Source organism: Limanda limanda, chromosome 15, assembly GCF_963576545.1.
Source record: "Limanda limanda chromosome 15, fLimLim1.1, whole genome shotgun sequence".
Classification (NCBI taxonomy): domain Eukaryota; kingdom Metazoa; phylum Chordata; class Actinopteri; order Pleuronectiformes; family Pleuronectidae; genus Limanda; species Limanda limanda.
Genome location: NC_083650.1, coordinates 13874996 through 14120070, shown reverse-complemented (window position 1 = coordinate 14120070; position 245075 = coordinate 13874996). Strand labels below are relative to the sequence as shown.

Genomic DNA, 245075 nt, shown 5'->3' with positions numbered 1-245075 from the left:
GGTCAGTGTGCCTTCAGTCTGTGGAGCGAGTTGAACCTGTCTTTTTGTATGTCTCCGGATAAACTAGGGCAGTTGTCAACAACTGGGTCAAGCCATGGATCAAAATCACTGCCAGACCAGATCATTTTGATAAATATTTCACCATATCGGCCTGAAACAGATTGACAGATGTCAGGTGCCGATCTTCAACAAGACAGTATCATTCAGAGAATCAATTCTTCTTCTCTATTTGAAAATTGGGTCCGAAGATTGTGCCAGTTGCTAAACAAACGAAATTTTGAAAATATAACACCAGAGTTATGTCAAAGCAATATATGTGAACAGTAAAAACTAATATTCAGTTTTATTTTATGAATTCATTGCAGATAAGTCAGGGGGGATGAACACAAAGTTGTTTAATTCACTCTGCACCATAGACTGTTAATACAAGTCTCTGCACACACACATTAAAAAAGTGACAGTATACTGTAGAACTGCTAGAGGAGGACAGCAAACAGCCAATTCCAAACAGGCAGGTTTACAGCACTCACTGCACTGGTATCTGAAAAAGAAAATGTAAGTGACCTTAAACGGAAAAACAGCTGGAGACCCAACAAGTTCATCAGAGAGAGCATTCGTATATAGAGTGGCTTTCAGTCCTTGAAGTGTCGTCTCCATGATCCGACGAAAGGCCATTGACTTGGAGTTGCGTCTCCTCTCAGTGCGAGACACACAATGGGCAGCAGCCGCATGGCGAGCAGTGCAAACAGGAGGCTTCCATTGATTGAGCCCTCTCGAGGAGACACAGAAAGAGCGTTATTTTATTGCCAGACGAGAACTCTGACTGCACGTTTGAATGCCGGTGCACCGGTGTCTCCTGAGATTCTTTCATCTTGCTAAAAAGATATCTGAGTGGCAAAATCAGCCCAACAGCTGCTTGGAGTAAGTAGGAGTGAAAAGCACAAACTCCTGAAATTCTCAGCACGAGCTACAAGATGGCAAAACCAAATACTAAAAACCGAACAGAACAACAAGTTTAAACAATGGATTGTAATGATTCATTTGGTTATACTTGTACAATATGTTAACTTGTATACAAGTTAACATAGGTACAGTATGTAAGTACTGTCTGGGAATTGGTGTCCTTGTCACCTCTATCAGGGTTTTCAGATACAACACAAAGCTTGAGAAAATTCCCAAACAATTCCATCTTCAAAATAACTTTCTGCAGAAGTTTAACTATTGCTTCATCGTAAGGAGATCCTGTACCATGTGTTCCTTCTGCACCAGGGACAAGGCTGCAATGTGGCTGACCCATAAGGTTCTACATGTGGTAATTGACAGTGTTACAAGAGTATTACTCAACGTTCGAGTGAGTTGTTCTATATTTTAAAACGATGGGTGGACTTGAGACTTTTCAGGCATTGTTAAAACATTTCATGTCAGAAAATTCTGTCTTTACTTGATCCCCTGTTGATCTTAAAGCAACACAATGTAACTTCCTCTGAGCAGCAGCGCCCTCTCTAGCCACGCATAGTGATTAGCTCTGTTGACCTCCATGTCCGAGCGATTAAGTGGTTTTATAGCAAAAAAACTAACCTATCAATCTTTTGACAGGAGCTTTAACTGGTCGCGCCCACTGAACTAAAACTCAACTGAACAGTGGAGATTCCTCATTAGTCAAAGCTCCCTGAACCAGAAGAGCTTCCGCTGTAACAAGTACACCAAACTCTGTTCAGAATTCTTCATACTTATAAAGCTTCCTCACTGTATATATGCGATAAAAAAATTTTTTTTTAATCACTTCAAAGTCTTTTTAAATGATCTACACTTCAGCATGTCTCTTGAACTTGTTGTACCCGATCCTGGCAATTCGAGATGCAGCTATAGATCAGTTGCACACTTCCCCCAGAAGATCGTACACGCTCCCTAAAGTAACATAAAGCAAGAACAGGTGTTTGAGGTGAGGCGTGGGAAGGAAAGCGGCATCATTATAACTTTTCCAAGACAGTGAGCCACCAAAATCATTTTGAAACCATTACTCTAAATGTAAAAAGTTGGATAGTGTTGCTTTTAACATGGACTGTTTCGTTTATAAAAACCTGTTCACAGTATATGGTATTTATAAATATATATATATATGTGTGTGTGTGTGTGTGTGTTTTGACAGCACGTAGAGATTAAAATGTTTCTGTCAATAATGCTGATTTACCCGGCATGGTGGCATATACGTTGAACAAAAAGTAAATGGTAACCTGCAGTTCTTTTAAGAAATTGTTTTCTGTGTCCCGGTGGCTCTGTTTGTGACAGTTAAAAAGAGGTTCTCAAACTCCCCGGTTTCAAACTAAGGTCATTAAAAAGTGCTGGCTTTGCTCCGCGCTCCGAGGCAGGAAAATGCACCATTATTTTTGGAAAGATGACCGTGGGGGAAAAACTGCTTTTTTTTTCTCCTTGTGAGGATTTTTAACTCTCTTTTAACACTCCAAGTGAGTTTGGCTCCTTTTGAAATTCCAAAGGCATTTACGATAGATGTGTAAAAAATATTTCAGATCTCGGTGAACTTTCTCATAATGCGTTCTTCTTTTACATCCTTGTTTCACAATCCCCTTTTTTCATTGGCATCAAACTGTGGGCTGTTGTGAACCTGGAAATGATAAGACACTGGTCTTTTAACTTACCCTAACCCTAACCCTAAGATACAAATATATCTGCCTTTGAAAACAATGAAATGATACTGTGGCCTAGTATTTCAATTTGGGTTAATTCAAATATAACAGGGTCTATATATATGTCTGTAATTATATCAGTTTCTCATTATTGTTATTAGGGCCCGAGCACTGACAGGCACTGACAGACTATTGAAATTGTAAGGATTATTATTATGAAGGCAAATCATTGGCTTTTTGAGGGCTTGAACATATTATTTTTTTTTTTTGTTATTTTTTTATTATTATTTTAATTTTTTATTTGATCAAAAGTAGTCATGAAAATATCATCATGAGTTAGAGTAAAAAAAAGTATTTGTTTAATAAATGATGGTGAAAACTTCCTTCATCAGTTGGTGTTTTCATCACAATAGCAACCAGATGCAAAAATGTGACCTTTGAAGTTCTGGACGAATCTGAATGGACACCTTCCACAGGAGACCTCTGATTGGCTGTTGTAATTTTGTCTCTGCTATAAATGCTGGTGAAGTTTAAGACCGCTTCTTGTTGCACTCTGACCTTGTGTAAGGTAAGTCATGTCTCCCTCTCTTGAACTCTGTACTTATCCAGCATGCTAACCTCTACAATTCAGGCCTCTAATTCAAGTTTCAAATGATGCTACTGTAAAATATGAAGCTGCTGCTGTTATCTGCTGCTGTTAAATGTTGATTATGTGCTGGTTTCTGTGCTTCTTGTGGTATTCTTGTCATTTAATGTTGCTATTTAAATGAATGAGTGATACATGATAGCGTGATGCTAACTCTAACAACAGTATTAAAGGCAAAGTCAAAAAGACAACAGCTGTCACTGCCAATCAAATTCAGATTCAAATTCAAATAAAGCATCTGGTTGCTATGGTGACTGATGAGGGAAGTTTTTCCTCTCTCTCTCTCCCCCTTTCCCCCTTTCCCTCTCTCTCTCTCTCTCTCTCTCTCTCTCTCTCTCTTTCTCTCTCTCTCTCTCTCTTTCAAACCAGCCATCTCTGTGTGTCTCTCTCTATGCAAATTACTTTGTATTGAATGTCTGTAAATAGATCATGTCACCTAAGTCTTAAACACTATTTAATTTTGTCACCTGCAGACAATCATTTTTCGCCGCCAAGATCCAGACGACAGCAGAAAAATATTGCGAGAACTGCTACTGTTCACAACAACACAACACAGAAACACAAGACAAACAATGTTTCTTACATTTTTTGTAATTGGTTTTATTTATACATTAAGCACTTGTAGAATGGTATATATTTCCATCTGAGTTGGGCAGCAATGTAGCAAGAGGAGGTGAACTTATTTAAATAACTTAACTGATAGTGTGAAGATATATTTGTTATATGCCTTTTTCAGCACAGTGTCAAAGTGCTTTCATCCAGATTTATTATGTCACAGCCCAGATTTGGTGGTTAGATGCAGGCTGAATCAGTCAGTGACATATGGGGAAGTTTCTTGGCTAAACTCTAATATAAATGTGCCCTTTTCCAAACAGCCATTTACAGGCCATCCCATCGCATCTGTGGAATGACAGAGGACTGTCTTCTTTATTGATATGGAGCATTGTGTATCCCTCTTTCCTCGGGCGGCATTGGCACGGGCCCGTGTGACTCATTAATCTGTTAGATTGGAGCAGTCGGAACATTTGAAAGCCATGTCCCCTTCTCCCACAGAGCGATTTCTTCCACGAGGCAGCTTCTTGGGATCCGGAGGGGCCAAGCGAGGCTATAACTTATGTTTTCAATTACGAGGATATTCCATTTTACAAGGTAGACATTGCGCGCTGCATCTGCCTGTGCTATTTGCATGAGCACCATCTTGTTTCATTTGTCACAATCAGGCCCAAATCTACGGGGAGGCTTGGATTGGCAACCTACCCACTTTTGGTTCGCAACCTGTCACAAGCCTCTGGCTAGAAATATAAATCAATATTGATTCTGTTTGAAAGTTTGAGTTTGGTACTTGTGTGTGGATTATCTAATCCAATATTGAATCCTCATGGTACCAAGTAGGGTGTGTTGTTACGCGTGGTGTCTTTTTACCTGTGTGAGGTTTCACAAGAAGGTTCGTTTATTTGCCCACAAATCCCAACAGTTGCCAGGTCTATACCACAAACAAATAAAAGAATCAGCTTCCCTTGTCACTAGTGCAGCAACCCATCTAGAAATACTCCATTGATTTGAAGGATACAGCTACAGGAGCTTTAGGTGTCATTAGTGCACTATTGTGCATATTTAAATAATTTACATTTACTTTTGTGAGTTATATTCAAAGCAGCTAAGTTCCTTTGAAAGGGAATAAAGGGAAGTCAGGACGCCTCTGGGGTTTCTGGCCACCATTCTTCTTCTTTCACCCGAAATGACCGAGCGAGGTTCTGGAACAAAAGCCCCAATAACAGGAAAACACAGAGACATTTGACAAGCTGGAGATAAGAGGCCAGTGGCTTCAGCAAACAGGTCAGTGGGATTTATCCTGGTCTCTGAAAGCCCAACCATCATCCAGCAGGGTCCAATCCCGAGTAATAATGTCAGTTGTCAGTGTCCAGCTGTCACTGATCTGTTGTCAGACCTGCTCTGGTCATAGCGTTGTTCCATAAGTTTGAGACACTGCCTCATGCCGTTAGAATCAGTGGAAACATTGTCATCCTTCACCACAAAACCCCCCCACACACATAGCTTGTGTTTTCAGCCACCATCAAATCAAAAGTATTGATACAGTAGAATGCCAGTGTATTTCATCTGTGGTCAGAATGTATGGTAATTTATACTGATAAACACGTACTATATGTTAATTTCTGTGATATTCTGTGGAGGAGTCCAGCCTGTGGGGATTATCACAAGGCAAACAGTCAGCCGCCTGAAAGAGAACGTATTGATTGGTCTTGGATTTTGTAAGTCAGCTAAAAATGCCTCAACAACACAGACTGCAACCATCTCATATTTCTCTCAATAGTTCTTGTCTGCCAAGAAGCAGAACTCCGATTAGTGTTTATTTCCACTGTCCTGAGGTGGAAAGTCTGCCCCAAAATGGCGTAAACCTGGACATTAACAACTGAGGCCCAATATGTGCAGTGACAATGCTGGACTGCAGGGTGCTCAGGTCAATCAATTTCTCTTGATCAATTGACATCACACTTTATTAAGGATGAATAATTGACAAACACAAGTCTGAGTTTTAGGACAATTTCCCTTCGTTGTGGACGAGACCGACCCGAACAATGTCCTGCTGCATTTTACATGTGTGATAAGACAAATTCCGCTCAATGTCCAATTTGCCAGACATTTTCCAGAGTTCATGTCTGGTTAAAAAATGATATATATTACATTACATTGCATTCGCCCAAAGCAACTTACAATGAGTGCATTCAACCATGAGGGTTCATCCCAGAACAAAAAGAATCAACAAGAATATATATAAATTGTACTTTATATATCATCCCACTGTAATGGACGATGTTTGCATTATATCCCACTAACTATTATCTCTGCTTATGCATTCTATTTCTGCTTTGAAACTGTTAAGATGACATTAGAGCCACAAATCTGACCAGGTTTGTCTCCCACCACCAAGAGCTTGAAGAGGCCTTCAACCACCTGTGTCTGGGTCTTTGGCTTGGCCAGGAGGACATCAGCAGGTGTCTTATCTCCAGGGATGATACTATTCACTCAGTTCATATACAGTAGTTCTCACAACAACTAGGGTCCCACAACACAGTTCTCTCACACACACACACACACATTTCAACTCTTCACACACACACGTCACTTCACTGCATCTGCATAAAAAGCATACGCCTGCCACTGTTTCTTTGTCATTCACTCTGCAGAATGCTCATCGCACACTGTATGACTGTCTGACCTTCCGTGCAAGGAATAAAGTATACTTAAAAGACCATGATTATGACCTTTATTTCAGAAGTCTCACCAGGTCAAATTTCCATCACACCCACCAATAATTTAATGATGTTCCCTGAATGTGTCACGTGAGGGAAAACATAGACAGAAAAGAGGCAATCTGAGTCTAAGGTACATTTTATCTGAGTATAAATCAAATCATTTGATCTGTCTGGGTTTCTTTTCTATTTGGGAATAGGGGAAACAGGGATTTTTCACCTATCTTAGGGAATACACATATCATCATGGGCCTCAATTTGGGTTTTAAGGGGCACCAGGAGTGAACTGTACAGTGCCTCTATGGGCTTTTACAAGGGTTTATAGTTTATTAATATATTATAAAGTGCGTAATATTATATTATAATTTTCCAAATTCTTTTTGTGGAGGCCTCAAACATTAGCCTGATTTGCTTCTCCTGATACTGCGCACATGGATATTTGGAGACGACTATCAGTATATCTTTTTCTCTGAAGCCGTTCCCGAGCCAATATTCTCAGGGATAGTCTCGGAGAACAGTTTCAAGTTTTCACAGCGTCCTGACCTAACACTCGTGACACCCATGAATGATTTCAAATTCCAACCGCCTTCTGCTTCTGCCGGTGGAGAGAAGTCAGCGGTGTAGTTCGCTATGGTTGCTGTGCTGTCCTGTCGAAGAGCATTAAGCCTTCTGTCAGCTTCTCACATTGTCACAGGGTGGACAAAATCCACTGGAACGTCTGACAAAATAGAACCTGACATTCCCATATGGTCGTGGATCATGTCAAGGCTCCTACTGGCAGAAATGGCCACATATTCTTAAAGGGGGTCTTAATGACTCAGATCTCTCTGCACTAAGAAACTCAATGACACCCATAGGCTTAGACGTGGGAACAGAGTAGCTGGAAGAGTTGCCACAGGTTATAGACATGTTTTGGCTCGACTTTGACCCCTGACTAATATAACTCATTTGAAAGGGAGTCTAATATTTTTTAAGAATGGCCTTTGTTAAAATATACAGCAGAATAAATAGACAATATACAGTTGACCCACTGATAATTAACACAGACATACAAGCTTTAAGCCGTGTTATGTCTCTTCTGGGTTCATTTATACCTGATTGTTGCTGGAAGCTAGACACTGGCTCGACTACAGAGAAGAGACAGTGGCTGGCAAATAATGACTTCTTAAATCGGAGAAAGAAAATCATGAAACTAACAAAACATGACCACCAGTCAGCAGACAGAAAGTGGCAATCACCCAACTTGTGTTTGAAAGATAATGAGAAATTAAACCACACAGTCCGAGGTTTTGGGCTTTTATGCAAAACAAGCACGACGAGGCGGGTTGTCAAGAGTGTACGGAGGTGTGGTCGGGTTCTATGACTCTGCAAAGAGACACACAACATGACAACCTACATTTGAATCACGCTTGGGAGAGATGTGTCGAACCACGTAAGTACACACTGTAAATGGTGTGTGCCTTTGCCAAGTGAAGCAGTGGGGTGTGCTCCCCCCCCTGCAGTGTCCAACACTGTAAATTTAAAAATGTTTGATTTGTTGTCGAGTGCGGCAGCAAAGCAGCTTTGACATCTTTCTTCTCGACAGTGTTGTCTGACAGTGCGACGACGCTTGTACCTTGTGCTCCGCTATCTAATATATTTGATCTATCGCAAAAAGGGTGTAATGAATTCCTAGATGATCAGATAGGAATGCGAGGTGGCCGTGTTTCAATAGAGATGAGTTGCAGATGAATAGAGAGGAGATTGGAAGGCCTGTTGAAATGCACAGTGGTGTGCTGTGTGCAGACAGGGCAGACAGGAGTCATGCAGCTGTGTATACTAATGCTACTGACTTCTCCAAATAATGGGCTGCTGAAGAGGGGTTGGGCAAATCTGAAACCTTATGCCTGCTGCACACTGGAGGATAAACGGTCAGATTTGGGGTCAGAGTCAGCCCTCCCAACGACGGCGGGGGCGTTGCTGATTTGAGGCTGAGATGAAAAGATGATCTGGCCGATAACCCTGCAGTGTGAAGGGTCAGTGTCTCCCGGTTTTGAAAATCGTTAGTATGATGATTCATATTCAAACTGTGATGACTAATTGGAATTCAAAATATTCAGTTTACAAGTGAGTCAGACCGCCTGAGATAGTTTGTCATCCTGAGCCCAGGATCATGGCCCCACAGCGTCGAATGTATTCAAACAAATTGTGTGTCATGTCGTTTTTGATCACACAAGTTTCTGTTGTCTTGCGTCTGGAGTTGATTTTCAAAGATTTTAAAAATCGCTAACGTCTGTCGTCATGGCTGTGGTTTAGCGTGCAGCAGGTATTACTTCAAAACCAGCGTTGTTTCCTGAATTCCACAGGACGTCGACTTGACCACATGTTTTTGGGGATTCTTTTTACCACTGGTGTCTCGCCGAGCAGCAGCTGCCCTCCCTCAGCACCTGCACATTATCCCCACAGTTGTTTTTCTCTCCCGATAAATAACGATTTAAAGTGTGTTAAAGATTTTTTCCCGGCACCACAGGGTCGACTGCAAATAAATCATTAACTAATTTCACACCGAGCGAAGGCAGATCTCCGTATTTGCAGTGAGGTGTTTTCCTCCTTTGTTGTTCATTCATAAACCTGATCAAGCATCCGTTTAGTGGCCCTGAGTCTCCAGACTCCACCATATGTCATTCAGACGTTATCCATCACCTAGAGTACAAAGTCTTTGAAAATCCTGAGTATGCAGCATATGCCATTCTCATATTGTTTTGATGGAAATGATCACGTGGAGGTAATTTGTTGTTGGTGAGGAGATTAGACGCCACCGTTTGACAGGTGAATCAATGTAGACTCAGGACACCCCCCCCCCCTACACTGCTGCACCATCTTCCCACACCTAACCATCTTCATTTTTAGTATTTACCATTTATCTTCAGTCTGTCTATGGATTCCCGACAAGTCCATTAAGCAAGAGACACCCTAATGGCTCTCCGCTGATGATGGAGAATCCCTTGTCTGATGAGAAAGGTGAAAAAGACTGAAAGTGTAACATCATTTTGACCTTTGGGTCCATATTCAGTCACAGAGACGGGTGGGGGAGGCGGATTGGCATCATCGTTTTGCCAAATCCCTAAACTGTCAAACATTAGTCGGGTAAAGTTTGAAAAGAGATGAGTTTGTTCTGATTTGCTTCTAAATTGCTCTGTTAATGATGTGTGAGACAATGGAGAGCCGAGCTGCAGAGTTTTATACGAGCAAACACAGTCTCTTTGTCATCTCTCTCATTCCAGGTCCCTATCCGCCTGTCAGCCTGACCCAGAGGTGGAATGGTTCGCCGGAAAATATCCTCTAAGATGTAATGAAAACTATGCTATAGGGAGAAAAGATGACAATGAAAAACCTTGAGAAAAGAGCATGAATGCGGAAGGAAAAGAATAGAATAGCAAAGATATAGTAAAAGAGAAGCATAAGGGAGTGGAAAACAAAGGAGGGAGCTGCATGGACAAAGGAGGCCCATGGTAGCTCGACTGGCAGGAGCCAAACACCACGGCTGAGTACTCTCCACTAAAGATAACAACATCACCACAGATTACTGGCCCCAGTGATGGGCTGTGGGCCCAGGCGGAGATTAACAGCGGCGTTTGGGTCTTTCTGGGACCTCGTCCCAACGCTAACACTTACAGAAGGAGAACCCTACAGGATCACGCGGTGAGGAGCCAGGCCGCCTGTCCAATGAAGACTAAATGATCAGGTAATCTGGTTTACACGCCGACTAAATGGCAAAGAGCTCCGCTGTGGTCGATCGCTGCCAAACGTTGTCCCCACTGCGCCCGGTTATAATGTGGAACTGTGGAGATAAAGTGAATCAGTTAAGCTGAAATGCACAGGACCAAAAAACAAATATAAACCTGTGGGAAGGAGATTTTTCTCTTGTGTTTACGAGATAGCTATAATTTACCAGCATGTTTTTTTTAATCTTTTTTTTTAATGTAGCCTATGCCCCCCCACCCACATCCACACACAAACACACACACACACACACACACACACACACACACACACACAAAGACACAAGACATCCAAAGAAATATGACCTCATCTTCTGCCTAATGATTTAATGACAATAAACGTTATTTCCAGCAATGCATCATAATCAATATATTTAAGACTTTTCTAGAGGCTAGATCACATAATTATTCAAATATGGGTTGAAATGGAAATCGACAGACAAAGAGCTCAGTGACCTCGAGAAACAGTTAGAACACATCTCACCTACATCTAATGTTAAATAAATAGCACATTTTTCCAACATAGAACTGATCATAAAAAAATTGTTTAACGCAAGAACTCCGCCCCCTAGTGTTCAAGGCATGTAAATACTCAGTTTATCACTACCTGACATTTTTGTGGAACATGCACCTGGAGCAATATCAGGACTGTTGGTTTAAGATTTCTGGTTAAGCATATTACTTAAATTTATTGCATAATTATAAATATATAAATTGATAAATACGATTAAATGAATGTTTATGAATGGAAAAAATAAACTTTATTTACCTTTAATATATTTTTTAGCATAGTAACGTTAAATTGAAAAAATGTCATCTGCCTGAACAAGTTGACAGGCCCATTTAATTATACAATCATAAAGTTTGTCTGTCAACAACAAAAACAACTGAAATTAATGAAATAGCTTTGCATGCTTTCACTGCTAAAGCTAAACACTTTCAACGTACATGGAGGAACAGATGAATACTTAAAGGGAGGAGATGCCACAGAAATGAATACATTGTTTGAGGACGCAGACACTGAGCTTTTCTGCAGCTGCCATAGATTCGGTTCCCTCCCTTTGCTGAGCATCCCCCCCCCCCCCATTCTCTCTCTCCATTTCACGCTCACCGTCCCGTCAGGAAAAGCAAAATGCCTGAAACTATATCTCAAATAAATAAATAAAACGGAAGACACACATTCTGTCGTGTGTTGAATCACACAAATGACCCACTTCAAATGTTAGGCAGCATCTCAACACTGGGGCGAGGTAACACCGTGGAACCGCAGCGGTATCATCTCGATTGCACTCACCGCTCTGCTCTCACTCCACACAGCGCAGAGATGGCGGCTGAAGAGCTGACCTGAAACCCATTAACTCAGTAATGGTACAGCTGTAACTGATGGCAGTGGTTGTTGGAAGGCCCTCCACATTCTGCAAACTCTGCACTCACAAGGACCCTGCAACCATTAAAGTTAAATATGCACTGTCTCACATGGTTCACAGATCAAATAAGATCCAATTCAAGTGGCCAAGAGATAGTATTTAAGTTTAACTGTGCAGCCCTGCTGTGAGATATATTATGTTATTTTATAGTGCATGTTAGAATGCATTTGTTTGGGCAACCCAGAAAGAAAACTCCTTGTCTCTAAATAAAGTTTTACACAACTAATTTAGTTTTGTTTATCAAATGTGTTTATTGGGGAACATACAGGATTGTTTCTAAACGGAAAAAAATATATATTTTCAAGAAGTAGCCTGTAGAAGAGACAAGGAGACGGCTTTGGATGTGAAGAAGATTTATGTGTTGGGATATAAAGAACACGACTCTACACTACAAGTTTGGCAAAAGATTTTTATTGTGAATGTCAACACGTTACCTAAATTTATCCATAAAGTTGTTAATGATGTTTTATTTGTCAAAAGTGGATTTATAGGAAAATTATATGACATTCACTCACAGTAACTGTTTTACGGTTACAGTTCAAATACGTTCAGCATAAATGTTTCTGTAATGCTGTTATGTGACATAATCCTAATGGAACTAGTTCTCGATTGTATATGAACATAATTTGTAGGGGAATGAGATACACTGTAATCACTGCGGCAGAGGTAAAAATGGAAACAGAAATAAAAGCAGTATTCACAATTAAAGTTGAATTTTTTTTGTCAGGCATATACATTTTCTATCGTGTTTTTCCAGGTCGGGGTTGCATGCACGAGACGAGCACTATATTACCATTATGATCCAAAACATGGCAAGTCTTTAGCTGATATTAGAATTTTTATCAGATGTAGTATACCTTTTTGTAGTTTCCATTACTTTTGACCTGTTACTTATATTTATATAAGTTGTGATTGAAAGCATTTCTCTTTTTGAAACGAGGTCTGTCTTTGTATGACAGTAGGAGGAGCCTCAATATTGAGTGTTGAGCAAACCCCGGGCTGGAGTTCAGATGTTCAATACGACTGACACACAACATTTCCAGACACTGGATGGATACTTTAAATATTTAATGTCTTTAAATTGGAAGCGTGCATGGAAATGAAATCATGAATACACTTATCCTTAACTCAAATCTGGTTAGCCTTAGATCAACAAGCGTGACCCACTGGGAGTGAACAAGGAGGGTTTGACTCCCGCTTGTAGGAGACTTATTCATTTTCTTTTAGTGCACAATACACGGTTCAGTACTTGTTGTCTATTGCTTGTGATTGTCACTATATGTGTGTGTGTGTGTGTGTGTGTGTGTGTGTGTGTGTGTGTGTGTGTGTGTGTGTGTGTGAGTATGTGCTTTGCTTCCAGAATAGGTTCACATATTTCTGTGTGCATGTCAGTGTCTGTGTATTGGCTCTGAGGAAAAGACCCAGCAGACAGTGACTGAAGCGCCTCTCCTCTGAGAGTATAGCAGCTAATAGCAAACCCAGTCCTTGAGTTTTGAGGTTATCCCATTCGATCACTCGTCCTCACTTCAGCAGACACATTACTGGGCAGCAAAAACAGCGACCAACCCGTACGCAAATGTAATACAGGACCTTTATGCTCTATATTAGGAATAACATTGCCATATATGTCACCTATAAGCCGGTATATATACATCCTGTGGATATATGAAGATGGAAGTTTGTAACATATTAAATGTTCACAGTGAAAATGTATATGTCCATCACATTGAAAATATCTATATTAGCTTCAAAATATTTGTATATCCCTGTATAAGCATAAATCCTAAAAAGATATAAGATATAAGTATATATGCATATTGTATTTTAACATTTATGTCTATCTTTTATATTTACATATATTTAGATAAGGTTGATTGGATGTGGGATAAATATATGTACTTAATATATGTCTACAATATAAGAATATGTTGTACCCACTCACATATATAGAAATATACTTATTATCATACACACACAAAATAAAATGATTTTCGTCAAATTGCATGTTGTGTAAGCAAGCAGAAATATGAAAAAAATGAAATCATACTGTACATTTATTTTTAATAGTTATAATTTAGTGGTCTTGCTAATGTTAATCCATGTTTCCTGACATTGCATTGTGAATAACACACCACTTTTTAAATGTTTAGGAAACCAAAGCTTAGGCATTTGTCATCACGTGATCTTGGCATCGATGGTCCATAGGGAGAATGTTTCAGGTTACTGCTTCCTAACAGAGCATGTTATGGCTGCAAACTCCTCTCGTGATATGCTGCTGAATAGACCTTTAACTGGGCCATTCTGTTTGATTCCAGTTAAAACCATGAACATGTCCTGCTGAATGGGTGATTGACTGAGGATTAGATTTGTGTTTCAGCATTTGCATGAGTCATTATAAAGAAGCAGAATGAGACAGCTATGTGGAAAAGGCAGGGCTGCAATTCTGTGCCATCTGTGCTCTGTGCCATAGGGACACTCCTCCTATTCACAGAGCTGTGATTTCGTCTGCATCCCAGCCCAAGGTGACTGACACTTACACAGCGGCAGTGCAGCATGCTCAGAGAACCATAGCTTAGTTTCCGACAGTAGGCACGAAGGTTTTGACAGGACATGACCCCGCTGAGAGGGTAACGTCAGCCTCACACCAAGGAATTTGCAAGTTTTTATCTTTTATTCTCAAATTTCAGAGCCTTGAGAGAAACCAAATGAATCATGCTACATTTGTCAAATCATGTTTAAAGAATTAGGTTTTTACTGTTTCTCATATTGCATTATCCTGCTCTTTAGTTTTGTGTTAAACATAAACATCGATAATACTGCAGTATTGTGAGGTAGTTATTCTCAAGTTCAGAACATTTTTTTAACCCAGCAGATTTTATTTTATTGTACTGTATGTTTTATCTTTTATTTTGTTTTTAATTTAAATTCTTATACCTTCGTATATCTTATTTTACTCTGACTACTAGTATTTTGATGTATTTTGGTATATATATTAGCTAAAAAGTATTAAATTGCTATTGATATTGACTGAGCCACATCACAACCTTCGTAGCCTATAAACCAGTTTACAACAAACCCATCAAAGTGAATGTACAGTGATTAAAGATGTCTGCCCCTTGACAACATTCAACTTTTGATAGGACCCACAGTGCTGTTACGTTTATATGCTTCTCAGCAGTGGTGGGAAGTTACAAAGTAAAAATACTTTGTTACTGTACTTAAGTAGATTTTTCACATAGTTTTTGATTAATGCTTCAAAAACAAAACATAACCTCCTTGAGGGAGATCAATCAAACCTCTGATTATTATTAAATGCACCTATTTGATTTGACTCTTATTGTTACTGTATGTTTTTATTTGAAGGATACCACACCCTGCTTCTCATTGAAAGCTCCTCTTAACACCAGGTGAGAACAGGCCGCTGTGAAATGCAGTCAATTCTGAAAAACCAACAACTACTTCCTCAAACACAACCAGCTCCTCCCAGTCAGGATATGTCTGTGTCTCCTCCCTTCAAAGGTGTAAGGACCAGTGAACAACAAGCCGTGAACTGTGGGAGCTGAGTCACTGCAGGGAGTGAACAAGAGGGGGAGGAGCAGAGATCTGTTTCTGTTCAGAGGAAGTGAAACTGTTCTACAGTCACTGGCACCAGCTGAAATGGCGCAGCAAGAAAATCCACTAGACAGAGAAAGATTCAGCTGTTCGATCTGCCTGGATCCACTGAGGGATCCGGTGACTACTGTCTGTGGACACAGCTACTGTCTGAGCTGTATTAACACCCACTGGGACAAAGAGGGGGAGAGAGGAAGCTACAGCTGCCCTCAGTGTAGACAGACCTTCACACCGAGGCCTGTCCTGGGGAAAAGCACCATGTTAGCTGATTTAGTGGAGGAGCTGAAGAAAACCGGACTCCGAGCTGCTCCTGCTGATCACTGCTATGCTGGACCTGAAGATGTGGCCTGTGATGTCTGCACTGGGAGAAAACTGAAAGCTCTCAAGTCCTGTTTGGTTTGTTTGTCCTCTTATTGTGAAAAACACCTCCAGCCTCATCTTCAGTCAGCTCCATTTAAGAAGCACAAGCTAGTGGAGCCCTCGGAGAAGCTCCAGGAGAACATCTGCTCTCGTCACAACGAGGTGATGAAGATATTCTGCCGCACTGATCAGCAGTGTATCTGTTATCTCTGCTCCATGGATGATCATAAAGACCACGACACAGTGTCAGCTGCAGCAGAAAGGACTGAGAGGCAGAGAGAGCTCGGGCTGAGGAGACAAACAATCCAGCAGAGAGTCCAGGACACAGAGAAAGACGTGAAGATGCTTCAACAGGAGGAGGTGGCCGTCAATGGCTCTGCTGATAAAGCAGTGGAGGACAGTGAGGAGATCTTCACTGAGATGATCCGTCTGCTGAAAAAAATAAGCTCCGATGTGAAGCAGCAGATCAGATCCCAGCAGGAAGCTGAAGTGAGTCGAGTCAGAGAGCGTCAGGAGAGACTGGAGCAGGAGATCACTGAGCTGAAGAGGAAAGACCATGAACTGAAGCAGCTCTCAGACACAGAGGACCACAACCAGTTTCTACACAACTACCCCTCACTGTCACCACTCAGTGAGTCTACACACTCATCCAGCATCAGGATCCGTCCTCTGAGGTTCTTTGAGCACGTGACAGCGGCTGTGTCACAGGTCAGAGGTCGACTACAGGACATTCTGAGTGAGACAGAGACAAAGATTTTACAGATTGTGCCTAGAGTGGATGTTTTACTGCCACAACCAGAGCCCAGGACAAGAGCTGACTTCTTAAAATATTCACAGGAGATCACACTGGATCCAAACACAGCACACATAAATCATTTATTATCTGATGGAAACAGAAAAGTTACATTTATGAGAAAAGAACAGTCTTATTCTAATCACCCAGACAGATTCACTGTTTGGCGTCAGGTCCTGAGTAGAGAGAGTCTGACTGGACGTTGTTACTGGGAGTTGGAGGTGGGGGTGGAGGCGCTAGGAGGAGTTGGTGTAGCAGTCACATATAAGAATATCAGCAGAGCAGGTGAATGTAGCTTTGGATTCAATGATAAATCTTGGATGTTATTTTGTCATGGAAACAGTTATTCATTTTATTACAACAACATCTGGACTCCAGTGTCAGGTCCTCGGTCCTCCAGAGTAAGAGTGTACCTGGATCACAGTGCAGGTGTTCTGTCCTTCTACAGAGTCTCTGACACCATGACTCTCCTCCACAGAGTCCAGACCACATTCACTCAGCCTCTCTATGCTGGAGTACAGGTTTCTAATGCTGGAGACACAGCTGAGTTCTGTAAACTCAAATAGACTTGATTCACTAAAAGCAGTGATTTAGATTCTGTGAGTAAATCTTTAACTTCTTTCGTCTCCATGTTTGTTGATCAAAGTTCGTCGTGGTGATGTTTCTGCTCCGCACAGAGATCAGCTGTCAATCAAACACTGACCTTCCTTTATCACACATATTTACTTCACACTTTGTAAAGACAGAATTCTATAATAACACTGACATGAATGTGTGTGAAATAACTAATGCTGCTGTTGTTTTCTAAATCCATGTAGAAAGAAGGTTCTGTGATTTGTTTTAACATGTACTGATCCTGATTCTCATTTATGAGCTGATTATTTGTTCTTTACTTTTCCACATGTGAGATGGAGGTGAAACAAACTGATTGTGTGTCCATGAAATCACTGAACAAGAGTCATTGAACAAACTTTACTGATGAAATGTTCAATAAACTCGTCAACATGTCCAACAGATCGACTTCACTTTGGTTTGATTTACAGCTTATAATGGCTCATCTCTGTAAAGTTTATATCCACTCGTACTCATTGTATTTACACATTTAGTAAACGGGCGTATTTATCTGCTGCTGTGTAGGTTTCTTTTCTTTTTGATATTCTTATCTTCATCCCTTTCAGTTTTCAATGCAATTTTGCTTCCTTGCTGAGATGCTGGTTAGGGTTAGGGTTAGCGGAGTCGATGCGTTGCAGGTTAGTGATTTGTTACTGTACATGCAAGCTGAGCTCTTTGTGTGGAGGCAGAGTTCGGATGACTGGCGTTCTCAGAATGTTCACTCAAGTGGGAGACCTGACTGTAGAAAACATGGACCTTGGCATCAAGATGGACGACATGACAGCTCCCAAAAGTCAAAACATGTTGACATGTGCCAAACGTAGTTAGTCAAATATATTTTTGTCAAATATCTGTCTTTTAGGTAGTTCTTCACACATTGTATACAGTATATGTTGAGTGTGTTTTCTGGTAGTTATGGTTTGGGCAAGTTTGTGTGTCAGCGGGACCTCGATACAGCGACTCCAGATTCTGGCTTGTCAAAAGTGAAGGATATCTTTGCTTCATTTTTGTATATTTCATGTAGGCCTACATTTTTTGTAGATGCATTGTTTGTCTTCACAGAGGCTACAGTCAATAGTGTAAAATTTGCACAGATTCCTACTATGTGTTAGTTTGTGTTTAATGTCACTTTAACAGTGTGCGTTGTTTGATATATAATGGAAGGGTTCTTATGTGTCACACTAAATTAATACATAATCATAGTCACAAATCACAGTCCACATCTCATTGCATCGGATTGGCCAGCTGTTTGTTCCCAGCATTGTGATTCTACCTCATGAAGTGAATCATGACACAGTCAAACAGAGTGTGAGTCACATTTAACCTTCTGAGTCACAGGGTATGAGAGGGAGTCCCTAAATCACAGATGGAGCTGAGCAAAGACCAACAGCATTAGTTGGTTAGCTGTCTGTGTAAAAAAGGGGATATTAATCTGAACTATTGTGAATAGATATTGTATTAATTATATTCTGAAATTAATGTTCACCGGAGAAAAATTATGTGGGTTACTTTTCTCAAAATAACTAAATAAGTGCAACATTCTAAATTAAACTTGCCAATAATTTATATTTTAAACTCCATTTGTATGTATATTTGAATTTTTCATATTTTTTACAACAGGAATCGAAATATAGTTCCCCGAATCTTCTATAGAAAGATTATACTTAGTATTTTCAAAACATTTCTTTCTTATGTGGATAGGTGGTATTATAAAAACATCTATTTACTGCTCCGCTGCTCCACTGATGGTCCGAGCAGAACCTTCCAATATGGCGAGGCTTTACGAGCTTTGTGTGACGGCCCTCCTCTGTCCTCTCAGTCTGTACCTGCCTGATTCTAATACTGCTTGACACTTCGGCTGATGCATAATTCAGTGAGGAACTAATTACCCTGGCAGCTGGTACAAAGAAATTTCCTGCCTGCCCTACTGTTGCAGCAGCCCTTCATACTTTGTCAACAGAGAATTTCCTGCTGCCGGGCAGAGCACCACACAGCGCAAAGTAAACTGCATCCCTGTTAACTATCTGCTCTTTGAATGAAAGGGAAGCTGAATCGCATTCAGGATTATTGGGACGAGCAGCGTGACAAGTGAGAAATCTCCATGAGCGAAATCTCCATTTGAGACGCAGATGATTAAAATATTCATGGCGGTCTCCACCTACAAAGTGTGATCAAAATAAACGACATGCTGTGGAAGCCGCTCGGTATCAGTGGGTTTACGCCTGCTTGATTGTTCCTTAGATATAGAGAATGACACGAATACAGATCACGCCGGAACGCAGCCAATCTCTGCATCGACCTGTTGAAGATGGAAGATTAAAATGTTTTTCTCGAGTGCCGTTTCAGAATATCCATAAAGGCTTAAGTGGGATTGCATCTTTTTTTTTCATTGCAATGTAGATAACTCTTGAAAAAGTAACACAGCAGCAGTGATTACACCTTCCACAATTATTCAACCAAGAAAAAGAGGTTCCCTCGGCTGCTCCTTTCCTTCATAAAATACTGTAGATATTAAAATTGTTTATACTACTACAATTCTCCGCCGTCTCAGAGGCGAGAATGTGGGCCAAGGTTTTTAAAGTCTTTGTATTTCTTCCCATCTGCAACACAACCCCGAGCCAGAGGTCCCCTGCAGCTAATGCCATAGCAGTTATGACTGCAAGGTTCACGCTCTTTATAATCAGGCAGCTCTTTTGGATATGCATCATTCATGCTCCGGGCAACTGTTCAGAAACACTTCTCTTCCTCTGTGAAAACTCATCATTGTGGTTTAATATTCAAATTAGGTAATTTTCGCGAAAACACAAACAGAGCTGACAAAACATAAAAAATAACTCTTTTATTATCTAGTCTTTTTTTTTTTTTTACCAAATGGTAATTAAAACTTCATTTTTAATCCCCAAGTGGTAATATTAATTGCAGTATAATTACTAGTTCATATAGAAGGCCCTACTATCCCACTTAACTGATGAGTGAATAAATGTATGTATGGATTACCCATGCGTCAAAGAGAAAACCTGACATGTATTGATTCTTAATGCACTATTAAGTTGGTGCATAATGTGGTAAATAGCATTTGGGATATGCTGTGGGGGTGAATGCCTCGCACTGATTTGAGCTTGATAGATAACTTATTCAAATGTAGATATAATTAGAGTTCATATATTTCAAAACATTTTCGCCTCCAGATTTTTCACCAGCCCTCCCAAAGAGAGTGTGCTGCTGCACGGCCCACTGTGGATTTAAACATTAATAACTCTGTCAGTGGGTACGCCAAAATCAAATGGGGAACGTATTAGTCATTAGAAGTCATAGAAGTTATTTCTTATCTAGACATGGCGATAATTTATTATGTGGAAATGAAATTGGTGGAAAGTGACTCTGAAGTCAGAGTTTGTCTGCACTTTCTTTGCCCATTTTTACCCTTGCAAACATTTCTTACACTTCATCTTTATCTCAAACCTGTGCAGCTTTCACAGGACACCAACATGTTGACACCTCATATAAATGTATGGCTTTGTGATGATGTGATATTTTATGTATATGTCCTAACATTTTAGGGCTTCCGCTGTAGAGAGCAGATATTCTAATTTAATCATTTCCCGTCTCTCCACACCCAACACAAACAGCAACTCTTTTTGGACGAGTTTTTTTCGTTGTTCACCTCCTGTGGGCGACCATAACCTGATCAAACGTCAAACATAGAAATGGAAACCAGCAGGTCTCTAAACCCTTCTCCCTCGCCTCCAGATTCTGCAAATTCATATGCAGAATCTGTTTATACAAATTCATGTTCAGCAGCTATGTTTACATTGATATTATAAGTTGTGTAGATTGTGTAGTTATCAGGTCATAAGGTTCTGACCTGATGATAAAGCTAGTTGAAGTAATGACTCACACACACACACACACACACACAGATAAATACCCACATAGTGCTGTCAAATGACAGGAAATGTTAGCATCACATTTGGAGGAAGTTGTTAGGAAACACGTTACATAATATTATTATAACTGGCACATCCACTATTAATCTTAAAGTCTGTGTGGGGATATGCCCAAGTTCTTCTTTTTTCGTAGGTGGTGCGAGGACTATATTAACACATTAACAGAATTAATCCAAGGAACTCTGCGTCTTCATTTTATTGGGCAAAAAGATGAAGATGAAACTGACAAAAGGTCAGGAAGTGACAGAGGATGATGAGTGTCTGATAACAGCCTGAGAACAGATGGAAGAACACAGGCTTGTGGTTGACTGTAGAGGTTAATTGTTTATTTGCTCCAGTGGCCGTAGTCTGTTCAGATTATTGTTATCAGGAGGGGACTGGAAATTCTGCGGCCGCGGCCTTTACGAGCCCGGCTATCTGCAGGCCGAGCATACAGCAATGTCTTCAAATATGAAAGGAGGGATGCTATTAGAGGCCCAGTGTGATACTTTGAGACACCAGAGGCACTGGCAAGTGTGACATAGAGAGAGTGTGATGCTTTCTTTTTTTCTTCTCAAAGGAGATTCTGACTGGGTGTAGATCCACGGGCCCCGAGCGCCGATGTGATGAGGGTGACAGTTGACAGTTTGTGGAGCATGTGGGTTTTGTTTGCCTTCAGAAAGTCTCTTGTAAAGTTCGGAGCAGTGCAAACGATGAAGATGATCTGTAGCGTGTGGGTAAAGCTCTCGGTTATTTATTATGAGCAAAGACCTTGTTAGCTTTGCCAGGAAACCAGCCTAAGCATAAAGGGGAGATTAGACGTGCACCTGTTTGTTCATTTGTACTGTGAAAACAACATAACCATTATGAATCTACATGAATGTTGCATCTTTATAAATATATCTCTCTCGACAATAGGCCTTCATCCTGTTGTTTGAGAAGGCTGCGACGATGCTACGTCTGAATAAATATCACAGGGAACGCTGGTAAAAATGTCAAAACTGTGTCATTCTGAAAAAAAGAGCTTCACATCTACAGCTGTCAGTGCACGAGTTGGAGTGACGTCTCAACACACACCTGCACGTTGCACAAGATTGTCAAGTGAGTAGCATGCTTGCTTTAAAATAGAGTCACAGCCTTATTGGCTGCTGAGCCTGGGCTCATAACTCTGCAAGACAGTGTCGCATTCTGAGCAGATCACTGGAATCCAATTAATCTTGGGTATGTCCACATTAAGCCCTCCTGCTATTTCATCTAATGAAAGCAGGCAGCTTCCTCGTTTCTTCTCCGCCCTGCACTGTGCTCTCATGAGAACACGCTCCGCGTCCAACACCGCCGACTGCTTCCTCGCCTTCAGCTGCGGTGCATTCCAGGCACTCACGTTTTCCCACAGGGGCTCACAACTGCAGGCGAGGAGATCAAAACATCCAGTTACGGTGTTTCTGCAGCTGCCACTTTTATTGGGATGGAGCGTGTTTGAGTGCACGCACGCAAATCTTGATTTTGTTAAGACAAAACAAAAGCCCTGGTGCAGCCTCCTGCCTATGAGCATTCAATGCCAATAATTGGGGTTATCCTCAATGCCATAAGTATTCGTAACCGCTCAATGTTCCGTTCGCGATGAAAGGGTTTAAACCCACTTGATAGACTCGCTCTCCTTTGGATGGTAGATGAGCTTAGTAAACAAAGGGACATTAAGCCCATCTTGCGCACTCCGTGTGTCTGCCGGACCAGATTAGCCGCTCCCTGCCTCTCAGCAGAAGATGGGCCCAGATGCAAAGCGTCTTGTCCTCGTGGAGTGAGCGAAGAGGCAACACATCGTTTGACAAGGACAAAACGCCTTAAGGGGAACAGAGCAATTTCCAATCAAAGTGTGTACGTGAAAACATGCAGAGAGACGCTTCAGATGAGGTTCTCCGCTCCGTCATTGATAATTCAGCAGAGGAGGAGGACCTGCTGTTATTTGGACACATACAGTGTCAGGCTGCAAGCTAATAAATCTCTAAGAATTTGTGAGGCTCCCTATGAAAAGTGTTCCTCTAGAGTGAAAGTGAGCGTTTTCTTCAGCACCATTGACAGAATACTGACAGTTCTGCATGAGCTGGTTTTGAAGCCCACTCTGCCTCTGTGACTGAAAGCTTTTACAGGGACATATCTACTCCATTAAGGCAAGACCATGACATCCCTGAAGGACGTCCAAGGACAGTCAACTCCTTTAGCCTCTTCTCTCTCGCTGCCCTGTACAACCACACTTCCTCCGTGTGACTGTCAGTCTTCCTTCCACATAATCCCGCATCGTCGGTTCTGCTGAAGGACATGTCCGTTTGCGGCCTGGATGCTGAATAACAAAAAATCTCGGTGGTTCAGGTTTCAGGAATCTGCACGATTAAAAAACATGCATGCATCCTGTGTTGATGTCTCTTTGCATCTCATCAGTATCGGTGCAGCAGAGCTACAGCACTTACCATGCATGCAACCATCTTACATACATAATTCAGGATCACATTCACTATCCATCTGGATGTCCCTCAGTCGTACTATCCATTGCACTTATCCACCCTCATTCAAAACCTCATCTTCTCCCGTGGCCTTTTTCCTGTAACCACACACAAGCCTAAGCTTTGCACTGTCACCTTAAAGCAGGATCACACCAGGCTGTCATCGTGAAGATGTGATCAAAGCGGCTTGCACCGGGCCCAGATGCAACACGCCAATAGCACACCTTCAGAGTGACTACAGCGAAAGACCTCAGGACAGCAGGGGAATTTCAAATCCTTCTCATTCATAATACAGTAGATGGCCTCTCAACAATTACCAGCAGCCTGCTGATCTTCTTGGAAAGGCAGAACAGGGGCTCAGAGGTTAGGATGGGAAACATGCATAATGTAATCCGAGGTAATATTAGCAAATAACCTCAGCCTATATGTTTTAATTACAACTGTGTGTGATGCTGTAGTTATAGGACTAAAGGATATAGAAAGTATGATACCAGTCAGTTTGTTTGAATACTGTGTTGAAAGGAATTGTGCAGGTGCAGGTGCACAGCTGTATACAGTATTAGAGACACACATAGACCACTGCACCACCCTGCTGCACAAGTGCTAATTTGAGCAGGAAAACCTGAGCGCTGGCCCATATCGAACATATGGAGAGCAGGAAATTATTTGTGCAAATCGCTCCCTGTAAAAAGAAAAACTAATAAAGGGCGCTTAGTGAAGCAAACTCCATTTTACAGTACATTACACCTTGAGACAGTGACAGAGGGAGCACGGGATATACAGCAGAGGTAGGCAAGCGCGTTGTCGATGAATGTACGTAGCTGCCTCACTTCATCATTTATCTTGTTCCAGGAGGTGTGCACACAGGCTCTGCCCCTGAAGTCTCCACATGCAGTATACTGCGCCTTTCTCCTCTCGATAACAGACAGTGTGGAAAATGAATTGCTCCACACGGCAATAGATTTATAAAGGTAACTATAGCAGACAGCATATTGTGGTGTGGAGTTTTGGGGTTTATTAACTGATCTCTGCTATATTTACACATAGCAGCATCTCTATACATGCACATGGACACTGGTGAACCTTATCCCAGATGTCATGTCTTCATGCACATATGTAGGAGTGCTGTAAGGAAATGTGTCTGCTTTACTACACAGCAACATTTTCTGAAATCCACCAGACGCCCCAGCCAGAAAACCTTGAAATCAGAGGAAAGCTCAAATGTATGTGCATATGTTTACATGTAAACACAAACCTTGACTTCCCCGTTCACTCGGAACTTCGCCTGTGTAACTAACACTGGTTGATTAATGGCACTACCCCATCTTGCCCGAGGAGGAGATAAGCAGCCTATCGCTGCTCTGTAGCCTCCATGACCTTGAGAGAGCACTGGAGAAGGAAATAGACCCCGGGCTGCTATTAGCTCAGCCCTCTCTCATTTGGCCCAACTCCAATGTCAAACCACTGTCTGCTTAAATTCATACGCGCAGCCCCGAGGGCCGGCAGTCGAGGAATCACACTGGAGATGTATGTCACTCCAAAATTCACCTCGCTCATGGATGCATGATGCATGAGCTGATGAGTTCAAAAGAGTCGGGTTCACGCAACACACAATAGAATAAGTCTTTTTACAGACAGTATTATGTCTCCATCCAATTACTTTCACTGTGATTTGGCAGTTGTTGGAGATGTTGATTTTTTTTTTTCTAGGATATTTTATCGTAACTTCTGATGGTAGGAGTTTCTTAATTACAACAACAGCAGCTGAAGCAGTGTGGGATCATGGGAGTTGTCTCGCAAAAAACGTTGCAAATGAAAATCTACCGGATGTGACTGAGACGCAAATCACCTTTACAGATGTGGTGATGTATGAAGGTTGACCGGCACACACACATAAAAGGCGACTGAAATGAAATGTCCAGTTACCCTGAATATATTGGCGATATCACAAAGTTTGCTGGAAACATTTTGGATAATGTAAGTCAACAAGTCAACAAAATAGATAACACAGGTCTAGTCTTGTTTAATGAAATATTGTCATATATTGTTTCTTTATCAACTTCCCCTGAAGCTTGTTTTACTTTCGATGTTGTCAGGGTACCAGCTTAGCAACAGGCAGTCCTGATGTTATCCCAAAGAACTGTGAATTATAATTTTAGGCTTTGGTCGTTTTGTAAAAACATCACATTTTACTTGTTAATTGAGAGCATTAGAGCTGCTGGTGGGCAGATTTTGATAACATCAGAAACAACCTGACCTGCTGTTTCCCCCTTTTTTAAGTCGAGGGAAGTTAAATAAAAAGCTTCTGGCTGTGGCCTTACATTTTAAAAGCGGATATGAGGGTGTTCTTGATATTCTGATCTAACATTCTGCCAGGTATTTCCAAAACTGTTGAACTATTCATTTAATCCTTACACTTGTTCATGGATTTTTCGACAATTTTTGACATATCCTTTTCATGTCTTTTCGGGTTTCAGCACAAATTTTCAAATCTCGGACAGAAATTTGTGGACGTGTTACCAAATGGTTTCACATTGACGGTCCCTGTGCACACTTCATCCCACAGCGTATCACCTGCTTTTTCAAATATTTCGTAACCAACAGTCATAAGATGTGTTTGTCATGTAAATGTTAGGAGCGGCCTCAGCAGGAGTGTTTTGCAGCCTTACCAATCCACTTTGAAAATTCAAATGAACTAATTTTCTATTACACACTTGACTATCTTAAACAGACGAAGCCTTATAATACTGTGCGCTGAGGTGTGATTCATTGTATGCTCTTTAATGTTACTTGTGGAGACAGCAGGGGAAGTGTGTTATCTTTAAATTAGTTGTATTTGGTTTTCAGGGTTTGATAAAATCTTCATTCTCTGGTGCATCTCATGGTTTGGGCACATGCCACATGACCATGATGTCCACTGTTCAAATTCCAGCTGGAGACCTGTGTCAAATGCCATTCCCCCTTTTCCCGCCTCCCCACATTCCCTCTCTCTCTGTTCTATCGGCTGTCAAATAAAGGCTAAATGCCAAAGAAATTATCCTGATAAAAAACCTGTGGAGTCTGTGATTGTAGCAGACTGTTGGATTGTTATTCCGCTGTCTTGTCTACAGAAAAGCGTTACCATGCACCCTGGCAGGGCTCTGTTGGCTCCCGACAGGAGAATGAGTGAAAGGTCAGCATGTCCGTTCATCTCACAGTATGAAACATCAGCAGCAGGGAAATATCACGAGAACAACCTGTGCTTCGTGCATCACACAATAGATACACACAATAGATCACGGCCTTATCATCGATCGGGTAATGAATAGATAGGGCTAAAGTGTGTTAAATGTTAGCGCACGCTATCTAAACTGCTGTACGAGTGTGTTGTCATTCATGTTTATAAACCGATAAAATCTGAACATATTCCTCCTGTGGCTGCGACACGCACGGCAGCAAAGATGACAGATTTTTACTTTTATTTGATAAGGAGTGTGTGATATCTCGATCCTCTTTGACAGCCAGTGTCTTATTATGAAATGCACGGTTGCTTGGGATACACATGCATTTCTATCAAAGTGTCGGCATGTAACCTTTCATACTGAAAACCAGACACATCTGTCATTTTTATGCCACAGACAAAGACACCTTCGCTCACTGAGGGACGCCCGGTCTGTGCTGCACGTGGGAGGAAACAGAGAATATTCTCACGTAAGTCTGTTGTGGGACATAATGTGAATTTTGCTACAGAGCAGACAGTAACCAATCAATATACAGAACAGTCAGAATGTATTATGAAGAAGAGGCATGTTGTTGTTTTGTTCCTGCTCCACATCGGTTTAGAAATGAAACAATTGGATCCTCGCTTTCATCTTTTCACATTAGGGCGGCTATGGCTAAGCGTAAGAGCGGGTTGTCCATTAACCAGAAGGTCGATGGTTCGATCTCAAGCTGCTCCGGCGCTTTAAGTGTCCTTGGGCAAGATACTCAACCCTAAATTGCCCCTGATGGCGGAGTGTGAATTGTGTGTGATAGGAAAAGCCCAGCACATGTGTGAATGGGTGGATGTGACTCGTGGTGTAAACCGCTTTGAGTGGTTGATATGACTAGAAACATCCAATTAATATAGTTCAGTGTTTGAATAATATTGTAGGTATCGGGAAGAAAGAAAGAAAGAAAGAGGGGTTTGTTTATTTTTTTTTAAATGCCAAAAGTAATAGGTAGAAATTTGACAATCATGTTTGTGTAAAATTGTAATGAAAAAAGCTACATTTAACTGAGGATATGGAAGTTTTTATCCACACAAAGACACTGAGGGAAAATAAAGAAGAGACAAGATCAACCCTGAGAATAAATTGGCCCTGCGTCTTCCAAGAAATCCAAGTGAGGCACCGGTGACACAGTGACATCAGCGACAGGAACCAGAGTAAACCGTTTACAGTTGGAGATGGGCTGATTCTCCCTGGCAGAATCAAATTGCCGGCTGAACAGTCCCTGACTGTAGCCATACTCCTGTTACTTAGTTAAGACGGATCTTCCTGTTTCTTTTTCTCTCGCACAAACACAGCTCCTTACTGGCAGCGAATCCATTAAGCCCGAGCCTCCAGGGACAACCTTAACTTTTAATTACAGCGGCTTTATATGAGCTGCGTATGAAGATACGCTATATTTGCCATTAAAGTATAAGTAGGACATAACTTTATACAGAAGTAAGGTGATGTTTGTTCAAGTTTACACAACTGCCTGTGCATGATCACACAGCAAAGGAACAATGTGCTTGTGAGCGCTCTTCAAAGTTTCTGTTCTTTACTTTCTTTGTTCAATACATATGTGAATCTGAGCATTTATAGGTTTAAAATAATTTCTCTGTGTTTTGTTTATTTTAAAGCATAAAAAAACAAATGAGCCGGAATCATAGATTGTTAATAAATAATAATAAAGATGGACGACAAGTCTCTATTTCCCGATGTACAAAAAATATAGCTATAAGGATATTTCCCACCTGAAAGCCTTCACCCTGGTCTGGATGAAGTTTCATGCTACATTGTTTAGATTTGGTTTCACATTGCAATGTAGGGAGGGGACTAGAGACTTAGGAATGGTAAATGTTCATCCTGTCGTCATTGTCTACGAGCAGCTATCTATTGATTGACTTGTAGACGGGTCTTCATTTGATGTCAGGGTGGTGTGTTTGGTATTTATTCTAAAATGTGGTATATATTGGACTTTGACCTTTTAGTTTGGTCCGTGTCATGTCTACTAACATGGAGGAGGCAGGGTTTATGACGTAATCTGCAACCAACCACCAGGGGGTGATTTGGTATCACTTTTAGGGGGCTTTGTCCATCTAACAGTCGTTGGTCTGAAATTGAGCAGTTGTTGTGATTCGTATTTACACAGTAGATATATGAGTATCAGTGGTATCACAGTCAACTCTTTAGATTTAAATTTCAAAATGTCTTTATGCCAAATATTTGTGATAAATGAAGGGTCTGTCGTCCTCCTGTTGTAATAAAACTCAATGAAACATCGCTAACCTCTCTTTGACACAGATTTTCCAAATGAATGCAGCTGTCGGTTTGCAGAGTTTTCGCCATCATAGAATTTACAGTGCATCAGGATCAAGACCTCCTCAGCTCTAAGTTAACGTGTTCAGACATTAGCTCGCTAACCTGAATACCAAGTCAGGGGAAGTTCGAATGATTACGATGCAGAGTCAGACGGTGAGGAGGCTTAGGAGTCGCTCCGTGGGAGAGAGAGAGTCACAGGTGCTCGATAGAGTTAATGAAGGCAGACAAATAATTTTTATGAAATTACTGGAAGACGTGTTGCTTCCGGTGATATTACACCCACATTTACAGGGGAGGATTCCTTCGCTACCTTTCTTAAACTCCCTGTCAATCTCGTATCAGCTTGTCGGCGAACGGTTCATCGGCAGACATCCGGAACACCAGATGAGACATATTTGTTTGTGTTGGTTCTGTTACAAGACGCTGGATTTTGAATATTAACTAGTGTTTTCATATCGTTCCAGGCATCAATTACAGATCATCTGTACTAATGAGCTGCAGTTTCCCTCTGCTGAGAGCGTGTGGCGTGGAAGGTGCGATGAAAGAACGTCAACAGGCGCAGGGAGCTGATTGTGTAATTGAACTTAGAAGTCTTTTTATGTTGTCTGAATCAATACGCCTAATGCAGAGGTCGGCAGGTAATTGTTGACTGACTTGCAAATGCGTCTTTTCACAACCACTATACAAAATAAGAGCGCTTTTATTATGCAAGGCAACACTCAGGATATCAGCATGCTGGTGTAATACCAGGAAAGATGTGTCAACATATAATTCAGCTCTGTACGTCTCTAATGTCCACATATAAATTACATTTGGCACTTTGGTTATCTCATAATCACATAGGGACACTGTGATACATTTATTTCATTCTTCTTTCATATCCTGTCAAACATCAAACAAAGGCATTTGTTTATTATACTTCACTTGACAGTAGGCTGGAACCTTTCCCACAGACTTAGTTTGTTGGCACAGTTTTCCCCCTTGTGTCATCTTCCCAAGGCTTTGATAGATCCCTCTTCTTGGTAAACAATGTTGTGTCAAGGGGCAAAGTGAGGTAAGAGATTGAATACAGTGGGAGGAGATGATTACCTCTAATCTTCCTCGTTCTGTGGAGCAAGAGGCCCCTCAGACTCCTGCACACTTCATTCAAAGTCAGCTGGTGAAGATGGCACCAGGTGGGCGCAAAGGTAAAAAAAGTCTCTGGACAGAGAGACTTCATACCAGAAGGGGGGGATTTACGAGTGGAAAAAATTACGCAATTAGTAAAATTTGAGGCGGAGAAAACATGGGCTCTGGCAGTGAGTTAAAGCAATATGGCTAATAATACAAAACCAAACAATAATACACAGTGGAGTTACTTTTTCACTCGGATTAGGAGAAAAGCTTGTGCCAGCTGGTTTGATCATCTTCCAGAATGGTGGATCACATGCAACACAAATCCATCACGTTCAAAATAAAGCAAATAGTCATAAAATGAGTCACTTTGTGGAAAGTATTTAACCACACAAATGTTACATTTGTGTGCGTGTTTCACACTGAATCACAGGTACACATAAATCCTAACCACTCCATATTAGTGGTTAGGACATGGAAACTAAATAAAAACTCAAAATACCCATCAAATAAATATTTCTTAAAGGGGATTTTTGTCATTTTAATTTATTACACTGATGTTTAACCAAGTGGGAATTTTTTAAGTTTGAAAAACAGATTGGTTTAGCAGGTGCCAGCTATTACAGAGACTGTCTACAAATGCGCAACATGTTAGCTTCATTTCAGAATAGTGGAAGGAAGTGGAGAAGGGTCATCCATCTTTACATGGTGTATGGTGTGAATGAACAAGGTTGTGAACCTACAGTTATTTTTCAGGGGTTTTTTGTATACATACAGACAATTAGAGCTTCCATATGCACAGCTTGAGAACCTTGGGCTCTGAGACTTAAAGTGAAGATGAAACGTACATGTTAGAAAGAATATAAGGGGCTTTGTGAATCCTGGTGCATCCAGAGTCTGAGTCAGAGGATAGATTTCTCACTGCGTCTCCTGGAAGTGATTCATTCCAGTGTCACAGTGAGTCCATGTGCCCAAAGTGGAAGTGATTCAAAAAAACAGGTACCGGAAACATGCATCATACATAAAAACCTCTAGTAGTTACATGGTGTTGTTGATACTCTTACACAAGGATACACTGTAAAAAAAATGTATTAAAAAAGGGTAAAAGTCTGGCAGCAAAAGTATAATTTGATATTCAAAAACATTTAGCAATTGAATAATCCTGTCAAAACAATACTGTTATTGGTCACAGAATAGTACATTTATTGTATGCCTCACATCAATAAAAGTACATTTTATGCCATTAATTAAGGCCAAATTATACAATACATTTCTATCAAATAACAGATTTTAGAAGTGAACTCCCCCAGGCCTGTGCATCATGGTGATAAAACATGCAGCTCAATGTTTCCTTTTGGTCAAAAATTCAACATATTTTCCTTTCATTTGGACTGTAGTACACTGCAGGGGCCACCAGCTACTTTTATACAGCACTGATCTCCCACATCTAGGACAGTCTGACCTTAACCCCCGTGAGTCAAATACATATGAACAGTCAAATGCCTCTCAGCTGTCTCTCAAATCGCTCGAATGCTCGGCGCCGCTGAATAATCACATTATACAGAGGGAATACATGTACAAAATATTCTTTATGGGGCCCAACTGACACACTGTATTTACATTACACAAAAAGACATTCAGTTCCACAGAAGACTTGAATAGATTTATATGTGCTGCATGAATAATTGTATTACCTCTGGAGAGGTTGCCAAAGATGTATTTTATCAGTGTTTTTGCCAAAGACAACCTTGCTCCAATGCTATTCAAATGATTCATGGAGTCGGAGCACTGCTAGCACATGTGAGAAGAAATAATGACCCTGTTTGCTTGTAGGTCTCATTTATTCATTGCATCAGCTACTGCTTTAAAAAGAAAAAACTGTCATTATTGATTTCTTAAATATTTGGATACAAGTTGTTTCCAAAGGCCTCCGTATTATCAGGGTGAGTACATCCATTCATTCGCAAAGACAAAAAAAACAAAGTGGATGATGCAATATCAAAGCTTGGCACATACCCTAACAGTTTGGTACTTTTTCTTCTGTAAAAGTTTCCATGAATCATAATAAGTGAAGGAGGGGACACTTGGCTGCAGCTCTCTCTGCTTCAGACGCCTATAACGCTGTCACAGGTCTGACCCGTTTGCTGCCTACACCACGGCTCTGTCTTCCATGGCTTACAGAGTTATCCATCTCTCAGCCAGCGTCCTGCAGCCACTCTCCTATTTTCCTAATGATCACCTCCCTTGAAGCTAACTCACCGCGGAAGGAGGTGGAAGTGTGATCTGCTGCTTGTTTCACATTTTCCTCACTGCCTGGTTCATAATTTTCACCTGCTCGCTTTTTTGTCTATATGTATACAAAGTGCTAAATGAAAGATACATGTTGGGGACTGAATTAGCATTGATAATAGATGATCATGTGTGAACAGAATTAATGTTTCCCAAGCACATTGGTCAAAATCCTTGGTTCAGATTAGGTGAAACTATGACGTTGACACAGAAATCGTCGGTCGTTGCAGGACGTCGGCATCCACAGACTCCCCCCCGCTCCAGTGAACAACCGCACAGACGTCTGTGAAAACCCTTTTGTTTGGCACTCCGTCATCCTATTGATTTGTGCCTCTCACTCTTGTTCTCCTTCTCCCTTCTTTTGCTCTTCCTTTGTGAATTTCAACCTCCTTGGTGATAAGCCAATGTGACATGCATGCTTTTCTACGTGATGTCCTGTACGTGTTGAGGTGAAAGGCAAAGTTGGTTGTCTGAGTCGGTGGCGCTTTATCTGCATAAAGGCGCGTGGCATTTTTGGCTCAAATCAATTTAATGACCGTTTCATTCTCACTTACATAGAGGGAAACATATTTGGTGGATAATGTATCAGCTGGAGAGAGGACACAGCACTTTTACTGCTTCCTGCAAGAAAACCGGACTTTAATCACAGTGATTGTAGAATGTAATCACCTCTGCCAAGGAGGTTATGTTTTTCATCCGCTTTTGTTAGTTAGCACCATTTCACAAAAACTGCTTAGTGGATTACCATGAAACTTGGTTGAAGGACGTTCTCAGGGTCAGGGCCAGTTAAAAAAACATTGCAAATATGGTGTTTTTTTGACATTTGGTCCATTTTCCAAGGGAATGAATTAAAAAAATAAGACTGATGACTTTGAATTTGTGCAATTTACTCCAGCTTCATTGAAGTTAAGGGGACTATTGGGTCTTGGCGGAGGTACGTGCTCTACTGAGTTAGCTAATTAGTTGTTTGATGCTTTAGAACCATGGTGAAAAGTCATGGTTGACAGCTGAGACTGACTCGCTCCTCTTGACGATCACTACTGCACAGACTCTTGGCTCCAGATGACGTCAGAGGCACACGATGGAAGCATTCGTATCCAGGATATTTTGCCCTTCCTATTTATTGGACTTAGGCAGGTGTAGACAGCTAGTCTAGTATTTTCATTGCCGTTTGTCTGTTGACGCAGAAACTACAGAACCCGTTTTTTTAAACCTTGGCAGAAGGGTGAAGCATTGGCCAAGGAAGACCCCATTAACTTTTAAAGTCCATTTTTGTTAAGGGGGTGGATCAAGGAATTTTGCTTTTACTCTCTTTGATATTTCAAGATGATATCGTTGTTTTTGGACATTTTTCGGAAAAAATTCAGGGATCTTTACTATATATATATATTATATCAGTCATATTATAAGACATATTTGAAGTGATAATATCGATGAAGAGAGCAATTTCTATGTAAATGGTAAATCTCAATACATACGAATACAATATGGCAATGAAATGGCCATTCAGCCTTGGCAGTGATTTGCACTCTCTGTTTCTTTCTTGTGTGTCCACAGTGTGTCAATCAATCAATCAAATTTTATTTGTATAGCCCACATTCACAAATAACAATTCGTCTCATAGGGCTTTAACATGGTGTGACATTCTCTGTCCTTAACCCTCAACAAGAGTAAGGAAAAACTACTAAAAACCCTTTTAACAGGTAAAAATAGGTAGAAACCTCAGAGAGAGCCACATGTGAGGGATCCCTCTCCCAGGACGGACAGAAGTGCAATAGATATCAAGTGTAGGAAAACATCATCGGGATTAAAGTTTTTTAGCAGCATCGATGAGGGTAAACATTGTGTGAGGTGTGCATTGTTTTCATTCGTGTGCAGTTCCCATCACAGTGAAAGGTCTGGTGCATTTTGGAGTTTTGGCTCAGCGATTCGCTCACTGTGAAGATGCTGAGCAAGCGAGAAGTCTGCGACCATCACGCCGTGATCACGCTGCAGATGGAAATATGCATCAGTGAGAATTTCCTGTAATTCCATTTTTTATTTTCAGTGAAACTGTACAACCGGCTTCGAGAGAGAGGATTCATGTGCAACATAAAGTAAAGTGGGGAGATTGTTGCAGCAATATACCTGAAGAAGTCAAATATAACCTGAGTTCCACCTCTGAAGGTTTCTGAACATTATACTGAGTGTATCACATATGGATCAAAGAGAGGAACAGTTTGTGAGTGGTTACACAAAGGAAGCAAAGCTATTGTAAATAGTGCACAGCGGTAATGATGACGTTGATTTGTTCACAACAGATGTTGGAGCTTCGAACAGTCCCTCGATTGTTCCACCAACACACCAGAGGCCACGATACGCAGCCTGGAATCCCACAAATAACATCAGCTAAATAAACACCAGATGAATGTTAACCTGATTGTCTCTGGAAACCTGTTTCCTCTTTAAATGGAATTTCTATTCTGATTCTGACTTCTACCAATAGCATTGTGTTAGAAAAAAGAGACATTTATTTATGGAAAGAAGATAATAATTATGAATATGATACTGATGCAATAACAGCAGGGGTCAGAAATAAAGAATAAAACAAAAAACGTTTAGATTCAATATGGAGCCACCTTCCATCTATCCAGCTTCCATGCTGTGTAATTGGGATCGGTCTTCAAAAGGGACACGGAACTGGGGACATGAAGAAACAGGCGGTCTGCGTTTGACATGGGGTTGGGGGGGTGGCAGGTCCCTTGATCAAAACCCTCTTTTCACCTCAAAAAGGGGTTATGAAGGGTGAACACGGGGGTGTCCATGCTGAGCTCTTGACTGCTGCCTTTAGAAGATGGTTGTTATGGGATACAGGCCAGCGGAGTGCAATCTGCACCAAAGGCACATCTCACACATACTCTGCCTTGGTGATGACCTGATTTAAAGGCTGCCCTCCACTTTATCATTTTTTCATCCTGGTTTTGTGTGTCTGTGTGTGTGTTTTCCTTAACCCAATTTAGCCTCACGGTGTAAGACACAGAGAGGCTAATGACTTGTCTAAGCTGCAAACAAAATCAGCCTTATAAATGCAGGCTTCGCTTTTAAAGGGGCAGACACAAACCTTTCAAACACTTTGCCAAGTAAGGGGAAATCAAACCTAAAAAAACAGAAACAAGAATTTAATCAATTTTATAATATATACCAGAAGCCTGACATTACACACTTATCACTAATCATTAAAAATCAGCTGTTATACCTCAATACTTGTGGCAATAATAATGTAAATGATTGTGAGTTAGTGGAGTTTAAACCTACACGGAAGCTATCAAGACATAGTCCTCATGCAGTATGTAGGTGCTGAGGGCTGAGGGCTGGTTGGTCAAACACAGAAAACAGCTGTTTTTGGCCTCAGGCTGGTTCCCAGGATCTCCAACCAGCACAAATGTTATAGCTTGGCAGAGGCAAAGAGAAAATAACTGCCTTTACAGGGAAAAATTGTGACAGAGGAAGGTAAGTATTGTCTTAATTAACTGAACCATCAGATGGTTGGATCACATATGATCGTATTCAAGGCTTGTATTGTCTAAAAATCTCTGCAACACCAGCTGATAAATACTATATTTTTGCTACTTGTTGAGATTTAGATTAGAAGACTAATGACACTGAAGACAATGTCTGCTCACCACCTCCCAGGTAATGTTTCAGGCAGAGGCCCTTCCTCAGGACTGAAGAAATGCCTCAGTCCAAAACGGGATTGGACTCAAAATGGGCCTGAAATAATAATGTGCCTGTACCCAAAACAAAACTGTGCGTAAGATATTCCTGTGCCTGAAACCTGCAAATGCCCAAAATGTCACTGTGCCCAGAACATGCCTGTTCTGAAAACGTATAAACCAGTTAAGGTCCCCACAAACTATTTAATCACCTTCCAGGTAACATTTTGGGTACCTGCCCTATGTTTCTTACCTTCTGATTTGATCGCTTCTGTCCATAGCCTATAGACCATCCAGTCTGGATATGCAAGCTTTGAAATACTTTCTAAAGATTAATAACACTCTCATATACATCTGATATTTGCTTAGCATCAGTGATTATGTTGTAACACATTTTTATGTGTTAATTGGTGAGCTTTAGTTTTGCTGATATAGGGGCTTTTTGTTTTTAATTTGGACAGACCCTGGCTAGTCGTTCACCCTGGAAGTGTCCCGTCTTTATGCCAGTGGTCTTCTCATCTGACTCTCAGTGAGACCTGGTGTTATTCTCTAATGCAGATCAATGCAGAGCAGCAAAACAGATCGATACGAAACCTGCGAGAATGTGGCTCCAACTTCCCTCAAAAACTCATCAATCATCAGAACATAACGAGTAACCTTTGCTGCCTTTAAAACGATTCCTATTGATACGAGTCATTCACGCGACGGATCAGAGTCAGATGAGCTGTAGCCGAACATTAATAGTCCCTCCTTGTCCTTGCTCGGCACACGGTGAGCCTGTGGAAGGTGATTGTCTGTTTGCTCTTTGTGAGCTGTCACGAGGAAAGCATCGCTGCTGCTGCTGCTGCCTCCAGACTCCAGACAGACTCCAGGCTGCCACTACGTTGATAAAGTGAGCCATTTTGCGCACAAGCAAGATTAGTCTCAAGGACAGAGACTAAAGTGGCTTCTTTTGCACTCCCCCCCAACTCCCATGCATGTTCACACATATATACAGAGAGAGAGAGGGGAAGACAGAGATAAAGTTTGTGAGGGAGTCAGAGAATCTCTTACTATTATTTCAAAGATTGTTACACCATAACTGCAAGACGGATTTTCAAGGATGTGTTATAGTTCAGGGAACAACCCATTACATTTTGATGTGGATCTGGATCAGGCGCAGATCAAAAAGAAATGTCTTCACTTTAATTACAAATTAATCAGTTTAATTTAATCAATTTGGTGTTGATGTTAATTACAATCTGGAGGCAGAGGTATGCACAATACTCATGCACATACACTAGGATTTGTCCAAAGGTATGCCTGCCTTTAAAGCTCACTAGTTTAAACATATGTTAACATACTTCATTTGTTTAATTAGTTGAAGTTTAGTAGTGTAGATGTACTGGACTATTTCTAGGAAAGCAGTTAAATATAATATGGCACATAATCTGAGATAAAACTGATGAATCAGACAGACCGAGACTGTTTTCCTCTGTTTTACACTGTTGATAATGAGCTTCTTTAACGGAACTATCTGTTGGATACAGCTTTATATTGGATAAACATCTATCTGTCGTATATCCTCTATCAATATTCTTATCTAACTCAAGCCAATATGGGTTTGTCCCAAAATGCTAATCGATTCTTGTTAAGGCTGCATAGCTACAGTGCATTTTTCATTGGTGATTCACTGGTTTTGCAGCCAAATCCACTAAATTGTTTGCAAATATTGCAATATTGCTGCTGGTTAACGTTACATAGGCTAATGAACATGCTGCAAGCAAGTGCTCGGGGCATGAGCATTTGGATTTCTCTGAGAGTGTTTTTCCAGCCAATGCTACTTTGCAAACCAAATTTATATAGAGAATACATTTCAACCTGCAGTGAAATGACCTTTTACATGTTTTACGAATAATTCTTCAGTTTGGTTAAACCAAGCAGAAAATGTTGATTTGACAGATAGCAGACTTAAACAGTTATCAATTACAAGCATGGATTCCTAGAAATTAATTCATATTTGTTCCAGCGCATATGAAAACAGTTTTGACATCCTCTACATTTGCAATCAAACGACGTCCCTGATGCGCTGGAATTCACAATTCACGGCTTTCTGATCAGACATGACGCGCATGCATATTCTGCAAGTGGTTCACGCATTTTTGAGCGGGCCGATTCGATGAGTAAAGCTCCCCTCAGCACAGAGTTAACGATTATACACTCTCGTACGACTCAACACAGCAGCCTCTCTCTTCTTGGCTGGTACTTATCAGAGCAGAAAGCCTTAATTAATTCATGGCTGGCTGATGTTCTTCACAGACTGGTTGACTTTAAATTATTGTGCATTGTTGAATATGTAAACAGCTGGGAAGCAGACGTGTTTATATACACTGGGAATTACATTTCAGACCCGCTGGACTTCAAAAAATAAATAATTGTGCTGCTTGAATTGTGTGATTGTCTGTATTGTAGATACCCTTCAGAAAATGCATAGAGTGCCTACAAAAAGGGGAATCAACAGATTTCTGTTATTTTACCGGCATTATGTATTTATTCATTCAAAATAAGTAGAGCTGGAAACTCAAAATTGACCTTCTAGTGCTGCTGCAAATCAACATTGAACTTCAAACCACAGCGCATCATAACCCACACTGTTCAAACAAAGTTGTTTTTAACTCAAAAGTATATTGAGTTTTTGGTTTCAATATTTAATACATTGTAACGTGTAACATAAATAAAGAGCTGGAAAAGGCTGATGTAAAATATATAGTTTGTGTGAAACTATGAATTTTACACCATATCTTGTTAGTGGGAAATAATAGTGTTATTGCATGTCCTATTCTTTTTACATTTTGCTGTGGCTGTTTTACTTGTGTAATTAGGTTTTTGGGTGTATTTCTTTGAGATTTTTTTATATAAACTATTAAGCCACGCTTTTGTTTGTCTTGGTCATTGTCATTCCAATGGCTTCCTAATAAATTGAGAATACACAGAGTCTGTTGATTACATACAAGGCACTCCATGACAACTCTGATATTTTCATTCCTTATTTCCCTTCGCAGTCACTGTACGATCCTCAAATCTCTGCCATTTATCCACTCTCACTGCAATACATGAGAATATCACACCAGCTTTACAGTGTTAACCCCCCGACACTGGGGAATCATCTTCCCCAATCTGTCAGATTTGCTGTGAATTTAGGTAGTTGGAAGCGGCCTCTATACCCGGACAGTATGGGCGAGTCTTGTGTTTTGTTGTTTTTAGTCTTGTTTGTCCCTCACTGTGCTCTGTATAATATTGTAATGTATTCTTTATTTGTTTAATAATTATATTCAGAATGCCTGTGTGTATGAATGTAGCAGTGTACTTATATTAAATGCAATATAAATAAAGCTCAACCTACAAATAAAGATGACCTGTTCACTGCTCGTCTGTATTTATGTGGCCTCCACAACAATCTGTGTTTTACTCGGCATAATTTAATTATGGAGCCTTTTTTGCTGCACTGCTCAGCAGCAGTCTGCAGTGTCTTGAAGGGATTGCTCAGTGGATCACTGAAGACATTCAATGCATTCTATTCCATCATGAATTGCTTCAAATTCCCTTGACATTACCTCAGAATTTCAAAGGACAGCAGCCCACTCTTCATCTGCAAAATTTGAAAAGGAGATATTTAAATCAGTCTGTCACAAACGTGGGTAAATCCAAAAAGTGATGCCAATCTGATGTGGAAAAAAAATAAAACATCAACGACAGTGTTGAACTCACACGACCTTTGTCAAAAAGTAAAACATAAATGAGATGGAAATCAATTTAGGTGCGGTTACATTTATAGGCCAAAGTCTTCCTGATGCACATCGCTGTTATCATCGCTAAAGAGGTCACCTTATACTGAAATAACACTCTGTGCTCATTCCCTCTCAAAGAAGGAGGATTTAGCCATTCATATTTCAGGGTTGAACCATATGCTTCAGTTTGGGTTCAAGACAGGGTCACTCTGAAATGTCTTTGTGAGCCATGATCTCTTTTAAATATGGGGACAAGGTGTTGAGAGCATTAAACAGGGTATACAAAAGAGACATTCTTATACAGTACATATTGTGTCTTAAGCTGTTATCTGTGTAACCTGTCTCTTTGGCATAGGCGGCGATATTTTTGCATAGTGTATTACACGTTTTGCAGACAAATAATTTGCTCCATTAGTGTTCTCATATTGTTTAACAGCTCTAATCAAAACACTGGTTTTCAAACCTTATTCAAAATGGACAAAAGCTTAATGGTTTTGCAAGTAACCTAATGGGATCCACCTGTGTAATAGTACTTGTAGCCGTGTTTCAATGACTGCAAAGCACAAGACCTCTGAGATGTAATGTAATGTGTATGTAATGTGTATTTCATCACTGCAGGAGAAGGACAGAATCATAATGCATACTGACAGAATGAGAGGATTTAATCTTTAAAGCACACCTTCAGGGCCGGCTCCAGCCATTTCGGGACCCTAGGGCAGATTAGGATTTAGTGCTCCACCATCACCTCTTTATCTCATCAGCCCGGCCACATCCCCACAGACTCATATAGGTGTACAATGGCTACAGTGTCAGCCATTATCAGGACCAGTTAGTTCAACTGTACTGTCTGGCTTCCGGAGAGTAAATGTACTCAGATACTGTATTTAAATACCTGTTTGAAGACCTTGGACTTCTCAAGTATTTCCATTTTATCCTTTGTACATTTATTTCACTATATTTCTACTTTAATTCAATTATGTGAAAGCTTCAGTTACTACTTAGTTTTAAGACGATTGTACAAAATGGTAAATTTGAAAATTTGTATTTCCTCTGTACCTCTCACTCTGTCCAAGTTTAAAGATGTAATATCTCACCAAAAACCAACAAGGAAACAAATTAGTTTCCTACAAAAAAATAATTCTGATGTCCCTTTAAACTAGTTCACACCATCTCCACTTAACGCCGCTACAAGTAACGCTGCTTACACACTGACACTTCAGTATTAATAATATAATGGTGTCATATATGTACCACTCAGTACTTGTACATTAATACCTGCTGATAATAATAATGAGTTTTTTCATATTATATGTGTACATGAGTATTTTTACTTTGCTGTATTGACCCTCATTCAAGAAAAAAGCTCTGATTACTCTGCTAGCTTGCTCGTCAGATTGACATCATTGTGTATCAGAGTCTAGTAATAGCAAATTGGCAAGTGTGTTATTTAATATAATTTACTTCCATATTAGACTAATACATGCATGTAATTTAGTGTGAGTATAGTCATTAAATTCACTGCAGTGACCTAATGTAGTGAAAGGTGAATGGATCGATATCAAAGGAAAATCAAAATTGGAATTTACAACTCAACTTAATTACTTTTACTTTACACAACACATCCTGGTCTGTCCTGCATAAATATATCAGACCCATTCCTCTGACCTGTATGTCCAGATTTTAAAAGACCATCATATCTGGAGACTATTCTTTAGTTTTGTTCACATCTCCTGTGATCCACTGTAAAACCTTCTGTCCAACACTGATCGGTATTCTGTGAAGAGCCGATGCACGTTGATTGTTTTCATGAATTTAAAATAGATGATTTACTTCTCAAGTGTGTCGACCATTAGTGTGTAATACTTCTGTAAAGGTTAGGAAGAAATTACAAATGTTGATAAGTGTTGTTGTTGTTGTATTTTGGGCTGTTTGGTTTTCTGCATTTGCAAATTTGAAATTAACATATCACCCTCCCTACGTTTCCACAGACTCCACGTGAGCCAAACAATATTCATGAAAAAAAAAAGCAAAGCGTTTCAGTGTCAACTATTTACCACTGTGTCTTTGAGGCTTCTTTGAATTTCATACCGAACTAACCAAAACAAGGTCTTTTTTAAGTCTAATGGCTGCAGGGGAATATCTCAGTCTTTGTCCCTGCAGGACAAGTGTCTCTTGTGGAAACCTGTTATGTTCTGGGTAAACGATAGAAAAACATTTTGAGGCTTTTTTAGAATGTGAGTGGATATCTCTTAATTTGTACGTCGCTTAAGGGGGGATATTGCTTATTAACGACATGAATATGGATGCGGTATATACATGCATCTATCAACAACATTCAGGTTGTTTTGGGCTTCTGGAAAATAATTGGATTCAGTGATGAACCTCGGCAACTCCCTCTGTTCTTGACATCCACTGCAGTATGTGGCTTGTGGAGATAGCAGTGCTTAACAGATGGATCGGCTTAACATTGAGGAGGCAGGAGAGGGAGAGAGGGGGGGGGGGGAGGTTTTTTCAAACAGTTCATACATCTTTGTATTTGTGAATTGAAAAGCAATAATTCTACACTGTTCTTTAGGTCTTTGCACACTAGATGTGTTTTTCTTAATTTGTGTTCAATTCCGTCATTCTTCTGACTGTATGCATCTAACCAATCAGGTAAGGTTTTGAGGCAGAAGTAGCAGAACAACTTCCTCCTCTACCCAGTCTCTTATTTATCAATTTATTTAGCATATTTGATTGTAGAAGTTGCCCGATTTGTTTTGTTTTTTACATTAAAAGGATTTGATGTCGCCGACTTCAAGCTCGGATCAAGCAACAGAAGACACAACTGCTGAAGAGAAAATGATTGAACCAAATGCATACAGCAACAAATGGGAGCTTTATTAAGTTAAATACTCAAAATGAAACTCTGCTCTTGGCGCCAGCTGTTGCAGCGGTTCTTCAAACTGTCCAACGGACATCAGAGTTCTCTTCTCTTGTCTTCTCTTGTTCATGTGCAAAGGCCTGATGTCCAAAAATTCTGTGTAAACGCCTGAGCATATAGTTTCCAATTACGCCACCAATCTGTGGCATTTAGCTGCATCAATACATCCTGAAGATGAACATCTTTAAAATAAGAGGCCATTTTAAACCATTTAGAGGCTGGTAAATAGTGCATTTGCATGGGACAACTTTCAGCTTTACATGGTATTAAATGGTGTGTTATTACGAATAGTGTTTATGGTACAGACTCATCAATATAGACAGTGTCCATGTTAATCACAATAAAATATATCAGTCACTGCTTGCTGATGTCTTTAATAGTTTGTAGACAACAACGGAGCTCTATGATAAGTGTAGAGCCAAATTAGTTAATATTAATGCATACATTTTTCATGTATTTTTTGACAAAACATGAAAATATCCCCAGAGCTTTATCCAAGGTATTCCGTAATCTCGCCAACATATGCTCGCACATGAACATTCGTTCAGTAACAGTAATGAAAAAAGGAAAACACAGATGTTACCTTGTATGACTTCTACCTTCAGAATATGATTTAGTGAACGAACGTGTTCCCTCCACCTGAGGGATGGTTAGAGAGATGACAAAATATCCTGGGCTGCACGGAATCAGGGAAAAGGGTAGTGCACAGGTTACATTTAAGGAGGAAAAGGAAGGAGGGAGATTTGTACTGTCATCCAGGGGGTCAACCCCCCCCCCCCCACACACACACACACACACACACACTCCCCCACCCTACAAAGTGATGGTAAAGTCAAAGAGGAGCTCAGGGAGAGTATTCAGAGATGAGCAGAGCAAGAGCAACGGAAATCTTGAAACTCACTTAAATCCAACTAGTCTGTTTACGTTGATCTGTTTTTTCTTAAACTCTCACAATCACATTTAGTGTGACCATGAGAATGATGAGAATGCAGTGCAATCATTGGTGCTGCAACAAACATGAACTGAGCGCAATTTTATTTTTCTGGGGTACAAAGATTCCACATCCACAAATCTGTTACTGAGTGAGAAAACGTTTAAAGAATTCTATAATTTGCTTTTTGAAGATATCAGTCAGTTTAGAATTGCATCAGCGTCATGCAGATACTGTATGACGCTGTGTTTTTGTTATCTTTCTTTCAGAATCACTGGTGATTAAATGAACCCTTCACCAGCTTTAAGACAGTGCATCAACAAAAAAAGCCTAAAATAGCAAGGTCATCTCGAGATGGTTCTGGAGGAAAGTACCCTGCGAAGCAGTGTCACTAAGATGGATGTGGTTCATTTCCTATTCGGTCAGGTCCATTTAAAATGCTATATCATGGAGAATACTTTTTCATTAGTGATACAGACATTAAAATTAGAACGGGTTCAGGCGGCCTGTACAGCAAAGTGAACTGTGAATATGTTCAAGTAATAATCCATTATCTGTTATATATTTAATTACATGAATATTTATAAAAATATGGCTATATTTTTACCGTATCTTTATTTGTGACGGATAATTTGCAACTCTTGAGCCTTTTTCACATATGGCACTAGACGAAAAGCAGTATTATTGTCACAGTGAACCTCTACGGACAGGCCTAATCCCCTGCTGTAACCAACTGTTTCCATGATGTTACCTCGGCGTTCGCCACTGAAGACAAGGTGGGTCTATCGGCGTTTGCGGACCTTAAGGGGGATTTGGAGAACAAAGGAGAGCGCCGCGGGGGGGCTCGCGCCGCCGCGCGGACCGATCGCGACGTGTGATCTAATTAGCATATGAATCGGAGTCCAGCCGCTGGCTAGAACCTCTCTCTACTCACCATTGGAGGAAACCACAGACCCTTGAAACTAATGTCACTCGTGATTGGCTGGTAGAAGTGTTGCTATTGGTCACCTTATGGGTCATTGCAGTGCACACGTGGGGTCACAGCATTCCGCACGTGGGGTAAGCCCCTCCCACACAATATTTATAATAAAAATGTATATATTATATATTATTATATATATTATTATATATTATATGTATATATTTATTATTATTTATAAGTAAGCCTTTACCAAAAGCACTGCAGTTAATTAAAACTAAACATTCATGTGATGCTTGATGCTATAGGTGAACATATTGTACAGGGAACAAATGTGAACAAGGTATATGTGGAGTCAAAGCTTTATTTACATACAGCAAAAATATTGTACAAAATCTCAGGTGAGGCTTGAAATGTTTCTCTGCAGCCTCTGGGTCATGACTTCTTTGTGGGACTCTGTCTGAATCTTCTCCAGTGTGTAGACGTCTGTGGTGTGTAGCTGTGAGATCAGTGTAGCTTCCAGTCTTATATGAAGTGTGGGACACAGGTCGGTGCACTCCTGGCTGTGGAAGGATGGATCCATGTCATCTGTCCCGCTTCAATCAGCTGTAAACACATTCAGTAAAATTAGCACAGTTCAATGACAACATACACCTTTACATGTAACTGGAAAATTATTTAATGAATATAACCTTACCCTCTTTCTTCTCCGACAACTCCTCAATGCTGATGTAAGGTCTGGTCGGATCATTCTGGCTCATAGTGTGTCTTTGTACGTCATGGACAGGCAGCTGGAAAACAACACATGTAACATGACTTTATTATTAATAAACGGAAATAGCCGCGCTGCATCACCGTTGGAAGATCCACAGCAAAAAAACACCAAAACAATTCATAAACAGTTACTTACATTCAATGGCTTAATTTTCTGCACTTTAAATCCGGACTTTCAGCGTCTCAGCCTAACGCCTCTTTGTTTGTGTGTGTGTGTGTGTGTGGGGGGGGGGGGGCTGAGGCTGTGAAAACATACAGAAAAAAGTCACGTTGATGAAAAAACTTAACGAGAACAAACTGTTACATCTAAGTAATTCATACATATTTACACATGCACTAGATCTGCTCCAGCACTCGATGCTGTATTCGTATTTTAGCAACTTTCTCGCTATCCCAAAGAGTGGCGGACATGCTTTCAGATGTAGGGTTAGCTTAGTGGTTAGCATGGCGTCTCTAGCTCACCGTAACTCAGGGACTGTGCATCCGTCTTCTCCGCCTCGACTCGTCCACACCGGGCCCGCGGCTCTGCTTCCCACGCACTCATCTTCTCCTCCAGGGAACAGCGTCGTGTCGACTTCAGCAAGTTATTTACCCCGAGAACAGAGTCACTCGTACGGGACAAGCTAAACACGACCCGCTTCCTGTCTGCGGGACACTCGACGCTGCTGCACGGCGTTTACGAGGCTCTGATTGGACGAGTCCATCAGCTGATGACGCGAGCGGGTGACGTGAGCAGCGGTTACTTCATGGGATAAGTATTTGACTGAGGCCAGGTTTATTTTTTGTGGTGTTTAGTAAATTTACACACATGATTCACTCATGCTGTTCTGTGTTCGTAACCTTATAGTTGAATGCACTTATTGTAAGTCGCTTTGGATAAAAGTGTTGACTGTTTTAATGGAATACTGAGAAAGTTTAATAACAACAATTAGACAATTGAAGTTCAAATTATGAAGGAATTTAAGCTCTATATTGTGTCTCCTTTATATTTAAAATAATAATCAAACTGAGTGGAGATGTATGTTGTATCCAAACAGCCGGCTGCTGTGTTTTGTCACTGTGCAGTCCATGGGGGATTAAATATTACACTGAAAAAATAAATCATTAAATCAATGAATGTTTCATAGCAATTTTGAAAGTAGTGGTGAAAAGGTACCATTTATAATTCATGGAACAGCTTAGTTTGCCATTGACATGTGAATTTGATGCCAGTATTTTGGGAGGACAGATATTTTTATGGAAAGCCAGTAGAAGTTTGGAGCTTACAGGACACAGATGATCATACCCAGCATCATTTATTTGCTGGTAGAGGTGTGGTTAACACTTCCTCTGTGCATTTAACCAGCACAATTGAAAAAGTGACTGTAATCATGCCACTCTATACAGTTGTTGAGATTTAGGATTGTTTTGGATGACAATAAAAATTTGAAATAAAGTGCATTGTTTCATTTCTTTTGACTGCATTGACCTTTGTTCGTGGTATACAATATAATTCATTATAGCACACTTACTTACTTAAGAACAATTTAAAATTTCAGGTTTAATATTTATTTTAAGCCTGGTTTACTCAGCCAGATAGTTTGTTGGTGCCTCTTACACATTGGTGTTATCTGCTCTCAGGGAAACTGATTTGCATTTGTGAAGCTCAGAGCATTGTCATTTGCATGTGAAAGCGTCCTCTAGGAGTTGGAGCAGGGGGGGTCAAATCTCAACAGCTCACAGGCTTGACAACTGCAGGAACCCTGAGCGTTCCTTTGCTGCCTGCAGATACGTGTGAAAGTCGTTAACCGAAGGATGTGCCAACACTTCTCTGCGACACAGATTGACACAAACGCTTCTTTTCATGCAGTGTGGAGCATAAAATCAGTTTAAAATGTAAACAGATTATGCATCTTTAATGAAGTTCGGTTTAAGTGTATTGTGTTTACCTGCAGAAGTACAAATACACATTTTCTCAAATGCAAAATGTGCTGTAGTTAATCAAAAAATGGATTTCTTACAAATAATATTTAATCAGGTTTTGTGTTTAGTTGATAAGATAAATTAACCACTGACTCTAAGCAGGACAAAATAAATTTAAATCTGTCAGTTTTGTGATCTAAAACGTATTAACTATTAGCAGACATAAGGTAAATTCACTTTCACTAAAGTAGGAAAGTAACTATGGTTCAGTACTTATTTTGTTGACAAGAAAATAACGACCACATTTTTTCGAAAGTCTGTTTTTCATGACTAAGACAAGACAATAGCGAGGCAGCACCAACGTCATTAAACAGTAACTGGGACGTTAACGAGAAGCAAAATCCTTGATGAAAAAACTGAAAACAAAAAGAGATTATAGATTGAATTTTATTTTAATCTTTTAGTGCAGCAGTGTTGTTTCCTGTGCTCTGGGCACATAGATGCCACATCAGGAATACACCGAGTTGCAGCACGCAAACGAGCACAGCATGGAGCACAGTGAGGACTCGCTGCTACTTACCAGTGGTTAACAATGACAACAACAACAACAACAACAACGACAGGGCTCGGGGGGGAGGAAATGATATTTGGGTTAGACTGGGGAAAATAAATAAATGCATTGCCTCATCAGAACGGAAGCATTAATGATCAAAATCACACAAACCAAGACTAGATTAACTGATAGGTTAAATTAAACCGGATGAATAAAAAGAGATAAAAAAAATTTCCTTCACAAAAACAAGACTAAAATGAAGATGAGACTACATAAAGTAGTATTGTTACTACATTCAGTGGGAGTGTTCATTTTAATAATTGAATAATTATAGACTAATAGTCAGAAATATAACCGTGCAATGATTCTTTTCTTTGCTCATCATACTTTTGTGTTACCTTTAGTAGAAATTGGAATGTATTGTTTCCACCACTGGCTTCGATAGAAAGTGACATTACTAAAACTTCCCCGAAAATATATCAAATCACGTTAAACATTTTGCACACACAAATGGCAGCCTTCATATCAGGTGATGTGATATGAGGAGCTATAATATCGTCCCTGAGGCACACAGCAGCAGCATTGAAGCTATTTTCTGACCGACACAACAGCAAAAATCAAAATGTGAAATTAGGTTACTAGCATTTGGCAGCGAGGACGGGCCGGATGCTCACCGGCACACAAACAACACATCATGCACGCCCAACCTTTCAAACTAGGACACATACAACACAGCCCTCTGCCTTTGAACTCCTCCCTTCTTCACCACGACGCACTCGGCCGTCTATACATTACTGTCCTGCATGCAGAGCGTGACTGCATGCAAAGCTGGAGATTTCCATCCAGCAGTGATCCCATCTTCAAAGCTGCCACCTCTGGTTTTAATAGGCAAATAGGACTGCATCAACATCTCCCCGCAAGAAAAGGGACCTTGAAACTGTTCGTGTTGCCTCGCGTACACTGTAGTTCTGTGCAGCCTCTCAATCAAAAGAAGCTGCTTTTGCATTCAGGTCTCAGTGTACGAATAATCAAAGATCCCAACGGACGTGCAGGGTCAGTGCAAACCCAGGCACAGGCAGGGAAAATAAAAGTTATGGAAATGTGGCCAAGTTCTGAGGGAGACGTCCACATGGAATTCAGCGCCGGGTGGACTCGACCGAAATCCATGTGGACCAAAGGGGGATCTCTGTTACTCTCGATGCATGTGTTTTAAAAAAAGGAACATCTCTTGTCGCATGTGAGCTTAATCCACAAACAATCCCCTCCGCAGCATCACACTAATTAGCAGCGGTTTGCTTCAGTGGAGTCGCAGCATCTTTCTGTTTATGTCAGAACAGCAGCAAGATGTTTTTACTCCCCGGGGTCATTCATCAAAGCCTCATTTGGGCGTTTGACATGAAGTCTTTAGGCTGCAGAGACATCGTTTGATACAGTTTTTTCCTCTTTGAGATGTACGACATGCGTCCTCACACTGGGGGCATCGCGGTATTCATGTATGAATGTTATCACTTGATTGCGAGGAACAATATCTGGAGGAAATGCTTGGCTCCATCACATGATTTCTGTTGTTACAGCTGATCGGCACAGCGGGTGTCCGACTTTAAAAAAAGGGGGATCTCGCTGGCTCGGCTCAAGAGGAAAGGGAGAGGCGGGTAGGAGGGAGGGCTTTGGGAAAGAGAGCAGGGACCACGGTGTTTTACCTTCAGCAGCATTTACATAACAATGCTGATGATTCAGAGCTGGTTATTTCCGTGCCGGGCGAGGTAGTATTGCCTGGTGTTAACATTGTGACATCTAGTGGCAGCTGCCGATGGACAAAGAGGAGAAACTTAGGTCTGAGTGGTGAACGTGTGGCTGTGAATGCAAATACAATAGAATCTAAGGACACGCTAATATGAGCTGCTCATTAAGTGGAGCAGCATTTTTATGAGTCATTTCTGTTCGAGCAGTGTGCATGTGTGTGTGTGTGTGGGGGTGTTATTTGTTGGAGATTAGCTTTGTGAAGGATAAAGCGATTATTACTGTCTTTGAATAGCCATCAAATTAACCGTCCTCTAAACGAATTAAGAGGAAATTACTGTCTATACACCTCCACCTGATGGAGCCCATATAATGTACACTAACTAAATCATTAGGCAATTAGAGCTCCCACAGGCTGTAGCATATTTTATAACCCGCAAACTCCTCAGTTGTTGTGTATTTTATGTGGCCGGGGATTGTTTGGCTCGCTCTCTTTCTGGGCAACAAATGGACTTCACTTCAACACAGCAGCTCATCTGCAGAGGGTAGTGAAGAGTGAAAAATAGACAAGGTCCTCCAGGGATTGTTTTTTTTTTATGAGCGCACCACCATTATTCACAATTCTTTAAAGGGCTTAAAGGATGCCGGTTCCCAAAGGAAATTCTCATGGAGATATTTTGTTTTAATCACAAAAACTTGCAGTTAAAATTTATGAGGGAAGAAAAATGAATAATTAACACTTAAATGCACTGACGGGCCCGTGTTACGGCCTCATAATCTGCTCGTCTCCCAGCGTTTCCCCAGATTTATGGAGGCGTTTCTCTTCCTTTCCGCTGCCAGACAGTGACGTTACACCAGACCTACTTTGAGTCACATTTCAACTGTTCGCAGAGTTCAGGCTCTCTGCTCTGAGCTGTCTGCTTTTATTCACACAGTGATGCAGAGAAGATCTACAGTTTTAATAGCCTAACATTTAGCTTTATTAGATTTCTTTCCAGAGTTGGATGAGAAAATCAATACCATGAGAGGGACCTATAAGAAAAGAGTGAATTTCTGTAATGTTTATTTCACTCTCAATTTGTTCAAAAAGAAATATCGTACTATTACAATTCATTAATAGATTTATCTAATGATGTAAGACAACAAGAATGGTATATACATGAAAGTATATACATGTATTTGTGTGTGTGTGTTTTTTTTACATCAAGATCAACACGTTTTTTTGAGAAACTGAAAATAAAATTGAAATATCTTACTCTATGAAGAATGTGATTAAGAAATGTAAAATCACTAGATCTTGTCCCTCCACCAAGGTTGGTGCAAATTAATTTGTTGCTTTTTGTGTCATCCTGGCAAATACACAAAGAAATAGAGGAAAGTGCAATAGCTTATCATTCAAGAAGTTTATGGTTATCATTCAATATGTAAGTTTATGTATTTGCATTTTTTATAGTAAAATATGAATACATTAAGCTACACTTTCTCTAAGTGGTGCAAGCGACTTATTCTATAATTAATCTTCCCCTAAACACAAAACCAGGAGTGCAGCTGAATAACACTATGGTGTCTACTGGAAGCCAATGAAAACATATACAGGTAGCTGCTGAGCAGACTTGAACCTATTGCATCTTATCCGTGGGTGTTTGAAATGCTGGGCTCAGTAAATATGTGTTGGCACACACTCAGGGGGGGAAGCATGGTGGCTGAACAGCATTGCTGCTCTGTGCTCTGTAGCCTATAGAATGTATACAAATAAGGCATAGCCACTGTGCTACTGATCGCAGCAACAGGGTAGCCAGGTGTTCAGTGTCTGTGGTCTGAGAGACGTCACAGCGCGGAGAAGGAGCGGACTTCTCTATCCACCCTGGTGTTTACATGAGAACTGGACCTTAGTTGCATTTATCCCTCATGAAGAGGGGCAATAGGCATTTTGACTGTACGATCCAACCTTCATTTAAACATTTTAAACACAAATATGAACACATACAGACAGTTGAGCAGCTCATCTCCAACATCAGCCCCTCTGGCTGTAATTTTGGTGTAAACAAAGTGTGACGTGTGCTGGTTCCAGATGCAGCTTTCACTCAAAAACGCATATCAAAGCAAAGACTCTGGTGTGGATCATTGAGATTTCCTTTGCAATAAACGTTCTATCACTAACACTGTGCTCATAGGATATTGTCTCCATGTAAAAAACAAAGACGTGTATTTGGACAAACAGACCTCAAACACACTTTTGATTCGTTGATGGATATTATTTGTCGTCCTAAATTCCTCCCTGTCTAGAAAGAGCAGGGGCAGATTGAAGTTGGCCTTGTACACACAGACGTCACATCGGTAAAACCTTTTCCCATTTCCTCCTGTATTTCTGATATCTCTTCTTTTTTTTATCACTCACCCTTAGATTTGCAATTTATTTCCAAAAAGGATGGAAATAAGCATAACCTGTAAAATTTCGCAACCCTACACCCAGCAGCCCGTCAGCGTAGTTTAGCATGGGACTGGAAACACAGAGCAGGAAACATTTGCTATCTGACTCCTAGCTGTAGCTTCAGATTTAATGGAAAAATATGACTGTGGAATTAAATTGGTGAAACAATTTTCCAAAATATAATTTCTTAAACATGTAGCTGGAAAAGGTGATTTACGAAGCTCGCAGACTGGAAGCACAGGGACTAGCCTGCACTCCTCCTATCTTCAAACATCTGCCTAACAATACCTTATCTATCTAAAGTTCACATATTAACACACATTAGCCGTATCCTAATTAAGGGGCAGAGAAGTGTGTTCTACCATTCCTAATCAAAGACATATCCAATGGGTGAATCCTATCAACCAATTCCTGTGTTGACCAGACCATCTCATTTCAATTTGGCCTTTGTGGTTTCTAAAGTCTGCGCAGCCTTTGATTTGGGACCCAGCTTGTGTTATTATTTTTTTCCTCACACAAACAAAATATGAAGAACACTTAAATGAATGTTTTAAAGAGTAAAAACTATTTCTTGAAAAGCAACTCTTAATCTGTTTTGTCCACCACCTCTGTGCCTCCTCAAGAAGACCAGCTGTGTTTTCAGCAACATATAATTATAGCATGCAACTCTCCATAAAACCACAAATTAATGGTGACTTAGCTTTGGTGCTGGTGGCCAGATCTTTGCAAACTCTAGAGACCATCAATCTTAATGTCTTCCCACTGTTACAGTCCTCATGCTAAATGTGATGCCTCCAAGCCCCAGCTCATCTTACTAATGGGGGAAAATAATACTTTGTGCTATAATTTTAAAGTATTCCTGTGAAATAAATATGTCTCTTTGGACTGATGGCAAACCTTGGCCACCTGCAGCACCCAGTGTTGTGCAACATTTCAGAATGAGTGACAGCCATATGCTCAATAACCAACACAGTTTACCCAAGCAGACACTGAGGTACACAGTATGCGCACCTGGACTCCCAAAGATACGACTACGGCTTGAGAAAAACATCTTTCAGAGGCTCCTCCAGTGGAACAGACAAAAGAAGCAGCTTGTATTTCTTTCACATTTCTCTGACTTTAACATCCATTGACATGAAGGCAACAGGAAGTGTGCTAAGCTTTGGTGAGGTTGCCAATCACACTAATGCATGTAGCTGCAAAGGGTTACACAAATTAAATAAGTGTCTTTGCCAGGAGGGACAACATTAAACCTGCAGATTCGAGGTGGGATCACTGCTCTGCAGAATGTGACACTTTACCTGTCTTCAAATGTGTGCTTCAAAACAAGTCAGATCACGGGTCGCCTCAGAAAAACAACGTGCTTCAGTGGGACCATAACCGATATTCCCTCATGTCCATTATGTTTGTAATTAAGAGCCGGTCTCATTGTGTGCTCAGTGTTCTGTACTAATGAAGCGACTGCTCCAGTGCCAGCCTTTAGACCAGAAGTTCTAATTAATGTTCTGAAATATACAAAAGAACAACTGGGGACAATTAAAGCGATGGCATTCTCACCTCACTTGCTGCCAGGGAGGACATGACCCTCCTCTCCCTCCTCTCCCTCCTCTTCCTCCAGGCATGGATCCAGGGACAGCAAGAGGTTGGCTGCACTCACAGCATTTTAAAGTAAAAACAGAGGAAGATAGCAGGGTTCTCTCACAGGTCAATATGAGACTGAGTTGCTGTTAATTTCAGTGAGTTGCCGTAGCTTTTGGCATATTACGTGTGCGAATAGCCAATTTGGTCGAGGTCATACCTTTCTTCCACTTCATTCTAATGTATCCTGGAGTTACACTGTAGGTCTGATTGTAGATGAGTGGAAGAGATCATAAAGTGGAGAGGCATTATCCAGAGTAGATCCCTCTGGAGGCAGGAGATGTACTGTAGGCTATGACAACTCTGGGCGGTTTGGAGAGACCAGCTACTCAGAGTGAGTGGCTCTGCCGCAGAGTAAGATCTTCCCTTCGCCATGACAATCAGAACTGACACCTGCTATCTGCAGGGGGATGTCGCGCAGCAGAACCGCCAAAGACAACAACAAGGGGCGGGGACCGATGTGCAGATGAGTGAAGATGTTAAGATCTAAAAGCTGTATATATTCTAAATGTACTGCACAGATTTCAAATCTTAGAAAACCTATGCGTGTTGGTGGAGACATCTCACACAAGTCCATTAATGGAAAATTGGGGTTGCGTTGTGGCTTTTGCATCTGTGATTTCCTTTAATGCTCTTGTGTTAGTTGTCGGCTAATGTACTAATGGCTTTACATACATTTTGAATTCAAGCAAAAAGCCTGAGTAGATTTTAACAGGAGATTGCGTTCATCACTTTCAATTAAAGATAGGGTTGGTAAACCTGGAAAAGCTGGGCTGCCCTTTGAAAAAATTGCTATTGATGCATCCCAGCCCCTCCCATCTGCCCTCTTATCAAAGCTACGCCCCCAAAACACATTAACATGCACTGCCTGACAACTTCTACAAGTCGACTTTTCTCGTTTGCTAACGACTGGCCGTCATCTCAGCTTTGTTGGCGTACGTCTGTGAAGACTTGCACAGGCAGGGTGCACGCAGTCGGGCAGGTTAGTGACAGAGATCCACAGACACTGGCTCGTTTTTCTCCTCTTCCCCAGATAGGTTTATCTATTGATGGCTTTCAGGACATGAAGAGCATTTCAACAAACATAAAAAAGTGTTTCAGAAACAAACAAGCAACCTCACCTTTAATATAGAGAAGGAATTGAATCAACTAAGAACCATTTTCTTCCCAGTGACAAGCTGTACGAGCCACACCAGCTCTCTAGGGAAAAGAACTGCAGCATTTCTTCATGTACTCAGCTGCCAGCTCTGTGAGTGCTGGGAAATACAGTGGAAGTTTTGAATTGGTCACAGTCGAGTTGTCAGCGCAATCTAGTTTACAAAGCACCTTCACCTATATTGACAGAATTTTCATTACATCAAGATTCCGTCGCCGCCTCCTTCTTTTTAAATGCTTAAGAGCAGATTTTGGCGTCTGCAGAGAAACCGCGGGCGAGTGGGGGAAAGTCACTTTTCTTCTTCTGCACCTTCTACTTATCAGAGAGGAAAATTACCATGTGAAAAAAGGCAGAAGCGGCCCAAAACTTTGCAAGATAATAGTGAGCAACATCCATCACCTTCACTTTCCCTCCACAACTTTCTGTGTTGGTTTGACAGGCTAAGAGCAAAGTGGTCACAGCGTAGAGGAAGGACAGAGCCACTGCTTCACCACTTCTATAGCACTGAAGAATTCTTCTCTTCTACACAGAATTCTGAACAAAATGGTTCCCATAGCAGTGTACAAAGAGACCATGCACTGTCATGAAATCTAAAAGCAAAACCATTACAACAGTAAAGCTTGTAGTTCGAATAGAATATATACATTATATGATCGCATTAACAACTTTTACCAATTACCAGGTAGCAGAACCACGGTTTATTCTACAGACTTTGTTTTCTACAACTTAAGATTCCATAGACGAATATTTTTTATTCAATAATACCTTATTTATTTGTACTCTATTAATTGCTGCATAGTTCTACATATGTTTACACCCACAGATTGAGCAAACAGTTTACTAGGAGAGAGGACTCTAGTGAAAGCACTGGTAAATGGTTTACATTACTAATGGGTCAGGAAGGAGGGTCCAATAAAGATCAGGACTGGCTCTGATACACTGATACACCAAGCAAAACTATTTTTATTCCAAACAATTGTGAGGAGTGAAAAGGGAGAAAGACTATAGCTGCTTAACATAAAACATTTGAATATGTTCTTTACATAAAACTGTAGAGGCCGCCATTCGCTTGTGTTCCTTTTGGTATCAGTGCTCAAGGACCATAGACACATATAATCATAATAAAGTTTAAGGAAATGTCTCTACACTGATACATCATTACAGCAGGAAACATGCAGCTGAATTGGATGAGTTGCACCAACGAATTTGCTTGGACAAAATAAACGCTCATCAGTTACATTTGTGTGCACAACAAGCAGCATGCACAAGAATACGTTCTGACAGGGTCAATGTTATGCAAGGGTTGTTGTGAGCGAGCTAATATCTCTGAAGGCGAATCCTCATTCAAATGGAAAATTTGTGAAGGAGCTTTGTTGCCTCTGTGGAGCGACTAGAACCAGAAAAAGGGAAATTATTCAAAAGCATCTGTCTTGAAGAACCTCTGCAGAGTGAATTGCTGATATGGTACCAGATTGCCCATGTGCAGTTCTAGCCTTCACATTAGAGGTTTGTGTGAATTATGTGTTCAATCATTTTGTATTCCCCTTGATATAATAATTGTTCCCTAACCCTGATGTAAAATTGTCATGGCTGCTGGTGTTAAATGTATGCATTAGTGTTTCACTGTCTTCCTGTGAGATGAATGCTTTGAATCTGATAATGGCCTGAGATTATAAAAGCAGATTTGATGGCATTTCTAATGTTAGCTGTAAAGTTGAAACACCTAGAGATTCTAGTTTAGGTTGGACCTTTGCCAGGGATTCTAAATGGTTCTGCAGCATTTCATTTTTGATAATTTTCGATATTATCTTATATACACCAAATGTACTTTCCTAGAGTGATTACAGAGGTCAATCAGTTAATAACAAAATATACTTAAATGATACAGAAATATACAATTACATATCATCCAGTTCCCAATATTTGCCTGAAGTAGCACATAAGAGCTAAAGGTCAAAGGTCATAAAATGGGGCCTAGGGGGACCTCAAATTTTGTTTTGTGTTGCCTAGGAATGAACTCCAAGTAAGAAAGGATGTAAATCCCCAATACACCTATTGCAACTCTGCTTTTTGTATAGAGCTCTGGTAGAAGGACATTTCCAATTATTGGTAGGGTGACTTGTATGATTTTCCTTAAGAAAGCATACAGTATCTGACTTGTACTGCAGGTCAGACCTTCTGTACTGGGCTGCCAGTTCAGTCAACCTATTTTCATATAAATCTCTCCTCTCACAGTTATAAAGGTTTCTTTCTTCAACCTTACCATGTTATCTTTTCCCCCCAAAAGAACCAGGGCTGTGTAAATATAAAGGACGTTGCTAGAGAAATCTATTGCCTTATATCCACACGGCCAGGCAGTAGTGCAAATAGTAAGTGGATGTTCTCAAAACTATAACTGACCTTTTGCCACTTCATTTGGCTTAGGTGACCTGGTCAACTTATCTTGAGCTTTGCACACTCAAACACCAAGTTTTTTTAGTACATTATCAGTTTGCCCAAATTATGATTTAAAGCTTAGTTCTGTCTCTTTTATAAAGCGTCATCACTGACCTACAAAGCACTCGCTTTGATAAGGCCAACACAAACTGGGACATCAGTGATAATATTATGTAGCGTCTAACTCAAAATCTGAATTTAGGATTACAATATTCCAGGACATTCAGCGAGTCATGGCAAATTTATTTGTGTAGCACGTTATAAACCAGTAGCAACCCAAATTGCTTTACAGAGTGCAAGCAAACGCAAGGAGGAGGAATTAAACAATCAAAGCACAAAATTATATTTTTATATTATTGGTTTCTCCAACTGTGGAACATCCTTTTTGAAAATAATACGTACAAATTATTTTATTGCCCCCATTTATAGTTCATGTGTTTATTTTCCCTGTTATCCTACTGTTTTGTGTGTGCTACTTTTAATGACCTGATTTTACTTCTCTCATTCTTACCATGTAATTTATGAATTCTCATAAATGAGTTTCATTATTGTAATAATTATTATTGTTGGTGCAGAAATATGCATGACTGTGGCTTGAGTCCCACAAAATGTGTTGTTGCTTAAAACACATTATGTATGTTTATATTGTGCCAGATAAAATTGCAAGAAATGTTATCACCAAGGTTTCAAAAAAAGATCACTCTAAGTAAGAATTGATTTTTATTCTTGTAACTAGATAATAAATTGTCACGCCCCCATGAGTAATGAAGATTCAATTCGTTTGATCATATGTGGAATAGAAGATTGACTTAATGTGCGACCCTGTGTCCAGGTCATTAGGAATCAAAGCAGTAAAAATGTCACCCTGCTGCCTTCATGATTCATTCTGACGACAAGGGATCGCACGTCAGTGCCACTTTGTGCTGTTAAATATCTTAATGAACCCATTGAACAAATTAAACCAGCAAATTAGCATTGATGAATTATCCATCAGGTGAGTGGAGTTGAATGACTCGAGGTGTTGGAAACGATTCACCTGCGAAGACACTGTAGGTAGTAGAGCCCACATGAAGTCATCAAAACCGAAAAAATGTGGAGATAAAGATTACCAGGCTTAGTTAAATACCTTGCACAGTTAAATTGGTGTCCCCCTGCGACAAAACATGCACTTATTTAAATAGCAGACATTAATCACAGTTATGTTCCCAGGGTAAGACCAAGCATGCTGGCCCTGTCCTCCTGTGGTTATACTGAGCACCTTGAGGAAACTATTCTTTGCAGTTTCCAGATGTTTAGTTCTGCTCCATTTCACCTCCCTCCAAACTTTTGATCAGGCCTTGACTGCATCACAGCCGGTGTATGATTTTTGAGGAACCATGAAAAATTAAGCTCTCAGTGGTGTATTTGAGAAAAATCTATATTTTTCACCAAATTAGTGCCATTAAGTAAGGCTATTAGCCTTTGTGGCTGGTCATATACAGTAAAGGGCATCGGGTCCTTCGTGGTGTTAAGCGAGTGCAGTTGTTAGATTCTGTTCTAGAGAGGGAGAGACACAATGTGTGAGCCGCTATCTAGCTTTCTCTATTATGTCTCTGATTGCATTTGAGATGTGGCAAGTGACAGAAGTATGGATTGCGTGGTTGCATGAGCAATTTCTCTGTAGCCATAATTGCACTATATTGATACAAGAGAGGGGGGAAGGGGTCTCATTTCATATCTTACAATTCCACAGATGGCTGACGAAAATGGGGCACTTTGCTCTTTGTGAGCCATGACATTCTCATTGTGCTGAACAGCCTGCCCTGTTTTGTGTACGTGTGGCGAAGGCTGAATTTGTATTTTGTACTGAAGATGCATGATAGCATTCTTGATTAGGCAGCGCGTGTACCTTTTTATTTTCTGTCCCGATGAAAACTGAGCTCGCTGCGTGACCTAGAAACCCTAAAAAAAGACCAGAGACATCAGTCGTCACAGCATTATAGTACCGTAACAGTACAGAAACAACTGTTAACAAGTCCTCCCCGGCTACAAGAAGAAAGATCTGATGACATTTTGGAGAAATGACAACCACTTTAAACTGTGCTACACACAAAACAAGTGGGTCAAAAACACTGCGGTAATCCCAAAACTGCATGACAGGACTCAAACATCACATTTCATCAATTACTTACACCACGATTGTTAAGTTTGGTGAATGGTGAACATGTTGAATTGTACATAACATTATACAAAGCCAATTCTAAAGAAATCTTCCCTTGATTGACATGTTGTAGGAGAATTCCACACAACCATTTTTCACACCTTTTAAACATATATGTAAAATTCAGTACATATATGTAGAAGTATTTCAATGTCTAAAAAAGACTAGACCTATGTTATACATTTTGTCTACTTGTGTATTACATTATCCCAAATGTTTCCAAAGCTGGAGAGAAGCAAAAACAGCGCCCATGTCTGTAAAGAGCAAGGGACTGGCAACTGAAGGTCGACCAAGGGAGACAGCTCAAGTTCCCAGACGCCATCGTAGAGACAATGCTCAGGCTATACATGGATCTGGTGTTCGGGAAAACAAAGCAGGTGGTCCTGTTAGGGTTGACTGCTCCTTGGGAAGACTGAATAGATGAGGCCTTTGAGAGTAAGAGGGCCAAATATGAGGGGCTGGCAAGCAAACGTAAGCAGGGGGTGGAGGACCATAAAACCCCATTAAGGTCAATCCACAGGTACTCGAGATCTTGGCAATCAAGGGGCAGCACGACAGGAGAGCCATCAGAAAGATCACTGAGGCCGCAGCAAATGCTGGATGAAGGGGGGCGATCCGTAGACCACATAGGCTGCAAAGACAAAGTTGAGGGCTGATCACGGCCAAATTGTTACGGTTGGGCGTGATGGTAGGTTGTCCAATGTTGAAAGACCCGAAACGCCCATGAGCCCAGGTTACATCACCGATGTGTTGAGAGATGTACCCAGGGAAATACCAATTTTTTATTTTTGGTTGCCTTTTAATTGTGTCATATATGCTTTACCCATGGCTTTGCCTGTCTCTGCTATAACTTTGTCGAATGACGTACGAGGAAGGAATAACACATTGCCAGCTTGTTAGCCAGTCGGCTGTTTCTTCCTTTAAATGTTTGTATTGGTCACTCGTAACGAATGATGGTTATTCATTTCCTTTTGCTGCATAACGTGAATACAACTTTAAAACATGATATAATCCGTAAACATGATTTTAGCCTGAGTCGATTCAGATTAAACTAGGTATTTTATTATTGTTTGAATGAGTAGACCACTAGCTGCTGAAGATATCCATTGCATGTTTACCTGTCTTTTGCATAATGTCTCTGCTTTAATCTTACTGTTTGTTAAACAGGGGCTGCCCTCCAGCTGTGTAATTGGACCTTGGTTTTAATGAAACATGATTGTGTGGTTATTACTCTTATCATGTTGCTTTTTTATTATTTGCTGTCAATAATGACCAACTCACAACCTCTGTTATACTTTATATATAATCACCATGATTCTCAAAGCAGAAAAAGATGTGAATTGTTGCAATTGCAGGGGACTTCGCTTCCCGGCAAAGTGTTTGTGTTCAAACATGTCGCTGTTTGAAGCATCTGCAACTCAAAGCAAGAAATAAAAAGCCACTTCTATCAGACAGCGTGCTGCAGCAAAGCGAGGAAACGTAGTCGAAGAGAAAAGTTTGATGATGCGCCGACTTTTGAATGTTAGTGTTTTGCATATTTTCAGAACACTTAATTGTATAGCTACATTAAAGTGGTGATATAGCTGCCATTGCCCTGAGCTGTGAGCGCCACATGCGATCAGCAGTCATAGCGAGCAGCTGCTGTAAGCCATATGGCCCTTTGAGCTGTAGAGGGAGAATCCCAGAGTCCTCATTAAACAGCTCATGGACCATTGGCCCAAAGACTTGACTGCTTCTCTGATGGTCTGCATCATCCCTGATATATCCCTGCAAAGTGGCTGCTATGTGCTGCCCTGGTTTTAGGAAGTGGCTGAGAAAATTTTGTTTTTCTTGCGTGTTTGCTTCTCAAGTAAATCTGTGAATGCAGCTGCACAGTAATATGTGAAAGGCTAAAGCTAGCCAACCGCACGGTGGGTGGATATTCCGATGAGCTAGATCCCACTCAAAATAGCAATGCATTGCTTCAGTTGAGTTCGTAAAGAGTAATTCTAAAAATAAGAGTGCTGACTTACCAAGAAGGAAGGCTAAATAAAAAGTTACTTGCATTTTGAGCCGGACACTTCTAGGCACTTATCATTGAGGCTAAATGCCTAGAAATGTCCCTCTCTTGGCATTAGGGATGGACAATACGTGGGACATTTGTAGGCATTTTACATTAAAGCAAAATGCCTAGAAATGTCCCAAACTAGTGGTTACCTAAGTGCAATACGAGGGACACTTCTAGGCACTTATCATAGTAGCAAAATGTCTAGAAATGTCCCTACCAATCAGAATGAGCCGCACACTTCTAGGCACTTATCCTTGAGGCAAAATGCCTGGAAATGTCCCACTCTCGTTTTTAGGGATCTGCAATACTTGGGACACTTGTAGGAACCTATCATTATAGCAAATTGCCTAGAAATGTCCAGACCAATCAGAATGAGCCGGACACTTCTAGGCACTTATCACTGAGGCAAAATGCCAAGAAATGTCCCACTCTTGGTGTTAGGGAAGTACAATACGTGGAACACTTGTAGGCACTTTACGTTAAAGCAAAATGCTTAGAAATGTCCCACACTAGTGGTGACGGAAGTGCAATACTTGTGACACTTCTAGGCAGCAAAATGCCTAGAAATGTCCCGACCAATTTGCTTTCCAGGTAAAGTTTTAACAGTAACACCTAGTCTTAATAAAAATGGATGACAAGTCTCCTCCCATTGAACGAAAATTACTTTTTCCGAATACAAAAGATAGCATTTTGTGGTTTTGAACAGCATGGCTTCATTATTCAGTTGCACCATTAACCTAAATTGTATACCACAATACCACACGTAACCACAACACTAGATTCGCCAGTAACGGATATAGTGAATTACCCAGGCAAAACACTAACTCCTTGAAAAAAATTTTTTTACAGAGCTACAACAAACATGCATTAAATTTAAAATAAATTCTCATTTTAAAAGAATCTGCAGAGGAATTTGTTGGCATGCAGATGACAGATTGAATAGTAGGATTCCTCTCCAGCCCCATATGAGTTGCATATTTCTCACTCTTTAAATATAATTTCTACAGATATTTTAGTTAGTTTGTTTGGTTGTGAACAGAATTACGCAACATATTCTGAACAGATTTCCATCCAACTTGCATCCAAGGAGTGAGTCCAGGAATTTATTTTATCACTTTCTTTCTACTACATACTGTAGTATAATGTTTGGCCCATGGTGGATGTATGTGGTCTACAATTCTTAAATTATATATTTTATCACAAGGTCAAATCTGTAATTTATGTCTTGTCCAGTGTTGTTATGATGTATCTCCCTGATTCTTCACCCAGTGATCTCCTACACTGAGATGTCTTGAACTGACTGACATCATCGCCCAGGAGAGTTGCAACCTGATCCACATGCAGTGCATCAGTATGTGAGAATGTGTCTCTCTATGTTCATGCAACGTGGCAGCTTAAGAGCTATGTCTGCTGCACCATACAGACAGGATATGCTATAAGAATTAATTATTAATGAAACACATTCATCTTAATCTACTTCAAATTTGTGAAATGCTAGAAACTACTATTGGTTTTGAAAGGGTTCACAATATCACAACACAGGAGAGGATGACTTATTATTTCCGTGGGGGATCAGGTCATTCTATAAGTGTTTAACAGTCATGTTGTCTTTTTAATGGTCTGCTTAGTAACTGTGCTAAAACAATCACAATGGAATATTCCCTCCTCACTGCGCACAATAGGAAACTTGACAGATTAATGCAAAAATAATGACGACCAAAGAAAATAGACAATAAACAGGAAATCAACACCTAAATTGACCCTAATTTCTCACAAATGAGTTGATACAGAACAATCTCAACCACCTACTTTCAAACTACCTACACTGTTATTTCCATTTAGCAGATGTTAGAGTCTAATGGGTGTTTTTTTTGTCCTTGGAGCAACATTGGGAAACTGCCTTTCTCTGAGCACAGACACGCTTTATCAGGAGCTCATTGATATTCAGCAGCATGTTGACCAGTGAAGTGACAACGAATAACAATGAGTGCAATTAAGTTTCCCTGTTTCTGGTAATCAAACTGAATGCAAACCGAAAGTGCCGCATTGTCACTTGACTGTTGAGGACCTGTTGACCGGCTGGAGCGTCAGCGTTAAAGAACTTGAACGTAAACGAATGGACTCGGCCAGTCGGAGCTACTTAAGACTGATTAAATCGTTAGCTAATCACGAAAATAAACAAACTAATGAGTGTTTTTGTGTTAGTTTATCAAACGCTGCATTGTGTTTACCTGTGAGTTCAATGGTATTTCTTACACTATCAAATTTGAGCAGTCGTTTCGACGACATTTAATTAATTGAATTATTGCACTGCTGAGATGACCTGACCTATATTCTCGTCCAACACCTGATCCTGTTCTAAATTGGACTTGACAAAACTTGAACTGGCACTCAAAGTGTAAACTTCTGCCAAGGCCCGACAGTCGCATTAAAGGGACTCTTACCTTTGTTGCATTTTTACACTTTTTTTGGATAAGGTTAAATTGGTATTAATAAGGTAATGACACTCTAAAATGCAAGACAGACCCACCAGGAGTAAAAACAAACAATTATTTTACTCTCATAATATTTAGTGAAAACTTCAACCAATAAAATTCTTCGGACCGAAGGACCTTATTGGCCGACAGACCTGTCTGTTTGCTGCATGGACATGCAGGTTTTCCGTCTGCTTCTTGTGGCGCATTCGGGCCCGCGTCATCAAGGCATGTGAATATAAATGTATATAACTTACCGAATCCATTGCTTTGGTAAACAAAAACTCACGTGCGTGCGCGGAGGCAGTAGGTTGTAAGTCTGCTTGTAAATAAAGTTTCTTCAAAAAAACACCGCGGATGGGAACGAGGGGGTGGGGCATTGGAGGAAGGCGGGATGATTTGAATGTGCTGTAATTCTCAAATGCAACAAAGGTAAGAGTCCCTTTAAATTCAGTCAAGCTACACCAAATTGCACACTCATAAATATCACTCCTCTAAATATGCCAGATTTGTCTGTTGCAATGTTAAAAAAGTTTTTCCCTGAAACAAATCGTATTCGTAGACCTGATTTTCTGTGGAAATCAGTCCGCTGTAATGCTTCTTTCTAACAGAAAAACATTACTTGGATATTCACTTAAAGCTTAGTTGCAATGACTTAATTTTGTCAAGTAGTTCCAATGAAAAATGGCCAGTGAAATTGTGAAAGTTTTTTCAGTTCAAATGAAATAAGTTAGTCGGACCTTACTGGAGGATTGTGTTTGTTGTGTAATACATCGAGAACATTTCAGACACTGTCAAGTTGAGAATTCAGGTGCAGATAATGATTTCACAAGAATTGCAAATATTTTTGGCAGGTGCCATCTTGGTTTTACAACATACAGAATGGATTGTGGGTGTTACCAAATATGCACATGGCTTTACACATGGCGCCACAATGCCAACCACATGGTGGGTGAATATTCACATGCACAATGCACACGCTAAGGAACATCTATAATGTTTTAGAACACAGGTAAAATTATGTCTCTGAGATTGCTTCAGAGCATGCTTGGAGATTACACCAGCACTGGATGGTTTCTAAACATATATTACCTTTAACAGGGTATGAATTGCATTGTTTATAAACAGGAGTTCAGACTTTGCATTTTGTGTGGAACCACATCAGCGAGTGTTTGGACTTTCCTCCACTTTCAGACGCTTGTTTAAGCTGCTCACTCATCCAAACCAATATGAGATTATAGCTAATGCAAACTATTAATGATCATTACTCCTATTGATTACCCATTATTCATAGGAGTGGAGAGCAGGGCCTTGATAAATTGGATGAATTATGTAAGGGCCTTGAAGGGTAGATTTTCACCATGCATTCAAATCAAAATGAAGAATTACCTGAATTAGCTGAATGCGGTTGAAGATTAAAATATAAATGGTAATATTTTAAAATGTAATAAAAGGCATTAGTCATTGTAGAATGTCAGCTAGATAATAATTGATTTGACGAGTTTATTTGATAACATTTGACATTTGAATTGCTCACAAAGCTAATGCATTGAAATTGTAGCACTTTGTATTGTGGTTCATCTCTAGTCTTATATGTGTTGTAGTTGTTTACTATCCATACAAACACACCCATTTACATCAGAATCCACTGATATGAAACTCATGTCATCATGATTCAATGTCGTGTTGATGTGATGCGTTCACAGACATGTTTGCAGGAAAAGAGGAAAATGGGGGTTTTCTATCAAAAAGAGCAATTTGGCAATTCTAAGTTCAGTGTGTGGCAAGAAAACAATCCAGCAATCACCATCAACAGCACTGTGATTACTGAATTTTGTAATGTTTTAAACTCTGCACTCACACTTTAATGACATAATTAGGATGTTATCATCTAATTACCGCTAATCATCTAATCAAGTTTGAGAGAACAACTGCCTGAAGACCAAAGACTCTTTCCCCCCCCCCGAACACACTGTCAGCGGCTGCGGTTATATAATCCTTGATGTCAAACTTTGCCAGGCACACTTATATGTCAGCCTTGTCCATTAACAGCATGTCTATGGAAATATTACTGCAAAGGTCATTGCCTCGAGGAACAGCGAGACAGAGGGGAGAGAAATGTGCGTGAAATAGCTGCGGCGGGTTGCGTTGCTGACAGAGCTCCTCGCCTTGCTTGCCATTTAAAAGCCAGCGAGCTCGGCTGATAATCCCTGTCAAAGGAGTGGGTCTGATCCCGGAGCTTCAGCCACTATTGATTCCCCCGTTTTATTGTTCTTTGATTTCCATTTTAGTTATTTAACAAGCAGATGATGGATTGGTGACCTTCAGCTCTGCCCTGTCTGGCTTCACTCCCACATCCCAAACTCATGTTCGTCTGTCCCGACTGAGAGTGTTGTTTACCGACTAGGCCTTTTTCTTCTCAGCAGGAATTTGAATTAATCTGTCTCTCCCCCCACCCCCTCCTTCTTTCTCTCCCTTTTTTAAAAGCACAGATTTAGAAAACAAATATTGTCGCCTTCCTCTTAAAAACTCCTGCATGTGTCCAGCTGAAATTGTGAGTTGTGCCGCCTCCATTTTAAAGAGCGCCGGGCAAGAAAGCTTGGCTTGAATTGCAGAAATGAAATGAAGGTGATAAAAGATGTTTCATGCACCAATAGCCTCCAGCACGATAGTGAGCTCAGGGCTGCAGGGCCTAATCCACTGGATTTTAGGGGTGTGATGGAGAAGATTAGGAAGAAAACTGGCTCTCTCGCTTTTTTTCCTCAAGTCTTCCACCTGCTTGTTATTCGTCTCTTGTTTTATGTGAGCTCATTGTGATGTCAGAAAGACTGATTTGCTTTAATCGCAAAAAACATGCTTTCGGAGAGATGTTCAGTATTCTACACCAGCTACTACAAATTCCTGTTTTGAAGTGATTAGTGAATATAAAATACACGGTACTGCAGTGTCACAGTGCTACACGCAGTAATTAGTCGTGAGCGACGTCAGATAGAATTATCCATGAGCCATCATGTGAAAGACAACTTTATACCAACACATTAAAGGCAGCACACGTATGGTGCAGTCATTAAGAGGGCGTCATGATTTATTCAAAATAAAAGCCCCTCCCGCTGCAGAAGGCTTTGATTCCTCAGAAGCGAAGGTATTCTTCTGGGGGTTACGTTGGACAGCTTGAAAGAGAAAGCCACAGGTAAAAATAGGGGGGAGCGGTTTGATGGGCATTTAATGTGATGATACATGCGCATCAGCTCAAATACAAACAGCCCGCAGCGCTGCAGACACAGAATGTCTCATATTAAACAGAGGGAAATGTTATTTCCCCTTTTACAACCTGTGGGAATTTAGACATATTGTTGCCACATGTGTCACAAACCGCCGAAACTCCCGTGTCCAGCTGACGCCGCGATAGATTTCGCCTGCAGACACTGACTAGCATAAATGGGTGGCTTTAATGCTGCAGCTGGTCGCCACATTTTTTGCAACAAAAACGAAAAATATGCTGTGAATTCTTCATGTGTCCCCCCACCCTGCGCCTGGCCTTGTCAGAACCCTGCTGCCGCACACCTCATTGCCTCCCAATGGGAGCAGCAGCAGGGCAGTCTCTGTCACATTTGATTACGGCCTTGAAGGCAAAGAGCAACAACATAATAACCTTATCAGTAACAGATGATTGAGATCTTCAAAGGGCCTGCTCTGCCTCGGTGCCTGTTCATCTGACTGGCCGGGGATACGGGCTGATCAAAGGCCTCCAGAACATGGTGGCTCAGCAGCGGCGGCTCTAACAGTCCACAGCTTTCCAACACTGACAGGTGTCACATCTTGGCTTCCTGGGTGGTGCATTCTGCCTACTGATCAGGGAGAGTCATTGTTATTTGATCTAAAATGCCCTTGGTGTCAGATAAAAGTGCAGAGGTTCCGAGATGAAGGTGCGCTCTGCATATCCCTGGACTATTGTAAGAGTTCACGGGGTGATACACTAGATTTCTTGAAGTTTTTATGTGTATTGCTACCTGAAAAGCAGCAGGGCTTGATAATTAATGATTTATTAGTTCATATATTCAAATGGACCACAGTATATTTATCCTATTTATGTTTAACAGTGATTTGCTGCAGTCGACTGGCAAACTGTCAACAGGAGCTTTTCTTCCCTCTGCCCATTACATATACAGGGATTGACTCCATTCCTGCATGACCATTAATAATAACAAGTCAAGTAATTATCAGGTAAAGACAGTGAATACATGAATAAATGAATGAGTAATGAACCGAAACAGAGTAATTAAAATTATTCACACCTCTGCGGTTTAAAGCACTGTTTAAAAGACATTCAAGACTTTTTTTTAGATTGTAATTAAAATGAAATCCATTTACTGGCAGGTGAAGGATGAATATGTTGAGCCGAGATTTAAACCCGAGGTAGACAAGTCAAGATGGGTGAATGAAGAGGGAGAGTCCACTTAAGTGATGGAATAATCATATTGCAATTAAACTTTTAAATTGTGGTTTGTCACAGATATCACAATAAAGAACCAGCTTTGACCAGTATTTTGGGCTTGGGTTTGGCAAAAATAAATAAAGGTATTTGGGTGTTAAGTGCCTGAAACTGGGGAAAACCTTGGACTTGGATCAGGCTTCAGACACAGAAATCTGAATCTGGCTCGGTCAGTTTTCTCTCGTGCTCGGACATAAAAAATCGCAGCCTGAGTTGGACTCTAATTTGTATTCAGAGCCATCTTCGTATTAAAACTGACAACTGGTCCTAAATGTGTTGTTTTCAAAAGCGAAGATAATAAAAAAATCATGTGCCAGCCAATGTCTCATGTCACAAGTCTCTAATCACACAGATGTCCTTGTAATATTTGGTGACGTTTTGTATCTGTGTTCTTTTATTTTGCTTTTATGTAGCAGTGAGGCGTGGCACTCTTAAATTCATTCTAATTTGTTCATTACTTGTGCAGTGTTCATTCGAAACCTCCCTGTTTGAACCTGCAGTGATGCTGGTTGCCGGCAAGAAGAGACCAGCTGCAGGACTGAGTCTGCAGAACCTTGAAGCCGCCGCTGCCGCACCCACAGCTGACACGTGTTTACTCAGACTTCAGTTAAGCTCGACTCGGTTCTCAGGACCCCGATTTGGAGAATCGGTTGTCGTTGCCACTGTTGTGAAAACGCCTGTGATCGGGATCAACAACTTAACTCATGTTACTGAGTCCCAGTCACCACTGCTACAGAGCGCCAGTTGCCTGTTTATCCAGTTTATAAATACTGAACTGAACATAGCTTATGAATAAATCAAACTAAGTTCCGACACACAATAGCAACACACATGCCAAGTGTGAAACCAATGAAATGAACGGTTCTTGAGATACTTGTTCTACATTAAGACCCACATTTCCGTTCAGTTCTTGGGGGATTTTTATAACAGATTCAGTTTTACTACCATTTCTTGCACTTTCCAATAATTTTTGACTTCAACTATCCTGTGACATCAAGTTTCCCTGTCATTCACATCAGAGGAGTTTTACCTTAAAACCTTTTTCATCTCGTCTCATCTAAATCAGTTTTCACGGGGCCTCCCCCCCAACATTGACAATCCACCTTAGCATCAACCTTTTTTTTTTCCTTCTCAGAGTCTGACTCTTAACCGAGCTACACAGAAGCAACTGAAGCTGATGCATATCAAAGAATGTGACTGCAGCTTTTTTTTATTAATTAATGTAGATTTAGTGTTTTTACATATAAAAGCTCCTTTAGGCCACAAAGGTGTTTTTTGATGGTTAGCACAGTTCCAATGATTACAGATTATCCTGATAAGGCTGCTAGATTAGTCATTTGAATGCCTACCCAGTGTACCCTGTAATCCACAGAAAAGGAAATCCGTTTGTATTTAATTAGTAAACAAGCATCAGTGTCAGAACCTGGTGATTCCATGTAACATTCATTTTCCCCGACATGTCTTTATACGCGTCACTGCACATGTAGCCTTGGTGTTTGCTCTCTGCAGCCCACACTCCAGCAACTCTCTCCTTGCAAAAGCTGGTCTTTGCCAGTGGGTCCATCTCTCTGTGTCACTACACTTTTCAGACATAAAGGTTAGCAGTGCGCAAGTCTGTATCCCAAAAAAGACAAATCCAGGGATCTGCAGCTGCTCTCCAACTGCATCTCGTTGTAGCAGCACAAGCTAGTGGATTGAAATAGCTGAATGTTATTGGTGGTTGATGATCATACACAGCTTTCACAAGTCATCTTGTTTACAAGTTTGTTAGCATTGTTCTGCAGTAGCGGTGTGAAACTGAAACAGACAGGCTGAGGGTGATTTAATATCTGTTCAGGTTGTGGGTGTGTACCAGGGGCGTCGTTAGGCCTGTTTTAGGGGGGCTGAAGCCCCCCTAAAATGTTCTTCAGTCCCCCCAAATAATTTTTGGGATTTTATTTTATTTTATTTTTTATTTTTTTTATTTTTTCAATTAAACTATTGTTTTACACATGGACACGTTATTTATAACTCTAACATGCTACATATGTGAGTGCGTTTCTGGTTATTATGTTTTCTCCCCCTTCAAATTACAATCCAATAGCCTCTCATCATACTTAACGTTAAAAGACCGGGCACTAGGACCTTGGGGAGTCTGCATCACTGGTGCGCTGGCTTTCTCACTCTGTCAAGTAACTAACGTCTCTCATCAAGACAGCAGTATTAAAGCCAAAGAGTTTAGCTAATAGTAAATGATGCACGGAGTGAAATTGTAAGTACATGTAGTTACAGAATGTGGCTATCTGTAGTTGTTAACGATTGTTACCTGCTTAAATTTAGGTTTACTTGAGGCAAATGAAAGGGAATATTGTAATGAGCTATGTTAACACTAAGCTAGCTATTTTGTTAGAAAATGTCTCCAGTGAGCAAGAGTGTGAACGAGCAAATTTGAAATGTAAGAAATAACTATTTTTGAAATAATTTGAATGTATTTTTGTGTATTGTGTATCTTATTCCCTTCTGCTCATAATACAACAAATAAACAACTCAGAAGTTGACACTGGCAGGTCCATTCTCCATCCATTGTGTGTGGTCCCTTTAAGAATAAGGATTTGGGAGTGACGCGAATATGAAAACTAGTATATCCGTCTTTCCTTTACAAGCAGGAAAATTAGATAGATAGATAGATAGATAGATAGATAGAGTACTTTATTCATCCCCGAAGGGAAATTAAGTTGTCATAGCAGCCGGTATATTTGAATACAATAAAATACAATACAATAGAATAAAATAAAAAAATATTGAGGTAGAAAGAATAAAAAAAAGAAGCACAAGATAAAATACAATAAAATAGGTACATAAGGTGCATTGGCAAGATGATGGTAAAAGTACTGATGATATGGTGGTAATGGTATTGTTAGACAGTATATAAGAATAGTACAGTATATATAGTATATAATATAACATAATATATATTTATATATGATAGTAATTATACCAATATAAAAGCAGTATATAGTAATAATGGCAGCAACAGTATATATAATAATAATAATAGTAATGGTGATATAATAATAGTAATTATAACATGTACACATAAATAAATATGTGTATATAGACTTATGTAAACAAGAATATACAGAGAGTATGATATGATATATAGTAGAAGTATGAATATGAATATAAGTATTTGACTATACAATAGGTAATATAATATACTATGAGTCTAAGAATATGTATACAGAGTGTGCAAAAGACAATATTATTGTATAAAATGATATATAATATCAATATGGTGTATATGAACACATATCACATATGATGTGAAGTGTATATGGAGCGGAGTGTTGTACAGGTACACAGTGCAGGAGACAGGTTTAGTGCAGTTCTGTGATGGTGGCTCTGACAGAGGGGGAGGAGTTGAACAGTCTTATTGCGGTTGGGAGGAACGACTTCCTGTATCGTTCCTTAGAGCAGCGGGGGGGTTGAATGAGTCTGTGGCTGAAGCTGCTCCTTGCTTGTCCAGGGTTTTGTGGGGGGGGTGAGAGGGATGGTCCATGATTGCCAGCAGTTTTGCCAGCATCCTGTCCTCCACCACCTCCTCCAGGGTGACAAGCTTAGAGCCAACCACAGACTCTGCTTTCCTGATGAGTTTTCTCAGTCTGTTGGCGTCCTTTGCCTTGATGCCCGCACCCCAGGACACCACAGCAAAGAAGATGGTGCTCGCCACAACAGACTGATAGAACATCTGCAGCATCTTGTTGCAGACGTGGAAGGACCTGAGCCTCCTCAGGAAGTAAAGCCGGCTCAGGCCCTTCTTGTAGACGGCCTGTGTGTTGGTGGACCAGTCAAGTTTATTGTCCAGTGTGACACCCAGGTACTTGTATACTTGTATTATTTCTCTCTATTTGAGAAAAGTTCATATTTGTGTTGTCAAATTTCACAATGACCCTGAAATTCTGTCTCTTCTGTTATCTTATACTGAATGAATGCAAGCAAAGATACAGAGAAAAATCACACTCTTTCTAATTGAACCAATCCATGAACTGTCTGAAACTATGGATATCCGCGCGCAAAAATTCACCACCATTAGGGGCTAAGCCCCCCTTTCTTTCAATCCTAGAAACGCCCCTGGTGTGTACGCATAAACATACAGATTCACTTCCTCCACAAATCATTTCAAATGGGGCACAAAGATCAGTCAGTATTTTCTTGCATCACAAATGGATTGTGAACATTTTATTATCACAGTGTAACATAACACCGTCACTAAATGTCATCAGGATGTGTATAAGTAGCCTGATTTTGGAATTGTCAGAATGTTTGATACCATTAAGAAAAATGAGCTGATTTGATTCCTCAGCCAAGAAGAAAAAAACAACAGATTAACCAAATACAATTATGAGGTTTTACATTACGTCTTCATCAGTTGATACTGATACATCAGCTTCACCTGATTCTGCTCAGCTGTGTTACTCAGGCTGAGCTTAACCATCAACTAGAGAAGGGTACATACAGTCCCACTTTAAATTAACTTGACAGGGTGTTTATTTGGATCTGCACCAAATTACAGACTGTTCCCTAAAACATGTTAAAATAAAAAAATCCATCAAAATTCATGAGAAATCATGAAAATGTGAAAAATGCCTCACAATGTTAAAGATGGTTAAAAAACAATCCACCCCCTGAACCAAAGCAGTACAAAATCGAATGTGTTCTCCCTGGGTTTGTTTCCATGCCTCCACAAAAACACATGGAAATTGGTTCTGTAGTTTTCCCATAATCCTGCTAACAAACAAATGCAGATAGTAATAGTAATTACATATCAGAGACAAACCTGCCTAGCTCTATCTAAACAATATTCTATAAATACAGTGATAGAGAGAATATAAGAGAAATAAATGCATTTCACTAAAAAAAAGTTACACAAAAAGACGATGAGAAATTATGCACGAAAAGACCAAAAAAGATGTGGAATATACATAATCTCCTCTAATGTACTGTATTTTTAACATTACTAAGCAAATTGGATGGACCACTATTCAAGGTTACATAAATATTGTCAACTATACATATAATGATAAGTCATTTGTTATTTCACGGGAGTTTTACTAAAGGATGAGAAACCAAAAATATCAAATTAAACTTTTTTAATACTACTTTTTACTAACTTTTTTACAATTCCCTGTGTGTTAAACCCCCTGACCCGAGAGTGAACCTCACATTTAGCAAAGCCTCAGATACATTTCTCTGCTCTCTGGTTCTCCGATGGACCTTTAAGCAGCCGCTGCCCCCCCCAGCAATCACCGAGCCCTCTCCGCCACAGTCATCTAACACGTCAGAGCTCCACTGATCTGAAGCTGCGAAAAAGCAGTTATTGCTCTTCCATCGCCGGTGCGTCGCTGGGGAATATCCCAGTCTCAAATAACAAAATAGACGAACAGACTCTGGTCCCTTGGAGAGCCCGTCGACAGTGAGCATTAACGTTATGCTAATTGCGTCAAGCCGAGTCTTCCATTCAGATTGAATTATTCTTGATCCGTTGTTGTCTAGTTGTTTACAAATGCTCTTTGCATTCAGCACCATTACTTTATGAATGTTTGATCGGCTTAATCTGCACATTGAGACGACAACAAAGAATGTTGATGTTTGTCTTTGTCTCTGTGCAGCACGTTTAGTTTAGATTTATTTGAAATTCATACAGAAAACTTGCATGTATTATAGGTTAAGAGTTATATTGTGTTGTACATTCATTGTTTGGATGTTCTTCATCTGCGACTGTAAATCCCCATTGTATTTCAGTGCATTATTTCCAGTGTCTTTTTTGTCTGTGGTGCGTGGTGTGCTGCAGGGGACTGGCCTCGTACAGTCATGTTAACAGGGAGTCTGCTGCCACCCCCGTCTGCTCCCGAAACCTTGATCCAAACAGATATGCCACGCTAAAAGAGTTGCATTAGACGATGTAGTCGCAGCCTGAGGACAGCATTCCTTTTATTCCTGTTAAAGCCCATTTAAGCTACATCAGCAGCTGGCTGTCGTAGCTTAGCACAAAGACTGGAAACACCTAGCAAATTGTAAATTTGGGATTTTAAATGAATTAAACAAATGAAACAGAAACACGTTAAATTAAGAGATTAAGGCATGCTGGGGGGCAACATTTTGTTGCTTTTGGAAAGTATTTGCAGCGGTGTAAAAAGTACTGAAATATTGTACTCAAGTAAAAGTACCTTTACTTTGATGAAATTTTACTTAAGTACAAGTAAAAGTACCCATCTAAAAATCTACTCAAGTAAAAGTAAAAAGTAGTTCATTTAAAATGTACTTTAAGTAAATGTTACTTAGTTACTTCCAAAAACTTGATGGGGGCCGCTCCTATACAGTGCAAAAAAGGACAAGGGGTCATAAATCAATCCAAAAACAGTTATTTTTAATTAAAGGAGAATCTTTACAAATATAAGTGCAATGACATTAAACATGTCAAACATTAAACATTTAACATGTCAACACAACATTTAAGAACCTTTGGGAGGACATGTCAAGACATGAACCACATGACAGCTAAAATAAAAAGTTAAAATGCCGCTGTCCCACTGTATATTTAAACTTTTGGTTAAACTTTGGTCCACCTTTACAGCACTAGTCTACAAACTGCTTGCTGAGATGTGGCCACGGGTTTTCTTCATCTGCTTTAATCTCAACTGGCGGAAAGTTTGATGGTTCCGCTTGTTGGTCGTCAGCAATATCATCCTTCTCTAGCTGTCGTGACATCGACTCCATCATCCACTCTATGCAGCATCTACCACCAGTGTTGTGCAAGTTCACACCTCTCATGAACTAGTTCAAAGTTCAGTTCATACAAGTAAACATGAATAGTTCACGTTCATAGTTCACCATTTAAATTCTGAACTAGTTCATAGTTCAGTTAATTTCATAGTTGTAAGGTTGAAATTCAGAATGAAAGACTTAACTTTATCCATCACTACCCCTTGCCTTAAACTGTACTTCATATGTATCAATTACTAAAATAAATGTTGTTTTTCATTTTGTTTTATTATTGCTAAGTTTCCCTGTTTATTTATTCATACCCTGCAAACAAAAGGCACAACAAATCAAAGTTTTTATACATTTATTTTGAAATGGTTGCTTTTATTTTGAAAAGGTACTTCCTGAATAATACCCTAAGTGCCTCGCGTCTACCACTGCAGTGAGAATTGCCTTGCGCCTTGAACTATGTTTTTTTTTTACTCAGTAACAGATGTAATTTTGAATGTAGCGAAGTACAATACTTCAGTCAAAATCTATTTAAGTAAAAGTAAAATTACCCATTTCAAAAACTACTCAAAAAATTACAAAGTACACAAAAAAACTACTCAATTACAGTAACGTGAGTAAATGTAATTTGTTACTTTACACCTCTGAGTATTTGTCACATGTTTGTGCTTTGGCAGATCCAAGAATCATATATATATATATATATATATATATATATATATATATATATATATATATATATATATATATATATATATATATATATTGACAGGTATAGATGGTGAAACTAAAGATGGTAGAAGCAAAGAAACTAAAGCTTTGTCTCAATTTAGGTGCTACATCTTTCATCAGCTGCATTCGATTGGGTCAAAGCGGTGTGACTAGACTAGTCTCAATTCGAAGGCTTCTCCAAATGCGGCCGAAAAATGTGTCCTTCCACCCCCGAGCAACGAAGACTCCACCGGGTGGATCCTTCCTGGCCCAACATATCCCATGATTCATTGCACTTCAGTGACAGGCTGTTTTTCAAAGAGGTAATGGTGGCAGAAAGTGAAGCAAAACCAAATTTTTCTACGCAAGTACTCAAACGAACAGCTAACTGCACACGTTAAAAAAACATTTTCAACATTTTAATCAACCGCAGACCAATTCCTTCCTCTGCAGGAGGCGCCCGCTGAAGAAGATTCATTGAAACCGGAAAAACTTCCAAATACAAATAAGGTATTTGAAGTTAAAAAGTCCATCGAACAGAAACATGAATCCAAACCAGGTCCACACACCAAAAGGTCCAAAGAGTTCACGACAAGGCCAGAATCATGACAGTATGTTTAATAATCAATGGGAGTTTCTGAGTTATTTATATATTTGCAGAAGTAGGAAGTTGCATTCCTGTGTGGCAGACAGAAGTAAGTTGTGTTGTGTATTTGTCAGGTGAAAGTCACTGCACATTTGTTTCGTTCCGGGATTATTGTGTATGTGAATTGTATTTAAAGTACTAAGTCCCGGGTTATGTTAAGGTTTATACAATGGAGAGCTTCTTATCATTAGTTATTCATGTGTAGTGGTGTTGTAAGAAGAGCAATAAATTGATCAACAATCTTCAGAGTTAGGCTACTACTAAAAGTAGACTCCAACTTAGTTTGATCATGAAAGGAGACTTGATTTCTTGACTAGATTTAATTTCCTATCAGCCCCCAACTCAAGAAGCTGATATCTTTAAATTGCTGATTTAATGAGATGTAAGATTAAATTATCTGCAGCAGGTGATTGCCTTTAGATACAATGATTCTTGACTTCATGAACAAGAACTTCCTGTAACAAGAAAAAAAACTAAACCATAATCAAAAACTTAAACATAACAGTTGGAGCATAAAAAAAAAATGACACCTGTGATGATAACATTTATTTTATATTAGTTAACTTTGAGCTGCTAAATTAAAAACCTCCTGTTTGGTTTTCACGACAAACAACTCAAAGTGTGTGTCTTTCTTTGTGTGAGCTCACACACAGCCACACATGATTTTACAGTCCAGCTGCTCCTGTGGATAAGAGCAGGGGTAAAATTGAAAAAGGTAATGATTTGCATGTGGGCGATGTCTGTCGCTCACATCTCGCTGCCGACCTCCATCTTACTGTAAAGACCCGATCCATCTGGCTGTTGCATGTTGCATAAGGTGCGTGATGCAGCATTGTGTCTCATTAGTATCCAGCGTGTTAAGATGCCAACTGACAGCGGTCCTGGGGGATAGCTTTGTGCTGCTCCCTTATTTATGTGCCCAGTGCAACTCAGGAACGTCTCATACCTACATGCTCTCCACATCCCCCATCTTTATACATTAAGCTCAACCTCAGGAGCGCCTCTGGCAATGCAGAGGTTGGGTATATTTGTCTACCCACTCGGCGAGGTCGGGGAAGGTTTCCAGACATTTCGTTTTTTTATGTAAATGTGATTCATGACATGCAAACACATTCACTTGAAGTTGCCTTAAAATAACGGCAGATGCTTTTTGAGCAGCGCGTAAATCAGCTTTTGAAGACGTGAGCAAATTAAAAGTACATCCGGCTCAGAGCTTCGGCACGAGAGGTTCCCAAACAGCTGGATCCGTTGTGTTTTTGATTGCGGCGCCGGTGGATGCTTGCACTGAACGTGATTGGCGCTGATCAGGTATGGAGGCTGGCGTCGGCTTCACGGAGAGGCTAACAAATACGGTTTCATTTGTCCCTGATTGCCGTCTGAGTTTCAGCCTCATTTCTTGCATTACCTTGGACCGGGCCAAATGAAAGTGTGCGCTGCCAGTAGAGTCAGATGGCCTTAGCAACCACTTTGCTTGTAATCTCCATTCCGCTGCTGCATTACTCTCTCTTCTGAAATATTCCAGTTTTTTTTCTTCGTGGCTGTTGTACCAGATACACGGCGGCCATGTGATGATGCACGCTGCACGTCAGCCTCGGGCCCATTGTATGGTAATTCCACGTGTCGTGCATATAGTTTACTTGATAGCAGACATTTTAACCACACTGGTCTGTTAGGGTCGTCTCAAACTGATATTGCCCACACGAAACCTGGATGTTGAACATGAAATATGGAGGCTATTATGTAGCGAGTAGCCTACAAAGTTTGCTCTTGCAGGTGGTGAGAAATTACTGATGTGTGTCCCAATTTATCAAAAGGCAGCGTGGATTCAAAAGTTAGGAGCATTTTGAAAAATGTAACTCTTAATATCTTCCTGTGCAGAAATCCAGATGTGTTCCATCAAGTTATAGCACTCATTATGTGCCAGATGCCAAAAATGGTGTTTTTTCACCATCGCCAGTCAGCCACTTCCCTCATCTGTCACAGAGTCGCACAGAGAAGGTGTAGACACACGTCAACGTGATCACATACACACTGATCACAGACTCTAACAAAGAAACATGGAGTGCCATTGTGAGCTGAGTGAGAGTTTCTGCTCAGAACCATCCAGCACTTCAATATAATCAAAGGCATCTATCCAGATGACTAAATTATAAAAGATAATAAGGCACTCTGAGAAAAAAGGTTTCATCCTTCTTTTTAGCAGTTATTATAGTAATTTTCAATGGTACTCAAAATGTGAATGTTCTAACTGGGAGGGCGGCGTACTGTAATGATCTGCTCACATTACAAATAAAACGTTTCCAAGTGCCTAACTTGTCAGCTTCCCCGAGGCCAGACATTCTGCATTGCTTTGCTGCAAATAGTGGAAAAGATGAGCTTTCAAAGCTCCAACAGGACGCGCTCACGATTAGATTGAACAAAGCAAAATTTAATTTGGTTTTTGGGAAAGGGTCAGACATAGTCTATTATTACAAGAGCTTTGAGTCATGTTTGTTTGTTTTCAAGATTATAAAGACGACTTTGCCTTTACTTACTCATGCTAGCAATTAAACATTACTATTGGAGACTATTACCAGTCTTGAATTCTCTGAGATGCAGCGAATTCCACAAGTCACAATTAATCCCGACCACAACAGTGAAGTAGCAAATCTTTAACAACGTTGTTTTATCTTAGTTTAAGGTTTCACCCACACGGATGAATATGTGATTCCAGTGCCTGACCGATCGCTCTCTGTGAAAACAGGTCAGGTTTCCAGTTTGTGGGGAGTGGCCGTTGATCATTCTGATGTGGTGTGACTGACTGTCCAGATGCTCCATGTTGGGACCGGACTCAGTCCATTGACACTGCTGGTGCTGCGGCTGAGGAGCTCAGAGGATACCAGCGCTGCTCGCTAGCCCTCCAACCATAGCAGCTGATGGCGCTCGCTCCGTAACTCCCTCAATTTACCGACTATCACAGAGTCCTCCACTCTCCATTTTCTCGACGAGGACTTTTAGAGACTAACCGCTGCAAGACAAATGTGAATCAACTCTTCATTAAAGCATCCATTTTACATTATATTGTCCATGCAGTTTTACAACCGCATAAATAAAGCAGGCACGATTAAATAAATTCTGGTAAAATGAAGGCAAAGGATGCAGGCAAGCACAAGTAGTGTTTATATTATAGAGGAAAAATGTTGGTTTAAGTTTTCCTGACGTACCATAAGTCCTAATTGTGACACCCATGTGATAACAAATAAGCGTTTGGGATGGGGGAGTCTATTCTTTGCAGACTCCTCCTGTGCGTTGCCGTGGGCCCTGTGTCTCGATCTGACAGGGAAGTCCTAAGTTTATGCGGCGTGGCACCAGGGCAGACACACACCATTACTCTGACGCCCCAGGTTCACGCATGAGTGTCACACACACAGTCCTCATCCTGTTTCCCACACTGATGGCCCCCTCGCTCGCCAAAAGGAGGGGCCGTCCCGTTTGCCTAGCCTCATTGATTCTGGAGGGTCTCCATCAATTAAGTCTGATAGACTTTCAACTCCACTGAACCCGGCGCGGCAGCTTCTCGGGAAGGCAGGAGAGTCGCCCCCCCGACCTGAGAAACCAACCCGCGGCGGGCTCCTTTACATGGATGTAGAGAGACACATCATTGGCTATGAGCACATACTAACCACAGGCAGGAGCGAGGCCTACTTTCAATAAATCACAGGCTGCAAATACTGAGGCACCACCTCCACACTCCTAAAAAGTACGAATTGTTATTTACGTTCCTGACAGGTATTTTTTTGTCAATGAACTGCGCTGCCTGAAGACGAGTGTGTACGCACTTCACCAACTCCTCATTTATGATCAAAAGGTTTCTACAGATCACGTTTGCTCATTTGATCTAAACCTGCACACGCCTCCCTCCGTGTTGTGTGGCTTAGGGTTATGTGTGTGTTTGCAAGAATCTACTAACAAATTGGCCAATGTGTTTGGTTTGTGTTAACACATTCAAGAGCTGGTGTTTGATACTTCTGTAAAAAGTTATGTGTAGATTTTCTTATAGGATTAATTACCCCATACACAGCCAAGTTAATTCTCGTTTTGGAATCACAGATTATATTCAAAATAAGGCTTGTTCACTTGTGTGCAGAGAGCTACAGTTCCCTCCTGTTATAGAAAAAAAATTAGTTTTTTTAAACATTATATTGTATATTTTTGTGAGTAAGTTTTCTGGAGCAATTCAAGGGACTTTTGGGCCCCAGGCAAAGGGGACCTGGGGTCCCTGCATCAAACCAAACCCTCCCCCCCCCCCGCCTTCCAAGAAACATATGACACCAAAACCCATTGTTTCAGGCTTCAAACGATTCTTTTTATCGTGAAAGTTAATGCAGATAAGACAAATAATAATAAAGAAGTAAAGTTTATGTGCGACAACACCCCCCAACATACACACTAACGCTTTTTAGTCTTCAACCAGGTTTAAAACAAAGGGCAGTAAAGTAGATGAATTATTCACTATGCACTTTATCTAGTAAGTCACTGCTGAGTATCACCCTACAGGCGCTAGGTTCTTATACATTGTATATATTGTGGCTTTATTTAATTATGTTTATTATATTTATTTGAACATTGATTTTAGAATTTATTGATTCAATCTTTTTAAAGGACTGTTTTTTGCACTCTATGCTATACTTGGGAGTGTTTGTGTATTTTCTTCTCGTTTACGTGAGCTCACCAAGACAAATTCAAACCAAGTCAGGTGATTTGGCAATAAATCAATATTTAAATGACACTTTTGGCAGAAAGCAAGTGGTGCGACGTGGTATCATTGCAGTCTCCTGTATTTAGCCAGTTTACAAAATTGTCATTGGTTTGGACTTATTTAATTAGCCATGCCCGAAGAGCCCCTCTAACCACAGGGGGCCCAGCATTTGCTTGCTTTGATCACACCTGTTAGTGTTCTCCTTTTCATCATTTTTGTCGATATATGAAAATAAGAAAAATAATACCAGCCTTACCCTTTAAGGATGTATTTTCGCAAACTGATTTTAAAAAGCAAATTTACATCCGTAGGTATGAAGATGTGGGTGGATTATAATTAATGGCTGAATAGAACCAGTGATGCTTGAGTGTGTCAACGTCGAGTGAACTTCCTTTTACAAGGACAAACATGCTGCAGGTAACATTGAAAAATAAAATGCAGTGAGAGTCAAGAGTCCCTGTATTTGCATATCTGATATTTGCATTTCAGTGGATGATTCATCATATCTCATGATCTCTGAAACTCACACTGGATGAACGGAACAATGGGAATCATTGTAGATTGTAGAGGAAATGGAACATTTCTCACTTTGGATCGTCAGGGACAAGTTTCATGGCTTGAATGAATATGATGTAACATGATGTTCAAAGAGTATTTGTGCTTTCCCCATGTTTCCAGCTTCGGAAAGATAACAACACTGAATTAATTAACGGTCTTTCTTGCATGTACACTAACCTGTGTCTATATGCACATTTCAACAGATGGGCTGATGTCACAGATGTAGCGAACAGACATAAGGAATGATGGGTAATTCATGTGTAAACAAACATGGCATGTTTGTTCAGGGGCAATCTTTCGGAACAAAATGTCATTCTGAATTGCGGCGACTATAAATGACACATGTGATCCCGGGGCGGCAGCAGCAGATCACGTGTACTTAGAGAGCTCCCTGTCATTCTGTGCATCGAGTGGGAGAGCGCGGGAAGCAATTCTACGCCCATAAGGAATGAGGCAGGAGGCCGAACCAGCAGCGCACCAGTACCTCAACAAAGCCACCTCTGACGGCTGCAGTTTAGATGAAGGAGCCCGTTTCCCCCCCTGGTGAGCGGAGGCAGGAGAAAAGAGAGGTGGTGCAGGGGATCAAAGAGGCATCGATCGGGTTCTCTGCTCTCAGATCCCAGAGGAACAGAGCTTTCTTCCTCTTCTCCGGCCGCTCTCCAGCCTCCTGGGACGAAGAGGAATTCAATCCCAGGAGAGATTTTTGGATCCCAAATTTTCACGGACGAGTTCATAAAGCGCTTTTCAAAGTGATCATTGGTTTTGTACAACCTTTTCTGTAAGTTCTCTATGGAAGAAAAAAATCTCTCTCAGTGAACATGACTGCAGGAATTCACTAAAGGAAAACGGCTACACTGACTATCATTTACATGGACATCAATACTCATATTAACCTGATTAATCCAATTGTCTGAATAAGACGCTGCAGTGTAAGCATTTTCTGATTAACTTAACATGAATGAAGTCATAGTCAGAATAGGCAATGATCGATTTAAGAGGTGAATATTCTGTTTTGGTCGCATTGTGCAGACTTGTATACATCTATGTATACATGTATACATCTTTATCACATCATTACGTCTCAGCATTTAGCGACATCGAATGCAGAGTTGTAGCTTTTGCCAAATTAAAAAAGATAACGGCCAAGCTGGTGTACACGGTGGCATTGCATGTTAAACTACTTCAGATTTGTGTTTTCAAACATTATTTCGGGAGTCATAATTGGGCAACATTCTGTGACATGTAAACAGGGATACGAATGAAATATTTAATTAGCAACTCATGTAAACATCAAAATAATTACTTATTCTGAATTAGGTTAATATTCTGAATATTTTTCGGTGATATTGAATCCATGATGAATAAACGACTTCACAGATGGTATATTGGGATTATTCCATCAGCGTGATTAAACACTGCCTGGGTAAAAACAGGGAATGATGGATCAGCTGGACTCTATATTTTGCGGCTGTGGATTATTAATGCAAACAAATCATCAAAACCAAACAGACAGCCCCGTGGTATGGTGGCCCTGATAGCTGCGGCTTAATAAAATACATGCAAATACAGAAGACATGCACTTGCTGAAAACATCATCAATTTGATATATAAAAACTATTTGCAAATGCCAAAATACTCACAGAACAACCAAAAACACTTTTTTTTTTTTTTACATATTATCAAATGTTCACTATGCAATAGTTATGTTAAAATTTCCTGACCATGTTTTTGAATTCAAGTCTCTTCACCAACATGTAGAAGTTGCCAAACGAAACACTTGCTACTGTGTGTGTGGGTCCGAGTTGGATATCCAGCAACAGATTTCAGAAAAGTTCTACTTCCTCATAAACATTGCATGTAAAGATTTTTGTTTTGACTTCAGCATCACGGTGATGCCGGAGGAAGCTGGTGAATGTAACAGGTCTTTGATCGTGGCAGGTTCTCAGCACAACAACAGAGTTCCTCGAAGTAGCAGCATCTCTGTGATTCTATGAATTCACAAGTTTTGGCGGAGTAACACTTCGCTCAGCGTCATCCCTCAACCTGCCAATGCCGACAGACTGATGAAGCCCGTCTTGGGAAACTTAAACTGTCATTCTGTGTCTGTTGCACATCAGCAGCCCTGCGGCAACAAGAAGTAAACATTTACTCACAATCAAAATCTGTCTTTGTTCTGTAACATTCTAGGATAAACATCACTCTAGATCATAGCCTTTATCAAAAAATATCTATTTTCAAAGCTATTTAATTAACCACTATATTTTTTCGACAAAATAAATCATCCTCTTTCTTTCTTTGAAGCATTAAACACATATCAAACTTCAGGTCACGCTTAAAAATAAGCAAATGTTGCATTTCACATATCATCACGGCATATTTCATCAGGCCAAACAACTCAAATAAGTTTATATTTTTCTGTCACTCTTTGGTAAGTAACCTCTCATTGCTCTGGTTTTTCCAATAGAAAAGATAATGATGGAGAATGGGACCCTTTTCAGTTTTTTTTCCGTCCTGTCCAGATTAACGCGAATCCTACAATCCAAATTATATTTCCCTAAATCAATATGACATCCTAATAGCCCTGAGCACCATACCCTGTATCTGTTGAGGAGACGCACATTCACTTACGATTCTTAAGATTTCTTGTTCATGGCCTTTCTCTCTATTCCTATTAAAAAAGATGGAGCTAACATGTACTGTATGTGAACATAAAACACAAGGGTCTTTGAAATTGAGAGGAGGAGACAAGGTAATGAGGTTTTAACGCAAATAAACAAATGATGAATTATTTATGAAACTCGAGTTAAGTCTATGTCACAGAAATTAAGTCTCTTAAATGGGGCCAATCACTCCAAGCAGCTCCATGGACCTTGTGGGGTTTTTTCTCTCCCCAAACACACATTAGTTCATATTTGCCCTCTCGCCTAAATTCTAGTCTTTTTTTTTCTGAAGGCGATTCATACCTTGGAGGATATGAAAATTAGCTACATGTAAAAAAAAAATAAAAAGGCTTTTTGACAGAAGTGGAACTTTTCAAAGTGAGGTTCAGTCCTTAAATGCACTTGTTCAGAAAGTTGGCTGTAGCTTCATCATGTATTCTTTGTTTAAAGCACGCGGACAAAACTCATAACACGCATCAAAGTGGTCAGCTCTTCTGTCGGAAATTACCATCTGTTTTCAAAGCAGTGGAGATGAAAATACTTTAAAGGGAACGGTTTGGACGAATCACCTCGAAGCAGTCTTACAATTGCAATACATAACTATCCGATGGCAAAGTTTTTGTAACATTTGTCATTTCTTTTTGATCTTTGCAATCCTTTTGTTTTGTGATTTAAGCGTCTCACTTGTGCAATAGTGGTTATTCAATAAATATGTTTTCATATATTATTATCATTACTCCCCTACCTCATATTGCATATACTTAAAGTATTTTGTTAACATCGTCATATTGTTCATGGTGATCATGATTATTGTTTTGTCTCATAATGGCTTGTTACTCACAATGAGAATTCTACAAAACCCTGTGTCAGACCCAGACTGTTTACTATTAAATAGACAACTCTGGTTTGTGAAGCCAATGCAGGTGGCCTGAAACCTGTGTTCTCTCACATGACCAGCAGAGGGCGACTCAACTGGTGGCTAAAAGAAGTCAGTTTCTATAGATATCTACTCAAACATGACCCTACTTCTCTCATGATCAGTAACATTAGTTAACCAGTAGACACACAACACACTGAACGATCCTTTCAATCTTGTCCTGTTACATTAATGGAGTAAATGTTTGGAGACAAAAGTAAACTGTTATTTTGATCTTCTGCCATGGGGGCACTTATTCAGCAAATGGTTCCATGGATTGTATCTGCGGTTGGGCCACACATGCGACTGTACGGACACTTTGGTTGGAGGACGTGTCAAAAATGTCAAGTCAAGTTTCTTATGCTTCCATCAGACATGACTGAAGTGTAATTTGACAGCCAGTTAGATGTCAAAAATGATTTAATTTAGGATTCAAACATCCTATTGAGGAGGGATGTGAAGCTGTAGTGAAACCAGTGAGATCCTGAATCCCTGCCGAGTCAGAATCAAGAACACATTCTGCTTAGTTTAAACGAAGGGATTGCTTGATCTAATACAAACGGGCACCACCCCTAAGGAGAATATTAAGTGAGACGCATTCCTACGTCTTGAATTTTGTATGGTATTTAATTGTGCATACTAATGGAGTTCATCCGTCACAGTAATCGGTCCGCTCTGAGCTCGGCGATGCAGGTGTTGACTCCACAGTGGAGAGACTGCCGAAGCAGGACGTCGAGACAAATCTTCTGTCACAGTGTTAAGACGAGACTAGGCCTTGTAGAGTTTAAGAAATACTTAAGGTCTAGAATCTAATAGATTGTTTGGGGGTTTCAGGGACAGACAGAGAGGGGAAGAGAGCAAGCAGGGTCAGGAGGGGCTGAATAAATTAATGTTTACAAGCAGCTATGAAGATAGATATTAGTCACTGAAAAAGGTATTGATCGTTATGTGGTGTTCAGGGTTGATAATGTGGCAGTGGTACAAAGAAACCAACGTTAAACTGCAGTGAGTCAGAGACATCAGCTGAGTCGGTCAGCACAAGAAAGAGAGAAGGGATCAAGTCAGGTTGGACAGAATGAACAAATATATATAATTTCATATAATAAGTGTCGGTTCATAGGTTCAGTTATACAGTTGAATGAATTCTCAGAGGCAGGCCATCCTATGAGCAGAATAAAATGACAAATCACCTCAACAATTGCCCAAAAATAGAAAAACACTGGACTGAGCCATTCGTCAAATCGCCCAACCCTTATAGGCATATACGGTAACATCTTTTATCAGTACATTCAGTACAACTCCAGTTCAAGTAGCACAGGTTGAAGTAGCAAGGAACAAAGCACAGGCAGACACAGATCAGACTGTATAACCAATCGTTGGAACCGTTACACCACGGGTGGATTTGGAAAGATCTGACAATCGCAAGGTTTAGAGTCGAAAACTGACGAGGAAATTCCTCGGAGCCCAGACAGAAAGGGAGCCGGGATTTTCCTGCGAGGGGACAAAACAGCAGCACACGGTTAGAATTTACACGACTGTTCAAATAAGATTTGTTATTCATTCCTCCTTTAATGTCAAAGCCCGGTTCAAAACAAAGAAAGAGCCCATCTGTGACCGGTTGTAGCTGCACTGGTGTATCGTATTCATTAAAGTTCCCCTGTTTTGCTTTGATTTTAAGTGGTCGCGGCTCCTCTACGAAACTGAGCTTGTGGGTCAGCTGGGGTTTTTCCGCTCATGAAGCCTTTTGTAGTGCACGGTGCTTTAGGGAATTACAGTGTGTGCCTTTATACCTTGCACCGCCGTAAAAGTGGTGCACAGTGTGTGCTCATGCAGCGGGCTGTGCGAAGGGGACAATGCATTAATTAAATCTTTTCTTTGGCAATTTTCCCTGTTACAACACTGGAGTGCCAGGTTGGAAGTAAAAACCCCACATGAACAATACTTCTACTCAAGTAAAATACGCATTTTAAAGGACCTTTCCTGTATTATTGTAGAGAACTGCAGCTCCAGTCTTAGACACATGTGACATCTGACATTTATGTGCTTGCTGGTGTAGTGGATATCCTCACTTACACGTCTCTGTCTCCGCAGAGACACAAATTTGCCACAAGCTTCAGGATTTTTCTCTCCTGCTGCTGCTCTCGCTAGAGCTCTTTGCAGCCGTGATCAAATTAGCACATCAGAAACTTTCCTCAGGGTCCTGGAAAGCTCAATAAACCATTCCTGAGTGTATTTAACAATTCTGTTATTGATTCTGGGCTTCAATGCGTTTTCAAGGGAACCGTTTTCCCATGCAGATGTTTCTGAGGATATACAACCGCCGAGTCAAAATGTCGATATCACATAAAACATGAAAACAGAATGTGAACCGTACAACAATGTGGTACAACTGTGGTGCGGATGTAATTTATATTCCCAGAGTCCCATATTAGACCCTGTTTCCACTTGGCTTTTAAACATGTTTTGTTTCGAGATATGATTTTAACCTGATTGCATTCACACCCATGTGTCTCTGGTGTCCACGCCGAGATCTAATTGTGATCTTATTGCACTTTCCAGCTCATGTTACATCCCCCTCGTCTTTGCACAAATCCACGGGAAAAAAATACAGAATGGAAGGAAATTGCAGCCATCAGTTAAGCTGTATTATTGCATTAAGAAACTATAGTACAATAAATCAGGCTTAACAATGGTCATTGAAACTTTTAATTTATTTTCTACCCTGTTCTTATGTGCCATTGCAATGATGCTGTCAATAGTTATCTCAGCAAGAGTTATGTATAAATTACAAGTTGATTGCTCTGGATCCTGGTCGAAAACTGCACTGGTGTCAACAGAGCAGCAAATACAGATTGTATTACTATGATGAAGAAGATTTAAATGTATGACAAACTCTGCAGGCAAAATAAATGTTTGAGTTAGTTCAGTTTTGGCAAAATATAGTATATTATAGTTCTGTATACTGTGATTAATCGGATAATCTACTTTCATCTCAAGGGTGCCAACAACATCAGTCCTTGTGGTTGTATTCAGGAAGTATCTTCGGTGTGTGTTAAATAAAGCTAAGAAGTTTTAAAAGGGTTAAAATCTCAATTTGATGTTTTTGTCCTGTTTTACGTTCCCTTTAGTCAGCTGTTTTACTTTGTTGCTCAGAACACAGCAGGCTATTTACAAAGAGATTTAATCCCTGGGTCACTGCAGCCAGCAGCCGGATGGAGCTGCTCCTTCCATTGGCAGCCACTGCGTAGATTTGAAGGCAACTCCTTTCTCTAAGACTTCGGACTGTAAGCTGACATCACTTGGCCCACGTCGAGCCATGTGGCATTTTGCCTCCCTCAGCCCCTGGTTATCCCATTCTCTACACATTGTGAAAGAGTTACCACTAGTGTCGCCCTGTTGTGTTTTTTATGAATTCACTGCAGCACAACCGTAAGTTACTGCTCCTAAAAAATGCCAAAAAAGGATGTTGCTAACATGCAAGGCTACAAACCCATTTGAGAGTTTTGTTCATGCTGTTATTAGCAGCTATAAGACACAATTTGAATCCCTTTCACCAAGTGTGAAGAAGACTTGTTCACTGGCTAAGGAGATGAGAGAGGCACAGTGCCACATGGCTCGCAGTCGGCTAAGTGAAGAGTGTCAGACCACTGTTGGCAGCCTCGGAGGAGGCAGCTGTCTTCCATTCACTCAAGGAACAAAAGTTCCTCCAGATGTTCAGGCGCTTCGAGTCAAGTCTGAATCGAAGACATTTGAATATGAATCAGGAAACGAACTGTAATTGTCGGTAAATCGTCACATTCAGTATCAAGTATTTGCTTTCAATTTCAAATTGCTGCATTCAGGAAATTCAAATTCAGCTGCTCAGTGAAGGCTTCATAAAAATGCTATTCATGCAGGTTCAAATGCAGCCTGTGCTCTCTCTCATTTCTGGTCACATTATATATAACATGAAATCACATTATGTCATATGAACGGACAACAAGTTGTTCAAACAGACCACGGTTTGGCTAAAGTGCACAAGGACAACAAGGTAAATGTCCATGACATAAAACGTTCATACAACAGAAAATCCAAAGTTCACAAAAGGGCAGAATCATGGCAGGAGCCAAATGTAGTGCAAAATACTTTCTTCATCTTCATTATCTGGATTGGCTTGAGTCTAGATGCGTTCATAATTAAGAATTCATTTCATTCTTTGCGTGTCCTTTAATTTCTCAGTTATCTTACAGGCGTTTATTTAAATGCATAGTGCTCCAGTGTGTGATGCAGACCTGAAGTGTGCATGGCGTGATATACAATACTATTTATTGAATCTATTTTTATGCACAAAAACACTCAACCTGCATTTTCCTATGATGCCACTTGACAACCTTCAGAATGGGCACGAGCAGCACTCAGCCATTCAGCCATAGGTTATCAGCGGGTGGCAAATGTATCAGAGCTACTAAAAACTGAAATACAACACAATGTGACTTGTGGCTGTGGCGACTGCATCTACTGAATTTAGTATCTCTTTCTCAACAGATGGATTTATTGCGACATGACTGCTGAACATTGAAGCAAATTATGTTAAAAATGGGTGTTTGTTCTTCTCTTTTATTCTGATTTTCAAACGTGGCATGTACCACATATAGACAATGTCTTTATTGTGTATTTTCATTAAAGCGCTTCCAGTAGCGTGAATGAAAGAGCTCAACAGCTTCATATTCTGTTTATCTATGCATCTTTATTCTATCATAACATAAACCAGTGGGGGGGGGGGGGGGGGCATTGAACATGACCTCAGCCAACAAAGCCAGACCTTGAATAGGTCAGGAAAAGACAAAGCAAGACGGGGGAAAAATGTATTAATGCTATTTAAAAAAATATAAGGGATAATAAACAAACGGGGCATACATATAAACATAACCTTGTCTTTACATGGGAAAACATAGACATATCTGTATTTGTGCATCTAAATATATACAATTACACAAATGTATATATCCATACTTGAATTAATTCAATTTTACAAGAGCAATGTCTTAAAAAATATCATCTTTGTCAGGTTACAATTCTCAAAAATGTGAAAAATACACCAAACAACAACACAGACACTAAATTTTCTTTAGAGCTAAATTAACATTGGCTGGATTAACATGGGATACATTTCATGGGTGCTACTGTGACAAGGGAAGCCTTTGTCTCGGTACATTGTAAATTACACTGTATGTTTGTATCATGACGGGTGAATCATGAGCTAAAATTGTCCGCTCAGCAGGTCATCTGTCAGGATGGCTGACGGTACCAGCTGGCCCGTTCTGGCTGCCAGGGGCACAGGCAGGTTAGAGGGTGGGCCTCCCGCAAACATGCTTCTCCTTTCTATATCAGAGGCTGGAAACGCAGCCAAGCCTCAAGTTGTGGTGAACTCGTTCTCCAGAACAACAGCATAACGGATCCCAAAAACAACAGAAGGGAAGGAGGAGCAGAATTGCCCACGCAGCCATTCATGCCTCGGACATTATACTGCAGGTCCTGGAGTTCCAACTGGGTCAAGGATGAAATATATTCAAATCAGAGAGGATAGAAGATCAAAGGTGTGCGAGTGTGTGTGTGTTGGTGTCCGTGTGTGAGGTTCATAAAAAATGATGAAAGTGTGCAGGTGATAAAAAATTGAAAGTCTCCTGGACATTATACTGGCAGGAGAAAGTGTTTATGGGATTTACCAGATTGGTTATCAGTGAATATGTCCCCACATAGTCCCTTTGTTAGCATGTGTGACAGAGCAGTCTGGATGTGTCCTGTTCGAAACCAAGTTCACTGTTGGAGAGAAACAACTTACTTTTCCAACATGTCCTGTCACTTGAAAAACAAGAGTCATTTTTAAAACATGAACGTTAATATTAAATATTAACAGAGAAAAGTTTAGGACAAGGCAATTCTCTTCTTCTGTGAGATCTGCATAAAATCTACAATCTGCATCAACTCATTGGCAGTGATGAAAAAGAAAATAAATAAATGTAAACTAGTTGTAGGTGAAGCACAAATATGACACTACACGTGTATTTAATTTCCAAATCTAATTAAGCAGCAACGTTTCTTTGTCTTTCATTATTTATTTGGTTTATGCTCATGAGAAGGTTCCACTTCCCGAGATGTGAAGTCATTGTTCTTGTTGTACTTTGGTTTGTTTGTGTTCATAGAAGTCGGAATGTGGAAAAAAACATGAGGTGGTTTTCTTAATTTGAACGTGTTTTTTCTATTCGCGTGTGTTTTTTTTCTATTTGTTTGTGTTTTCTTAATTTGCTGCATGTTGAGCTCTATTGGCCACCGCAGATTAGCCCATCACCACTGAAAAATCGAATTCCTCTGCTCTCTTCAGATACTAAATCTCATTCTAATGAGCCAACAACGTTAACCTAAAACCCCATCAAGCCAAAATTACATCTTTAAATCTGAAGTCGGAGCCAAATTCAACACCTTGAAGGCGGGCATGATTAAATGTGGCTGAAAGTCAGGCTCTAATTTTGCTAAATAATTACCTGCCATGACACACATCCTGGGAGATTTAAGGGCTGGCGATTAACTTTGTGACGTGACGACTCTCGTCATTAGCTTTAGTATCCGAGGATTCTCTTCATAAATCATTTTAAGAAGATAGAATAATCACATCAGCCATTTCTTAGGGTAAAACCATTGACAGGTGAAACAGCGTGAGTGGATCCAGGAGTTTATTTTGGCAGTGTACCTGCTTCCCAGCAGAGCCGAGGGTGAGAAGCCAAGCAGTCAGCTGCGAGGGGAGCCGGTCGGAAAATGTGGATACATCATTAATTTATCCCAGTTTACATTGTGGCAGAGAGTTCAAAGCTTACCTTTTTGTCTCTCTGTGTGTGTCCTCTGTCTTCCCCCTGGCCCTGACCGGCCAGGCATTTTGGCTGGAGGCAGGTGGAGTAGCGGGTCAGAATGGAGGAGAAAGCAGCATGGATCCTGCCAGTCACCCAGGGCCCAGAAGACTGAGTGGCCGGGTCCTGCAGGACCAACTGGCAGATGGCTGCCTTGGAATAATGACCAGGTGACATCTGCAGAGTGAACAAGCCATCAGGTTTACAGACTCACCTTGACCCACCAGGCAAGCCAAGCTGCCCGTTCTCATCCCTCTCTCGATCCTCCTTCTGCAATCCCCTCAGGTCACGCCCACAAACCAAGAACTATAACAGAAGTTTATTGATTTACTAAGTTTCTCAACTCCCCAAAAAGAAAAAAAGAAGAGGTGTGAGAATGTCCTGAAAAAACATTAACAGATTTCATGTGGGTGTTTGAATTGAATTTTCTTTTATACACCAGAGATCCATTCACTGCCTCATCAATGCTGAAGGACTGGGGGTATATTTGTCTCTGAACCATTCTTCTCTTTTTCTCTCTCTTTCTCTCTTGTGATGCTAACTAAAACTAAAGACATGAAATTATTGTCTGACAAAGCAGACGTGTGGGAACCAAAACCCCCCCTGGAAGCAGGAATCTGTTCAAATCTAACATAATGCGAAATGAAATTGCTGTTTCTTTATTATTTCACCCCCTATGTTGCTCTTGACAGGTGATGTTTTCTAAAGGCACAGCTTGTACCCTGTCTAAAGACTCATACTCACTGGCTACGTGATGCTGTGCACAAAGGTCAACTTCTGACAGCGCTGAGATCAGGAAAAGGTCAGAATTCTGGTGCCATTTGGAAAAGAGGCAGTGTGATATCAACCTGCCGATACAATTACAGCATGTCTTTTTCATCGGAGTGTTAACATCATACACTGTTTACTAAATAGTTTACAATGCCTGTCCGACTGCTGGCAAACAGGAGGGGATGAAGTTAAAACTTTTGAGACGGTGCTGCAGGGTTGAATGAAAATGAACTGAAGATCGGAGCTGCAACACAAAGGGAAAATGACCCATGCAGTTTTTGTGTTTTCATGTTCAAGTGTGGACCAGTAAAGAGAGAAAGAAAGTCAATCTTGCATATATGATGATCCAGAAAGAGGAAGACACGGGTACAGTAGGATACTGGGTAAGACTTATACAAAGCCAAGTACACCTGGATGAATTGGATAAAATACAGAGTGACATGCCATATAGAAATTTTTGATTTCTTCCTATAGTTTGGCAAGATGTGAAAATCCATTTAGAACCAATTACAGTCACTGTCTTAACTTGCAGAGGCAGTAGATTTTAAGAACTAGCTTAATAGAGGGGAATGTGTTGCAAGTACAATGGTAGCTTATTCAGTCTTGCAAACAAATACTAGAGGAGCAATCAGATACTCCAGCTGAGTTAATATTAGATTAACTCAACTTGACATGAAACTGACTTCACTGCAGACATTACATCAGTGTAGTGCCTAATGTACCTCATTAGTCCTGTACAGTTGTATTTACATGCATCGCACTTAACAATTATATATGTGCACTTGCTTGAAATTTTTATGTTAAATGATGCATGTAGAAGGGTTAGTTCAGATCATAGACTTAAAGATAAAGATGGATGACGTGATTCCATTCACTTCCTCCCACTATCCAGAAATGAAGTGAAAATATATCGGATGCAGTTGAGAGTCCACCTGAGCTGTCAATCATGATGTTTTTTTCTGTTTTATAGCTGTAATTAAGACCAAAATTACTGGAAAATTAACACTTGGACATAAATCAGTTTGTATCGCATCCACTAATTTAGAGAACGGGGTTATGACCTATACTGCAGCCAGCCACAAGGGGGCACTCAAGATGCTTTGGCTTCACTTTTGGGGATCAGTCATGTCGTCCATCTTTACATCAAGTATATGGTTCAGACTATAATAATGAGCCAATTGTTTCCTTTACAATCACTGGCTCAGCTGAGTAGTGATGTCTGATCATATTTATTCAGGAGTACGACATTTCCATTATAATCTAAGTATTCCTATTTGGACTCTGGTGATAATCTGGTAAATTCGTGCTGAATCTATTATATTGAGGAATCTGAACACGCATTCTGCCTGAAGGTTAAATTCTTCACAGTAAACTGTTGCCTTTCAGTGTTTTCTCCCGGTTGTCGTGTGTTTTTGTGACACAGTGGATGCTCAACACGTCAGCCAAGTGGTAGACAGTGAACTCAAACATGAAGTGCAAGAAGCCGTCGTCGCTCACATACATCAGCCAACCAAACCCGTCTGTGGTGTCAATGCAATCAAATGATGATGGACCGTGTGAGGTTTTCTTTGCATCAATTAAGCCCGAGCAGCCAGTCAGATATAGAGTACTCAATAGGTGCAGAACATACTGTATGTGTCACCTGCACTATAAAAATAAATAATTTGCTATGTAAAAAGCAGTATGCAGTTAAAATAATCTTTCTTATGTATACGATCAGTTATAGGAAACAGGAAAAAGATCCAGTGTCTTGTGTTAAGTATTTCACAGGTGATTTTTTGTTTAAGTTGCATCAGAATAACAGATGCGTTAGGAATAGTTATCCAATACCAACATTCATTATGAGTTAATAGTTGAACCTCACATTCATGTTTTGTTCATTAAATTCGGGGCAAAACCATTCGGGTGCAGCGTAATAGTTTTTCCCAATAATTTGGTCACTCTTTATTCCTGATCAGATTTTTCTGCATGATTTAGCTCTTGAGTGATGATCAAATATCCACATAGTCTAAGTTTCCATTCTCAGCCTAGTCAGTCCAGAGCTTTGTTCCTCACGTTGACATTTTTGGGTATTTTACTCTCAAACTGTGAAGAAATGACTTTCACTCTCAAAACTTCCAAGCCTTCTCACAGCTCTTCAAGCTTATGGACACTTTTTTTGATGCATTCTTTTCTTGTTTATAGCCAAAACACACTTCTAGGGGTTTCACAGACTTTAGACTCTCTTAAAAAGCGTCTCACACAGTGCAAATAGTATATACACATCTTAGTTCGTAGTAAGGAAGCTGTGACTCAAGCTTTCTGTGAATGAGTGGCTATATGTATATCTATATGTAAATACATATATCTAAAACATTCCTCTGCCAAGGCCCAAGAGTCCCCTCATGAAAGCACATTTAGATTCATTATACACCAATTTATATTTAGGGTTAGGGTTATCTCACAGTGTTAAAGAGAGCGAAAAGAAAACCTTCCCTGTATCCACCCCTGCGCCCAAACTAAATTGGTTCTTCCCTGACCCAAACCACATTCGTCCACAGATTATCATAGTGATTGGTCCAGCAGTTAGTATTTGCGTAATCTTGCTAACAAACAAACGGGGTGAAAACATAACCCCCTAGGCAGAGGTAATACCTTTGAACAACTATGTAAGAACTGAGTCAACAACACAGCATACATCGTAGATGTATTGTAACCTCTCAACATGGGTTTGATATACAACCAATCTGTGACACCAGGTTTTTCACTGTATGTGTTTAACCACTGGGTCTTTGCCATTACAATGCATTGAGAGATTGTCTGCCTCTCCTGACCCCGCTCGGATTTTCTCTTGTGAGAGTTAAGCCTCAGTCGGCCACAGGCAAATAAATCGAGGACCAGCTCTGTGCCTAACTGGATCCCATCCAGAATCATCCAAACAAAAACACTCTTCTCTCATTATCTTCTCTGCAGGGACGTGGAGAGCGACACTCGGATCCACTGGCATGGTTAAAATAATTTCCACCGACCTGTTGTTTCTGCCTCTCTGCCGGTTTCTTCATGTGGCGGCCCCCAACAAGATTCGTTTAGCCTACAACACATTGGTTTTAGTAGTGTGATTCCAAAACAACAGGTGTGTCAGTGACAACTGTGTAGCCTACATGCAGAGCAGACGGGATTAGCTGAGTTTGCTCGGGCACGCTGTAAAATGCATATGAGGAAGCGAAGCTCGTTTTGTGTCACTTCAGTCCATAAGCTGGCGAACACACACCTACCAGTTTGTTAAAGGTTATTCAGAGCAGGGAAATCCGTTCAGCTCTCCAAAAAACTTAGCAGGCAAATCGAGTGTGTGATTTAAGCAGAAGGAAAAAGATATGATTTACGATGAACCATATAATTAATCAGACATTCTGTATGCACTCTCAGTCTGAAGGTACGAGTCAGAAAATATCTTTGAGCTAGAGAAACCTGCATAATTTACAAAAGAAATATGCTTTACGCAAATCAATACTGACTGTGATTAAGAAAACCGGGCAAAATTGACAATATTGATCTGACACCTGACATCTTCCATGGGTATTTTTGGGTTACAGCTCTGGTGATATCTTAATCTGGCTGGAGACCTTCAAATGCCACAATTCATTTCTCCCTTCTCCCTTTGGAATGATGTTATTATGGTTGGGGAGATGACAGTTGTATCAATTATGCATTAGGTAAGAGTGTGTGGAAGGCATCTATGCAAATCAAGTTCGCCCCATGGGTGGCAGTGGAAATAAATGAAAAATGCTGCTTTCAAAGTGGTGAGTTCAGTTAAGTTCCTGCCAGTCAGGCTCTGGATAAATCTGTGAGGAGGAGACGCTGAAGGAGGTCTGACCCTCTCCCACTGGCTGTATCTCCATCACGGCTTTGAGACGTTCACTGTTGCCACTGTAAAGGACATTTCATACATAACAGCAGGCAAAATAACTGTCCTTTGGGAAATGTGCAGCGTTGAGTGAAATTCATCTGTCGAGTTGTAAACCTGTTATGACGCATTGAATGATCAGTACGAGGACTTTAATTTGTAAAATGGACAAATCTGTTGAAATTGAAAAACGTGACATTTTTTGAAATATTCTTTTCTTTCATTTTGGGTTGAAATGAGAAAATAAATACCACTCTCAAGTCTATGCTAAATGTGAACGAGTTAGCTTAGCATAGCATACTTGAGGTGCAAAAAAAACTTAAGATATGTCCAAATCTAATATATCTGCCAACCAGCATCTCTAAAGCTCAACAATTTAAATGTTATATTTCATTTGTTTAATCTGTTCAACAACATATGAACAAAAAACATCTGTTTGCTTATTCTCAGCCTTAAGTTAGCTGGCCCCCATTTGTCAGTCTTTGTGCTAAGCTAAGCTAATAAGCTAAGCATATTTACTTACAGTCTTGGAAGACATTTCAATCGTCTCCTTTAAAAACTGAATATGCTTGTTTTCAGAATGTTGTTGTTTAAACAAGAAAATCTCAACCTATGATCAAGTAACTAAATCAATAGCTACCAACAGCATCTCATTGTGTCATTGAGCTTAGTTTAAAGAACGTAATAAAAGAGCTGAGCAAACCGTGTGATACCTTATTTGCTGAAGAAGACTGTGTTGTGATTAAAAGCTCCTGAAAATGCCAGGAAGTAACCCCCGAGTCAAAAGCATTTGCCCGACTGTTTAAAAGGTGTTGCATGAGTCTGGACACTTAGAACTGTTTAACCTTGTTATGTCTGGACCTTTTAACTTTTCAGTCCTGACCAAAATGTGTGAAAGTGCCTCGAGCCACTGTCCGGGCCGATGGATCAAATTTATTTCGACAAAAAGAGGTGATCAGACCAGTCAATGTCAAGTGTAGGTGCAGCCCACTTAGATGATGACAGGAGGAAAAACGTGCATCATACATAATTCTTTACTGCGCCCCCTAAATCGTAGCGCTAATCTAACGGGATCAAATGTAAAGAATGAAACAAGGATATGACCCTTAGTCCACCTCTGTTGTTTATCAAATACATGTAGAATTGACAAGGAAAATAAAGAAATAAGCCTGTTGAAACACATCATAACTCAAAATAACAGTTACTATTGAAACATATCTTTCTATCTATCTGACTATCTGTCTATGTATCTGCAGTTGTGTGGTTTATCCAGAAACATATTACTTCCGTATGTAGTCTGTACATAGGAGTCAGATGTGACTAGAGGCTGTATGTGAAGAGCGGTGTTGCAGAGGGTGGATGATGTAGTGGGATGTTCTCTCTCTTGTATCCTTCCCTGTTCCTCCAGATCCCTTTCTCCGTCTAATCCTCTCACTCTTTGTCTCAAAATCTCTCCTACAATCTCTCTCCCTTCTCCCGGCCCAGCTGGCTCTCACATTATTACACCAACAGCTCCACCAACAGGTAGGTAGAGGCCCGTCTCAGGTTTTCACGCCTCCATGTTTCCATCAGTCTAAGGAACCTTCCACATTTATCCCTGAGAGTGAAATGCACCACCACACATTTTCAAGGTCCATGTTTTAAATTTTGTTTCCATGTGAACGGTTCAGGTGGGCGAGGAAATTATTTATTGTCATTCAGCACACAGCAGTGCTGAATCAACAGGGTCAGCGGATAAAAAGAGTAAGGACACAGCAGGCTGGCGCAGAGCTTCTCTCGCCATCGCTTCGATGTAAGTCAGCCAACATGATACCCAGGAAATGCTCAGTCAATCACAGCAGGATCAGCTATACCCTCCATCGTTAAACTGCTGCATGCAGTCCTTGTGGGAGACACCATGAAAACCATCAGTTCTGTGTGTTTGCAGGAACAGACACAGTTCAAATTTCTATATCCGTCCACTGGGAGGCAGAGTTGAGGAGATGTGATTTTATTTTGTGCCCTCTCCATGTGGGAACCTTTCTCAAGCATTTAAACTCAACAGGAGCCAAACGCTTCAGGCGAGCTGTGGTCTGCATTCAGTCACAGCTTTATGAGAGCTGCTCTCACCAGAGGACGATGTGGTTAAAGTGAGTGTGACGGTGGAAACAGTACACAACAAGAAAATGTACTGACCAAAAGATTTCAGATACATGTGTATTTAAAACATTGATTTTTCTTCTTACAGCCATAGCCATTAGATACCAGGCTTAAAGACATTGCATTTTAAAGATATGTTATCACATTCAAGATGTGAGGCCAGTTGTGAAAGAATTTATCACATCCTATTGAAACAAGTATCAATTCGCAGTTTCAAAGTACTACAACAATGCTACAAAGATTTTACGTTCAATAAAATGATGTTGGTTAAAGTAGTAATACTACAGTAACATGTCCCCTGTGGATGAGTATATTATATTATCATAATAATGACACCACAGGAGCAATATGGAGGATTTTTATGTTTTATATACTGCTTTTTCACGTTTGAAGAAGGAGTTATCAGGGCACTGGGACTGACAGACATGAGGCCCTATTGAAATTGTAAGGATTATTATTATTCAGGCAAATGAATTGGCTTTTTGAGGACTTTAACATGCTCAAATTCTTACAAAAAATTGCAGAAAGTTAGAAAGTGGTGAAAATGTACGTATTCTGGAGGAATTTTCAATGGCCGTCGCAAAAAGGCTCAACGGTGCCCCCCCAGACCCCCGGAACGTGTTCATATTGACCGATCTTCTAAAAAATCGATACACAGGTGTATCATGACCAGACAAACAAAAAAGTCTTTATGTGCAATTGGAAAAACGCAATTGCACGTAAAGCTATTTGCATTTAGTGGCCATTTTGGCCATATTCCACATTTTTACTTTGATGTACTTGTACCAGGGCTTTCATCAGATCAACTTCAAATTGAGATGAGTGTCATCACAACAAGATGGAGATACAAAACTAACTCAAAAGATTGATTTTTCGACACACGGTGTGACCGTGGCGTGGCGTCAAAGTTTGATTACACGCCATTAAAACACAATGTTGTGTATCGCGGACATACATGGACCATAAATCCTTTGATGCTGAGCAGTAAAGAAACAACTTCACTCCTGCAGTGACAGTGGTCAAAGATCAAGGGAATCTTTATGTCTTGCAAAGTTGACGTCTCTCTCTCTCTCTCTCTCTCTCTCTCAGAATGGGGACATTTCCTCAAGCCGTGTAAACATTGAGGTACAGCGAAGGTTCATCATTCGCCACAGGAGACGATGTTGTCACAACTCCACTGTGCATTGTCCTATCACCACCAAACTTCTGTCTCATGATCAGAGTCCAAGCCTGAACAGTTCTATTTTGTATTGGATTCGGCTGCAACGCGGTTTATCCCTGAAACACTTCACCTGCCCCTCAATCGGCGTAATGGTGAGTAGATAATGAGATCATTTTAATTTTTGGTTGAACTATTGCTGTACACATCTGAAGTGTAAAAGTATAATATTTTCCTCTGACATGTAGCGAAGAAGAGGAACAGAGCAGCATGAAATGGAAATTCTCACGTAAAAGAAAAATACTTTCTACCACATCTTGATGCAGCAGTGTGCTGGGAACATAACTGGGGGTTGGTCTACCTTGTCCTTCCTTGACTTCCAGAGTGCAGAGATTAAAAAGGTTTAACTCATTTTAAAAAACAATTCTCCTCATTGAAATAACATGTTTACATCAATACCTCCCCTGGCCTCTGGAGAGCGCTGTTGTAATTCCGACCCGGACGCGGAGGCGGAACTCGACGTGGCAAGCAACGCGTTGACTTCCTGTGTGTTGTACCGTATTGACATCCGTCTCCCGCACTCTCACCACCGACGAACCGGACCTGGCCGGACTCTGCTGCGGCTCCTACCCCAGCCCTCAGGCCGGTGCTGGTGCGAGCGGAGGCGGCTGCTGCTGCGGTGCATGAGGAGCAGGGCGGCGCCGAGGAGCCTCGCAGCCGGGACAGGAGACATGACGGCCGGGCTGCTCATGATGGTGGTCGGGGGGCTGCTGGAGGTCTGCGGCGGAGTGTCGGCGAACAGGGGGGGCTACCCTTCATTCACAGACGAAATCCCCTTCAAAATCACCTGGCCGGACGCTGAGTTCACACTGGTATGACTCATACTTCAGATAAAGGGGAAATGTCGTGTATGGTGATGGGGGGGGGGGGGGGTGTGACTGTCACCTGTGCAGCAGCAGCTTCCGTTATCTTCACAGTCTGCTTCCTCTTTCTTTTCACACCCTGACCGATAGTGTGCTCTTTTTGCATTTCAGCCAACTTCCGGTGCACTTTACCGAGAGGATAACTTTGTCATCATGACGACGACGGAGAAGGAGAAGTACAAGTGTCTGCTGCCCTCCCTGACAGGTGGAGACGAGGTGAGCAGCACCACCCACAGCTTCTCACACCGGGTCAGGAAACTACTGATCTGAGGTCGAGGAGACTGGACCAGGAAGCACACATTTCCCCCCACCGTGTTCCATAGTATACTTAATCCTCTACAGGTGTACATACTTCATAATGATATTAACTGTTACACAATATGATGAGACTCAACTATGCCTAACTGTTCCTTAAACAGCATAAGCATCAGTTATATTTTCAATTTATTTCAATTTTATTTGTATAGCACTTAATCACAACTTACATTATCTGGAGGCACTGTTCGTAGTAAAGTAGAGACCGAATAGCAAATGCAGAATCATTGATGGTGTTGCAGAATTCGTCACTGTCCCCTCACATCAGAATCAGAATCAGAATTATTTTTATTGCCACGTATATTTGCATATATTTGAAATTGCCATGGTGTGGTTGGTGCATTGTACGTAAAAACAAAACAACACAATAAGACAATATATGACCAGATGGATCTTCCTGTGAGGAGTTGGCATGTTTTCCCCACATCAACTAGAACAAGTGAAACAAAGCTTTAAAGGTTCAGTGTGTAAGATTAAGGTGAAAGGGATCAATCGGGAGAGATTGAATTAAAAAAAAAACCTAGTGATGTTTTCACTGGTGTGTTTCTTCTAAACTGTACAAATTGTTGTTTTCCTGAACCTAGAATCAGCCCTTTATATTTTAAATATTTATCTTTACGGAAGCCACCATGTTTTTTACAGTAGCCCGGACTGGACAAACTTTAACACCTTTTGAGTTTTTATGACAACTAAAAGCTACCTTTCATGTTTGGAAGGAGAGGGTGATGTGAGGGCTTTCAGCTGCAACATGCAACTTCACCACTAGATGTCACTAAATTCTACACACTGAACCTTAAAATACTGATAAAACTCAAAAAGACATGACTTCTTCTGAATGATGTGCCATGTTTTCATTGAATTAGACTATAGAAGCCTCATGTTGTCATTTGCTCCGTGTCCATTGTTGTGTTAGGATAGCAGAAAGGAGTACGCTGGGCCCAGTCCCGGTGACTTGCTGGAGCCGCTGTTCAAACGAAGCAGCTGCTCTTACAGGGTGAGACCTCCAGGTTTATTTTCCACTTTAATCTGATTTCCCTACTTCTCTCAGTAGAGACACTGAAACTATGGAATTCATGCTTCATTAACAGAGCATAACTAAAAACCTAAAGTCTCTCTCATGACTCTTAACTCGCTCTTGATCTTCTAATATTGCAGATAGAGTCGTACTGGACATATGACAGTAGAGACACTGAAACTATGGAATTCATGCTACATTAACAGTGCATAACTAAAAACGTAAAGTCTCTCTCATGACTCTTGACTCGCTCTTGATCTTCTAATATTGCAGATAGAGTCGTACTGGACATATGAGGTTTGCCATGGAAAGCACATACGACAGTATCATGAAGAGAAGGAGACCGGTCAGGTCAGTGGTTTGACTCTGTAATTAACTTTCAGATGTCAGGAATGAGAAGTGTACTGAAGCTGACTACGTGTGTTTCCACAGAAAATTAGTGTTCAAGAATACTTCCTTGGAAATCGGGCACAGAAGAGCCAGTCGACAGAGACAGGTGAGTTTCTTTGCGAGTGGAATTGTTTTTATATTATTTTGAACATGTTAATGCATGTAGCAATTTTTCTTTGTTGTACTAAAGCTTGGAATTTATTGTTTCAGATAAAGTGGAAGAGCCAGAGGAGGTCAAATCAACACCTGAAAAAGAAGTTAGTAAAATAATGTCACTTCTCCAACCATCCCAATTTGCTAGGCAAGTTGTCGGATCGCTCATTTGTTGCCTCTTTCATTGTTTCCCTCGGTCCAGGTTCCCGCTAAGAACATAGAAGGTCAGCTCACTCCCTACTTCTCGCTGGAGATGGGGAACGGGACTCCCTGCGTGCTGAAGCAGGACGAGCCTCGCTCCACCTCGGTGCTGTACGTGTGTCACCCGGAGGCCAAGCACGAGATCCTGTCTGTCGCCGAAGTCACAACCTGTGAATATGAGGTGGTGGTGTTGACACCACTGCTTTGTGCTCACCCAAAATACAGGTAGGCCTTGCAAAAAGGTCTCAAAGAATTTCTATTTGGGGAATTTTTTTAATGGATTTTTTAGTCTTCCCCAATTGTCGAGATTCTACTGAAATATATTGTCCAGCAGGTGAGATTCTTGTGCATATTTCACTCTTTCCAAACTTGTGTTGTATCCCCGGCAGGTTTAAGTCCTCTCCGGTGAACGCCATCTACTGTCAGGCTCTGGCGGGCGCCCCTATGCGGCCTCAGCAGCTCACCCAGCTGGACAAGGAGCGAGAGCAGAACCTTCGACCGCCTTTCAGCGCCACCTCGGAGGTCAGAGAGGTGAGCCATCAACTGAACGGTCACTGAGGGGAAAATGGATTCTGCGTGAACCCACAACCACAGGCTGTTTCATATCTTTGACGTGTTATTACAGGAGGCGGCGCCACCAGTCAGGGAGGAGGCCTTCACATCGTCTCACAAGCCCATCACGGTGGGAGGGCAGACTCAGGTCACTGTGGGCACCACTCACATCTCTCGATTGACAGATGACCAGCTCATCAAGGAGTTCCTCAGTGGGGTGTACTGTCTGCATGGGGTGAGCCATATTCATCTCCAGCACAACAGTAGTTTAACATAAATTATTCATCGACAAATAATCATCTTAATGTGTATTTCAGGGAGTGGGCTGGTGGAAATATGAATTCTGTTATGGAAGGCACGTCCATCAGTACCATGAGGTAAGGCTCCTGCTTTGCTACTGTGTGTGTTTGTGTGGAAGATCATGTTTTCAAAAAATAAAATACTTCCACTATAAGCTCTTAAACCTACCAGGTACTTTCACAATCAATAAATATGCCAATCACGGCTTAGATTGAACGTTTCAAATGTTCAAATGTCTTTTTTCCCTACTTTTCTATGTTTCCTTCAGCATTAAGTGCTGCTTTCTTGATTTAACAAAACTAAATTACTTGATGAGTCATTGTTGCAGTTCTCCTCGGCTGTCATGCATGGATTTTTGGGAGCAAATGCCGACACCGATATGAGGGATTAAAACATTTCAGATACCAATTAATCAGTGGATATTTATGACTTAAAATGTCATCATTAAACCTTTATGACAGAAATTAAATTGAGGTTAAATTGAAAAAAAGAAAATGCTAATAAAACCAAATATATAGAGCTTGAATCAGGAAAACTAATATTGTTTTCATAAAATGTATACCTCATATATATTACTACCCATTTTTCAGCCTGTTTCGTTCTCTAAAATCAAAGTTTTCATTTTGGTGCATATCAGCAAACCGATACTGATACGTCTGTGAAATGCTCATATATAAAATATTATCAGCCAACCGATAAATTGGTCGGTCTCTAGTTTTTAAAATCTTTTATGCCATTCTATGTCCGTGATGAGCACGTTGCTTGGTTCCTCAGGATAAAGAGCAGGGGAAGAACATTGTCGTGGTGGGGAACTGGAACGCAGAGGAACACGCCGAGTGGGCCAAGAAGAACGTTGCCAGATCCTACCAGCTCAAAGACGACGGCGTGCAGAAAGTCAAGTATGTCGCTCACATTTCTGAACTCTGACCTGGATGCAAGCTGAGATGATCTATTAATTGTTTCTGATCCGTGACAGGTTGGTGTCCCACTTCTACGGCCACGGGGATCTCTGCGATATGACGGGGAAGCCCAGGCAGGTCATCGTCAAGCTCAAGTGAGTAAACGAGTCCTTTGGGAGGGTCTGGGGGGGGCAACACCAGTTCAGTGTTACTGCCCCGAGTTAACACATGAGTAAGACGATACCCAAATGTCCCAGTGTTGATTCACCCGTCTCACTTCTCTTCTCTGCGTCAGATGCAAAGAGTCCGAGTCTCCACATGCCGTCACTGTCTATATGCTGGAGCCTCAGACCTGTCAGTACATCCTTGGGGTGAGTTCTCGATTACCCAGTGAGTCACAGTCACTGGAAACACACACACACACACACACATGCTTAGGTTAACGCTGAACCTTAGCTAGAGTCCAACCTCCTATGTAAATTTTCAGTGCTTGAAAAAATGTTCAGTTTCTGTTTAAAAGTCTGTCAAGTAGTTTTTCATACACTGTAATAATAATTAAAAGGAACCAGAAGCTCCGATATCCACCTGTACTGGCTGTAAAGGAGGTCAGCAAGGATCATGGATTTACATCCATTCTGACATCTCCACTATTCCCTCTAGGTCGAGTCTCCAGTCATATGCAGGATTCTGGACACTGCAGATGAATATGGACTTCTGTCGCTCTCCAGCTAAACTGACCCAACACCATGTGACAGCGACGGCACATGAAGGACAGGAAGAGGACAGACGGAGAGAGATATGCGTTTCTTAAAGAGTGAGGACACCCAGGTCTAAACGGAAGAGGAAGAGCATTGCCCATGACACTGCTCTGAACGCCTAAATCAAGATCCAACCTAAGTTAAACTTGATGCAGAGGCTGGACTTCATGTAGCACAGCAGCTCACCCCACACCGTCACCTGCTGGATGGACAATGCTACTATCTCAGTGTAATCCAGCAGCAGGTCTAGCTCAGACCTTTGTGGAAATACAGAGAAACGGTGCTGAGGCCTCCACTCCACAAGGCAGTGGATTCATTGCCTGTCCTTAATAGTCCATGCTTCACTTTATGTTGATTAATAGCAAGTTAATTGAGTGATGAATCAGGGGATTCATAAATATCAGGGGAATGAACAATAGTCATGGTGGTTTTATTTTTTTTGAGGTCTGTATTTGCGTGTGTGTGTGCATGCGTGCTAGTGTGTGTGTGCGTGCGTGTGTGTGCTTGTGTGTACGCGTGCATTCAAGTGATTAGTGGTTTGACTGTTGCACTATTTGTAGATATGAGAGGAAGCAGGTCTTATACTGCTCTTGCTGCAGCGTGAGTTTGTTGCCGTGTTAATTTGCAGGATGAGTGACGAATAAAGTGAGTGGTTTTTTTAAGTTTCATTTCGGCTGGTAGGATGTACAGAATGTGAAAGGGTGTGTGCAAATATGAGAACGCACACCGGGTCATGGTCACTGCTGTATCACAGAGATGAAAATCAATGCGGTTGAAGGAAAGAATAAAACTGAAACTTGAAAACCTCGTTAAGCGTCTTGAATTATCACACAATTGCAAATATTTGGCTCAACTAAAATAGGTACATTTTGGCAAGTAATTTTGTTTAACTATAGAAATATAAATCTAGATATTTATTTTGTTTTATGAAGTAACGTCGCCTTCATAAAACATGATATCTGACTAAAGGATATCCACTGAGTCTCCACCAGGGGGTGCTGACACTACTATAATCACTTGTGGGAACCTTTTTTTTTAATTATGCAAAGAAAACAACTGAGACTGAAAGAATCACTGCAACAGAAAGTCCTGTAAGACATTACACTGTGGAGTTGAACCAGAGCCTCTGCAGTCGTTGGCCTTCCCACTGTTAATTAAAACCAATAAGAAATAGCAGACTGACTCTGAAATGAGGGTTTGTGAAACTCGAGGAAGCTTCATGTGCAACTTCGCTAAATGAAGTGAAGATCTCCACCTCTTCTCATTCTGTGAGCTGAAATGATCTTCTTAGGCAGATTTGCAGGAAAATTTCAATAGAAAAAGAAAATATTGTAGGCACAGTAGAGCGGATACCTCCACCAAGGCTCAACAGTCCCCTTTTGAAAAACCACATTTAAATCTATTTAATCTAGAGTTTGATTTGGATCCGCACCAAATCGCCCACACTCATAAATATCAGTCCCTTAAACATGTCTTTTCATTAAGCTGCGTTAATTATTCCCTGAGAAATCATGGGAAATTGAAAAATGCCCTATCCTCGTGGATCCCCCACGAATCCGCATCTTACCTGAGATATACCTCATCCTTCCATCAAGTTGTCATAATCCATCCCAGAGTTTTTTTGCACAATCTTGGTTACAAACAACCAGGTAACAACAAACGGGTAAAAAGATAACCTTGTAGGAAGTAAAAAACAATATAGTGACCTATAATTAAAAGTGTGTCTGTTCTGTTGGTCTGATTTATCACTGAATAGCTGTAAAATAACACTTGTTTTTTGTTTTTACATTCCTAACATCAGCACACTGACAGACCCCAGCAGACATGAGGTCTGAAATACTGTCAACCAGCAGCACTATCATCCCACCAACCACTGACACTGCTGCCAATTCATGGTAAAAAATAAGGCTGCAACTACGGACCACTTTCATTATTAATTCATGTCATAACTGTAAATAAATGAATTGATTGATTTGTGTAAACAAATCTGCTCAATATACTGATGTATACCCAGAAATATTAAGTTTACAATAATATTTGAAGAAGCACCTGTGAAAGTTTGACATTTTTTCTGTCAAAAACAACTATGAAGATGAACAAATGGATTCAGCAGTTATCAGAACAGCTTCTGATTGATTTTCTGTCGTTGGGTTTATTAACCCCCACTTTTTAGCCCGTTCAAACAGTGAAAGCACAGATCTGCTGCACTTGCCAAACATTTATTGTTTTAAAAAGTGTATGAGGTTCACAAATACATTTTCTTTTTAAGAAGCAAAAAGTCCATCAAAGTGCAACCACATGCCGTCAACATCCACGTGTGGGCCTGTGCAGGGTTCACAGCAGCTGAGACCAGCGCCTGCAGCCGGGCGCTGCAGTGACAAACTACAGTCGGGGGTTATAGTGGCACATGCGTGCACAACGCAGCGGCAGATTGAGGTGAAAATGCATGTGTTCAAGAAAAGAAGTTAATTCAGTAACATTAAATTACTTTTTTATAACAGACACTTTCATTGCAGAAATCTCTTGCATGTTTTCATGGCAAAGCTTATGACTGGTTCTGTAAATGTTGCACTCAAGAAAACTTGACATGTACGTCCACTGCAAAAGAGAACTACAGATTAATAACGATTCCAGATACATAAATCGGATGCTGTCCATATTCCTCTTGTGATTCACATTGGATTTAAAGCCAGGGTGAGATGGTCCAAACCCTTTGTTGGGTATCTCTGATCAGACTGAGGGAATGGGAATCTGGTGCACTGAGGTGCTCTCAAAGTCTTGTAGTGCGTCCTGGTGTGTGTGGTAGTGCATGGCCACGTATGACTTGGCGAAGGCAAAAGTCTGAGAGCTGACCGGCTGCAGGCTGGTGGGGGAGCTGGGCCCTGCAGAGGGACTGCTGTTGTAGATGCTGTAGTAGGGCTCGATGCGGGTGTTGATGGGGGTGGAGGTGCTCGGCGGGCGAGGTTTGCGAGCACCTGTGGCTCTTGGACTCCCGACGCAGTCCCTGGAGTGACTGGGCCCACAGGCCTGGTCCACCAGCCTCCTCTGGGGCTTGGGAGACAGCACGTAGGCCGAGTTGGTTTCGTGATGGGAGGATTTATTGCGGTTGACTTCCAGGCTGCCCTTCCCCATCGCGTGCAGACGAGTCTTTTGCTTGCAACAGAGAAAGCCCAGCGCCGCCCACTGGACACAGCACAGCACGCGGCGGCGGAGGCCCGCGCTGTTCCGCGAGTACACAAAGGGGTTGATGCCCGACTTGAGAAAAATGAGCACAAAGCCGCACAGTTCAAACTGGTAATGTGCAAAGCTGCTTTCTGGTGACAGGACGTCCTGTGCCAGTGAAACCCCCATCGGCAAGCAGCACAGCAGCACAGAGAACACGATAACAACACAGGTGACCACTGCCTTGGAGTCTTTGGCCGTGGCTGTGGCCAAGTTGACCGTGGACACCAGCTGACAGCAGGTGGCTCCCTGGGCAGCACCGGGGACCAGAGGGTGGCCGCTCCTGTTGGCATACGAGTGTATCTGCACATTCTGCAGCTTGTTGTAAGTCTGGTTGCGGTACAGAGACGGGCCTTGGACGGCACACTGCATGCTCTCGAAGCCGGCTGCAATGAGAGGCGGAGGGGGCGGAGGACAGGTGGCGTCTACTGTGATGATGGGGCATTTCCTCACCTGGGCGTTCTTCCTCAGGGTTTGCGCGATCATCAGATAGGACACGGACACCACCGCGACACAGAAGGCAAAGTCTGCCAGGTAGACGTACAGCACCACCCTGGCCTGTCCGCCTCCCAGGCCGAAGTGGGGCAAGCAGGGCCCGTCTCTGTGTGGGTACGCCCTCAGGGTCAGGAGGGCGGCCATGGTGAAGCTGGAGGTCCACAGCAGGGCGGTGAGGACCAGCGTGCGGGGGAAGGAGGCGGTGCGGTTGGGCTGCTGCCCCAGAACCATGCGCAGCCGGTGCAGGGCGATGACGGCCACCGTCTCCAGGGACATGATGATGAAGCCCGAGCTGGTCAGGTGGAAGGCAAAGCAGAAGCTCTTGGACACGCCGTCCCCGCCGCCGGCGTCCAGGAAGAGCACCAGGGCGAACATGGGCGCCGTCACGCAGCAGATGAACAGGTCGCAGAAGGACAGGTTGAGGATCATGAAGTCGAAGTTGGTGCGGAACTTGCGGAACGCCGGGTCGAAGAAGGACAGGAACACCACCAGGTTGCCGTAGGAGCCCAGGCAGAAGATGAAGACCAGGAGCAGGGAGCAGAAGGTCAAGGTGGCCGTGTGGATCACGGCCCAGCCGGACGGCGGGTGGTGCCCCAGGGTGCCATTGACGGACTGATGTCTCGGCCCATCCACCAGGTCTGATGGCGTGACAGTGGTGTTCATTGTATTGTCGGCGGGTTTATAGGAGGCCCACAGTCATCGGCGTCGACATGATTCCTTTATGTGGAAGGAGAACATGATGATCGGAGGGTCTGCTGCCTCCGTCACTGCTGCTGCTGCCACCTTGGCCGAGCGCTGCAAAGGATACAGAGGGGATCATTAGCTCTTACACCGTGCAGCAGCAGATCCTAGCTGGAGCAGTGGCTTACTGTGGGGTGCATATTGAAAAAAATAAAGCCGAGGAACACAACACGGCTTCTGTAGCTATGCACCACCGCATCTGGCCAATTATGCCTGGTGCACCCCCCCTTCCCAGCCCCCCCCCCCCCTCTCCTCTCCTCCTCTCTCCTGCAGAAAAGCCACGGGAATCATGCACATCGCCTTGTGTTTTCTAACCCTATGCAGACGATTGGTTTCACACTGAAGGATGGAACACCTACCTCCCGGGATCGGTCGTGTGTCCGTCATCGTGGTCGAAGCAGCGGAGGGATCGCACTGGGGAAAGGGGGGTGGGGGTGGGGGGGTTTATGGGAAGAAGCGGAGGGAGAAGCCCCCATGCAGCAGCAGCAGCTCATCCAGACAACACGTCTCCCCACATGTCAGCGTCGTCCTCCCGGCACAGCCTCGAACCGATGACAGCCTCATATTCGGTCGTTTTTTTTTTCTTTCTTTCTTTCTCTCTCTCTCGGCTGGCGGTGCGTCCGCTCGTCCACAGGAGCCGAGGGGGGGGGGGGGGGGGGCGGGGGGGAGTCACCGCCCACGTGTGTGTGTGTGTGTGTGTGTGTGTGAGCCTCGGTGTGTGGCGTCTCCGTGAACACTCGGGATTTAAACGAGCGTTAAAAGGACATTTCCCCCTCCTCGGTTTTGTTCTTCACGGTGAAACGAGGAGAAACAGACCATAATAATCACAGCGTCTCTGTCACACGTCACGCACCGCAGCCATAGACCGGTTGCCTCACCATGGCAACACGAGCCACTTCAGCCTCTCTCTCCATCAGTCTCGATGTTTCAGTTCGATAAGGAAACGAACACAAGTTCTGATGTTGTTACTGTAAAGGTGGTGAGATGTAAACTGCTGCTTTACACGATTATTTGCTTCCGTTTGTATTATTTAGTAGATAAGAACATAGAGTATCTGTAAAATACTTTGTTCTGTAGTATTTTGCATGTATATTTATAAATATACACTTATAAATATTTAATATATAAATACACACATAAATAAATCTGTATGTGTGTACAAGTACAAGTTTAATTTCAGATAGCAAGCTTAGCAATTGATCCTATAATTTAATCAAATATTTTCAATATATATATATATATATACATACATTTATGCACGTTTTGTGCAAGTCATATATTTGTAAAAAATGTATTTGTTACGTATATATACACAATTATACATGCATATTATATATATATATGGAAATAATATATTTATATTTAGCTAGCGAGTTTTGCATAAATCGAATTGTTTTATCAATAGATTAACGATATATTTGTACTGTGCACATATGGGACGATACATATTGAGTTACTAACTACAGATACTATTTTTATGTTGAATAGAAGAAAACAAATGCAATTTGTTAGAAACAATTTATTGTCATTTCAGTCGATAAGCAAACAGTACATCTAAAAAAAAAAGAGAAGAATTCACTGCAGTTTTGGCACTACACTATACATCAGTGAGGTACTAAATGCTTCAATGCTGTGACTGATTTCAAGTCATCAGGGGAAAACATAAGCAAACCAAAACTTTTGTTTCGCTGGGTTTTAGAAAAAGAAAACGGAAAAGGATAAGAGGGAAGAGGTCCCAATTATGGACAGGCAGTTTGGTTATATTCTTGCACCGAGATACATGAAACGCTAATCAAACTGTGCTCAGGTCCTCACAGCAAACGTGTCACACAGCACAGCAGCGGGGAGTTAGCCCTCTCCCTTCCTTTGCACGAGTAGATGACAACAGACTCTTGAAGTTCCGCGATCTACTTGATCTCAGAAATCATTCCCACGAAAAAGTTAGCACTTCAAAGAAAGAGAAGGTCAAATAAATAAATAAATATGTTTGTGCATATTTGCTATACAATGATATATACATACATGATGCATATAATCATATATAGATCAAACAGCCACACAAACATTGTGTGTTGCAGGTTCAAGTCTCACCTATAGAGACCATTCTTCAATAGTCAGTTCTCTGGAGCTGGCAACAAACGCTTCACTATTGAACGATCGTAAAGAGTGTGTCCTACACTGGACATCGTGTTGGCTCAGAGTTGATTCTTGGGACAAGATCCTGAGAAATGTGTGGGACACCAGCAGGTGTCTTCAAGCATCCCATAAACACGCCCACACGCATATACATCCGTGCACATGCACACAAACAAACCAAGAAAAAGGGGGGGGGGGGGGGGGGGAAATGCTGTACAGTAATGTTACAAACTGCAGGTCACTCATCCCTGCAATGATTGATCCTTAAATATTAAGTATAGTAGAAATGTAAAGGAGCTAAATACATAAATACACATCTCATCAATCATTCTGTGTGCCACAACTCAGTCGACTCGTGTGCCACTGTCTTTGTCTTCAGTCAGGAACTGGAGCCGTGGTCCCCATGCAGGCTTGAGTCTGTACAGTCAGTCGTCCCACGCTGACACAAGTGGGACACAGGCAAACAGAACTGTAGAGAGGTGGCTCCAGGAGTTGTCTCCTATCCTCTCTGGGACGAGCAGTGTCATTCGATGGTCTTCAGTGACGATTCAGGTTTAATATCTTGTGGGTGTGCTGGTGAACACGATCGGTGAAATGTCTTTCTGGAGAACGGCGTCACGCGTCTACGCTTTACCGGGTTTCAGGCGTAGTAACAGGGCGAGACCAGCAGGTCAGTCAGAACGAGCAGCTGGTCGTCTGTGAACTGCTGCTTATGCTGCTGCCAGTTGTCATGGTGAGTCCGTCGGAAGTTTGACAGAGTTTTCTTCACAGTCATCTGCGGAACCAAAAACACACGTTAATTTCTCATTCGGGGAAAACACGATAAGAGCGAACCAGCTGAAAATGAGGCAAACAGCAACAATGCAAGGTGATTAATAGGTGACTGGGCATACTTCAATGGGTTGTGTGTCATTGAGGTGAGCGCTGAGGTCCATCAAGAGCTGCGGCATCCAGGTGGGCACATCGTACGGGCTGGACAGAATACACGCACTCAACCCGAGAACACCAGCGTGGCGCCGCACCAGGTCTACACAAATACAACAGGAGGGATCAAACTAAAATGAGACAACAGCATAGTGAAAGCATCATCGCATAATATTGGGTAATAAATTCTAAATGAATGAGTTCTTTACCGGCAGAGGGTATAGTGTCCACTATAGAGCTGAGCTCCCTCTTCCTCTTCTTGGGTAGGGAAGTCTTGCAGAGGGCCTCAAAATGTGCCTGCATGGGGGCGTCCATGGAGAGGAAATTGCACTGAAGGAAGCCACTGAGTGTAGTGGCGGCCAATTCTCTCACCTGGGAAACAAAGGCAGGTGAATGAGATGGGGAAGTTGAAGTTCACAGTGCGTGGCTTTATTATGTAATAAATTAAAGGAAAAGTAACTGAAAAGCTAAGGCAAACACTAGCTAAAATGAATTGGAATATGGCTCGAGGACTTAAATGAATATTTGAATTGTATCTTATCATACATTGTACTTCCCTTAAACTTGGAAGGTAAGTGCAACGTGATGAAAACTTCAAGTTAGGGATAGGGTTGTTAAAGAGTCATCAAAAACGTGATGGTTTGGACCAGAGGTAACCAACTCATCGATTGCCCTTAACGCTCGGGACACACTAGCTACGGTTGCGCCGCTGAACGGTTGTCTGGTGGTTTTCTGTTGTTCACCCTGGCAACTTGTCCACTGTGGTTCTGCAGTGGAGCTGCTGGTATAACTGCTGCATTTCCTCAAATCAAAGCCGTCTAAATGGCAGGACACGACTGTATGAACCTGTGCATCTTCAGGTCTTGCGATAACAATCAAAGACTTGTTCAAAACAAATGAATGGATTCAGTCAAAAGAAACACTGGAGGGCTTATATTTTGAAACGGGTACAGGAATTATACACATATGTTTGTGACATATTCAACAGATAAACATTGCTCGCGGTTCACAGCAAAGTAGACAGAAAAAAGATCTATAATCATTATGTCTATCTGTTGAATTAATGTCACAAACATAAATGGTTGGAACACTTCCTTTACCTGTTTCAAAATGAAAGCACTCCAGCGTTCCCGTTCACTGAATCCATTCATTTGTTTAAAAAAGTGTGAGCTAAGATGGTTTGTACCACATTTCATGGTTCTATTCTCTGTTTTATCCAGATCTTTGAGAAACATTCTCCAGTGGAAAGGCCTCGAAAATATTAATACGACCACTCGTGCCCATAGGTTACAGCCTTTTTTTCTTGAAGAAACCACATTCCTCATGAGTCAAGCTCTGTTTTGTGTGATCAAGCTTACTCAGTGAGATAATAGAAGAAAGGGATTAGTGCATGTATAAGATCTGTTTTGGTGTATTTGTCCTAATAAAGTCATAATAATAATAAGTGCCATATAGCCTATAAACCAGGCTTAGGTTAATTTAAGAGGCCAAACAAAAAATGGCCATTCCATCCATCCCCCACTTCTCCTTTGTCTCCACTCCATCCCCTCTCCCTCTCATCCTCTTTCAATCTGAACGTTATCTCCATAGCAACAGATTACTGCAGCCTGTGGTTTCCATAGCAACAGCTAGAGGACTGGAGGGGTGGGGATGAGTGTAGAGCCAGGAGGAGAGTGCTGAATCACTACAGTGAAGCTGAAAGACAGTGAGAGTGCCTGCTAGCATAAACAAGCACTGGGCCATAGCTTGATGATTATTATATAATCAGACGGCCACGTGTTTGTTCATGTCTCCAACTGTGTAACAGTTACCGTTTGTGCCAGACCGATCGAATGTTTCCTCTCCTAGCGTCAACATTTCTCGTGATTTTTAACATTGAGCAGCTGTGAATGAAAGCTTGCAGTTTACCTCAAGCTGCTCGTCCTCCAGCAGTTGGATCACGAGCGACCGCACGTCGTTTACTGCTTTCTGGTCGGTCATGAAGGTGAACAGGTTGTAAAAGACCATGATCTGGAGGTATGTGAGCACCGTGTAGCGAGCGTGCCAGGAGCTGCTGCCAGCAATCTGCAACAGAACAACAGACATACCCACATGAATAACAGACACTGAGCAGGAATATGACCAAAGGAACACAACAAGGCCAGGATGAGCATTTATGTGATAATAATGTCAAAATCTGAGTTTGTGAACATGAAGCCTATTGAAAGCCTTCTCTGCATATGTCATCAATCCACAGCTTCTGCTCAGATCAGTTCTTGAACAACCTTCCATACAATCTTGGATATGTGTCTTTATTTTAATGAGATATTACATTTGTTATCATATTGCTACCAGTAGTCCAAAATAAGATGTAGCATAATAGGAATTCTCTACAGTACTCATACAATTTTCCCTGGGAATTAAAATGTAAGACACAAAACTTACAGTAGATAATGACACAATATTTAATGTCACTGAATAATTTAAGAATAAATCGTGAGCAAGTCACACTCTTTTTGATCTCCCATCTTTTTTCTTATGATCTCAAGGGTTGAAAGATGAGGTTGTGCCCACTCGTGTGATACAGGTGAGAAGTGGAATAGCAGCCCCAGTGGCCAGATGACTCACCTCCTGCAGAGCACTGAGGACCATGGGGATCTGGTCCGGGTAGAGGAGTCCCTGAGACATCAGGGACAGGCAGGTCTTTGCGTCCCTCTTCAGCTCATCGTAGCTGTCATCATTCTCAACTGGAGCAATCTGGAGCAGAGGAAGCAGATGGGTGAATGTGTGGGCTAGCGTCATTGTTGAGTACACATCAAGAGGAAACAATTTAAAGCGGGTAGTGACAAAACTAGTTGCTATGAATGAGTGATGGAATGAGTGTTTCACCTTGAAAAGCAGGGGAAGCAGCCGCAGCTGCTCTGGCACAGCAGTGGAGAAGGAGCGACCAGCACTCGCAATCATCCACTTCAGCACTGCAGAAGTTTGAAGACAGGTGTATTTTAGTTTCATCTTGTTTTTAATCATGTCCTGCTTAAAATAAATTCCCAATTCTAACTAGCATTATTTGTGACAGTTGAGTAAACATTGACAGGTTCTCCACCCACCTGTCTTAAGAAGCTTGATGGCTTGCGTCCTCTCATCCTGCACCCCCACATCGTTCTCCTCCATCACGTGGTTCTGGATCTCCTCGTCGCCCTCGTTTAGAGGCTTCAGCTGCAACAAAATGCGCTCGGTGAAGTCAGAGATGCGCGGAGACGTGGTCGGCTGGGTGTGCGGCAAGTTCACATCAATCATGAAGATGTACGTGAGCACGCTGGAAGGAGGCCAAACAAGAGAGCATAAGTTGAGAAACAAAAACCACAGAAATCATTGTATAAAGCTAATGATATCAAATGATGCATACGAGTTCGTTTGGGGTGTAAAGGGCAATAACTCACCTGCCGATTCGCTCTCGTACATTCTTGTAGACCTGTGTGAGTTTGGGCTCCAGGTATTGCAACAACCTGTGAAGGAGCTCCGGAACACGCCACTCCTGCTGAGCCAGGCCTCCCTGCAGCACGTACAGACGGCTGGAAGGGAAAAGGACGGAAAATCATCAGAGTAAGTCAGTCGCCTCAAAATCTGCTTCATGCAGCATCCTTTCTACTCACCAGGCATCCACAAAGGAGCCGCCCTCGCCATTCACTGGAGACTCCATTAGCAGTTCAAACAGCCAGTAAAGCTTGCGTGGGTCTCTGCTCTCCTGTAAAAGCCACAAGAGTCAAAATTGAAGAAAGCATGATGGAGACATGTCAAGGAAAATGGAAGGAAAAAACTAGATGAATATAAGATGGAAATGAGGCTTACACAGGCTGTGGCGATGCAGGTTCCCCAGTCAGCGTAGGTTTCTATCGTGATGTTTGTGAGGGCGATACGGAGAAGTGGACACAACACCTCCCAAAGATTCTCCACCTGTAAACACAGCAGAATTGTGGGTCCTGGTTTGTCTGTACTTATCGAGGATTGCGGGTCTAGAAGGACATTCTTCATCATCTTCCAACAGGAGAGTTTCGAATTCATACCTTTGTGTAGCTCCAGTGCTTGCAGCCTCTGATCAGCCCAGAGATGATCTCCGCAACACAACGCTGTTTGCTCTCGTGGGTGTCTGCCACCAGGCGCTCCATGTGTGGCTTCAGCACTGGCAGAAAGGCATCGTTGAAGTTGCGGAACAATCCCTGGAAGGGCAGGAGAAGGGACGATTTTTTATTTTATTTGGCTGACTTTAGTGTTTGTAGTTACACATGAGTTTTGTGGGGAAATCTCACCTTGAACAAACAGAACCTGCGAGGGCTGAACTTGTCCTTGCCCTTACGGTCCTCAAGGGACAGAAACTCAATAAACTGGTTGATGAATACTGGGTCGGAGAAATGGTCAAAGATGATCTGCTCCCTCTGTTAAAAAGGACATGAAAACGTTTTTTACCATCTATGGTTAACATTATTTTCGATTACTGAAGGTGGACAACATTTTTTTCTAGGCGGTTAATATGATATTAATGCACAAACCTCTGTCATTTCATCTCTGGACAGATTCTGTTTGGGTTGGTCCTTCATCGGTGCATACATCATTAATTTTCTAGAGAACAACAATGAACCAATGGTAAATAAAAACAATATTTTAAGGCAAATCATGGATATATCTAGGCTATGAAAGATATTTAAGTAAAAAAATTAAGTAATGGATGAGAAATACAGGTGTTATTTAAATGAGGACCTTGGCCAGGAGTGGTATCCCCAGTGAGTCTTTTCCACAAACACAGTCTGATCCCAGTCCTTCTGTGTGCGTGGCAGACTGCTGCTGTTATACTGGAGCCACTGGTTGTCTGCACGGTCTCCTGCCACTTTATCACAGAGCTCCTTCACTCCACCTAGCAGAGAGAAAGCAAGACTTTTTAGATCTAGAATTAAAAATGAGACACAAACGCTCACGTTTATTCACATACACACAAGAGAAAACAAAGTTATGATGCTTACAAAGCTCAGTGGGGCTGACAGGGACCTTCTTGTGGGGTCTCTTTATTTGTTTCATGATCCCTGCTACGGCTGATATTGCCACCTAATGGAGAAAATAGGACATTTCAAGCGAAATGTCAACAGGAAAGCCTGGAAGGCATCCTGACACAGTTTGATAGCACCGTTATAGTGTTTCATAGCACTACTACTGCATGCATCTTAAATTGTGAATGACAGACCTTGCGGACGTAGAGGGAGTCATGGTTGAGGCTTTTGACAAAGAACATAACGGCAGGTGGTGGGAGTTGCTGGTCGTCTCTCAGCAGTAATGACAAGAAGCCAATTGAAATGTGTTCAAACTTCCAAGGCCTGTAACAATAAACAAAGAGCAGGTGTTACAGATGATAATATCAATATATATGGATAAACGTCATTTGATGAAAACACATAACTAACTTACATGTTGCTGTTTTTGTTGCTGAGGCAGTCCAGCAGATCACCAATGAGTTGTTTGTATTTCCTTCAAAAGAAGGTAAGATTATTATTTCATATTTTTTGTAACATTTATATGCCACCAATTCTATTGTTGATGCTTTATTGGCATCAAATATCAAGAGTAGGAGTATTTATCTTGCTCACATTACGCTTGTATGCAGAGTAAACACATAATCTTGACTTGGCTCTGTCAACATTTTGAAGTGTTTTATTCATAATGTTGAAAAATAATATTAACGAGAGACTAAATGTTACGTAATTTCAGGTAAAGCCTTCAAAGTAGTTGTTCAAAAGGATGAATTAGTATTCAAGTGATCTTTTGGTCTTTGGTGAGGTGATGAGTCGTTGCTTTGTTGCTGGTTTGAACTTACTCAACAGACTCAGAGTTCTTGAGTTCCTGCCTCTTTACACCCTCGGCCATTTCTTCCTCTGAAGGGACGGGGTCCTCAGGAAGAGGATTTCCAGTGATCATAATTTGTTTGGCCACAACACAGCTTTCAGCAGGTATCTAAAGCAATGGGAACGATTAAATATACATATCAGAACTGATGTTCAGGGCTCCTCCACCAAGTCACTGTACAAACTGATGTGGTTTTCAAACAAATAACTTAACTGAAAAGACAATAAGCACTGGGCATTACCCAGTAAACATTTATAAACTAATTTATAGGCTGTATTTTTGTTAACACTATGATGTATTATTGTTTATTATAAATTGGGATTATGTTTTTTATCATTGACATATTTTTAATAAATGTGTCCTTTAAAGAAACAATTTGTATTTGTGAGGTTTGCGGTGTTAGTGTCAGCCAAACCTTTCCCACAATACTCACAAAAATCTTACAGCAGAGAGAGATGAAGTGCTATTATGAAATTAATGCAACACCTATATGATTAATTATTGAGCTATAATTGAGATTGAGATATCGTATATCACATCATAAAAAGGCAGATATCACTATTGTCTTTGATTGTATGATCAATTTGTATATTTTTGTGTGTTTTGTGTTATTCTCACAGAGAAGTCCATGCCGATGGTCTCATACTGCCGATGGATTTTGTCTGCAAGGTCATCAAAGAGCCGAACAATGGAGGGCTTCTCCAGAGACATGGCCGTGCTAAGGCCAGAGCGCACGATGGCGGGCCACGTCAGCGTAATGCATTCCCAGTCGTGCAGGTTGCCCAGGCACACCCCGCTGTGATTCCCCAGAAGACAGTACAAGGCACCCTGGAGACAAACAAAGGAAATATGAGAAAATTAGAAATGTAAATTCCTTAATATGAAAACGTGAATCCTTATTTGAGGGTTTTTAATGGAACAGAGTGAGGGTACTGTCATACTTTGAACTGTTGCTGTGTTACACTGCTGTTGTCCGGATTGAGAAACTCAAGGACGTGGGGGATTTGATCTCTGCAGCAGAAGTTATAGGTTCCGAGAGCAGTGAACAAGACGTTCTGAGCTCTGCTGCGAACCTGGAAGCGAATAAAACATCTTTGTTCAGGTGAAAGTCAAATAGTCGTTTTAATCTATAATGTTGCACAACTGATCTGGGATTATATGTTAAAAAATGCACAGATAGCAAATGAATAATTAAATAGGGTAGACACACTGACAATGCCGTGATAAGATGTAGACAGATGTCCTGAAGAACTCACTTGACTGTAGGTGCTTGTGGAAAGCCTCAACAGATCTCTCATCAGATCCTGGTGGATGCTCCTGTACTGACATCCTTCCACAGTCAGCTTTCTCAGCTGAAACAAAAAATACAGAGTTAAAACAGTGAAATAAATTGATATCCAACAATATAACGTATCTATTTAAGACTTACCTCATGCTGGAGCATGACTCTGTCTATAAGCAGAGCTCTGATGTGCTGCTTTCTGCCGTGAAGCTGCAAATACAAAAAGCATTACACTTTCTGTTGTCGGTCAGTTTAAACATAAGTTGTAACATCAGCATCATTGATGTGCATTATCTGAGCCTTGAAGGAGACACTGAAAGGTTTCTGAATCCCTCTGAAAAAATCCAAATATAACAACAGTACAATAAAATGACAGATTTCTCACTCTGTTTTCCATTGATTTCTTCACAAGGTTGAAGCTCTTCCAGCGGGAGTCAAACTCGTGTTTGTGAGAACCTTTGAAGTGCAACAGGTCGCTGATAATCTGAAAGGTGACAGACAGTAACACTTAATAATTTTAGGTGATAGGATCTATACATCATCTAATGGCAATTGGATAAGTCTAAGACTTGAGTGATTCAAGAAACCAGATGTGAGTCCATTAAAATCAGTTATAGACTGTGACTGCACAAGTTCCCACAACACAGAACGTATACACATCTCTACTGTGGCTTTCCAAATAGCCAGTATCATGCGAGTGTAGGTTTTGCTTAAAAGATTTGTAATACACTGGTATAAATCAGCAAATGCGGATTAAACTTGTGGTAAACAGTAACAGTTTTTCTACTAAATATTCTGAATCCTGATATTATGTTGCATTATATTCAACACAAACAAATAGGTCGATTAGAAGTATACAGGTAATTAGTTTACTGCTTGCCCACCTTGATGATGGAGAAAAGTGACTTGGTGTCATCCTCAGAGTGCTCCAGGATGTATTCTGAAAGAAGCGATGGGGAGTTAAAGTTGTTTAATAGATATCGCAAGACTCAGACGGTGTCTAAATGAGCCAACACTTACTCAGCAGTTTTCTCATTACACTACAGATAGCATCTCTGTAGTTCTCTCTGGATGCATCTGCAGGTGGAGATAATATTACAGTGTAAGATTATACAACAAAAAACTCAATCATTTCTCAGATCTATAGTGAGACAAACGTTTATCATCCCACCGCAATATACGTACCATACTCAATTCCTGTGTAGAGGACGGTCTCATCTAGATTCACCATGCTGTGGACACTGGAGAGACAAAGCAGGTTCGAAATCAGTTTTACTACTGAACATCTAAATTTATGCCTGAAATCAAATGTTGTGGACATAAAAAGCAATGATAATACATTTACATTAATTAAAAGTGAGAAATCTGTTTTCTTGTTTTAGTTCAAATCCATTGGAGTTCACGCTATGTGGGTGTTTCAACGGCGTATACTTTATTATTAAATGTGAAATTCACATTTGGTCTCTCTCTCCATAAAACTCAGCATAACCACTGAGTATTGTCTCTAACGGTCACATTAACTAACTTATATTAACCCTCACTACCTTTATCTGGTCAGGACATAGTGTGTTAATGTGAATGCAGCTGCTCACAGTTCAGGGATGGGTTCTCCTTTCAGTGGAGCCATCAGAGTTCCAGCACCCAGCATGCAGTGCTGAATAATGGTCAGACTTTGTAGGACATCATCTCTGAAAAATCACAAAACAAACAACTATGAAATATACAGAAAAAATTCATTTCAGAGCATACATAAAGTATATAGCTCGTGGCATCATTGAGAATCAAAAATCATATTTCTGAAAAAACTCAGAGCAGCAGTCAGTTGGTCCTCTTTACCTGCTCATGTCCTGTTCTCCCTGTGCAAATCTCTGAAGGCGCTGAAGTTCCGGCTGGAGGATCAGGTCCAGTATATAAAACGCAAAAGATGTCTCCTCAACACTGGGCACGTGCCATCGGATGTCCAATTTCCAGAGGTCCCCAGGCCGACCCCAGTCCTACATGGGATAAAAACAATGGAAAAACCTTTAATAAGATTATTTCGTTTTGCAGAAACAAATTGGCTTAAATGACACATCTTGACAGAGGATATCCACTATAAATGTGTGTCTGGTTCAGGTCACATTTGTATTTGGACATATACCCAATATGAACGGAATATCTGAAATTTCAGATTAATCATTCTTTTCAAAACTGGATTTCTATTGACACCAGTCTATTAGGGGGTCTACTGGCTGAAAGAGAGGCAATGAGTTCTAAAGTGGCTAGCCATACACTACATCGTTTAATTGAAAAGATATAAATATACGCATACAACATCAATTACAGAGCACTTAAAGGCCGACGTTACCCATAATAGATTTCCAGGGGCCTGCACTACAGCTGGAAACCAAGGAAACCAGAACTGAGTTCTCATTATCAAGGAAGTCACGTAGTTTCTTTCGTACTTAAACTTCACTACAATTAAATAATCAATCATTCAATATTTGCACCTTGATGGGGAGGTAGTCCTTAGTTGGTTGGTGAAAGCCTCCTGGCATGCTGCAGTACTCGGTGGGGTAGATGAGGACAGTAGATCGAAGAATGTGGTGAAGCAGGTTGCAGGCCAGAATGTAGCCCTGCTTACACTTGAGGTGCAGTGTCAACTGCAAAATCTGGACCAGCTCAGACCGATAGGGCAGGATCTTGTCACCGTCAACACGGGACACCTATATGGCATAAGGCAAGAAGGGGAAGACATATTGTTTCAATACAGTACAAGACAATACAATACAATACAATACAATCCAACTCTAGATGGGAGGTATTGGCAATTATAGAAACGTAAAAGTTAGGGTTAGTTAATCATGGGTAGTCTATATCACCTCAGACAGAAGCTGGAGATTCCACAACAGCTCCTTGTCAAGCTCCTCCTCATTTAACACTTCCTCGTCTGTAATACGTAAAAATTTCCGTCAGGCAAATGAAAAAAATATCACAGACGAAAACAGAAGTCCTCCATTCGAAAAACCTCCTCTTATAGAAATGCTTATTCTTGTGCGTCGATCACTTACTGACAGCGATTTGGTTTATGGCATTGCAGCAGTGTGGCACAAACATCTTAAGAGACTCTGCAGGGTGACACTGAAGACAGAAACACAGCGAGGATGAAGAGAGTAAACAAATACATTATAAGTCGTTGATGCTTGGGGTCTAGATGAAAAGTCTGAGTGGACAAGACTGACCTTTGAAGCAGCTCTGCACATGTCAGCCACCATTCTCCCAGCTACACGGGTCTCAAAGATGTTGGTGGTTGCAAAGTTGAACACTTTAACCAGAGCCACCTGTTAAAATAATGTGACAAATGTGTAAACATAGACGTATGATTGAGAGAATGAACATGTGAAATGAGATAAGGGCGTGAAGCTAAATCTTAACCTTGAATATGTCCAAAGAACACTGAGTGAGGATGGTACTAAAGGTGGAGGACAGGCCGAGTTCTACCAGACTCTCCAAGTGAGTCATTTTCTCCGTTTCTGTTTCCTCTCGAGTTTGTTCCAGAGTGCTGCTGTCGATCAGGGCAAAACATCTGTACAGATACAAAAAACAAGTTACCAAAAACAAGATATAAAGATTTTCTTTAATTAAAATATCAAATAGAGAAACATCTGAATGCTGTAACAAGTTCTCAAATCCATTCATTTCCCAACTATGTACTTCAGCACATCTATAACTAAAGTGGAAAAACAATTTGAAGTCAAGAACAACTTATATCCATGTTTTCTAAAAACAGCTCCACCGAGTGACACTTTTGCTGTCTACTGACTCTTTAACAAAACAGAGTTTTCATTGCGTTTGTTATTTTGAGTCATACAGATTACAGACATTGAGTAAGTACCCGTTGATCATGAATTTTAAGTGTGAAAACCACAGGATGCGAAGGAAATGTTCTCATCTTGTCTGCTTGGGCTCATGGGCGTTGATTAGAAGCTGAATACATTTCTGTGCATTTTGCATTAGTTCACAATGTTAATTGCGATGTATTAGTTATCCCAGTCCTTGAACACTCACACAGAACTCTCTGACAGACCTACCGATATGGTTGAGCCCACGAGAATGTCCCAATTGCTAATATACAACTGCATGAACACACTGCCTGATCTTTGTGTTTAGAAAAGACCGACGCCATGGCGCCTTTTTAGAGTGGCTGCATTTTTACACTGTTATGTCACAGGGATTTCCAAAAGGATATGGAGCCAGTCAGTGGAAAAAACACAACACACTTAAGTATTATGATTTAGTCGCGATGATAGCACTCTGATGTTTAACCGGCAGCCAGCACTTATGGAAAGCTTTGCAGTATCTTCCTATAAGCTTTTATGTATAAAGATGGCAGCATCTGAGAAGACAGAATGTAGCTACGTGCCCTTAGCCTACATGTACACTATAGTTTCATACAGCTGCTGGGCACACATACTCTTGCCCCTTTACACCTCCTCCCCTCAGTCCAACGTGTACACTGATCTCAAACATGGCCTCTCTGGAATTAAATTGATTCATAGTGACTGAGAACTTTAATCCCCGTCATTGGGTTCACAACTGCGTTACTGAACGCAACTGCTGCAGATGAGTGAAGTGTCTCTTGATGTAGGCAGAGTTTTTCATCAGAACTCCACATACCTGTCCATGAACAGAAGCACAAAGTCTTCAAACTCAGCTGAGGCCGAGCACATCTCTCTTTCCACCTGAAAATCATGAGAAAGAAAGTGTGAAGTTATATGCAAACTCAAATACCAAGCTAATTATGAGAAAAGGAGAAAAATAGCAGCTGATCACCTCTGTTAAGTCGGTTCTTTCATGAAGGGCAGATGAACAGTCCACCAAAGGCACAAGAGTCACAAATGTAGCAATAAACTGGAACGTGATCTGTAGGGATATGAATAATGTTAATGTCTGATGCACAAATTGTAACCATTATATCGTCACCAAAAATACAGTGGGGATCGAAGAGTGGAGCGCACCATGCACTTGCTGAAATCATTTGGGTCGACGCCAGGCAGAGCCCTCATGAGCAGGGGCAGCATGTGAGTGGGCCCCTCAGGAAAGCGCTGCCCACCTGACACCAGGCTCCGTGCCACACCAATCATGCAGCTCAGAGTGGCCGTCAGCTGGTGGGGTTCTGTTAGAGTCTCCAGGGCTGGGTATGTTCTATAGCAGACACAGGGAACAATCAGCCATTTGTCTTAACTTCAAAATGTGCTTCTCTCAACTAAAGCAGAAAACTAGCGACCAAGCTCCAGATTCTTTAAAAGCAGAACTTTGAAGAAGCTTCAGTGCAGACATACCTCTCCAGCACAGGAGGAATAACTAGCTCAGGCCTCATTAGAGCCAGGTTTTGCAGGGCCTGGGCTGCATCTAGGCTGCCCGTCTTGCTGAACATGGCCAGCAGAACCGGCTGCATCATGCTCTCCACAAAGTTTGTGATATCCTCCTCTGTGAGCTTGTGGCTCTCTGGTATCGGTGTCAACCACGAGGGCTTTCTGTAGCGCTCTCTGTGCAGCCGCCGTACTACGCTGGCCGGGAGACGCTGGAGAAGCCTCATAAGCTTCATCTGTACATGAGGGCAGAGGGACAGAGAGACAGATACATGAAAAAGGGGTGACAGATAGGTGTACAGTGTGCGTCCATTTAGTCTGGACAAATGGAGGTTGTCGTATTGCAAATATGTGGAGACACACATTAATATGCACGTATTAATATGGGCACCAATAATCTGACTATTGACCTTATTCTGAATAAGACATTTTGTTTATGCTGTTTACATGATTTGCTTATAGAATATTCCATTCATATTCCCTTTTACATGGCACAAGGCTCAGGGCATGTGTAATCAAGCAGTTGGTAATATTGTATGTTGATATCACAAAATGCTGTGAAAACTACAACTTATAGGTTTTATTGTGATTAAGATGTATAAATGCCTACATAATGTAACTAAAGTAAGAATACTCCACTTGTCTTCATTTAATTTTTGCTTATCAAGAATATGGCATGAGCCTTGTTGTTTACCCACAGTACATTGGGACAACCACTGTTTCATTATTTACTCTCAGTCGATTGCAAAACATTGCTTACATGTAACAAAAACTGGAGGATGATCATCTCACGTGTTTTGAAGCAACAGCCGAGAATACACACAATTCCGACCCCCGTGCCAAAAATAAAGGTTTGTGCATGCGGTGAGGTTGTTGCCTGTGGTATTACAAATCTAGTACAGGAGGTTCCGCATAACAGAAAGGCATGTGGCTTGGTTCCCAGTGACCTTTTTAGTGTCACAGCCTCCTCACTCACATGCCACTTTTGTACTACATACTGATGTTAACCCAGACAGCCAACAAGATACAGGAAGCTTCCAGGAAGTCACTACGCCCTCGGTCATTGTTAAATGCTGCTGCCATGTGTACTGATAAGCCACTTTAACATGATGCTGGAATTATAGTTAGAACAAGCTTGGTGAATGATGTACTGGGCTCTCCCTTTTTTTATTTTAGCTGTTGATGATAATTCTCATGTTCCTCACACTCAAAATGTTTATTCTACACTGTTTATATTTTTAAATATTTATATACGAAAGAAAATCACTGCTTATGTCTTTTCATTTCAGCAGTCACCCATCTGAAGTAGAAAGTGACTCACCAACCAGCGACCATGGTTTGATGGGTGGAAGAAGGATGTTATACTGTTGAAAAGGCCACTGAGCTGTGCTTGGGTCTGCTTGCTGGGTCCTCCCTGAAAATGACACAACAGATTTTACTTAGACAAACTTTACAAAGTTTTATGAAATTATTTAAAAACTTGTCGAATGAAAAAATGAACTAACTAGGAGGGATGAGACCCAAAGCACCACGTGGCCGATGTCGTAGGCATTAGTGACATAACGTGAAACCATCATCTGACTGGTTCCCACAGGGAGATTCAAACTCCTCAAAATTCTTGTGAAAATCTAAAAGAAAAGGGGGAAAGTTATATTCAATGTCTTAATAGAAGATTATTTTTAAACAGTTCACAAGCACATGACATGTAATTGCTCAACAGGTAGAAGATCCTATTTATGTTGATCTGTAACACATACTGGTGTTGTCAAAGAGCAAAGACCTAAACAGTCACAAACATGATGCAAGTCACTTTCCGCATTACTGACCCTGAGCAAGTTAAACAAGGAAACATGATAGTTTGTTTCTCTGACAGGCAGCAATCATCATGAAATACACACCAAGGGCCGAAATCATGAAGGTTAAGCCCTACATGAGGTTTGTGGAGAGCATGTGCCACAAACCTCAAAACAAGCAAGTATGAAATTGTGTCATTAATACTGGAGAGGGAGTGGGTTCAGTAAAAGGAGGGCAACAAACCTTGGGGATATAAGGGTCCCAATCAATGTAGCCAATGTTGTCATAAGCCAAGCGGGCAAACAGACTGACCAGATGCTGCAAAGAAGTAGGACAACATGTCACACAGTGAGCACAGCACAGTGAAGTGTACTTCGAAATATGAACAAACATTTTTGGACCTACTCACCACTTCCCAGCTTGGGAGATTTTGCACAGAAACCCATAAACTGATCATTTCATCAAACCACAACCTGTCGACGAATGATATGGTTAGAAAAGCTAATGACAAGCTTACTAAATAAATACATGTTTCAATTCAGACATCTTTTTTTTTTTATCATCAACAATGTTCACTGGGGTTAAGTACACCTGTTTAATACAAAAACATAATTAGTAATAATTATTTGATTTGATCTAAGTTTATGTTTTAAAAAAAACAAGAGTGGCTATGAAAGTATGTGTTTGGTCAACAATCAGCGACACTTCTGAAGCATTAGGTAAGATGTGACATTTAACAGAGGCTCTGGCAGTGTTAAGGGCCTTCACTCGCCACATATCTATACTGTGGTGTAATGGTGTGAGAAAACATGAAAGCCAGACAATTGTGGTAATCCAAAAAACTGAATGATGATTTTGAATTGGTAAAAGTACTGGGATTCAGTAAAGAAATCAATGTGTGTTAGGGACTGGTTTGCGTCAGGACCCTTTTATATATGACGGACACATTTAGCTCTCCTCATTAATGACATATTTGATATACTGCCAGACTGGAGTACTGGCTTGGATCAAAATCAGACGTAAGAGGGGATGAAAAGTTTCTTACTTGAACCCCTTGTCATGCTGCTCTGGCGGCAAGGTCGTGGGTAGGAAGAGCTCAAAGAGGCTGATCGCTCTTTGCATGGTGACATCAAACGGACAGAGGAGTGGTCTCCATTCATCTAGCATCTCCTGAGTGGCAGACTCCGGAAAGTATCTGCATGAACAAAGAGAGGGAATTTAAATTTTTAATTTTTTTTTTATTTAACCAATGTAAGGAAAGAGGGCTATTAATATCATTCACCAGCTTATGAATGGATATATATGGACACCTGAGGCATCTCAACCAGCAGAGCAGCTTAGAGAGTGCTAAGAAAATGGACAAGCCTCTTAAGTCACATACAAATCAAATTCTCACACCTCAGAACACACTCAGATGTTCGAGACTAGTGACAACACTCACTGTGAGACTTTAAGAAAAAACGAAGTTTCGTTCATGTAACGTAAATAGGTGTTAAGACCTTGAATGATGGCTTTAGACCAACAGTGTCCATTCTTCAAGACAGACAACTGAAATACAGATGAACCAGCAGCTTCTGAAAATTAAATGCTGGGTGAAATGTTCCAAAGACAGGAGATTATAAGTCTATAACCAGGCAAATTTTTGGCTGTTTGGGTAAATCCTGTGGTTCCACTATGCTCATGTTCCCAGGGGAGGATTTTCACGGTTCATTACGTGCTTGGGTAAACCCTGCAGGTTATATCAGGTCACCTAGCCTCCTCAGCAATTCTACATCCACTGGAGGCCTTGATAAAACTGTTATTTCGCCTCCTGCCTCGTTGCTGATCAACAAATCACTCTCCCTTCTTGCCGTAACAGGAAACTCTCGCATAAGACAGAATTAGATGAGATAATAGGATTATCTGCCTAAGTAAAAAGAGAGGGGACGAGTCTGAGTGCTAGCCAAATATATCTGCATGCACCACAAGGGTGAGCAGAATCAGGGACCTGCTGGTGACAGCGGAGCATTGGAATGATAAAGCATAACACTAGGCTTGTTCAACCACTACAGCATCCAACATTTAAACAAACGTTTTTTCTTCATGTCCGTTTAGCTTTATGCGACTGTGATTTTCCATGAATACTTCTTCATGTCAGTAAATAAAGTTAGCAGAGGCGATATTTATAATATACAGTAAATGAAATGTCTGACTTCTATACATCTAATTCTAAGCATAAATGTAAAGATAAGACATTGCGAGGGTTTCAGAGACAATAAATTTGAAGATGTACTTACTGACGGGAGCTTTTCACAAGTGTTTTCAACACATTTTCCACAGAGCTGGAAGAAAAGAAAAGAAAAACAATGTCATGAAAGTGTCCAAACAGTGGATATATACTGATGTTAGAGTGACAGTTAAACAGCCCTCACACCAATGCAACTTGACTTTGATTGCATGCACACAAAAACTTCTTTACACACCTGACTGGTAAACAGTGGACAAGCAAACGTTAATGTAGTGAGGACATTGTAATAAAACTTTTTTAACAGCTTATAATCTGTTTTCTTATAATGGTGACTGATGTCCGTAGTGGTTGACCTTCCTGGATGACCTCATGCTAATATACAGATTTATATAACATTACTAGATTGTCTAATTATTCCTCCAATAACGTTCCATTTAAAACTGAACCACAGCTATGACAGTGGTGGGTTCGGGTTTACTTCTTATGATAAAATGTCTAACCTGAAATGTTTCACAACACATACAGACTGCAAACGCAGGACTATGGTGACATAAAGCTTGAGACCAATATAACCACAGCTTTTGAGCTCTGACTCACAATCCCACCTCTCTGCTCACATGCAAACTCAAGCCATGCCTGGTTGGAAATGCCCTGCCAATCCCACTCAACAACTGGTTGTATCGCTCCACATCATTCAAGTCTTTTTGTAGCCAACACACTCCACATTTAACACTCCAACAATGTATGAATCATGGGCAACACTCTGCAAGCCAATATGCAGCTAAATATAACAACATACATATAAATGTACAGTTTTACTCCGATGTTTCAACAGGAAGCCCACAACACGCAGGCCACAGACCAGGGTCAAACTCATGCACAGCGAAATCTAGCAACAACAACAAGAGCTCGTCAAACCCGAGTGTCCCTTAAAAAACTGCTCAGGGACTCGGGAAGAAGGAACCCCAGACAACACTCTATAACCTTTGTATCTGCATTAAAGTGAACCCTCACATTCACCTAAACACATTCCGGGAGGGGAGGAAACGTGACAGGAGACAGCCCTCCTCTGTGACTCCTGAAAACGCTGTGTAGCGGTGCAGGGGTATTTAACATCAGCTCGAGCAAAAGAGGAGGAATACGAATAGCAAACATTCCCCTGAACATGAGCCAAACAGATTATAGTTGAGAGATAATTAATGTAAATGCTAATACCACTGCTAAGCTTGTGGAGTAATGAATGTTACATAATGTTTTATAAATATCATGAACTGTATCATCATGGTCGTCATGATTTATTTTCCTATATTGCCGCCATGTAATCCACTATAGCTGAAATACAGGGAAATACACCATGAAAGATTAGAATACCCCTGAAAAATATGAAAGAAACTACACTGTGTGTATTACCACTTGCTCATATTTTATATGGGGGGTAGGAGAAGGGTAGAAACTCTGTTAGCTGCAGTGCGACAGTCTCCAGTATGAGTGAAATGTTAACATTGCTTCAGTCTCCATTTTTTTCTTCGGTCACAAGCTGCGTATGGGGTGTCCAGTTTTTTTTTTTCACATGCAATGTAAAAAGAAAAAGAAAGTGCCTCAAACGATGAATTCAAAGTAAAAACACAAAGAGAAGTATTGTCCTTACCACCTCTGAACCAATTTTAGAATTATGTGTTTAGAGGATGAACGAGGCCGTGGGGAACTGAATGTGAAAGGAGACAAAGGCATAAAGAACACATTCAGCATGTGATAAAGTGCCAATCACCCAAAAAATCAAACATATGATGCATCAACTTATACAATTAATTAAGTTGTCAGACTTTGGTGTGCATTGTGGTGATTCTCTGACAGAAACGAGTCATCAATCAGCCAAAGCAGCTTGTATTCATCAGCTGAAATATAAACAAGATGTGCTAACCAGGCGTTTTTGTGATGAACATACAATGTTCCCATAGCACCATATTAGAGCACCTCGCACTGCTTGCTAAGACCATCGTAGGGAATATCCAAGGGTGTTGAAAAGACTGAACCAACTGAAACCTCTGCTAAGTGTAAAGGTCACAGCAAACATTGTACCTTCTAAAACCACAGTTTTGAAGGGTGTGTGGCAAAAAACACATTCCACTTCTCCAACCACCTGCCCACTTTTGCCAAAGTGATCAGATTTCATTCATTCTATAGAAACCCTGAAGAGTAACGTATAAGAACTGACTTGAAAATTGTTTAACCTTGATATATAAATGTGACTGACATATTCTGTTAAGAGTTCATCAAAGTAAAGTCAAACAAGTTATAATTTTTAAATGTAAAAGACAGCTAATCCAGGTTCAAATGGAAGGGCCTTTGTGTGTTACACTTGATCTGGACAATTGGGAAAAGCTCAGCAATGTACAGGTCAATATAGTGAGCACAACAAAGTATTGATCCATTGATCAATAGCAAATTTAAATATGTTTTAAGTACAGCAATACCAAAATGTTTGGTCTGGTTACTACAGTATATTTCCTCTGTAATTAATTTCCCTATCTATATAGAAGTTGAATTGCAGGGGCAAAAAATTAAGATGTGAACATATTTAATAAGACCTAGATGGCTACTGAAGGGGGTAAACATAGGAAAAATAAATGAAAACATCTACATTTCCAAATGTGGCTCCTAAATGTTATTTGATATACCACAAAGATCTGCGAATTTCTACAATTTAAACGTAGAGAAAACACAATCATTCCTGAAAGTATCAAAAGTCTTTCCTAATTTCTATTTTAAGTAAATTGAAAACATATAATAATAGAAAACAGCAACAACAACAAACAATGGCATACTTGGGGAACCAGTTGAGGCCCAGATGCTCTGTTTTAGAGAAAAGAATCCGGTCGTGGAGCTCGTACAGTGGTCTCCATGGCAGCTCAAGGTCCTCCCTTGAAAGCAGCTCCCTTTTCCTGTTAGTTGAAATTGAATTTACATAAAGATCATGGTTCATACAACTTAACAGTGTAAAAGATGCAGAACTGAACATATAGTATGTGGTGGATTTTCAGCATTTGTTGTAAAACCAAGTACCGTGAATCTTGAGGAAACAATGCTCACTAAATAATATATTTAGCTGTGAAATTTTAAGTATGAAGAAGTTACATGTGTATAAGGTGTTGGTTTAAACAGATGGGGCCCATTCTTACTTGAGGAGGTTGATAAGAAGCCGAGCAAGGCCCTGCATCATGCTGATCTCCAGTCCGGGGATCGTCACTAGCTCGTAGAGCAACTTGATAAACAATACATGGTCTTCTTTGCTGAACTTCCGTCCGTACAGCCTCATGTACCTAAATAACAAATACAGATTTAGGGATCATTGGTCCAGCTTAGACAGGTATAGTAAACAGTGAGAGCACCTGCGAGCCGCATGGTCAACGCAAACTCGAGGTGCTTATATTTTCCCGTTCAAAAGAAAAGGAATATTATAACTTACACTGACATTGAACAATACAGAGTGGCAGCACAGGCTCGTTTATTTTACACGAGTAAAGCTCTAAAAGCTTAATTGGGACCTTAAAAATTGCCCATTATAAAAGGTCTGTATTGCTGTTCAAATGTCAAATTACCAGCGAACAGAATCTGGGTCACCCCCACAATAAACTTTCCATCTCTCTGAGCCGGCAATGACTCACTCTTGGACAGGCCAGTGTGCCAGCATTGGGGACTGAAACGGATTAATGACAGGCCGGCAACAGAGTACAACAAAATGAAACATCACTCTGTCATATCCCTGTGTCAATTTGACAGGATTTCTACAGGTGGCATGTGACTGAATAACTCTTGCAGGAACATAAAAGAGGTGAAATGTAATGCTGGGACTTGTGTTGGGTAAGACTTGGTTCATCTGATTGTCAGTCAACTTTGTAACAGTGCATATCAGGAGCTGGACGTGAATGGGAATCCTCTGAAACAACTCTTCGTGCGTAACAGATTGGAACGTGTTTGTTTTTCTCTGCAGAGATCCGTGGAGAGTTGTCAGCTGGCCAGACCACGAGGAGAGCAGCAATGTCAATGACCTGCTGCCGCTGTGCTGCCTGGGTCAGGTCGTGTGGTTAACAGTCTGTTACGAAACTGCCACCGTCCCGAATCGGACACACTGGGCTGTTTGTAGACTCACAACAACACAATAAACTGCGGAGCAACACATGCTTTCACCACCGACTGATGCGATCAGAGCCAGTCATTCACCAACCTGAGTTTCAAGCTTCAGCGTTGCTCAACATAGAACATGAGACACACAGAGAGATGTTTGTATGACTCGGGGGATGATACAACAAAAAAAATAAAGATGCTATCGTCATGCTAGCACGACAGAGATTAGCGCTACTTACGTGGAAAGTTTCCTCGTCCAGAACAGCACCCCGGGCCATATCTCTCTCAGCAGAACCGCTCGGCTCAAGTTCCCTTTGATTTTGCTCAGAATCAAGTTGGATTCCGCGTCGAGTCTGTCCGCGTACGGCAGAAGTTTGTTGTAGACGATGTCTTTTTGAGGAACGAACCCCAGCGTGTCCGCCTCAGCCTCCTTCATGTTGCCAACACCTGCCGACTAGCCTCGCCGAGCTAGCGCAATACTCTCAACTGTTCCGACTTGGCACACAGCTCCCGGCGAGGGGTTGTTATGCTAGCGTGACAGCTAATGTAGCAGCTAACGACTTCCGAGCTAACGGACGAACCGCGACCGTTGCTCCGGACCAAGTACACACTCACACAGACACACACGCACAGACACACACACAAAGAAACACACGCTAAGTTAGGAAATTCACAAGTTAGGTAACACGCTAGCTAGCCGCCTAGCTTAAGTTGAGTCAGCTTCTTTTGCCGGAAAACGGGAACACTATCGGCGTCATCTTTTCAGAAATGGTGAGACTGACGGAAAGCACGGGTGTATCGGGAGAAAGCGTCGGCACTCGCCCTCCTCTCTTTCGGCTAACGTTCTCCTAACACTCCCCCCTGGTGATCCGCTAACGGGCTAGCTACAGTTAGCACCCTACTACGAAATCACAGTCATATCCCAAGGACTGTCGACGTCGACTGATCCGTCCAACTACGGCAGAGCAGACTGCAGACGACACCCAGCTACCAGCCAGAACACACACGCGTCACGTCCGGGTCCACTGGCCGGTGGCGGGGGGGAACTCCATTCCCCAGCATGCCCCTCTCCATTCATGCTTTTTATAAATGTTTACCCTCTGGTCACTGAACAAGGAAGACTTGAAATCCACTTAGCACGTGTCCTCGGATGTCTGTTCCACTGCTGCTCGTTCAGGTCAAAATAACAACCCGGTGTGGTGTCTATGACCCTGGGAAAACAACCCATGGGGAAATACAGATAACAAGCAATTTTAACAAGCATTAATATTAATTCGGTCTGTGCAATGCAGTGGTTCATGTTAATATGATCACACACATGCACATATTTTCAAGTTTTTACACTATATATTCGTTTTTATTACATTCTTATTCTTTTTTTATTCTTCTAACCTTTCTGCAGTAATATTACAAATATTCCCATTGTGGTTCTAATAACGGATTTTCTTATCTTATCGTATCTTATCTTGACACTTTAACTTCCCGTGGCGAATAAAGGACTAACTGTACTTTGCACAATCCAGTCTGTAGTGTTCACTTACAACATATTGCACAATCCATCCCCTGGTGCTTATAGAATTTTATTTTCGATTCCTATTTATATCTTTTTTATATTTATACTTGCACAAACACACCACAGCAAATTCCTTGTATGTGTCAACGTGCTTGGCAATAAAATCCAATTCCCATCGTATCTTATCTCATCTTACAAAGGCAAATCTATGTGTCCAAAAATCCCAGTGGCCCTGCACTTCTAAGTGTCTCAGTCCACAGATCACTTTTTTTCTCCAAAAAGTTAAACAAAATGCAGTTTTTAAATTCAACGAGGACATCCAGAGGGGGACAGAGAGACAGCTCACCTACAAAGTAAAAGTTCAGGAGGCCAGAGGTATGATTTGATTAATGAGTAATGAGTGACCCTTACTCCTTGTGCTAGTTGATGAGAAAAATATGTCATTTATTTGATCACCGGAAATAAACTAGAAGTTTTTGCATGAATTTTCAGAATTATATTAAATTAAATGTGTCCCACACTGCTGTGATTCTTGTAAGGTGTCAAGAAGTAAAGGTTGGAAACTACTGGGTTATTCTCTAACAATAGGTTTTTAAAGCATGTTAAATCATCCAGTATCTAAAATCAGAAAATTCTAAAGTAACTTTCAAGTAAGGCTGTCAAATAAATGTAGTAAAGTAGAAAATACAATGGTTTTCTCTGAAATGTGAATCCAAAAAAGCATAGAATGACACACACACACACACACACACACAGGGGCGGCCCCTGCTACAGGTGACATAGGCAGTTGTCTAGGGTGAAAAATGCAGAGAGAGCGGCACAAGAGACTGAATTATCATGACGTGACATGACACAAATAAAAAAAAAAAAAAACTGCGCACGCACATCCTGTGCAGAAACCCATTGCGCACATCCTGCGCAGAAACCTACTGCGCACATCCTGCGCAGTAGCCCATTGCGCAGGAATTACGGGCGCAGGTTTTTATTTTTTTTAATTTCTTTAATTTTTATTCATTTAATTTAATTACACACACACACAAACACACACACACACACACACACACACACACACACACACACACACACACACAACACACACACACACACACACACACACATACACACACACAAAAGAATGTGTCCATCTTCCTGTGCTTAGTTTCCTTGGAATGAGCAGGTAATCCAATGTGAATGTAATAATGGGGTGAATGGACGTTTGGGGTGGTCATTCTCGGCAACAAGAATGTCCGGGGTTTAATTCAACCAGAACTTCAACCACAATATCTTAAACTATGTAATTTGAATAAGGATGTGCGCAGTTCGCTACTGCGCAGGTAAATAATTAAAATCATTTATAAATAAAAAATAAATAAATAACAGCAAATAAATGAAAAGTAAATTTTCACTATGGTTACCACTTTCTAATTTTCCGCAAATTTTGGTAAGAATTTTAGCATGTTAAAGCCCTCAAAAAGCCAATTCATTTGCCTGAATAATAATAATCTTTACAATTTCAAAAGGACCTCACTGTCTGTTCGTGCCTTTCAATGCTCGGGCCCTAATTATTTATGTTAAATTGTTGGATTTTAATTATTTTAGACACTGTATGTATGATGGTCTGTGGTTGCACATCCATGGTGATAATAATCTGTTAGTTAACGGTAACCGGCCGCCACCTTGTGGTTAAAGTCACAGCTACAAGAATTAAGAACATCATTCATGTGAGAGGAGAGAGGTCCCACTCTAACAGTATTTCCAAGTGTCACTGCAGGAAAACACATTATAGTCCACCAAAAAGCCTCCACGTGTCGGTTCTGCAGGTAATTTTACTGTTAAACGTAATAGATACTTTTCTGACCGCGTCATGTGAGAAAAACAGTGTTCTAGAATCAGCACATATTTAAAACACGTTTTATTTTGCACTGGAGCAAGACGTCGCTCTGTCATATACGATCTAATGTAGCGGAAGCTGATGCGGTGTCCTAGCAACCTGAAGCACCTCAAACTTCGGCGTAGAGAAAAGCTCCTCATGTCAACAGCTAACCCGACATACTGCAGCTCTGACTTAAATGTGACTGCTTTAAAACTAAAGGAAATGATGCACAGACTGGAGTTAAGCCTCGTTTAATATGGAAGAGTAAGCGTCTAATTTGCTGGCGGCTTCACACGACAATGCGTTCGAACAGTGGGGCATCAAATACTGTTGCATGCCTCCGAACAGTGTGGGATCAAAGGCAACTGCCTTTAAACAGGCTGGATCAGAGGCAGCTGCCTGCACATATCAGTGGCAGGTCCACGATTTGATCTAACCCTTACTGGTATGGTTTGTACAAAAGCTAAGGATGCTGATCGAAAACCTCAGTTTCACTTGGGATGGACTCAGGTCACACCGGCAGCTCGCATGTTGTCACTGTTACTGTGGGATACCAGTGCACAAAAAGGACATATTGGTTTACAGCCATACAGACACTGACCTGAAGGTTTGTCAATATTAACAGTTTGCATAAGTGGTTTTAGTAAGGATGCTATTGATTAGCTACAGGTTGATCAAGAGTCAAACCACAGTCACTTAAATAAATGTAAATGTACAGGCTTATTATTCTATAAATGTGCTGGTTAGAGTATTCATTTCAAATGCTATATATAGCTCAACTCAACATTTTAAATAGTTCCATAAGTGGCCACAATCATAAAATATATTTGTCGTACTATACTTTTTATCTTATTTTTGTAACATTTGTAATATACTTTCAAGGGGGGGAAAGTAAATATGTTAGTGTTGTATGTGTTTAATTGTAATCAGAGTCCTGTGTGGCCTCCAGTTTTATTTGGTAGTAATTGTTGATACAAGGAGCCACAGACATGTAGGCACAGACAGCATGAATTTATTCTAATGTATCAGTGGTTTTAGTGGACTCTGGTTGTTTATCCGCAGCCCCTCGTGCTTACTGGGCACCATGGTGAGATAGGCGCCATGGCTTTTGGAAAAGGAAGCAGACCTGTTCTCCTCTGCTCCGCCTCTGCTGATTATATCATCGTCTGGGATGTGGAGCACTGCCAGAAGAGAGTGAAGGAGGGTAAGGGAATAGTTTGTCTGTGGTTTTCAGCATTTGTTTAATTGGATGTTGTTTTTATTATTCATATTAAACCATGCAGGATGGGCCACAAATCCTGTTTTTGCCAAAATGCCAAATCCTCATCATCCTAATCCTCATTATGATGCCAGACTACTTTAATTCCCTTTTTAGTTGAGGAGCCATGATTACTTTCCTCAGTGAAAATATTAACAAGCCTGCCATCTAGTGAAATATTACCAGATAGGTTCCTCATGCCTATTATGGCCACATGGTGATTTTGCTGGTAAACATTGATTAGAATGAATTTGTTTGCAGGTAAAGTTGCAGCTGGAGTATTAATCGGGACTCTACTGGGTGAAGTCGTCCATCTTTCCTTCTGTTTCTCATATGAACGAGTGGCCGCATGTTCAGGGGCCACTGTGTATATCCTCAGCTCAAAGGTACGAGATGATGCACATTTCCACAGTTTCCTTTAGTGAACACTAACACTTGCTGGTTACATTTAAGCTCTTGGGTCAGCTCAGTACTGTGTTTTATTTTCTATTGCTCATATGGATTACAAATATGTCACATAAATACTGTCCTGTACTGATTTTGTGATGTTGATTCTGTTTGGTGTGTTATTATCCCTCAATTGTCATTAATTTCTCTGTTCTTCCTCACCAGAGAAATGAAGTAATATCTACCTTGACTGGCCACCTTGGACCTTTAACATCAGCCGAGTTTTGTCCCTGGAATAAAGACATTCTCATCACCACATCAGAAGACCGCACTTTTAAAGTACTTACATATGATTCTTACACGATAGAGTAAAAAGTTATCACACTTGGTTTAGTAATAATGATGTAAATTTGTAAATACCACATATTGCACACTGTAATTGAAATGTAATAATCATGAAGTCCTTTTTCTTGTAGGTGTGGGATTTAAGAACTGAAGCTGTTTGCTACCAGTCTTTTGTGCTTTCAGGTAAGATATTACTTTTTTTTTTTAACGTGAGCAGTGTACAATGGGGCCTTAAACCCCTTATTGAATTTGTACAGAAGAATCACAAGTAGTTGAGGAATTTAAAATTGGGATTTGCTATTGTACAGTATAATTTAGCTGAGTATCCAAATGGAGGTGACATCTTTTAGCATTTAAAAACTTGTAAGTTAGGCATGCCTTTTTTAAATGGCATGTCTTATTGTTATGACTACGTCCAATCCTAGCAGAATGATTGAAAGTGTCACATCTTCTGTCAACAAAAAAGTCTGTCTACTCTACAGCCTCTCCTCTGCTCAGTGCATGCTTCGTAGAGGAGACCAGGCAGCTTATCACTGGCTCAACTGATGGACAGGTTAGTGACTGACAGACACACACTCACACCCTAACAGCTCAAAAATCACCACCAGAGACAGAAACACATCACGCTACAGTAAACAATACAACAAACTTGTATCTGTTGGACTTAAGGTTTGGAGCTTTTCCCTCAATGATGACCACAAGTGTCACCTGGTGACCAAAATGGATCTTCAGAAGATGGAAAAAAGACATCACACGCACCAAGAGACTGTGAGACATCAAGCAGGTGAAAGGCAGAGGGTGGAGTTGTAGTACAAGACATTCATAAAGCATACTCTATGCTTTTTTCTAGCTATCTGTAAAAATATACTTATTTTTAATGCTTCTTTTTATACATTTTCTTCCAGGCAGTGCAGAGCAATCAGATGAAGATAACGTGGAAACTGCAAAGCCAGTCATCAAAATGGCTTCATGTGGTTCATTTACTGACACTGGTAATGAGCAGCAAAGGTAAGGAAGCACTTTACATTTATTGACAACTCAACAGTGACATCTGTGTTATTTAAAAAAAATATGTGGCTTCCATATTTACTTTTGAGGGAGATTTTCTACTTGTATGATTTCAGAACTTGGCTAGTGACATACCAGATAAGCCATATTATTATTATTATGGCTAAGAACTTACTTCATTCAATAATCACAGGAAATCATGAGTTCCAAAATATGGTTCATACAGTCAGCAAGTCTCAAGGGCACAACATTAATCAATAGACCTTATTTCTGGACCTTATCGTGAGGAATAACTGTTTTGCTTAATTTCTGCTAAGGAATGTATAAGTGGAAGACATGGAACTGTCAGTGCTTGGACCATAGTCTTGGCCTCCACTCAGTTCTTATTTCCATAAGATAAAAACTGTATTTGATTCAGGAAAATATTAGAAAAGAAAATTAAACAGCTGCCTCGACAGAAAACAACAAACAGCAGCACATTTCCTTCCATTGACGCTCTAGAGATCTCATACTGTCACAAAAGTGTGGAAACAATTCTTGAACTAAAAAGCCACATAGTTATTGGTTAATTGCTGCACGTGTCCACACAGTCAGAGAAAACATCAGAAAACCCTTCACTCATCAGAGGAAACTTTGCAGCCTCGTAGCATAAACAGTTTCAGGCTGTGAAAACACTTGATGTTATAACAGGAAGCAGGCACTTCAAAAAGTGACAGATGTAACTGTGTGTATTTTGTGAACCAGCGGAGTGAGACAGACTTTCCTTCCTTATTTCTTTCCGCAAAGCACGTGACGCCAGAGCATTATCTGTCATCATCATTATCGTCATATTTACTCTCGACCAAAACGACTTTAGAATGAAATTCATCAACCGCATATTAAGTCTGCAACCACTACTCAGGTGAATTATGGGAAACCTTACACACCCCATGGAATCAGCCTGTTTTTACTGTTTGCATGACATTTGCATGTACTCATTTGGCAGATGCTTTTATTCAAAGCAGTCTACTACTGGGAGATAATGTTTGTCTCCCATGCACACACAACGTTGAAGATTATCAGTTTGCATATAATTAAAATACTTCTGATGCTCAGCTCATCCTTATTTGTAAAGCAACAATTTCTTTTTAATTTCCGTGCATAATCTCTGTCATCCATACATTTTGACCTTTATTGCCCCCCCCGCCCCCAGTGGGAAAGTAAAAATTAGATGCCTCTGCACACAGAAACACCATAAAACACATACAACTTGCCCACATAATGGCCATAGTTGTCACCATTTTTTTTTAAAGAAGCACAAACTCAGCATGAAAGTCATGATTTACTAAAATGTCAAACTTGGCTATTAGAACATATTCATCATATTCCCCACAACAGCTTAACCCCAGCATGTAGCTCGGTGCAGGAGGTGGATGAAAACCATCCATCAGACTCAAATTCCTCTCCTTTCTTCTCTGTGTGGTTGCAGTTTCCATCTTGCAGGGTGTGCATAGTTTAGTCTACATGAAGTCAATGGAAACTTAAATAAAAACCCTTTAGTCCTATGGTGTGCATACCTTACCACTTTCATCTCCAGCTTCATTGTGTTTTCCCATATGATGTGATGAGTTACGGGAAACCCATTAACACTGTTCTTACCTTATGTTTCTGTGTGGGACCCTTCAGGGACAACAGCTTTTTGTGCATTGGAAGCTCTGATGGCCTTTATGTGGTAGACCTGGCTACATCCGAACTCCTAACAGTGCTGTATTTCAAAGGTAGGCAGGTAGTGATGTGACATTGATATATCATTGCATCAAGTATGTCTGCTTGTTTAGTGCACCATCCCTTTTACAGATATCATCTCAACATTTCAAGAGAAAAACCTTTACGAGATTCTTGTTTCGGAGGGATAACCTCCACTGTCTGACTTTGGTACCGAAATATCTCAAAGTTGTCTTCGCTACCTTCTTTTAGTCATTCAGGTTAAAAAGTTGATACCTTTCCCTTTGTAAAACACAGGATTCCTCTTGAGCCAATCCCATGTTGAAATATTGAAAAGAAACAACTTGGGTTGGCTTTCAGGCTAATGAATTAATAGGTGACACATTTTCATTATAAGCTTTACAGAGATATGATTGATTTATTTATGTTTAGCAATGATATGTATAAAATGACAGCTCACACTATAATGGCACTAAATTTCCTAATGATATTGGATTCTCGTTCTATTGCTTAACATGCTAAACTTGATATGAACTGGTATTTGAATGCAGACAAACTGATGTTCATTCTTCTAGATGATTCCAACTTGAGCATCGCGCTGGCGAGGTCGTGGACAATCTCTCCGGGCCTGAATAACTCTGTGAGTCATTCTAATGATATCTTGATAAATCAGATGAAGACATTTATACTAACCTCTATCATTACACTGCTTCACGTCTTGTGTTGCAATTCCCAGTAAATCCTTTCAATTTATGATGATACATGTAAATGTGACATAGAAATGACTACTGAATAAAAAAAAAAAAAAAAAAGATTTATCAAAACAGACTGAATAACTTTAAACAGTTCCTATTTAGTAACTGGATGTATGTGTAATTTGTAATTGTATTACTCATTAATTTTGCCTTTCTTAATGTCTTCCTGTGCTTTGGCATTTTCCCAACACTTCAATTTAGCTTTTAATGTTTTCACAACCCAAATAAAGACATCTTTACAAGTCTCGACTGTGGTTTGCTTCCTGAAAGAAATTTATGTATTTCTGTTCCTACACAGAAACCATTACACGTTTTAGTGCATTGTAAAACCCTGACTTAGTGTTATCCTTATTTTTTTCCTTATTGGTCGTAAACAGTATTTTACAGTATTTTTCTTTTAAAAGAGAATTTATACAATTGTTTTTCTATGTTAATCCATTGTGGAATTACTTGTCCCACAGATGGTGTTCTTAGTGACCTCTCTGTTTACTCCAAGTGTGGCGCTGTTGGAGTTGAATCTTTGTGACCTGGAGATGTTCGGGGCTCGTGGTGAAGGCTTGTCAGTGTTCCCGAGGTAAACCTGGAAATTAAAGGCAAATATCTGTTGATGCCACAGTATGTTGACCCTGAAAGTAAAGACTGTCAATTACAATTTGGATTAGCTTTCTTCAATATAAAGACTTAAATAACAAATTAGCTCCACTGGTAAGGAAGTCAGTATCTTGCAAAAAAATCCTTTGGCCGACAAATGGACTTCTAAAAATAGTCATATGCTGTGGCTCAGCTATTTGTACTGCAGATAGTAATCTGTTATTCATATATTTGTTTACTTTGTGGCAGTATTACAGTATTACAGTCCACAAAAGACACAAATAAGAGAAAACAACTGCTTCTCTGTAACTCACATAATCATTTGTTTCCAGCCTGGAACTGCTCGCTGAACAATTTGACATATAAATTTTTTTTTTAATATGTGTAAGCTTTAAAATCCACGTGAGATTTAATAAAGCTGTCCGTGCACTCCTTAATCTAGAAAATCATACTTATTGCTCTCACAATAACAACATTATATTAATGCCAAAAATTCTGCTCTGGGGGAAGGAATGCAATTCGTTAATCAAGTCAATCTCCTTAAATAATTATTAGCAAAGCTCCAGCAGCACCAATAAACGTTTGTGTGTGTTTCTGCTTTAACATATTTGTCATTCAGGAGGTAAAGCTTGTTAACATTTGCAGTCAGAGAATTGATTTACCTCACTCTCAGACATTGGTCACCTGATTTCACCAGCAGCAGTAGGAGAAACGAGAGTGGCCTGTTTTTCAGTTGGCCTCTTGCCTGTGTCTCCCTCTGACTCGGACGTTTCCATATTAACTCAGCCTATAACAGCCATTCCCGCCATCTGGTTTTTCATGAGTCAACAATATCACGGTACTGAGAATTAGACAGACTAATAATCCTTAACGGTGGAAAAAATGCTTCGCTCCTTCATTTCCAGTAACTCTTTTTCCCCCCGTTTCACCCCTCCCTTGTTTTCAGCTCTCCGCCGCTGCCTGAATCTCCTCTGAACGCTCAGTTTAAGAAGAAGGAACCCAGTCTTCCTAAAAAGAAAGGTCAGCATCCCTCTTGTCGTCGCAGCAAACACTTACCTCTCGCCTACACTGATGCACGTACAATAAAAAAGGGAGCTGCTGACTGTGGGTTTAAAACTATGACCCATTTTGGAGTCCACTCTGTTTTTCTCTGTCGCAGATAATTTCCATTTTAATAGCATTTATTGTAGGTTTATAGGAAGTCTCTTTGCCTATAACAAGAGCTTCTGAGAACCTCCTCATTATCTGTAAATAGAGAGCATTGTATTGCATTGTGTTGACATTCATACTTAGATTCCTTCTAGTTTTTATTTGCCACGTAGGCAGGTACAGGCAGGTTTGGGACAAATAAATGTATCTTAATCGTATCTTAATCTTACTCCGAATTATAATAGATCAACTTTTTTTAGACTGGTAAAATCCCCAATTAGTTCAGTTTGTTGCAAAGCTGCTCCTTGCAGTAGTGGATTCCTGCGTAAAGTGAGACTATTTGCGGTTCTTCGGTGTATCATTAGGATCTGGCAGCTTGAAACTATTCTGCTGGACACATACTCTATACTGAGGTTAACATGTTGCTCTCACAGAGTTCGTTCTGGGAAAGCCAGCATTGAAGCTGGATTCCCCACAGCTGGAGGGAAGTGGGCCTACCCGAGCCTCAATATGTAGGAGATCTGCGTGAATGAAATGTCAGACCAAAGACCACACACATTTACAGACCACTGGTACTCGCCATGCTGCCCTCACACATGCCCTCATGTCTTAAGGATATCTGCAGAATTATATACAAATTACACCATAAACCTATGTGACTCCTGGAAAGGAAAATGTTCTTCCATTGTTAGTCCGAGACAAGTCTGAAGGAGCTTTGTGAAAAGAGTCGTGCGTGCAGATAAGATATCTGTTGTCGTGTCACAACATATATTATAAAAAGTGAAGCAGGACGGCTGGCTTAACAACATGATGATAATCAGGTGATATTACTTTTTGAATGATGTCCCCATTCTGAGGTGTGATGTCTGAATCTTGTTGCTTTGCTGGATGGAGTTGTTGGATTGCCTGTCAGGGGAACGCTAAAGCAGCAATTAGTCTTGGATGCTTGGTTGCATCTTCATCTTTTCCAGAGCTCCTTTGCTAGTTTTGGGGAGAGTGAGATGAGATGGGGAAGTGTTGACGTTTAGATTTGTCCATGTCAGTGTAAGACAGTAATATATGTGTTGTCAGTTTTTCAGGTCACAGAGAAATATGTTTTCAACCACCCAACCAAAACAGCACCAACAATCTGCCATTACATACAAGAATACAATTATGAGAACAGAAATTTACACTCATTGGGGTGGGATGTACCACCAGTCAGTTTGGCCTCACTCACCAGTATAAGAGAATTATATGTAAATCCCAGTTGTCTCCCTGCAGAGGCAACTGTTAGTGTTGATCGTCAGCTCTTAATCAATGTTTCTTTTCACAAAGCCACCCGACCTCTTCTTCATCACATAATCTTTACAAAATTTGAATAATTATGTGTGTTCTACAAATTCTGGCATCCAGGATAGATGTGCTTGCGGGACAAAGTTTAGAGAGCCAGCAAACTCTCGGCTGTAACCTGCAATTAACCCATAGAACCACTGATGTGAATACACTAGAATCCTGAACACTAAAATGATGGCAAGCAAATTTCTTAGCCACCTTTATACAGATTTTAAATGAAAAGGTTATGTGTTTCATGCTTCTAACTGTTGCTCCATTAGTCACTGTTTTATAGCAACTACAGTACCTTCTTGTTAAGTTCAACTAGTCACCTCTCCAGCTTGCCAGTATATTCTGCACGTGCTGTATGATTTCAGCTGTCTGTCCTTTGTAACCATACCTTTTTACTTCTTGCTCCTCCTCTTACTGTGTGCCCCACTTTACAAAGGTCAGTAAGTCAATAACTCACACCAGAAACTCTGGTTACTCTCAGAATAATACCTTAGTGTTATATATACTTGCTATGGTTTGTACATTTTTAAAAGCTTGAATTATTTGGTCTTTTTCTTGGACCACATTCCGTCAGCTGACTCAGAGGGAGGTCTGAGTTTTGCCGTCTCCCCGTCTTTAGGACAAGTTAGTGGTTTATTTCAGCATAAACTCCGGAGCCTTTTCCCTTCTAACACAGGCAGCCCAAGCTATAAAAACGGAATCACTGTCACCTCTTAAAATTACATAATCTAAAGTAGTGATAGATTTTTTACGAGTTGTCAGTCCAAACAGCCAAGTAACCACTCATGGTTTTTAGACACAGACCTTAACACAGCATGAAGGCTCATTGACTGCAGACAAATCCGTGTTGTCACCACAACTATTCACTGTTGCATCAGATGCTTCACATCCTATACTGTGTTAAGCTGAATTAAAGAATTTCTATATTATGAGACCTTACTTTGCCATAATGGCTAGGGCAGCCTATGCTAAGTCTCAAATAATGAGTGCTGTTAAAAGGAGCGCTCAGCAAGCTGCCGTGATCTTATGCAGATGTGACCCGACGTGGAGATTTGTTGGAAACTCTCACTTTGTTTCAAATAGCATCTCAAGTCAAGTCAGCACAAATGATGAGGTTTTTACTGCCCCATAAAACTAAATGACCATTATATATCAACAGGGGGTCAATAGGGTCGTTAAGTAACGTCAAGTGATTGCATCGCCAGGTAATTTGTATTCCTGGCCTCAAATGCTTAGTTTTGTACATATAATCTGTTCTGGATCAAAAGCTACTTCCAGCACCTATAACCTCACACATGAAAACAATGGACCAGGGTGCAACATGTGAGCAACCCAGTGGCACGAGAGTAGTCCATGCTGATTGATATAATACACAGTACCACTTTGACCCGAGTTAAGGTTCATAAAACCTTCTACATTTTCCCTGCAAGCACCTGGGACAATGAAGGATTCTTTCTTGAAATAGCAAATTAATTTGAACAGAGCAAGACGAGAAGAATATTTCTGATATCAAAGCAACAAGTCATAAATAGTATTCACAGACAAAATGTGCCTGTGAAGCTCAAAATCCAAGGAAACGGGAACAGACTGATCGTTCTGAGATTTTACATAAAAACGTATGATTCAAGCCAAAACCAGAGAAAATATTGGTGGCGCTCATCAAAGTTTAAAAACTCTTCCAAATAAGAGTATTTTGACCAGATCCAGATGTGTTTTCTTTTTGACTTTAATGGGTTCGCTTGTATTGGATTGCATTACTGTGTTTGGACCATGCTGACAATGAGTTGTGTATTTACTACTGAAACACATGATTCACACCCAGGTGAACCTGTTCAGCTGTAAAACTTTAACACTGATCACATGCGGTTTGTGTGTTGCTGACTTTTACTGTAAAATGCTGCTGTTTATGTGTTGATGTAAAAATATTAACCATAACTTCAAATGCCACCTGTCATTCTGACATTCACACAGTTAACTTGTCCATGTTTAGTTGTAGTTTATAGTTTTGTTTGTCCTTTATTTATTGGTGCAATTGATTAATCACATTTTCACAGGTCAATATCTGCCACACATGATAAACGAAGTGTTGACTTGGAGTAAAGCCTGAGAACCAAAGCAGTATATTTTTCTCTGATGCAATTGAAGTCTTAAATTGCCACTCGTGTTTGACAGGAGAGCAGCTTTTGGAAAGCCTCACACATTTTAATGGCTGTGGAAAAAGTGATCTCATTGTAATATAGTAAAGGCCCTGACAGTGAACAGGGAACAGAGCGAACCATCCCACAGTTTGGGGCTGATGCACCTAATCCCCACAGCACAGACTGGTCACTCAATAGTATTGGATCTTCTTTTCCTATGGTATAATTTATGAAATGCCACAACTATATAATGACTAGTTCCATCCTAATTTTGATGATGATGATGCACATTGACTGATATTGTATAACTATAGTTCTGTCTCCTATGTTTTATCTTTCTTTATCATTTATACTTGTGTACTTTGTGGTAGTCTGTCTTTCTGTCTGTCTGTCTTATTGACCATCATATCATATTCACAAAGGAGGAACAAAGGATCAGCCTCTGGTTTACCACACAAAAGTGAAGTCGTCTGGATACACCACTACCCCACGGTCGGTTATTTACTTGTTGCTTCATAGAAAAATTAAATTACAGTTAATTGATTTATCTTAAAATGAATGAGGGTTAAAAGTAATATTTCAAATTTAAAGGATGAATTGAACTTTGTTTTCCTTTTTCATTCATTACTTGATGATTGTGTTGACTTGATAAACATCAACTACTAAACTGCTGTAACCCACAAGGCCACGCTTAGCAAAAGCTTTTGAGACACAACCTTTGCAGTCAGATTCCTCAACTACACACCTACACACACCTACACACACAGACACACACAGCAAACCCTTCAGACATGTCTAATATTCACCCCAGAAGCTGACCAGTTGGCTTGACCAGACAGCTTGGCGTGTTCGTTAATGCAACAATCCAAATTGTCACATGAAGAGAATTTTAAAACATTTTTGTTACTGCTTTTCAGGAGGAATATGTTCTCGCCTAAAAAAACAAATTCTCAGAAGAATCCTTCCTCTTATAAGGCTAAAAAAAATACGTAAGTTCTCCATCATTTAAAATACAATACTGAGATTTCTAAAATGTAATTTTTTTTATTAAAACAATAAATGTTTTTGTCATTCAGAGGTTTATTTCTCAGAGATTATCCAGCAGACAAGGCAGCACCTACGATTCCACACAGTGATCTCAGCGTTACTGACAAACCAGTCCACTGCCTCCACTATTCAGGTGAGACGATGTTGATGCTGCCACACCTTCCATATGTACAACATGATATAAGGATATATTTAAATAATTTGTAAATAATAATATTTACAAAAAAAAAAATAATATTAAATTATTTAAATAACTCTCTCAAATATTTCTAATCAAAGCAAGTAAAGACACATTTAACTCTCAGGGCAAAGTAGTAGTAAAAAGAAGTATGAGTAGACAGTGGCATAAGTTTAAGTGTCTGATATTTTACAGAGCACATGTAGATTGTTCAAAACTCTAATACAGATGACCTGATGGATAATCTTTGTAAAGTCTGAACTACTTCCAGGATACTACAACTTGGAAGCATTTTACATTTATTTTTATGACCTTAAATTTACAATATTTACCAGCAGGGATAGCTTCAAGTATTTCTTTGAAAACAGTTATATTCTGCACATGTAAAACTAGCCTTGATTGGCAATAAATGTTCCATCAAAATCACATTTTAATTTAGGATTAAAGTACTTGTTTCATGCAAAACACATCTCTTACCGGTTACGTTTTTTATTTTTGGTTTTATGATATATAAGATATATCATATTTATAGAAATGCCCTAATAAAACAAGTCTGTTTCTCCTAGGTGACGGAAAACAGATCCTGTGTGGTCTTGGCGACAGCTCAGTGCTACTGTACAAGTCATCCCTCACCGGCGATCCAGCTGTCTACACAGGTGCATGAAGCCAACACAAGGATCCACACCTTACAAACCTCAGGCGTATACAGTTTATACCAGAGTCACCTCACTGTTTCTGCCAGCTGCAAGGTTATGATTACAGACTCCATAAAAATCAAAATATTGAAATGACTCAGCTCATCACTACTATGGAGATAAAGAGGTTTTATTTCACAGGTGTAGTTTGATTATATTCCAAAGCCAGAATTTGATATCTTTGTTTTTGTTTGATAGTAAATCCAAGGTGATGGTATAAAAATAAATATTTAATAAAAGGGTACAATACCTTCTAAGAGCAACAAGAGTTGAACTGATCACAATTTTAGGCACTTTTTAATTCATCGTTGCCCCAACAGACCCTGATAAACCACAGTAAACCCTGATATCCAACATAACATTGAGCATCTGTTTGAAACTTGAAGGCTTGAGTGCAGCAGAAACACAGCCTCCACAAGGGGGCGGCAGAGAGATAGAAGGACAGATGTTGAGGTGACCAGTGGGTCATTGTGGTCCTCTTCTCTTCAGACTGCCTGACTCTGAGCAGAACCATAAAAGTAAATTATGAAGTCACTCGCTGTTTCTCCAAGTTAACAACCCTGTGTCTCTGCATGCAGGCCATGATAAACCGGTGAGCAGCGTCAGCTGGAGCCTCAGCAGACAGTGCTGGTTGAGTGCATCAGAAGACCGGTCGATTCGAATCTGGGCCAATGGCAGCAAAGAACCTGCGATTATCATGGTAAAAGCATTCACTTACTCAAACTTGAATAGGTTTATAATATATATTGTTTGGTTTATGGACTACATTTAGTCTCTATCACCCTAATCTTAACAATCACTTTAACAGGTTTTACCTTGAGCCTTAATCCAACTTTCACTTACTTCTTATTCTAAGCCCAAACCATAAAAACAGTGAAATGAGGACCAGTCAGAGTGACCTCACATTTTAAAAATGTCCTCCCTCTGAAGGTCTAAATACTCATATTGGTTCAGAAGTAAAACAAAATAACTACAGACACATGCTGAATGAAATAGTCACTCTCACCCTTGTCTCCAAAGACAGCTGTGATAGCTGGAAGGTTTTTTTTCTTCCTGTAATTGCAGTTTTGTAAATTAGGCAATTATTCCATACATGTCAGTAAAACTGCGGTTGCTACTGTATCGAGAGTGTTTGGCTTCCAAAGCAAAACATCACTGGTTTATGTTCTGTGATAAAGTTGTATACTCTACTTAAAGATTGAGGGTAAGGGAGAGGCTGCAGCCTATGATTAAATGTGGTGGTGTAGTGCAGGTAAGAGATATGAACTCACTGCTGCACCTCTATAATTTAGACTCTGTATCTCTGGCATTTTGATAAAAAGCTTGCTCAACTCACTTTTTCTTTCTCTAAAAGAAATATCCTCACGGAATTAAAAACAGGAAAAGCCAAATTAACAGAGGTGATAGATGTTGTGTGTCTTGGCTAGAACAGAGTGACTTTGTCATTCAAAGCATCTGTGGACTGAAGCAATCCAAAAGTGTGATTATACGCAGACCCTTCTCACTTGACTGCAGTGTTACATTTAATAGGACAGACAGAAATGTGTGAACAAGTGAAAACAACGGTCTGTCCTATCAAATCTGGGGTGTCCCAGTGGCTGATGCTAACCATCACACAGATTGTTTGGAGCTCCGCCGGGCCTGCAGCTCTTCGACTGCTTGGTGTTCTTGTGAAACAACCTGGCAACAAGTGCAAGTCTTTTCAGGGACAAGAGTTCTGCCAGGGTGTCCCCGCGAACTCCAGAAAGTCAAAAACTAAACCACATTGTAGTTCTTCAGATTTCTTATGATTGGTAGTCTTAAGATGTCGGACGGTTGGTGGAGTGGTATAACTCCAAACCTGGACAGACTATCTGTTGTCAGATATATGACAGGACAACCCATCTGTTTGCTTTACCGTGACAGAATCTAATTCTGCCCTGTGGGGGTTAAGAGGAACCACCATGCACTGTGGTCATATGAGGACGCCTCTTCCTCAGTTTACCTCCTTTTTTTGCAACAGATTTTCTTTTCCTCTTCTGTATGAACTCAACTGTGAATAGACAAAAAGTTGCCCGTTGTGAAATAGAGTCGTGAATATCTGAATGGAGCAAACATTCAATATCAAATTAAATAACGCTTACAAGTTAAGGTTTTAGGAGACGGCACAGACAGCAATGTGTGCAGAATATTACTCTACAACTCAGATTGTTGCATGTATCTATTATAAAGTATAAGGTAATGTTTTAGTTTTTTACAGCATCAATTATATTCCCAGTTGTTAAAATAGAAGAGCTACACACTAATTAAATATATTCTTATTAATTATTCTTCTTTATTTAACTAGATTAGCTTTCAAATTGTGTCTTCTCTCTTATAGGGAAACAACTCCATTCCCAAGCCCATACGAGGTGCTCAGTTTTACTACCTCGACAAATTCCTGCTTTTTGCATCAGGACCCTCTCTGTACCTGTACCTGTATGACGTGGACACCACGCACGACAACATGAAGAGGTAATTACAAGTGATTGCTTCATATACGGAACAGTTGAGCATATAAAGTCAATAGTGATGCATAAGATAGCTTTGGATTCGCAAATCGCTTTTACAGATGCAGGTAAATATAATATTAAATATAATACTACTCTTTCAGTTCAATCATCCACACCAGTGGCAGATTTGGCTAAAGGCATTATGTTTTTAGATTGTCCGTCTATACATTCCCTTCTTCAAATTAGGCAAATTCATTCACTGGGACTCAATAATGAACTGAAACGAATTTGGAGGTCAATGCTCAAGATCCATGTGACCTCAAAGCACTGGTTTTCAACAATAACTCAAGCAAGCGTATGTTAATTATGATGACATACACTTAATACCTTTTTATTAAATTCCTTGAATTCTTCACTGCGGATGTCGTTTGAGTTTAGACAGAGACGGATGTAAACTGCAGCTCGACTGGTTGGCAGAGACAGACAGTAGCGAGGTGGTAATACAGTTTGCTTTCTGATTTAAGACTCCTTTATTGGTTATTTGATAATGGCTTGATAAAGGCTTTTTTCTCTCCTTTAGTAATTTGTGCGAAGAGTGTTATGAATGGGAAACACTTGAAATGTCATCAGTCAGTAAAAAGAGCAGTGCCTCCTACCTCTCTACTTCAGTCTCACTGCTCAGACAATTATCTGGAGTGATTGGTGTGTGGAGAGATCATTTTAAAATTCTGATTGTTTTGTTTCTTCTAGATATCAGCAGCGGAGTGCAGTCAAATTGGCCAAGTGCTTTACAACGACATCATCAACAGACATCACAGCCTTCTCTACAGTCAATGATTTCCTCTCTTGTATCCTTTTTTGCTTGGTTTTGTTGTTGTTGTTGTTGTTTGTGTCTGGATTGTGTTGATGCTGCGGAGGGCAGAGTGAACCTATGCCTTCTGTAGTTCTACTCGAAGCATCTGGTTGGACCACTTCCACGTCGACCACAGCAATCTGTCTGTGCTTCATAAAGTCTTTACATGTTGCCTCGGGCCTTCCACTGCGGATTGTTACCTGTAAATCATTTAGCCATCTTTAATTTTTCAGGAATGTCTACATTCCTGCCCCTTGTTAGGGTTTACAATGTATTTATTTTCCAATAAATCCGCTGAATTGGGCTGCGTTTGGATGAGTGAGATCCTGTCGGGAATTACTTTGCTGCTCTGTGCATGGCTAAATATCTTTTATTGTAAAATTATATTTGTATTTAAACAATATAGGATATTTTATTTTAGTTTTACTCAAATGATATTTTCTGAAAGCAGAGTCAGATGTTGTGAAAACAATATATGTAGAAAATCAACTTCAGAAAATGTGCTGACAACTACTGACATTTAAAAGCTCCAGTATTCACTCTTGCATCACGGCAAAGAATGATGGAGACTGTCTGCAAAACAGCAAACAGATTGTTGTGTTCTATTTTATATCTGATGACAAAATAAAACCAAACTCATGTACTTAGCTGCCTGCCCAGCTCAGCACTAGTTTCGAGCACTGGTCCTTGGAGAATGCAAAAGCAAGATTATATTTGTGATAACTTCTCTTAACAGCCGTCTCAGACATCGTCCTACTGTGTGGCTCCGATCGATCCATTCAGGTGTTTGACATGAACAGGAGCACAGTGGTCTCCCAGCTGCCCGACGCCCACAGCAGAGCCGCCCACTGCATTACACAAAACAAGGTGAGGCCGTTTAATATTTGCCTTTGAAAAATAGACTCTGATGGAAATTTTGCATTTCTATTTGGGCAGTAACCATGTATTAATTATCTTTATTACATCTGTAGTAAGGTTATATACTTTTCTTTTTAATGTGAAGCATATGTGAAGTGATTTTCAGGACAGGATTTCTGTTTTATACGTGGTCTTTATGCATAACTTATTCAGACATAAGAAATGATAAAGTACTAGAGTAGAGCAGAGTTTTTTAACTGAATATAAATTGTTTTAATGTCTTTTTATTAATTTTGGATGTTGGAGAGATAGCAGTAAATTACAGTATCTTGTGTATTGAAGTATAATAATTTCAGCATTTTTCCTCTCTATGTGACTGAGACTGTTGAGGTAATTTAAAAGTCAAAGGTTGTATTTAACAGTGTGCAGCCTCAGCTCGACATGTTGCATTATTCAAAACACAAAAATGTCAGTGTCAGTCTTGAAATGCAAAATTATTTAATTTGCTTGGCTGGGCATCAATTGCACAAGTTACATAATGCCCAGCTACTCCTTGGGAGGACATAAGTGTCAGTGTTAGTTTGTGGTGCGAGTGAAGAAGGTCATGGTGAAAAAAATATGTCATGGTTACACAAACGTTTCCATCATTGGTATCATTCATCTTCCTGAGTGTTTGAATGTAAATCCTTGTTGTATATAGGATTAAGGCTGCCAGAGGAAAAGGCAGGAGGAGATTCCATCCTGGATGATGGCCTTGGAAATACTGTTCCATGATGCTGTTTGGGGTTTCACGTGGCCTCATTCCCCAATGTGGGCTCAATTTGCTAACAATTTGACTGCTCGGGCCAATGTCCACATCCATTATAATGCTACGCGAGTGATGTAATGTGCATCACTCCAAATTAAATCATAAATATTAGTGATAAACTCATGCATTCAAGTTTGGGGTTCTGCATATTACATACTTTGTGCGATGAGTAGCCGACTTTCCTGATGTGTAATCACAACAAAACCATCTGTTTTGACCCAATTTCCAAATGCTTCTATAACTTGTTGGAAAACAGAACGGTTTGCACTGGCTTGCACCCAGTGACCTTGAGGATTTGACCTCATTCACTTCTGCATGTTGACCTGCGCATACTTGGCACATGCAGATTGTCCACCTAATCCGCAGCCGGGATTAGCTGGACACACCACAGATAGTTGTATGGATTAAATGCATTCACCCATTCAGCTATGATGCACAGCTGACCATACTCCTGCCCAGAGGTGCCTGTTCTTTGTCACGCCAGCTATTGTGCTCCGTACATTGTGGAAAGCCCGCTGCGTGTTGTTTCAGCTTGGCTCTTGCGTCAGCGCGGGTTCCTCCGCCCGGGCGCCCGAGGGCCTGTGGGTGCTGCAGGGTTAATTCCTACAGATCACAGGGACTGCCCCTGCCGGGAGACTGCACACATAGCATCACTCTTCTCCCTCGCTCTCTTGGTTTCTTGTCCCGAGGCGGACCAAACATCAGGAGCTGCGGCATGTGAAGCAGCTTTTCCCACTTCAAATTTCCATCGCCCTCCTCGGGAAAATTCACCTGGAACTCATCAGAGCAGAGAGCTTCTCGGAAAAATGGAACTGGAAATGCCCTCTCAGACTGCCGTTCTCACACTCTTAATGGAAATCCAAACAAAAAACACCCCAGCCACTGCCCTCTCACTCTCCCTGACAAGACCTGGAATTTATGTGTAGATGTGCAGTGGAACCCTCTGTTTATATAAACCTAAAGCCGGTCTCAGTGTGCTACATATAAGATAGAATACGACAAACAAAGGCGAATTGTGCTTCCATTTCGTTTTGATTTCCAGGCAAAATCTGCCAACACTGTCTGTAATGTTGGGCTTAGGTGATGCTACCTGAAATAATGGTAATTCTAGGTTTGCCAATGTCAAATGCAAAGCAACATAATATTCCAGTTCTGGATAATAAGACAACCCTTTTTCCATAAAGCATGTGCTGACTCTGCGTTTTTTCCCCTATACATTTCACAGGGCTCCATGTTCAGCACACAGGCACCAGACTCATACAACCTCTTTCTGACCAGTGCAGTCACAGATGGTGTGAAGATTTGGGACCTCCGCTCACTTAGGTTGGTATCGATTCTGTCTGTTCTGTTGGATTTGTAATGGGTACACCTTTAATGTGAAAATCAGGCAAAGGAAAGTGTGATGGATTGTTTATTGAATCGTCCCGTGCCGAGGAAAATTTGAACAGAACTGTATGGAAAAATGTGAAAGTATTGATACCGAATACTTTTACTTAGGTTGGGACGATATCAAAACTTTGCTGATATTGCTATTTTCGGTATGATTGACATACAATACTGAAATCTCTTCCTCATTAAGACACGATGGCGTTTTGCCTTGAATTCAGATTCAGGTATTTGTTACTCCTGAACTCAACCTCTTTAATAAGTGAGCATCATTGTCATCATCAATGAAAGCCATAATTGCTTTTTATTCCACTGCTGTTCCTCACAGAGCTACAATGACCTTATATTCAAACTACACCAACTTTCTTTTCTTAGACAAACATTCCTAAGTTGATGAGTGAATCGGCAAATTGCTCAGTTTCCAAAGTGCGTAGCTGAGAATATTTGTCTTTGGCCCTCAGCAGCAGATATCCATATAAGGCGGATAATTCAAGTAGGCTCTCTTGGATTTCAAAATGTTCCCTTTGGCCCAGTAGGAGACATTATTGAGTATTTCATTCTTTCATGTCAGCGACTGCTTCCACTCCTTATCCCGGGCTCCATCAAAACCGTGGTGATGTCTGATAAATATTTTCACCCGGTTTCCAGGTCAACTTCTGCTCCTGAGAGCTGTCATCAAGCGTCCCTCAGTCTAATCAGTTCTTCTGGGGTGAAATATTGTCTGTTCATTTTGTCGGCCTTGAGACAACCCCCATTTATTTGATTTCACTCTTTGATAAAACTGATGTGTACCAAACACAAAGAGTTACAGTTCCCCTGAATTACTGTTTCTCTGTATTTCTTTTCATGTGGTCCCTGCAGCAACTGGAAGTAGTGAAAATAGTTATCTGGGTTTTATGATCATATGAAACTCCTTATGATATAATACGGTAATATAACAATTGTTGAAACAATGTTTGGCGGGAGGGAAAGTTACGCAAGGCTCTCATGTGAGAGCACTTCTTGGTAATAAGATTATTTTATGCAGGTTTCACAAAGTCTTTTCTCAGGAAGAGCATGAAGAACATTTTATTAGACGTGGAAAACAAACTCTCAGTAAGTTGACAGAGGACTGGTAGATGAAATAAAAATAAGTTACAGCAAAATCTCAGAATAAGCAGAAGTTCCAGGAGCACGCTCATGGAAACACGTGTTTTTAAAATAAAATGTCTGATGTTTTTAGCCTCGCAAACACAAATCTCTTTTCCTCATTGTGTTGGACTGTGGCAGAACGTTCAGAAGAAAATAACTCTAAATTTCAGCATTTAAAACCAAAGCTTTTTGCATGTTACTTGGGATTTCACTGAACTGACCCTTAACTGACTGAGATAAGTGAAAAGCAATGTTACTTATCTCTTTTTTATCTATCGCCATTTTATTAACCCAGTCAGGAGCAAACCTGAGCGAACTTTTCATCAGGCTCAGTAATAAAAATAGAGAAATTTTACTGATTAAATAGGCAGTGATGCTTGACACGAGTGTTTCCGATCTTTTCCATTTTATTTCAAAAGAAATTCAATGTTTAGCAGTCAGAGTCAGTAATGGAGTTATTTGACACTGGCTACAGCTTTGAACATTGAGAATGTATTCATTATGGACATCATCAAAAGTCACTGACATGCAAAGTCAATGGATTTGCGTTCTCACTAGACACAACATTGACAGAGGGTCTATGTTCAGACAGAATTGGGGTTATTACTGTGTCTTCGTTTAAACTGAAGAATTCCCAGAAGAAAAGCACAGTGGGAAATGTACATTTGACTGAGTGGAAATTTCTGAAACTTCATCCTAACTTTATTTTTACCTTGTCACCAGAGAGTCCTCAGCGCCTTCCTCTTCAGACAGGAGCCCAAACATCCATGTTCATTCCTCAAAGATCGAATATGGATAATGGTTTTTGAGAGTTTTATTAATCATGTGAACCGCTGGATTGGTTAAAGTTTATTTTTCAACCCCCAACCCTTTACTGACCCTTTGCAGTTCCAAGTGATTTGTTTAAGTGGGTCAGGTTCCTGTTGAGGGGTCCACACACCAGCATTGAAATAGAAGTCCGACCTAGTCACATGCAGTTTCTGAAGCTTGAGAGAACAGATGGTAATCTGTTTCTCTTTAGTGAGGCTTTATTCCCCTTAAAGCTCCTGGAATTTCCATCAACTGATAAATTCACGTTGAGTAATACATTCTATGATGAACACATCATTAATGTATTCATATCTAATAGGACCATAAAATGCAGATTTTCACCTGATTTGCACTGATGCTGCTGCCCTGGGTGGAATGTGTTGGCTCCAAGTAATGAGCTATGATTAGCCTGATGATTACCTTGAAGACGGACCCAGAATACCCAGGTGGATTCAGTAACCGCATAGGTTCCCACTCAAGAGGATCAGACCCTCCAGTGCCGTCTGTGTTAGTCATTAGACAAATGCCGGATACTCATCACTCACTAAACATGGAGTGTGTGTGTGTGTGTGTGTCTGTGTGTGTGTGTGTGTGTGTGTGTGTGTGTGTGTGTGGATTCAGCTCAGCGTCTCCTCTCCCTCAGTCCAACATTAGATCCACATCCTGGCCTAGAAAAGCAGCACAGTGTTTACTCTAACTTTTCTTAACTGCTTCTTATCATCGTGATAGGGATAGGATGTGTCAGTTTAGCTGCAGACCTGTCCAGATGTCCTGATGGGGGATTTAGAAACAGATGCGTTTTGTTATGCATCTAAATTATTAGAGGTCAGAATTGTCATGAGTAGCTCTCACACTTCAGCCATGTTGCTTTAGTACATCCTTAAAGTCAGGAGAATCTTTTTTCTTTTTACATAATTTAGTATACTTTTTTCAGTTTTCATAACGGGGTTAGCCTTAGAGTCAAGGTCATGGGGGCTTTATCGTTTATTTTAATGTCTACTTTTTCTGATTGGCTGCACTGGCTGTCAATCATCTTCAGCCTGTGTTTAAAAACGAGTGGAGAAACCCACCTGGGTCTTAATAATGGTTACGACCTCTGCGCACCACACTCTCGGCTCTTGGGTTACACACAAGAGCACGGTCCCAATCTGCCGCCAGCATGTGTGGATGGATGATGTTGCTCCGTCTGACTTCAGCTCCGTTGCAGCCACACTCACTCTTGTGAGGGCTGCATGGGCAGATAGTGCCGTCAGCTCACAGTGACAGTACACTGGAAAAATGAGAGGAAAGCCTTCAACAAAATACAGTGATTTGATTTAGGGCAACACCGCAGAAAGACAAAAAACCTCAGCGACACAAAAAGAATTCCACATTCATAAAGTTGGGTTTTATTGCCTAGCAGTTGTGTGAACGTGCTCCCATGTGTCCCCGTTGTTCCAGTGTATGTTTCACAAACTCCCCGGTACTGGGTAAATCACATTTCTTTATGGTCACCAGTGAATATGACCTACTTTCGGTCCAGCTTAATGACATTAGCATGTGAATGTCAAAAGGCTGGCTCTCACCACATCCCTGTCATAGGCCCTGCTTCACCAACATGCCAGCCCGTATAGAAACTTCAGCTCACTGAGCAGTTAGTTCAGTGAGGACATTGTAAAGACATTACATGCCGTTGCAAACCAAACGAAACAACACAGAAGCAGCTCCAGGGAACTATCCGTCATCCGCTAGCTGCTCTTTTCCTGTGTTATGCTTGAGTCACGCTCAACTCCTCTTCCCTCGGCTGATTAAGAAACGTGAAGTCTGCAGGGTGGCATTCGGCTCCTTGGTTATTCCTGCGCCGTTCAGGTCACTAAACTGTAAAAAGTGACAGCACTCATGTGTGAAGCAACAGTTATACTCACACTGAAGGAATATCAAACGTTGCTTTTTAGATCACGTTTTTAACAACTGTGACCTTTTCAATTTTACAGTCTTTCCTTGCACTTGAGTCTTGGTTAATTATTTTTTAATGACTGAAATTGTGTTCTTTTAGACTATAAATATGAATGTGCTCTTAATATGAACATTGCAGTGACATAAACCAGAATTATGATGATTCAATCTGACAGGGACTCAGTAAAAGTGTTTGTATCATTTGTCAAATATTCAGTCTCTCCTTCACATTGTGTTGCCTTGAGTTTATTTACCTCATCATTCCTCTCTCACCGCTGTATATTTCACCTCCTCAGATGTGTCCGCCGCTATGAGAACCACGTGAATCGCTGCCTCCCATGCTCCTCGGCCATCTCGCCGTGTGGCCGCTTCATCGCGACAGGCTCCGAGGATAACGCTGTAAGTTGAAGTACTCAGGGTTTTCAAATATAAAGTTTGTCTCTCATTCTGCCCTGTATAGGCCTATAGGTCAGGTTTTGTGTAAGAACAAGTTGAAAAGAAACACATTTGAAAGGGGTGACAAAGCAGTTAAGAGGTTGTCTGTCAAAGCCACCCACAGCATAAATTAGGTCGTTTTATTGTCAATTTCACAACACCGTGCACCCCCACATACCAAGGGGTATTTGGTTTTATGAGTTTGAAGCAGTAATATTCACAAAGCTGTAAAAAATTTGATGGTGAGTGTGGCATTTTAAAAGCTGAGAAAAAATGAATTTGTGCTTAACCACATTTATACTGTATGTGTAAGTCAGTGTTAGTTTTTGTATAGTTTTTGCAAAGAAATCCACCAAACATATTACAGTCAAATCATGGCCCAAAATACCACAACACAAATATGTCCTGAATGGAACTAATGATCTTTTATATCTGCAGCCACTTGTGTAGTAGGTACGATTCACCAGAAGCAAATTCAGCAAAGTTCTACGACTCCAGTACCACAACAGTGCATGATTATATACATATAATTTACACATACTTTATATTGTTTACATCTTACTCTAGCTTGTATATGGGAAAGACATCAGGGAAACAGTAGCATAACTCTATCAGTTTCACCTCCATCTAAGGTGAGGACTGTTTGCGCTCGGCTCAGAGATTTTTTTATTTGGATCTGAGCCTTTTTCCATAAAAGTAAAATTCAACGTTCATGTCGAAGCAAGAACTGTTTAATTGCTTTTCCAGACGGTGCCTTAAACTCGCTCTCCAGAACGTTTTCAGAAGCCTGCCTCCCTTTTCCTAATCCATCTCCCTTCTCTTCTGGTGTGTGTGTGCCTGTAGAAAGCAGTGGAATAATATATGCATGCCACTGGTTATCATTAATTATGTGGACTCGAGCACGGAGCCCGACATTTGAGAGCATCTCTGTCGACCTCCGACGTTTCCAACGTTGCAGGAAACAGGAGGAATATATTCGGTAGAGGGCTGCAGCATATTTATTTGTAGCTGCCTTGAGACTCCGATAAGCCAGACACATTTATACTTGTCTTAATATATCAAAAAGCAATCATGGAAAAGAAGAACCCCCATTCTCTGCAAAGACTCCCTAGATCATGTTACACATTTTCCAAAAAACACAAGGCCAAAAACAATCTAAGCAGAGTATGATTTCACTGCGGTTAGATTTTAACCGGTTATACGTTCGCTCACAATATGTATCATTTTCCCCTACTTTGACCTCCGCTCCTAATATCCAACACAAATCTGATTATTTAGAATTGTATCTATACTAATCAAGACGCCTCTGCTCTGTGCTTCACTAACCGTCGATATAAACCGATCCATCTGGGGATCCTTGTGATATTTGAGCATTCCTGAAAGAACTCTTCTCTTCCAAGTATCCTATGCCCCGTTAGGCTCCTCACACGTCATGCGCCTCAGACAGAGAGACACTCTACCCGTGGACCGTTTGACAGAGCTCACGTACATAATACAAAACAGCTGCAGGAATCTGATGAGTTGCCGTCTGGTAGCAAACATCTTCATGTCTATTTTTATCTGTGCTCACGGCACCGGAGCAAAAAAGGAATTAGCCCTTCAAATTTACTGATTGTGCTTAAGAGTTCAGATTGTGATAAGTGTTGTTCCTGAGATGTCAACACAAGCGCTTTGCAAATGTGTTGTGTGCAGCGAAGGCCGAAGTGTGAAATCTACACCTACTTAACAGCCACAAATTGCGCTTATTAACAAGGCATTTACGACCTCTAATCAGAAAATAACAGTAATCGGTCGGTTTGGATCGTTAATTATTCTCAATGACCAATTTATTTTGAAGGCCTAAGAGACTATGACAAACCTCAATAAACAAGACTTTTTTATTTAAATGAAACATTAAAGTATTTTGCAAAGCATTTTGGCTCAACTGCCGTCTAAATAGATGTGACTTGATTTGACTTGACTGTGTCTTTAGGATTGGCTTCCAACTGTGTTAACTGGTTTATGGTGGCGTTTTATTTTTGTTTTGTTTCACATTTCACACTTTGAATTTTGCCATTTCAACTTTACACAAGAATGAAAATAAAAGTGAACAGTTGACCTCCAGTTAATTGGGCGTAATTCCGCAGTCGAGACGACAGAGTCTGGCTCAGATCTTATGTGTCTGATTACTGAGAACAACATGACCCAAGTACTGTCGAGCCAATCTCTGAACATTAAATAATTTTAATCAGTGAGAAAACATTTACAGCGAGTGTATTGTTTTTATTATTTAACTATTTGAGCTTCACTAGGTGGGTTCACTTAACACATTTTATGTTGTTTTTTTTGTATACTACATGACTGCGTAGAACAGCTCAGTTCTCCTTATTCTGTTCACGTTGTCCATCTTGTTCATTTCAGGCCTACGTGTATGACATCCGAAGCAGCAGCGTCCTCCACAAACTCCAAAAACACTCAGACACGGTGATCAGCGTGACGTTTAACCCAGCCACACCAGAGGTAAGAACCTTTCTCTACCTTCTCTTTAATCTGTCAATCAAACTTCATGGAGAACATACTCTCTAATATAAATTGAGAGGTGTATCACTTTTTAAAGCATAAATGCAAAAATCAAATGCCAGGCCATAGTGATTTTAAGCTTGTGTTTAAATATTTCAAATATTCCGAGCTGCTCTCAGGTCCTTAGAAAACCTGCCTCACCAAAGGTTTCAGCCCTGCCCTTTGGAACAGCTGACTGACTCTTCTCTTGTCCTTATGGTCTGATTTGTCTTCATCTCTTGAAGCTAGTGACCAGAGATAATACTTTGTGCAGATATAGTTAATATCTTACTTTCATTTTGTTTTATTGACATTAGGGCATGATGAATTTCCAGGTGTTGATCTATTGGTAACTTTGCATTAGCAACATGAGGCACATGCCTATATACAACATAGTCAATGTGTGTTTCAGCTCTATCACCGATCAAACATACACATCAATACAATGATCTCTGCACTAGTACAAGGCCTGTGTAGCATTAGTGTAGCTGAGTCTTTCAACATTTACCTGCCAGATTTTGATTTGGGATGTTTTTTTCTGCATCTCAGTCAACACACTGACCTTAAGTCAGGGGATTGTTTTTTATCTCGAGCATCTGAAACAGGTATGAAGGAGAAATGTCTAAAAGGAAAGAGGTCAAAGTGAAACGCAGTGTCAGTCGGAGGTCATGTCATCATCAGGCCAAGAAACTGCTTCACCTCTTCAATCAGATTTTAACGACGCAGGCCTGTTCCTTGAACTTTGAGAATTAATCAAAAATAGGAAAACATATTGTGATGTTTCCCAATATTCCATAAAGTCTTCATCCTGTCTGCATCATCTCTTGTTGCTCTGCGCTCCAGGCGTTTGTAAAGAAGGTATGATATCCTCAGGCTGAGGTCACATAGCAGGGCTTAGCTGGGTCGCTGGATTTTATGTCAGTAACTTCACAGAATTTCTTCTAGTGGCCGCGAAAGAATTCAGTGACGGAGCCAGAAATAATAAGAAGCTCAAGTCAGCACCTCATGTGTGGGATGAGTGCACTTGTCCTGTCTCATGTGTCAGTCTGTGTTGTCTTATACTACACGGTGTACTGAAATGGCCAGCAACACAGATTCTTCTCATTCAAAAGTATCAAACCCACACAAAACCTGCTGTTTGTATCTATAAACAGAACTGAGACAAGTACATCTTTGTTAAAGTTCAGCCCCCTGAACCAAAATCATTTCCATTTACAATGAAATCAAAATCCACCAAATCAGTCTGCGGGGTTTACCAGTGGTGGTCAATAAATGGTCCAATCAGATAATGAGTAGCCCTCTTCTCTTCCGCACCTTAACCCTTGTGGGATCTATAGTGGCTCTCTTTGTGCACTGTGCTGATCCTCTCCTCTGCCTGCAGGGTTGTTCCAGCCTGTGATTGGCTGCACACTTCCACAGTGGAAATAAAGAAAAGAGACATATGCAGGGATGTGTTAGTTGACTTCAGAAGCTTCTTTCCACATTCTCTGTCGACTGTTTATCATTTATACTGGATCCCTTCTCGTTGAATGGTTTGCAGTTTGTTGCATTCTGTGGTAACTGATACAACAGTTGTTGTTGTGATCTCTTTATTACAGGCCGTCCCAAAAAGGAATCCAATCCAGATTTCAATGCTTGGCCTCATACTTTCAGTCTAAAGTGAAATATAAATACAGGGACTGAAGCCAAAAGCTCAGTAAAGGTCAAAGACCTCTGTTTCTCTCGAATCTCCATCACATGAAATCAAAGTTTTCAGTGCAGCTTTTTTCCAGAATCTGTTCAGTGTCTCCAACAAAGTCTACAGAGTGTTTCAGAGCAACAATTCCCTGTTGGAGGTGTTTTTTCCTATTCCAGGAAATGATTTTCCATTGAAGACGTTCGAATTATCTGCAAAAAAAAAAAAAAATCATATTATAAAATATAATATCACAACCTCTGCTGGATGGCTCATGACACTTCTTGTTGACTGTGTTCTGGCACATGTTTTAAATCTGCATGTCCGTCAGCTTGATGGCCATTTCCAGTGGTCTGCAGAGTTTGCAGACACACTTCATCAGTTCGAGCATGATCGCTTCCCATCAATACTTCTGCACCTTCTGTTTTATTTGATACAACACCCGCTCATAGACATAAGAAATCCGGACATTTTGGCACCACAGACTAAACACAATCGTATTCTCAACCAACCAATCTGTCTATTTGTATGTTCAAATTTGTAAAAAATCATTAGTACGTGAAAATCTCTCTTTGTTTCGATCTAGCCATGTGTAATTCCTATGAGGCCCTCCTTTAATGACTCCTCCTCTCAGATGTGTGTCTCTGGCCGTCTCATACTACAGATACCTGCTAAGATTTGTCCAGATCGAAGTCATAAAATTCACAAATGTGTGAAAAAACCTGAAGGGCTCCAGAGGGTCTGCAGCTAAAAAAAGAACAAACACAAAGAGTCCACCCACCTCGGAAATCAGGATGTACACACAGGAGCACTCTGATTCAAAGTAATGTAGATTTTGGCAAGTACAGAACAGACTGGGTGGGATCTATGATATCAGCGTTAACTGTATCTAGGTACATTACCTGGAGGGCCTTATGGGTGAGGTCATTCTTATTCTAAGCTATTTCTCCATGATCTTTAGTGGTATTTGTATTTATTAATCTTAATTTTACTGTTGGCACTAATTTGTCTAATTTATTAATTTTTTGATTCAGACATGGAAATTTGTGCTCCTAAAAGAAACTAGCTTTGTCATACTAACAAATGAGTAGTTATACATGGAGATTATTGAATTAGATGTATTACTTATTCAATAAACAATACTTTATCTGCTCTAGTTAAGCAGTTTTGTAAATGTGATTAGCACTCAGCCTGGGACAGAAAGCCTTTTGGTCTGCTAACCCAGAGAGGAGAGAGCTGCTCGTTGTAATTCTTCCTCACTGTGGCCTATTCAATGTTTCCCCAGACTTCAATGAAGGAGTCAGACTTCTGCAGTTCTAATCGAATTGAGATAAAACAATGAAAATGAAAAATTCACATCCTGTATTCAGTAGTTTCCACAAATTAATTTCAATTTAATCTCAGGAGCTTTCAGCCATATCAGCTTGCAGACGCAGTAACATTGGATTAAGTTCAGTGGTGGAGGAAGTAATCAAACATTTTACTCCAGTAAAAGTATAAGTAAGTAGACATAAATGTACCGCATAAAAGTTTCTTCCTGAGTAAAACCGTGGACCAATTTCCTACTTGTTATTGATTACTTTTAAAAGATTTGAAAAACAATGTGAACATGTGACACAATGCATTGTAAAAGTGATGTGTGGTAGAAAATACTTTCCACCACTGATGAAATCATTGGCAGAAAGAGTTCACTTCACTGTCACTGAGACAGATTTGTTGACTTGCGATCTCAGTAAATGTTGTGGTTCCATCCACAGCACTTTGATGACTTTTTGTCCACGTTAGCTGAAAGTCAAGAATCAAAAGAACTTCTCCCTTCCTCATTACATTCCCGTGGAAAATAAGTGGGTGGCAGAGTGAGGCACTGTCACCTCAGACCAGAAGCCTCCTGGTTCAGTCTGTCTGTGTAGAGTTTACATATTCTTCCTGTGTCTGCGGGGGGGTTTCTCCGGGGGTATTCCCGCTCCGTCACACTGTCTAAACACATGTAGTTTTGGGTTACGTCTTGGGGTTAACAACACACAGGGTTATGTCTCTGTGTGTTGACCTATCCTGCTGGCAGCCTGTCAGCTGAAGATCCCCTCATGAGCATCCTCCACAACTTTATCACCTGGATTGGATTAATGCAGCTGTAAAGATCTGTTGAGATCCTGCTGATGCATAGATGCAGATTTATAACGCGTCTTGATATGTTACATGCTGATACAACTCTCGGATGTTTACATAAAACCCCTCAGCCTGTTGAAGTAGTTAGACATGGGAAACCACAGTTCACTATCTGGCAAAACGTGAGCATTTATAATCGTTACAAGCTGCAGAGGAGTCGAGCTTTGTTTACACCTTTTGACTAACGGTGATGCTCTCATCGATTATACGAGCATTCGTCTTCACACTACTGAGTGTGTGAGTCTGCTCTTCGGTACATAACGAGTTGTGTTAAGCCGCTCTTCACATTAGCTGATGTGTTTCTTTCCAATTCCTCAGACAGTTGGTGCACTGCTGATATATTGAGTGCCTGGCTCCACTGTGTGAGGCTGTTTCGAGTTAATCATGAAGCGGCTGCGTTAATGTCTGTCTGGAAGGGATGCTTACGTATTAATCTTTATTTTCCATTTTGTTTGTATCCAAAACAGAGATGTGTAAATAAAGAAATGAGTAGAGCCTAAAGGAGCCCTGGGAAACGACCCACTGGTCTCATGCATAACTGAGACCAAGACTCTGTGATATCATAATGATAACATTGCTGTATTTCCTTAGCCTGAGCTTTCTTTTGGCAAAAAGTTTCCCAACCTGTGCTCACCTTTTGGACCGGAGCTCCAGATGTTCTCCATATTTACTGCTGTGAGAAGCTTCCGACCCGTGTCACAGACAGATAGTGCTGTGCATATTTTCCACTCATTTTTCACTCATGTTTTCCACCCTAATACTTAAAAGACCATCAAGCATGTAGATCTAGCTCTGGGGTCCATTCCCTCAGGTTTATTCTTCTACTTTATTCTGAAAAGAAAGATCCCGACTTTGACTGTCACTTCGCTTTGCTTTCTTGAAAAACCTTCAGGGACTTTACGTGGTATATTTCTGTTAACTCTGTTAAGCTCGCCTTTGTTGGCCCCAGATTTTGCGACCACAAAAGTTGATTTGCAAATTGTAGATGTTATTTACTCCTTAGTAACAAGGGGGATTGTTGTGTCTGCTGGTTTCTACACATGATGATTTTCAGTTTTCTCTTCTGCGATTTGTGGGAGGCAAACAAATGATCTTCCAATTGAATCAGTGCCTAAAACACAGTGTTACATACTGTTCTGCACATTTATAGTATTGAATCTAAATGTAACAACCAAAATAAGAAGAGACCATAATGAATGGCTCTCTATATGTTTTATAATAAATAGTTAAAACTCACTCTATAGACAATAGAGAAAGTTCTCTACATTAGTGTTTGAGTTGTTGAATGATGTCAGACCTCATTAAATGTGACTCGGAGGCGCAGGAGATAGACAAGTCATCCACTAATCACAAGGTTGTGGATAAGTTACTGAACCCCAAATTGGCCACATATGAACGTGCGTGCGGATGGTTGAACGGGAACTGTAATGTAAAGTGCTTTAAGCGGCCATTATGACTAGAAAAAATGTATATAATTGCGGTCCTTTTACCGTGACTCATTGTAACCAAACTGTCGTAAAAGTTGTCACTTCTGCCAGTGGGAGAATGAGAGACATGAAGAGGAAGGTGCAAATGAAAACAGGGTTTGAAGAATCCTAAACCATGTGTGCTTGGTTCATGCAGAGTTTTGAACATACCGACATGGAGTTTCAATTCAGCTGCTGGTCAAGAGTTTTATCAACAGTATATCATGATGTTTCAGTCGCCTCTATGCTGGATAAAATGACAATGAGCTCAAATTTAAAGAAGAAAGAATTGTATTGTTTGCTTTGATTTCAAATTAAGATCTGTCTTAACTAAGTCTCAAAACTCATCGCCAAAACGACAAAATAAAATGAACGGACTTTAAAAAAAATTATTAGGAGTGTTGTTGATTGAAAAATACAACCTCAAGTCGTAGCCAGCTTTACTTCCTATATTTTAAAAAGTCATTCTGTGAACGTACACTGAACCCTCCTCCGCTGCACTCTGACTTATCCGGTCATATTTTAAAAGTGTACGTTTGTGTGTGTTGGAAGGGGACAAGAAAAGAACCTCAATCCAAATTATAACTCTTAAAAATGAATCTCTTCATTTCCTCTTTGCCTGACACCAGAGAGCAAGGTGTCTCTCCTGTTACTGTAGTGGCCAGACAGCAAATATAGAGGTGGACTCTGCCGTCTGGTCCAGAAAGTCACATCCGAGTGAGACACAGACTGAGCTGAGACAGCCTCTCTGAAATCCACTGTGTTCAGCACAGCTGGAACCGAGCTGAACGGGAAGTGAGGAAATGGGAAGGTTGTCCGGTTGCAGAGTTACAAGAGGCATCTTTACGTATCGCGTCCTTTCGCATGAAGTAGACAACATTTTGACAGGAGGGTTGTTGTGTTGTTTTTTGAATGTAGAGTGTTTAGATTAAATGCATTAAGGCAGTTAGGATGTGCACATTTACATTTATAGATGAATAACATGTTTAATGTCTCTAATAGCTGGAAATGGCATCAAGATAAAATTGTTCACATCAATGGATATTAATAGTAATCACGATAAATGTCTCATTATTATAAGTTTAAAGACTGATTTTTGCTACTAAGTGATGGATGTGGTTTTAAACTCCCCTTCACAAACACTTGACAAACAGAAAATGATTTTACAAATCTGAGCTGGATCAATTATGTGTTATAGCATTATATCTCAAATACTATTGGATTATTATTGCTCTTGTTTTATTCCCCGGCCCTATAGGTTATTTTACTGATAGATCTCATGTGGATCATTCTTCCCCCTTGACATGAACACCTCAGAACATCCTGTTGGCATGTGTGAGGTTTATTCCTACCAATCTTCACAGATGGACACTCTCTGTCGTCCAGAATGCCAAAATTTGGCTCAAATGTTCAACACAAATCGTAACCACATTGGATTCTTAATCGTCATTTTCTTATTCCAGAATCGTTCCTTTGAACTGTTGATTTGTGGTCTCTTGTCTGTGCTGTTGAAGCAGCACTCCGGACAATAACTTAGATTATGTAATGCGTGTGACGCACCGTGCAAATTCTCAACCTTATCTACGATCCCAGAGTTGCTTAAAATATTTTTAAATGAGACGTGAATATTCTCAACGTAAAAACTAATAAACAAAGAGATCTTAAAGGAAGATGCAGCCCATAGTTTTCCTGTATGTCGTTAAGATAAGATGTGCCTTTATTGACTTTGATTTAAGTTAAAACCTACAGACAATCTCTCAGATATTTTAAAATAACTCGGAAATTCTGTGCTTTTGACTTCAGACCAGGTTTTTGAAAGTTCTATATAAAACCAACATAGACACTTGGAAAAGTTATTACAGGCTTCTTTAGTTTTCAGTGACTGGAACATTTTTTTTTACCTTGGGGAATCCACCACTGACCTTTGCACCAGTATATTTACTGGACTTGAACTGCTTAAATTTCAAGAAAAACTGGAATCATGGGAGGGGGTGTGTCAGAGAACATCTGACATTGCAAATAAATCTTCAAAGTAAGATCAAACCTATGAAAACTGCATTTCTTAGAGTAGGAGATGTTGAGGAAAGTCTAATAACTCACGTGTGATGGCCCAGCACGACCCCTTCTACATTTCTACAGTGAATTAGCTCGCAACACGCTCTGACTTCTGACCCTGAAGCTCGCCCAAAACCTTCGCTCCTCATCAGCTCAGCTCCCTTCAGCCTCAGTGAACAAAGATGGATGACTGCAGAGATGGAATGTGTTAGATTTCAGATGTTTGTTGCACGTGTATGAGTTTTGTGATCACTTCTTCTACACAAATCTAGGGTTTGGTTTCGAACTCCAAACTGCGTGTTTACATGGAGGAGGGTGATTACACAGTGTAATGGCTTTGAATGGCAGTTGATAAAGAGAGTTGTGGTTGCTAATGGAACTGCTCTCTGACCCTCTTTAAGTTTTAAATAGCTACTTTAGCAGCCCAGGGTCAGGGACCAGACAGCTGGGCTATTGTTCACTGAGGTCTCTGAGCAGGAGGTCATGGTGAAAGACGACTCCTTGAAGATGGAGGAGCTTGTGAAATGAGCTGTCAAACATCTTTGTTCCGTGGGAGTCTCAAACATTTTTATACACTTGAAAACACCAGTACAAATGGATGTAATATATTTACTTGGCCGCCATCTCAGACTCGTCTCCTCTCTGGGCTCCATATGCACACCTGGAAATCTGGGGAGGTTGCAGGGGTCACCCATCAAAGACATTTCTAATCAACCTCAGTATAGTCATTGCGGTGTTTGAGTCATCTTCAAAACTCAGCTATTGTGACTTCTCTTCCCAGAATAAGCATCTGTTTACTGGTAAAATAAGATTTCTCCTGCAGAAAACAGCTTCAGTACATGGGAAAAAATCTTGGGCTATTGTTGTATCAAATATGGTTTTTATCACCGCTTGGCAAATCGTTGTTTCCCAGGATTCCCACTGTTAGTACCCTTCAAAGAGATATTCCATCTTTTTACCCTGACCCCCAAAGTCTTTGAAATCACCATAGATGACATTGATACTCTGTTGGCCATGCGCCCAAACGTTCCCGTTTAGTTTAGACTCTGTTGGTCTCTTTTTACATCTTTTTCATTTTGTCGGATTTGTGAAATCCTTTGGTAGTTAAAGTGAGATTAACTGTTGTACAATTGACCCTGGCTTGAAGTTGTATGAAATAGATTTTAAATGGTTTGTTACTCAGCCTTGTCTTAAACGTTACTGCTTGAAAATGGAGCCGTTTCTGAGCAATTGTCTGGAATTATGATTGTTCCATCGTATTATATCCTCTATTTGAGTAGCTATTTATCATAAGCCTCAGTCTGAACCCCTAGTTTAGGGTTTTTTATCGCTATTTCTGCAGATTGATTGTTGAGCTAATGCTACGTCACTCTCGTCTGCTCTACTATCTAAAGATGGAATAATCCTTGCCGCTGTAAAATAAATATAGCTAGAACTTGTCTGTGTCCTCACCCACATGTTAGCTAGAGTGTGCTGTATTAGTGTTTGCACATGTGTTCGCCTAAATGGGTGTGCACCGAGTGTGTTAGTTTTATTGATGTGTGGCAGTTTATTAATCTGCTGCTTCACGATGTTGAAGATTCATGTTTCTGATGATAAATGGTGCAAATGGAAAATCCAGAATTTCAGTAGGACACACAGTGTGGGTCTTGACCTTGGTGATGCTGGTTTTTATTTAAGGAAGCAGGTGTGTTGAGATGCAACTTCTTCTTCTTAAAAGAGTCTTAAAAAGTGAGATGTGATACGATGCCTTTGAAATGTAGAAGCTGAACGTAATGCCATGTTTGTTTCTGTCTTTCCCAGCTGCTGACTGGGACCCTGGATGGGAAGCTGAGACTGTTTCAGCCCAGTAGTGGGGCCAGTCTGTCTCATTACACCAGTGCTGCTGTGCATAGTATCCCCTACATGACTGGGTAATTACAGCAGGCTGCTACAAGGACCATGCAGGTTTGGTTAAAGTCGGTCCAACCCCCTGGCTTGAATTTCACTGGGAAAGGAGATACACAGGACACACAGGACCTTTGTTTTTTTGCTGTTTGACCAATATTAAAAAATAGGTACAACTTTAAAAAGTCAGCTCGCTCATCTTTGTTCAACTTCCAGTACGTGCATCATCGGAACACTTTTACTTTTGACTGGAATCCGAAGGGATGTCAGTGTTTGAAGTATCTTTTCACTAATGTCATTCAGCCACATTATCGTGATGCAACATTTAGTAAATTGCAGATAATTACTCTTAATGTATGGTCACCAATCGGATTCTGTTCGTTCAGTATGTGGAACATATTGTACTTCTATATCACTGCATGTGAACAGTACTTAGCAGATCGGCACACAAAGCAATGACATCAACTGGGTGCAACCGTTTAGGCTGCCAGACACACAGACGTTACTACTGTTCATACTTGACACACCCGTCCTCATTGTTGGAGCTCTACTGTTAGTCCTCTGTGTCCTCTCTGAAAAATGTCCCTTAACTGAAATAGAAAAGAATCAAATATAAATATTGACAATGTGAAGGAAAGATTTACATTTTTGTCAATTTTTGGAGTAAAGCATGAATAAACAACTGCTTCCTTCTTACAAGCATGTGATGTGTATTTTGCAGGTATTACAGATCTACCATTTTTTTTTTTTGTGCTGTTCAATTGTATGCTGATGATATTGTTAAGTTTGCATACAAATTAATTCAAGAGGCTTTGGAATCTGACTTAAACACTCTGCAAAGTCAGTCAGTAAAACAAAGTCATGCACAATTGTCTCTGGCATGAGGCAGAATGTCAACTCCGAATCCATCTCTCTGGTTTCAGTGTGGAACGATGGTAAATCTCCTCAGACAGTTGATAAAATGGAAGAATGGATGGACTTTGGAAACACCTCAGTGATAATATGATACAGAAAGTCAATTCTGGTATTTTTGTTCTCTATCATTCCTTGGATTGTTTGGAATTTAATGTCAGACAGAGATTTGCGTCATAACTTCCATTACTGATACTGGACCAAACTCTCACTGTCAACTGTAATATTTTCTAATGATTTGTATTAGAGAGCCTGTTTTTCTTGTTTGATTGTATTTATGATCCTTTGATGCATGGCCTTATTTTTAAATGCATGAATTACATAAAATGAATGCAAACATACATTTCCCATTTTTATGGTTTTCTTTTTTCCCCATTGAAATCAATTGAAAGGTTATATTTAGGACTCCTATTTGGAATAACTTGCCTGCACATACTCTTTATCCTTTTTAATCTGGGAAATTTAAACCTCATTCCAGTGCCTTGTCATTTTGACCCCCAGATGATAGAGCTCAAAGGGGTTTATCCTGATATAGATTGGACTATGTTAACCATACAATATAATACATACTTTTCTTTGTTTTTTTCTTTGGGACAATTTCGTAACAATAAAAATATTTAATATGTTAGAGAAAATTACTCAATATTACATTTTTCAGTTTCACAGACATAATACAAACTGTGTTAATCCTCTGTTCTGTTATAACCAACAGTTAAGTATTCAGAGAGGCTAAAGGAAAACTCTGCCTATGAAGAATGGAATGAAATTTCAAGCATTGCTCATTTCCTGGCCTTGAGAACAGATACTGGTGCGTGCTTAGTTGAGGCATTATTTGATGCTGACGAGGATGATGATTCATCCTGATAGGCCCCCTTGTCTTAACTCCCTCAGACGGAGGTGAATTTTCAGAAGACTCGTTTCTGCCCTTGTCCCCCGTCCAATATCCAATAATCTGTGTTTGATTTACCGTGTCATTTTGGACTGCGTGATACCAAGGCAGGCTGCCCGTGAAAGTTGTTCTCTCTGCAGCACCAGCTGCGGTTAGCTCGGATGAAATATGCCGTTGAGGTTGCACAATTTCAGCCGCCAGGTTTCCTATCACAAAAACTGATGTTATATTAAAGAGAGCATGGTTGAGGAAGGGATGGTACCTATTCTTTTGACATTATTTACTACTGTGTGCGTGGGCATGTGCTTTGTACGCGCTGGCGAGGTTGAACCTGACCTGTCATGGTGAGCTTTAGTGTTCCTGCAAGTGGCCCAGACTTTGTTCTGTCCTCTTGGTAAATCTATGAAGCTGTGTTATCTCTCCTTTTTAAGGTGCTGGAATGTGTGTCAGGAGTCGGTATCTTCTCCCGAATGAATTAACCTGTGAGCTCACGATCACAGAGCCGAGCGATATGTTGCCGTTCACACACATTCCTTGACTGTGTGAGGTAGTTTTGGGGGCACTCCCTGCATTGATCTCACCAGAGAAGAATGACGTGTTTATACTGAAAAGGATTTCAAGAGGAGCCACACCCGTGCATCATAATGCAATCTGTTCCAAAGTTTGATCTCTTCCATTACTTTATCATTGGATATGACAGAGAGAGGAGCACGTCTCCAACTTTTAATAGAGCTAGGACGCTGGAAGTGGGATGACAGCACTGAACAAAGTGTCACTTTAGGGGAACATACAGTGCAGAACTCACAATCGGGTCATTAATATTTCATCTCAGCATCATCCACAACAACTCAAATCAGCTCAGTGTGGGTCTGCAACATTGCCTGTTAAATCTGCTGGTTGACTGGCTTCACACTCCCTCATGTGTACGTTATATTAAGAAAACCAAGGTATAAATCTTGAGCCCCGTGTTGTTTAACGATCCCCCAAAGACCTCTGAGGATCTCTCTTTTGTTTTCATAAACTCAGTGCAGCTCAAAGTCAAGGGAGGGGAATATTTGTGCACAAGTCAAAAACCGCTGTCATAAAGCTGTGACTCATGCAAGTCTTATGCTTTTTCCCATTCTTTAATCTCCCATGAATTATTTTACAAGAAATCAGTGGCCAGGATAATGGAGGGATGATCTTTGACATGAGTGATGCTAATTGCTGGGCTGGCTCAATTGTATCTATGGTTTAGCTCCTGTGATCCACATGATGAGATCTTTTAACAGGGTATCAGCCTGGTAATGACCTGTCATGAAAGATATTGGGCATCAGGGGAAAAACGGGCAATTGTTGCTTGTCTGTCAACAGAAGCAACAGCTGGGACTCACGCAGCAGCAGTCCTTAAGACAAGGGTGGGACTGTCTTCTACCTTCTCTCGTCGTGATTGACAGGTTGGGTGAACCTGACCCACAGGAGCACAGAGACCTAATGAAAACACCACTGAAAACAAATGCCGGATTCGACACATGTTGTGGTACCAAATGTCCTTAATGAATGACACTTGGAGACCATATTTAATTTGGCTTGATAGGGTTTTTTATTTGGATCTGCTCCAAATTTAACCCTAAAAAGATTTGTTCTGATCCCCTGTGTACATTTTCTGTGACATTTATCCAACTGAAAGTGTCATTTTTACGGAACATGCACTTCTTGTACGCCGTAGTCCACTAAGATGGTCCATTGTTCTATGCCCGACTCCTCCAGTCCGCATTCCAAAGTTTCCTCGGGCAAGATACAGGAATAGAAAAAGTGCTTAATATAGTAGCTTTGAATCGGTATTTGAATTGGGTGAATGTGACTTGTAATGTAAAGTGTGATCAGGGGTTGAGAAGACTAGAAAAGTCAATTCAGAAAAACTGAATTACCTCGGTTTTGACCAAATTCAACACCCAACCACATAATGCACCACTTAATATAAAAATAATATTATTTTACCTTTTGATACTTAAAGTCAAACTTTATCAAAATACTGCATAGACCCTTTCACCAATAGCTCCAGCTCCAGCAGCAGTTTGCATGGAAACTAGTGCGGCAATAGATACTAAAGCTAAACAGAGAAAATAAAACCCTACCGCAGAAAGTGAAACTTCATCAACAGAAAGCTGTCAAAGTAGCGCCCAAAAGAAATATTTGAAAAGCGCCGTGCAAAAACACCACTCTCCAAAATTAGTCAGAAACTGTACATTAATCCCGACCAGTGACAGGGAGATAAAACAACCAGTGAATATGAACACACTACTCCCTACGTGTCTGCCTGTGGAACATTTTTCCTCTTATCACGCAAAACGTTCATGTTACCATTCACATGCATTTATTCGTAAATATTTAAAAAAGGGTTTTTAATGTCTCGTAGGAACGTCACAGGTGTTAGCCGTCCTGCTTCTACCTGCTGACAAGCTTTACTGACCTTGCACGCATCCCAGTGTTCAGTAACTCTTTTGAATACAATACGCTAACTGTGGAGGATGAACATGAATGGTAAGCTGCAGAGCGCCTAGTAAATACTGTGAAATATCCAGATGGAGCCAGACAAGGGAAATCAGTGTCTTTGTACTTGACTCTGTCCCGAGCTGTCCTGGGCTGCTGTGTGCAGACGACGACGGAAATACAGATTAGTAGCAGATGGTGTCATCCAGGGTGCAAGGCATAAACATACGAGTTCTTAACACTCCGATAAATCAACACGAAGCCCTCGCGGAGTCAGCAGGACAAATGGGGAAAACATGAGTGCTTAGGACGCAAGGTGCCAGACCGCTGAATGAGACTTGACATCACTTCAAATAGCAACCTGTCAGGAAACAATCCGGAGCTTTAAATGTTTCTGTTTACTCCATTAATCCCTGACTCTCCTCCCTTTTTCTTATTTTTTTGCTGCAGAAAAAGGGTTATTCAGGTTTTCATTTGGGCCTTTTAAAGATAAACCACTTAAAGTGCACAGTCATGGTAAAGTTCACGGAGTTAACACACTTACTCAGCCCCATTTAGCCAAGGTGCGAGGGTGCGACAGGCTGATAGTTTGGCATCTGAGCGTAAACCATCAGGTCTCTGCACATTTCTCAGCACCATTAACTCCCCCCCGATGACCTAAAGGGAGATAGCCTTTCAGCATCAGCCTCCACTATTCACAAATCCCTTTGTTTTCATGACTCAATTCATGTGCTCAAAGTTTGATGTTTTTCTCTTTCATCTGAGAATTAACAGCACATTTGGATGTGATTGATGCCCATTATCTAATATTAGATTAGATTCGATTTTGACTGTTTTTGTGTTAAAGAGAGCCTATTTTCTTAATCTTAAATTTCGTTTCCAAAGAATGAAAAAGCCTTGAAGAGACTGATGTTATCAGAGCCGTGCTCGGGGTTTAGTGTGCTGGCACCGTTTCAATATCAGTTATATAAAAGACCAAATAAATCATCTGTGGTTCCGTACTTGAACCTGGTTTTCAGATTGTGCGGTTGCCAACTAACCGTGGCTATCACCTGCCTGACTAACTTAAAATTTGTGGCATAACTTCGGGTCGCGGCACTATTTTATTTCATATTGCGCCAGGTTTTCATTCCTTCGATCAAACTCCAATTCAGCAGGAAGGAAAATGTCTAACGTTTTAATTCCGCACTGACAGTCGCAGGGACGTAGACAAATGTTGTCATCTCATCGCGGCGGCATCATTGCTAATTTACAGTGAGTGCTTGAACCTTCTCAGCCCACAGACAGAAGCGGGAGGCCAGTGATAAAACCTGGACTCAATAATGAGCAGGAAATTCTCCTCTGGAACATTTGGGATTCTTCAACATATCATGCTGCCTGCACCTATCTCCAATGTGTTTTCAATGATTGTGCTTTTGTATCGACGTCCAACAATCTCTCCACAACTTGACAATACAATTCGTTTTTTTTAACTCTGCCAACAGCAAAGTATCGTTATACCTTTAAAGGATGAGTTCTGGTGGAATCCTATATTTTTTCTTTTTGCCAACAAAACCCACAAAACCACAACAATGAACTGACTCTCCTTGACATTCTTCCTCTGTGACATGAAGCTCTAAAAACTATAAAAAATATATCAATGAGCCATCTCAGTGTGTTATTTTTAAACACTCCCACATGCAAACCACTGCTGTCACCCAAATATAAAATATGTATCGGTGCACGGCAGATGAAAGTCCCAAACAAATACTTTATTTACTCCTGTTTCTTTGACATTTGTTTATAGCCCAGCTGCTTTGGTATTTTTCTACATATTTAAAAAAAAACATTTTGAATATTTAGTGCCACAGACGGGCTGGAGCAGTGTGAGAGCAATGAAACAGGTGAATTCTTGGTTTGGTCTTTTCATGACTGTTTCACAAGAGGAAACATTCTGTATATGTTAAATAAAGAAATGATGTAAGACGTGTATAAGGTTTGCATCTTTAAGCAGCATTTTGCATTAGTGCGGCTGCTGAATAAAAATACACAGGAAAGACAATCTGCAGCTTGACAGCTTTCTCACTGTCCTTGTGTTTTCATCTGTGTCTGGTTGGTTTGTATTCATTGTTCATTTGTCAGCAGGATCACACAAAAAGCAGAACTTGTGGAGGGATTGGATTTACTCCAGGAGCCAGGGGGAGACACTATTAAATTCTGGTTTGGATCCAGGTTTTTTTTTTTTTTTCATTTCCTTGTGAGATAGAGGTTTTTGACATTTTTGTCAAAAAATCCGACATATTGGGGAGATTATCAAACCACTTCCATATTCCTTATATATAGGGTTGTTTCAACGTGGTTGAGGTATGCACACTATAGGTGCCGTTATCAAAAAAACATTTTGAGCAGACGGACTCAGGCTAATGCTCAGACTAACAGAGTTGCCATTGATTTCAAATTAATATAATTTATTAATTTTAATGTACCCATCATGTAAACGTACTAATTAATTTATACAAGGAAATGGAGAAAACAACTGCATGCCAAAATAAAATGGAGAGACTGAGAAAAGACAGACAAAGGTTTTGAATGACCCAATACCTAAGAAAATAAAGGGTAAGAAATAATGAACAAAGGGATGAAGGAAAAGAGGTGAAGACAATGTCCTGGGCTTTAACACCACCCAGCACTTTCAGTGAGTTAATAAGACACCAGTGCCCGTACCTGCTCTTAAAAAAGCAATTGGAAGAGGAAAAAAGATATAAAGAATTGTAGATGCCAGAAGAGAAGCTCAAAGAAACATAGAGGAGAGAAGGAAAATATTAAGAGCGATGTCAAAAGTTTAAGTTGTAATCACGTCAGAGATTAACAAGTGGACAAAAAAAATATGTGCAACATTTGATATTAATTCTATCTAATCCAGCTGAGGCAAACAAAATAGTGTTGTCATTACAAAAATATGACTGTTAGTCCCAATTGTAAATTTGTAATTTGATGTAACTCTTTATTTATTTTTAAATAAATATAGAAAAAATGTATCTATATGTAAATGAACAGAGAAATCTCAATGGCTCAATATAACTATTTGAATTATCATTGTGTTGTTTCAGTAAATTTTGGGTGATAAAAAATATACCCCAAAAATATAACATGAGAATTAAATATTTAATTAAGATTTTAAAATATCATATGGACAATTTACCGCTTAGAAATTGTTTTCAAAATTGAAATGCTTAAAGTAAATTAAATCCATAATTAAAAAAGAAAGAGAGTTTAAAATAAGTTGAAAAATAAATGTAATGTTATGGAAAGTGTGCACTTTATTATAGGAAAGTGCCTTGAAGGGAACTTTAATGATAATTGTAATACATTATTTATATATGTTTTACTTTTTTCACAGCACTCGAATATGCCAGTTTTTAAAAAGATGGGTTTTGAGACAGGATCTGAAAAGGGGGTGTGTGATGGGTGTTACCCTTAAACATAATTGTGACCTTGAACATAAATTTGGGCAGTTCGTCTCCCAACAGAGCCACAACATTGCAGGATGACTTTGTGTAATATGTAGAGCTTCGGCAACGCTGCAGCACCTTCTGTGCCCAGGGACCCAAGGCCAGAGCTCCTCCTCCTCCTCCTCCTCCTCCTCCTCCTCCTCCTCCTCCTCCTCCTCCTCCTCCTCCTCCTCCTCCTCCTCCTCCTCCTCCTCTCCACTACACTGAAGAAATCCCACTCTCACTTTCTTCTCCTTCTTACACAACTGTGTTCATATTGCTTGCCTTCACTGTCCATAGACATCAATCATTGTCTAGGTCTAGTGTTGCTGTTCCCTGTAGATCTCTTGGTCATATGAGCACACGTTGTCAAACAAGGCCAGAATTCTCCCATTTCTTAAGCATGAATAAATGTGCATAATATATCTTACTTCAGTGCCATAACGCTACTCATCCCGTCCGCGCACGGAGGAAAATGGGAATCTGGAACTCATTACCAAATGATTGCATCTCAGAAAAAAAATTAAAATGCAATTGTGAGAAGGGGAAATTGTTCTAGTGTGATTTCCCCACCCGTTGACATAAATCTAGGTAAGTAAGAGTCAAAGTGAATTAAGGAAAACTAGTATCATCACTGCTTTCTTTGATTTGTCACATGTATTCAAAGTTCCTTGTTTGTATTTCAGAGCTGCTATTTGGGGACATTTTGCTTTGTTTTCTAATCCAGCAGATCAAATGAGCATCTGGCAATAAATCTCAACTTACTGAATCGACTGAGGAACGATTGCATCACTTTGACGAGCAGCGTTTGACCCTCGCTCAACATGAGCAACCGGGACGTAATTAATAGTGTTCTCACAGCCTGCCATCCTCCAACAGTCCTGCAGGCAACACAGGAAGTAAACAAGATGCATCCCTCCTCTGAGAATGTTAGCTAATCACAAGCAAAGAGTTGGCAGGCCCACGTTTTGAGCCGTATCATCTGATAGTACCCGTTGCAAAAGTAAAATCCAAATATTGCCCCTGCACTGTAATAACCCCGGATACTTATAATCTGTTTAATTTATAAATCATGTGTCAACAATTCCCACTCACATAGGTCACATGTAAACCTCTGAGAGGAGACCAAGTCAAACATTGGTTATCTCATTTCGCTGCAATGCCTGGTGGAAGCCAAGATATGTGAGAGCCATTTTTATATGAAAAGTAGAATTAGATGCTTCAAAGGCAAACATGTGGCATCCAGGAGAAAGAATACTCTGTTTTTGCAAGGTATTCTTCCTAATTGCTACATACTAGACAACGTGTATCATCACATAATATTTACGACGTATAAAAAATGTCGACTTTGCTGATTCCAGTGCTAGATCGCAGATAATCCTCGAGGGTCTCTTGATATGAGTCCCAGCTTGCAGAAAGCGTATGGGACGACCGTTGGACGGGATCGTTATATCAGACTCTCTTTCAGAAAAGGGAAAGTAACACTGGAAGTCCCGCTGTGCTGCGTTTTAATGATTAATGGTGTGTGCGGATCAGCTTGAATGTTTTCCACAGTTTTCTTGCTCCCCTGTTGACTCAATTGCCTCACAAAACCTACGCGAACAATTCATGGAGCTCTGTTGGGTAAAAAGAAAAAAAAGGAGGCCTGCTGTGTGGCTCAGATGTTTGTTGTAAATTACAACCTGTAACAATCCATCTCAGAGGGAGAGGAAGTGCTTTGTATGTGCTGGTAAAGATCCGGACATTCTGGTGATTTGGGAAGTGGAGGGATATGAATTATTATTGTAGCGTTTTATGCCTCATGCCAGAACTTGAGACTGAAGTTTATGGAAATGACATCAGATGAGCCAGGGAAAACACACGTTTGGTTCTTTTGTTTTGAAATGTAAAGTGGGTCCAAACACAAAAAGATTTTATTTTGCTTGTTAAAAAACAGTTTCTGCATGAATCAATACATCAGCTATAAACTCAGATCTCTGTCTTCAGGTTAAGTGAAAAAGCATGGTGGGAAGAACAAACCCAAACGACGTCTGTTAGGATGAGACAGAACTGAATTGTTGATTTGATTTCATTGATTTGTTGATTTGATTTTGTTTGTTGATAAAAACAAGGCAAATATTTTGACTGCAAGAACTTGACGAAATCTTTTTTTTCTTAGGCAAAACTGAACAATTCACTTCAGTCCTGCTAGCAGCTCAGTGATCATCCTGAAGCACAGCAGTGCTGTTAGTGAAATACTAACATTCAAGGATTGTTGAGTTGTTTAAGACCACAATTGTCAACCCGCTACACAAAAAGTCAGATATTACACTCTGTACCAGAAGTGGTGGGCCGACCAACCCTGTCAATCCCAATACTGTGGCAGTTAAAATTGCTTAAAGTCAATTTTTTGTTAGTTTCTAACCAGGCCATGTAAGTAGCACATTTGATTTACAGTTCGATTCAGTAGTAAATACACAGCTGTGTCATGTTTGTTATAGACAGACATGAACTTAAATCATGATTAAAACACAAAGAAGCATGTAAGGAGGAGGTTATAGCGGAAGAAGCGTTTAATCAACAGTGACTACGGTTTGTGATTGAGCCAAACTGATGCTTCTTTTAGATAAAATTTTAATTTGGAATTAATAGAAGCACAAGAATAATCTATGCTTGCATCAACTAAATTTGATTTTAAAGTTATTGCGCATCCAGAATACAGAAACAATTTTTTGAAGAATCAATTACAATGTGGAGGGTAGTGACAATGTCAGAGTCCAACTTCCTAAGTGGGGACAGCCCATAGACTTTGAGTATGAAGATGGGCAAAACATGACAGCTCCCAAAAGTGAAGCCAAAGTCACTCCCCTGGTGGCTGGTTGCAGTATAGGTCATAAACCCCACTGCTTCCATTTTGGGGTCATAGACTGTAGGGGCTGGGACATGGGACCAAACTAAAAATGCATGTAAAATGTAATGTAAGTTTCAAAATAAAATAAGATGGTTTCTGTCATTCACGGGTGGATGTTTTAGTGATGATTTTTCTTCTAAGTTTGGTTTTAATTAGTTATATAATGCAATGAAAATGAGATGTAACAATATAATTGACAGCTGAGACTGACCCACTTTTGGCTGAGTGTCTGTATCGGCCCCATTCCATTCGTTTCTGGATTGTGGGAGGAGGTTTAGATTCTGAGCAGCAAGGATTCAAAGTCAGATCAGTAACGACTATAGTAAGTGGAGAGGTAAGTAGAAGAGGAGGAGCACCGCTGCAGATGTTTGAGCACATTCTGTACATTTCAGTGCAGCTGTCATGCAAACAGAGCCGTCATTCCATTTGGGAAATTGTGCAATTATACTTTACAATGCCAGCCATTCTAGCCAGATTTGTTTCATTTGAACTACTCAGCTTTTGGCCTGATCAACTTAAATGGGCTTTTTGAAATCAATACTAACTGAAAAAGACAATTTCTACAAAAAAAATCTGCATTTTCACCATCCCCCTAACGAGAGGCTGTGAGATTTTGCATGTTACATTTGTCGCTCTCTCCGGCTCTCAGAACTTTAAACATCTCTTGTGCCAGGTTTCCTTTTTGGATTGTGCTCCTGAGTCACACTGAACCCTTTTTTTCTTTTGTTAAAAAAAACAAAAACACATAAGCCTCCATGATGAAGTCACAGCTTGGAAAATAGAGCTGGAAACTCCAACTGTTTATCAACCTAACTGACATCCATCACCTTCACCTCACGACTCCTCCACATTGCTGCTGTTTGCAGCATTAACAGTCTCCTGTGGAACTCTTGTACCTGTGTACTAGGTCAGTGTTCCAATGTCGTGCCGTCCAAATGACCCCGAAGGTTTCCAGCAGTATCTTTAAACCTGAACTGGAAAAATTGTCTCTTCTGTATTTTTTTGCAATATAATGGAGCACTGCATTCTTGACTGCATGTCTGACATGGATTTGTTGACTTATACAAAAAATACATCACACTTTCACTTCCACGGCCTCTACTTGCTCTCCAATAGCTAAATAGCTAAATATTTTCAATTCCTCTGGCCACGCCTCAGTCCTCAGTATTATTGTTTATCATGTATTAGTGTAAATGCTATGAATGGGTTAAAGTGGGTCAATGCAGGTTGTAGAAAAGAGGCACCTTAGTGACAGTATATGGATTTTTAATGATGATAATTGTATTAAATAGTCATATATATATAATGATGTATATATATTTGAAATATATGATATACATAAAACTATACAGTTGACCTTCGGATTCAGATTCAACAGTTCTTTATACCTTGGGTGATTAATGATTTACAAGAAACGGATTCAGATGTATTAAAACTCATCTTGAGAAATTACAGCTGACAGTTGCATTACCACATTTAATGAGAGCTAGTCTGTGGCCCATTTCAACTTTTTCCATCCCTGACAGTTTTAATCTGACGGCCCCTGGAAAGCTTTTGTCGTCAGCGAGCGTCGTTATATTGTTGTGTCTGACTAACCGTCCACTACTGTTTCTAATTTCTGTCAGGTTAGTAAGTCCGTGTCGTTGAAAGGAAATCGGCCCGTTTGGTTGGAAACTGTACGTCGCCCTCCCCCCACCTTTTATTCCTCTAAATGGAATGCACATTTCCAATTGACGCAAACCATCCCTGAGACGTATTCCTATTGGTGCACAGAGGCCTACCCACATCCAGCCCTGGGATCCCTCTGCAGGGCTCCAGTAATAAGACGGTGTATCAGCTTCTCTTTCCCTGACACTGCAGTTAGAGAAGCCTTGGCAGACACCTGACAATCTCCAGACGCAGGACACTGCCTGCCAGCGGAGGAGAAAGCATCCAAAGGGTCTATTGTACTGGAGGTCATTTTCATGTTCTTTCTTTGTCACACACTGCAGACAGACCTGCGATCCTCGGTTACTGATAGTTTTTTTTGTTATAACTTTGTTTCAGTCAAGATACAGTCATCTTCTGCATCTCTGCTCTATGCCTGTAAAGTCTTATCTTATTTTCTAAAGGGGGTAAACCACACATTTCTCTGTATTAATTATAATTCTGCTGTCCTTGAATATAAACAATGCAGATAAGAAGAGCTCTCACTGCTGCTGGAGCTATTTAACTTCATTTTTGGTTGATTCATCAGCTTTAACTTCCTCAATCCAGTAAAACGCTCTAAACCCACCTCCTCCTCCCACCTAGTGAAAGTGAATCAGCTCCAGACACAGATGTGGGGGTGTGGGGGGGTCCGACAGGGAGGGGATGGTGGGCATCACGGTCACAGACACACAGGAGGGGAGGAGGGGTCGCGATCCCCCACCTCCTCCACCCCCTCAGCGCAGGCACGGATCACAGGATTGCGCCATCGGAAGATAATTATGTAATCTGTCCCTTATAACGAGCCGTACCTCCAGAAAGAGACGTTTGATTGACAGGCTCCTCCGTGAGCCTCCATATAAGAGGAGGGAGGCGCGTCCCTCAGCCACTGTTGCGCCCGGAGTCCTGCGCGCTGTGGATGTAGTGAACCAAAGTGGACTTTACGCGTTTTACGCACGAACTTTTTCCTGAGGGAGACACCACTTTTCATCCGTTCGATCTTCGGCTCCTCTCACCGCAGACCTGAACTTGATCTTGAAAACGAAAAAAAATTATTGTCGGATATCTGACTGCTTAGACAAAGCTCTTTTCGTCAGGTAAGTCCCGTAGACGAGGCGCAGAAGCCTATTTATAGCGGCACTCTGTATATGTGGAGAAATGGTCAAGCTGTGGTATGGTACCGGGCTAAGTTAACGTTAAGTGTAACAAATGCATGTATTCCTTAGCAGTCAGTGTACAAAACACACTGTAGGCTATGTGGTGTTTGTTTTTTTAGCAGATTTTTGTCTTTCTATTATATTATATCATCCGGTCTCACTGTTTCACTGCCACGCAACATTTGAAAAGGACCATGGATGAAGAACAAAGATGAAAAAGAAAAGTGATTTTCACCCCCATAAAAAACGTTTCTTCTCTTTTTTGTCTGTTTTAAAGGCAACATGATACTCAGGAGAAGTCTCTTCTTGCTGCTCTTATCAATTAACTTCCTCCATGCATTGCCTGAAGGTAAGTGGCAATCTTGTAAAATGTGCAATTAGCTGCAATGCATACTAATAACCAGTTGTCATACTATTATTAATGGTGATTGATTATGTTTATTTATGAAAGTAACTTAATGCTAAGTCTTCCTTACTTAAGTTACAATCCTCCATTTCAAGATGAAACTGAAAAGTAAACATCAATCTGTTTGCCATTGTTTCTTGTCTTAAAATAGTGATGCTAAAGGGTTTGTGAATTATTTTTTACTTCTAAAATAAATGTCCATTTGCATTTCCTCTCGTCTACTTTATAGATGGTGAGCAGGAGGACGAGACATCCTTCGACTTGTTTGAAATTAGCCAGATCTCGCGCAAAACTCTGGGGGCCAAACAGTTCCGGGGCCAGAACTCAGACTTGCCTGCCTACCGCTTCATCCGCTTCGACCACATCCCCCCAGTGAGCACCCCCATATTAAAACAAATACTACAACAGATCCAAAACAACGAGGGCTTTGTCTTCGTGGCCAGCATACGCCAGGACCGGGCCTCGAGGGGCACCCTCATGGCTTTGGAGGGCCCTGATGGCCGGCGCCAGTTCGAGGTCGTGTCCAACGGACGGGCCAACACTCTGGACCTGGTGTACTGGGTGGACGGCTCGCAGAACGTGGTGTCGTTCGAGGACGTGGACCTGTCCGACTCGCAGTGGAAGAATATCACGCTTCACGTTCACGGGGAAAACGCCAACCTGTACGTGGGCTGCAGCCTGATAGACAGCTTCATCCTGGATGAGCCGTTCTACGAGCACCTGCGGGCTGAGGGAAGCCGCATGTATGTTGCCAAGGGATCCACCCGAGAGAACCACTTCAGGGTAAGGCCAGAGCTGTGGCACTTTGGGGTCTAGACAGAGATTTCCTAGGATACAGGAGCTTCTCTTGGCCCTGCAATATTTTCTGACCTCTCAGAAGAACAAAACGTTGATCTCCTCTAACCTCATAATAGAGGCTGATCTGAAAGAACAGTTTCCAGTAGAAGGAACAGACTCCCTCTTCAAAGTGTGGCTCAGTGTTTCCCTGGTCTTTCTGTGGCAAAACCTCCAAATTTAGACTCTTAATTGGCCCTTTGTGTGCAAACATGAGTGTGAATGTAACTGTATATGGAAACATTGTATATAAACTGTAACTGCAGTGACAGAAACACCTCTTTCCTTCCCAAACAGGGCCTTTTGCAGAACGTGCGTTTCGTCTTTGACACCCCAGTGGAAGACGTCCTCCTGACCAGAGACTGCGAAGCCACTAAGCAAGGTGAGAGTTTCTATCTTTAATCCCCAGCTCAGTGGCAGCCATTGTTTTGTTCCTTTTATTTTTGGTACTTCCATAATCCTCACGATGAGTCAATATAATTACATTTGAAAAGTGTTTCTAGCCCGATACTTTGCAGATGTGATTGGGAAACTCGCTCACATGCGATGCTCCGAGGCACGGCATCTGTATCTGCGCTTTGCAAAAAGTATCGACCGCAGCAACTTTCCAGACCAAACAGTTTAGCGCTCTTTAGCCGACTTCCCTTTTGTGTGAATGTGGGTCAAAAAATCTTGAGGATTTAATACGTGGAAAAGATCTCCCACCATTACTTCATATTTACGGAAACAGCCGTGTCGATGCAGTGGCTTGAGGTCGAGTGGTGTGCGTGGTGAACAAAAGGAGATACAGATGCTTACATTTATTTCCTTTGGCAGTGGAATCAGGATAATACCCTGGGAAAGAAAATAGAAAAGAGAAAGTGAGTGCTGTGCTGCAGAGCAGGGAGCTTCCACTTCCAGCTGCACACACACGCACACACACACACACACAGACACACACACTCAGTGAAGTCATGTATTGGCTGATTGGATTGCTCTTCTCAGCTAAGTCTTTGCTCTCGTGAGGAATGGTATCTCGTGCGCCTCAGGGGAGCTCACGCGAAGAGCGAGTGCAACTAAAAAAATATTTAAAACAAAGATAACTCGGTAAATATGTGTATCTGCACTCTTTTAAGAGTCACCAGATCTGGAAACGGTGTATTGGTTTTGCTGTGACAAAGCAAATCCACATGCAGTTTGTGGGTTGTTGCCTCTCCGTTGCCACAAGCAGTGTTGAATTCCAGCTGACTGTGTGTTTTTTTGTTTTAACCAATGTCAGCACGACATGGACCTTTTCAGCACGCCGCCTGGTACCAGTCAACGTTCTGCACTGGGAGCAGTTTCCATGCCAAAAGTCACTCATAAACCCATATGTCCCACAGTAAAAAAAAACAAAAACCTGTCTTGTTGGACAATGAGCAGCGTTTAAACTACTTCTGTCTTTTTCCTCCTTTAAAAAAAATAAATCCTTTCCTCTATCTGTTAGAAAATAGAGAGTGTCTATCGGGGAGTGAAGAATGTCTGAATGCTTTCACAGACGAGCTAGCACGCGTCCTCACACGCACACAGCATGAAGCCCTCCTGAGATCTGAATGACTCCAGCAGACTGAGAGGGAAAGAAAACACAGCAGTGGATGCAGCGGGACGTCATCGGGCAGTTTGGGTGACTTCTTGATTTAGAGCCCTCCGCGCTGCAATTAATCCTCACTGATTTACACAAGATCCAGACGCAGATATGCTCTGTGCCTTGGCTGAATGACAGACATACCGTGGAGCTTTGATGTGTTTGTTCTCGGTAGCACACATTCACGCAGATCATCTGGGAGGATAATTTTAGGGGGTTAAGCTGAGGGAATAGAAAGAATAGATGCTCATGGTTTCATGTGGTTTAATGCAAACTCCAGTGCACCACTGATGGCCTGTCCCACTCTGTGATTTGTGTTCTCGCCTGTCTGAGTCGTGCAAAGTTCAAAAACTACTCTGGGCTCAACTTCCTGCTCAGAATCGTGGAAAGAAGACTCAGCATTTAGCCTCATTACGCCCTCAAACAAACCTGCAGTTGAACGATGGCATTTCCTTACACATTACGCATTAAGGACAAGACATTCTTTCTTTCTGCTTCGTGGTATTTTCGTACACTCTGGTGTTGACCTTTTCGAAGAGGGCATCTGAGGTGACTGCGCTAATGACCAGCTGTATGGCCTGCACCATTAGCTTCATGGGCTCCTTGTAAATCCATCTGTGGGGCCACTCCAGTCTGTTAAGTTCATATTGGAAGTGTCCACTTATCTAAAAGTTCATGGAGATTTATGACAGCAGTGTGGTTTTCTCATCACACGAGGAACACCCAGATCTCTGCCTCTGGAGCTCTGCGGTGCCATCCCCTCCCACAGTCCACAGTCATCTGTTCTGGAGGTCTACCGTCGACTTTTCAAACAAATAGTTCTTGTCTTCGGCTCAAACGCTGCTGCCTGAACATGTGTTTGTGGGGAAGACAATAAACACCGTAATCACAACATTGTTGTGATCTTTTGGCCGAATACAGCAAAACAGGAAATTGATTTGTTCCCTCGTCGGAGTCCTTGAGTTTCCCTCATCCCATCTTTCAAACGTGTTTTCCATCACTAGTCTCTGTTGTTCATTCGTTTTGTTTGCTTGCTCATTCACCCTGATCTCTTGTTTTTTCCCCCCCTTGCCAGATGATGCTAACATTGTGAGCGAGAGCGCAGAAATTGTGGACGTGAGCCCTTCCATCACAACAAACATAATAGGTCAGAAGACGGACGAGATGGGCGCAGATATGTGCGAACGCTCTTGCGAGGAACTCAGCACCATGTTCCAGGAGCTCAAAGGCCTCCGTCATGTCGTCAGTAACCTTATTGATGGCCTGCAAAAAGTGGTAAGTCGAGGACATGACAAATGTGTCAACCCCATACACAGTTTAAATCAACGTAACCCTGACTTGTAATTGTTTTAGACAAGCTACTGCCTGTTCCATCACACTTCACACACCAGTTTGTGGCGAATGTGAAATCACTACAATCCGTCTTTGTGTGAAGGAAGGAAAATTATCTTTTTAGAGAAAATTTACATTTTTGGAAGATAAAATATAAATTCCGCTGTGTGGTGGCCAGGAGGTAAGAGGATTGAATTAGGTTACTAGGTAACCTATATTCATTTGAAAGCAAACATTAAGTAGCCGCAGGACTGTTTATAGAGTCGCCTGTGATGGCTGAACCCGGCTGACTCCTACTATCTGTGGCAGCGTGAGTCAGACAGATTTTATGACATGTTACATGTGGATATAGGAAGTGTTCCCCTGGCAGCGGTAGGGTCCAGTCTAATGTCTGGTTGTGTTTAAACAGCCCATGTGTTTCCTCTGGGAGCCTCCCAGCAATAAGAGCGTCTGGGCATGAACCTTGGGGGGAAAAAAACGGCTGGGATGAGAAGGGTCCCTGAGGCTCTTCCAGACCGAGTGGTGTCTTAAATTCTGGTGCTGCACACTGCTGCCTCCCTTTTCCGAGAGGAAGACACGCGCACACAGACACACACACACACACAGAGACACACACACACAAACCTTTGGCAGTAGTTTATCTTCTGAGAGTTCCCAAGTGTTCAGGAGTCCAGCCAGAAATCTCTTGGTCTCCAATTGTGTTGGAGGTTACAGTTTTTTAGAACTAACTTCTCAGTGGGGTATTTTCCTAAAACTATATAAAAAAAAAAAAAATCTTGAGAAAAGAGTTTTTATAAGCACAATTCCATTTATTCTCATTTTTACAGTGGAATGGATTTTTGGTGTGGGTGTTTAAAGTGTAAACAGACAATTTTTCGATCCCCCCACGAACAGTGTCTACTAGTGGAAATACATATAAGCTCTCAAAGACTGGATCACAACATGTCAACCACTATCATCCTGTTTTCACTGGGATGCTAAAGGCAACACCCAGTTGTATTTATAAGAGGCAGGTTGTGTTTACTGATCTAGTAGAAATAATACCAGCTGAATTTCAGTTTAGAAAAATCTCATCTGCCGAGGCTCTTTCCACAGTCTGAAAGAAAAAATATATAATTTTTTTACCAGCCATATGTCCGTCTCTTTATCGCTTCCCACCCCCTCCCTGTGCTAGTGTCTGTCAAGTTCAATCTTCACTGTTTCCAATAGCTACCAGAGAAAACAAATTCGCTATCCTCTTCATTGCTTTCACAATGGAAGATATGATTCCTTTGTGCCATAAAATGAGCCTTTTCATTTCTATTGGTGACATATGTTGTTAGGAATGATTCATTGTAAGGGAGACAGGATTTTACATTTGGCACTCAATTCGTATGATATGCATGAACGTGATTGTGTTTAGATGTAAAGTTTTATTTGAGTGAGCAACTCCACTTGTGCTGGAGCAGGATGAACTTTTCCTCTCTCCACCTGGTGGAAAATAACCCCACACGTGATCTCCTAAAGGAATCATCTTGTCAGCAGGTGTGAACCCTTCACAAGCTGCAGCTGAATGCCATGTACCTGCAGCCCGAGTGTGTCCTAATCACCTCTGACTGATCTCCTGTCCAACTGCAAATCCCTCTTTCTTTTGTTGTGCACTCAGACAGAGGAGAACACACTCATGAAGGAGGCCCTTGGCAGGATTAAGAACCCTAAAGAGAAAAACATGTGCTGGCAGGACGGCCGCCTGTTTGACGATAAAGAAGATTGGGTTGTGGACAGCTGCACCAAATGTACTTGCCAGGTAGTGCCAAGTCAGGAGGAGAAATGTGCATATTCACGGTGGATATGCAGTGACGCTGATACATCTCTTATATTTACTGATGGCAGGAGTCCAAGATCGTGTGTCACCAGATAACCTGCCCCCCAGTGGCCTGTGCCACCCCCTCGTTTATCGACGAGGAGTGCTGCCCCGTGTGTCTGCGTAAGTAGTCGGACCCTCCTATGAGTCAATCCACCCTGCATATAAACACAATTATAACCCCACATGCATTTTTATGTATGCATGCTAGTTTAAATTAACAGAGAAATATGTCGTAAAATAAATATTCCACACACATTAAATTTTAATACTGCTGGATTTGCAGCTGCCCGTTTTTTTTTCTTCGTGAGTGAAGCAAGTATTTATTAGTCGCAGTATAAGACACCCACAGCTGCTACTGTGAGTTTTGCAGATGAGGTCATGTGATAAATAGACCGACATAAAGATTACAGCCAATGCAGTTTTTTCCAGTTCTTCTTTTATAATTCTGTTTATTTGGTCTTTCTTGTGCAATACAGCTGCAAAATATTGTCTCTGTGCTTTCACTTCTTTTAGCTAAATACAGTGAGGATGGATGGTCCCCCTGGTCAGAGTGGACCGAGTGCACGGTCACCTGCGGGACAGGAACTCAGCAGAGGGGGCGGTCATGTGATGCAACCAGCAACCCCTGCACTGGACCTTCCATCCAGACCCGCAAGTGCAGCCTGAGCAGATGTGACAGCCGTGGTGAGGATACATTTCAAACAGTATTCCTTCTTTTCTATCTAAATAGCTGACACTAACTGAAATGACACTTAATAGAGTGGGTACCTCCGCCAAGAACCAACAGTCCCCTTATGAAACCACATTGAAATTCAAGAGGTCTGGATTTTCATTTGGATCTGCAACTACTTGCACACACTCATAAATAGCAGTTCCTCACACATGACTGATTTTAGTTTTTCCATCAAGTTCCATGAATTGTTCTCTGAGAAATCAACGGAAATCTTAAAAAACTCTCAATGTCAAAGAAAGCAAAAAGAAAATCCTGAATCCGCCCCCTGATGTACATCGACACAGTTTAATGGGTTCGTCCCTGAAACATCCTTCCACCAAGTTTCGCGGTAACCCATCCAGTATGTTTTGTGAAATCCTGCTTACTAACTACACTGACAAATCCTCAGCTCCTGGGACGAGGTAATCAATGGATTATGTTTAAGACAGTTAAACGACTCCCAATGGGCCTCCATTGAAAAGGCATCCTTCTGAGTGAGGTTGAATCCAAGAGCAGGGTGTGCCCACTCAAAGTTGATTCCAAAAAAGACTGTGAGGGTTTTTCATAGTGCAATGACTCACCCCTTAGAAAAATATAAAAGAGCAATGAATTTGATCATTATATGAGGAGGAGACTTCTCTGGATCTGAGCTGTGCTTGGTGAACAGTGGGGTTCGCGTGTGTTATTCCTTGCTGCTAACATTTCACTGCATGTGTGTGAGTGACTGAATCATTTTAACCACTGGAGGATCGATTACCCACAATGACATAAATACTGGCAGCGGCATCTGAGACCATCTTTGAAACTGAGCCATCATCACCAACATCACATCATGTTTACTCGAGAAAACGTGGCGTCCTTTTTTTGGGGGGGGACTTTTGCGAATTATAAATGTCTGTAACTATTTGACTGAATGAAAGTCTCGATAATACGTGACATGTGTTTGGATGCTCCCTTCCTGATTTGTTTGATGCTCCAGTTCGCCAGGACGGAGGGTGGAGTCTGTGGTCACCATGGTCGTCCTGCTCGGTGACCTGCGGAGAGGGACAGATCACCAGGATACGACACTGCAACGCCCCCATGCCGCAGCTAGGGGGCAAAGACTGCGAAGGAAGTGGACGTGAGACCCAGCGCTGCACCGCCGAGCCGTGTCCCGGTGAGTAATTCACCTTCTGGGGTTGCGGGGGGGGGAACAACCGACAGCAGCGTTTCCATTACAGCAGCTAGCGTCCATGTCGAATAACCAGATTTCCTCATGCCTCATGGCTCCCTTGAGGCAACACTCCCCATGTGTTTGGGCCTCCTGTCTGTCTTTCAGGAAATGTTGACCCAAATCAGCTCAGTATGTTTTCTCTGTTACTATCGAGTTCCAGGCTTCTGACTGTGGCTGCTTTTCAGATTGGGGACCTTGGATTTTGACATGATTTTATTTAGAAAAGAATCGGTGGAAATATCTGTGCAATGACGTCGACTTCTGTGCCTCTGTCTCTTTTTAGTGGACGGTGGATGGGGTCCTTGGTCTCCATGGGCAACCTGTTCAGCAACATGTGGAGGTGGGGTCAGAAGTCGGACACGTGAGTGCAACAGCCCTCAGCCTCAGTACGGTGGCAAGAAGTGTATCGGGGAGGTGGACGACAGTGACAGCTGTATCAAAAGGGAATGTCCTATTGGTGAGCACCAGTCACTTTATTCACTTCAGTCACTTCACAGTACATCTTTAGTTGAAATCCTTATCCCATCCTGATAGCCATCAATAAATAAAAAAAGGAATAAGGCCAGTGTCTGTGGCCTTCACAAACACACACCACTCAAGCAGAGATGAGCGTTAAAAGTTAGCGAGCGAATTAGGAAAAGCCTAGCCTAGATAATATCCATCATAAATTAAAGTTTAATCATTTAGAAACACACAACAGATAAGTCCAGGGATTTTTAATTCTTTGTCCCTTGCTTGTATCCATTCTCATCTTCTAAATCTCTTGCAGATGGCTGTCTGTCTAACCCATGCTTTGGGGGAGTGGACTGCAACAGCTCTCCAGATGGATCCTGGGATTGTGGCCCGTGCCCTGTTGGTTTGCGTGGAAATGGCACCCACTGTGAAGACATTAACGAGGTAAAAGCTCCTATTGTTCCTTCGTGAATGAACCAGACCCGTGTTCAAGAGTTCGTCCATGTAATTATTTGTTTTGCGATGTACTGATGTTCTTCTTTCCCTCCTCCAGTGTGACATGGTGCCCGATGTTTGCTTCAAGGTGAGCGGATCGCGACGCTGCATCAACACCGACCCAGGTTTCCACTGCCTTCCCTGTCCAAAGCGATACAAGGGCAACCAGCCCTTCGGTATGGGCGTGGAGTCTGCCAACAAGAACAAACAGGTGAGTTGAAGCTACTCTTAGTCTGTGTCAAATTATGGATTGGACGCCATTCAAACACGGAACATAACGTTTGAACAAGCGAGAACCGAACGCTGTAAAGGTGAAGAAGATGATGTTGACCTTTAGCTCCAGGCAGATTTTCAAAAGCAGTTATGTGGATTTTTCTGTGTCAGATCCAAATTTATGAATGATGGAGGCAGCAGCTCTGGTGATTTATAAGCCTCATTCTTGAGCGAGCGTTTGCACAGTGCCGGAGGGGGGGCCCTGGCCATATGTTAATGTGACCCAGTGTTGGCAAGCAGAAGAAGAATTGGGCAACCTGCTAAGAACATACACCTGTTGTACCTCTCTGGTATTCTCATTGGAAGATCAGAGATGGATAAAACAGCTCTTAATGCTGTACTGTTTAGTATAAATGTTAAAAAGATCTGTGGTTTTATTCTAGATACTACTACATATTTCCAATATCCACTCCTGATCACATTACCAAAGTCAAACCCTCAAATTTTCTCCCATGTGATCACTAAATCCTCACAGTCCTGACATAGCAGCTGTGCCACCCTGAACTCCACTTGCATAACGCCTCTGATGAAGAAGTCGGAAACTCTTTGGCTTCGGCAGCTGCGTGTCTCTGACCTGACGCCCTGATCCCTCTAATTGATTTAAGGAGCAGCGGAATTGTCTCATCGCTGGCATTAAGGGGCTCCGCTTCACAGTTTTGATCAAAGGTCTGGTCCTGCTGTCACTTGCTGCTCCATGAGCTCATGGAGTGGCATCCAAACTGGAGTTACTCTTCATCCTCTGGTAATGAGTGGCAGCTGCGAAGACCCTTTTGCTGCAGTACAGGGGCACAGTGGGATGTATGTGGGATTTCGTAAAATCAGCAGTGCCCAGACGTGCTACACAGTTTGGCTTTGGACGAAATCTCTCCTTTAATCCTTTAATTCATTTTGGAGAAGCTCTCAGTTTGGAGTTGCCTACTAAAAAGAGTTTTTTTCTAATTCTACTATGTCACAGAGGACAATCTTAATTTCGTTTTCATGCAATTCACATTCAGTGCCCTTGAACTGCTCTTATTCAGTTCCACCTGCCCTTTATTTCCTTTAGGTGTGTGAGCCAGAGAACCCATGCAAGGACAAGACCCACAACTGTCACAGATTTGCCGAGTGCATCTACATCAGCCACTTCAACGACCCAATGTACAAGTGTGAATGTCGGACCGGTTACGCTGGAGATGGCTTCATTTGTGGGGAAGACTCGGATTTGGACGGCTGGCCCAATCAGAACCTTGTGTGTGGGGCCAACGCCACATATCACTGCAAGAAGGTATTTCATTGCTATCAATCATTTTATTTGATGTAGCCCAACCTGTACTCAGTCGAAACATTATATCTGAAAACTTCTGAATTTAATGTTGCTGTTTCAGGACAACTGCCCCAGCCTTCCCAACTCCGGACAAGAAGACTTTGACAAAGATGGTCAAGGAGATGCTTGTGACAAGGATGATGACAACGATGGAATAATTGATGAGAGGGTACAAGAATCACATGGACATACTTTCTATTCAATGTTCAGATTCCTTTTAATCAAAGAATTTCCTAACTGGTTTGTGCTTTCACCCACAGGACAACTGCGCCCTGCTTTTCAATCCTCGCCAGTTTGACTTTGACAAGGATGAAGTTGGTGACCGATGCGACAACTGTCCCTATGAACACAACCCTGCTCAAATAGACACAGACCACAATGGAGAAGGGGATGCCTGTGCAGTGGACATTGATGGAGATGGTAAAACAGATAGTAAAAACTACTTTTTTATAAATTCTTGTGAATATCGTCTAACGTACTGCCTTTTTTCCAGAAATTCTGAATGAGAACGACAACTGCCCCTATGTGTACAACGTTGAACAGAAGGACACTGACATGGATGGAGTTGGTGACCAGTGTGACAACTGTCCAATGCTGCACAACCCCGACCAGGTACTGTCTCACACATATAACAACAAATCCAATCTAAGACTAAACACAATAGGCTTGAGTTAACACAGTTTACATCAACGTTTGTCCACCAGACTGATGTGGACAGTGACCTGGTTGGAGATCAGTGTGACAACAACCAGGACATCGATGAAGATGGTCATCAGAACAACCTGGACAACTGTCCCTACGTGGCCAACGCCAACCAGGCCGACCATGACAAAGACGGAAAAGGAGACGCGTGCGACTATGACGATGATAATGACGATATCCCTGACGACAAGGACAACTGCAGACTAACACCGAACACAGACCAGCTGGACTCTGACGGTGAGGATGTTATATTTAATGTTGCAGTAGCTGTTGATGTTATGTAGAAACGACTGATTATTTGTGTTAACATTTGTCAAAGGTATCTTACTTCAGACTAACCAAAAACTAACTGTCATGAATGAGTTTTTTTTGACTGTTTTCAGTCAAAATATGAACAGTAAAGACACAAGAATAGTTTCACCACAATGTTTACTCAGTAGCTTTGGAAGCTTTGGAATGTATCGTAAGCTTCTTTAGCAGATTTCAGACATATTATGCTCATATTCAGGATCACCATTTAAATTTGTCTTATTGATTGAAAAAGTTTACAGACTCAAAAATACATTCCCCAGGCTGTCCATTGCTGCAGCTCCTCTTTTCAGCCTCTGTCTAAAACACTTGGTTTTAGTTGTTGTCTCTTTAAGGAGCCCCTTCGTATAAGGCCCAGTTTGCTCTGATTGGCCAGCTGGCTCCCTCTGGATTTTTCTGTGGGCGGAGTTGATCTCTCTTTGCCACAGATTTGGGTCTTTTTAACTTTGTAGAAGTTCTATGCAAACAAAGATTGTGAGTTGACTCTTGACCTCGCAAACAGAAATAGACAAAATAACTTCCATTTATCTCATATCAAGAACAATCTAATTTGTCCTAATTTGAAAGTAGCTGGAAATTGATCATCCATAGCTTTGAATAAAGGTCTAGTATTTTTGATGTCGCTTTGTCACAGTATTTGTCACTTTTTGCTCATGAGTGTTCACAATTAGCTGTTTTGTACAGCTGTAAGTAGAAATGCACAGTCCTCACAACTCTTTTAGGATTGTTAGAATCAGTTAAGCTTGTCGTGCAACAAGAAATTATGACAGCAGCGAACTACCTCCGCACAGTGGCCTACATCAGCCGCTGGCATCCGCTCTAATGCGAGCTCTTGGCTTGCAGCTCGACTCTAATCGACTTCAGGCTTCAGAGAGTTACAAGTATCAGTGGAAGTTGTCACAGCATGAGAAGATGGCTGATTTGGCTTTGTAAACTTGGCCGAGATTTTAAAGCCAGTTTTCTGGGACGAATGGCTATTCATTCATTTTTCATATTGACTTAGACAAGCTCCTCGACACTCACTGCCTTGGGAGTATTATTACACTCACGTTAGCTGACATCCAAAGTTTTCCAACCTGTGGAAAAATGCATGCATGTCTAATTTAAATCAGGTCAGACCTCCTCATTCAATGTTGTTGTTTTTTTGTTTTATCTTACAGGCGATGGAAGAGGGGACGCATGCAAAGATGACTTTGATAACGACAGCATCCCAGATTTTCTTGACGCGTGTCCAGAGAACAATGCCATCACTGCCACAGACTTCAGGAAGTTCCAGATGGTCCACCTGGATCCTAAGGGAACCACTCAGATAGATCCCAACTGGGTGGTGAGACACCAGGGCAAAGAGCTGGTCCAGACGGCCAACTCTGACCCAGGCATTGCAGTAGGTGAGAAGCACACGTTGTTTCTCTCCAACCTTTTCTTCTTTAATTTACTTCTATGAGACCCCATTCAACAGAGTCCCAACAGTATATGTTTCATTCACTCCATTGCAGGTTTTGATGAGTTCAACGCTGTGGACTTCAGTGGAACCATGTACGTGAACACAGACAGAGATGATGACTACGCAGGTTTTGTGTTTGGCTACCAGTCGAGTGGGCGCTTTTACGTGGTCATGTGGAAGCAGATCACACAGACTTACTGGGAGGACAAGCCTTCTAAGGCCTTTGGCATCTCTGGTGTTTCACTCAAAGTTGTCAACTCGACCACTGGCACAGGAGAAAACCTCAGGAATGCTCTGTGGCACACGGGCAACACTGCCGGACAGGTGGGCTGCAGTCGAAACGCTATTTGTTCTGTTTTTAAGGCTGTAGCAGTGTACATGCTAAACGCTGTCTGAACTATTTTACGCAGGTGCGTACTCTGTGGCACGACCCCAAAAACATTGGCTGGAAGGATTACACAGCCTACAGGTGGCATCTGATCCACAGACCAAAGACTGGGTTTATAAGGTAAGAAATTCATTTGACCCGCATGTGTTGACAACCTGTTGTTTTTCTGATTTAATGACTTGCAGGACACCAAAGACGTATAGTATGTATTCTTGTTACTTTATGTAGTCTGTTATACATCTTGAATGTAGTGTTTCTACCGCAGGTCTGACACACACTGAAAAAAGGTGATATAGTGAGAATAGAAGGGAAATAGAGGATCACAAAAAAGTCGCCAGTGACATCAGAAAACACCATAGACACACTTGTCTGAATGTAAAGGGTATAAATATACGTGGTTGGAGATGGAGGCTCTAATGGCCAGTTGCCTCCTTCCTGTGTGGAGTTTGCTGGTTCTCCACACATCTGCATTGGTTTTCTCCGGCTTCCTCCCACAGTCGAAAGACATGTAGATTAGGGTTCATTTTGGTCTTTAAATTGTCCTTGGGTGTAAACGTGTTTGAACAAATATGTCGGCTGTGCAGTACCCTGTCGACCTTTCCTTGGTGTATCCCACCTCTTGCCCAATGCCAGCTCCCCCCCTGTGACCCGCAAAGGATAAGCATTGTCGATAATTGATGGACAGATGATCTCAGGGCATAAATAAGTCCATGTTTGTCCCGTGTTTTGCAGGGTCGTGGTCTACGAAGGTAAACAGATCATGGCTGACTCAGGACCAGTTTATGACAAGACGTTCGCCGGGGGAAGGTTAGGCTTGTTTGTGTTCTCGCAGGAGCTGGTGTTCTTCTCCGACCTCAAGTATGAGTGCAGAGGTTAGTACAAACACTTCCACCACTTTGAGAGTCACAACCACAAATGTTCCTGACATCTCCCGTATGTACGTGTGTGAGTGTGTGTGTGTGATGTTAAAGGGATTTTCCATTGGATCACATGCCTTACGGGAATCCATGCTCAATCTAGTCAAGGCCCAATTTGTCAACCACAACCTCAGGGGACAAAAGCAGCTATCACCATGTTTAGATTGTGTGAAAACAATGGTGTAGTTCGTTTGGATTTGTTTGACTGCAGCTTTTCAAGTTGAGATAAACTATTTCCAAAAGGGAAAATGCACTGAATTCTTTTGATATGACTGTCAGATGCCAAAAATACCAGTCAAAGCTTCACCCTGTAGTTGGGATATTTGTACATGAGGGGGCGCTGCTAATGGCTCAACTCATTAGAGATTGAACTCGTTAGTGGTTCTGTCACAGAGGCAGGGGTTAGCTAGTTTCCTAGCAAATACGTATATGCCTATAGATATCGTAAATTACTCAACCCTCTTAGTAGGAATATCGGATTTTATATTACATGATCACAAGGTAAGTGTGTGTCTGTTTGCTGTATGTTTGTGTATGTAACTCAAGCACAGAAACTGGAGGGGGGGATTCTCCATGTTTGAGTGATGTGTGTCAAGTCTTTAAACGTTCATCATCTTTTCCAAACCTCAGATAAGCCGGAGTTGCAGACAGTGTTCATAAGGTAATAATAAGAGTAGGTTTACGTTTTGTGTGTCGGCTAAAGCAAAAAAAGAACAACAAAAAAAAGAGTCACGCTATGTTTCTGCTTGTCAGCTTGCCCACGCACACAACACCACAGATGCATTTTGAAAGGCCTTGTGTGCTGGTTCCACGACTTTCCACGTCTCTGCAAACGCCGCTCGCTTTTTGATGCGCACCGTGCACATGTTCTGGCTACACTTTGGCACTTTGGACTGCTTCAAACGCTCGTTTTATTTACGATAATAGATGTTTGCTCTAACAGGCTGTCTCCTCAATCTTTTTCGCAGATAACTGAACAAAGCCAAGAACAAAACAACAAAAGACGAACAGAAGAAGGTTAAAAGAGGAGAATCTCCCAAAGCAAACTTGACACACGCCATCGCCAAATCCATCTCAACATAAATGAAACTTTCCGTGCGTTTCCATGTGCCTTGATCCATTCGCTGGAGGGGAAACCATGGCAACGGTTTCTGTTTTCCTGGTGACTTAGAAACTTTTCCCAAGCTGGAAAAGACAAACTTGAGCGGAGAAGTTTTTAAAGGAAAGAGGCTCTGCAGAATATCTTAGTATAACTATTGTACCGACATATGTCTACGTGTTTAAAGGACTAATTGTACAACCACTTCCATGCTGTATGTGCTTTCCAACCATTTCTTTCTTTTTACAATATGTAAGCGCCTCACTTCTTCTATGCTTCATACGTTTACATTCTGACGAGGCTCTTTCGTGGCTTCTGACAAACATAAACTGTAAACCAAAGCCTAATCATTTAGCTGTCCATTACTCTTTCTCTTCATGTTTTTCATCCTGAATGTGTTTTTTTTCTAATGGAGAACTTGAGTTAACAATCTAAATAAGCCATTTTAGTAAGTGCCAAAGATGTTTATACTTAGTCTGTATAATAATTCCTCTTGTAAATTATTTATGCCCTGCTCGTTTTGTTCTCGTTTCCATTTATGCTTGTAAATAATTATTTATTTGTTTACACTGACACAACACATCGACTAACACAAACATCAACACATTATAGTATTGCAATTTTTTTTCTCCCTCTCTTTTTTTTGCCGTTGTCATGCACTTCCTCCACTCGTTAGTTTTTCAAATCTTTAAGACAAACTGCAGCGTAAAGGATAAACATCAGGTGCTTTTCTAAATAATCACACTCATAAACACTGCGTGTGCTTGTGTGTGTGATCAGGGCCGCCGGAAAAAGTTCTCTCTGCTGGGATGTGTATGTTAAAGGAAAACAGCCACTGTGTTTATTTCTGTAGCCGCTCAGACAGGGCCTCATTGTCTTTGACGTAATGCATCACTTTGGTACACGTGGAACATTTTTCTGGTCTCGTGCTATAGGAGCTTATAAACACTAACAATGGCTGCAGATTGAGCTACTGGCACTGTTGCAGGCACCCTTTTCTTTCATAGTATTATTCTTTATTATCTGTAAAACAGTAAATCAGTTTGAAAGTCATGGGTTCAAAAGAATTGCAGGTTTAAGTGCCACATACCCAGTAAACCAACAGCTGAGTCTGCAGTTACAGTCACGTCATGTGATGGAGGGATGAAGATGAAACGCAGTGAAAACATTTTATTACTTTTATTTTCATATAGTCGTAAGTGTCACTCACGGATGTTGTGAAACGTTTCCAGTGTTTGTCTGAGGAGGAATCCAGATGAAGGTCTCTGAAAACTCAAAGTGTGACTGTGTCGTGTGGAATCGAGGACGTGTTTGTGTGCGACCTCGTTGTCGAAAAAGTCTGTATAAGTTTCATTTTCTTCAGTCTTGTTCTCTTTGTTGAAAGTTTGCAATGCACAAAATGTAAATTGTTTGTTTTGTATTCTGGTGTTGTTCGATTTACGTTTTCTACGAACATTAGTGTAAGATTGTTCTGTTTCATAAATAAATCACTTGTACACTGTTCGGTTTATTATGTTCATGTGGTATCCCATTATATGCATCTACTGCCATGTATTGCATTTTAACCAACATTGCTCATACAGCATAAAAACACTAGTTAAAATACATTTGAAAGGAAATGGCTGGTGGTATATTATATAATATATGTTTTTGTCAACAAAAGCCACAGACATCATAGTGTCTCCTCTTACTTTCTGAATTTCCTCACACATTCATTTTTATCGATTTCTGAAAAATGTTAATATTAAAAACCTACCACGGAAATTATTTTTTATTTTTTAAAGGCTTATCAATTACCAGAAACAGTTTGATGCTGTCGTTGCTAGGAAATAAAAAAGGTTAAGACTGTATATAAAAATGGACAAAGAGTCTCCACTTCCTCTCGCTTTCCGTAAATTAAGCCACAACATCCTGGATATGAAAGCATAAGTATGCTTGACCCTTTACCTATCGTGAGTCAGTCTCAACTGTCAATCATAATGTTTTACCATGTTTATATGACATCAAATAACTAATACAAAATCACACTTACCAGAAAAATGAGCACTTGAAAATACATGCATGATAACTACTACTAAAAAGACAGAAACCATCTTTGACAAAAATGTGTTTGACAAGCACTGTGACTTTTTTGTTCGGTCGATTCCCCAACTACTAACATGGAGGAGGTACAGTTTAAGACCTATCCTGCAGTTAAAGATTACTGTGGAAATCAAGACAATTTAGCTTCACTTTTGGGAGCCATCTCCCGTCCCTCTTTATCACTCTATGATATGAACACTCAATTTCCTGTAAAAGTCTCCATCTTTTCAAATTGAAAGAAAGTCAGCCTCACACCTCTTATCCTATCAGTTCCTCACAAACCTTAAAAATGTGATAATGTAGTTGAGTTTGTAGCATCTGTCTCACAGCACAGCAACCAGGGAAGGAATTTTTTAGCAAACGATGGCAAGGCCAGGAAAAAAATGCACCATTAGGAAAAAATGGGGAAGTCAAGAGGTTGCTGTCGTAGCTCTGTGGCAGAGATATTTGGGTTAAGGGTCTGGTAACAGTCCAGGTGGCACACACCAAAGATCGGCTATGTGGGTCTGGCACCGGTGGCTGGTCTGGAGCCCAGAGCACGTTCCAGGGTGGTTCGTACGGCTTCGCCAGAGGATGTCAATGTGTCAAACAGTACAGCAGCGTTTTCTGCTGAGGTGAGTTTTCAGAAACCAGCAGGATGGATATCCTCGAAGAAACTGGCTGCAACTCGCTGAAAGAACATCAAGAAAAGTTCGCTTTCCCCGAGAAGATGAGCGGTTTGGATTCATCGACAGCGGATGAATTAAAGATCAGGTGGTTTTGTGCTGATGTGCTTTTATCTGGAGGTGCAAATGTGGACTTTGGCACCAGGTTGTCATTTTTAACAGCACATGGAGACCCACACAGCAGCGGCAGGAGAGGGAAGCCTCTTGTTCAAATGCAAGTTTAAAAAGGAGAACTGCTCTATGTGTGGTGTTCCCCTTCAGTCACACTGGTGTGAAATACCAGCCTGTCCAATGCTGGGATGATGTAACGATAGACAATAATATACTCTGCCTTTCTCCATTATAACTGCACATCACTCGTTATGCTTTTCACAGCTTTTCAAAAGTATGACAGCTTATAGACAAACATATCCATATCCTGAGAATATGAAGAAACCTCTTCCAAGGCCCAACAGTCCCCTTAAAATCATTTAAGCTGCACCAGATTTCACACACTCATAGATTTCAGTTCCCTAAACATGCCCGATTTTTGGGAGATTGTCAAACAAAACTACGCCCTTGCAATGTTAAGGAAAGGAACAACAATCTTGAATTTGCCCCTTTGTGTGGGTTTTGCACTAAACTAAGCTGTCTTCCCTGACCCATATCGCTCTACTATCATTCCAGCGAGTTTCGTGAAAATCTGCTCAGTTGTTTTCATGTAGTGTTGCTAATAATCGAACAAACTGATGAAAGTAACACAAAATCTCACCATGTTAAAGAAAGTGAATACTTTGACTGGGACCAGACCATTTTCAAAGCTTTCTTTATTGGCCCAAGTCATATCCTTCCACTTCCTTCAGTGGAAATCTCTTTGGTCGTGTTTTGTGTAATTCTCCTGACAAACAAAACATCCTTGGAGGAGGTGATTAACATCCTTTATAAAAACAAGATGGTGGATTAAACTTCTTCTTCATTTTCCCTTTCTACACATATATTTTGTGTCACAGGAAGAGTTTAACATTTTTGGAAAATCACTTCTTCATCCCTACAGTGTGCAGCTTCAGCCAGACGTTCGCACGAAGCCTGGAAACAGGAACCTTGGCTCTGTCCAGCGGTATCAAAACCCACCTTTCAAATCAGAAAATCCGCCGACACTCAAACCTCCGCCACCCAGGCTGCTGCCTTGACGGCAAAATACTTTTAATAAAAGACCAATTGTAACTTTGACTCCAAGGTAACATGCATTTTTTTCTCTGCCTCCCTGAATCCGAACAGAAATCAGCTTTCAGCGTTCCCACCGGCTCCTTCAGGGAGTGTTGTTGCTGAACAAAGTGACTGAGAGGCTGCCAAGGGCAAGGGTGCAAGGAAAGAAGTGGGCCTGTCGTTTGAAATAAAGTAAGTCATTTATTTCAGGGCACAAGTTCCGCTTAATCATCGGGAAAATATCCACGGCCCTTCTCCCTGCCAACCGTGGGGGCGCACACTGGTTTCACCCAGAGAACGGAGGTCCTGCAGCACAGGGGCTCCGCTCTGTCTCCAGCCGGCCTCTTTGATATGATCCGTGGGTTTGAGATGCTTCACTTCAGATGTTTTAAATGACTGGCATCAGGGACTGGTGAGGAGGCAAGGACTCCAAAAGAAGAAACGTTCAAGTGGAAAGCAGGAAAAGAGAAAAGGAGTTTTCCCATGCTGCAGTAATTATGGGTTTTGCTGAAAACATTTGCTGAAATCCAGGCTAAAAGAGGCACTCGACTTCAGGGATGTATATTCAAGAAAAAACTACTGGAACTGCGTTTTCTTTTCCTTTTTTTCCCCTCCACCAATCCACAAGAAGGCTCAGGGTGACAGAGCGAGGCTTGTTTCCACTTAGGTCCTGATGGCACCGGTGTGAAACTGAGAACAGATGCATTGAGTCTCATTAAATCAGGTTGTGAAGTGTTGGCCTGGCAGTAACCTTGCACACAATAAAGCCAGACAGTGCAGAGAGCTGCAGGTCTGAGATAACAGGAAAAAACTCCCAACTTCCCCTTTCGATTTGAGATAAATCATTGGTTTTAATGGTATCATCCAAGAGGGTTAACATCCAAGCACAACAGGGATGGCTGTGCTCGGAGATACTCAAACACCAACTGGCAGTCGCTGGTTTAATTTCATAGATTTGAACTTTTTGAAATGACCCGGTAGACGCTCAAATCCCCTGTCGTTCGAGTCAAGCTGAGCGGTGAGTCAGTCTGAAACCGAGCCAGAGAGGCGTCCTTGAGCGAGACGCAGCCTCCACCTGCTGGAGCAGTCAACGGCGCAGGTCGCCCAGAGGTCAGAGTCAAACCGAACCATTCTGACGTGAGAAATGAGTCGACTTTCCCAAAGATCACATCGTTTGCTAAACACGCGGCCGAGCGTTAACGTCGGAATGAAAACTTCGGTGCTAATCAGACGTTTTATGCACTTGCTCGGTGGGAGAGTGTCAGAGCTTTTGGCTCAAAGTAAACACTTTAACACAATCCAGACACCACGTTACACTGCACCTGCACCTGAAACAACACTGGAGCCGGATCAGCCCAATGTGTGTTGTTGGGTCGTCACAAAGATCTGCCTGTTTCCTGCATGAAGCTGGAAAACACAATCACCAGTGATCAGTGAGTTTAACCAGTTACTCTTTGTTGAGCTGTGTAGCATTTGTAATAAGTATATAAACACTCAATAGGTTTTATAACTGAATAAAATGCAGTGATACATTTATCTTGCATCAGATTTGATGACGTCTGACTTCACACAATGAGCAAATAAACATATTTGATAATACTATGTATCATAGCATTACATAACATGTTCCCTCATTCAGTGAGTATAAACATGCCATTTTCGCTGTTGCTAGGGAGGGTGATTAGCAATATTCAAAAACACAATACAGATAAAAAGTATCTACCTCAACCCTCGAAGGATAAGCAGTATAGACAAGAGATGGATATTGTCATTGTCAAGTTGTTCCTTACCTCCACCAAGTCAGGTGTTGTGTTTTCAGCCCTGTGTGTTTGTTTGTTTGTTTAGATTACACAGAAGCAACGAATGATGATTACAGCAAAGCTTTTTTGAAAGATTGTAGCATTGGTCAGGGAAGAACCAATTCAGGTTTGATACAGATCGGGATCACAGGGTTGATTTTTTTCACAATCTTTAACATTGCATTTTTTTACCATTTTCCTACAGAACAAGCTCATTAATGGGTCTTATCTTGGAATAATGTATATATTTAGGGAACTATTATCATCTTTTTATTTCAAAAACTAGAACTTTAGATAAAGAGGGTTGGTCAAAGTGAGTCTGAAAGTTTAGAAAGTAAAATGATTAATGCATGAGGGGGAAAAAAAAAAAAAATACATGGTAGATTCTCCTATTCTAACCTTTCTCTCACTCTCCGGGATTTTTCCAGGATGATATAACATATGCATATGTACATTACAGTGTGTTAAAAAGCATTAAATGAGCTAAATAGGCAGGGCAGCGTCCACAGACTACAATGCTACACGCCCCCCCCCCCGCCACCCCCCCCCCTTCTGTTTTTTTTACCAGTGGAAACAAGTGATCACTCCGTATCCTTTTACATCTCTGATGGGTTTTTCAGCCATGTTGCGCTCTGCTGTAATGGAACATCCACTCATGAAAATACACATGGCGAGCTGTTCGGAGATATCAGCCATTCTCGCCTCTCTCTTTTTCTTTTTTGTCCTTCTCTCGTTCCCCCCATCACAGCCCTAACGGAAAATCTGCCACGGTTTTCCCTTCTTCATGCCAAAAATATTTATTTTGACAAATCTTGAAAAGGGCTTATTAAAATATGTTGATATATTCAAAATGTATTATTTTTCTTTATCCATTTTGAACTCACCTATCAGTTTGAAGAAATTAGTTGATATCACTATGATGAGAATGTGTGGGGGTTCAGGGCCGTTCTGATCATTGCTCACAGTTTGTTCTCCCATTCCCGAGCATTCAAATCCCAATTTTGGGAAAAGGAGGCAGGGTTGAAGAAGAAGACATTTAATTGCGTATCCATGGTGTGTTTTAATCTTCTTCACCTTGGCAATAACATTCATTAAATACCATCACTCGGCCCAGTGCTTTTTGACCCAGTGCTTTTGGGCCCTCGGTTCAGGCCTCATTCATGGGCCCTGCAGCACTGATTTCATTGTAGGTTACTTTACTCTGCTCTTGAAAGAGCTCCTACAAGAAATGCAGGAAAACTGGAAGCATGATCAATTTACTCTTTGTGTTAACACCATCATTTACAGTTATATACATTTACTTTTTTCTCGGCAGACTGTTCACTTCAATGTCAGCACTGTCGGCTTTCCTGAGTGTTGAGTGATTGAATGAAAATCTGAGAAAATTAAGAATTATTGGGTTTGGTTGAAGCTTTCAACTGATTCATCCTAAAGAATATGTGGTGAACTGCATTGCATCTGTGGCAGGCATACATCGCCTCCAAATTATACAATGTATATATATTTGGCTGTAAAGGACATTTTTTCATATATATGTTAACAATCTTCCGACTTCTGTGAGAGGCTTTTTGGCTGCACACATGTCCAGGAGCACAGCTGTTGGCACCGTCTGAAAGTGTCAGAATGTGCATGCGATGGAAATCTTTCGAGGCAATCCCTACCCTACCAAACAGTTGGAATAGTCTTCACGAGCTATTTGGGAAAAAAATGCGAGGGCCCTTTTTATGCTTGTCGGAGCAGTAAAAACCGTCCTGATAACTTCAGTCGTTTCAAAGAATGCTGACACGGGACTGTGGGAACTCGCTCTCTGCGTCTCATGGTCCTGCAAACCTTCAGGTCGTTAACCAATCATTAAGTGGTTCTGAATGAAGCCACAGTAACGTACTTTACTATCAAATTACGTAACTGTATTATTACTACTACTGTATTATTAATGTTTTTAATCACTGTATTTTACTTTTGTCTGGGAAGGTTAAATGTAGGTTTTCAAGCTTTGTTTCATTGGATTTGATTTTGGAGTTGTCTTCAAGTCAAATATTTATGAGTCGACCCAATCGGGGGGTTGGAGCCGTGGTATTGTGGTCCTGCTAATACAAGCGCTCAGACAATGATGAGTCACCCCAGTTTATGTAGCATCAAATAACAAATAAAAACTAAACCTACCAACAAAAAGAAACTTGCACAAAACGTCAGTGTGATAGGAACTACCTATTGGATGCGTTTTTTGACTTTACTTTGGTCCATGTCCCGTCCACTAACATGGAGGAGATGGGGTTGATGGCCTCTTCTATCTGTATACCAAGCCACCAGGGAGCAAATGAGATGCTTTGGCTTCACTATCATCCATCTCTATGTGGAGTCTATTGTTCCAAGTATCAAAAGTAAAGGTCGTTCTGCTTTAATCTGCAAAGTAGTATTTGTAGCAATCAGGTAAATGCAGTGGAGTAAAAGTGTGAATTAGCATAAAGAAGAAATAATAGAAATAATACAAACTTCTTCATTTTTACGACTGCAGTATCACATTCTGCACAAAGTCACCGGCTTGATTACAGCTGCAGAACCATTGGGAATATTATTATATTTCCGATTGGACAAACCGTCTCTACCTCACATGTGCTGCGACCAGCAACCAGAGTTCTGCACATGTGACCTCACGCTGAATGTCTCTCTCATTCCTCAGTGTTCAAATCCCAATTCTGACATCTGTCAGGTGAGGCAGGGTTGAAGAAGAGGACATGTGATGCTAAACCCTGCTGTGTTTTTATCTTCCTCCCCTCGGTGATGGCGTTACATCAAACACCTCCACTCGACCCGGTGCTTTCTGGCCCTCGGTCCGGGCCTCATGCGTGGGCCCTGGAGAGCAGCGGAGCAGGTGTCTCCGGGAAACCGCCCGGTGTTTCTCTGACAGTCGGATGTGTCGGAGAGGCCCGCTGCTGCGTTGTCGTCTCGTGTGATGGACGAGGCTACAGCGCTCGGAAGGAACACGGCCCTGCGTACATCAGGATCTCATTACTGGCTTATTGCACATATACACTATGTCAAATAAAGTTTAGACCTCGGGCCTTGCTGTCACTTTTTCTGATTTCCACTTTTTTCCTACATGTCCAAGAGGCCGATGCGTGGTGCGTTCAGAAAATCTGAGCACATCCACTCCTGTCAGGACACTTCAACATGAAGTCATGCAAACTTACCTAATCTGATTTAACACCTTATTTACTGAAGCCTGAGTTCTTTCTGATTTATTCGCTACATTTGCACAAATGTAGTCATTCACAGTTTCCCAGGATTCTAACCAATGCAGCTGAATGTGCTGTCGAGCGAAATCACTCAGGCTCATGGAGCGGATCCATTTTGTCTCCTTTCCCCAGATTTTCCCTCGTTCACTGAAAATAGAAAGTTTCATACCAAAACGACTTCAATTGGTAACACGCAAATGAATCAAGTTATTTCAAATTTAATTTAAAATTGTGTTGACATGATGTATCTTTAAGCTAGACAAACTCAAGTCATTTGTCTGCAACCATTGGAAGTTGGTCCGACAATTTCCTTTTTCCTGTTAATCTTTCTTTCCATTCATTGTATTACAATAAGTAAATTCATTGCACTGTAAGAAATAGGCTTTCCCACAGTGAGACCTCAAAACCAATGAGTAAAGTATGAGAATTGTCCGCCGACGTGGGCCGATTACTCTGAGGAGTTATGCAAAGATGAAGAATTAGTGTTAATTTGATTCTGGAAAAAAAGCCAGTCCCAGTCGCAGTGACGCAGAATGACTCATAAATCACTCGTATTCAACAATTCCTTCTTAATCCTCGGTGCATTCTTCAGACGGCATCAAACAGTTCCTCCAAACCGTCCCTGTGTTTCTGAGCCAGACGTCTGCGTCTCCCTGGCTGCGCGCTGGAAAGCTTCAGGCAGCTGCATCAACCTGACTGGACGAGAGAAACTGCCAGCTACAGACACTGATTTTTATGAGAACAAATATTTAATTTTGGCAAATAAATGAAAAAACAAGCACCTTTCAAATTAAAAGGATGTTCTATGTTCCTAATAGGGCGATAAGAAAGAGGTTTAAAGGATTAAAGCGGATGTTATGGCACCGAGTTTTCCCACGTGTCAACAATTGTCCAGCTCCATTACATCTGGTCTCCAGTTTGATCTGGCGAGGACGCTTTTTTCAAATCATTTTTATGGCCTCCCTGCTTGATTTAATGGCAGACAATAAATAGGAGTGTAGGAGAAAGTCATGCAACAAATATCAAGAGCTGCACTCAGACTCTTATATGGTCTCTGGTTGCTGGCTCCTCCGCTGCACGGCCCTAGAAGGGCAACGCTAACAGTGACACGTAACTCATTTAATGGAAGCTGACATTTCTTGGAAAGGGGTAACTTCTTGTGGGGTGTCCCTGCAACACATTTTTGAATCCAGCAACCTCAAATCAACTGCACTTTTCCACTGGAGAGTGAATGGGAACGAGACGCCCTCCTTCCTGGCGACCCGTGGTTTGTCTCTTCAGTTTAACAACCACTTTCAAGGCGTATGTTTTCACTGTGATTTACATTTTCCATTTAAAAAAAAAAATTCTCATCCAGGTCTCTTTGCATAGCTGACGGGCTTTGGAGTGGAGCGATACAGCCGAGGCAGCTCTCGGAGTGCATCTATGAGGCAGATGATAATTTCTGCTCATTTTAATTTCACACATCTATATTTCTTTGGTAACATCGAAGCTACAAACTTGTTTATGACTGTGCAGTAACACGTCTCCTTGAAGAAATACAAAGGTTTTGCCACATGCCGTTAAAGTCCCCCTCTTCCTGTGTTTTCTGCTTGTTTTCACTTCACTCAGAGTTCGACCTTCACTCTGCAGAATGATGCTGTTTTCACACAAAGAGTTTGACCCTCAATCACTTTAAATCTGAGTTTAACACGTGCAAGAGCATGACTCATCATCGAAGAACCAATGTCCGAAATGTCACTTACACAAGTGTAATGGGGAAACTTGAAATACTGATAGGCTGAGGAGGGAGTTCCAAATGAAGAAGATAACATCTTGCACCAGATCTCATTAAACAAGGGAATCATGAGTAGATGTGACATTCGTTATTTATAAAAAAGTTGGTTCAACTTTTCGTGTTGATGGATTGTCACCGCTCTGAAGGACATTGTGTTTCCTTCCCTGTTGTTTGTTATTTGGCTGGTATGTGTGGTTGTATGTTCGAAAGCAACATCACACAAAAACCAGGAATGATGGGAGGATGTGGGAGGTGTCCGGGAAGAACCCATTAAACTTTGGTGCAGATCTAGTTCAGGGGGCGGATCCAGGATTTCTTTTGACTTTCTTTAACATTGTGATGTGTTTTCATCATGTTGGGCCTTGGTGGAGTAATGTACTCTACTGAGTGCCATTCTAATTATAGTTCATTGAACTTTGATGATTCATTTGAAACAAATATGTATCCTGCACTGATTATTTTCATGTCTTTTGGTATCATACTTTTATTTTATGGTCATGAAATTACCACTTGAGCCACTTCACTTTGCAGAAATGGCATCATCTGTCCTTTAAGATAGTTAAAGCTCTCGGATTTGAATTAAAAGTCTTTCAGCTAACATTGCAAACCTGCTGTTGTGAAGCTAGAAAGTGACACACACACACACACACACACACACACACACACACACACACACACACACAACTCTTTGTCTTTGGTATTTGAAGACAAACAGCTTCCTGGGCTGCTCCAGCGTCTGTTCAGACCACTTCAGACAGACACTTCCTCTCCTCAAGGTTATTTGGCCGTAAAGGACACGACGGCTGAAGCATTTTGGGACTTGTAAAAATAAAAGAGAGAGAGAGAGAGAGAGAGAGAGAGAGACTTTGGAACACTTCTCACTGACCTACAAAAGGTGGAACAATCATGTGACCCCTGGCAAGCTCCTTTTAGTTGTCCCTGGTTTGCAGAGAATAATAATCTATTAAAGTTTGGTGCAGAGTTTAGAAAAAGATACCACATCATAACATGTTTTGTAATGTTGTGAGCACACAAGATAAAATTAATCTCTTATTTATGGTTCATGCAAGGGGTGGTGGTATTTTCCTCATCTAAAGGGGCAGCTGTTTTCAGTGCATCTGTATCTCCCTCTAGCGGTGGCACAGGCAACTTGTCTAAGATGTTATTTTTTAAGTAAGCAAGAAAAAGCTAATGTTTTGTATGTCAGTCTGTTTCCACTTCCACAGTGTTTTACTTACAGCTTGGGACTGTTGTTTTTTTCTGTGAGAAGACAAAACTCTTTTAGGAAGTGAGTCGTTCAGCCAAGAGAAATCTTGCTTTTATTAAAACTGACTTTGAGTCTTGAGGAAAAGTTTTGTCTACCTGAGTGATGGCCTACATGTCAAGGCAAAGTATGAAATAGTGCAGAAGACATCTGGAACTTTTATCATTTGATGCAGTATAAAACAAAATAGGACATTTTAGGGGCAACTTATTATGAACATTATCATTTGATCAAGAGCAACAATTTAACTTTCGACTTTAAAGAACAAAACACTTTTTTGATTATATAGTCCATAGCTGTACTCCACAAACTGGGACTTAATGTGCTCATCTGTGTAAATGTGAAAATTGTATTGCAATTTAATTAATTGTCTGCTACGTTCATTCAGCACATCAGTAATGAATGTAGACTTCTGGATCAGGTATGAAATCACATGATAAAACGTTTACTTTACAAGTTCTACTTTATTCTCTAGAAATATATAAAATAAAAAGGTCAACAGAGGTTGAATATATTTGGATGTTAGAGTTCATCAGCTGCACACGTGTTTTTTGTTACTTTTTTATATTTATTATTAAAACCTGTTAATCAACTGCTCCTAGCAAAAAAACGCACATACGATTTTGCGACTACAGGTGGCGCTGTCCACCAAGATGGTCAGCGCATCCCAGTGTGTCAGTTCCTGTAAAACAATGTGGCTTCACATCAGACACAGAGAAGAGTTATTAATTTGTATAAATCAGTGGTTATCACAAAGATTCGGTTTCAAAAATAAAATCAAACTGACATGTTAAATAATAACAATATAATAATAAAAAAATATATAAAAATACAAAAAAGCCCAGTGCGCGTGCGTCTTACTTCCTGTGTCCAAATATGGGCAACGCAAAGAGAAAGAAAAAATACTAGAGGTCTCACTGCGTCAGTTAACGACAACATGCATCTTCGGGAAATTTTTTTTATATCCCCTGAATTATTCATCCCGAGGTGAAACATGTGCTGCAACCAGATGAGACTGATCACTTATCAATGAGTTTTTCTCATCACATCTGTCACCATGGCAACATGTGGGGCCCCTGCTGCCTCCCAGATGTTGACGATCTTCGCCGCCTCCTCCGCTCCACAGTGTCAAGAAGGAAGCGGCACAGACGTCTCCATCCCCGGCTCCAGGCGTGGTCTCAGTTGGGTGCGGTGCTCCGGGGCTTGTTCGGCTGAAGTTCCCTGAGTGAGACTGGTGAGCAGCAGCAGCAGCACATGTGCAGAGCAGGACAGAGAGGAGAAGAGCAGAGAGGAGCTGACATGCAGAGAAGAGTCAAGTGAACTCTGGTGCTTGTGCGTAATCAGGGCTGTGAGTGTGTGTGTGTGAGGGTGAGTGTGTGTGTGAGAGAGAGAGAGATAGAGAGAGACAGAGAGAGAGAGAGAGAGAGAGAGAGAGAGAGAGAGAGAGAGAGAGAGAGAGAGCGAGAGAGAGAGAGAGAGAGAGAGAGAGAGAGAGAGAGAGAGAGAGAGAGAGAGAGAGAGAGAGAGAGAGGACGCCCTGATAGAGGTGAGAGTCACATGCTTTTTTTTCCCTGTTTGTCAGAAAAAAGTTGACATGTGACTCAGCGTGGTGAAATAATCCCTGTCACTGTTCTGCTGCATTTCCGTGATGCTGCTTCTTCGGACACTGAACTCTTTCTGACAGAGCTTCAGCAGATGTATGTGCTTATTGATGACACACTAACCCTGTGTGTGAAATATGACATGCAAGAAACAAGCCTTTACCCTATGATATGGGTGTGTTTTTATAAATACAGTACATGATTATAACCAAATATACAGAACTTTAACTAAGAAATCAAACACAGTTTTTAAGTAAAATGTAAACACAAATAATATACACATCTTCCCTGCACTGTTTATTCTGTATATATAAAAGTTTTCTGATAGGTTCAAGTTGGCAAATGTCTATGAAAGACTTATAACAAAATTGGCCAGTTTTTATTGCCCAATGGATTAATTGATGGGGCTCTGTACAGTATGAAAAGGTGCACTGTGAGGAACAAGCTGTTATCTTAGAGTGAGGCGTGTGGCATGTGAAGGCTTGTTGTGTTCCAATGCTTAAAGTTGTGCAACGTTCACAGAACAATGGGCCTCCTGCAGCTGCTGAAGTCCCAGTTCCTTTGCCACCTGCTCATTTTCTACGTGCTCCTGGCGTCGGGCCTCATCGTCAACCTGTTGCAGATCTGCACTCTGCCTCTGTGGCGGGTCAGCAAGCAGCTGGCCCGCAGGATCAACATCAGACTGAGCTACTGCATCAGCAGCCGTGAGTAGCCGCTGTCATTCTCTGACACTAGAGCCGCTTTCAGACCTGCACTGAAGCCCAGATATTTTCCTGCAAATTTCCAAAAGGGCTGTATTTGAGAACACAAACACCTGGGTCACTGATCTGGACATTTTTAGGAACTTTTCCTGCCAACCCCCAAGTGAAATGTCCGAGGGAGTGGGTTTGTTGATGACATTTTAAAAATGTGACATGTGACAAAGAAATACATATCTCAGGATGAGGACAAGGTGTCGTTCACGTAGAGGATACCAACAAAGATGTCAACTTGGAAAGACAATGGGATCTGATATCTTTTGGCGACGGCTTCAAGGTTCAGTCTGTACGATTTAGGAGAAAGGGATCTATTGACAAAGAAATTATAGAAAATAATCCTGAGTGATGTTTCATCTAAATTGTATGAATTGTTGTTTTCTTTACCCTAGAATGGGCCCTTAATATTTAGATACTTTATATTTACATCAGGAGCGGGTCCTCTCTACGGAGGCCGCCATGTTTTTCAGTAGTGAAATTGGACAAACTAAACACTTTTTGAGGTTTTTTTTTTTCCTTTTCTTTTTGTCGTGAACACGTCTGACCCGGACAATCTCTTTCTGTGTACTGTCTTCATATGTAAAAGGAAATCTCAGAAAAATGTCCCAACCCATTTTTCCAGAGTTCTTGTCTGATAATAAATGACACTGTATTGAGTTGTCTGATGCTGCAGTGTTTGTTTCGCTTCTGGGAAGAAACAATTTATTTCAATGGTAACTTGTAATGAAAAAGATCAAAGTCTGCATGAAGCATATGACCAGTTTACAAACACAGTCAAACCCTTTTACCCTTTTCACACAAAACATAGCTATGTCTAAATCATGGCGTCTCTATGATCCTCAGAGTTGGTAGCTGTCCTGGAGTGGTGGTCTGGGACACAATGTACGCTCTACACGGATCCAGAGAGCTACCCACTGTATGGGAAAGAGAACGCCATCGTGGTTCTGAATCACAGTTTTGAGATCGACTTCCTGTGCGGCTGGACCTTCTGTGAAAGATTCGGAGTCCTCGGGGTAAGAGAAAGACAAATCCCACCAGCTTCAGACATTTTTTGTTCTTCTTTTCTTTACCATTTCAATTTCTACATTCTCCAGAGTTCAAAGGTGTTGGCCAAGAAGGAGCTGGCTTATGTTCCAGTGATTGGTTGGATGTGGTACTTCATGGAGATCGTTTTCTGTAAGAGGAAATGGGAGGAGGACAGAAGGACGGTGGCGCAGAGTCTTCAGAACCTGTGGGATTATCCAGAAAAGTTCTGGGTAGGTGTCAGCCTGTGGAAAATATCGTAAAAATGAAGATGGCGTAGAGTTGTAGTGATGTCACAGCGATGTTTTTCTTTTAATAACTCCACTGATGAACTCTCTCTCCCCGGGGCTATAGTTCTTGCTTTTCTGCGAAGGCACGCGATTCACGCCAAAGAAGCACCAGATCAGCATGCAGGTGGCTGAGAGCAAAGGTCTGCCCAAGCTGAAGCATCATCTCCTGCCCAGGACCAAGGGATTCTGGGTAACCGTCCAAAACCTCAGGGGAACAGGTGAGTGTCCGTCGCGAGTATTTCAACATGGCCGCCGGTACATTCAAGAAACAGAGAGTTGTATACAGTTGACTTCCGCTGTGTGTCTCGTCTCGTAGCCGTGGCTGTTTACGATTCCACACTGAACTTCAGAAACAACGAGAAGCCGACCGTGCTTGGAATTCTCAACGGGAAGAAATATCATGCAGATTTATATGTGAGGTAAGTGTTTAGCAGTGAGGGTTGCTAAGTTTCATTTGGTAATCTCATTTTTTAAATCTAAGACATCTGATTTTCTCTTTGCAGGAGAATCCCTCTGGAGCAGATCCCCGAAGATGAGGCCGAGTGCGCCGCCTGGCTCCACAAGCTCTACCAGGAAAAGGTGAGACGCTAACAGCTTTCTAGCTTCTCTCATTCGCTCTACAGCTGTTTTCAGACATGCACCAAACTCCACACATTCTCCTGTAATTTCCCAGAGGGTCTGTATGTTAGACGGCAAATGTCTGAGTCAGTTGTTCTCTACCTTTTCTGGACATTTTACTCGTGTTGAAAACGTTTCTAACATACGACAGATGCTAAACTGAAAAAAGAATAGAAATACCTCACGTTGAAAAAGAGAAGATCGAGGAAGAGCAAATCTGACTTTATTTATATATGACGCCGTTCTCGAAAGTTGCAATAAAGGGTACTTAATAATGCAGTTAACAATACAGCAATATAATGTCGTTCTTCAGATGCCAAATGGTTGAAAATGTCGGAACCCAATTTCCAGACAACTTTCCAGAGATCATGACGAGTCATGAATAATTTTGAGAATTAAGAGCTTTTCACCACTGAAACGTGCTAAAAATTGTAGTTTCTTTGGTATTGAGTGTTTTCTGCATTGATTTATCTGCAGGACAGCTTTCAGGAGCATTACACACAGACGGGACGTTTCCCCGGGCCGATAACAAGCCCCCCATCCCGACCGTGGTCCTTGATCAACTGGCTGATCTGGTCCTGCCTGCTCCTCTACCCTCTTGGCCTGCTGCTCGCTCAACTCATCAGCTCTGGATCAATGTTTACCCTCTTTGGTGCTGTGGCTCTCTGCGCTGCAGGTTGGTTACATTACAATCAAGCCAAACGATCAGTCAGTGTGTTTAGTCAGAAATGGGTGTAACAGTTTAATCAGTTTCCTTTTGTTCAAATGTCCCATAAAGCAGCAGATCTGAGAAATCAAATGAACAGTAAGTCTGTATTTTTTCTGGAAATTGTGGTTAATCAGTGCTGGGAGCATGTTCCCAACAGCATCCAGGCATGTGCTGACCGACTGAAGTTAAACATTCATCCAAGCAGTTTTACAAAGATGCTCTAAATTGACGAGAGGAGCCTGGGTTCATGAGGAGCATGACATCAGGCCTCAAGTCTCAAATTCAATCTTGTCCTTTAATTCCAATCCTGAAAAGTCTTTCTACTTTGAGGGTAAATTTACAAGATTATAAAGTGGAATTTACTGTGGAAATAGCCTCATCATGTACAGGATACCAAAACCTGACACCACTCATCCTTTACTTGTCTGTTCATTTTCTGAATGTTTTTTTTTTTTCTGGATCTTTCCCACACAGCTTCACTGGGAGTTCGCTGGATGATCGGCCAGACTGAGACCGACAAAGGCTCCAGCTACGGGATCAAGGAGGTTCCTCTGAACAACAACTGAGTCGACTCCGAGAATCTTAAAAACACCGGCCTGACGGCAGCTTACTGCTCCAACAAGTACAAACTTGCTTCAAAGCACAAAACAAACAGGGTTGTCTTGTTTTTATGCTCATGACCTCAACTTTGAGGATCATGATAATGGACTGAGTTGAGCAGCTTCCTTTAGGTTCCTTATCATAAAAATATGAGCCAAGAAAACAACATTCACTGTAAATCTGAAGATTAATATTTAAATACAGTCGGGGCAGAACTTTTACCTTTAAAAAGACTAATTAAAACCGTAAATTTAACTCTTTGATTGAAATTTTTATGGTTGAATAAAACATATTTTACTTAAAAAAGAATAATTCTGGTTCCTTGATGTTCAGTGTTTGTAAGGAACACTACAAGAGCAGCAGAGGTCCAGAAGTTGTAGTTTGTCCTTTTGTCCTTGTCAGGACTAGTAGACCTCATGGGGACCAAACCCGGTCCTTATTATGCAAAACGTAATTTCTTAGGTCCTGGTTCAGATTAGAAAGAAGATGTAAATTGTTGATGGGTGACGGTAAAGCATGAGTTGGTCATGGCTAAAGTCAAGGATAAGGTTTGGATTAGGGCAACCACAATGAATGGAATGCATTGTTCTAACAAGGATGGCTGTGCTATCCATGTGTGCGTGTGTGTACTTGTACTTATGAGCAGTGACCTTATGGAGTGAGGACCCTTTTGCAGGACCTCACTTTTTCAAAGGGCTGTTAAAGGGTTAACACTTGGTTTTAGGGTTAGAAAATGGAGTGGAATAGGGAACTAATTATGTCAATCAGTGTCTTCACTAAGATAGAAGTACAGGAATGTGTGCGTGTGCGTTCAGCAGCAGGACTGAGGGGGAGCCGGCCCCGTTTCTAATTTGTAATTAACTTCACTCGAGTAACGAGAGCAGCTCCTCACCAGTTAACAGATTTCCTTGAAAAAAAACCCAGAAGGCTTTAACTTGTCATCTACTAAAAATAGCCACTTAAAAGCTGATGTTTGTATTTGCACATTAACAAGTGATGAATAACATACTGTCTATTAGAAGGTGTTGACATTAGGACTAAAGACGAGAAGAGTCACAGCCTGAGGGACGCCTCCCTGTGGTTTTAATAAATACATGTACTGGCACATAACATAAATTCTCCACGTGGAGATGCAGCTAATCTACCAGTCATCTCGTATTGACAGTAAACACAGAGGTAAAGCCAGCACGTGCTTCAGTCTGTCTCCTCCCTCACGGCTCATATCTACAGTTAGCATCTCAGATAGGACGCAGCAGAGCTCCAGATATCTGCTGCTCTCCTGTGACCTTTGCTCATTAAACCTGTCAAATCTGTCTAGAATTGCACAAGTTCACACTGGACTTGAAGCTATAGAGACCCCTGGTGGTGGTGGTGTTCAAACGCTCCTCACCTGCAGTTCCCAGTGAGCTGTTCATCTGGGCTGTTCACTGCCAAGATGTTGTTCCTCAACCGAAAGGACTCGGCTCATTCAGGCCTGATGATGTCACTTTGTTGCTGATGTTTTCGACATCACAAAGCTATGAGGAGAACATCATTTCATATCTTTGTTGATTTATTTTCCTCTGTCACCATCATGCTATGTCCCGTTCCTCCAGCCCTCTCCTGGTACCTGGACATTTCAGTCACTGCCAAATGGGAGAAGCCTTTGTGTCGTTTTTGTTGGCCTCTAAGACAATTGCCTACAATGCAGGGACATTTTATTTTTCTATCGTCCTATAACAAACATTTTGAGTGAATTAAATTCTCAAGGTTTTATATTAAAAGCTAATAATCTAAATTGTCATGTGTCTTATTAAGTCATGGTGCAATAAAAACAGATACTAAAAGGATACAATGTGTTTTCACTTATTGCATTTTTATTCAGCCTCATCAATCCTCCAAATTACATTATATTATTATTATTCTGCTCCACTGAAGCCTGAAAGCTTTAGGATCTTAACATCTCTGTGAAATGTATGTCTGTAATAAGGTGGAGGTAAAAATATATTTATCTTTATGGTCATCTGCTCCAAACTATATACAAGTAGTATTACAGTTATTTACAGCTTACTGATACCTGACTGTACAGGTTTTCTGTGCAGTCGTTTGGTGACAGCAGAATAATATTTCATTAGATTTTTCCTGACAGCACATTTTCCACTTTGCCTTTTTAAGTGTAACTTTAGATGATAAACGCCAGACTTTTTAAATTACGGCTGCCAGAGTCTCTTATGAGCTTTGGCTGCTAAACTTCTTCTAATCAAACTTTTAACCTAATTTGGAGAAAAGGCACCCAGATCTGTACAAGGTAGTTTAATTAACAAATTAAATAAAAGTTAAATATTGAAAAATCCTGTGATTCCATGTAAGATTTACAAATATAAGGTTTCAGGGGTTCTGAGCTCTTGTGTCAGAGCAGGCAGAGAACTGCAAGTTACGGTCACACCTTAGGTCAATATTGGCCCTGAGCGGATTTATCTGTTTAACAGATCTGAGTGCGCCGGTATCTCTCACCTCTAGGTGTGTTGGTGTTTACACAGGAAACCTAGTGGTTTCGGTTTCAGCCTGTGAATTCCTTCCCTGCCACCTCTATGGTATTATTGACTTGTCTCTGCATTGATCTATCAGCAGAATGACTGTCAGCAACATTACAGGGAGTTTCCCCGGCACCATAACCAGCCCTCCACAGCGACCCTGGACCTTGATCAACTGGCTGTTCTGGTCCTACTTGCTCCTCCACCCTCTGGGCCTGCTACCCGCTCAACTCATTCATTTAGAAACCAGGGAATCATTATCACTGCTCTGCTCAAAGGCAAAAATCAGGTCAGGTGATGTAAAGTGTGTCAGTATAAATTCAGGTCAATCAGCACCAAGTTTCTCACTTATTACTCAATATATTTTGGTAATCCTCAATAAGTCTTATGACAGTGTTGTTAATGAAAGGCTTGTGGTCCAAATACTCCTTACAGCATTTTATCTTTAGAAAGTCCTTCTTTGAAAGGCCTTTTAAGTGATCCAAAAATCCCTAAAACATATATTATAATATATAAATAACTAATAAGAAAAAGAAAAGTAGTACATTAAAATTACATGTTTAGAACTTGAATGAAGACAAACATTGAGTTAGTTTGTATCTCCATCATGTTGAGATGACAATCAATCTCAATTTGAAGTTGATCTGATGTAAGTCCTGGGACAAGTACCTCAAAGTCAAAATGTCGATTATGGCCACTAAATGCCAAATAGCAGGCTTCCTGTTGCATTTTTCCAATTGCACCAATATACTTTTTTGTTTGTCTGGTCATGATACACCTGTGTATCGATTTTTGTGAAGATCAGTCCTATTGGCAGACTGAAAGCTTGCATTGTCTAGCACCGTATTGCATAACTGACCCTCTGTGTTTGAGACTTAAATAATATTGTATTGTTCTCCTTCTTGATCTTCTCCTTCACAGCTTCACTTTCCTCTATGCGCTGAAGTCTAAAGATCCTGAAACTGAACAGTGCCATGCAGCCTGTGTCCCTCATACAATGGAGATATTTCAGGATAAAGGTTTCCCTTTTTTGTATACCTCATTCTGGTAAAAATGCCATTGTGAAGAAAAATACACGTTTCACTTATAAAAACAAATTGGTTTATTAATATTGTTTGTACATAGCAAACACTTTAAGAGCAGCAGAGGACCAGAAGTTGTGTGTCGTCGTCTTATGTTTGGTTGTGTGGAAGTTGTGTGTTCAGCAGCAGGGAGGGAGAGCAGGCCGGGTGTCGGCTACGCTCCAGTCGCGTGAACAGGTCTTCATCAGTGACCAGTGGACTTGAACATTGCTCCGACTTGACGTTAACTCCTCAGCGAAAGGCAAAGAAAAAATACACGTAATAAAATAAAATCCTTCCCAGCTCCCCGCCCCCCCCACCCGCCAGAACGACGACTGATAAATTAAATCGGACTATTTGGATGGTGCTCATTTCATCAAGGTAAACCGGCGTCTCCTTCCATCCTCCTCTGCCTCACCGGGCGACTGAAGTAAGATTCCCCCCTCCTCTACTCAACTGCCCCCTGGGGTAAACAGTTTAAAAGTGCCATAGATTTGACCCCCCCCCCCCCTCCACACACACACATGTTTAAAAAAAAAAAAAATAAAGGTATTCATCAATGCCTTTTCAGAGGTCTCTTTACCAGTGAGAACAAGAAACGTGGTAATAATTACTTTAACTTTACAATATTGTTTATACAAGAATTAAAGCCAATCCTATTCTTACAGTATGTACAGCCCCCCCCCCGCCCCATCCCCCCCACCCCACAGTCCATGGGTGCATAAAGACACAACAACCCTATATTCCATAGGTCCTGTTGTCCTCTGAAATGATTTTATATTACTTCCTCAGTTTAGCTCCATGTGCCTTTAGCCGTTACTTGCGCTTCCCGAAAGTCCACAGTTCCGTTTTCTTTTGCTGACAGCATGTACAGTAGTGCTTTAATGTGTAAACGTGAAGGCCACAGAGCAGGTCTCACTCTTCATCCGTACAAACCTGGAACAGACAAGAGGCAGCAGCTGTAATGTCACTCGGGTCACGTGAAGTTTAAGTCATGGCGGCGTTACAGCGGGTGACGCCGAAATGTGTCTCACCTTGACAAACGGGTGGTCGAGCAGCATGCTGGCTGTCCAGCGGCGTTTGGGTTCGCTCTCCAGACAGTGGCCGAGATAGTCCTTCCCCTCTGTGCTCAGCTTCTCCGGGATGGGGGGTTTATGGCCCATGCCCACTTTGTACATGATCTGGAAGTTGTGCTCGTACTCGTGCCAGGGTCTCTGCAGGTCGAGATTAAAGTAAGAACATGGGTCACTTCTTGGTTGTTTCTGCATCTAAAGTTAATTATAATGTGAAATAAATTTGGAAATAAGTTTCATGACACTTTACTCAACTGACTCAAAAACTAAGATGCTTCTACAATGGTCTCTTTTTTCAAATTTTATAATAAATCTAGAATAAGTTGATAAATTACCAGAAGAACAAAATCTGTCTTGTCTCTGACAGCAGAGCAACAACAAGTAAGCCTGAGTGAAACTCTTTTGTTTTAAAACCTCCTAAAGCACAGAAGTCTTTTCTATCACCCGTTACCTTTCCTGTCACCATCTCAATAAGGACGCAGCCCAAACTCCAGATGTCGGCTGCTCGCCCATGACCTTCACCCTTTGCTCGTGTGATGACTTCAGGTGCCATGTAAGCTGAAGATAAAAAAGAAAAAAGCCAATAGTTAAAAACAGTGGAATTTAAGAAGCAGCAATGTTGATGCAGCATATGAATCATTGTAAGACATTTGTAGAATAATAATGACATGAACCACGAAGCATGACCAGATCAATGTATTCAATTCACCAATTTGTCAAAAAAAACAACTGTATGTAAGGATTCACGTTTTATAATATAATACAAAATTTATTTTTAAACTTAGCATTTGAGACAGCATCTATTCATGAATGACAATAAAAGGAATCTATTCTAACTGGTTGGAAATAAAAGTATCAAGCCACAGTGACCCCTGCTGGTAGGTTATGACTTACACAAACACACACCACTAGAGGGGAGCTGAGAGTTCATATCTCTATGAGGCCAACTTTATCAACATATTGCATGTATTGAGACCAGGTTACAAATTCGATATATATAACTATATATACTGTACATATCACCTTTGCATAGATAGTACTATACATATGCCTGATTTTATTCGCAAAGATAACTGCATTATTTCTTTAGAAATGTATGAAAATGTCAGTTAGCGACCAATCGTACTAAAATAGATAAAGTGAAAAGAAATCCTGGATCTATCTGTCTATCTGTAAATCGAATTAATTGAATTAAATTTTTCCTTGGATCATGTCCCACCCCAAAATGCATTGACATCAGTTTCGTAGTAATCCTGCTAATGGACAGACAAAAAAAAGAAAGGTAATTTTACCTGCAGTTCCCAGGGTGCTGTTCACCTCCCCAGGCATAGTGTGAGTGTTGTTCCTCAACTTAACTGAGCAGCCAAAGTCACCCAGCTTAATGAGACCAGAGGACGTCAGGAAGATGTTGGCTCCTGATATAAAAAGAACACATTAAACCAATCACTAAATCACTTGGGGAATTAAGTCCATTGAGAATATTCTGCACCGCTGATAAGAAAAAAATGTGACACTGACCCTTGATATCACGGTGGACGATGCCGTGTTCGTGCAGGACGTTGATGGCTGTAGTGATCTGTTTACTGTAGAGCCTGATGACGTGTTCCTGCAGCCCGAGCCTGGACACCTCCTCCAGGGTGCCCTCGTCACAGTACTCCATGAAGATGTACATCTCCTCCTGTGGGGGAACATGAACAATTCATACCAAACTGCCTCAGTGTGGACCATGCGAGGCCTGAAGTGGCATTAACACACGTCTCTTACCCGATGGAGCTCAACTCCAAAGTATCGCACAAGGTTTGGATGTTTAATGCCCTCAAATATTTTCAGCTCATCCGCAGTCTCCTTGATTGTTTTGTGATCATTGGGCTGGAACCGGATCTGGTTGAAAAATGAATACACACATGTATGTATTTATTATTACATATATTTACTTTATTTTAAAAACCACTGATCTGATCTTGCTGTAGTACATACCTCCTTCATGGCCATTAGTTCTCCAGTGTCAACATTGATGCAAGTGTACACCTTCCCATACTGGCCCTCACCTGTAGTCACACACATGAACAGGTCATCAGTGGGAGTCAAATCTCCCACATTACAGAAAATGCAGTCACGAGCTGGTCGTACCTATCTTGTTGCCCCTCTGCCACTTAAAGGTCACCTTCCTGAGCCCCACGTGCATGACGTTGTCGTAGGACTTAGGCGTGTGACACACCTGGCCGATTATGTTGCGCTGCTTCATCACAGCGTAGCGCTTATCTTCGAACTTGCGAATGGAGCGACGCACGGCCTCCATGGGGCTCTGCCGGGCTGCTGTGTCTAAGACGGGAGAGAAAAGGATCGGTGAGTCAGACAACTGTACGGAGCAGTTTATCTAATGACAAGTGCAGATGACACACGTTTCAAAGACGTTGGATTGCTGTGCAGATTCACACTACATGACTTGCTGTTTCTGAAGTGAAGTCTTGCAGTCCTTGTGAGTTCATACTACATGACACACAACACGATCTGTCACCACAAGAAACCCCCAACTTCATCCTTCCCGCACTCTGGTTGCCTGTAGCTGTGGCCAATTGACAAATATTAAATTTGCAAGAAATCTAGTCGGATGAGGCGACATGTCGAGAAGCCTCTCGAATTACGTATTTGATGAGTTACCACATAATGATAGGCAACTGCCGATCGAAAGGACATTTGGCTCCAATCTGGGGCTCCTGTCGACAAGTTTCACAATATCTTGGTGAGTGGAAAATAGGGCTAAAAGTATGAACTACACTTAACATGCTCATCCCTGCAGAGTCTCACCTTTGGACTGGTTGATGAAGGTGCGGAGCTCCCAGCTCCGGCGAGCGGCGCTGTTGGGATCTCCCTTCGGATACGAGGGTTCTGGAGGGAGAAGAAGCACGGACGCTGTTCACCTCATCAGGCAATGGAACGGTTACAATGGGAATCAAACCATGGTGATTTATTGAGTGCACCCACCTTCTCTGTCCTCTGTGGGGCTGGAGTGGCGGCTCAGAGATTTGAAATGCAACTCGGCTGCAACTGATGACAGACGGTCATTCTCGTGGTAACTGGATCCCCTGTAAACACACGAAAGAAACTGATGCAACGCTGTGGTTTGAACAGAAACGTCTGATTTAGAGGATGAGCCACTCTGAGGGTTTCTCTGTTAATGGCCATGTTAAAGATCAGCAATGAGTTAAATTTCCTCTGCCAGGACTGCACTTTATTTTTATGCTTGTCTAGTTTAATGCACAAAAAGCATCTTAATGTAATGAGACCCTCTATTTTAAAAGATTTAGATTGTTCACCTTGAGATGCATTTGGGGAAAATGTTCAGAGACTTAAGTGTTTAAAATTAAAAATGACATATATATCGTAAATTATACATTAATAAATTATCCAAACAATCGACCATGAAAGAAATGAGGTTCTGAAAAGCCAGCATTGAGGTTTAAAGACAACAGATCAACTGACAAAATCTGTCCTTTCAAGCGAGACAAAGATTTAGCTTGCACCCACAGTTCAGCATGCATCAGAGACGTTCACGTTTGAAGGTGACATCCCTAGAGTGCATGGTCTGATTGTAAAAAGCAAACACAAAACGCACCAGCAAATCTAATGTTCAGTGAATCATCAGAATTAAAGCAAGGCTGATGTTAAAAGCACTAAAAAGCAGAATATCACAGGCCACTCGTTCAATGAGGTTGTGGTCCCCCCCCCACCACCACCATTTTCACACCATGCACAACAAATTCACTTGACCTGTAATAAGAACAGTTTGCTGACATTTTCACGATTTTGTGACATTTTGACATTTCAAAAGGGTAGAATGACTTCAGGTATATTTTTAGGTTATTCTGACATCAGTTCCACGTGTTATTTAGCTGCATCTTTTAGTGGATCATTTCAACTTTATACTATAGGGTTTAACATAATCATATCTGAATAACCATGCTGTAATTGCAGCATCAGTGCATTTGAATTCTTCAATGAAGAGTATGAAGGGTAATGCCTTATTGTTCGATTTAAAGTCCTCTAAAACTACTTAAGACTGATGCAGGATTGATACTTCTCATGTTGCACCGGAGCCTGGAAATGCTCAGTTTCAAATGAATGGCAGAGGGACTTTGTGGAAACAGAAGTTAATCCAATATCTGTCTCAATATCCAAATTTATAGTATTTGTTTAGATGCAACAGGAGGCCAAAAAAAAGGAAATCCACAATAAATTAAAGGTACAAATCATGTAAGTTAAAATATACATCCATCGGTTCAAGAACTAGCACTAGGACAGTGTTCCATTCATCCCATCTTTTTAAAATTCAAAGTTAAACCGACATCGCAGATTTGAAAATAGGGTAAAATACTTTTTGGCTGATGCTTATTAAATAAAACAAGTTTAATGAACCTAAGAAATTTAGTTTTAATCAAATCTTAAAATTAAGCATATTTTCCCTCTTAAGAAAACATTAGTGGTGGGGGTGTTTTTGTATCAGGGGCTGTGTTTTGACAACAATTCCACCAGGTGACTTGGGGGGCAAGGCTACCTGACGTCACTGGGGGTGCTGCCTGCTGCTTTGATGTGGCTGTGCTCCCCCGGGCCCTGAGGGACGGGGCGGGGGCCGTTGGGGAACAGCTGGTTCCGGAGATCGCAGGGAAGACTTCGAGAGCTGTGTGGTGAGAAGGACAAACTGAGGAGCGCCGCCTGGGGAGGGGAGGTGGCTTGTGTGGGATATGCTTACAAATGTGTGTGCATGTGACTGGGTGGCTGGTTGAGGGACGGACAGACACACACAAACACACACACTCGCTCTCACTCCGACAATAAAACGATTTTTGACAAACACAGACACACAAAGAGGCGCACACAGCTTAACAACTACAGCAAGGAAATGGTGCACAATCAGCCATGCAGGAAAGAGTATTAAAAGTAAAACGCGGTACGGTAAGAAGCTGTCGTCACTTACCTGAACCCTTCAGCGTTAGGGATGAACAGATTGGGGTTTGGTGGGTCGCTATGGCAACGAGGTACTTTTACGGGACGAGGACTATTCCTGGGAGCTGAAGAAGAAGAAAAAACACCCATTGCTTAATTTAGTAAAGCCACCGACCAAAGCAAACCTGGAACAGACTGTACATTGATGGACTGAGCCTCGTGGCTACAGACGGTTCGCTTGCTATCAGCAGGCGACGTTACTCACGGAACATTTCCTAAAACAGACAGATGTAAAATGCTTCACGTGAGTAAAACAGGGAACAAGGCAGAAAGGGGGAAATATATAAGTGGAATAAGGAAAGAAAAACAAATGCATTTTAGGATCAAGTTGCATGTTCCCAATTAGGCATCTACAGGCTTGCTCCGCACAAAATGCCTCTGTACTCTCTCTAATGTCTTTGGTCGCTTTTATATTTTGAGGGAGACTTTGTCTAATGGCTTATTTATGCCACGTTAGATATGTATAGTGAAACTGATGGAGCCCTATCTCTGTCGTTTTGTCCGTATTTGTGTCTTCTGAAGCTTACAGGTACGGAGGAGACAGGTCATTACTAGTAGCAGTAGTAATCAGGAAGAAAGGAAGACATTTGAATAATTGTGAGAGACTACAGACATCTGCTGTATATGATGTTAGCATGCTGCCCGACCACAGGGACACACAGCCTGGAATCTCTTTTTGTACGTAAGGCAGCATGAATGAGCCCCAAGTCAAAATGTAACTACTACACCACTTCATCATCCAAGAGTCTTGTCAAAAGAGACATTTCTGCAAAAAAATTATCTTATAAAATAAAAGATTTGTTTCCATAACTTGCATACTTTAAATAATTATTTTATTTTAATCATTTCATAGTTGTTGTGTCTGTTTTGTGTAACAGCCTGTCCCCCTGACAAACATGTGTATAAACTTACTACAGAATGTAAACACTGAAATAAGTCCTGACCTCCAGATGTAGAAGTCACAGACAGTTCACACCCAAGAGGACCGCCTTACCAATGTACAGTCCCGTAACCGGGCTGTGAGGTTTTCCAATCACATGTCCAATACATTCATTCATCAAAGCTTGTAGATTCTGCAGAGAGAAAGATGAATTCACAGTCAATAGATAATAAACAAATCAGGTGCACACTATACCTGTGTGCATTTATAGACTAAATAGAAGAAAACGGGACATTTTACCAGGAAGTCATCCTCGGGTAACGCTGATATGAAGGCAGGTTCAATGGCCTGAAGAAAATCAAAACCCTGAGTCGCCCACCTGTAGGAGCAACATGGCAGTCCATCAGTGAGTTCCAAAGCTCTCAAGTACTGGAGGCTTTTATCACACAAACAAAACGTTTTAACTATTATAAAGATGGTTTATATAGTGTAACAAAAAACGCTTTTTTATTCTTTTAAAGTCTCTAGTTTGTTGACTTATTTGTCAAAAACTAGGATGGTTTACTGGTCTGTGAGGTAAATGACTAACCAGAGGGCTTGAACCGCAAAAAGCATCCCTGAGCAACATACTGAAATTATAACATGCCTCACTAACTGCAGTGCTTAGCTGAGTAGAAGGTGAGGCCTTACCTGGGCTTGGTGCCCCTGCCGCTCTCACACTTGGTCAGGACATAGGTCATCCATTTACGGGCAAAAGCTATGTAGCGCTCCCCGATCCTCTGCCTGAACTCCCCTGACATCAGGCGCACCACTTCCTTGTGGTACTGTAAATAACAAATATACAAAATACAAATATTGAGGATTACTGCTGCAGCTTCCTCTCATCGGAGGACTTTGGAATTAATTCAATGTTAATGCAACTTCTTTGCCCTCTGTACAACATTACCCCTAATCACACAGATACCACAAAGAGTACATTATCCTAAACTTGTGAAAGTGAAGTGAAAATGTGTCTCTTTTGCCACAAGCCCTGACCAGGACAGATCTGTGTTAAAGGGGTAAATGAGGCGTTTATAATCTATTGCACACGCGTCTGTAAAAACGTAAGAGTGTCTTACATTCCAGGTCTCTAAAACCCTGCAGGCTCTTACCTCAAAGGCAAAATTGTAGCCCTGTATCATTGCCTCCCTGTAGTACTGATGCAGAGTGCCTGACTCAGACTCCTCCACCTCTGCCTCAAACTCTGTGGTGAACATGTACTCCACTCGGTCAATGGCAGTGTTGATCTTAATGCATAGCTGTAGTGCCTCATCCTGTGGCCGGACATAGAGAGAGAGAGAGAGAGAGAGAGCGAGAGAGAGGGGGAGAGCAAAGAGCAAAGATTAGATTGATTTATTATTTTATTATATTTAACTCTCAATCTAATCGAGAAATAGCAAGTGGTATTGATACTCGCAATGTAGAATTGTGACAGATGTTCCAGGTTTAGAGACCATCCGTTTGAGTACGATCTCTAAAATCTGGCCCAATTGTGGCTGTGTGCTTTTTTTACCATTCAATATTAATAGAGTGCAAATTTAAGGTAACTGAGCAGGTGTGGGGAAATACAGATTTGAAAGTAGGTCACAAACATGCATCAGTCTCGACAACAACATCAACCAGAGTTTTCACTGGTTAGAAATCATCGCTTCTGGTTGTGTAAGTACCTTGAGATCCTCCAGAGCGCTGGCAATAAGAGGCTGGCTCGATGTCTGCTCCCGACTGAGAGTTAGCACATCCTCCATGGACTGCTGGAATGCCTTTCGCTGGGCCACCAGGTGAGCAGACTGCATTACTATCAAGAGCATATTCTCCACCTGAGAGGAGAGGGATGCTTGTAGTTAATCGACAAAAACATTAAAAAAAAAAACACATACGAGCAAACACACACATACCTTCATAGCACTTAAAGTGTCAACAGTTTCAATCTGGGGGACCAGTTTCAGCAACTCTCCATCCCACTGAGCACAGTCAGAATCGGCAGTGGAGTCCCCAGTTCTGTGTTTGCTCATGAGGAGGTAGGCCTCATCATCTGCGATCTCTTCCGGCTCCTTGGAGCAGTCTTTACCCGCAGCGGCGTTGAGAAGCTGCAGGATGAGTGGCCGCTGATCCATCAAACCACAGGGGACAAAAACCTGCAGCTCTTCCAAACCTGGAATCTGAACCTGGACACAATAGAAAGAGGTTAAATAGAACACAAATGACCCGAGGACCGAAAAAAAATTACAGACATGTACAAAATTTCCCAAAAAGCAAACACACCTTGACATAGTTTCTCTTCTTCAGCGCCTCGAGGAGACAAGGCACCCCGTTGGTGATACTGAAATCGGCGGCGACTTCCAAGTCCTGCGGAGAGGGAAGCAAACAAAGTGGTGTGTCAGAACACACAGTCCCAGTTCTTCAGTGAGCAGCGAAAACAGGGTCATGGATAAATTGCCAAGTCCTATGTTGTTGTGGCTTTCCGTTTCAAGGGAGTGAAAAATTCCTCGCTGTTGTCTCTCACCTTGCGAAGCATTTTGGCAAAGCCTAGAGCCTTGGACGCTCGCTCCCTGGCCTCGTGAAACAGCTCTTTGAGTGATCGACTAGTCTCAATAACCGACCGCCTGGAGGAATCAAAAGAATCCAAGTTTAAAAGTTATCCACTTGGCAAAAACATTGTGATACTGACTGAGAACAAAGAAATCTAATCCCCATCTATTGCCCTCACCTGATTTCATCGGAGGCCGTGCTGTCATCTGCATTTTCCCAGAATTCATTACCACTTTTCTGCAGACCTGCATCGAGGAACTCCCCGGTGGATTTTAGCAACATCCCAGCGATGTCACTGCCAAGAAAAAAACAGTCCTTCATCTCATATAAATGACTAAAAGGTTTTAAGCAAAAAAAAGGTGTTGTATCGCTTTGAATTGCAAGTAGGTGAGATGTCTTTAACAGGAATGTTGGGGACCACTCACCAGAAAAGCTTCCCAGACTGGGCCTCCCCTCCGCGGATATAAGGAGTGATGACCTTGGTGAAGTTCCACTCCTCCTCCAACAGGTTCTTTAAGCTGTGAGAGGCCTGAGGGAGCTGCTGCAACATCTGGATCCAGCTGTGCATGTAGTCGAAGTAAACCTACATAAACAGGGACAGATGTTCCGTTTTAATAATGCAATCACAAGTGTTTCTCTACGACGGTTGCAGATCGTTTAAGGCCAGCGTCATGCAGAGGAGGGAGGAAGACTTGGACTCTTACCATTAGCATCTTGTGAAGGTCTTCTTCAAACTCATCGATATTGGCATTGGTCTGTAAGCCCTGAGCATCGGCGACCACTCCGCGCAGCATGAACTGGTAATACTGCTTCATCAGGAGACCGCCTTTAAGAACCTCCTTACACTCGCGCACCAACTGTACAGCACAAACAACACATAAAACACAGACTTTAGTATATAAATATGACAAACCCAACAAGCATATCAGTCTTTAAGGTTAATTCTGTGAAATTCAAACAGTATTTAACTCAATATTTATTCTTTAAGACAAAATTTAATAAGCTAGAATCATATGATAATAAATACAGATTCACAGCTTTCTGAAAGACTTAAACACTCCACAAACACTGAAGTATTGTCAGTTAATTAGTGTCCATATAGAAAGTATTCATATAGCTTATATGGGCCAGATGACTGATCATTTATCTTCATATGAGAAAAATTAGAAAGCATGAATTAAATCATATTGCTAGAAGTAAAAAGCATCAGAATTAAGTGTGACTCAAAAACTATAAACCCTAAAGGAAGTGTCTCAGCAGCCGCTTGCCTGTTTGATACTGAGCAGTGAAGGCTCTCCAGCAGGTCGCTGTTCAAGTCGCAGTTTAAGGCATTCGTGAATGACGTTGAGGAGAACTCTGCACAGCACGAGGAACGCAGGCCGGAAAGACGGGAGGTCCATGTCCAGCAAATCCTCCCAGGACACCTGGTCTGCTCGCAGCTCCGGGTGAGCCGCACCACTGCAGGACATGTGGCGTGAGAGCTCAGGCAGGTAGTCGCTGTATAGCATGGGGTCTGGGAACTCTGCAAACTGCCGGAGGAACATAGGTTGAGGTGAGTTCATTCAGCAAGTTCCAATGTGGTTACATTATCAGAGTCAACATTGGGCTTTAGAATAAATTGGTTGGTCTCGCCATTTAATAAATCTTATTAATACTCGGTTTTCAAAGCTTGGTCCATCATGGCTGCACTGTCTCAGACAAGGATGAGCAAAGTAAATATACATATTTTCTGGGCTCTATACCATTGACCAGATATAAAGCTTTAGGTCTGGTCAATGGTATAGAGCTACAACTAGTGCCTTCTCCTTTTCCTTCATTCAAGTGTTCACGTTCCCTGTTTGCAAGAGGAGGAAAGAGTCTGTCTGGATGTCCATACACGGATCCACTCCCCAATCAAAGCCTTTTCAAACCATGGCTTCATCATAATAGACTCTAAAACAATAATTTCCTCTTAACTGCTCCTTCTTTATAACTTTTTCACTGTTGCAGGACAGGCGTACGTGCACACACCCACACACACCCTTCCTTAGTACAAAGGGATCAGGTTTCCTTGAGTTGCATCCCTTCCATTAAGGCATGAGCTCAGATGACACTCGGGTGGGTTTGATCTTCTCGTCAAAGTCTCATTCAAGTAACTCAGCTTACAGCCAGTGTTCATTTGTTATAAATAAGGCTGAGCCTCAGGTTTCCAGCAGATTGTCGCTTACTAGTAGCATAGTGATGGTGGGACATATGGCATCAGAACAAAGTGAAAGTCATATTGTTATCCTAAGCAAAGTGGACGTGGCCAGACTTAAGGTTTCCTAATGGGGCAGTGCATGGAACTCAAACACTTTGCAGAAACTGGATCAGTTGAATCCATAGAACGATGGGGCACACTAAAGTGACCACATCATCATTAAGATCACAACATCAGGCTTAGTTAAATTATTTAACATAATAATAATAAAAATAATACTAATAAATGCAAGACTCCAATCAGCAGAAGTACTATTTTAAGGCTGTCTTTCTTGTAGTGGTCTCAGAGGACAAGTTGCTTGAGGTGGGATAAGAAATACAAACTTTTCCCAGAGGAAATTTATTGATGAATCCAGGCTTGATATTTATGGCAGTAACAGAAGGGTGTGTATACAGGAGAGAAAGTGATACTGCAATTTATCAACAACGTGATTGTGGGATGTTTTAAAACTGGGGATGATTTGCCGACTTTGGCTATGAATTGATTACACCACGACCGCCTTGTTCATCAGAAACATGCCATGTACCCTGGTTTGCAGATTTGTGCAGGGGGATTCATTCAGATTCATAACGACCCCACACACATCAAAGCTTTGAAAGAATCAAAAGGAGACAAATCAGCCAAGATGTCACGCTTCCTGTTATGCACTTTCCTTCAGTCACCTAACTTAAACCATAGAGAAAATGTAAGGCGGCACCTAAAGACTGAGAAAGTGTTCAGTGCAGTTTATGATATGTTTATTTTTCAAAGACTGACCTCATTTAAATGGTTATGCTGATATTATTTGTAATGAAAAAAAGAATGCAACATTAAAATGCTAAATGGAAGTATTCCAGCTAGTGTATTTTGGACCTTCGTTAAGCTGATTTTTGTTCTGCTTAAGGCAATAATATTTAGGTAACCACTGAGTGTGCAGCTTGCAGATATTGCAGTCTCACCTCCAGTGCAGGCATGTGGCGAAGCAGTGCCGCTCTGGACCGCTGAAGAGAGCGGTCCATCAACTTGTGCAGCCTGAGGATCAGTTTACGCAGTCCCATCTGTTTCAGAGCTTTATCCACAAACGGTCTGTAGATGGCTGTGGGGCAGAACACTCCCCCTCCCACTGTTGCTTCTGCACCTCCGACAGTGGCGGTTGGGAGAAACTCGTCTTCTGACAACAAGCGGGCAAATTTAGGAGTCAGGGAGGGAGACAACTCTCCATCTGCTACGTGTCCAAATTCCTCCTCCTCCTCAGCATCCCTGTCCTCCCCTTCACTCTCTGCTGTAAAAGTGGCTGTGGAGTCATTCTCCTCGTCTCTCTCATTGTCTTCTTCGTCATTGCCACGGGAGCAGCGAGGTGAGGGGATCTCAAAGACGGGCCACCCGATACGGGATAGGTCGTGGAGGCCCAGCACAGTGGCCATGACGCGCAGCTTCTGGTTGAGGTCCTGGGTGATATTGAGCCACAGACAGAGCGCCTGCACCCTGCCCTGGAAGTCTCGTGCTGCGTACTTTTCATAGTCCCTCTGCAGGGCCTGCAAAGAGGGGTACAAAGCTTCCAGAGACTCCAGCAGCTCCATCACCCGCTTGACCTGCTCAAAGGCCAGCCGCTGGCGCTGAAGGTGTTCCCTGCAATCGGCGCCAGAGCCCAGAGGCTCGGCTGCATTCAATGCAGTCGAGGGACATGCACTAAAGCCCCAGGGATCTACTCCACAGTGGTTGGTCTCTGCTACACCAGGCTCTCCCTCCACCCCGCTGCTGTCACAGTCCCCCTGGATTGTTTGAGACCCTGAACACTGGGCCCCTCTCAGGCTATCGTAGTTGACCTTAAAGTGCTGCACCTCATTGATGATGTCAGGGATGGCCTGGCGGGCAGTAAAAAGAAAAAGGTCCTGGTCACCGGTGGAGCGGCGTGCATGCCAAGCCTGCAGCTCCAACCAAATGACCTCGTTGTTGTGACCCATGAAGGCCATGTTCTCCAGACCCCTCTGCTCCTTCTCCTTCCTCTTGGAGGACATAGACGTGAGCTTTAGCAGCAGGCGCAGAGTTTCAAAGAACTTGAGGCGGTCGGCAGGGCAGTCAGTCCTGGAGGTCTGTCGGTGGGTCCGGGCAATATGGGGCATAGACACTGGCAGTTTGCCACTGCTGCAGCCTAAGCTCAAGTAATGCTTCCTGGGATCCATGTTGAGGGCACTGAAAGGGCTGGACTTTGAGAGCGGATCCAGCATGAAGGAGCCTTCAAACGTCTTCTTGTGGTCTCTCTCTGTGGAGCGCAGTGTGGCCCTCTGCTTCTTGCCGTGCTTGTAGCTGTGCTCCTCTGGGGCTTCCACTGGCCTGGGAACCTCTTTCAGGACCGGTGGGGTAGGGTCGACTGAAGCAAACACAGAAAATACAATACATGTAAAAACCTAGTTTAAAGCATGGATATTTCAGTGAAACCAATTCGTTAATTGAAGTTACCCTTGTTGGGCGATCGTCCAGAAGTCTTTGCTTGGCTGTTCCTCTGATGTTTGCCAGACATGCGTTTCATCTGACGGGGGGTACGAGGAGGTGATGTGCCATACACAGCTTCCTCTTCCTCACTAGGAGAGTCCCAGGATTCATCCATCTCAGAGTTCTTTTGGGATGCATCTTGCGCCGGCTTGGACTGCCTGTCAACGTTAAATGACATTCAGGCAAAAACATTGATTTGCATATTTACAATAATCACTGTTACCAGGAGGTGATGTTAACCACAAGCCAATGAGCTAATGAGAGTTTCGGTCATATCATACAACACCACTCATGACGTGTGTACAAGGTTAAACAATGCTCGGTTGTTTGTACCCAAAACAGACAGAGCACCAAACCTCCCGTAACAGCACAGCAAACAAGTTGCCAAACTGCAACTAGACCGAATGTCTGCAGCAGCCTGCAACACACTGACGAGCTGTCTGTCCTTTGGAGTCTGACTGGCTGCCTCCCAAAACGTACAGCAGAAATGCTATGTGCATGACCACAGCCGTCCAGACGCGGGATAATAAGCTATGGGCACCCCCTCTCAGTCTAGGTAAACATGATGGCTCGACTGGAGAGGGAGAAATAGTAACCCTCATTAACTCTGTCTGCTAAGTCCTCAACCATACTGCCCGAGTCAGGCACTCACCCAACGTGTGAGGAACTTGTTCGACTGTAAGCAAAAGCAGAGCCAGTTCAAAACAACATAACTTTCAAGTGATTATAGTAAATCTTGAGCCACAATAAAGATTTGGACATCAAGGTTGCTTAACCACATTCTGACTGAATTTCCAATTATAAAAAGCCATATAGTTGAATATGTTGCATGAAAAGAAAACACTTCCGTTCCTTTTGGGAAAAAGGAAAACACATGGAGAATGCAGACGGCACGCTTTTCTGGATTACAATGTCACAGCTTTGTTCCTTAATGCCTTTCTGAGGGTTTTTTAATAGGATTAGAGGGAAAGGTTGGAAGGCCTGACCCCACCAACAAAAACAATGGGAGAAAGGAGAGGAGGGGCATGCTTAAAGGGAGTCCCATATGCCGGTCACCATGTGCCCCCCCCCATCGATCATCTGACTGAAAGGCATTCCCCAACACGCGCCTGTTAGTGTCCGTGCAGACGGAGTTGAAAGGGGAAAAGCTGTATCACTTTCACTGGGCGACTGTGTGTGAGTGTTAAGGGGGGGGGGGGGGGGGTTAATCTGGAAATCACTTGCTTAAGCTTTTCAAGGAGCCACACATAGAAAGAGAAAGTCCAGACATCTGATGCCTTTCTTTTGTCTCTCCGTCTCCCTACACACACACACGGTCAACTGGGAGCAGCTGCAGCAACATCATACTGAGTCAGACACCTGCTGCAAATCCTGCAAGTTTACATGCAATAATATTCCCGATGCACTCTAAAATCTTCATGAACGAACGAGCACACTGCGAGAGGCACGTCGGCAGCACACCCATTTCAGCCCCGACGTCTTGCAATTACAGAAGAACTCTCGCACAGCAGAACACTGGTGCCTTTATGTGTGTATTGTATAGGAAATAGTGAAGGGGCTTGTTCTGCAGGAGCAGCACACCACAGTGATCTTTTCAGTATGCGGGCACAAGAAGGCACAGTGAGCGATCCTGCGTGCTACAGCATAAGGCATTTCGCACGGTGGAAAGAGACAAATCCCCTGTTGCAAACGCAATGAGGATATCAAGAGAGGTATCAGGAAGCTGCATGAGGCGGGCAGATAGAGCGCACGCCGTCTACCTCCCACTGCGTCCATCGCAAGTATGATCAGACTGTGCACGCGTTTGTAAACATTCCAAAGCGTGCATGGGTGTGTGGTGTCAGAGGACCGAAATAGTCAGTGCGTGTGAGGGAGAGTGAGGCAGAGTTTTTAAAAAGACTCTTCCTTATGCAGAACTGCGTGACTCGATCGCTCAGGAATGACAAGCGGAACCTATGACGCCATCGATGCCAGTCGGTTTGTTTGGTTGCTAGGAGACGCTGCAGTTAAAGGCCGTGCGAGATTCCTCTTCCGATTTCCTTGCTTTTCCTCCAGGACTAACTTGCAGGAAGTCACTGGCCCGCGTGCCGCTGCAGTTGACCGTCGACACACCACGGTCCTCAAGCTGTCCCTGCCTGGCTGCCACTGGTGAATTATCACTGCAGATGGTGTCTGGCTGCTCTCAATGGCTCATCTGATGGCTCACTGGGGCTCCTATAAAAGGCCAGAGGAATGCTAGAGCCCCTGGGCAGGAACACTGAGTGCATAATAAACAGCACAAAATCGGGACTCTTTTTCACCAATGATACCAAGAGCTACCAGAGTCAGGGGGGGGGGCTGACCTTTGACACCAACCATCCACACCATTGTACGAGGAGGGGGCGCTCTATTGTATAGCTGTGACACGTGGCCCGTGAGGCCCACGGCTGAATAGCACACAGCTGGTAAGTGAGCACACTTGCTCACAATGTGCAGAATAAAGGGGGATTTTTTTTTTAGCGACAGGGGGAAAAGGAGGAAAGGGTGGCCGGGGGGGTTTCGAAGAGCACTGTTTCCATTAAATAGGCCATGCTGGCACAACTGGTGCTCGGTCGGCTAAATGAAGATCTTCATTTACCTCCCCCTGACACACACTGTAAACAGGATGTGTCTGCTGCCTGGTAATGTCAGCCCAAGGTTAACTGCGGAGGCAAAGAGAACGTAAAAAAAAAACCTGAGTGTGTGCATGTTCACAAATTTCAGAAAGAAATGTGGTTGCTTTGTGCAATAATGTGCACGTCTGGTGCAGGCAGAGCTGATGCAGCGTTCGGAGTTTCTGCCATAGGCTTACACAATCCAGACACAATGAACTCGACATACTTGACCACACCCTCCTATGGAGCAGCGTGACACTGCCAGGAGTGGACCTCCCAGTCCCTCGTGCAGAGCATACTTTACAAGCACCACAGAGGCGTTTGCTCCTGCAGGATAGAGCACGATACTATGCAAATACAGCATGCATTTCGAAAACACTGCTGTGCTCGCACATTACCCAACACCCGGGAAAATCCTCCATCTGAGACACATTATTGCACCAATATACGCTCATGACATTAACAACAGCAAGTCACGGGGTTAACATGTATCTAAATGCAGACCCTGCGTACTGTGTGCAGCAACATGAGATTAATGGTGTGATGACACATTTTTCTCCTTATGCCAAATTGCATCATAAATGCATCGCAAGCAGCAATCTGCTCCACCTTCGAGATGTAATCTGAAACTGGGGACATCCATAAGCAACACCTCTGTCGCTTTAAAACACTTTATGGTCTTCTGAAGACCAACGATGATCAAGTTATCCTGGAAGCATCTATCCCTTCCCTCTCTACAAGATATTATCTGACACAATCTGACCTACTTCATTATATTAAGTACCGCAGATTTATAACTTACAAAGATTCTATTGTTGGAAGGAAATAGCAGATTAGAGTGACAGAATGTGAGCGCAGCCTTCAGTTCTCCGAAGCAGGTGTGGGCCGAGACAGGATGCAGATAGGAAATGCTAGAGGGCGGTCCATCTGTATTCTGCAGCCTGTGCGCCTGGCAAATGCAGGCATTAATGAGCTGGACGACCATGAGCGTCTCTGCGGCTCCGGGCAGCAATGCACTGTGCACAGCCCACATCCTGAAATCCCTGGAATGCTCATCAGCCACAGTGTCTTCCGACTGACTTTGAAAAGGAGACACTATTGACAAAAGGACCTCTGTGCTCGCAAGAGATAGCGATAGCCTTCGATTGCCCCGGCGAGCGCATAGCTCCTCTCTCTCAAAATAGTTTGAACTAACTCACATTTAGGCACAGAGGCCCATCGAGGCGGGTGGAACGACACTGCAGTTAGAAAAACTAAAAGATAACTCGTTCCTGCACGTTCGAAGTCTGTTATTTCAGTCCGACGTTTGGATTTGAGTGCAGAGCGGTCCCTGACAACTCTGCACGATTTGTGTGCAATTGTGCGAATTTCTATAGATATTCTAACTGCATACAAATTGTGCAAGTTATATATTTGAGTTGTGTATAGTTTACTTTCACCCCAAACTTTGGCTGCCTGCTGAACAAGAAAGTGAAACAAAAAACATGAAAATCAATGTCAGCTTGTGACCCCGTCATGCTTCCAGTTACAGCACGGTTAAAGTCTCAAGGTTTTTCTTGATGTGACAAACATGACTTTGCTGCAATTACATTACCAGGGCCAGCATTGCACAATCATGCGAGCTTGTGTTTGTGTGTGTGTGTGCACCTCGGACTGAGCGGCCTCAAGGGTGCAAGGGAATAACAACCGGCTGGTGCCAGAATCATTAGTGAAAAGAGCAGACCGAGGTGGAAAAAAAACAAAGATCTTTGCTCAGAACCCGGATTATCGCAGATGACAGAGCTGATCCGACGTGATAAATGCCCTGAGAGTCACTCGCCCTGCAGACAAACAACTGCAAGTGAGGAGGAGGAGGAGGAGGGGGGGAGACATAACACAGGATTCCTGAGGGTCTGTCGCCGGCGGTCAGGGACAAACACTGCAGCATTTTCCACTGAGAGACGTGCACAAGAAGAGGAAAACGTGCAGCGAGCGTCTCTTTGTGTGCATTCCCCCCTGTGAGACTGCAGACATGAATCCCCCCAAGCAGCCTCTGCACACACACACACACAAAGTGAAAGATCTGCTGCTGCTGCACATGTGTGACTCTGCAACAGATTGCCATCAAAGTTATTAAAATCCACACAACATGCAGCACAAAGTGTGTGAGGAACCCACCGAGAAGGGAGCACAGATCATGATTCAGCAGAGGAGTGTGGCAGCAGCAGCAGCTCCCTAACCCGAGCTGGAGGATTAACAACAACACAGCAGCAGCGACATGCTAGCTGGAGTTAGCGAAGTTTGTGTCTCGCTCCAGTGATGAAATGCATGCCCGGACAACCGCGAACACACAACCACACAATAACAACACACCTCCGGGTCCAACACAATGCAACACTCCTCTCACTCCCGCGGCTCGTCGGTGCCTCGCAGCGAACTTGTCGGTTAACAATAAACTGACAAACGGCGGCTAACCGGAGATGCTAGCTAGCTCGCTCCCTGCTGACATGTCTGCACTGCCCCGGCGGCTCCTTGTTGTCCCCGGGTGTTACCTTCTCATGTGGCGGCCATTCTGTGCCTGTTTCTACCGAGCACTGCGAGGTGAAAGTGTCGCTTCCCAAAACAACAACAACAAAAAAAAAAAAAGTTTGCAACTCCACTGTTGCAAATGCACAAACTGCAAGCGCGCCCCTATTTGGCAGGAAGTGGATTCGCGAGGGGATGCGCGGGGCCGACTGCGCCGTCACGCTGGGATCACTATTTGGCAAGGCGCCGGGGTCCTGATGGTGGAGTGTGTGTTCGGTGGATTCGCGTACCTGCTGGGCTTGTTTCGATCCGGAGGCTCCATAGCGAAGCGGCGGCTCCTCGTTCCTAGCCGTGCATGGACCGAACCATGTCCGGGCGGCTTCGCGCACACTTTGCACCGGGGAATGTTTGCAAGAGACCCGGGTCAGTGTCTCTCCGGAGCACTTTCTATCCGCCGGCACAGCGGGCTCTCGCTGGTGCGTACGCCGTCGCCATCTTTCCAACGCTCATTGAGGAGGAGTGCCACAGTCTTGCATTACTACGGCAACTCGGATAGGTCATCCGCGGTCATTATTGTGCAAGGCCCCCCCCGTGCAAGTTTTTTTTTTCTAAACACAAACTTAATGAATCAGTCATCATATGATCTCATTATGACTGGATTGTCATGAAAATGGCTCTTCTGCACCAGTGTGTGTTGCTGCAGTAGTGGGGCCCAATGTGACACGATGGCAGGGGCCACTTCAAATCAAATAAAGTTTATTGTCCCTAGGGGCGAAAAGTTTTTGGGCCAAAAAGCTGCAGCAGCCGAAGAAAAGTACATTGTGAACAACAAACAACAAGGAACAGTACACAAGGACTTTACATGTACGACCCAGAATAAAAGTGAGTGGAATATTGCACCTGCCCTAAAAAACACTTAAAATGATAAAACACTTAAGGATATAACGCTTAAAAGATGAATAACAAAAACTAAACTTTAAAATCTAAAAATCTAAAAAAACGAGTGTAAAATGTGCCAGACAAAGTGCAAAGGTTATTTAGATACATCGCCGAATCCAGATGTTTCTTTATTGAGTAGTGTGATAAACGTTGGGAGGAATGAAAGCTCCAATTTTGAATTTTTTAAGTATTTTTGAACTGTAACACGAGTCTGGTTTAGCTCAATTCATTTTAAAATACACAAAACCAGCCAAAATGATGATCAAAATTATTCTTGATAGTTACGTGATATCATGTTATTAAAAAGGCCCAGCTTTTGTCTGTTGAAATGTGAGTTAATGTGATGCTTTCATATTATGGGACTCTGGAGGCCCCTGGTGGTCTTGCAGTCTGGGACAGTTGCCCACTAGGTCATTAAACCTTCTCACTCCTATGTTAATTACATTGACATCATTTTAGTTCAGGTATTTGTTGTGATGCTGCAATTTGCTTGTAAAATTCAATTTCACAGAAATGGCAAAAACAAAGAAACAGAACTGAGCAAATGCAAATTCTTTAACATGATACTGAGCTGGAGTATGAGCTTTTAGATATAGCAACAAACATTTTGGAAACATGCTACACATTCAATACTCTAAATAAGTGGACCATGAGTGTTAAACCATATTTGGTCAACTCAAAGCCCAAAGTAAAAAAAGAAAATGAACACAATAAACAAGGCTGAAGAGGACCACTGACAAGGGTGGGAGCTAAAATTCATAAAAATACTTATTTCCCTGCAGTGGTCTCTCCTCAAGCTGTTATATAAGAAATTTAATAAATGTTATGAGCATTTAAAAAAAAGTTTTATTAAAGAGTAACAACAATAATACAACAACGTGGAATGTAGTTAGTGAAAAATATTGATTATTATAATAATAATATATACATCTAAGAGTTAGTAGCCTATATAAAAGATGCTTGAGCATAAGTGGTGAAAAAAATGATTAGTGCTCAAATATAAAGAAATCGTCGCCTAGTGAACTTTTGTAACAGTAATGATATAATATTCGAAAATAATGTGTTGTGACTACCACGAGTACAGACAGAAGTATGGACACAATTCAACATTTGTAAAGAAAGCAACCAGTATTCTTTGATCACAAAATAAAAACAATAAAATAACACATCAAAAAGTATTCTACTTAATTTGCAGTGACTTTGCCACCAGTACAGTGACAATACCCACAGAGGTAGACACAGTAATTATTGCTATGTCAAAGTTTATATTTAGACGTCCCTCATGTGCAGCCTGCTGGAAGGACCAGTTCTCCCTGAAGCCTCCATGATGTGTAATCGTCCTGTGTATCGGGGCGTTGTGGCCTCCTCTTCGCATTGTTTAGTAACCAGACAAAAGGTGACAACGACCCGCTGACGTGTGACGTGTTTAAGCGGAAACTAATAGAAAGTAAAACCCTCTGAACCTGGGAGGAGAGGAAGAGCAGCTCTGACGTCATCGGGCCTCTGTCGCCACCACATCACTTGCTGCCTTCATGTAAAGCTCGGAAATATGAAAACTATCGATCCCGGAACCTGCAACTTGACTGTTTCCATTTGCTGAAAAACGAAAGAAAAAAAACTCGGTTGTATTTTTTTAATGAATAAACCCGAAAATGGATTATTGTTATATTTAATTATATTTGTATGGCTCCTTTCAAAACAAAGTTACAAGGTGCTTTTGAAATTAAAATTAGATTTTGAGGGCAAGCATTACATTACATAACATATCATTTGGCTGTCGCTTTTATCCAAAGCGACTTACAGTAAGTGATCTTAAGCAGACGATCACAATAGTAATAGAGCACATATACAGAAATAAAAACTGTTAGAGAGGAGAAACATTTTTAATTTATTCATGAGATATATTAATTTCTTATGAGTCGACATATATCAGGGCTTTAAGTAGAGAATCAGCTTTTCCAGTCATTACACCGTCATGACACTTACTGGCCAATAACGGTCACACGTAACATACGTCAATTGCAAATATCTTATCGTAAGAACCACAAAATCATTTTCTAGTGTTTATAACTCATTTAGATAGATACTTTATTGATCCTGAGGGAAATGTAGGCATCCAGTAGGACACAAAACAGTCAAACACAAGCGCATAAGAATAATAAAAGGTCAAAATTAGTCAAGAATAAGTTCACTAGTAAGATGAGTCTAGCCACAAGGACTACACAGCTGTCACTGAAAAGAAGTATGTGCATAAGGATATATTCATAACAAAAATAT

At 41.3% G+C, this 245075-nt stretch overlaps 8 protein-coding genes and 1 long non-coding RNA gene across 11 annotated transcripts; 5 read left to right on the top strand and 4 right to left on the bottom strand.

Moving 5' to 3' along the window:
- The first annotated feature begins 15378 nt into the window (after nucleotides 1-15378).
- LOC133020785 (E3 ubiquitin/ISG15 ligase TRIM25-like) lies at nucleotides 15379-17520 on the top strand. Its single transcript, XM_061087497.1, has one exon. It carries the CDS (start codon nucleotides 15409-15411, stop codon nucleotides 17080-17082), a length of 1674 nt encoding a protein of 557 aa, XP_060943480.1. The 5' UTR covers nucleotides 15379-15408; the 3' UTR covers nucleotides 17083-17520.
- Nucleotides 17521-45070: 27550 nt separating this feature from the next.
- LOC133020726 (uncharacterized) lies at nucleotides 45071-45746 on the bottom strand. The gene is made up of 3 exons (XR_009682937.1): nucleotides 45646-45746; nucleotides 45433-45526; nucleotides 45071-45341 (listed from the first exon to the last, which is right to left on the bottom strand). It is a non-coding gene; the product is annotated as an uncharacterized LOC133020726 (long non-coding RNA).
- Nucleotides 45747-100942: 55196 nt separating this feature from the next.
- On the top strand, nucleotides 100943-106700 carry erlec1 (endoplasmic reticulum lectin 1). The gene is made up of 14 exons (XM_061086911.1): nucleotides 100943-101262; nucleotides 101425-101529; nucleotides 102542-102622; nucleotides 102917-102994; nucleotides 103076-103139; nucleotides 103244-103290; nucleotides 103389-103612; nucleotides 103777-103918; nucleotides 104013-104174; nucleotides 104257-104316; nucleotides 105014-105138; nucleotides 105216-105293; nucleotides 105434-105509; nucleotides 105799-106700. The coding sequence occupies exons 1-14, from the start codon at nucleotides 101074-101076 to the stop codon at nucleotides 105868-105870; spliced, it is 1503 nt and encodes a 500-aa protein (XP_060942894.1). The 5' UTR covers nucleotides 100943-101073; the 3' UTR covers nucleotides 105871-106700.
- Nucleotides 106701-108626: 1926 nt separating this feature from the next.
- Nucleotides 108627-110276, bottom strand: gpr75 (G protein-coupled receptor 75). Its single transcript, XM_061086691.1, has one exon. It carries the CDS (start codon nucleotides 110274-110276, stop codon nucleotides 108627-108629), a length of 1650 nt encoding a protein of 549 aa, XP_060942674.1.
- A 2416-nt stretch (nucleotides 110277-112692) lies between these two features.
- Nucleotides 112693-135008, bottom strand: psme4a (proteasome activator subunit 4a). 2 transcript variants are annotated; one of them, XM_061086907.1, is made up of 47 exons: nucleotides 134301-135008; nucleotides 133116-133256; nucleotides 132762-132878; nucleotides 131585-131641; nucleotides 129986-130030; nucleotides 128755-128904; nucleotides 128119-128182; nucleotides 127953-128027; nucleotides 127421-127543; nucleotides 127237-127329; nucleotides 125886-126151; nucleotides 125562-125748; nucleotides 125377-125466; nucleotides 125221-125285; nucleotides 123979-124129; nucleotides 123786-123884; nucleotides 123615-123684; nucleotides 123426-123493; nucleotides 123054-123269; nucleotides 122401-122558; nucleotides 122157-122252; nucleotides 121750-121805; nucleotides 121585-121641; nucleotides 121449-121504; nucleotides 120950-121048; nucleotides 120712-120774; nucleotides 120539-120634; nucleotides 120224-120355; nucleotides 119901-120110; nucleotides 119254-119390; nucleotides 118848-118907; nucleotides 118627-118756; nucleotides 118409-118490; nucleotides 118149-118302; nucleotides 117941-118010; nucleotides 117701-117826; nucleotides 117458-117610; nucleotides 117243-117347; nucleotides 117047-117138; nucleotides 116834-116965; nucleotides 116501-116709; nucleotides 116283-116368; nucleotides 116022-116150; nucleotides 115323-115478; nucleotides 113624-113786; nucleotides 113384-113517; nucleotides 112693-113265 (listed from the first exon to the last, which is right to left on the bottom strand). In XM_061086907.1, the coding sequence occupies exons 1-47, from the start codon at nucleotides 134495-134497 to the stop codon at nucleotides 113131-113133; spliced, it is 5550 nt and encodes a 1849-aa protein (XP_060942890.1). In that variant the 5' UTR covers nucleotides 134498-135008; the 3' UTR covers nucleotides 112693-113130. The 2 variants fall into 2 exon arrangements, with proteins under 2 accessions (XP_060942890.1, XP_060942891.1); XM_061086908.1 differs by lacking the exon at nucleotides 131585-131641.
- A 2908-nt stretch (nucleotides 135009-137916) lies between these two features.
- On the top strand, nucleotides 137917-172532 carry wdr27 (WD repeat domain 27). Its single transcript, XM_061087791.1, has 24 exons — nucleotides 137917-138054; nucleotides 138510-138651; nucleotides 138967-139091; nucleotides 139318-139431; nucleotides 139569-139620; nucleotides 139920-139990; nucleotides 140107-140221; nucleotides 140343-140445; nucleotides 142111-142202; nucleotides 142725-142789; nucleotides 143366-143478; nucleotides 144442-144515; nucleotides 148531-148600; nucleotides 149026-149097; nucleotides 149185-149288; nucleotides 149900-149989; nucleotides 150607-150728; nucleotides 152388-152521; nucleotides 153250-153347; nucleotides 154098-154219; nucleotides 156244-156341; nucleotides 160577-160679; nucleotides 163116-163214; nucleotides 172419-172532. The coding sequence occupies exons 1-24, from the start codon at nucleotides 137917-137919 to the stop codon at nucleotides 172530-172532; spliced, it is 2430 nt and encodes an 809-aa protein (XP_060943774.1).
- A 13343-nt stretch (nucleotides 172533-185875) lies between these two features.
- thbs2a (thrombospondin 2a) lies at nucleotides 185876-201657 on the top strand. Its single transcript, XM_061087182.1, has 23 exons — nucleotides 185876-185918; nucleotides 186256-186327; nucleotides 186614-187167; nucleotides 187516-187606; nucleotides 189897-190096; nucleotides 191799-191939; nucleotides 192026-192119; nucleotides 192513-192683; nucleotides 193691-193867; nucleotides 194208-194381; nucleotides 194694-194821; nucleotides 194931-195083; nucleotides 196191-196409; nucleotides 196510-196617; nucleotides 196709-196868; nucleotides 196942-197060; nucleotides 197153-197387; nucleotides 198620-198847; nucleotides 198956-199227; nucleotides 199314-199411; nucleotides 200024-200163; nucleotides 200839-200869; nucleotides 201177-201657. The coding sequence occupies exons 2-23, from the start codon at nucleotides 186261-186263 to the stop codon at nucleotides 201178-201180; spliced, it is 3564 nt and encodes a 1187-aa protein (XP_060943165.1). The 5' UTR covers nucleotides 185876-185918; nucleotides 186256-186260; the 3' UTR covers nucleotides 201181-201657.
- A 12855-nt stretch (nucleotides 201658-214512) lies between these two features.
- On the top strand, nucleotides 214513-219060 carry agpat4 (1-acylglycerol-3-phosphate O-acyltransferase 4 (lysophosphatidic acid acyltransferase, delta)). The gene is made up of 9 exons (XM_061087691.1): nucleotides 214513-214549; nucleotides 215439-215620; nucleotides 216515-216684; nucleotides 216766-216927; nucleotides 217049-217202; nucleotides 217301-217403; nucleotides 217488-217563; nucleotides 218080-218278; nucleotides 218786-219060. Exons 2-9 carry the CDS (start codon nucleotides 215443-215445, stop codon nucleotides 218875-218877), a joined length of 1134 nt encoding a protein of 377 aa, XP_060943674.1. The 5' UTR covers nucleotides 214513-214549; nucleotides 215439-215442; the 3' UTR covers nucleotides 218878-219060.
- Nucleotides 219061-223192: 4132 nt separating this feature from the next.
- On the bottom strand, nucleotides 223193-242348 carry map3k4 (mitogen-activated protein kinase kinase kinase 4). 2 transcript variants are annotated; one of them, XM_061087617.1, is made up of 27 exons: nucleotides 242150-242348; nucleotides 236689-236879; nucleotides 235188-236599; nucleotides 233279-233539; nucleotides 232715-232867; nucleotides 232436-232593; nucleotides 232189-232305; nucleotides 231985-232084; nucleotides 231744-231827; nucleotides 231377-231646; nucleotides 231149-231298; nucleotides 230594-230755; nucleotides 230133-230266; nucleotides 229743-229821; nucleotides 229557-229635; nucleotides 228534-228627; nucleotides 228114-228236; nucleotides 226544-226644; nucleotides 226367-226447; nucleotides 225689-225880; nucleotides 225536-225606; nucleotides 225323-225439; nucleotides 225077-225236; nucleotides 224851-224973; nucleotides 224010-224116; nucleotides 223520-223699; nucleotides 223193-223421 (listed from the first exon to the last, which is right to left on the bottom strand). In XM_061087617.1, exons 1-27 carry the CDS (start codon nucleotides 242179-242181, stop codon nucleotides 223401-223403), a joined length of 4752 nt encoding a protein of 1583 aa, XP_060943600.1. In that variant the 5' UTR covers nucleotides 242182-242348; the 3' UTR covers nucleotides 223193-223400. The 2 variants fall into 2 exon arrangements, with proteins under 2 accessions (XP_060943600.1, XP_060943601.1); XM_061087618.1 differs by lacking the exon at nucleotides 228114-228236.
- Nucleotides 242349-245075: the final 2727 nt, after the last annotated feature.

Excerpts from the sequence above, each read along its gene's own strand:
- LOC133020785 (XM_061087497.1), top strand. The coding sequence starts at position 15,409 with ATGGCGCAGCAAGAAAATCCACTAGACAGAGAAAGATTCAGCTGTTCG.
- erlec1 (XM_061086911.1), top strand. The coding sequence starts at position 101,074 with ATGAGGAGCAGGGCGGCGCCGAGGAGCCTCGCAGCCGGGACAGGAGAC. Across the intron at positions 102,623-102,916 it reads GAAGCAGCTGCTCTTACAGG|ATAGAGTCGTACTGGACATA; the intron begins GTGAGACCTCCA and ends CTAATATTGCAG. Across the intron at positions 104,175-104,256 it reads GGGTGTACTGTCTGCATGGG|GGAGTGGGCTGGTGGAAATA; the intron begins GTGAGCCATATT and ends TGTGTATTTCAG.
- gpr75 (XM_061086691.1), bottom strand. The coding sequence starts at position 110,276 with ATGAACACCACTGTCACGCCATCAGACCTGGTGGATGGGCCGAGACAT.
- psme4a (XM_061086907.1), bottom strand. The coding sequence starts at position 134,497 with ATGAAGGAGGCTGAGGCGGACACGCTGGGGTTCGTTCCTCAAAAAGAC. Across the intron at positions 121,505-121,584 it reads TGTAATGAGAAAACTGCTGA|AATACATCCTGGAGCACTCT; the intron begins GTAAGTGTTGGC and ends CGCTTCTTTCAG. Across the intron at positions 118,491-118,626 it reads ACTCCCTCTACGTCCGCAAG|GTGGCAATATCAGCCGTAGC; the intron begins GTCTGTCATTCA and ends TTTCTCCATTAG.
- wdr27 (XM_061087791.1), top strand. The coding sequence starts at position 137,917 with ATGCTGATCGAAAACCTCAGTTTCACTTGGGATGGACTCAGGTCACAC. Across the intron at positions 139,991-140,106 it reads CTGGCTCAACTGATGGACAG|GTTTGGAGCTTTTCCCTCAA; the intron begins GTTAGTGACTGA and ends GTTGGACTTAAG. Across the intron at positions 143,479-144,441 it reads GGCTTGTCAGTGTTCCCGAG|CTCTCCGCCGCTGCCTGAAT; the intron begins GTAAACCTGGAA and ends CCTTGTTTTCAG.
- thbs2a (XM_061087182.1), top strand. The coding sequence starts at position 186,261 with ATGATACTCAGGAGAAGTCTCTTCTTGCTGCTCTTATCAATTAACTTC. Across the intron at positions 195,084-196,190 it reads CTGCCAACAAGAACAAACAG|GTGTGTGAGCCAGAGAACCC; the intron begins GTGAGTTGAAGC and ends TATTTCCTTTAG. Across the intron at positions 196,869-196,941 it reads AGTGGACATTGATGGAGATG|AAATTCTGAATGAGAACGAC; the intron begins GTAAAACAGATA and ends CCTTTTTTCCAG.
- agpat4 (XM_061087691.1), top strand. The coding sequence starts at position 215,443 with ATGGGCCTCCTGCAGCTGCTGAAGTCCCAGTTCCTTTGCCACCTGCTC. Across the intron at positions 215,621-216,514 it reads GAGCTACTGCATCAGCAGCC|AGTTGGTAGCTGTCCTGGAG; the intron begins GTGAGTAGCCGC and ends TATGATCCTCAG. Across the intron at positions 217,564-218,079 it reads ACAAGCTCTACCAGGAAAAG|GACAGCTTTCAGGAGCATTA; the intron begins GTGAGACGCTAA and ends ATTTATCTGCAG.
- map3k4 (XM_061087617.1), bottom strand. The coding sequence starts at position 242,181 with ATGGAGCCTCCGGATCGAAACAAGCCCAGCAG. Across the intron at positions 230,756-231,148 it reads GCGCTCTGGAGGATCTCAAG|GATGAGGCACTACAGCTATG; the intron begins GTACTTACACAA and ends GTCCGGCCACAG. Across the intron at positions 228,237-228,533 it reads CCTAACGCTGAAGGGTTCAG|CTCTCGAAGTCTTCCCTGCG; the intron begins GTAAGTGACGAC and ends CTCACCACACAG.